The 272991-nt window shown below is 40.6% G+C and overlaps 11 protein-coding genes across 21 annotated transcripts; 8 read left to right on the top strand and 3 right to left on the bottom strand.

Moving 5' to 3' along the window:
• Nucleotides 1-39266: 39266 nt before the first annotated feature.
• Nucleotides 39267-56540, top strand: lactbl1b (lactamase, beta-like 1b; the record flags this gene model as incomplete). The annotated part of the gene is made up of 7 exons (XM_080025982.1): nt 39267-39326; nt 42889-43060; nt 44495-44601; nt 49136-49293; nt 52085-52332; nt 54072-54177; nt 55562-56540. The coding sequence occupies 7 exons, from the start codon at nt 39267-39269 to the stop codon at nt 56538-56540; spliced, it is 1830 nt and encodes a 609-aa protein (XP_079882108.1).
• Nucleotides 56541-58572: 2032 nt separating this feature from the next.
• nmur3 (neuromedin U receptor 3) lies at nt 58573-62385 on the bottom strand (the record flags this gene model as incomplete). Its single annotated transcript, XM_080025937.1, has 2 exons — nt 58573-59006; nt 61596-62385. 2 exons carry the CDS (start codon nt 62383-62385, stop codon nt 58573-58575), a joined length of 1224 nt encoding a protein of 407 aa, XP_079882063.1.
• A 20827-nt stretch (nt 62386-83212) lies between these two features.
• On the top strand, nt 83213-83948 carry LOC307249973 (guanylin-like; the record flags this gene model as incomplete). Its single annotated transcript, XM_080026884.1, has 3 exons — nt 83213-83287; nt 83565-83757; nt 83890-83948. 3 exons carry the CDS (start codon nt 83213-83215, stop codon nt 83946-83948), a joined length of 327 nt encoding a protein of 108 aa, XP_079883010.1.
• Nucleotides 83949-89203: 5255 nt separating this feature from the next.
• Nucleotides 89204-91700, top strand: LOC307249287 (guanylin-like; the record flags this gene model as incomplete). Its single annotated transcript, XM_080025936.1, has 3 exons — nt 89204-89275; nt 90900-91086; nt 91630-91700. 3 exons carry the CDS (start codon nt 89204-89206, stop codon nt 91698-91700), a joined length of 330 nt encoding a protein of 109 aa, XP_079882062.1.
• Nucleotides 91701-124537: 32837 nt separating this feature from the next.
• On the bottom strand, nt 124538-148983 carry alpl (alkaline phosphatase, biomineralization associated). 2 transcript variants are annotated; one of them, XM_080025346.1, is made up of 12 exons: nt 148914-148983; nt 143542-143701; nt 142778-142897; nt 140340-140455; nt 138978-139152; nt 137245-137420; nt 136924-137064; nt 136701-136770; nt 135153-135287; nt 126446-126637; nt 126188-126307; nt 124538-125561 (listed from the first exon to the last, which is right to left on the bottom strand). In XM_080025346.1, the coding sequence occupies exons 2-12, from the start codon at nt 143660-143662 to the stop codon at nt 125296-125298; spliced, it is 1632 nt and encodes a 543-aa protein (XP_079881472.1). In that variant the 5' UTR covers nt 143663-143701; nt 148914-148983; the 3' UTR covers nt 124538-125295. The 2 variants fall into 2 exon arrangements, with proteins under 2 accessions (XP_079881472.1, XP_079881471.1); XM_080025345.1 differs by having other exon boundaries at nt 148846-148970.
• Nucleotides 148984-150407: 1424 nt separating this feature from the next.
• Nucleotides 150408-174687, top strand: ece1 (endothelin converting enzyme 1). Of its 2 annotated transcripts, XM_080026143.1 has the most exons (19): nt 150408-150563; nt 157345-157431; nt 159796-159934; nt 163987-164199; nt 164330-164454; nt 164586-164732; nt 165191-165256; nt 165633-165821; nt 166027-166169; nt 166408-166522; nt 169542-169652; nt 169747-169845; nt 170382-170459; nt 170599-170702; nt 170968-171078; nt 171858-171925; nt 172077-172267; nt 172720-172815; nt 173730-174687. In XM_080026143.1, the coding sequence occupies exons 2-19, from the start codon at nt 157345-157347 to the stop codon at nt 173904-173906; spliced, it is 2259 nt and encodes a 752-aa protein (XP_079882269.1). In that variant the 5' UTR covers nt 150408-150563; the 3' UTR covers nt 173907-174687. The 2 variants fall into 2 exon arrangements, with proteins under 2 accessions (XP_079882269.1, XP_079882268.1); XM_080026142.1 differs by lacking the exon at nt 150408-150563 and having other exon boundaries at nt 156798-157431.
• An 873-nt stretch (nt 174688-175560) lies between these two features.
• eif4g3a (eukaryotic translation initiation factor 4 gamma, 3a) lies at nt 175561-234234 on the top strand. 2 transcript variants are annotated; one of them, XM_080026306.1, is made up of 35 exons: nt 175561-176144; nt 188167-188239; nt 189282-189353; nt 192382-192549; nt 195295-195387; nt 196402-196434; nt 208908-209087; nt 209685-209796; nt 209977-210137; nt 210780-210905; nt 211736-211934; nt 213017-213820; nt 214487-214575; nt 215971-216250; nt 216438-216562; nt 217823-217942; nt 218394-218585; nt 218806-219003; nt 219517-219663; nt 219838-220074; nt 222225-222329; nt 223499-223637; nt 224303-224436; nt 225715-225805; nt 226262-226379; nt 226722-226939; nt 227609-227727; nt 228037-228209; nt 228841-228966; nt 229298-229379; nt 229797-229895; nt 230009-230155; nt 230727-230808; nt 230933-231079; nt 233195-234234. In XM_080026306.1, exons 1-35 carry the CDS (start codon nt 175993-175995, stop codon nt 233374-233376), a joined length of 5523 nt encoding a protein of 1840 aa, XP_079882432.1. In that variant the 5' UTR covers nt 175561-175992; the 3' UTR covers nt 233377-234234. The 2 variants fall into 2 exon arrangements, with proteins under 2 accessions (XP_079882432.1, XP_079882433.1); XM_080026307.1 differs by having other exon boundaries at nt 226719-226939.
• A 1054-nt stretch (nt 234235-235288) lies between these two features.
• Nucleotides 235289-247363, top strand: hp1bp3 (heterochromatin protein 1, binding protein 3). Of its 3 annotated transcripts, none has more exons than XM_080026716.1 (13): nt 235289-235399; nt 235820-235900; nt 236810-236978; nt 238290-238352; nt 238459-238612; nt 238714-238848; nt 240619-240678; nt 241098-241240; nt 241455-241545; nt 242825-242990; nt 244815-244926; nt 245138-245287; nt 245923-247363. In XM_080026716.1, exons 2-13 carry the CDS (start codon nt 235834-235836, stop codon nt 246449-246451), a joined length of 1839 nt encoding a protein of 612 aa, XP_079882842.1. In that variant the 5' UTR covers nt 235289-235399; nt 235820-235833; the 3' UTR covers nt 246452-247363. The 3 variants fall into 3 exon arrangements, with proteins under 3 accessions (XP_079882842.1, XP_079882844.1, XP_079882843.1); XM_080026717.1 differs by lacking the exon at nt 235289-235399 and adding an exon at nt 235554-235655; XM_080026718.1 differs by lacking the exon at nt 238290-238352.
• A 1036-nt stretch (nt 247364-248399) lies between these two features.
• sh2d5 (SH2 domain containing 5) lies at nt 248400-255681 on the top strand. 6 transcript variants are annotated; one of them, XM_080025968.1, is made up of 10 exons: nt 248400-248606; nt 249228-249293; nt 249382-249462; nt 249574-249648; nt 249765-249911; nt 250944-251144; nt 252898-253096; nt 253503-253614; nt 253742-253901; nt 254400-255681. In XM_080025968.1, exons 2-10 carry the CDS (start codon nt 249243-249245, stop codon nt 254580-254582), a joined length of 1209 nt encoding a protein of 402 aa, XP_079882094.1. In that variant the 5' UTR covers nt 248400-248606; nt 249228-249242; the 3' UTR covers nt 254583-255681. The 6 variants fall into 6 exon arrangements, with proteins under 6 accessions (XP_079882094.1, XP_079882093.1, XP_079882091.1 ...); XM_080025967.1 differs by having other exon boundaries at nt 248400-248612; XM_080025965.1 differs by having other exon boundaries at nt 248400-248710.
• A 1616-nt stretch (nt 255682-257297) lies between these two features.
• kif17 (kinesin family member 17) lies at nt 257298-266948 on the top strand (the record flags this gene model as incomplete). The annotated part of the gene is made up of 14 exons (XM_080025935.1): nt 257298-257528; nt 257797-257943; nt 258146-258247; nt 258520-258709; nt 259081-259539; nt 260038-260132; nt 260243-260444; nt 260600-260658; nt 260824-260939; nt 261652-261880; nt 265344-265644; nt 265747-265808; nt 265977-266100; nt 266758-266948. 14 exons carry the CDS (start codon nt 257298-257300, stop codon nt 266946-266948), a joined length of 2508 nt encoding a protein of 835 aa, XP_079882061.1.
• Nucleotides 266949-269922: 2974 nt separating this feature from the next.
• On the bottom strand, nt 269923-271574 carry LOC307249285 (specifically androgen-regulated gene protein; the record flags this gene model as incomplete). The annotated part of the gene is made up of 3 exons (XM_080025934.1): nt 269923-271001; nt 271124-271319; nt 271470-271574. 3 exons carry the CDS (start codon nt 271572-271574, stop codon nt 269923-269925), a joined length of 1380 nt encoding a protein of 459 aa, XP_079882060.1.
• Between the last annotated feature and the right edge of the window lie 1417 nt (nt 271575-272991).

The raw sequence follows: 272991 nt of genomic DNA, 5'->3' as shown, positions 1-272991 counted from the left end.
CCAATAACAGAGCCAAAGAACAAAAGCTGAAGTGAAATAAAATGTGAAACCTCCTCCAGAATACACAAAACTTTTTCTTCCTGTGCATGAATCATAATAAAACCATAATCAGTTGATGTGATGTTGGCTCAAGGTCCTTTGAGACATGTCACAATTAATCTTTAGAAATTGTAAAAATTGAGCTGTGTTTGCACTAAGTTGATTTAAGTTGCCTCTATTAAGTCTGGCAGCGACGTTACTGGAAATTATTTTCCAACTATCAATAAAACTGCTATACGTAAAATAAGTATGCATACCGATAATCATAACGCATTCAACTTTTATGAGTTTCCTGCTGTTTAAATGGTATTCCTCTTTTCCAACTGGTTCCAAGTTGTCTGTCATGGTTGGCATAAAACGGCACCTGAATTTACTGTGCATCACGCAAGCAGTTGCCATATTTTTGAAATTTCCTGAGAGGGGTATGAAACCGATTTCCTGTTTCAGGAGCTGGTTGTTAAATTTCAGTAACTTACAGAGTTATGATGGGTAAAGAATAAAACACAGACTGGTTTTTATATGACAGGCATGGAGACGGATGCCATTGGGACACGTTGAAGCAGCTGCAGAAATGACAGACATAACCAGAAAAAAAATTACTGCTTTGTTAAAAAATAAATAACACAATGACACCCGGAGAGAAAGCATCATGAAAATTCCCAATGTGCACACAACTGTCAAATTTATTTTTGTACAAAGAAATGCGACAGACATTGAGGTTCAGGCATAAAAAGCTGGCTTCCAGATGTGCTCGTGATGTGAGGATTTATAGTATATAAGAAACTGGTAAACATGCCTCAAGGATATAAAGAAACTGAACCGAGCCGAAACCGGATGGGAAAAAAAGAATAAATTATTTGTCATCAAACATGCCTTTCTTATTACACTACGCGCCGCTGCAGCTTAGCAGCAGGGCTCTCATGGGTTAAATGAGCCGGGCTGATTTATTTGCCTCCATTGAGTTTGACTGTATTGATTCCAGGTCAGTTGACTGGCTGACTTCAGCTCCGGTTCAGGTGACTACAACTCAGATGGAACAAAACACAGGCACTAAGAAACGCAGCTTTGCTATAATGAGTTCCATACAAGCTAAATGTTTGACCTGAGCCAGAAGAGAATTGAAAGTTGTTGAAGAAATGATATTAATACTGCTCTAGTATTGCCTACAGAGATCTCTCTGCCACGCTATGCTATAATAGCGGCAAAGTCATAAAATATGTGTAATGCAAAGCAGAGATGTCTGAACGTGGCATAAATCCTCTCGTGTTCCTCTGTGACTCATTAATCCAGCAAAAGCAGAATGTACAGTACTGTACCTACAACTCTCCCTGACACAGCTCACTCTTACACAAACATTGGTCACAGCAGCATTACAACAACACAAAAAGATCCTCATAATTCGCACAACCTATTACCTGTTAAGTTACCTCTTAATAGTGCTCGCAAGGTGAAACCGTGGAGAAATTGATTTTAGCTCAGATAGGCTTAAAGATATGCAGCATGCAGTTCACTAGACAAATCGCGTGTTTGAAAAATATGCAGCATGTTAGTATAATAATTTTTTATAATGTTTTGTGTGTTAAACAAATAAAAATCTGAATAATTATTGGATGATTATTTTTATTTGACGTCAGGATAAACGTTTAACAGCAATATTATGCAAAACTGTTAATTTGCATATTTGCACAACTGAATGTGGCACATTAATTCAATACCATTACCGTAATTAATGTATCTCTGTATAAACAGTGATATTATATTATTCACATTATAGATTTACTATAAATTAGTCACATAATTGATATATTTTATTTTGTTATAATTGCCCTAACTGAGTGTAATATTATGTTACATTATATTGATTATAGTAATACAATCATTATTTATACACTTTAAATTGGACATTGATATTCATAGTATGCCTATGTATGACAATGGTTATATTATTATTGCATTTAAGTCCTGAATATATAATTTAACATGACTTCCAGTTTCGTCCATTTATTATTATTTTTTTTAATCAATTGCTTGATTTTAGAAAGGATAATTCCTATTTTTAGCAATGTTTAGATTACTCTGTTTTGGCACTGTTGGAATTAATTTACAGTAGTATGAACAAATTATAATAAATGCAATACTCAATCCATATAATTGAATATAAACTATATGCTATATGTAATTTATACATCAATATAAATGGATAAGAATTGGGGTAGTGATAGATATGAAGCTGCTCAGTCTCACACACACAATAAACAGCTATTTATTATTTGATGCTTGTAATAATACTTCAAAGACAGACAAAGCAAATCTTCAACGTAGTAATTTTAGTTTAGGATGATGGGATTGTAAAGTATTCAATTATGGAACATCATTTACATACAGTACCACCCGCTGAACAGATAAATGAATATTAAAATGAGTATTAAAACGTTTGGAGCGGATTAGTGGATTTCCTTCCCAAAGCCATGTATAGTGTGATTGCATCAACACTGCCACCCAGAGTTTAAAAGATGAACATAGTTGTGTTGTTATTGAAAGCACTGGACATTCTTATACAGAGATTGTTCTGAGTCATACTTTACATGAGTTTCAAGGTCACTTGATTTTACTAATGCTCAATTGCAAGCGCAGCTTTTGGTGATAAATGGTAAATTGTAAATGGACTTGACTTATATAGCGCTTTTTAGCCGATTTTCTCAGCCCCAAAGCGCTTTACATTTCTTACCACATTCACCCATTCATATAATGTTCTTTTTTAATTATTATTATTTATCCACATAAATCAAATTTAGAGATTAGATTCAAAACAAATATTGAATATTCTTTAAGCAAGGATAGATGTTTATGTATTGTATTAAAGAAAAAATACTTTTTAATTAATAATAAGAATGATATTCTGAATAACAAGCGATAGTGTTTAGGAGTCGATACTCAGACGGCTTTGGGACTTACTTACTTACTTACGTACTTACTTAATGTCACATAAACTGAATAAAAAGTTTTTAAAAATTGTTTTGGAAATCATGTGGAATGTTTTATCATTTAAATATGAAAGTAATATTTAGCCATGAGATCTTTTTGCAATTACTCCCTAAATGGATTTGAACTTTTAAATTAAAACAGAACATCTGACTCCATGCAGCTCATCACTGAACCCCACTAACTTAAGTTAAACATGTGGTGGTATTATACTTTAGCAAGGATGAAATTAAATTGGCGAGGGTGAGAATGAGTTCCTGCGGTTTATAAGCTATTCTTATCCTTTATCCTTTATCCAACAAATCTGGGTCGGAATCGATTTCACCTTGAGCCTTAAAGGGCTTACGGCAAATTATTGCAACCATTCTAAATCAGCAGCTGGATAGAGAGGGAGGAAATAAAACGCTCTCCGTAAAAGTTGGTGTGTGACACCCTGACCCTGTGCTGAGAAAGAGCCATGGACTCCTCTAATCTAACCAGACCTTTAGCATGTGGATTAACCTCAGCTGAGTTCATGTTTTCACAAGTAGAATTGGCTGGATTGAACTCTGACAAGCAGATGAGCCAAATCTAATTTGAAAACTCTTATTTTTTCTAAATCGTTTTACTATATTTATTTATTTGTTTGTTTCTCCAGGCAGACAAGGCAAATATGTCGTTATCTGCTTCCTCCTTTGCTCAATTAAATGGCAGGGCCACAGAGGAAACACAGGCATTGTTGGTTGTTTTTTGAAGAAAACATTTATTCAAAAGAGCTAAAAAAAGATAGCCTCGCTGCTTATCTTCCATGAATACTCTACTGCACCCTACTCCACTCCAACCACCTTCCCAGCATATTGGTTTACCCCTGCCAAAAATTTAATTCAATCCCACTAAGTTGCTCCAGCTTTAATTAAATAGACCAAAAGCCCTGGCAGGATTTAATTTACTTTCTTGTTAAGTGAACTTTACAGACACTGTAGAACTTCCACTAGCAGACTGCTGGGACCTGAAAGGAGAGGCTTGAACTGAAGTCCTTTCCTTTTACTTCATTAGAATCAAATCACACAATTTCCAAGTTTTAAACTTGTGTTTTTGACAAACGAGGTGACGTGACGTCTGAAATCAGTGTCGTCTTTTTGGTTTATGGTGGACCACCTCGCCTGTCGGAGTGCAGACAACATTTTTTATCATCATAATAAATCTTAAGCACTATTGCCATAAAACAGTGGCCCAGTAAAAAGGGATTGGGCTGACAGTCATGACGAAATGAATGCCTTGATGAAATAGCACTCATCAATCATGGCTTCAGTTTTGGATGCTATCATTCCCCTCTAAGCTCTCTGCTAATTGATATGAACCATTTGCATAAATCTGCCTGTGTGTGTGTGTGTGTGTGTGTGTGTGTGTGTGTGTGTGTGTGTGTGTGTGTGTGTGTGTGTTGGTGGCGCGTACTGCTGCTGCTGCTGTGGTTTGCATTTCAGAACCACGGATACCATTTCCCATTGCACACACTGAGTAGCAGTCTACATGTGTTCAAGTCATTCTCCTGTGATGTGGATTGTATTTTTGATATAATACAAACAGACTTCAATATGGTTCTGAAATGGTTTTTCATGTTTTGTTCACTGATATATTCACTGCTTGGAAGTGGCATCGCTTTTGGCGCCGCCGTTCACAAAATAGCTGAGTTCTAAGTGCAGAGTTTACTTTTTTTTTTAAAGATCCTCTGTTGGTGTTGTTATCTATGAAGTTTTAGTCCATCAGCTGCTTCATAAACTGCTTTCTTTTAGGGAGAAACATGTGGAACTGTTTGATTGGCCCAGAGAAAAATTCTCCTCAAGCACAATGGTGTTGGGGATATTTTTAGAGTTTTTTTCGAATGAAAGGGTTCATTGTCTAATTTAGAGGTAATTCTTCATGAATGCACAGTAGACTTATTAATCCTGCTATACATTGTATAAGAGCAAGCATGAGCGGACTCGCATGTGCACGATAATTAAGGCCTTCATTGTCTAAAATCGAATTATGAAAACTGGAAAAATTGTTCATCTTGCCTTTTTTTTACCAGGCATTTGTATATATTATATAAAAAAAGGTTAGCACACTTAAATAAATCAAATTCTAACAACTGCTGATCATCTTTGCTCCAGAATTTTCAAGGTTGAGTTGAGTAATTTCATGGCAAACAGTTCTGAACAAAAGATAATGGGACTCACTTTCCACTCCTCCCAAATCACAAATCTGTTTTCTTTCTAAATACATTTTTTAAAATCCCCCAACACAATGGATAGATGTTTAAGTTCGATATGTCCTTAATGTGGGCTTTGAGAAACTTGTTGAACACAGTTAACATAACAACAGTGTGGTAAACATTGTGTGGTGGAAATGTGTCCATTATGTGGTCTCTATTGGGCCGAGACAACAATTGCCTAATTTTAAATGAAATTATATTATGAAATTAAATTTCATATATTTTTATGAAGACACTTATATGTTTTAGTACTTCTTTGACCTGAAGTAATATGATAAATATTATCTTTTTTGCAAAAAAATAACAACACTTTTTCCCTGAAAATTACATTCACATTATATATAGGAAAAATTGGATTGACGTTGAAATACTGTAAATAAATGACTTTACAGCAAAGCTTAGTCCATATTTTTTTAATTTTGCTTAAGTCAAGTAAAAAGCAGGATACAGTAAGAGGTGTTCCTCCTGATATACATCTTGTCTCTCCATCAAGACCATCACAGAGCAACAGATGGAGGTGCACCACAGGATATAACCACTAAGAGGATTCCTCTTTCTATGCCTGTCACTCCGGACTTTTTTTCCTTTTTTTGGTGGGGACAGACTCTTTCATCGTGACCCAGCTCAACGGGCTTACTGGAACTAGTGTGAAGATGTCTGTTGTTAAGCCCTCTGTAACATCGCCATTTCCCATGGCGACCTGCTTGGCAAACCCCTGATCACTTCTGCTGTGAATAACATTAAAATAAGTAACCAGGTGGGGATTAGAAAATCCTCAAATCTCTGAACTCCGACCTTCCAAGCAGAACTGTGAGTGTGTGTGTGTGTGTGTGTGTGCGTGCGTGTGTGCGTGCGTGCGTGCGTGCGTGCGTGCGTGCGTGATGAATGGTGTCCAGTGTACTCACCTGTCTTGTTTCACAGTTATACAAGAGAAGGTATGGTCTTCACATTGGCAGGGTAACTGAAAGGGTTTCATTTTGTAGGGAACAAAAGGGTAATACATTTGTGTTAGAGATACTTCCTTAACACAAATGTTGGTACTTTCAATCAATCAATCAATCAATTTTTATTTATATCGCGCTTTTCATACTCAAGAGTAGCTCAAAGTGCCGTACAACGAATAAAAACAACAACAGAAAAATACAGAAAGAAAACAGCTAATAAAATCAAGAGAAGAAAATTAGAAGAACCCAACCCTCCCACCCCCATAGACATGCACAGAGACATACACAAATACATACACACTCATACACACATACACACACAGACACACAAACTCACACACATACACTAGCTATCACTAAAGAGACATGGCTGGGCACTGAGACCTGCGGCGTGGAGGAAGCTACCTTTGGGGGGGCCAACCACACTGGGAGCGATCCCAGTCCAAGGCTGCAGAGAGCGCCGCCACAGGGAGCACCCCAACCCGGGCAGACAAGAGGCCCCACACCGCGGTGCGGAGCCACAGCTACCCGGGCCGAAGCCGCCCACTGGACAGCACCCACAACGGCCAGACCAGTCTGGCAGGCCCCCATGAGGAAACACTGGAGATTAAAAATTGTAAGACATAAAAGCATATAGGCTAAAAACATAAAAACATAGAGGCTAAAAACTAGAGATATTGAAACAGTAAGGATAAAAGAGTGCTCTGAAAAGCACAGCATAAAAGGAATTACAGTTTTTCTCAGTTGCTTTGGTGCTTTTCTCAGATCAGAATGAAAATTCTCATAACTATTAGTTCAACCTCCGCAACATTTAGTCATTTGAGCACATCATAGTAGCAATTTCTCCTTCCTCTGAACAAATTGCAAATGCTTTTGGACATGTTTCAGTTGCTTTCATACAATTCTCTGCTGTTTTATAACATTGTCATTTGCTTATGTCATGTCAGTCAAAATGAACTATACTTATGGATGCTGAATAGTCGTTCCCAATAAAACTAATCAAATTCTGTCAAGCAAATTTTATACCTTTCTTTTTCATTTTTTCCTGGAAATGTCTCCTAAATTGAACAATTGCTCTCAGGTGGACTTCAGCTTTCACTCACGAGGAGATGTGTGAAGTATCAGTTGTAACCAATGACTTTCCTCGCTGCATTGCAAGGGATAATATCCGTTGTGATGTAGATGAAAATATGTGGCCAGACAGACAGGAACGTCTGGATGTGCCAGAATGATTTACCTATATATGTTCAGTTACAATATGTCCTGTTATATTGTTCACATTTGCGCACAGCTCTACCAAAAGGGTGTTTTTCTAAAATTTTACTTAAAAGCGGTAAGTTGGATACAGGCCGATAATTATTAAAAATGTCGGGATCTAAGTTGCTCTTCTTCAGAAGGGGCTTCACCACCGCCGTTTTGAAGGAGGTGGGAAAGACACCCGTCTGAAGAGAGCAATTCACCATGTATAAAAGCTGATCCTCAAAGAATCCACAAAGTGTTTTAAAAAACGGTGTATGAATTGGGTCTAATAGGCAGGTTGTGGGCTTTACTTGGGATAAAACTCGACCAATCCTTGCATCAACCAGGGCAAAACTCTCCAGTGTTTCCTCGGGTAAAATCAATGATCCAGGTGTGTCGATGTTTACAATCTGTTGAGGTAAAAGACTCGATCTGACGTCATTGATTTTACTTCTTTCAAAGAATTTGTTGAAATAAGAAATCTGATCAGTGCTTGTGTCTTTTGAATGTGTTTATACTTTTGTATTCAGAATGAAAAGGCATCTGAACGTGTGTTGGTAAGACCCTAATATGTGTTAAAATCAAGTAAGTGTTGTTTGTATAAAATAGCCAAAAGACCCAAATAGCCATTTGCCTCATTCCGTAGACCCCGACTCAGATAAGGAACAGCACCCCCGAAAAAAACGATTAACGGAAAAAAAAATATTTAAAGAATAGAAAATGTGCGTACTGTCCTGACCAACAGAAAAAAGATTTGGTGCTGTTGACAACTACAGTTTTTTGTGTTCGGTCACCTGAAGTTAAACTTGATTGACTTTCCCTACGTTTTGAACTTCTTCAAACTGTTTCCGTGTTGGAGACGAATTTAGTTTTTCTGGTGTGTCAGACTAGCCTGGAAATCCAGACCCTGATATATTGAACGATAGAGGGTCTGGCCACGATCAATAGTAATTTCCAACTCAAGGGGCGGCTCCTACGTGTGCATTTCAAATGCCACTGCACGCAGTTGGATAGCACTACAACCAATCAGAGCGATGCACAAGGTGACGTAAGCCCCGTTCGTTTAGCGAACAGCTGTTAAACTGTTAAATTAAACATTTGCCGTGGTCGGTCGGCAAAACAGAACATTCCACTTACTTGCTAATGAAATATTTGAGTGCCGTCTTCCAAATCGTAAAGGGTCGAGGCCAAAGCAGACTCAAAATCACACAACATATCCGCAGCCATCTTTGATGTTTACTATCACGGCTTCGACGTCGCATGTACGTCACTGTCGTCTTCCGGTTACGTCCTCCCTCAGAGCACCATACAAAGGGCTCTGGCGCCCATATTAGATAGAACCAATTGAAACGTGAGCCCAGATTTCTGGTCTTTTTGAAAAAGCTTCAACGGAGCGTGTCCAGACCAACAGGCGCAGCAAATTTAATTTGCCATTGCCTAGTGGCAGGTCTGGGAATGCCAGGCTAGTGTCAGACGTCTTCGTGACACATTGTGTTTTGTCAGAACAGCTGAAGGCGTCCTCATTCCTCGGAAATACAAGATTTGCTCGGAAAGCAAGAAAAGGCTCAGGGGGGCAACTTGATTCCTTCAATCCTTCTGTGAACTTTACTGTGCCAACGTGTCCCTTCTGTGGGCGCTGATTTGCTGCCAAAAAGAGGACCTGTTTTCCGGCCTTCACACACAAACAGGTGAAAGCTTTTCATATGGCTAAGGTCTCCTGGCCACAGTGTACAAAATGGTTGTGAGTTTGGATAATTCAAGTGTTGTGTGCAACATATGCTTTGGCACGGGAGGCACAAGATACTTTTTCAGAGAGGTCTCAAGTTGCGATCCTTTGTGTGTGTGTGTGTGTGTGTGTGTGTGTGCGTGCGTGTGCGCGTGCGTGCGCGCGCATGTGTGTGTTTTTACTGTCCATGCAATCTTTGAAATAGCATTTGCATTGCGATAATATGCATCTTTTTGTATACAGACAGCTTCCTTGTGTTTTTTTTACAGCAGGATGTATTTTAATGTTGTTGTTTTTTAATGTTATTGCTTTAAAATGGCAGTGTTTTACGGTCGTGTATTTTTTTATGCGGAGATATCCATCACATTTCCAAATCGCTAGTTTTTTTTATTATGTGGTCGCATTTCCTATCTTTTGTTCAGAGCAGATCGTCAATTCAGGAGTAATTTCCTCTTTAGTTTGTAAACCTTGGGAGTAATGGTTTTGACCTTCTGCCTCCGTGGCCTCTGCTGTACGTCTTTTCATCAGTAATTCTCAAGTTGTGTCTCAGAAGTGGCCTTAACATTTCCGTACTGGTATTTCACACGTACAGTAATACAGATCCTGCATTCATTTAATGACTTCCTTGGATGTGGATGCAAATGGTTTCGCTGTTGCAAAGTGCAGAATTGGTTAATTTAACTTGGTTGCTGCTCTGAGGGAAATTACCTCTTTATTGTATTTCCTTTGTGTTTAACCTCAACCCTGAGAGGAAGGAGGGAGAGGAACTGGGAAATCTCCAGAGGGATCCAAGTATATTTTCTTACGTGTTCGCTGCAACATAATGAGTTTGCAACAAGATCTCTCCCCCCCTTCTTTCTCTCTCTTTCTTTTTTCTTAAGGACTCTATATCTGACCTCTTTATTTCTTACCCTGTGATCATCTCACCGTTTTATCTCAATAGACATGATAACAACAGGCTAAGACGTACTTTCCTGTAGTCTGTAGTTGCAGCTCTTGGGGTAAAACATCCCATTTACTGTAAATGAAAGCCATTATACTGTATGTGCCACACTTAAAACAAGTGGTTGTTGTCCTTTTAAGTTTGCATGATAAAACTTAAAGTTCAGAGGTTTAACCTTTTCCCTGCCCTGTTGCAGTTCACGTAGAGTTCAGATGTGAAGTTCAAGCACGAACACACATGTTAACTTGGTAAGCCCAATAGCTTGAGGCAAGAATCTTTCTTTGCATGCTACCAACAAATGTGTCACCACCGATCAGAATTTGTCCGTAGGCTTTAGGATCCTCGGATAACGCTCTGCTGATTGTACTTGCCTAAACAAGAAAAATAGATATAGTTTAATCCGAGTATAAAATGCTATAAAATATAGCATGACAAGATAAAGCAGAAGAGGTCAATAATTGTTGGACAAGAAGAAATACAACATTTGCCTGATTTAACAAGCCAGGATACAGAAATCCATTGTACTAGTATTGGCTAAACATAATGGTTTGATCAAGAGCAAACTGGGTGCAAATAATGATGGGTGACTGCGTTTGTTTGCATGCCATGTTTACGAACATGTACTTTTTAGCATGCAAGTGAGTTACCAAATGCCACTTCATGTGAATGTCGATTTGTGCCGAGAGAGGAAGCAGAAGGAGCAGAAAGTGCAATGGGTAGAGTGAGGAAATAGAGCAGAAGAATACGGCCCGCCGACGTAAAGAAATCCTGGATAATTCTGCCTTAAGATGTGTGAGGGCTGCAAAGAGCCGCACGGAGCATCCAGAGGTCGTTCCCATGGCAACCTTTTGCCCTGGGAGATCACTGACCCTCCCGCCCTGCCGTACACGAGGAGCACAGATTGTAGGTCACATATGGCACCAGCGATCCAATCAGGCCTAATCTGGCTTGACTTGTAGGTCATAAATTATGGTGGAAAGCTGGTTTACACTGTGGCTTATCTCATCAGGAGACTCAACGTTATGATAATGGCCGTGTTTATGGCGACTTGATGAACTGACCCATTAAATATAAACGTCAACAAATGTATGTTACGTCTATCGGCAAGGAGCATGAATTACTCAGGAGCATGATACCCTGCTCAGCATCATGCCCGACATCAGGAGGATTTATAGTTTCCCTTATGTGTTCAAATAACAAACAAAACTCATCTCATTTATTCTAATTCAAAAACATCTGTTCTATTTTTAACCCCTTATAATTAGTATATATATAGCTATATTCATTTATTTATACAGTATTTTCTATACATATATACATTTATTAAGATATATATATAATTTTCCTTTTTTTTGTAAATGTAACGAATTATTCAAACAAAAGTACACTAGACTACTTGTTCTTAACCTTTATCGAGATTCCAGCTTACAAAGAAATGAATGTGTGACGTTTTTCTATTTTCTATTTAATTCAACCCTTGTATTTATTTATTACTTTTTTTACTTTGGCTTTTACTTTTCTTACTCATTTCTGGTTTCTACATATTCCACCGCTGTGTTTATGTGTAAAAATATCAAGTGAATATATTTTCCTTCAAATGCTTTGTTCTTCCTCATCAAATGTATGAGGAATGAAAAAAACATATTTATTGTGTTTGTCAATGTCATTCAGAGATAAAGAAATATATAAGGCGTCATAAATAGTGATTTTACTTATACTTTTAATAAGACATTTTAAACTGGAGCAACAGCTTTCGAAATGATTGTGGAGGGACAGTGCTGCATAAGTATTTAAAAAAGCGAAACACTGTATAGAGAAGAAACAAATCCATTGTATTCACATCTGTATAACACAAGTAAAATGCATAGTTTTTGTAGCAGACTTTTGTCATTTGTTAAAAAATATGTTCATGATCAATTCTTAATATTCAGAAAAGTTGTGAACAAGTTGATTACACAGGGTAAAGTATGCTCTTGGGAGCTGCTGAACAGGGCCAAGGACCCACTTGAGTGAAAAAAATATATATATTTGTTAGTGTGCATCGAAAGTGAAAAGGGACATTTCGGCATGGATACTCCTAAAATGTCTGTGTGCACAGATGTAACTTTAGAATTCCAAACCTCGAGCATCTATCCGGGATTCAGGAGCCGACAACCGCGCAGCAGATATGATCTGAATGATTTATACGCTGTATGTTTCTGGAGTTTGGGGATAGCCAACCTCAGAGGGGCCTTATAGTTTTATGTGCCATTCGTAAAAAGGTTTCCAGATACACATATACACAGCAATGTGGGAGCGTAATAAAAAAGCTCCCCATTTCTGAGGTTCAGAGAGCTGTTAAATCCTATTTTGGGTTGAGTCAGCTTCAAGGCCTGGATCATTTAAATTCTTAACACTCAGTTATGCATTAATAAAACCTTGGTTTGTATGTGGGAAATGTTTTAATTTTCTGCAGGCAGCTTGGTGCTCACTTTGGACGTATGCACTCATTCTGGATGTATTCTAATCTGGATGTAATAAACACAATGCTGGAGGAAATGGAAGACTTTGGGGGGGGGGAGCTTCAAAGTAGACTATAAATATTTCATGTGTGTGAATTTAAAGTAACAAAGTACTCCTTGTAGAAGGCAGGAAACAAACTTTGGTGTCCGATATTTGCGTGCATCTTTTTCTTTGAGACTAAAAATATGTGTTTTTTTCTTTCTTGGTGTTTGTCAGGTGGTGAGGTTAAAAACAAGGCAGCCCTCTGTTTTCCAGTGCAGCCCCGGTCTGATAGAGAAACAGCTCCTGATCTTCCACCGTCCTCTCTCCCCCACGTCATCACTGCCCCGTGGTTGGCAATTTCATGAGTGAGCTGGTAATAATCACGGGTGACTGGATTCTCACCTTTTCGCTGAGATCTATAAGCGAAAAGACGAAGCTACACTTGTGAGGCCTCCAGTGGGCCATATGGGAACGCTTGAGGTCTAAAGTCGGAGGGGATCTTTACATCTGCTTCTCGTTGATTTATCTGCTTCCATATATGCTTCCAAGTTAGACGAAATAACAGGTCACATTAGACAGAATTGCTATGATTATTTAAGAAAGAAATGGAAATATGATGTATTATTGCAGTAGAATTGTTTTGATGATGGTTCTTGGATCTCCTAGAAACATTTGGAAGAGAATATACGCATTTGAACGGTGAGACCAAGGACACAAATATAATTTTACACAGCTTGAAATATTTTTTGAAAAGTACTTGCAGGTGGTAATAAAATGATTCCATTTCTGTGATCTCAAATGAAACATTACTTAACTTGCATATTTGTTTTTCCCTATGTTGGTATTTTTTTTTAAGTAATTCCGCATGATAAGACTTTTTGAATGTGTGTGCAGTTCCTGAAGGAATCCAACCTGTCAATTGTTTTGCAGTGTCTGTGCCATAGAGCTACACATATACTGCACAAACCAAAACTATACACTTCAGTAACCTATACTCCTCCTCCTCCTCAGTCTGAACAACGGTCAGTCTTTCAGTCGAAGCTACCCTGCTGCTCAGCCATCTTGTCATCTGCCTACACAACAATAGCTCCTACCGTGTATACCATCCAATTTGATGAAAAAATTTAAAAGAAAAAGAAAGCATCCAAACTGTCTCACTTATTTTCCCTTTAAGTCTTCTGGCATTTGTTTACGAATGTTCCTTTTGGCTGATGGATTTTAATGTATTTCAATATCAGTGAATCAAATAAAAAATCACCCTGTCGGGATAATGTGATACACACACTCTCTGAGTGGCTTTATTATTTCCTAAAAAATTATAATAATCGTTTTCAAATAAAACCTTCACTAATTTAGATCAGTCCAAAATGATAAAAAGAACAATTCCAAGAAAACTGTCTTACTTAAAAATATATAGTAATAATGACATATTCTTGTTCCATTATTGGCATTAACATTTTCTATTAAAACAATTGTTATTATTATCATGTTCTTGTTTTTATAATTATAATATTGAAATGGGAACATGAAGGAAATTTCAATTGTCATGATACTGCTGTGCCAACCAGGCAGTGTAAATGTAGTTTAGTTTCAATATGAATTCTACCTTAAATTAAAGTTTAGTAAATAAAAAGTAATGTGTCATTGTAAACCTCATAACTAGTGACCATCAGGTTCTGCCATAGCACGTCAATCCGTACAGTATCTGTCTCTCCTCTATTCCGTCTGAACTTTGCAGCTGTATCTTTAAAATGTCCTCAAGGTTCACCGAGCTAGATGGAACTTTCTGGTACATTTGAGTGCACACAGCGTGAGTGATTTCTTGTTACTGATTCATGCAATGTTCGACCTCTCTCAGACTGCTTGTTTTAGTAAAGCTGCCCTGTCCCCGGTCTGTACAGAAGGAAGAGAGAGGTATGGCAGGAAAGGAAGAGGAAAAGGTGACAAGAGCAAAAAATCTAGTGCTAATGCAATCTGAAATGGCCTGTAATGCCCCGTTTTATAAATTGGAAAAATTGACCTTCCACGGAGAGGTGACACAAGCCTGAACTCTGAGACGTTTTCAGGGGGCTAAGTGGAGGCTTTGGAGCAAGCTGCAGCAGACCCTGGAGGCCAAGCAAATATTTCATGAGTAATTTAATATCTGGAACATGAGAGCGCGCTCCACTCAGGATGCTGGCCCCGGATATAGACAGTGAGCTGGCAAGAAGGAGGTACAGGGGGCAAGAGATGTGAAAGGGCAGACCAATGAGTAGTTAGTGCTACATCAGCATTTATCTATGGAGTCTGAAAGGATAACGCACTACCACCACCTTTGACGACTCTGTCCTTCCACTGTAACATCATCAGCATCTACAATGTATTTATCGGAAGCAAGTTACTTTTAAAATACTACTGCGTCCACACAATTATAACCAGCTTGACAGCATTTGTTTGGGATATTTCAAAGCTGAAAACATGTCTTTTGTCAGGCATTATAGGAAGATTTTAATTTAAACAAAGAGAAGGAGCGACAGAGACAATTCCATTTGTCGAAGCAGAAAAAACAGATGAAAGCTAATGACATTAATGATACAGTAAATCTGGTCCATTCCTAGAACTGGACAATCTTAATAACACAGTCTTAATCAGCATTGTTAAATGTGGAGTCAGAGATCTAAATCGAACATACTTTTTAGTCCAAAACACATCGTCCACAACCTGTCCTCACTGTGTTTGCACTGAATAAAAAGTCTGGTGTTCATTAAAAGAACAGACCCCGTAAAAGGGTACGTATAGCCTACAAAAGGAATTGGGCCAAGCACTTCTCCAACCAATCAGCCATAGGCAGCGTTCCCGACGTTATTAACAACAATCCGATTGGACAGCTAGTTAGTGACGCCTGCTGTTGCCAGGCGAGGCTTGTCTGTTGTCGAAGCTCACAGAAGAGCAGTCAAATAATTGTACAACACCGCTGAAAGGAGCAGTAACTGGCTGTGACTGGTATGTGACTGACCAGTTAACCACAGGACACAGGCCTGATCAGTGTGTGGCGGGCCTGCCTCAGTGGAGGGTGTCTTGTGATAAAAGGGCCACACACCATGTGATGCTGAGGTACACAACTAGGATGTGTCCTTGTAGCATCATCACCTTGTGGCCATGGTGAGTGGGAGCTAGAGTGACAAAAAGCCTTCCTTAAATGATGGTGACAATCTCCAAATAACCCCCACGGAAACTATTCATATTTAACTATCCACATGTGAACATTTTTGTCAGTGATTGTACCACTTATTGATTTTTCTATTGGTCTGTTCTGTATACCTGTATATATATATATATCTATTGCATAGCTGAAGTTTCTTGAGTTTATCACTGTTAAAAGGGTTTTTGCTGGGAGTTTTCCTCAGTCTAGCTTGGGGTCTAAAGGCAGAGGGTGTCATATTGTGTACGGATTAAAGCCCACTGAGGCAAATGGCCATTTGTGATATCGGGCTTTATAAATCTATTGCAGCTAATTGGAGAACTTAATGCTAGAGTTAACAGCATTCAATGTGTTGCCCCTGCTACTATGGGAAACATTTGCATAAAAGTTGCTATTTACAGTTTGTGAATGTCAAAGTAAATTATTTCTGGTTGTAGAGTTCACATCATTTTCAGCCCTCAAGTCACTCACTTGCACACTACACTGATTACTATACAGTCAAGTGGGAAAAGAAAACCTGCGACATCATCTGTTACTGTCTGGCACACACGAACTCTCGTATATTATCAAGAGCAGAGGGGGGCTTCCAGGACGCCACAAGGGAACACGTCGCTGCCTTGTTGAGACTAGATTTGTGTGTTACCAAACTGGATAGTAAGTCAGCTGTGTGTAACACAATATGAATGCTAGGATCAAGAAGATTGACCCAGGAGCATAGGACGGACACAGGAGATGAAATTTAGTCCAAGAAGGTGGGGGTAAGATGGAGGGGTTGAGCAGGAGGGTTTAAGATGATCCATGATACACATGGAAAGGCAGTTAGTACAAGCACGCAAACAACACAAACCAGGGAAGCCCGAAACGTGTGACTACAGCAAGAGCTGGGACAAGGATCTGGCACAGAGTGGGAGCAGAGCAGGGGTTGATTTACTGCAGCAGTGATGAGTTGATTGATGGCAGGTGTTTTGGAGCCAGGAGAGTGAGGGAGGATGCCACGCCCCCTCCCAGACACACAGGGATGCAGGGGGGAAAAATGGACAATGAAGCTTTTATATAAATTATAACATCTGGAGTATAGATTTTTGTATTATTACATTTTGTGCTAGGTTTTTAACATGTCTTAAAAATGCAACAGCTGTGTTGTGAAAAATGGATGCACCCTTTGAAAAATACATTACTTCAGTCCAAGCCGATATTGAATTTGCACATAGTGTAGTAGACGGCATTGCTGAATTGCCTATTCACAGCAGCCACAGTAACTAGGCACAGCAGGCCTGTCATGCTTTGGATTAATCAACATGTCGCAGAGGCTCTGCTAAGGGCGATATGAAACCAAAATAACAACGGTGTATGTGACGATTAATGAAACTGTGCCTACTGGTTTAACGTGAGAAGCAAACTTCATCATACCTGGCTAACGTTTCAACTAGTGAAATTGTAGTATTTTCCAAGACAAAGGACATGACATAAGCTAACTGCATCATTTGGTTGGGAAACAGGTTTTTTGCTAGCCTGGAAATCCAGACCCTGATGTCTTGAACGATAGAGGATCTGTCCACGATCAATAGTAATTTCCAACTCAAGGGGCGGCTCCTACTCGTGCATTTCAAATGCCACTGCACGCAGTTGGATAGCACTACATCCAATCAGAGCGATGCACAAGGTGACGTAAGCCCCGTACTTTTAGCGAACAGCTGTTAAACTGTTAAATTAAATGTTTGCCGTGGTCGGTCGGCAAAACAGAACATTCCACTTACTTGCTAATGAAAGATTTGAGTGTCGTCTTCCAAATCGTAAAGGGTCGAGGCCAAAGCAGTCTCAAACTCACACAACATATCCGCAGCCATCTTTGATGTTTACTATCACGGCTTCGACGTCACATGTACGTCACTGTCGTCATCCGCTTATGTCCTCCCCAGAGCACCATACAAAGGGCTCTGGCGCCCATATTAGATAGAACCAATTGAAACGTGAGCCCGGATTTCTGGTCTTTTTGAAAAAGCTTCAACGGAGAGTGTCCAAATTAACAGGCACAGTAAATTTAATTTGCCAGCGCCTAGTGGCAGGTCTGGGAATGCCAGGCTAGTTTTTTGCAGCATTATGTCGGAGAATATGAACATTACAGCTGAAATCTGACCACTGGTTTAAATTTTCAGGTGAATTTTTCACTTGTAAGTGTTCAAAAAACTTAGAGGTAAATCAAACATTTCAATAATATTTTATTTACAACATATTCCTATAATGCTGGGACTAACCAACTCTGACCTGGAGAACTCCAACAGTGCTCCCCCTCCTCTGCTGGTGACCTTATCTAAGATATTTATCATGCATGTAGCTGTCGGGTGCATAAGACCCTTTTAAGAGCTTTTCAACCAACTCAGTTAGCATTATCTTGAGGGTAGGGCTTAGCAAAAACAGTATGTACAAACTACAAAGCAGCATTCATGTTATTTTTCTGTAAATGACCAGAGATTATCATCGTTCGTAAACAAATTATGTTTTTCTTATCACTGGTTTCATATTTTGTGTAACATTCATAGGAAGGTTGTTTGTCATACAATTTTCCATGTATATTAATTCAATATAATAAGTCATTAAGAAGCTTTAAATGACTTACAGGTGAACAACTGTTTTAATTTCATTCATAACCTTATTTTCATTTGGTTATTCTTCGTTGTAAACTGAAAACGTTGGTGTGTACATATAACAAAACAAACATATTAATCTAATAATGTCTTAAATATGTCATATGAATTGTTGACTTTCACGGAGTTCCCTGGTCACAGCTTGTTCATTAAGTGTCTCCTTAGTCGGCGACACTCCACAAGCGAAGTCTCTTTTTCTTCCAGGGGAGGATTGCTGAGAAGCTGCTGACATCAAAATCGATGGCTGTCAACACACTGCCATCCCTGAGACCACGAGGGACACTGACAACTGTGGCTGGTGTGAAGACCTGCAGACGGGGACCTGCATGATGTGTTGCGGAGTTGATGGGAGGTGAGGAGAGTGCAAGAGAATTCACAGGTTCTTCATGCACTTACCTCGTCACTTCTCAGTCTCAGGTGATTCCTGATGTGACTTAAAGATCGGCTCATGGGTTTTTATTTAGGACTGTGGTCGGAAAGAAATGCAAGTAACAACTAAAGTATATTAAAATTTAAGTTTAAACAGCTTTTGAAATGAGCATCTAATAAGAAATAATGTTAGAATGGACTTAGATGTATCATTTACATGAGCCAGTTGTATATTTAGGAAGAAAGCCTGGTAGAAGTGGAAAAGAACCCTAGGATGAATATTTTGTTGCTGAAAACAAATATGGAGTTTATTATACTTTATTAATAATATTAATTAATTAGATTTAATTTTTTAAACAGAAAGGATTTAAATAAAAATGCAAATATGAGCCTACATTGAAATACATGAATAAAGTAATTCAATAAAAATTACTTTGGCTAATGGTGTGTGCCTCTGGCGTGCATGCGTGCGAGCGAAAAAAGCCCTTGAAAGAAGTGTTGACAGCTGACACTGGACAGGGGAATGGGTGCTTGTGCTTCCCCCTCTTGGAGTGTCAACATAAGCCATGGCTGCCAGGATCAGGAGTGTCACCCAGGGGTCATCGAGAGTTTGTTCCCCTGGACTCTCCAATGATGTTAACTGAGGCATGGAAGCATCAATGCTCCCAACCCTCCAGGCACCGCTGCTCGCTAAAGCTGTGTCAAACTACATGAACCCGATACATCTCCTCTGCTGTGTAAACTAATTAGACATCAGTTGTTCGCCTGTGTCGATAGAGGCTGATAAATGGGTCAGCCAAACTTATTAAGATGTGTAAATGACAATCGACAGAATTTAGTAAGTGTGAGACCGCAGGGTGCATTGGGGTGGGACGGGCACAGAGATATATTCTGTATGACCTTTAAGCTCCAATGAGTTCCACATGTGTAGAACACCAACTGGTATGAAATCCAGTGCGGATCATATTTTTTTAATACTAAATAATGCATTTTGACTTTGATAGAACACTTTTTCAAATGATGTCCTGCTATAGTTGCTGGTACTCCACATCACCACTGTCTTCAGCGTAGGCTACCTTGTTTTTCAACACATTTATGGAAATCTTTCTCACAATTGTCTGAATAAATGATAATCTGAGGGCGCACAGTAAACTCAAGATGATGATTGTCAGGGTAAGACCACTAAGAACACATAAAACAAATATTTGTGTTACACCAAATTGTGTTTATCTGTTTATTGTTTATCATATTTTTCTCTTCTCTGGCTTTCGGTGGATTATTGGGTAATTTTAATGTTTGGTTTGAACCACAGGTAAATAAATGCAATATGAGCAGTGGCAAGTAAGCGTGAGTTTCATTTTAAGTGATCATAAGACAAAAAGGGTGGGTTACTTTTTAAGAATAAAACATGGAGTGATAAGTAGTTACTATAAAAAAGCTGGTTCTATATATTACCTGAATAGGGTAAAATGACAAGTGAAGAAAGACACCACAATGTTTTTCTCCGCAGCTGATGTGCAAAATCATGAGCAAAAAATTGGACAAAGCTTAAGATGTTGAGAAAAATTATTATTCATTAGTGTTACTGTACAACTACACAAGACACTAGTGACCTATTACAACATTTGTCGTTTAGATATTGTTTTGAGTCGTCTCTGCCTCCTAGTGGTCAAAAAATGTAAATTAGGCTTTTAACAAATATTTCTAAAGTTCATTTCTGTCTCAATAAACAAAAGGATGGGGAAAAAAAGGTTTCCATTTTCCATGTTTTATGTCCATGACAGTCTTCAGATATAAACAGGAAGGCTTTTAGAATTGTCCAACAATACAAAAGCTATTATTAGCATGAACATCATAAAGCATGTCAAAAACAAATCATTATACGAACCCTTATGAATAGCCAAACAAGCATGAAGCATAGACGAATTGGCAACAGATGGAATTTTTCCCCCTGGTTCAGTGGCATCCCCTGAAATGCACATCAAGTCTGCAAATAGTTAGTTGTACTCTTATTTTAAAAAAAGCATGCACGGGCACACACAGACACACACACATACACACTCATGCATTCTCAACCTGCTTATGGTTTACAAGTGACACTGAGGGCCATTTGCTGACCTACATAGACCTCAGTGTGTGAGTGACTCTTAGTGGGAACGCTGCGTCCAGATGCCCTGTTCTTTGCTCTAGAGTGAAAATAGGTCAGAGGTCAGGGGGAAAACCAATGAAAGAGGGGGATTCTCACAATTAACAACAGGCTCCATAGGGGAGAACAAAAAGCCTGGGCTGCTTGTTTATGCCGTGTTTGCAGTGGGATCGGCCTGTCTGTGTCCAAACATCAGACACCATAGGCGTGAGCCTTCGGATGTGTCTCAGTCACAAGGGCTATAAGCCTTAGAAATGCACTCATTATTAAGTCTAACATTGAGTGTTTTAAAGGGCTGATGATAGACTCAGTGTTACACACAATCCTGTACTGTTAGTGGTGAGATAAAGCATCATTAGATGACAACACAGCTATGGTCAGGTCCACTTCAGTCAAGTACAGCTGTGCAGTACAGTTGAAATCAGAAACAGAAAACATTTAACCTCCACCGTTTTTTTTAAATGTGGAATTTAGGCTTTGTCTAGGGCCCTCAAATACCGGTAAAAAAAATGTAATGATGTTGTTGGACACTGTAGGACAAAATGATATTGAGGAGCAACTCACAGCTGCAAACACTTCTAACAAGTTGCATATGGTAGAAAGACAACTCAAGAAAGATCTTAAAAACTAAAAGTACCAAATCAAACCTTTGCCAAATCATTCGCTGCCGCAGTTTCAAAGACAAGGTTTCACTGATATCCTCTGGCACACATATATTTCCCTTTGAGAACAGAGCGGTAAGGAAAATTAATTTGTTGTGATCTAACTGCAAAACCACTATAGTATATAGTACATACTTTAAACAGTACTATTAGTATGGAGTAGGGAACTGGGACGCGGCCCAAAACCCCAACCCCAAGACCAGTGCATATCTGCAACTAGCAGTAAAGGTTTCTTTCGTTATTTAAAGATAACTTGAGAGATTTCTCACAGATGAAGACTGATGATGATCGGAATTCTTTTTAAAGATCTCCTATTATACTACTTTTCTGGTCTTAATTTCTTGTTAAAAACTGCTTTAGAGCAACCTGACACGAATCACATAAAAAAAAACCATGTAGATTTTCGGGACACTCTTCCTCTCCCCCTAGCGAGCACATCAGTCTGCTCCACACACTGCTTTGAGCTTCTCCGCCCCTCCCCCCACCCCTCCTGCAAACCCCACTCTGTTGTGATTGGTTACCTTCCTTCCGGAACATTTCCAGCAGCGCGCGGGGAGATTTCTGAGAGAGGAAGGTGGGGGCATGGCCGGAGCTTGCCTGGAAACATCCGGGAACGTGACGACACGATACCCGGAAATTTGAACAAGTGAATTCTCGACCGGCTGCCCTAGTGTTTAGTGCTCTGCATAGCAACCCCAGACGGTAAGCAGGGAATACGTCTAAATGCATGTACGTAATTATTTGATACGCTAGTTTGGTTAAACATGACTATAAATCATTATAACAACGTTTATTGGTCATAAAAGTCAAAAGGTATCATAGGTCCTCTTTAAGCATTTTTTTTAGAAACAAATCAGATCTGACTTTCAACAGTCGGACACAGTCTTCAGGACTGTGTGTCTTTTAAAACTAAATGCAACAGATACTCTTACAATGTAAAATATCAACCATTTATGAGATTTAATTATTTAGTATTATAAGCAATAATAAATAGTTGTACTAATGTTGGATTTTCCCTTCTAAGGTTAAGCATATTATACAGCTCTGGATTTCACTGGTGGATTTTACATCACGACCGGAGTGTCAGGAAGATGCAGCTGATCTGATCTGACTAATGCTACACCACTTCACCAACACTCTCATAAAATGGAGCACATTATTGTACCTTTTACTATGGCTCGTCACTGGCAGCATAGGCTACCCTAAGGTACAGTTGGGTACTAAGGTACTTATTCTTACACTTTGTCTTTTATTTATCCTAACCCAAAATGTCTCCTGATATTGGATCTTAACATTAAGCCTAACACTACATATATGTACCTTTTACCGCTTGTATGTACCTTTTTGTACATGAAAAATGTACATGTACTTGTACCTCTCTTTCTGAAAGTATGGCTTCAACCCATTTGGATGGGTTTGGTTCACTATATTTGGCTTTTTTCAGATCACTATATCCTTCAGTGAGGTTTAATAAAATAGTTATCGTTTTAGATTAATGAGGTGAATTCATTGGTCTTTCCTTGAGCTTGTTTGTGACAGTAAAAGCGAAAAAAAATATGAAAAAGCAAAAGTGGTAGGACCAAGATAAAAAAAAAATCTTTTAGAGAGGGACAAATGTTCACGGAGCTGCATTGCATTTAAGTCTAATAAGGATACTGCTGTTAGGAAAATCTGTTCTCTTATCTGGGTCCTCTGTAGTGGCTTTCTCTTTTTATTGATTGATGAATCAATGTTGTCTAGAAATGTGTAGAAGTTAGTTCCCAGATGCTTCGCCCTGTTAATGACAGCCCTGAAACTAATGGTAATTGCTTTATCATCCCACCTGACCATTAGTGTGCTCAGTGCATACTGTAGTTTAATAGTAGAAACATTCAGGGTCTGTATGATACTGTACATAACTGTCACATGTCAGTTACTTTCTCTAATGTTCCTCATGCTATACTGTTCTCACCGTCACTCCCATGTGTTGCAGTCATGTGAGCATTCTGGCTAAATGTACCAGCTCATTTTCCACTTTTCCCTCTCTAATGCTCATGGCTTGAAATGCTGGCAGGCAGCACGACCGTATGTTGCCATCCACAGTACAAATCAAACCAAGACACTGCACCCCGGCTTTCCCCCCAAGGACATGACTTGATTGCAATGTTGTATCAGCGATGGAAAAGTCTTGTGGGTTTTGTGTTGGTGGCAACTCTTGGCAAGACTTAGCCGACTTGGCACGCAAATATATATTTAAAAAAAAGAGAACAGAAGAGGGTGAGAGGCCAAGATGCAACACAAGCCACCAGTGCTATTAACTTTAATTGTGTTTTCCTCCCTGCTGGAAAACACATGGCAGTAAATAGTATACAAAAGAAGATTACCAGCATGTTTATAATATAGTCTCATGACAATTCATCACGCAAGTCTTTTGTCACACAGTATACTCTTGATTTCTCTTTTATTTGCTAAATGCATGCGATGTAATGTAAGCCAGTCCAAGGTATCCAGTGACTGGACACTCTTCTTATCACAGCCGCACTTCATCTGAGAACATGGGTGTAGCTCTAATGCCATCTAGTGGCAAGACGTGACGCCAGAAAATGTGTTATAATGAGACATCAACGTCTGATTAGGCCTTTTTAACAGCAGACTCGTCACAGTACTGAGATGCACCACAGAGTGCATGTGGCCATCAAACTTTATAAGTTTTCCCTCAGAGCATCACACACTCTGAGGCAATAGACTGGCCTTTGGAGTTTTATATTTTCACCCATCAGCAGCTTTGAACCATTATTTATTGATAATATTACTGTTCAATAGGACCAATTAAACTGTGCAAGTCACTTAATAAGTATTGCTATTTACTGTGTATTATTGAAATTGTAGTTATTGATGCAAATACTTTTACATTTGACATAATTCATATATTTAGTATTGTTTTAATATTGTGTAAATACTGTTGTACACTGTAGTCTACAAATTTAAATACTTCTTATTCTAAAAAGGCTGTATTTCCATGGTGTTAGTCTATGAATATATTCTTTCAATTCATACATATTTCTTATTTTTTTATTTTCTGTATGTTTTTCAATTCTAAAATTGGAGCAAGTGTAACAAATCCGTTTTTCCTCCCTGTGATTAATGAAGTATTTTCTGATTATGTGTCTGATTATTCTCACCTGTAATGAAAATATCATTGTTCCCTTACTGCCCTGTCTTCAACTGTGAAGACAGGGTCGTAAATAAATTTGTTGACTAGTGGTTTTACTAAAAACATTTAGTAAAAGCACTTTGAGAGAGATGTTCTGGATTAAAGGCATGCTGCTGCCCTTTCTTCATTGGTTCAACATTATATTATGACATTGGACATCTTTTTAATGTCAGCTCTTGTTACTCTTATACACGTATAAATGTCAAAACATGTCATTCATCTGTCTGTGGCTTGTCTCATGACACACAAATCTGATGTTGACCTTAGTATCAATGACTTGAAAAAACAATCACACAAAAGTAAGCAACTCAATTAGCTCTGACAAAATCAACATAAAATATATATATTTTCAACTGTTACAATATAAATTATTTAAGATATAAAAATCCCAGAAACATCAAGCATATTATAATAAGCTTGAAACTGTATTTGTTTCCCGTTCTCGTGATAGCCAGCTTTATATTTTTTTCACATCATCAATTTAGTATGTCTTATAGAGGCCCTGCATTATGGAATGTCTTACCCCCACCCCCCCCTCCCCCCATTAAGATCCATATCATCCCACTCACTATTTAAAAAGCATCTTAAGAAACATCTTATCTTTTCATGAATCATCTAATCACCTCCTTTCCTCTCCATTACCCCATATTTGTTGTCTACATAAGATGTGTATTTATCACATCCTTTTCTATCTTATCTTGATTATTTTGACTATTTCTGTATTTTGTCTCCTTATTTCCTAAAGTTTATTTGTTAGCCTTATAAATATGATTTGATTGTGATTATTGACAGGGGTGGAACTGTTGTACAAGCCCATTGGGCTTTGTTCCCTCCTTGCACCATTGATGTTAATGTGTGCTAAATAGATAAACTAAACTGAACTAAGTAAAGGAAAAATTTTACATTTTGTGAAACATACCCTACATTGGTAGGATTTTGTTTCCTTTGGATAGCGCCAGGCTAGCTGTTTCCCCCTGTTTCCTGTCTTTTTGCTAAGCTAAGCTAAGAAATCGTTTGGCTGAAGCCGCATATATACAATGCAAGCATGATAGTGATATTCATCTCTATTCATTTAACTTAGGTATTTCTGAAACTATATTTTTTATTGAAATTATAATACGCATAATAGAAAAAAAGGGAATCAATCTATTAAAAAGAGAAACTAAAAAAGAGAGAAACAAAAAAAATATATTTGGAAAGTTGAATGTCATGGCATATATTTTGGGAGCATACGATAGTGGACCTCTGATGGGATTTCCAGTCTTGTGGACTTCTTCATTTCTTAACTGAGAACTAAAATTCACATTCATCTGGTGAATAATAAGAGTGGTGAATAAAATTAGCAATAACATTCAATGTTTAAATGATATATACTATCAATACATCATATTCATTTATTTCTTAATTTTTTATGCCATATGAATTATTTCTTTTTACCTCAACCGTTAAAGTTAAGAATACAAATTTACATTGTAAGCACAAATAAAACAGATATCAGTCACTTTGTGCAAAGCATAAGCAAATTAATTAAAAAATATTAATGTTCAGTAGTTGTGACATTTGCTTTGAAGTTCATCAAAGTGACTAAAGGGATCAGAGTCAATAAAGTTTCCTCATCTCATCAGATTAGATCCTCCCTCACACCCCATGCTGCTGAAAGACTCATCCATGCCTTCATCTCCTCCCGCCTTGACTATTGTAATTCACTCCTCGCCGGCATCAGCACCAACAGACATCAACAGACTCCAACGTGTCCAGAATGCAGCTGCCCGTCTCCTCACTCACACCAACCCGTGGAACCACATCACCCCCAGTCCTCAAAAAGCTCCACTGGCTCCCCATTTCATTTCGGATCAATTACAAACTCCTGGTCCTCACCTACAAAGCCCTCCACCATCTGGCCCCCCCATATCTCACTGACCTTCTCTCCCCCTATCAACCCCCTCGGGCCCTCAGATCATCCTCAGCCAGTCTCCTCTCCACCCACACATCTAAACTCTGCAGCTTTGGTGACAGAGCTTTCTCCAGGGCAGCTCCCAGGCTCTGGAACAGCCTCCCCCAACATATCCGTGACTCTGAGTCCCTCACCATCTTCCAGTCCAAACTCAAGACCCATCTCTTCTCCTCTGCCTACCCCTAGTTCACCCACCAACCCAACTCTACATGTTATTTTTGTTTGTTTATTGTTTTGTTTTTGTAAAGCGCTCTGAGTGAGAGAAGAGCGCTATATAAATAAAATGTATTATTATTATTATCTCAGTGATATTATAGGAGAATAAATTAAATTAATCTAGGGATATCATACCATGTTGTCATCTTCATATCTGCTCTACATGAAATATATTTTGATTTTGAAGCTGATTCACAAAGAAGGGGTAACATTTGATTTTAAAGAGAGATTTAAATCTCTGATCTTCAGAGATCATGTAGTTGTAGTTTACACATTGTCCACCAGAGACCAGTATAACCTATGGAAAATGTAAATCCTGGCAACTTCTGCCAAAGCCTAAGCACTTTATTATTATTCAGCCCTCAGTATACGTGTGGGTGCAATGCTGCAGTAAGGTTAATACAATGGTTTAAAATGGTGTTGTCGTAAATAAATTAGATTTTCAACGCAAGTTTGTTGTTCACAATGTATTATTCTTCATGGGGAAAATCTAGTGTGTCCCCAGGACACATGGACAGTGAGTTTGATGAGTCCTTTTCAGATTTTAATGGCTCAATGAAGCATAAGCATCCCTGACAGGGTCGGGCCTGGAGATGTTTTTAAGATGGAAGAAGGCAGATTTGGTGATGGTGGTTGTACGTCTTCACAATGGTTGCGTTCCGAATCGCATACTCTTTCTTTTTTCTATTCTACATACTACATCCGACGATAAAAATAATCTAGTTAGGATGCAGTAGGCATACTATTGGGACATACTTTTCTCTCTTATTTCATCATAACATTGCGCCTTGATCTTGCCTCGTGCTTTTATATCCGTCGCGCATCCCCGTTTGTTTTCATAATGGAGGCTTCGTCGATGTTACGTCACTTCACGTGCGCACTGGATTGTGGGTCAGAATCGCCCAAATAGGATGCACTTTTCAACACTAACAGGCTGTATCTCGATTCAGGGGTTGCGGTCTACGAAGGCTGCATTTGAAGACCGATTGCGTCATAGCGGTGCGCAAAGGTTGTTCCATTTGCAAGGCTCCTTGCAAGGCTCCTCATATGCGGCCGAGAAATGCAGCCTTCGTTTCACGGTTTTGAAGGCTGCATCAGATGTATCCTTCGCAGCCCAACATATCCCATGATTCATTGCGTTTTTTTCAGAGATGGCATACAATAAAATAAAAAATAACAAAACAGCAACGTGTTGCTCCATCTTCTTAACTTTTATCTTCCTTTCTTTTTTTCTTGTACTTTTTTTTCTTTTCGTCTGGTAGGCAACTTCTTTTTCTTTTTTCCTCTGTTGACAAGGCTGTTTCCGTTGGCAGCTGTCAGGGTTGCTAGGCAGCACAGGAGCTGCGAGTCGTCACGCAAGGTAACGGCTTGTTACGCAAACCGGAAATGCTCGTAAACGGAGACCTGCGGAGACCGTCCCGTTTAACAACGCTCGTTCGGCCTTCGAATCGGCCTTCATAGGCTATAGCCTTCATAGACCGCGAGACCGCCTCCTACCAAGGAGGCGGTCTCTGTAATGGGATACAGCCACAATCTTGGCCGCATGAAGTAGGACATCCGGGTACTTCTAACCATCCTAAATCTGGCCACAAGAATCGGGACATCCTAAATCTTTTTTCTACATACTATATAGTAGAAAGTATGCGATTCGGAACGCAACCAATGTGTCTGCTCACTTCGGTCCCACTGGCCAACCTTGTCAACTGGGTGTCGCCACCAAAAGCGGAAAGAAGAGTAGGCTAACTGACCGGTTGTCATACCACCTCAAAGCACAGATGTTGTCACTTTGCTCCACTGAAGTCAAAAGCTCAGGCTGTTAATTAGTCAACAGAATAAGAGGCAAGAGTGAAGAATCGTTTGTTTAGAGAAAAATGTCAGCGTGCAACTCTTTGTTTAATGTGTGGCATTTTACTCTCCATTGAATTAATCAACGGGCTACACTGTGTCCCACTGGTACGATAACGTAGTTAGAGGTCGTACCAGGCATTTCCCCCTGTCTGTCTTTCTGCCTTCTTTTCACATAAGGCTCGTTCGAACCCCGTTTTGGCTCATCTGGAAAGTAGACGAGAGTAGCCGAGTGCAGTCGGGGGAGTGACGAAAAAGCCTGACAGCAGCCGGACAGCTCCGAGTTGGCTCGACTTGCATCTGCCGTAGGAAGTAGCGTCTTTGTTGCGGATGCAGTTCGTTTTCTAGTTTTATTTTGAAGGCCTACTAGACATATATTCGTAGAAGAGCTACACATGCTACAACCGATTAGAAGCAGAACACAACACAAAGACGAGTAAACACTTTAAAAGCGAGGGGAACAAGAAACGAGATATTTCCTCATTCCCCACACATCTTTATCTTTCTTGTTATCTTACTAGAAAACCGACTTTTAAGTGATAAAAAAATCATTTACAAATCCAAATAAAGGAGGTTTAGTATTTCTCCCTTCACATAATGAATATGATCGGCCTAAAGACAGTTACAGGTCTAATAAAAGATCCCTTATTATTATTGTAGAGATGGCTATGATGAACTTTATTATGATGTGTAACATCATACTACTTGTTGTAGTTTTGGTCTGGCTTTGTGAAACTACATGTAAAATACAATTCCCAGATTTAGATCACTGGAAATAAGCCTATGATTTAATCTTAATGGTATAAAGATATCACTTCACCAAGATCTTGTGACTCAAGTTTGTGTTCACTTTTAAATAAATCTATACAGGAGAGTTAAACATGCATCCAAATGATTTCTCTGTCGGGTTCAGACCAGTGAAGGTTTAACTCTGATTAAGTATATTTCTGCTTAAATGCATATACTGTGGCGGCCTAATGATTGAACATAAATTAAAATCAAAAATAATGGATCGTAATTTAATTTTGAGCGGTGATGTCAGACTTTTGCGTAACCAATTGGGGAAACGCATCAAAGGCAAGGGGTTTAAACTCCCAATTAGCGCTCAGCTCCGCCTGTCAGCAAGACGTTTCCCATCAAACATTTAGCTCCCGCAGCCTGTGGGGAGCAACTGCAGCGACTTGCTCCAGTGTCTGTGTCCGTCTTGATCCCGCGGGACTTCAAAGTCTCAAGCAGCCGAGCCGCAGCCAGCCACAGGTGCAAGTCGGACAAAAAGTCTAACCATAATGCAGTGCGCACAGCAAGACGAGCGTCATAATTGCGCAGGTCTGAGCCAGATGGCTCCAGGTCGAACCAAGCCCCAACCTCAGCGATTTGTACCGGCATCCAATAAGGAAGTGACCTACAACTGTAGTAACCAGAAAGTGCCACTGGGGGTGGCGCCAAGACGAGCAGTTTTTCTTTGACTCACTTGATAGATAGGCCGTTTTCAAAGTCTTATTAAACCTATTTACAGCCGGGGCCACAAAACAATTTTAGTCTGTATGTTTGGGTCATATCTCCATGACAACACTGAGGGGGTTGAATTTTTTTGGCCCACGCTAGTTTTTATTCTTTTGGAGGTTAAAATGTATTGGCGCGATCTCTTGAGTGACAGCTCTCCGCCCGTTGTCCCTCACTTTGCCTCGGAGGTATACGTCAGCTATCTCCCTCCCCCCGACGTGACGTCGATTCCCATTTTCGGCAAGAGGAGTGAGGCGGAGTAAAAATCTCACAAGATGGCGACGCGCACAAACCAGGATTATTGGATGCCGTGTGAATAACTGAGGTCAGCCCGGATGCTACATCCATATTATTTACTATCTATGGGTCGAACGAGCCTATAGACTTTCACTCTCACTTTTATTGTCTGTGGAGAAGTCCTGATCCTGGCCTTCCCGTGCTTTATTGTATTCACCACTATCACATTCCTCTGACTCAATCTCAAAGTCACATGTATGTCCACTGACAAATATAGATACAGCACATTTACATATCTAATGCAACAATCAGACACATATATATCTGTTCAAGCCTACATATGCGTGCATATATACTATATAGTATATATACTGAATACATAGGCTATAGTATCTAAAATGGTGTCAAATAAAACAAGTTTGTTCCACATCTAACCTGATACTTCAATATCAACATATTCTGTAATACTTTACCTCTCCACCACAAAAAGAAAAGAAAAAAGCAGTTTATTAATGCACATGAGCATTGTCTCTGATTGTTGATGGAAAACAAAGGATTGGATTTTCAATTCCCAGTAACATTAGTCTGTTAATGCTAAACTCTCAGGATTACTGATGTTAGGTTAAAGCGATGATGGAGAGAGCAGAGGGTAATCATACATTATATATAGCATTTAATGAATATAGAATTAATTAAATGGAGTGGAGATCAGAGGTGGACGTGATGTTTTCCCAAACACACTTTGGAAAATGGAGGGAAATGAAAGCTACAGAATGGAATAAAAGATAGTGGAATATATCCACTTGTGTGGCTGCAATGAATAAATATAAACATCAATGATACTCAGATAAAAAAATCAAGACAATATTCTGGATTCGGGGGGGGGGGGGGGGGTTTGGGACATAGGTGCAGACCAAGGGGTGTCTGAAAGTTATCCCCGGAGGAATAACCACTAAATCGCACAAGCGACTACAGGGGAGAGGGAGAAAACAAAAAGCACAAGGCCGTAAAGGGCCACACAGGCTACCTTTTAATATAGCAAACTAAAGCAAGAACAAAACCACCACTGCCAAGCAGCTGAACGGACACACAAGTAAAACAGTTGACTTTGTAACACTGAACACAGAGAGCACTCAGAGACAACCTCTCACTACCTCTTAAAGTGAGACAATGAGCAGCACAGAGCACTGGAGTCTCAGGGCATATATAACCTCCTCACATCTGGGCTCAATCAGCCAATCAGTGCCACACACCTGATTGCAGTGAGGGAATCAGTCACCATTCTCACGGAGGCGAAATATTCCGTGCACTCACAGGGCTGAAATCTTCTGTTTCTTCACATTTTCAGTACGCAATCGTTATGTTTTAGAATCGTATTTAACCAGTTGGTAAACTATTGGATGAATGAGTAGTTGTGACAGGGTGTGGCTGTGTATGAAGCAGTGAAGGAAATTACCCAAATGCAGACAACCAGGCAGACAGGAGCCACTGTGATTTTAATAGTAATATTATGGCACATATATAGTGTAGCTTTACAGGCAAAGACAGCAGGTCCAAACAGAAGTAGTCAAGAACCTGCAGGTGAACAGGAACTTACTGGCAGGCACAAAGTCGATACCAACAGGCAGGTAGAAAAGACAGGCACAGGCTGAAACATACTCCGCGAGAAGAAAGAACAAAGTTCTCGATGACAGAGCTGCGAGAACAAGAACAAAGTTCTTTCTGGTCTGGACAATGCATACTTCACGAGAACTCAACTGCCGAACTCCTCACCGCGGCGCATTGTTACCATGGTAATTGACTCAGTAGCGCCAGCTGATTTCACTTCGCTTTCCTCATTGACTTCAGACTGACCAATCACACAATAGTTCTCGGACAACCTGCGAGAAGAAAGTTCTGCCCAGGTGATGTGTCGAGAACAAGCTGCAAGAACAGCTGAACAAGAGCTGCGAGAACAAAATGACGTCATTTTCTTCTCGCAGCTCTGTCATCGAGAACTTTGTTCTTTCTTCTCGCGGAGTATGTTTCAGCCTCTAAGGCACGGGTTCAAAATGCAACTAGGCTCCAGGAAACAGTAACAATCTGGCCAGCAACTTGGTGGAAAAGATGCTTGTAAAGGGCAAGAGTGGGGATCACCTGAGGGTATAACTGGTGGACACACAAATAAAAGCAATGGGGTCGGGGAACAGCACCACTGAGGCAGCCATTGTGAAAGCAGCATAGCCTATTTCACTGGGATAATGTCAACCATAAAGCTTTAAGTCCTTTACAATGTTCTAAACCCCTGATGTGATCAATCCCTGTGTAAAAATAGATCTGTCCTCCAGATAAGGTATTAGTGACAAGGGGGATTATTTGAAACGTGTACAATAGTACATATTTGACAGAGAACCTGAGTAATCAAAGCGCCTGTGATTTCAGCAGCTTGAAATATGTCTGCGCAGGCGCAAGATATGGTTTTAAGAGTGACAAGTATATTGTAGGGGACTTGTGTAACACATTTGACATTGAACCATATGCAATCAAAAGTGAGCTGGCTGCATAGGTTATTCTTCACAATTTTTGATGTCTGTTAGGTGTCCAAGAACATTTTATTATTTAAGGATGGCTTTAAATTTCAATCTTTTATTGTGCTTGTAGTAGTGATGAAACGACTGGAGTGTGCAGCAGCATAGTAAGTAGCATGTTAGGCGGCATCCACTTTTTTTGATAATTGTTGGCATGGACAACGTGCTGGTCTGAGAACTTATCTGTATTCAGTTTGAATTAAAATGCATCTGACCCACATAAATAGGTCTAGACCAGTCTCTTAAATACATCTAAAACAGTGTCAGGGGGAGAGGTTTAGTTTGGGTTTCTCTAGGTACAGCTTGTGCCAATTTATTGCTCGCATGATCGAAATAAAGACAATCAATCAATCAATCAATCAATCAATTTATTTTTTCTCAATTTCCAAGAAGAGTCTTCAAAATCATGAGGCAAATTAATCTAATATGTACCAGGAAATTTAGATAAACTAGAAGAATAGTCTCAGACAAGGCTTTTTAGATATCTAGATACATTTTTAATGTGGTCTTTAAAAGGATGTACTCTATAGGGCTATACAAACCAACAACCTGAAGACCCCTAACCTCATTAATGGACTGTTTAATCTTTCCGGTAAGTAAAACTATTTCCAGCTTAGCGAATAGCACCAGTTGGCTTTTTGTTTTTTTGAGTGAACTTGCCCTCCTCGTAAAACCACATTCCATGCAAAAAAAAAAAAAAGAAATCCACACATACACACAAAGTAAGGGCATCCATTTTTTTACCATGGCAGCTGTGGCCATTGGCTGGGATGGATAATCCAGAATGCTGGGTTTGATACAAACAGGATTTAGCCATAACCATGATACCAACATCTGTCAGGATACTGCTCCGAGCTCCCAAACCCAGACAGAGAAAAAACGGTATATTTTTTGTCGGACTGTTTTGATAAAAAGGAAGAAAAAGCAATCAATAGATTCGGAACGTAAGGTAAGTGTTCAAGTAATTCATTAATGTAGGGGAAGTAGCATGGCCTAGAAATGATGTGCTTGATTCATTACAGCTTATGTAACACCTTGTTCCAAAGCTTTGACTCTAGGTGCTTTGTGCATGTGACATATCGCTTCGTTAATAAATGTTCTGCATTTCTTATAAACCTTTAAACATGATAGTTTGATTTATATTCTGAATAGGTCAACGTCATAGCAGATGTATTTGGATCTTCAAAAACTGAATCATTATGAAACACCTTAATGGTAATGACTGCAGTTTCATGTTGCTTCCTGTCATGAATGCACCTAATGGGATACAACAAGTAATAAGTGTATGTTTTGTAACAAATTACAGAGATAAGCGTTTAAATATTGATATTAATTTGACTTGTATGCAATTGATGACTGTAGCCTGGCAAAATATTGTTATTCATCATTACATTGTTCACGTAAACAAACGATATTTTAAAGATTAAGTTACTTTTGAATGAAATTTTTTAGATTTTATGGAAGTTGCTTGGGTTGAGAGACAGATCACATCGCAGGCTTATATCTTCAGTTCACTTGGCACATACTGTACTTTATTATAATCTATTCATGTCAAAATGTGATTACATGATGACACAGGCACGCGAATGAACATGTTAAGTCATAGGAGATTATTTCAAACTGCTTAATAAAGAGTGAAGGTTTGACTGCAATGCACTCTTTAAACTCTAGGCCTATAGAACTTTAAATTGAAAAATCTACAGTATGTGACGTCAAAACACGTTACCTTAAAAATCACATGGAAATGTTCTCACATAATACTTATACATTTGCATAATAAAAATTAAGCCTGTCTTTAAGCTGCCTTGTGAATGGCATAAATATGACAAGAATGAGAATGTTACTGGACGTTGGGATATATGACTGAATGACGATTACATGAAGTTTGAATGAGAATTTGCGTCACTGCAGCAGACAGTAAGTCCTGTTTTAAACAGCATGCATTCTTTGTAACTATCATTGTCCATCGAGACAACTCTAAAAAGCTCTTTTCATGCAGACAGCGAAAACAAACCACTCATATGACTCATAACCTGTCTCATTCTGTAGGCGCCACAATAAATTGATAAAATCAAGTCCCAATGCTCTCTACAGTGTACTGGATGTAGGGTAGACTTTGACATATATAAGATACAATGATGTATCGTAGCTATGGGACCGTCAACAACCAACAACGAGGTAATGACACAGCTGAAATGATGCGTGTCGGTCAGCACTTCAGAAGCAGCTCTGTAAGGGGCAGCTGATTTGGGCTCATTAGCCCTGGCACAGTGAACAACTACCCAAATGCTAAGTCAGGTTTTGGCTCGGTGCTAAATATTTGATGGCATTTTGATTGGTTTGGGGGCCACACACATTTCTTTTTCTTTTATTTAATTAATCCTCGACTCTGCTACTGGTTGACCTTTCCGTCCCATCCGTATGAATCCGAATCATTTCAGCCAGAAAATAAGATTCAGTTTGCCTTGTGTGAACTCAGTGATGAAGCAGGTACATCCGTCTCCCTCAATAGTTTAATGTCATCTTAGATGTAACACTACTCCTGAATATAACTTCTTGTGAACAGGTCTAATAGGTGACATCAGTGGCGGCTCCAGAAATTGTTCTTTCGCTGTAGTCTCTCAGCTTGCGTTACACATAGCAGTCTCAGAGCTATACGTCTAAAAATCTATAGTGGTATTTTACTAACATCTCATCTTCCCTTCGTGTAGTTATATCCGAAAAACAGTACTTGCTGGGAGCGCCAAGGTTGAAGTCCCTTTCTATATGTATTTAATATTGTGTAGTTTCCAATTTCAAGTTTTTTTTTGTCCATGAGAGCCTGAAATTCCTCTCATATCAAAATATTAAAAGAGGCTTTATTGTCTGTAAACCGTAAACCTTTCAAACAAGAACAAAATGGCCGGAAGTTTTGACCCTGATCATGACCAGCGTCATCTTCGTTTTGAGAGGAAATTCAGCCACTTAAAAAAATAAAATGATTGGAAACTACACAACAATAAATAAATAAAAGGCATTCCGCGAACATACGGACAACAACCTTGGCGCAAGTTCTGTTTTGAGGTGATTAGCCTACTAAAGGTATAGGGAAGATGAGGAGCTACTTGTAAAAGTACACAACATATAGCTCTGAGACTCTGCTATGTGTAATGCAGGCAGATATTCTGATGAGGCTACTTTTGCAGGTGCAATGCTAGAAGCATGACTTTACAGTAAAGGTACTCTAGAAATGTAGGGTGTCACATAGCCGTACCACATAATTAAATGTTCTCCTGCAACATCACATCAAAATTCTATATAATATTATAGAGATGCAACATCAGAAAACTATTATAGCCGTTGTGGTATGAGGATAATCCAATGGTGACCCTTAAAACAGGATTTTTTGCACATCTGCCTCATCAGTTTGAGCAACTCAGCAGTGCATTCAATCAAAACAAGACCTGACTGAGCAAACATAGGTGAGCTTGAAAACTAGGTACCAGCTAACTTCTGCTGCCAAGTACAGTCGATCAATAGAGTGCACAGTCTGCTATTCAATGTTTTATATGCATATATAAGAGATTTTATTTTATTATGAACAGACCTACGTGACGTGCAGTTATTCTGCTTCTTAAATATTTGAACAAAAGCAGAACTCCCTTGACAGTGAGGGCCCATCTGTTGAAACCAAAGATTCATCAATGTAATCTCGTATTACTTTAGAGCCAAGTACAGTATCTGCCATGGTGATATTTTATCAATCAGTGCATCTCTAACTTTGATCTCCGGCACCAGACAAGAGGGTGCTATTTGTCATACTAGTGGTGGCTGGTATTACATCTACGGTGCCCACCATCTCTACCATTGTGTCCTTGAGCAAGGTACTTAACCCAATAGTGATCCAAGGGCGCTGTACCATGGCTGACCCTGCGCTATGATGACCCCCTCCGAAGTGTTGTAACTTGAGAGGGGATATGCAAAAAGACTAATTTCAATTTAGCCATTGACTAATAAAGTAACTCAACTAACCTAACTTAACTTATTGTACAGATCACTTTCATGTTAAATCAAGTAAAAATGTCAAGTTATCATTTCGTTTTTGAATGCTTTAGTAAGTAAGACACATCGCATGGGATCGATCCATTTAGAGACTTCAGTCCGAACAGACATGGATGAGAGCGGCCTACATGATGTCAAATGTAGGCAAAGATTGCCTCGAAATACGTTCTATTTGGTTTTGTGAATACAGATTCCCCAATATTTTGTATTAATTTGGAATTAAATAAGTTTTAAATTGGCTTAATAGAAAATAACTATATTGTCAGTCACGTCATTTTAATTGCAGCCATTCTACAGCACTGTCTAAATACTTAATCTCTAATCTTGAATCTTGATGTATTTTCTTTGTTTTTACTATCTCTTGAATGCAATTTTCTTGAGTATTCATTGTATGCCCCTGTAAAGCATTTTGAATAGCCTTGTCTCTGAATTGTGCTATATACATAACCTTGCCTTTCCTAGATTTTTTCAGGATTGAATGCTTTAAATGACAGATTGAATGATTGTGCTGCTGTGAGATGACTAAACCGGAATCAAAACAATCATTCCTGTAGCTTGAAAAAGGGCTATAATTAAAACTTGCTGTTAGTAATTGTATTCATGTTGAGCTGAGTCATGGTTGTGATTTCTGATATGAATGAAAACACTTAAGGTCAGATTTGTCTTACATAATTCAAGTGCCTCAAAAGGCTCACCCACGGCAACAAAAACACTGTGAAACATTACATCATGTTCCAAAAAAGTTCCCTTCCTGGATGGACAATGTCAGTCAATAGAAATGGTGATGTTTGTTCAAAGGGTAGACTGAGAAAGAGAGAGGTGTTACGGTACATCCTGTCCAGCGAAGGCTGAAGAGACTGTATTCATAATTCTGCTGTAAAGAAGTTCTTGCAATAACATCCAATTAAAACTGAAAGTTAATTTTGCGAGCAAGCTCTTCGTGAGTTACTTTTAGACGTCATCACTCCTCTCAGCACTAAGATTTGGTTACTGAAATCGTTGATTCCTATAGGCTTTGCAATAACCTGTGCTTTGATAGTATCAAAAATATGCTGTGTAAAAAAAGAAAAAAGGCCAGCAGCACCTCTAATGTCTCAGATAGCTGGCTAAGTTTAACAGTATATGATTTGATATTGTATTACCATTTTCACTGATATACACTGTCTGCCCCTCTGGGGAGAAATAAAATGGATCTGGATTTTGGAATCAAAATCAGAATCTCGTTTATTGCCAGGTATGTTCACTGATTGACAAGAGTGAATTGCTGTGGTCAGATGGTGCGCACAAAAAACACTTATCAACGATTAACATAGAGAACATTAAGTCCAATAATATATGTAAAAAATATTACGCAAATAAATATGGTCTTTGTCCATTGGTCTTTCTCGAGGCACCTGGGCTGACTTGTGATCCAAACACTGCCTTTCTTCGGTCTCATCACAGGCCATAAGAGGGTCCATTTTCAGATCAGCAATTAGCAAATGTCCTTCTCCTCATTCCTTGTAAAACAGGTCGCCGTACATCTCAAAGGAGAGCCATGATACAAAACTATTTATTGCCTAGGCAGCAGTGTAATGTGACAGCTGGTGAGGATTGGAGAACATTTGTGCATTTTTGGATAGTATCATCTTTAGCACAGTTAAAAAATATATCTAAATTGATCATATTTTTTTTTTTGCATATTCTTAGTCTGTAATGTGTGGATGTAGCTGACGGATAAATTAGTGGAGTAGAAATTGCAATATTTCTCCCTCATCAGTAATGAAGTAAAAGGGCATCATCAAATTGAAAAGTAGAAGTAGGCCTACCTCAAAAATAGTTTCTATGTACAGAATGTGCTTTTCATCACTGGTCTGTATTGTCACATTTTTATGTATGAGGGAGGTTCAAGCTGTTCCAGCAATAAGAAAATGTGTACCAGAAATCATAGTTGCTTCTGTCGATCTCATGCACTCCGGCTCTACTTCAACATCTGTGGACCTGTTCAGACAGCTACTTCACACCAGTATGTTAAGTACACTAGACAGTGATGAAGCAAAGCAAGGCCATCAAATTGTGTGCAGAAGCTACAACTTCTAATTTTTGTTTTTCATGCAACAGCCGATTGCAGCGCAACTATGGGCAAGGCGGGGAGTAAAGTCCTTCGAGAGACCTCAGTGGATGGGGTTCTAGCGCAGGTAAGAGCAGCCACTCATTCCCGCAGACTTAAAAACACAAAAGCATACAGGAATTGAATTCTCAATACAAAAAGTATTGAGAATTAAAAATATACTAAGGCATGACATTGCAGGTGAATGGGGTACAATGTTTATCTTCTAGATACTGTTATGAAACTTTGCCAGTTGAGTACTTGCATTCTTCTTCTTTTTTTTTACAATATTATCCGGTTTTTTCAATGGTAGAATAAATATGCAAATGTTGCAATATCTATCTTATTAGGGCCCGAGCACCGACCGGTGCGAAGCCCTATTGAAACCGCCAGGATTCTTATTCTTCTTTATTATTTGTAGTCATTTTTGGCACTTTTCACCCCCTTCCCGTCATGCAAAACTTGAAAAACTCATGAAACTTTAATTCATCGTAACTCAGGCTGTGTTATACCTAGCTGCACCAAATTTAAACCCCAAACGTATCTTTGCAGGCACCACAAAAAAGCCTCTTGAAGCCCCACCCCAAAATCAACAGGAAGTCTTTTAATTTGAAATATGTGAATTTCTGACTCGAAAATCATCACAATGTTCAAAAATTAATAACTCCTAGCAGGAACATATTTAGCAAAACGAAAACTCTAGGGACACTGATAAGACAATGAGGATACACCAAAAAAAAAATGTTGATTCCGAATTACTATGACGCAATGCCGGACGATATTCGCCAAAATTCCGTCATAGTCATAACTCCACATTACATTGCAGGATTGCAGAGTAAAGTGCACACATAACAACTTTCTGTGCAAAAAAAAATATGATAGGGTATGTCCTCCCACATGGAAGATGATATACCCGAAAGCTCGTTTTAATCGGAACCACCGTCTTGCAGCACCGGCGCCTCATTCGCCAAAAAACATCAAAAACGGACGCTATGAACCCTTTACTTGATCATAACTCAGGCTGTGTTACACTTAGATGCACCAAATTTTATACAGCAATGTAATAATCCCCAGTACAAACAAAAAAGCCTCTTGGCGCCCCGCCCCAAAATCAACAGGAAGTGTTCTATTTTGAAATATTCGATGGAGCAACACGTTGCTGTTTTGTTATTTTTTATTTTATGTTATGCAATCTCTGAAAAAAACACAATGAATCTTGGGATATGTTGGGCCACGAAGGATACATCTGATGCAGCCTTCAAAACCGTGAAACGAAGGCTGCATTTCTCGGCCGCATATGAGGAGCCTTGCAAGGAGCCTTGCAAATGGGACAGCCTTTGCGCGCCGCTATGACGCAATCGGTCTTCAAATGCAGCCTACGTAGGCTGCAACCCCTGAATCAAGACACAGCAACAGTCTCATCTTCTCCCAATTTTGTATGGTTAATGAGACCCAAGGCCTGATGAGGTCCACATCAGAGTGCCTTGAGTACCTATTAGTCCAGCAGATATCTGAATGCATTTAGCTTTGTATAAAAAAAAGCAAAATGCATTCAGATATCTGCTGGACTAATAGGGCTCCCTATTTGTCCATTCTATCCACTCCATCCTAAACCAGATATACACCGGATCCAAAAAACGCAATTTATCTTAGGGGGTTAGTAACTTCATGAGCTGAAAAAAGTGATTTCGCTACCAACCCGTCACTGCTATCGTGATTTTTCTAGTACTAGGGGTTTATACCTTGCCAAAAAACAATGATAGCATTTTCCCCCCAGATGATACCGATCAACCCCCCTGGCTCATGGACTAATTTGCATCATTTTAAAATTAAAAATCAAAATTTTGGATAAAGTTTCAATTTTCTAAATCAAAAAATACTACTTACAGATCTTGAAAATGCATTTTCTGTATGTTTTTAAGAACTGCATGTATCATTCATCATTCAAAACTCCTTCTGTAATAATATTTAGAATGGTGCTCAGGATGCTTATTGAAAGTGTAGCTGATCAAAGTGCTTTAGAAGTGGAGATTTTTGGTTCAGAGTTTTGAAAATAACTACAGTAATGTTGAATGGCCATTAAAGACGGTTATAGGGAAATATACAGAACCAAACAGACAGGGTTTGTGTTGGGTCTAGTACATTTTGGAACTTTTATTTGTGTGTGTGTGTGGGGGGGGGGGGGGGGGATGGGTTGGGTGGTGAAATGGGCCAGCTGCTGTGCCATGCAGCCTTTACAGGTTACGCAACCAGGATCAGCTGCAGCGTGCTTTCACACTTCATTTTCCCGCACGGCATCATCATACATATAATCATGAAAATGCACTACTGAGCTTTGGGTTAACCATTAATATCTTGGGATTAAGCTGAGTGAAGAAATTATACTCACTCGATGTTCCCAATGAGTAACAGTATGAAACGTAATTAATAGCTGAGATTTTCAAAATGTGCTTGATTGAGATAAAGATAAAAAAATCAGTGAATAAAATACCAGGTGGATGTTATTTTTCTACGCAGATTTTTTTTAACATATTTTAAAACATGTTTTATTAAAGTATTACCTGGAATGACCAACTATACATATTAAACCAGAAATACTTCTTATATGAACCTTAAGCGGCATTGCTCTTGATTACCAAATTGAGATGAGACACTTTTGGTCAAACTGCTTGGCAAGTTTTATATTTCACATCTTGCTGTTTGTGGTACATAACTACTGGTATTGGTATTTTGTTTGCCAGTGAGTTCAATTACTGTTCTTGTGACAAAAAAAATCTAAAATAAATACATGCAATCCCCTGCTTTTGGACTCTTGCATGTCCTTTTGTGCAGTTTGTGCTGTGTGTCAGTGGTCGGACTGAAAAATGCTGTTGACAGAAGTGCGTGTTGTTCTAGATCATTATCTAAATTACCCTAAATATATCAAATGATCTGTCATTCCCTCACCCCCGAGCATTGTCATTTTCAGATCATGCTCTGGCTGCGTCTTGTATTTGCTGAGTTGGTGCCATCTTTGTCAGCTCGTGGTGGTTGCCTCTGCAAGGCGAAGCTGGACTGAAGTGAATTGATTCACAGAGATTAGGGATTAGGACTTCCCCCGGCCGCTTCGGTGGAGTAAATCTGGGGATTATGATGTCAACAGCCTGTGGCTGCAGAGGAGGAAATTGAATTGTGAGGGAAGGGAGCACCCATAGCTCGGGATTACAGCACAGTCAGTAAGAAATCAGAGATGAGACTCTGTGTCTGTGCCTTCCTCCTGCTCAGGAAAACCTCCATGGGACACCATCCACTGCCTTTGGGCTTTAGGAATCACTCACACAGTAGAACCAACTTGGAGTAAATGTTTAGGATGTCCATTGAGTGATAAGAAGATTTCTGTGTCGCTGGTAATCCAGTCTATCTTGCTGCTCTGGCCTGTGCAGAATCAGGTGGTGAGTACTGTTAAATGTAGCAGGGATCACTCGTAAAGGGAACCAGGTGATAAGGATGTATGCCTTTTCTTTTTTTAACCAACAGATAACCTGGAGGAGAATATCTGCTCAGAGAATCTACAAATATGGGGCATTTTTTAGAAGTGTATAACCAAACAATTTGGCTAACCTACTGTGTGTTGTTGTATGTTTTTGTGTCTGTCTGTCTGTGTGTTCAAGCCAACACCTGCTGTAGCTGCTCCCGCTGCCATCGTCAAGCCCGGTGGACTCACTAAAACCAACAAGATGAAGGTGAAATGGACTCAGCTGGGTTTGGTGTTCTTCCTCGTTTTGTCACTGGTGATGACAGGATGCTTCTTATGGCAATTTCTACTGCCAAAACTTTTGCCAGGTAAACACAAACTCTGATGATAAAATGTGGATGGAGCATGTTGCATTTGCTGCAAGTGTTTTTTTCTTTAGGCATTAAGGTCTGTCTTTCATGATGGAGCTGCACTAACCACTAATAGTGAGCCTTGGCCTATTTGGGACTAGTCTATTTTAACGCCTCACACTTTAAGACTTTGCATGTTTTAAGACCTTAAACCATTTAAGTATTTCATTGTTTTTTGACACTTGATTTGAATCTCGCCCTTGTGGAAGAAGTTTTTTGGTTGAAGAAAACTTCACGAAAGTCCAATATGAAAACAAATCTTTACTTAGTTCCAAAAGACAATACAGATGATTATGGTCAGCATTTATGCATGGAGAAAAATCCATAGCATCCTGCTCAGAGCAATGCCAGGGTCTTGACTGACTTGTATACAGAAAATGAGCTCCAGAATGGTTGACATAGATAGGTAGAATAACAATGGAACAATCAAGTTTGGCTCTTGATGACATTAATGCTAATTTGAGTCTTGGAGCTTCCAGGATGGCTCACACATAGTCAGCCCACATCAAATTGATTTAATTACAATAGAAAATCCAGACAGGATACACCAGTAGTTAAGATGAGAGGAAATACACTTCATACAATGATCAAATAATGAATGTAGAAACTAGAGTAGAATTAAACTAATCAATATAAAATTGGCTTCCACACCCTTGAGGACTTGCTTGAGGAGGGTCCCTGAAACACTTGAAACAGCTCTGCGTAACACACTAGTTTTACATGTTAAAACCGTAAGCTACTGATTTTATCAAAGAATAAAGGTGAAATACTTTTTTAAACTGTCAGAAAATCAGTGTGCAAGTCAAACACAGTGCCAGACCATGTCAACCGCTTAACTCTGCAAGTGGGCTTTTATCATGTAAAGTATCACCTCATCAGTTTCCTGGCCAAGTTGCTTTGTTCTCCAAAGCACAGTCCAGGTTTATAACTCCATATTATTCTAGAGTGAAGGCACATCGGGTGACATTATTAATAGGAAAAAGGAAAGCTCCATAGTCTCTTATTCATATTTTCTGATGCACAATGTTCCGCATGTATAGTGGTCCTATACAATGTAAAGGCAAATAAGGTCCTGAGTACAATGAAAAATATTGAAATATTGTCCATTCAGAGTTCACAGTGGGACCAGGCTTTATCTCTTTTGATAATGCGAGTTGTGTATCATACATCTAGTCAAATTGTAAGGCGTAAAATCCACGGGGTTCATTAGGAAGCAGAGAAAATGAATAGCCTAATGCCTTGAGCCAACAAATTACACCACGCTATGCTATTGTGTAGTGCCTCAGATACATTATAATATCAATACCAAGTGGGTATTACAACAGTCTCTCCCCCTGTGATTCCCCTGCTCTTTCTTTCTCTTTCTTCTTTTCTCCTTTTTTTCCATCAAAGATGATGAGATGGGTCGTAATTCCAAATCAGAGATGATGTGTCCCCGCTTCCCCGAGCCTCTGGCGCTTGAGCATCCTATCCCCAGTCTGAAAGAGGCCCTGGAAAAGGTGAGCAGAGGGCAGCACTCACCCCGCACAGATTTAAAGCTAAGGTTGTATTTTCTGCAATTCCCACTGAAGTCTGGGGAAGATTTGCAGGCTGACATGCTCGGTAATCCTACACACCAACTGCAGTCGCATTCGACAGGAGGAGATTAAACATGCAGATGAAAAACTGTGAGTGTCTGTCCGAGGAAAAAGATTTGTTTCTGTACACGGGTAACAGCAGTGTTACCAGTTGATCGCCCACACGCATAGAAATACAATGCAGAACTGCACGCAGAGAAAGAATTGGGGAATATCAGCATCAGATCATTTTTTAAAGAGATAACTATTAATTCAATAGTTTAAGTTTGAGCAGAACTTCCTACATTTCTGTTTGCAGAAAAGCAAAATTGCTGTCGGTCATCTCTGTAACCAAACACTCCAAGCCAAATCAGGAATGGAAATAATTAGCATATATTGATATGGTTGATATTCATTACAGGGGAACATTTGAGACAATTAATTTCAAAGAATATTTTAGATGTACCTGTAGATTTCACTTACCAAGCTTATGTAATTGATTTCTACTGTTAAATTCATAGGAAGATGTCTTTATAAAACTGATATATTTGTCAAAGTTGTACATTTACAGTAAGTAATATCTGGGTTTTTGATATTGGCTGATACCAATACTACTGTCTGATATCAGAATTACGTTGTGTTATACATTTCTTTGTTTGTGGTGATGTTATGTGTAGACTTAGACTTTAGACTTTAGACTTTATTGTCCCCAAGGGGAAATTCTTTTCCACATCACATGTACATTTATGGGCTGCACGCCGACAGACAATAGACAGACACAAAGTAAACATACATACAGGATATATAAACAGGGTGGGACTGGGGTGATTTATCTTGGCCTTTTGTTGAGGGCTGCTATGGCTGCAGGCACCAGGCTTTTGCCATAGCGAGCCCTCCGGCACAACAGGGACCTGTACCTGCGTCCGGAGGGCATGACAGTGAAGTGGCAGTTGAGTGGGTGTGTGTTGTCCTGTGCTATTGTAAGTGCGATGCGTGAGATGGCCTTGACATTGAGCTCTGACAGTGTGGGTGTGGGGAGACCGATTAATTTGGCAGCAATGTTTGTGACACGTGTGAGTTTGACCCGGTTTTTGACAGTGAGCATGTTAAAGAAGCAGGTGGAACAGTAGAGCAGGATGGGCTGGACAATACTTTGATACAACAGAAGGAGGAGATGGGGTGCAACATAGAGTCCTTTAAGTTAAGTAAGGTTAGGAAGGCGTAAGCAAGATAGCTATTTTTAATTTAAAAAAGCAACAAATAAACAAAAATTAATGAAAGTTTATCTTAACTGCTTTGAACGGTTTGAATACAAACTAAACAAACTAAAACATACTGCCCCTACAGTACATAGCTCTCACCTGTGTCACAGCCACACACATGGATGGTGAGTGTTCCCGTGGAGCTGAGGGAGAAAAACACATGAGTGTGAGTTCATATTTGAAGAACAAAACCACTGCTCCCTGAAATCTTTTTATTTTTTACCAAGATGTGACTGAATTGACAGAACTCCATTGAGTGTGTACTTCGAGTCCATTACCATAATCAAGTAGAACAAGTAAGCATTTTGACTAGAATGTCCCTGAAAATCATAGTTATCTTGACCTGACATTTTACAATGTACAATGGTTGACATTTGATTCAGAAAAATAAAAATTATTTCTTCAAGAAAAGGGCAAGGGGCTCAACGGAGAGAGAAAAGGGTGGTGGTGAGTGAACATCCTTTTCACTCATAGTCTGAATACATCTTTTGCCACCATGCTTAGTTCAAGACCTCCAGACAGACATTGTCAGGTTTGTCAATTTTGACTTTGGGGTTGAGTGATTTCACCACAGGAATAAACTGCGTTTGTGCGATTAACATTCATCATGTGTTTTTTTTTCAAGCAAACACAAAACAGGACAGAATATGAATGAGAGGAGCCCGTGTTTGAAATTAAACTTCACCCGTGTGTATATATGAGCGCTCTACATACAAATAAAACTACATTAGTATAAATTAGTATAATCAAGCTGTTAGTAAAAAGTTAATACTTGTTCTGAGGAAAAATGGCCCCTGTGACTAAGATATGACATTTGTAGGTTGTTAATATACAGTCATATGAAAAAGTTTGGGAACCCCTCTCAGCCGGCATTATAATTTACTCTGCTTTCACAAAAAAAATATAAAAGTGGTATGTCTTTAATTTACCAGGAACAGTTAAGTACTGGGATGTTTTCCAAACAAAGATTTTTTGAAAAGCAGTATTTGGTTGTATGAAATAAAATAAAATGTGAAAAACTGGCTGTGCAAAAATATGGGTACCCTTGTGGTTTTGTTGATTTTAATGCCTGTAACAGCATGTAAAACTGATGATTTTAAACACAAAGTTGGTTGGATTATGTTGTTAAGCCTTGAACCTCATATAATTGTCTGTTTAATCATGAGAAAATGTATTTTAGGTGCCTAAATGCAAGTTGCACTTCTCTTTGACTCTCTGCTGAAGTGAGACAGAATGGGATCATCAAAACAGCTCCCAAAAGATCTGAAAAACAAAGATTGTTCATTGTCATGGTTTAGGGGAAGGCTACAAGAAGCTTTCCCAAAGGTTTCAATTGTCAATTTCGACTGTAGGGAACGTTGTCAGGAAATGGAAGGACACAGGCATAGTGGCAGTTAAACCCAGGCATGGCAGACCAAGAAAAAAACAGGAGCGGCATAGGTGGAGGATTGTGAGAATGGTTGCACACAACCCACAGATCACCTCCAAAGGCCTGCAAGAACATCTGGCTGCAGATGGTGCAGATGGTGCATCTGTACATCGTTCAACAATTCAGCGCAATTTGCACCAAAACATCTGCTTTTTATAAAGACCAAATAACTTAATTTTTGTCTCATCAGTCCAAAGCATTTTCTTCCAATATGAAGCTGGCTTGTCTAAATGAGCTTTTGCATACTCCATGCAACTGTATCTGTGGCGTGGGCGCAGAAAGGCCTTCCTTCTCATCACCCGGCCATACAGATGTTTTGGTGCAAATTGCACTGAATTGTAGAACCATGTACAGATACACAATCTACAGCCAGATGTTCTTGCAGGTCTTTGGAGGTGATCTTTGGGTTGTGTGCAACCATTCTCACAATCCGCCGCATATGGCGCTCTTGTACTTTTCTTGGTCTGCTAGACCTGGGTTTAACTGCAACTGTGCCTGGGTCCTTCCATTCCCTGACAACGTTCCTTACAGTAGAAATTGACAATTGAAACCTTTGGGAAAGCTTCTTGTAGCCTTCCCCTAAACCATGACAATGAATAATCTTTGTTTTTAAGATCTTTTGGGAGCTGTTTTGATGATCCCATTCTGTCTCACTTCAGCAGAGAGTCAAAGAGAAGTGCAACTTGCATTTAGGCACCTAAAATACATTTTCTCATGATTAAACAGGCAATTCTATGAGGTTCAAGGCTTAACAACATAATCCAACCAACTTTGTGTTTAAAATCATCAGTTTTACATGCTGTTACAGGCATTAAAATCAACAAAACCACAAGGGTTCCCATATTTTTGCACAGCCAGTTTTTCACATTTTATTTTATTTCATACAACCAAATACTGCTTTTCAAAAAATCTATGTTTGGAAAACATCCCAGTACTTAGCTGTTCCTGGTAAATTAAAGACATACCACTTTTATATTTTTTTTGTGAAAGCAGAGTCAATTATAATGCCGGCTGAGAGGGGTTCCCAAACTTTTTCATATGACTGTACATTATTTGTCTAATATTGTATTTGTTATCTGCGTATTTATTAGTCTTTATTCACTATTTAAGGAATTGCTCCCGAGAGTTAGCTTGCACCCTGCGTGGTAGCTGCTGCTATCGGTGTATGAATGTGTGTGTGATTGGGTGAATGTGTACTACAAAACAATGTAAAGCGCTTTGAGTCTGTGAAAAACCAGGGAAAAGCGCTATATAAGTGGAGTCCATTTACCATTTACTATTGAAGTTGCACAAAAATCGGATTTTTGAGGAGCGAGAAAGAAAGAGACAGCAGAGTGTGGGAATTTAGCGCATGTCATGTGTGCTGATGTTGTGTTCTCTTATGCGGTTTGAATTTTGAGAAGAACTTTAAATAAGGTAACGTACAATGTAACCGTCAACAGAAATCTAAACTTTAATATAAATCCAATATGGATATTTGAGATTTAATAACACTATTGTACCATGGAATGAAAAGGCACCATTAGATATAAAACTGACTTCAGGCCGTGTACAAAAATGTATAATAAAACATTAAAATCAATATCACTCACGTGTCTGTATGCTAACAATGAATCTACTGGCAGAAGCCGGTTAGCTTAGCTTAGCATAAAGACTAGAGGCAGGGGGAAATAATGAGCCTCACTTCCTTGAAGCTATTTTTAATGAAGAACTCTACACATACACCCAACTTAACTGAATAAAGATTTCAAAAGGAGCTCCTCACTCTATACTCTGTCTCTCCCAGGTGGACATTTTACTTCGGCAGAGCATCAACCCCATCAGTCTTCCGTCTCTGTCGGCCATTGTGATCTTAAACGACACTGTGTTGTGGACCGGAAACTTTGGGAAAAGGAATGGCACTGACCCTAACTCAGGACCCCCCAACGAGTACACAATTTACAGGTGAGACCTGCACATGATTTTTGCAAGAAATAGAGACAATTTGTTCTACAACACATTGCCCTGTGTCCATTATTACGTTTTCTTCATGTTTGAATGGAAAACTGTCCAGTAATGCATGTTTATTCCCCAACATGTAGATTAAAATGCTGTTCGTCCACGCTGCCAGTAATTCACTTCTGGTGTGAAATTGTAGCAAACGCTGCTGTTCACTAACCAGTGTCTCTTTGATTGTTGCACGCACATTGCTTCCTGTTTTTCGCAGGAAGCAATGTGTTTTCATCACAGGATGAATATTATTAGATACATCTTAAATAATTGTTAAGGGGGCAACTAAGCCACATCTGCAAGGCAGCTCCTGACCTTGATCTGTAACTGATGTCGGAGCATGATGGCGATCATGTTACCCATGATGTAACAGCTCAGTACTCATTGATTTATCAGTACATGCCATCTTGGTTTTACTGTGCTTTCAGTTCCCCTGGTGACCTGCACTGTGAAACACTCACAATGTGTGTCTGCAGTTGAAAAGAGTATTGTAGGGTTAAGGATATGACAGCAATTCACAGTAATTTTGGACAAATCAAAAAAGATCACATGGCGTCTCTGAGCAGAGTGGTGAAAAGTCTTCTGAACTTGTAAGATATGTGAAACAGCATAAAGAACTACATTTCCTGTTACTGACACAGCATGAAGACAATGTGGGAGACCTGATGCAAACCAGATCAAGTTTTAGGAGAAGTAGCCTATGCAACCATAGGTTGCATAGGCTACCTATGGTTGCCATATGGTTAAAATCAGTTTATTTTTGTATAGCCCAATATCACAAATTGGCATTTGCCTCAGTGGTCTTTACATTCCATACAATATGATACAATATGATACAATATGACACCCTGCCCTTACACCCTTAGCTCGGCTGAACATAAACTCCCAGTAAAAAACCCTTTACCGGGATTAAAAAGAAATGTTTGAAGAAATCTCAGGGAGAGTTGACAAAGTAAGGGATCCCTCTCCCAGGACGGACATGCTGCAATAGATGTCATAAGTAGAGAAAATCACAAAGGATTTTGATCATTGACCAGATGTTTACATAATACTAAAGTAAAGCGTGAATAGTGTGGATGCAGGAGGACTTCAGATGCTGCCAGGGGGAGCCGGATCCACACCGTCTCGTTTCACCAGGGAAATTAAAGGTTTCCAGCGCCGGGATTACATCCCACGTCTCCAGGCGGCGTCTTTAACCACAGCAACATCTTCCGCGTTGATGATCCAAAAATTAAATGAAATTAAATTAAAAGGAGACTTTTTTTTTTTTTTCTGCAGCATGTGGTATTTGTTAAGTGGAGGCAGACACTAGGCTCGTTCGACCTCCGTTGTGGCTCGTCTGGAAAGTAGACGAGAGCAGCCGAGTGCAGTCGGGGGAGTGACGAAAAAGCCTGACAGAAGCCGGACAGCTCGTGCCGTCGGAAGTAGCGTCTTTGTTGCGGATGCAGTTCGTTTTCTAGTTTTATTTTGAAGGCCCATTAGAAACATATTCGTAGAAGAGCTACACATGCTACAACCGATTAGAAGCAGAACACAACACAAAGACGAGTAAACACTTTAAAAGCGAGGGGCATTTTCAAAACAAGAAACGAGATATAATATCCCCATTCCCCACACATCTTTATCTTTCTTGTTACTTTACTAGAAAACCTACTTTTAAGTGATAAAGAATGATTTACTAATCCAAATAAAGGAGGTTTAGTATTTCTCCCTTCACATAACGAATATGATCGGCCTAAATAAAGTTAAAGAAGGTCTAAGAAAATATCCCTTATTATTATTGTAGAGATGGATATGATGAACTGTATTATGATGTGTAACAACAAACAAACTACTTGTTGTAGTTTTGGTCTGGCTTTGCGACACTACATGTAAAATACAATTCACAGACCATTTAGATCACTGGAAATAAGCCTATTATTTAATCTTAATGGTATAAAGATATCACTTCACCAAGATCTTATGTGACTCAAGTTTGTGGTCACTTTTAAATAAATCTATACAGGAGAGTTACACATCCAAATTATTTCTATGTCAAGGGTTCAGATCAGTGGAGGTTTAACTCTGATTAAGTACATTTATGCATACTGTGGCGGCCTCATGATTAAACATAAATTAAAATCAAAAAGAATGGATCGTAATTTAATTTTGAGCGGTGACGTCAGACTTTTGCCTAACCAATTGGGGAAACGCATCAAAGGCACGGGGTTTAAACTCCCAATTAGCGCTCAGCTCCGCCTGTCAGCAAGACGTTTCCCATCAGACATTTCGCTCCCGCAGCCCGTGGGGAGCATAGACTTTATAATGTCTATGGTGGGGAGCAACTGCAGCGACTTGCTCCAGTGTCTGTGTCCGTCTTGATACCGCGGGACTTCAAAGTCTCAAGCAGCCGAGCCGCAGCCAGCCGCGGGTGCAAGTGGGACAAAAAGTCTAACCATAATGCTGTGCGCTCAGCAAGACGAGCGTCATAATTGCGCAGGTCTTAGCAAGACGGCGACAGGTCGAACGAGCCTATTCTTTGCCATGTCCACAGTGTCTCAAAACAAGTACTATGTAACAACATATATAGTTGTTTTAGTACATCATGAGCAATTTCCTGAATGTTAATGAAGGCTTGATGAAAGTGAGACAAAAAGAAGCAGTCAGGCAAGACTCAAGAGTTTGCAAAAAGAAAAATAAACTGCATCAGTGTGCCCAACATAAAGACACTTGTGAAGTTTTATAAAACAACTGTCTGCCTTTTTAGAATCGCCAGCCTGTCCAAGATCTTCCCGACGCTGATGATGTACAGGTTGTGGGAGGACGGGAAGATTGGCTCCCTAGACGACCCCCTAGAGAAATACGTGGAGAACTTCACCATCAAGAACCCCCTCGGGAAGACGCGAGACTCGGAGCTGAAATATGTGACCGACGGCCTGATATTCCTGGACAGCGGGGAGGTTCAAATCCGCTCCTCCTCAGTAACCCTTCGTAGGATGGCCAGCCAGCTCTCAGGTACATACAGCAGAGTGAATTCCAGAGTGAGAGATTGCTGAAACAAAATGCAAGTCTCCGACATCTAATGAGAATACATCCCTCAGGTCAAACAAACATTCAAACAAAAGAGGAGAAGGAAGAACAGTTTCTGGGGTATTTGAAACAAAAGTCAAGACATTTACAAGATATCTAAGGATTTGTTTCCCCTTTTAGAGCAGTTATAATGAATTGAATAATTGTTAAAGTAATTTTTTAAGCACAGTCGTAACATTTCATTTGAACATGTCATGGTTTTGGAGGTTGGAGACTTGTTTCTTTTTTAATACTATACTTACTATTAATGATGCAAAAAATATAACCCCAAACATCTGCGAGGAACCGTAAATGTCTAAAAAAAGATATGAAATGACTGCAAGAACATTTTGGAGATTAAAATGGATAGCAGCATTCAACACAAAAGAGATACAGCAAGACAATGTATGTTCATGCATGAACAGCAAGAGGCAACTGTCTGAAAAAGCATTTCCTTTTTTCATCCCTTACAATGTGTAATGAATATAGAAGAATAGAAAATATGAGAGAAACGCCTGAAGCAAGAACAGTCATGAATATTAAAATATCGCACAATGTCTCAGCTTGTCAATTTCTGGCTGTGTTCGGAAAGCCATACTAACGTCCTACTCATACTCATTTTGACTTCAATTTGAGTATGTGACGGTTGGGTATGCGAGTTTGGGTATGCGAGAAATTCCCGGATGAGTACTAACTTCCGGGAAGATTTTGGGTATGAATCGATTCTATACTTTACCTACTCAACCGCCCCACAATGCACTGGGTCAATTCTACCCGCACAGGAAAATTAAATATTTTCGAGCAAGTGCTAGGCAACGACATTGTTTGGGGTCCGCGATCTGACAACTGTACGTGCAGTCATTCATAAACTCTTACAATAGATAAGAGATGAAGATAAATACCTAACAACATTAGAGTTACTAAGTGAAATGAGTGATGTGAGGCTGATAGTGGAGATCAGAACAGATCGCTGTTCCACACAACGCGGCTCGCCCAGCTCAACTCACAGACAGCTGAGTGCTGTCTGATGAGCCGGACAGAGAGCGTCGTCGGAGGGATCCTCCGCCTCAAAACATAATTATAAAACAAGAGGTCTAAAACACAGATGATGAACACAGGACTATAAAAATCTAGTTCAATATCTAACCTGTAGAGGGCGGTTATACGCTAAACACTGCCTGAATCTTACAAGAAGAAGAAGAAATTCTTCATTGCTTGAGTATACTTCAACTGAAAACGTTTCGACGCACCTCGCATACGCAATCGATCTTTGAATAGACAGTATGCAGTATATAGATGGTGAGTATGTAGGATGTAGGACGCAAGTATGGCTTTCCGAACACAGCCTCAGTGTTCATTCTGAAGAATGAACTCTGAAATTAAAACTTAGCTACACACTACTTTTCAAAGGCAAAAAGAAAATGTCCAGCAGTTAAGTAAAAAGTGAAGAAAAGCATTAATGTCCCAAGCATGACAGACAGACGAAAAGAATGTACCGGTAATGTCTTGTTCGTTCAATCATAGTTCATCTTTTGTATTTTTCCTGCTTTCATCTAAACCACTTTAACATCGTCATAGTCTGATCTGACCATGAGTTTTCATGAGAGATAGCAGCAGAACACTGGCTTACTGGTTGTGATTGCAGTTTCATCTTATTTAACACTGTTTACCATGGGCTGATTCAGGCCTACCCAGAAGACTCCGGGCCACAAATCTGCTATGGAAAGGAAAAACACAATCTGCGATCGATCTGCTACAAGATGACGTCCTTGTCGCAGACCCAGGCACCAAGTAAGCTTTGTTTTGCAATGTTTGTTTCAGTTTTTCAATATGTATGTTTATTGTGCATTCTGGAATGGTAAATCGTATAAAAATGCATGAATGTCGTTTCATGGTTGTCTGTTTATTGACCCAGATTTAGTACAAGCATAGTGTACAGGTGAAAGACAGTGACCACTGATGTTTAGCCTTTCATTTAGCTTGAGGATTAAATGTCAAATGTAACTGGCACAGATCTTACTAAACATATAATCTCTCCAACGGTGCATGCTGCATTACACTGACCTTTTAAGTAAAGAGAAATGTTCACAGAGACCAGGTATCAAAGGTAAAAGCTTTTTGGACTTGATAAAAGATCAAACATAAAAATTTCAAAAACCTTATAAAACAGTGACGTCATGCCTCAAGGGCAACAGTAAATAAACTGCTTGGAAATGTGGCTATGGAGGGCCTTATTTGCTGACAAAAACATACTTTGTGTAATCTCTGTCTAGTTTGACATTTTAAGAAATTGCTGTCTTGTCAAGAGTTAGAAGAAAATATTGATACAAGTCATCATTCTCATGTATGCAAGGTAACCATTAAGCTACAGCCAAAAACAGTGTACTGCCCTGGCAGCGCGTATCCTGGAGCACGGCTTGACAGCCAGCTAACATAGATAAAGTCCAATATTGAAATGAAGAACCAAGGCTTGCTTTTCTTTTATCTTCAGTGTATCTCCACTGGTTTCTTTATCATTGTAAAACTGTAACATACATATAAACATAAATCAATATACATACATCACCAGAACCATACAGACATTAAAGGTCACATGTTGTGCTAAATGCACTTTTTAAATGTGTTCTAACATATCCATGGGTCCACGGTGTGCCTAGAGACTGCCAAAATATTTTAAAAAATAACAATCTCTCCTGTTCTCACTCTCCCCCTTTCTGAAACTGCAGTCCACCTAATAGCATAATTAACACTCAAATCTTGTTTTGATCATTGGCAAAGAAAAAAAAGAAAATGTTATTCAATCAATTATATTTGAGGTTTCCATTTTTATTAAAGAGCATGTACAATGTGAAATATAAATGTTATAATTTGATCTATTAAATCAGAATGAGCTTAAAGCTGTCCAGCACAGAAAACCCCCCATAAAACCATGTTTACCGTCATTTTTACACATGTTTTAATCAGTGAGGCTTACAGGTTTTGGTGTGAAGATTTATTTATGTAGAGACAGAGTCAGGCAACATTTTTCACCAGTTGCATAGCACCGGCTGGCTGTACCTTCATACCATACAAAACAGAGAGTGGACAATTTAATGGAAGGTCATGGTTAAATGGTTTCTTTCTCTCATGTTCTAAACCACAGGATTTTTGATCTTTTGCACTCACCTCCTTGCAGGTGTCACTACAGCAACCTTGCCTTCTCGCTGCTGGCTCACGTGATGGCAGAGCGAGTGGCCTCAGTTGATTACCAAAAGTGGATCACAGACAACATCCTGGACCGGCTTGGGATGGAGGACACAGGCTTCGACATCACCCCGGGCCTCCAGAGCCAGATGGCTGTGGGAGTGTACTCCAACGGGAAGGCAGCCCCCATCTATGACCTTGGCTGGTACAGGCCTTCAGGTCAGATGTTCTCCACCGCCGCAGACTTGGCCAAGCTCGCCATGGTGCTGTTAGGCGCCTATCCCCGCAAGCTGCTGGAGCCAGACTCGTTGAAGATCATGCTGACCCCACTCTTCAGGTGCGACAAGGACTATTTTGCCAACCGCACCGGTACGCCATGGGAGGTGAACGAGCTGCGGGGCTACGAGGTGGTGCGCAAAGATGGCGATCTGGACGGCTACTCCGCCACCTTCTCCCTGGTGCCCAGACTGAAGCTTGGTCTTGTGGTGCTCATGGCAGGCAGTCGGTCTCAAAATCATGATGTGGTCACCAAAGCCTACAACAGCATCATCCCTGCCATAGAAAAAGCCTACAGGGAGGCCAAGAAGGTCCTCTTTCCTCCCCCTAACCCAGCACCCTATGTCGGCATTTTCACTTATGGCAATATCACATTCTACGAGATCAAAGCTGGGTCGGACGGGGTTCTGATCATGCAACAGTTTGGGCCTCAGATTGAGGAGCTAATCCCAGAGAAGTACAGGACAATAAAGCTAAACCACCTGGAGGACAGGGTGTTCAGAGTGGTTTTTGAAAAAGAGTACCCTTGTCTTCTGAAAGTTGGCACAGCCTCTGTGTCCCTTGAAGCCCAAGACGGCCAATTATTTAACTTCTACACGTTTGACAAGCGGGGCTTGTCGCCTGGTTTCGATGCACCGGGACTGAACACGTATAATGTGGTCAGAATAGCTCGTAAGCCTACCTTCTCAAGCTGAGTTTCTTGCCAAAGGACAAATGGTCTATCCTTGGGAAATGTGACGAAATGCTAGCAGAAAGGTGGCTATGAATTAAAAAAGAATATAAAAAAAAAACATTTGGAGGGGGGTTGGCAGTCAAGACTGGATTGTGCTCTTTCTTGATTTACAGAAAGTACAAAGAGGAACAAAATAAGTCCTCTGTTGAGCAATGTATATGAATGTCCTGTCACACTGGTCCTTCTTCATGCCTCCTCACTAAACGTTCAGACTGTGGTGATACAGTGCTTGTGTTTTTCCTGCTTTCATTCATGTTAACTGACCTTGAGTTTTCATTAATGGTGACTACAGCAGAACATTAGCTTACTGCTTTTGATCCCTTCATATCAATATTTGCATTCATTTAACTTTATATTCTTGCATCATGACTTCAGCTCCACCAACCCTGCAGCTCATACTGTACATATTAATTATTTTCTTTGTGCTTTTATAAACTATGCCTGTCAATCAGGAAATTGAATGGAAACTTCACTTTTACTTAAATACTGATGTTAAGTCAACAATCATGCTACATGTGACTGAGTATATTGTAATATAAGATTTAAAATGTACACCAATAATAACCCATTAAGGACCGACCTCTGACACCAATATGATTAACACACTGTCTGGACTGATGCAGAAAAATTATCGATTGAAGTTTTGAAAGATAACCCTCATAAGGCAAAGGCTGATTTTTTACTTTCTACACAACATTGCCTGTCTGTTGGTGTGATGGAAATGGAATAGATATTGAAAACGTTATTATATTGACAGATTGTGACTGCAATGCTGCAGAGAAAAATAAATCTTCTGTATCCACTTTTCTGGTATTGGATGACATATTGAAACTGGCATTTTTTCTATGTAATGCATTGTTGTTAAGACCAAAGCTATGATGATGGGAGGAGAAGATCATTTGGGTCATGAAGAATTGTATGCCATACTGATACAAAACCGCACAAACATGCAAATTACACCATGAATTTTGGTTGATCTCAGATGTCAGACGAGGCTTACGCAACTTTTGAAAAAGCAAAAATCACACAGTGCAGTCATAATGATGAATAGAACGATTCTGCCAACAAAGACATCAAACGTAACCAGGTATTAAGGGGTTTGAAAATCGTGTAACAGCCACATGTGTACAGCTTCAACATTTATTTCTTATAGCATTTAAATAAAGCATTGTGCAATAGCCGTAAAAAGTTTTGAACTTTGCAACCAAAGTGAACAAGAGCTTTTTCCAGTCAATGAAATTATGTGCATGATGGCTGGCCGTGCAACAACATACAGAACAAGGTTTTTAAAAGCTCACAGTAAAGCATCACATTCATTGTTAACAAGTTTCACTTAAACAAAGGCCTGTTTTTGCTGCCAAGCCACACAAAGGTTTCACAAATAAGTGCAAAATGAATTAAGTATGACAAGCTGTTATTCAGATCCGATCTGATTGTACCTCCTCCCCCCTGGATTCTCCCTGTTAAGGCATACAGCAGTTACAGAATAAGACAGCAGGTGGTCTGTGCAGGCACTGTTGAACAATATTATCCATAGAAACGAACAAACAAACCGAATCAAAGCTTGCACACAAGAAACAATTTGACATTTCTAGAAAAAGGCTTTTGCACTTTCTTGCCGAAGGTTTGTTGAGAAGATCAATACCACTCACATTATAAAATTATAAATTTGACTTAATCTTTGGTTTTTGCACAGATTAAACAATAACGTGTGAATTAATGTGTTCATTTGTGAGATTGGAAGGTGCTGGTAGGTTGCTTTTGAAACCTTTAGACAGAGCCAGGCTAGCTGTTCCTCCTTGTTCCTCCAAGTTTTTATGCTACGCTAAGCTAACAATCTCCTAGTAGTAGCTTCATATTGAAAACAGTTTTATTGATCTCCTCATTTAACTCTTCGCACAAAATGGTACAGGCCAATATTCCTGAAAAACTCCTTTTTAGAGTATTTTCTTCATTAGCTGCTTGTTGACTTCAAAATTCAAATCAAATCTCAGTTAGAGGTCTTGCACAGAGGTCTTGCAGGATGTCTCTCCACATGTGAGGATTGCAGTGTCCATGCTCAGCGTCATGTTGGGGGACAGCAAAGGGACGAAAGCGGTGGAGCGTTTACCCTCGGGCTGAGCTCTGGAGCATGATGAGACCGAGGGATTTAGGAAAATCCTGGGCAAAGGCAGAGAGTCTCTGACAGAGCTGTTATCCTCCGTCTGAGAACACACCAGTGCTCGAAAACTCTCCCTGAAGCGTGTGGAGAGCAGGCTGTAGATGATCGGGTTGACCGCCGAGCTGAGATAGAAGAGGATGCCCGAGAGGATGTGGACGTACTGATAGACGTTGTGCATCATGTCGGTCCACTGGCTGATGGAACTCCAAAGTAGCCGCTCAATGTGGAAGGGTGCCCAACAGACTCCGAACACCGCCACCACGATCGCTGTGAGGCCAGAGAGAATGAGGCTGTTACAAAATGGGGAATTTATCACCGTTTTTTTCTCTGTTGCTGCTGCTGCTTTGTGTTGTTACATATACTTGATGGAAAGAGTGGAAACATATGGGGGGCTAATATGCCAAGAGACCATGAAACTAAAGTGAACACACCGATTTACTACAACACCCTGTCTTTGGTAGTCCTTTCCCTGTGGTTTGCTATTTTAAACAAATAAATAAAACTATAGAAAAATTCTCCAGTACTGTGTCTCGTCTCTTGCTGATAATGATATATTTGAAATAGGTTGCGGTCAGCAGACATTTGACAGGTATAATTGGGTCTTAAAACTTATGAAATCAAAGGGCATTTTATAGTAAACCCCTCTAATTAAGGAGGCCCATAAATATTCCCCAGACAAATTGCATCACAATGAATAGAGCAAAAATGAAATAACAAAATACATCTGTCGGCATCTTCACAATTGAAATCGCAGGCAGATGTATTCTGGTATTTCATTCTAGTGGCTCTATTGCTTCAAATGGAACCTGTCTAGGGAATATTGATGTAATGTGGTGGTGTATTGCTTGGCTATATGAATATTCATTATGATTAATTGTGTTTTTACCGTCTGTTTTGCCAAGGTGATTATGCACTGAGTATCTCTTGGTGCTCAGCAATTGGGACAGACCTTGCATTTATATACATATATGTATATATACTGTATATACAGTATACGTTATTTTTAAAGAATCAATCATGCCTGATGAAGGTCTGTTGACCCAAAAATAAATTATTATCAGAGAGATAGTGTGCTGGAGTTTTTTCTAAAGTGTAACTGCACCTTCCTCCGAAACATCTGTCATCGACTCAGGTGCACAGAGATCTTTTTGAACATTTTAAGAAACAAAGAAATACAAAGTCTTTCTCTCACAAATAAAAAGCTAATGTAATAATACACACGCAGGGTGCTACTAGTACATACCTTTTAAAGTACTTGCTCATTCAAATCAAACTTTATACAGATACTGATGTGTCACATTATTGGATGTGACACACCAAAGAGCTGCTAAAATGATTGATGACCAGTTGCGAAATATTGATGTATTCAAGGCATTCTTGTTATTGCCTCACTTTGCTATAATTGCTGCTATTCCCTTTTAACAGCGACAATTTAATAAGGACATAGATTGAATGAAGAAAAATCGAGTCACGTATTCACTTGAAAATTTAACAAGGTCTTACAAACTCTTGGATATTTTGGAAATGTCATGCATTATCATTACTAAGCAGGTCACTCAGCATCAGAGTTACTCAGCATCACTTCATGATGGTGATAAAGCAGTCTCACATCCTTAATAATCCATGCTTAATGCTCTCTGGGTGCCCTCGCTGAAGGAGGCACAGCAGCTGTTTACGATGGTAGACATATGGCATTAGTGTCTAGCTGACTTAGCTTTTTAGGGCGCTTGGTCTCACTCCTCACGGTGACAAGATATTTATGCATATTTATTCCTAAATGTGAGAGTGTGGCAAAACACCAACAACAGAGTCATTGATATTGGTCCGTTTACCACTTGACACACACTGACAATATCGCATTTGTATTCTGTTTCTGTATCATCTTGTTTAGTGAGTTTTGTTATTTTCAACACATTTTGGCCGCACAGCACGAGTTTGCACTGATGTATTCACTCGCACAGGTCCATGGGGAACTGAGGTTTACCAATATAAGAAGGGAGGCAATATGCCACACATTGGTAGAAACTCATCCATCATTACTTTAATTGTTTTTATGTAGTACTTGTGAATAATTCTATTTTGCAAAACATACCTGTTTGAATAGTAAGATCTTTAAGCACCCAAACAAAATTTCTCCATAATATTTCATATTTGTGATGAAATGAGCAACATTAATAGTTAAGAGCCCGCAGCTGTGTGAGGCTGTAATGCTAACATGCATGACTGACGGGCTGCTGGGAATGTCTTTAGTTTTGCAGTTACTTGACAATACAGAAAATATTGTCACATTTTAAATGTAGACGTGATAGTACTGCCGCTAGAGGTGAAGTTGAGGGAGCACAAAAGTTATTGAAGACTATGTCAACCTTATAGGAAAAGTGAGAAGTGAGCCTAGGTCAAAGGGGTTCATCCTCTGAAAAACAGTTCAGTTTTTCAGTGTGGACTAAATGTGAAACAAGCTGAATGACAAACAACTATGTAGTCAGCATGGATACAAATATTAGTTATAAATCAATATGTGTTTCAATTAGGTTTGATTGACAGTTGCATCTCCCTGGCAGACTACTTGACATCTCTCATTTGAAATGTATCAGTATTGCTTTAACCTTGGCAGATAAGAGCGTGTGCTGAATTGAGTCATTTACACTTATATATGTTCATATAATATACTATATATGTGTATATATATGTACATGAAATCTCACTAAACTCCTAAGCTTAGATGATACAATACAAAAGGGCCCGTTCAGAATATGCATGATCAAAAAAAAACAATCCACTGTTTGCTCTGGATTCCCCTCATGTTATGCCTTGTCATTGAGTAAAACAGAGAGAGAAAGAGAAAAGGACACTCACAGATCATCTTGTTGACCTGTCTCCTGCGCCCGTTAACACTGGTCATCCTCTGGTCATTGCTGCTGCTGCTGCTACAGTTCTTACCCAGGTTCTCGTTGGTTCTTTGTCTGCCCAACTGAACACCCATCACCAGGTACAACACGCTAATCACCGTCATGGGCACGAAGTAGAAGCACACAGTGGTGATCTGCATGACCATGTTATAGATCCACAGGGGCTTGAGCACAGTGCATATGGCCGACTCCTCCATCCTCTCCGGCAGGTAGAAGATGCCGTGCAGCGAGGTGTTGGGGATGGCGCAGACCATGGACACTGCCCACAGTATGGCGATGACCCGCTTGGCGCGCTGGTTGGTGGACAGGTAGCGCGTCTTGAGTGGGTACACCACGGCTATGTACCTCTCCACGCTCAGAGCCGTGACGTTGAGGATGGAGGCGAAGCAGACCGTTTCAAAGAGGAAGGTCTTGAAGTAGCAGCCGCCCTCGCCAAAGGGGAACGGGTAGTTCTGCCACAGGTCATAAATCTCCAAGGGCATGCCGAACAAAAGCACCAGGAGGTCCGATACGGCCAGGCTCAGCAGGTACAGGTTGGTGGGGTTCCGCATCTTCTTGTGCATTGCGATCACCGCACACGTGAGCAGATTCCCAAGCAGGCCGGTGAGGAAGATGAGAAGGTAAACAACGGTCACTGGGAGAAACAGAGGGGATCGTTTGGGACCCAAGATGTAAAAGAGGTTAGCTTCAGTGAAGTAGTCTTCGTTGGTGTAATTCCCTGTGGTGTTTGTGGGCATGCCGGTAGTGTTGTGCAGTTTGGATACGTTTGAAGGGGAGTCCTGCAAAGGGAGCTCCATTTCAGATAGGAAAAACCAGAGGAACAACAGGAGCTCTCAGCACATGCTGCGTCGATTTCGGGGTTTGTTCAACACAAGGGGCCTAAAAAGAGAAAAAAAGTATATGAAACAATAGGTGCTCTGACACGAGTGGTATTTGATTCATGACTCTGTAATTCACATTTTCACAGACCTTGGGACATAGTTTTGTCTGAATTTGCTATAATGTCAGGAGCATCCGGTGCAAAAATGTATTAGCCGTTAGTCAAAACACACTCTGCATGGTGATGTGAACAATGTCAATGTAATTACTTAGCAGGTATACAGTCTTTGAATGCTATAACCATATACCAGAGTTCATTATATACAATGAAATATTATTTTTACACTTTAACTTTTTATTTTTAGAAAAAGCAGAAATTATTGTATATGTACAAAAGGTTGCAGATCTCAGAACACAAAAGGAGACTCCAGACTGTTAAGCTGCTGCAATAAAGAAATTAAACCTTTTTTAAAAAAGTGCAAATCCTTCTTGCTTCAGATTCCAGACTATTGGCGACAAAAAACGCTTTCAGTTTGTCATGGATGAAGGATGATGGACATGCCTCTATGGGATGAGCATTATGACATGTACTGCATGCTAATAGTTGGATCAAATCAATCTCATCAACTGGAGACTGGAAACAGTAGAGTACACGCACTGCAATGATAGATGCTAATGACTCATAGAAAGGTAAATTTCACGGATGTCATGCATCACCCTGCAAATCCAAGGTTAAATGGCTAATGCGGTGTGAGCTGCATTGGTGTTGCATTGGAGAAAATGAATTAAAGGAATTCCAACATAATGCTGTTTATAAAAAAGGGGGGAGGGGGGTCGTGCATGCAAAATGTTTAATATTACGTTCATTTCCATTTTGAAGACTTTGAGATTGATTAATAAATGTCGGTGCTTTGTCAAACACTTAGAAGCATCAGTTGAAAAAGGAAATATGTAAATGCTGCAATGTTAATATGCATTATCTTTTCAACTTGATAGCGCACCAGCTTTCTGTAACTTTGTAACAAATACAACTCATATAGAAATACAGCTCACCTTGACGCTGCTGTTCTGCCACTGCCTTCTTATCACAAGCTCTCTGTGTTGTCATTGCTGCAAAGGAGGAAAGAAAAAGCGTAAATATGGGGAATAAACGAAAGAAAAGAGAATGCAAAAGTTATCGGAAGCGCTCCTGCATGGTCGCCACAGAGAGAAATAGGGTAGACAGACGGAGAGTCCGCGGAGGAGGACGGCACCGCGCTGAAACCACACCAACCTGAGATCGGAGACTGCGTCGAGATCTGCGCACATCTGCACGTCCAGCTGAGCTTGCTATCGTTAAGAGTTGTTGCCGACTCTCTGTGGAGGCTCGACTGCACGAGGCATTGAGATATCGCGTGACGAAGTAGCGAGCAGCTTCTCTCAATAATGACATTGATTAAACTCTCCCATTATGTCTGACATTAACAATTTAATTTATTTCGTCCCTCATAAATGTCTACCGGTTTTGACCCATAATCCAAATCATTTGGGAGGGGATACCTAACCTGCCTTCAAATAGGCTATTAAATCTCCCTGTATTGATTTGTTTTTAAGTCAAAGCACACTTGAGTCACATGCATTTGTTGTGAGATTATATTTGCTTAGGGGACAACAGAAGAAAAAAAAATAGAGAGCATTGTATATTTGGGTAGGCAGGGAAGTCTGTGTTTTTGAAGAGCAGGGGACTGTGGTTTTTCATTCAAGAATACTTATTTATTTTGATTCATTCAGGGACAAAAAACACAGCACAGCTCATACAGCAGAAAGTAGGCTACACTTATTGGGTGGCTAAAGGAGCTAGTTCTTTATTCAAAAATAGAGTTGGTGCATTTGGACTACAATTTTATCTTTGCCATAAATTGATTATCTCAGGGTACACTGGTTTTTTAATATAACAAAGTGACTCAGCCTCACTGTCAAACCCAATTTCGACTATTTAAGTTTAATTGACTTTAAGTCAAGATTATGTACTACCATGCATGAATACAGCTGGATTCACCTCCTGCTGCATCAAAGGACTACATTAACCTTCATGTTGGCTGTGAGCTAATTTGTTATGCAACAAATAAGCACAAACTTGACATAATTAAGTTTGGAAACCAAGGCACCTTCTTCAAGATGGTACTCATGACATTGTAGCCTCCTTAAGCAGGACCATTTACCCGAAGGCCCTCATACTATTGTTGGATATTACAGTGCATACCTCTATTCCTGACATACATTTTCTGTTAAAAGGATAGGTTCTCAATATGCAAAGTCTTTGTTAAAACAACAGTAAGGTGAACATACAGTATGAACATTGAAAGTTATTGGTCCATTGTTTTTTTTACTGGCCCTAAAGAGATCCCATCCTTGTGACCACAATGAACATTCAGTTTTCTTTTAGTGTAGTGACACTAAAAAGAAAACTTTGCTATATTAGAGTGACCTTTGTACATAAGGGATAATGTTTTTACGAGACCAGTGCCTGCTGTCCTAAACATCTTTGCTAGCGTTTAAAAATAGCTGATGGTCTCAAGTAAAAATTAGACTGTTTTATAAAAATGTAAAACTTCTTAGTAGGAGGTTTACAGTAATATGAGGTTTCGAGGCTTTGCGTTATTTTGGCTCCAATTAAGGAAACACTGTAAAGGGATTACTCATAGCACAGCCTGTTTTTATGATATGAGCCCCTGACTATTGTTTTAAAATAGACTAGAAAATGGTGAACTCATCTCTTTAATTTGCTCAGACCTGACCCAAGCCCCAGGGTTTGCGTGTCCTTGAATGGATTTTCATAAAATGGCAGCTCCCATTTTATCAAGCTTCAGGTAAATGAAGTCTTCAAAGCACTACATGCCTTTCAAAATCTAGTTTGCAACATAATTACAAACAACCCACACTTTCTATCAATTCACTTGTCTAGCGAAGTTTTTTGCCATGACTGGTGGCGGGTATGATAATAAAAAATCCAATGGGGGAAATGTGTGTCAGATTTTGTTTTAAAGTCAAAAATACAAAGACCCTGAAAACAAATGCAACAAAAAGGGGTTGCATATCCAGCCAATGCAACAGAAGAATTAAATGAAAAACAAAAAAACAATTAGTATCTGTAAATAATTTAATACCGAGGGAACACATTAACACTACATGGATTTAATCCTTTAAATCCCAGTTGGAAACAAATTGCAAAATTTTGAGGAAACACCAAAGATAATTTAATTATGGGTAGTTTCCATTTGCTCTTCTACATGTTCATTTAAATAAAATCCATAATGAAGAAAACATCATCAAATCTAATGATAATTGGCATTTTTCAATGATCCAATCTTCTCAATAAAGCTTTCTATCTATCCAAGAGGTGCTGCAGAGAATAAATAAAGTATGAATAAATCCTCTAGAGCATGACAAAATATGAACAATTTGAATGTTCATCAGGAGGAGTCATGATAAAGAACGGAATCAGAGCTATTGTTGTGTTTATCTGAATAGTTCTTTGAAAATAGTTTTTCAGCAATATTAGGGAGAATATTAGAGTGACCTCTGTTTTTATGTTTGATTCATTTGCTTTCAATTTCCACATGGATCGATATTTTACAATGTCATGAAACGTAATGGAAAAAATAAAGTTTTGCTCATACTGTTGTTTTCTACAATATTTAATTTGAGAAGAATCATTGTTTTCCATGTTGAAGATCCAGCTCACGTGCAAGAGGACTGCAGCAGATTAAAATGCAGCAGATCTGCTGTAAAAAAAAATCTTACAGCAATTACTGGTCGCCAACAGAGGGCACAGTTGTTGTTCCTATTACCTAAATCTATAGTTCCTCTCAGCTTTACATTCTCTATCAGCTCATTGCCTTGTTTGCAAACACAGCAGCAGCGTTTTCCAGCAAAACAAATCTCAAACTAAATCACTATACATTAACCATCCTGCATGAAACGGCAGACAGTCACAGTAAGCAAATAGTTTGTGAATGTTCTAGAGCATTTTGCAGCTTAAAAAAAGACAGATATTTCCCTCAGGCATCGGTGGAGAGCAAAACAGAGATTAAGGTAGGTGGAGTACTTGATTAAATGGACACAACAATGTCCCCAATGAATGGTAATGTGTTGTGAAAGCTTTTCCTAGAAAAGTGAAGGCCAGAGCCAGTCCTACCCCCATAAGAAATAAAATAAGAAATAAGGTCTTAACGAAGTTATAGAAGCAGTTGTTCACATTTCTCTGGTCTATTTTAATAATCAATAAAATAACAAAAATTCTAAACGACAAACTACAATATTTCTTGCCACTTTCTTCAAAATAAAGTGACTAAACTATAATATATCCTCGCCGAAACACTCAAAAAGCTAATGCAAGTGAAATAAATGACATTTGAAGGTGGCTTTAAGAAAGTGGTATAATTGTTTGCATATTGCAGCAGCCATATGTTATGCCCTTGGATACTGCATGGTGGATGTTGTGCCTTGCTTAGGAAATCAAAAGGTCTGGTGGAGGCGGTCATAGAACAAGTTAACCCCCCAGGTTTTTTTGTATGAAATATTAATGATCAAATATGTCTGCAAAGTATTGCTGCTACAAAACAAATGTGGTCTGACACAGTTTGGGTTCAGAACACCTGCATGTGAAGTTTGACAAATAATATCGAAGGCAAATGCAGGAAAAGTTCCATAAAATGCAATTTGTTTGGCAGAAGTCCTTTGCCTTTATTGAGAATAACGAGGACTCCAAGTGCTTAACCCCTTAGTTAGTCCCCTTAATTTTTCAAATTATGCACTTTCAAAAACATGTTTCCCTGTAAACTGAAAATAATAATCAAAGGCAAGGAAAGTTTATTTCTATAGCACAATTCAGACACAAGGCCATTCAAAGTGCTTTACAGGGACATGATTAAAATACATTCTACACATTAGAAAAGTGAATGAATAGAAATAAAACATTTAAAAGCGAATTAATAGAAATAGAACATCTGAATAAATTAAAAATTACAGGTTATTACAAACAAGTATTGATCCTTGGCCTGTGCTTTTGTAAACAACTGCAAATAAGCACAACATGTGACGGTGTGGAGACATCAAGTTTGAACTTACAATTTATTTCAAGAGAGTGTAAAAAAGTCAACATGTTGCACTGCAGAGACAGCAGCTAAATGTATATTACACAGGTCCTCCTGCAGTAGCAGTTCTTCTTATCTTTATCATATGAACATAGTTGGCTTTTTACAGCCAACTGTTTTCACAGGTATCCTTGAAAAGCATCAGAAATGTAATGGCACATAAATCAAATGGCACTCTTTGCTTTTAGATGATGATTTACAGACAGGATTGTCTGCCTGAAAATATAACAAGGTGTACGTGCATATCTATGAGGCATAAAGCATGTTTTTTTACCCTCAATACAACTTGAGGGTATGATTGGATATAGTTGTCATTGCGTTTTTTAAAGGTCAACCATCTGTAACTGACTTTTGTCTCTTTAGCAGTTATTGTATTGTGTGTGTGTGTGTGGTCGGTAACCAGGGCAACGTAGGGCACACTACTTGACCATAACTGAAGTGAATCACTCATGTTTCCACAGGGCTTTTCATCTGTCAACATAATCACCACCGAATATGAAATCTGTTTTCCCTAGATTTGAAATTGCTGTTGACAAGAATAGCACCTTTAAAAACAAATGGTTTACAAAGTGCTTTGACATAAAATACATAGGAGCAAGTACAAATCAAATAAATACATACTAATCAAAAAACACATATACAATAAGATAAATGCACATACTCATATATACACACAATTAACCAAACAACATTGATAAGTGCTAGGCTAGGGTATAAAGCATAGCAGTGAAAAGAAAAATTGTGCCGCTGGATAATTTGGCCGATTGGGAGCATATATATTGAAAATAAAATAGGACCTCAAATGGAACCCTGCAGTACACTATAGGCAAAAAAGTGGACTTTCCACATTTCGAGCCAAATATAACGTGTATAAGAAAACATCAGTGTTTTTTTAAATATCTGTTTAACCCACAGACAATGTTACATTTCTGCCAGGAACTCGTTTAAAAAACCTTCCTTTGGCAGACACTTTAACGCGTTAGAGTAAGTTAGAGATCTCCTGGAATTTGCATGTAATATGTATTTAGTGTAATTTGTATGAATACATATAACTTAGTAGTAATGTCAACGGAAATTTAGATTTTATTTTTTTATATACTGTATAGGGGAGAACGGGGGAATCTGAGGCATCGGGTAATGTGAGCCACCCCCTGTATCTAGGCAACGGAAAACATTTGTGGTCATGTGAGATATATGTTTTCAAGCCCCTCTCATTTCCCCATGGCCCTGAAAGAGAGAACCTCATGGTGCTGTGGTAAGCATGTTTTGTTCACCAAAATAGGTATTTTGCATGTAAAAGTAAATTTTCTTGCGGTCAACTTAATCAACTGTTGTGCCAAAGCAAATGTATTCACGTAGAAAAACTTCTATCATACGCGTTGATGAACTACCAACATATGAAACCATGTGATGCTGATAACTGAAGATTAGCCTGAAATGCTAAGAGAGGTAGTTTTTCTCAAATTGTGGTGGTGGGGGAAAGTGAGCCAAATGTTGTGGGGGAAAGTGAGCCACTGTCTCACTTTCCCCCACCATGAGGCACAAGTTAAGTTTAGTCTTAAACATATTTTAATTAGGGCTGTCAAACGATTACAATTTTTAATCAGATTAATCACAGGATTCTGTGGATTAATCACGATTAATCACGATTTATTTTACCATTCGAAATATGCCCGAAAAAATTCGAATTTTCTCTGTATATTGTTGTATGAACGAAAAGATAAAGGACAGAAGGTGGATATGTAGCCTACATTTAAAATTTGTATTTTTATTAATTGAAAATCCAAATTATGGTTTTAATACTGAAAATAAATTTTAATCAAACTAAAATATACCTACCACACCAGGCCTACAACTTGATTAGCCTACAGTTAGTCTGGCATGACCACTTCCGCCAGCGTCTATTCGCTTGCGTCGAAAAGCTACGCAGCCCCCGGTTGCTGGCTTTCCCCTATTGTGATCCCCCTCAAATTCGGAAACAATTCGCTCAGTCAACCCGTGTGCTTATGTGCAGCGCTCTCTCTCTCACACACACACACACACACACACACACACACACACACACACACACAGGGTGTGAGAAGTCACATTACTGTAGACAGATATAAAGTGTGGCGATACTTCGGGATAATAATATTGGCGGCGGCGGTCCGGGATGCATCCTAGCTTAGCCTAGCTGTCCAACTTCATTGTACAACTACCCCCGGGCAGAAATACCCTCATAAACTCTGGAAAATGAAGCGTGGGGGTTTGAATTGAGCACCGGACCTTATAACCAGCTAGATTAAGATCCGCCGTTCCCTTTCTTTGGTGAATTAGGGACTATGCAGCGGTGTTTTAGCGACGGGGAAAGATTCCAACGGCTTCCACTATCACCTAGCAACTCTTACGGCTACTTGCTGCAGTTGGTGTAGCGCTCACAACGTCAAAACCCTGTTCTGCCTGTAAACAGACGGACTACGGCTCTGACTACAGCGATAGGAGGTGGTGACATAAGTTCTCGAATGCTAAAAATTCTACTCGACCGCCGTAGCCGTCCTCTCAACCGCCGATGATAATGTTACCAGAGATAACACTACGTGGGTGGCTAGTTAACTCCGGTTAAGTTATCCCGTGAGCTCCTCGGGGGCTAAAGTGTATGGTGTCTTGACATGCTGGTTAGAAAGCAACACACTATGTATATTCCTTTTGTCTTTAATAGTTTTTGTGTGGCGTTTGCGGGTTTAGCCATTTCTCTGACAGTCTCTGGACGTAAAGACGTTCCATCAAAATAAGTCCCCCCCCGGCACTATTTTGCAGGACACCGCTGCTGCTTCCCGGGGTTAGCCCCGCCCTAGATGATTGCGATTGGTTTAAACAAATACAAACAGGCTAGCCCAGTTTCCCCGGTTTCCCCACCCGAATAGACGGCTCTAAACAGAGTGCTTCCAGACCCTACTACTTGCTGTAGTTTGGTCTGGCTTTGCGAGACTAGCCTACAGTCCGCTGTGTGTGTGTGTGTGTGTGTGTGTGTGTGTGTGTGTGTGTACGCGGGAACACGTACTAGGGGACTGTTCATTTGTGCCAGGAAGCCGACGTTATGTTGATGTCTACTCACACACACCTCTGAAAACTGCAGACGTTTGTGTCCTCGCAGGCTCTGAACAGAGCGGACAATGTTTCTCCTCCTGTTGCTCCCGACATCAACTGTCACCCGCGGCAGTTGATTTTATATAGCCTACTATCTATGCCCCGACACAGACGTGACCGTTAGCAGTTTAAAACACGGCATGGGTTAGCTGCTGTTATGTTTGGCTGCGCACAGCTACTGATCCTGGGTCAGCCACAATGTTAAAGTGACTGTAGTACAGAGCCGGTGGTATGCACGGGGCGGATCATTCTGCACATGCGTTAATCGCGATAAAAAAATTAACGCGTTAATTCCAGAAATTAATCACCTTGCGTTAACGCGATAATTTTGACAGCCCTAATTTTAATGTAATATTACATGACATATGTTTTATTTTATTGTCATACACATTGTAGAAAAGCCATCATGCCAAGGAAATACACCAGGAAGACAACCTGGGGCAACCACATGGAAAGAGCACCTTCTCATCTTTCCCTGTAACCTTCAGGGCTGGAATGTAGAGTAGGCCTAGTTGAGTATGACAGGCTGATGTTATAATCCAGTTGGGTCTTCTCCTGTGTTCCTGTGAGTCCCAGGCTGTTCTCGCTGGTTCTGATTTTCCTATGCTTTGACCCCCAGACACTAGCTGGCTCTAAGTGTCCTGTGTTCTGACCCCCAGACTGTGTTCTAATCTAACTGGTTCTATCTTTCATTTGAATCTTATTAAAACCTTTTGAATTATAATATGTTATATTTGATTTTGTTCAGAGTTACTTTCAAGTATTTAGAAAATTTGCTTTGCTTAATTGACCCAACCCCATCATTCTTTTACTAGTCCGACATTAGTTCTGGAATGTGTGGCTAGCTTTCAGGATTCTTACCGTTACAATATGTGTTGTTATGGTAGTTTCAGAGTGGAAAAAGTAAGTGGATCAGTTTACCCCACAGCTGGGGTAAAGTGAGCCACATGACAACTTTTTTTAAAACAATCATATTTTCACTGCCCTTTGTCTTGAAAAAATTCTGCTAATGCCCATTTCTAGGAAACATCCTGAATTAATGGGAAATGTGTACATTTGAGTGATAAATCATTTTAGCTCGCTTATATACTGTATGTTATAAGTAGTTCTCCCCTATATACTGTATGTCTTCTCTCAAAAAATGCCATTTTTTGTTTATCTCACCCACTGTTTTCAGTGATGTATGGAGACTGTCCCTTCACCAGACAAGGCTCACATGTCCCAGGAATGGATGGACCGATCATTTACATTCATTTTCACCGATTATTTAAATTTTTATGATTTTTTTGTTAGCGATTCGCTAATTTTTCACACATTTTACAGCCTTTTTATATGGTCTGCCCATGATAACTTTTTTTCGTTTGAGAAGACGTCGTATTGCGGGAAAGAAAATAAAAGTATGTCAAATTGCTATGTACTTTTGTACTTTAATATATTTTGATGAGAAGTGTTTTTATTGGGTATTATATCGGGTGAAAAACACCCGGCATTAGAGATAGTGTGACTATTTTTAGCGTTAGTGTTCTAGGGTTAACAACTTGTTTTGGTCGCTCAAATCAATCAGCTGAGGCCCCAATCGATTGACTTTTGTGCCAAGTGATAATTAGGGGTAATAAACATTAGAAAAGTAATTGTTGAAGCTGTAAGGAAGACTGCCATGTTAACCAAGACCTTGCACCAGACACACCATGGTGCACGTGCCTTTTAATCAATGCAGCTGGATAATGAGTTACTCCACTTGGGCAATTAAACACTGCTCTAGATGTTTTGTGCAAAGGGATATACTGGCATTACTGTTTTTTTAAACCCTGTAACAGATAAGATAACACCAACTCCCATTTAAAATGGAACCTGGAAGCTGTCGGAAAAAAATAAACAGATATACTCTCAAAGTAACATTGGCAGACCTCACATCTGCTGATGTTGATTTCACTCGCTTCTAAAGAGATGATAGGGGACTGCAATGTGATGGGAACTGTGGAAGTAGATATAACACCAACCAGTGTGACGTCCAGCCCACAGTGAAGTAAACAAGGTCTGATTTATTGTTGAAGATTAACTCAGAAGAGCATAAATCCAACACTCCTGATAAATATCTAAGTTTAGTCAGAATAGCTTGACGGTAAAGCTGCCACTGTTTGTCTCCGTCTGATAAAAGGTATAAACTAAAGCTCTAAAGCGTGAGAGTTATGATTGGCGATGAGATTTTCTCCTTAATGCAGTCAGTTTTTATGTTGTGACCAGACTTTAAAGTATTGTGGATATAGGCAGCAGATTTGGAGCTAAATTCATAAATATTTGACCAATGTATGCATGTTAATCAATTATTGTTGTTGTTTTGGTTTGTTTGTGTTTCTTTCAGAATGATAGCCTAATGCAGTTAACATGAATATAGGAAATGACTTGACGGCCTTAAACATAATATTTACGTTTTACTAATTTACTCAGAGATCATCGATGATGCATGGGGTCTTTTCTTGTCAGACTAGTCACTAACATGTTAAATGTATTCACTTAACATTTCCATTTATTCAATCATGCCAACAGATACAAATCTACGGTGGGCCTACTACATTGGTTTTTTCAATTGGTTTGACATTTCATTATGTGGTTGATGTTCGAGAGCAGTTCATTGTCTCTTTCTTGGCGGCGCTGTCACATAATATGTTTAACAGGGATGATTTCCCCAGGTTTACAGCTTTAGACCTCACAGTCAAGTGTCTGTTTTACAAACCCAAAGTTTCAGATAAGAGGCTACATGCGTCAAAACCTCGAAAGCTACATGGTTAATTTGATGGAACTCACGTCACTTGTATGGGCCTGTGATATATTGTGTTTGTATGTTAAGGAATAGTTCCACATTTTGGAATAGGCTATAGACTTTGTTTCTCTTTCTTTCCAAGTGTTAGATAAGAACATAAGTGCACTGGGATGCAGTAGCCTTGGCAACTGGTGTAGTTTTTTTTTTTGCCCTTTTTCTCTTTTGCATGCTAGCTGCATTTTCCTGCTCTATTCTCTCCTTCTCTGGGGTGTCAGTTACATTTTCTTTTGTTATTGGGTTCCTTTTCTGGCTGCAGCCTTTGGATAACATGTGACAACCAACCCCCCAAAAAATGTGACGACCCCCACTGGAATTTCTTGTTAGCATCAAGGCCAACAACCATCTGATAACAAATTAGCTTGCAAACAACAATCTAAACTATAGCTTACCCTTCACACTTTTTTAGGGTAACAAGTGTTTTGTTATAAACCCATTGTGTAAAAGCCTAGAAGAAAAATACTGAGGAGCTAAATATTTTCAATTTGACATGAAAAACACAAACAGTCCTCTCACCTCAAATTCAGCAGTCTAACTCCAAGTAAGACTATGTAGGTGACCTCTGATCCCAATTCTGAATATTTACATACCAAAATTTAACAGACAGCGCCTTCTGGTTCCGAGATATAACGATTGTGACACCTAACCCATGTGACATATAACCCCGTTCTCCCCACCACTCTCTTGACTATGACATGTTGTTTATACAGGTTCCAGTTTCCAATGTAGCCAACTAAGCTACGCCGGGTCATCCCTACGTCCTCACAGCCCAATGGTCCCACAGCCCTATGTTACTGAAATTGGCAATTTGGTTCAGGCATCACAGCTGGGTGGTTAGGGTAACCCCTGAAACACACATCTTACCTCTACTGCACGTGTGCATCTGACTTTTTTCACCGATCGTGTACACACACTACAGCGGCCACACATCCAACCTCGGACACGTTGCCGACGGCTGTCGGAGGCGAGTCTGCAGCGACGCTACACTTTACCTCAAGAAGCTTTACATTTTTTTCGGAGAGATGCACGTCTCTCTCGGGTCTCTCTGCTTTAACTGATAGAGAAATACTCTGTTGACAGTCATATTGACTTTATACCAGCAGCTTTCGCTGTAGTTTAACCATTTCCTGGTGTGTCCCTTTCAAAATAAAACTTCCAATGAGGCACACGTATTACTGTGGAGACTCAATATTAATCATATGCATCATAAAATGACATGACACAACTTCATATTAATAGGAATTATCTATGAAAACTCTATGTAGAAAGACAGGGCTTTTAGAAGCATGCATCGGCAGAGAGACGTACCCGTTTGTAGCATTCTCTCTTCTGATTGGATATCAGGTTGTGGGATCCCAGAAAAGTTTATTTGCCGATTGCATACAGAGTGGGTGACTGAGAGACCTGTGTTATGAAGCGCGCACACTATATAAGTGATCACTGTATGAATATAGAGCGATTTAACATGTATATTAACATAAATATGTCGCTCGCTTCACCTTTAAAAACAAAAATGGCATTGATTAAAAGGCTATTATAGTGTTATGTTATAGGCCTATATTGTTACGTTGCTTTCCCATGCACATAAGGATTTAAATAAACAGTGTATTTAATACAAATAGAAATAGATATAGAAATAAACTGTCATGTAGGCTACTTTAACGCAATATGGATACATATTGATAGATGTGACACAGTTCCTTTATACAGTGAGGTGTGGTGAGGAAATTGACTGTAATGTTTGCGGTAATGCAATTTGCATCTTATCAGCTTAAGAATTTATTTATTTATTATTCTTTCGGACAATTCCACACAATACACAATTTTCTCTTGCAAATATTCATACATCATACTTTGTGTTGTCCGAAGGGAGACGGAAGAAGCCAAAGGCTTATCAGGTCCCGCCCCCATTTTCATCAAATTCGGATTCAGATACACAGATTACTGTTACAGAAAATAAAAATAAAACAAACAAAAAATTTTTTTTTTTATATATAGCTATATATATATATATACATATATACATATATATATATATACATATACATTTTTTTTTTAATTTTTTTTTTTTAAGAATCTGCAGTCCAATACACAGTCAATTTTAATCTAATTGCTTCAGCTTTTAAGATCAGTTCAGCACAGTTCAGTTTTTCTGTGACAATGCCAAGTGTATAAAGTGTGAAGTGGCCTTGTATTTGGCCTGTTCCATTACTAAACTGGTAGTCTAAACAGTTCTGCAAAAGTATTCAAAAACAAGTCTGTCTGCTGGCCTGTATTATTTGTTACAATATTGTTATGAAAGTGACATTGACATTGTGCTCAGGTTATTAGTCTGTAATTTTCAATAATTTTTGAAACATAATTTGCTTTGAAATTGCGCAAACTGCAACTCCCTGTGACAACTTCATCAAGTCCATTCCACAGCTTAATACCATTTACAGAAATCGAAAAGGCTTTAAGTGTGGTCCGTATATTTTTCTCAGTGAATTTACCTTTTCTTCTTAAATCATGCGAAACTTCTCTGTCTTCAAACATTGCTTGTAAACTGTTAGGAAGGCTTTTTTTTAAGCCTTGTAAATAATTTGTACTGTGTGGTAATTTACCACATCACGTAATTTGAGAATTCTGCCTTCAATAAAAAAGTTATTAGTGTGTGCCCTGTAATTGGCTTGGTAAATAATTCGTATTGCTTTCTTTTGAAGAATCTCCAACGGGTGCAATGTACCTTTGTAAGTGTTTCCCCATATTTCAGCACAGTAATGCAGATGTGGGGAAACTAAACTCCAGTATAATACAAGCAAGGCCTTTTGATTGAAACAATGTTGTGCTTTCCAAAGTATAGAAATACTCCTGGCTATTTTGCCCCTGAGATGGCTAACTTGTGGTTTCCAGCTTAATTTATCATCAATTACTACCCCTAGGACTTTGTGTTGCTTGACCCTTTGAATTTCAATCCCATTTACCTTGATTTTTACAGCGACATCTGATGCTCTCCGGCCAAACATCATGAATTTAGTTTTTTCTAAATTTAGTGATAACTTATTTCGGTTTAACCACCCATGTAACTTAGTCAATTCAATGTTTACAATCTCAACCATATTATTCAGATCTTTCCCCGAATAGAAGATGTTTGTGTCGTCCGCAATAAATAGAATCAGCTGTTAAATCACTGAGTGCAGGCAATTATTGCACAGGAATCTTTGGCCTTCAAACATGACAGCAAAACAATACACCTCTAGGAGAGTAGAGTGTGTTATTAGGCCTATTTGAAAGGAAGCATGAAACAATGATGAAATCATTCCTAGTCAAGAACGATAACAGTTTTATATTTATATCTACTTCAATAATTTTCTTTTGATTAATATTTTACTCATACAGTCTATGCTTATACCCGTACCTGGAAAAAAGCTGCTAATTTCTCGCTTCGTCATAAATTATGTATAATTCACAGTTTTGAATAGCAGAATGGATCAGACGACCAGTGTCAAATGTATAAGAATAAGAAGTTCAATGTGAAAGGAAAGAATGATCACGTCCTCTCAGGGTTGGAGCCTCTTTCAGCTCATCGTTTTCCAGCCAACAGCTTTAAAGGTTTGATTCAATTTTAGTGAGAAAGATCTGAGTAACTGACTGTTCCCTCCTTCCACACTACCAACTAACAGAAATGTAAACAACAAGCTGGTAAACATGGTGAAGCATTTAGCTGCTAAAGACCCAGATATTTCCTTTTGGAGTTCTCCGAGAGAAAACTAGAGCAAAAAAAGAGAGTGTATATTTGATGTATAGATTAAGCACTAAATAAAATGAATGCTAGTTTTGCTCCGTGTCTGTTTGATAAATGTTAGAAAGTGACTGTTTGCAACACTTTAAAGGTCACATATTATGCTAAATGCACTTTTTAAATGTGTTCTAACATATCTATGGGTCCAAGGTGTGCCTAGAGACTGCCAAAATATTTAAAAAAATAACAATCTCTCCTTTTCTCACTCTCCCCCTTTCTGAAACCCCCACCCCTCCCCCCAATATACTCCAGTCAGAATTCTCCCCTTTTCTGACCTCAAAAACTGGAAAGCCAGAAGCTTCCACTGTGCAGCCCACACCCCTATTTCTTATTGGTCCACGGCCCTGACAGACAGAGGGCGAGGCGTATCTGGCTTCGCTTCCGGACAGGGGGCGGGGGGAGCTCAAAGATTGTATATTTACGAGGGGAGCTGCAGCTCTTTTTAAAAAATAGGCCATTGTGGGATTAGCTGAACATCAGCATAGTACAATAAATTATCTGAAAGTTTTTTTCAGCAAACAATTAAAGAAAAACGTATTAGGGACCACTAAGACCATATAATATGGTGTATAATAGAACCGAAAAGTGTATAATATGGGAGCTTTAAAGGTTGCTAACTTGTCAGTGCTTGTTTTTGCTGCCCTCACTTGGCAAGTTAGCACAGTTAGTTTAAGAAATGATGGATTAGGCTCAAAAGGTTGCAGGTTAATATTCAGACATCAAAGCACTGGATGTTGTGAAAAACTCTGCTTGCTGACCTACTTGACTGTTAGTGGTCAAAGGAGGTCAGATAAATTCAAACTCTGGCAGATGATTTACTACCGCAGCCTCAATAGATGCCATTAGTCTTACCTGTCTGTCTAGCTGCCCTTTCCCATGACATGGAAACAGTTTTTCATGTCTTGGCTCAAAAAAGAAACATATATTTTGACAAGCATGGACTAACGGTTGTCTTGAAATCAATAAGTCAATCGTCATGATTCATGAAGTAGCTTTACTTTTATTTTTTTTTATCACCAATACGTGAACTGCTTCTCAAAATTGTTGTAGGTTTTTGGTTCAAATGGAAATGTCAAGATGAGCCAAGTGCATCATCTGGAACCTTTAACCAAACCTTTCTTTAAATCACATCAGCGGAAGGGAACGCTGAGTTGTGAATATCACAACAGACTTAAATTATTAAAGTGCATTACCTCACCCTTTTAAACCCAAATTTTACATCACAATAACACCCACACATTTCCGCCAGACACCCACCCTGCATTCGTGGCAGTCTGTTGGACAGATGTCAACCCAAGTCATTGGGGTAAAGCCTTGCCTAGCTGAAGGTTATTGATTAACAGTGCAATATAAGCAACATTTAGCACTCCCTCCTGTCTGCACGGGTCTGTATGGCATCTAATGATGACTAATACAGACTCTCAAGGTTTAATTTTTCAGTAATTATCAATCCACTACCTCTTACCCTGTGCGGGGGTCACTGGGGGCTGGAGCCTATCCCATCATACATTGGTTGACACATTGGGTTCACCCTGGATTTGACACAGGCAGAGACCCCTGTCCAGTGGTGTAGTGGTGCCTGGAGAAGTGGGTATACTCTAAGCTGTACTGCGCGCGCATCCGCTTTTGCCGGTCCTATATTTCCCATAATTGCGCTGCCTCACACAGCCACTCGCGAGTAGTGGTCCAACACAGGCCTAATGCATGAATATAAGATATAGAGAGCGTAGCTGGCAGAACGGCTATATGTTTAGCCTCCGTGTCCTCTCCATTTACAGCCATTAGTGCGAGTGTGTGGGGGGGGGGGGGGCGTTCACTGTCCTTACAGCTGATCGCCGCTACGGTCTGCCGGACCATCACTGTTTGCACAGTAGGCTAAATAGGGAGACTGAGGTGGGGACCCTGGACCTTCTAGGGGGGTCCGGGGGAATGCTCCCCGGAAGAAAAAAATGCAACCTTTTAAAGTAAAATTCATCAATCTGGTGCACTTTGAGAAGAAAACTGCATGCAACCAGGCCCAGGGGCCCAAGGGCTCAGGGGGGCCCTAAGCCAGAGATACTGATAGTAACTTTACATGTCGCATTGTCAAAGAGCTCAGTCACTCATGTCAATAACAGCCTAGGGTCCAAAACGGAATAGGAAATAAATCATCATGGCCCCTAGCAGGTGAAAAATAGAAAAGCAAGTGCAAAACAAAAGCATTATTAGTTATGTCTTATGGGCTTCATAAGGGGCCTCTAAGGCCCCCACACACATACAGGAATAAGCTTTATACGTGTAAATTCTATACTGTTCATAAAAAGTAGCTTTCCACCCTGTATCTGTTGCAATGGGCCCCTCCATCATATAACATGGGTCTGCAGACCAATCTACTGAAATGTTTTTACAGTTGCAGAGTAAAGAGTGCTGCCTGTTTAAGAAAAATAATGTTCCTTCTGCAGCTCAAGATTTGATGTAAATCTAAATTTTCCTCTGAAAGTGCATCAGATTGATGCATTTTACTTTAAATCTCATAATCCGTCTATGAACCAACTGGTTTCCACAATCTTTTTCATTTTTGCGGGGAGCATGCACAAGCATTATTCATAGAAAAAAAAATGTGGGGGGCCCCCCACAGGGTCTTGAAACGGGCCCCGAGATCGTTAAGACCGCCCCTGCACGCTTGTCGTGCCGAAACGCTGCGCCTTCTCTCTGCCCGCTCGCCTCTCTATTGAGAATGCATTAGTGGGCGAAACAAACGCCTTGGCCCGTGTGAAACGGCCTTAACTACTGAACGAAGGAAATCAAATGAGGTTCTGGCATTTTCCCCAAAAAACGGGACAAATTGTGTCCCGGGAGAGATTTTTCTTTTCCCGGGATAGCTGGTGAAAAAAAGAGAACAATTTCGGGAAAAACGGGACGGGTGGCAAGAAGTACACACACATAGACAAGAGTGGAAACGAATGGAGGCGGACCGCAGTCGCGGCCGTTAGAAGTGGGTATACGCAATGTTGCCTGAAAAATAAGTGGGTATACGCCGTATACCCCCCACTACACCACTGCCCCTGTCCAACTTGGGTTAAACCAATAGGACCCCCAGGAGAAAAAAAGATGATGAGCCCCTTTTTCCCACTCATAGATAGATAGATAGATAGATAGATAGATAGATAGATAGATAGATAGATAGATAGATAGATAGATAGATAGATAGATAGATAGATAGATAGATAGATAGATAGATAGATAGATAGATAGATTTAATTGAAAATAGATAAATGATGTAAGCAGATGTATACCACGAAGGGGTTAAAACAGAATCTAAGGGGGTCTGGGTTTAGGAGAGTGGCCTGGTTGGTACGCTCCACACAGATTTATTTGGGTCCCAGTCGACCAAAATATTAGAAACAAGATCCTTTTTCTGTTGATTTGCTCTTGCATGTTTTTACAGAGATAATACTTGATTGCACGATAAATTAATTGTTGAATTTGGTCTATTCAGGGGAAGAACAAGATAAACAACACCATCCTTATCTGTATAGAAGATAGAACCGCTTTATTAATTGCAACTTCAGACAATAAAGGGCACAAATCATTTTTCTTTTTGCTTCGATCACCATGTCTATCTGACAGAAATTAAAGTTTGCTGATGACGAGACTATTGAAATGCAATGTGCCACTCCATGTCTGTTCACTAGACAGACAGATCCTTCATGCTCTGTGTGAAGAATTGTGTTTAATGAGCTCATTAAAAGCCTCACATAGGGGAGAACGGGGTAATTTGTCACATGGGTTGGATGTCACATTCGTTATATCTCGCCACCAGAGCGCGCTAGCTCTGAAATGTTGATATAAAAAAGGTCCAGAATTGGGATCAGAGGTCACATACATAGACTTCCTTGGAGTTAGACTGCTGCATTTCAGGTGAGAGGATGTTTTGTGTTTTTCATGTCAAATTCCAAATATTTTGCTTCTCAGTATTTTTCTTCTAGGCTTTTACACAATGGGTTTATAACAAAACACTTGTTACCCTCAGAAAGTGTGAAGGGTAAACTATAGTTTAGATTGTGGTTAGCAAGCTAATTAGTTGTCAGATGGTTGTTGGCCTTGATGCTAGCAAGAAATTCAAGTTGGGGTTGGTCGTCAAATTTTTTGGGGGGTTGGTTGTCACATGTTATCTCAAGGCTGCAGCCAGAAAAGGAACCCAATAACGAAATAAATTGTCAAGCTGTATCCTCACTGACACCCCAGAGAAGGAAATAATAGAGCAGGAAAAGGCAGCTAGCAAGCAAAAGAAAAAAGGGCAACAAAATCAAAACAACCCAGTGCATCCCAAACTAGACCAGCTGCCAAGGCTACAGAACGTTATGTAGGCCTATTTGTCAACTTGACAATGCAATTAAACATTCAAATTTGGTCCTGCCTCCTTGCCTTCTTTTTAAGATTTTTCCCATTAAGATAACATTGTGACAAACAACCCCATAGTGTGTGACAACCGACCCCTTGATGGGGTTGGTTGTCACAATGTGTCAGAGTGTCTTTGATGGTAAATTACTTCTTCATTACAATAAGTTGGAAAAAAAGAGAGACACACATTTTTAGCCAACACCTTAAGCTTCAATTTAATGTAGGAATGGCTATTGACAGATGTTTTGGTGATGAGCAATTCTCACTAGAGTAAAAAGTGTGCCTACTTACCCCGTTCTCCCCTACTCGTGTCGCTGGCAATGGCCTGGCCACACCCGTGTCCAGCTGTTAATGGGGGCGTACGTCTGGTGCCATTTATGACCGAAGTCAATTGATTTCTTCCTCAGCTTCCTCCTGCCTTTGAGAGGGATGGGTTAAATAGATTTGATTCCTGCAGCAGTCGTTGTGTCTATCTCTTTTTCGGCCTTGTCACTTTAGCGGCCCATCTCCTAAGCCTCCTTTCAGACCTTAAAAAAATGCATCTAGGTAATAATAATATATTCTTGTTGTTTGCAGCGAATGAGTGATCTATGAACACCTTTCCCAGTTTCAAGATTCAACCTGCACCCGCACCCTGAACGTTTTATACAACTGTGGATCTACACACCAAGTGTCTAGTTGGCCCAAAACCCTTGAAGGAATATACTCATATCTCCCCACTATATTCATTATAAATCCTGTTAGCAGTAATTCATACATCAGCTGGACTCGAGGGCTAATCAAACACATTTAATTTTATGTTTCTAAAGTGGAAGCAGAAATAGCTTTGAACTCATTGTAAGTACCATCTGATTAGTAATTATACTAAACCACTGTTTTATTAGAGCCTTGAAGGAAAACTCACACTCACAAATTATGTTTGCATATAGATTTAATTGTTGTCTTTTTATCCTAGTTAGAGTATGTGAGGTGTTTTATTCTTCTCTCTGTCGTTTTATCACAGTAATAAGTGATATATCGTATTTAAAAGAATACATGCATATGAATTTCTTCTGAAGATGATATAATCCAGTTCCGTCATGACACTCCAACCTATGAAACATAGATAAATTATTTGCAAAGGTATGAGTAAAATGACTTTCTAACAATGGACTGGGGTGGCTTCATCGTCATCAACGGAGGAAATGGCAGAGACAGAGCAGGCAAGTGAGCAACTGATCCATAAAAAGTTATCAGGACAGGTGATGAGGTCAAAGTAGGATTTATGAATTTCCCTTTACGGCCCTGTAAAAGCCCGTCACTATTCATTAACCCGTGAGAAAATCTTTGCTCCCATTTGTAGCAACTGAGGTCACATGACCGTCAGATGCGGGGCAGAACTGTTTAAAAAGAAGGCGTTTGCACAGAGGGAGAGCAGACACCTGAGCTAAGCACCTGCTGAGCACATCAACAACGGCAAGAGACAAAGACGCTGCCCAATACAAACCGCTCTCACCACCATGAAGACCACACTCGCCGCCATCGCTGTCCTCTTCCTGGCTCTCGGTTGTACCTCTGAGGCTGTGCAGGTTGAAGTAAGTGCATCACTTAGCATTTCTGTACCATTGGTGTCTTTGTTATGAGGCCTGCACAATGGCAATGTTCATGTTCGTAGGTTACACTGCAGACACAGCTAAAGCACAAACCTTCCCATTGAATTTCTCGTGGATTAGAAACAAATGCTAAAACTGTGAAAACCACCGCCGAGTACCTCTGAATTGACTTCTTATTTGAAGAATTGCATAAGCTATAAAAACGTGGCCTTTGGTCAATTTGCATTTGAATAAACAGAATCTGCCATTTTTCTTCAAGGAGAATGGATTGTCTTTCTCGCTGGAGGCCGTCAAGAGGCTTCAGGAACTGACAGAGAGCAGCGCTGCGACAGGACAACAAAGCCCCCGTCTCAGGGCCAGCACCATGTCCCTCTGTGCTGATCCCATGCTCCCCCAGGAGTTTCTACCCCTCTGTAGGCAGAGAGGATCATCTGCATCTCTCTCCAGACTAGGTAAGACCCATTATGTATTGAACTCCCTGCCTGCCAGTCTGGATGATGGAATTTGGAGTGAATGTGTCAGGTCATGAATATTGAGGTACCTGCAGTGTAGCTGATATTTTTGTGTTTTGCCTCTGATTTCAGCTATGGTTCCAATGGACATCTGTGAGATCTGCGGCTATGCTGCCTGCACCGGCTGTTAAATGTAACCGACCAAAGACGAAAACATCTTGCCATGCTTGTGATACTTGTGATTTATTTTCCGCAAAACTTTTTCAAAAACATTTGCCTGCAATGATGAGATTGTATGTTCCAACAGAGGTTCTGACTCTGGCCCATTGTGTATTTTATACATTTAAAAAAAACAATCTGACAAAATTTGGTATGTTTCTTTCATTTTTGTTGCAAACTGTTACTTGATAGCATACTTACTCTTGATATGTTTTATCATTGAAATTTACATATTTGTTACATTTCTATCTTGCCAAGCTTTGTATACGATATTTAAAAGATACTTTTTTTTGCATTTTTCTTGATATTTGTCAACATTGTATTAAAATAAAAAGCTTTCACTCATATATCATGTCTGTTGTGCTCTTTCCTACAAATTAAAAAGGCAAATTACTCATACTATTTATATATATTAGACTACTTGCGGATTATTCACAGTTGTGAGGAAAGAATTGTTTTCAATAATATATTTAAAGCTGCTTTAACATGTGTTTGGCCAGTAGGGGGCCGACATTAAACATTACAATCTGAGTGTTACATGGCCACAACTGCCGACTTATATACAGGTCCTTCTCATATAATTAGCATATTGTGATAAAGTTGATTATTTTCCATAATGTAATGATAATAATTGAACTTTCATATATTTTAGATTCATTGCACACCAACTGAAATATTTCAGGTCTTTTGTTGTTTTAATACGGATAATTTTGGCATACAGCTCATGAAAACCCCAAATTCCTATCTCAAAAAATTAGCATATCATGAAAAGGTACTCTAAACGAGCTCTTAACCTAATCATCTGAATCAACTAATTAACTCTAAACACCTGCAAAAGATTCCTGAGGCTTTTAAAAACTCCCAGCCTGGTTCATTACTCAAAACCGCAATCATGGGTAAGACTGCCGACCTGACTGCTGTCCAGAAGGCCATCATTGACACCCTCAAGCAAGAGGGTAAGACACAGAAATAAATTTCTGAGCGAATAGGCTGTTCCCAGAGTGCTGTATCAAGGCACCTCAGTGGGAAGTCTGTGGGAAGGAAAAAGTGTGGCAGAAAACGCTGCACATCCAGAAGAGGTGACCAGACCCTGAGGAGGATTGTGGAGAAGGGCCGATTCCAGACCTTGGGGGACCTGCGGAAGCAGTGGACTGAGTCTGGAGTAGAAACATCCAGAGCCACCGTGCACAGGCGTGTGCAGGAAATGGGCTACAGGTGCCGCATTCCCCAGGTCAAGCCACTTTTGAACCAGAAACAGCGGCAGAAGCGCCTGACCTGGGCTACAGAGAAGCAGCACTGGACTGTTGCTCAGTAGTCCAAAGTACTTTTTTCGGACTTCGAAAGCAAATTTTGCATGTCATTCGGAAATCAAGGTGCCAGAGTCTGGAGGAAGACTGGGGAGAAGGAAATGCCAAAATGCCTGAAGTCCAGTGTCAAGTACCCACAGTCAGTGATGGTCTGGGGTGCCATGTCAGCTGCTGGTGTTGGTCCACTGTGTTTTATCAAAGGCAGGGTCAATGCAGCTAGCTATCAGGAGATTTTGGAGCACTTCATGCTTCCATCTGCTGAAAAGCTTTATGGAGATGAAGATTTAATTTTTCAACAAGACCTGGCACCTGCTCACAGTGCCAAAACCACTGGTAAATGGTTTACTGACCATGGTATTACTGTGCTCAATTGGCCTGCCAACTCTCCTGACCTGAACCCCATAGAGAATCTGTGGGATATTGTGAAGAGGAAGTTGAGAGACACCAGACCCAACACTGTGGATGAGCTTAAGGCCGCTATCGAAGCATCCTGGGCCTCCATAACACCTCAGCAGTGCCACAGGCTGATTGCCTCCATGCCACGCCGCATTGAAGCAGTCATTTCTGCGAAAGGATTCCCGACCAAGTATTGAGTGCATAACTGAACATAATTATTTGAAGGTTGACTTTTTTGTATTAAAAACACTTTTCTTTTATTGGTCGGACGAAATATGCTAATTTTTTGAGATAGGGATTTTTGGTTTTTCTTTACTTTTTTGTCAAAATCATCAATATTAAAACAATAAAAGGCTTGAACTACTTCAGTTGTGTGTAATGAATCTAAGATATATGAAAGTCTAATGTTTATCAGTACATTACAGAAAATATTGAACTTTATCACAATATGCTAATTTTATGAGAAGGACCTGTAGTTGATAAAACGTTTTAGTAAACATTTGTTCACACATCAGGCAGAGACAAAGCAACACTCATTTGAAGTTGTCTGCGGTCACCTGTTGAATTTGACTCAGAATTGATTGGCCTATGAGCTGCATCATTCTGTTTTTTTTATAACATGCTCATGCCTCCTTTGATTTAGTGTCAGCCTCAAATGATTGTTTGCTATTGTGATTTGTGAATAATTTATTATATGTATCGTATCTGACTCAGCAAACTACCTCATTATTATACAGCTACACTGTCAGCCCATGGCACCAGTGGACTCTTCACATACAAGCTCTGACACCTGCAATGTACTACAGCTTTCATGCATGAAGGCCAGGGCCGCCGCTCCCTGTACGCAGAGTACGCAGACTGCGTAGGGCACCAAGTTCCTGGGGGGGCACCCCAAAAAATATATATGTATATAATTTTTTATTTATTTTTTTATTAAAAAGGCAAAAGAGATGGTCCGGGGGCCCCCCAAAATAGTTTTTTTTTTAAAGTTCATGATAATCATTACATTACAAAAAATATATAAATTAGTTATGAACAGGCCCATCGTTGTTTTTTCTTAATTGTGTAACCTATCCAGGGGTGGATTACTGCACAGGCACACCGGGCACAGGCCCAGGGGCCCAAGGGCTCAGGGGGGCCCTCAGCCAGAGATACTGATAGTAACTTTTCATGTTCCATAGTCAAAGAGCTCAGACACTGATGTCAATAACAGGGTCCAAAAAGGAATAGCCTAAATATAAGTACTCATTAAAATGTAACAAGATAGAAATCATCATGGGCCCCTCAACTAGTAGGGGAGAAATACAAAAGGAATTTAAAAAAACAACAGCATTAGTAGCTCTGTCTAAGGGGGTTGAAGCCCCCCTCACACATGCACAAATAAGCTTTATATGTGTGAATTCTAAATTGTTCATATCCACCCTTTATCTGTTGAAATGGGCCCCTCCATCATAGAACATGGGTCTGCAGACCAATCTACTGTTTTTACAGTTGCAGAGTAAAGAGTGCTGTTTAAGAAAAATCTGAAAAATAATGTTCCTTCTGCATCTCAGGATTTGATATCTCTCTAGCCTCTAAAATGTCCTCTCAAAGTGCACCAGATTGATGCATTTTACTTTAAAAAGGTAAAAGAAATTCTGGGGGGGGCATACCCCCGGACCACCCAACAAGGTACAGGGTCCCTCCAACAATACCCCATATCCTGTTGGAAACACTGACTTCCTTGATATGTTTTTGCCATTAATTGTATGTATCCGTGTAGAAAATTCAGTGTACCTGACTGGATAGGGACAAGTGGGGGGCCCTTTAAGAGTGTGTGCCCAGGGGCCCATTATCTCATAATCTGTCTATGATCCTATCACTCAATTCCTTCGCAAAGGCAGTTAGTAGGATACTAGGCAACTTTTTTATTTTTTCACAAGTTAAGCTGTTCTTTTGTTAGTAAATACTGTTCGCAAAAACTCATCACTACAGCAAATGTGCCAAAAAGCAGTCGCAGAGATCTTGCAAGGGCAAAAAAATTTCGCTCACGCCCTACGGACGCGAGCTTCTTGGTGTTTTTTTTTTTTTTTTTTTGGGGGGGGGGGGGGGGCATCACTGACAATTTCAGCTTAGGGCACCCAAAAGCTTAGCAGCGGCCCTGATGAAGGCGGATCATTAATGCAATGATAATAGTGTGTATCTGAATTGATACAAACACATGACAATCTCCAGCACATGTGATACACTATGTTTGTGCAGCAATGCCAACAAGGCAAATTGTTGTAGGCCTACATTTTTCTTCTTCTTCTTGATTTATAGGCAAAATAAGCTTTTCCTTTTTCCTATTTATAGTGTGTTTAGAAAAACTATTTATCAGTGAGTAATATTATAGGTTAGTACTATCCCAGGATGATGTCAAGCCTATATCAGGATGGTGTCAAGCCCACTATTTTATTGACAGTTATTTTAACCCTTTTATGCGTAGAGGTCACTACAGTGATTTGCTATTTAAAAGCTGGTTTCTTAAATGCATGTTTTGATGGTATAGTTGCACATCAGCCACCACAGTGGATTTCTAATAATTATTATTTTTACATTTGTATTGTATTGTATTTTATAGATTTAAACATTATAAGTAATTGTTTTCATTGGTTGATTAAATATATGTTTTACTTTAGTCCCAAAAAAATTGTGTGTTCAAATGAATTAAGTTCTCCTTTTTCACGCATTGAGAAGAAAAAGTTCTGACCGAGTGTGTTGTAATTCATGCCTGACGGGGTTAAGAGAGTTGCATTGCCTTTGCCTTTGAATTGTCTCTGAGTTCACACACCTCCTTTACAAAATCATTGTTAAAGGAGCAGCTCCCGACTGTGACTGACCATGGCATCACAGATTTGACCCTCATCTGGTGTCTGACTTTGGGAAAGAGCTGCCAAAGGTTAACTCACCAAAGGATGAACTAGGCTTGTAACTTCTTATTCCCTTAACTTAAAATAAGCATTCAATTAACAAGAGACCTCGATTCTGCGTTTTGTCTGACTGTGTAACCAAACAAAACAGTTACCAATTCAATGCGGAGATGTCATCATTTGCAAATAGAACAGCTGTAACCTATGGCTCAGCTCCACAATGCAAGTTCCCTTATCTGACAGCTCTGTGACAAATATATGTGGGTGCAAAAGACAAGGCAAATATTTATTAGGTGGCAATGAGGCATCAGATGCATTAGAATGAAACCCAAAGTCAATAATGAAATATCGTGCTGATGGAGGAAACATCAGATAGAAAGGTCATGAACAAATTATTAGCAGTTATAAATTAAAAAAGAGGATATAGTGCACTCACAATACGCAAGCCTTTGGTTTCTTATGACTGATCAGCGTCCCCTTCCCTTTTATTATCTTTACCTTGCCATCGTTTTTTTGTTAATAAATCACTTGATAATCTATTTTACCGGACCCCTTATAAGAAGCAGAGTAGATAGACAGTGACCACAGAAGAAACAGTACTCTAAAGTGAGAGACATCTTGCAATATCTGAAAATGAGAGTCCTCGGTGTTGTTCTTGTTTTGGTACTGTGTTTGTGCAGGGGATCTATAGGTGTGCAGGTGAAGGTGAGTATCACTTGTTATTGGAAATACTGTTGACATTTTTGTCTCTCACTATTTCACTCTTTAACTATTTTTATTTTTTGAAGTGCATGTTGAAAATAATAGCCTAGTAGTTGCAGTGTCGTGCGGTGAGGTCAGTGAGTGGGTAGGCACTGAGTTCTGAAAGCCAGATTTCTCTAAACCTATATATTGTTATATCAAAAACAATAAACAACAAACAGTCACGCACGGCCGATTTCAAATAAGTTCCTCCCTTTCTTTCTCACTCACTCACTCACTCACTCACACCCACCCACACACACACACACACACGGGACGTATATGAAATGTCACGACGGTGACTTCAGGTTTGCCCGTAGCCTACTGTAGTTTGGTCTAAATGATTAAACATCGCATCCATCGACTTAACGGACCCGTCCCTCACACCGAGGGCCGAAAAAACGCAGGGCAACAAGTCAAACCTTCGCCGATTCAAACTACCGGTACTACTATTCAACTTAAAAATAAAAGACAGCATTCATCATTATGTAGGACTACAGCATAACTGATGGCAACTCCACTCCATAAACTTTATCTTAATAGGTAAAGTACCAATAACATATGTCCCATGGACCTGTCCAGCATCAGAATGTAACCATTTATCCACATTGCAGAGCTTAGGTTTGTCCGTCAGTAACAATGAAAACACAACTTCTCAATTGAATATAAAATGCAGAATGGATTGCACTCGGTATCAATTCATCCAACTTTATTATTAAATAAACCCCAAAAAAGTTTCTGACTCACCAATCTGACTCCCTGGCTGTAGAAATAAGCAAGACGATAGTAATCCAGTGACAGTCTGACTGACAGCACAGCTAGCTTGCAGCCATGTAGGCTACCTGTCCGTTTGAAATGCTCGAACATTGTTTGTCCCTGTTGCTGCTGTACACCGTCCAAGGCTGGCGCAGGCCTTTCTCTTGCTATTCATTCTGTTCCTTTTTAAATTATAATCCAATTTGTTAAAATTCCTCCAGTCTGAAATATCTGCGGACACGGCAGCTGCAATGTTGACTTAAAAATCCGCGGGGGTAACAACGTAATGACGTTGGCCTAAGCTGCGTAAATGTCTAGTAATATCTCGATTTTAATTGGTCCATGAATGATATGTAACGTAAAGGCTTATGTGGCATACCATTTACGTAAAATAAGCACTAAGAATTCCGCTTATTTGCGTACATGTTAAGTAATACAGAATCAAGTGCGCATGCGCGAAAACGCGCCGTCCACAATGAATAGGCGCATAAGCACTGATTCTTTGCCGTACACAATGAATGGGAAACAGCAAAAGCACAAAATTTCTTTGGCGTAACTTACTAACTGCCACCTTTCTAATCAAAACGTCTACACTTTTTTAAAGTAATCGCGGATTACATGTAAAGATCGAAATAATTAACAGTAATAATACAAATATAAGTTTCTTAAATAAATAAAATATTTTATTTATTTTTTTTTGCACACGGCGCCAGACCGCACGTCACTGAGTAGTTGACAATAAAGGGTGACTATTTTTCTTTTTCTCTGAAAATCCAGATGTTGTTGTGTCCAAATATTTTTCAAGTGTTTTTTTGGTTTCTCCCACCTCCAGGTTGGTGACAGGAACTTCCCCTTGGAGGCAGTGAAGCAGCTGAAGGCGCTGATGGATTTGGACTACAAAATTAGCCCTCACCTCACTGAGACGAGTGTGGTAGTCGTTTGCAACAACTCTCTCCTTCCGCAGATCTTTCAGCCAGTATGTCAAGGGAAGGGAGCAGGCATCACTCTCTACCAACTAGGTAAGGTGTGTGTGTGTGTGTGTGTGTGTGTGTGTGTGTGTGTGTGTGTGTGTGTGTGTGTGTGTGTGTGTGTGTGTGTGTGTGTGTGTGTGTGTGTGTGTGTGTGTGTGTGTGTGTGTGTGTGTGTGTGTGTGTGTGTGTGTGTGCGTGTGCGTGCGTGTGTGTGTGCTGTGTGAAAAGGGAAATTGTTTCTCTCAAAATGTCAACCGACTAAACCTGTTTGATCAGCATCAACGACCAACATTTGGCTTTTGTCAAATTCATAGAGCAAACACACACACACACACACACACACACACACACACCCTATCTAAAACACAATTGTATTACTCAAAACACACACTCTAACCTTTAAAGTCACGGGCTTCAGTTTATTGATTTAAATGGATTCCTATAGTTTACTATTTGCACATTGTTATGCACATCCTTGCACTACTGCACCATACACATAACAATTTAAAAGTTGGCTCTAGGGTGGCATAAAACACCCTAGGGCCTTATTTTAGGTCTGATGAATATTCATGTTTTTTCTTGCTCTTCCAGTGTATATCATCACGCCTGTGGACCCTTGTGAAATATGTGCAAACCCCTCCTGCTATGGGTGTATGATCTGAAGCCGCCATCTGCTTGACACAAGGACACGTTGACTATGGGAACATCATCCTCGATAGTTCTTCCGCATGTATATTATGTAAAAGGCCTCCATAGACATTAGCCAAACCATCCTGTTTCCCAGCAACCAAACCCAAAGGTTTCAAAGGCCATATTAGTCATAATACTGGATTTTAATAGATGACAAAAATACATTTTGACGCTTTACTGGCCGTCTGTTGGCCAGTTAAGTGTCAAAAAAATTAATTCTGAAGTGTTTACATATATAGCCTACATTGTTTTCAACTTGCTTTCATATTAAACTTTTAATCCATTGAGTCTTCTTGAGAATAACACAATATGTACCATTGAATCCTTGCAAGTGGTTTTTAATTCTATAAATGCACACAGACAAAGTAGGCTATGCCATTTCAAAGCATCTTAATGGAAACAAAAAAGTTAAAGGACATTGAGTTGAAAGTCATAAAAGCAAATGAAAGTGCTTGTAGGCTAAATGATTCCGCTAACTAAATCTTAGAGTGTCTATTGAATTATGAATCCCTCATTTTAAAAGACATACCATGCTGTTTAACTGTATCCATATGTGTAGCCTACACTGCTTCTTTGGTTTCACAGGTCTGTCCTAAACAAATGTATCTGTAAATGCTAAAATAATTAGTTTAATAGATTAACAGAAGTTAACCATCACAAACACTGTGTTTAATCCTTTATGGCCAAAGCAAATGTATGTTTTCCTTCCTAAAAAAAAGTGTGTTAAAATAATTATAATTAAAGCAGACACTAGCCTATAGTAGTCTGGGGGTAGCCTATTGCCTCACACTAGGAGAGAAAACAGGATTTGATAGGACTACATTGGGGGGGGGGGGGGATTACAGTTTTTTGTTAAGACCTAGTCCTTTTTTGCATCTTTGTAGGCTACGTTGATTTGAGAAAAAGCCAAGAGGTTGTAGGCCTCTGTTAGAGAAAAAATAAACAATATGAAATAAACAGGAAAAAAACGGTAAAACAATAATTGAACGACAGAGATTGAACCTGAGGCAATGTGGTGGTGTAACAAATTTAGGCTATTAAAAAGAGCAAACATTTTTCTAAACTTCATGTAGGCTACCGCACAGGACTTAGACGAAGGCGGAAGTAGCAAGGAGTGATAACTCTCGCCTCACTTTGATCATCTGCTTCCTCTCTCGTGCTTAACGTATTACGACCTCTGGTGGTTATTCAGGGATGTTACAACAGGGTTACACCGTTTTATAGTAGGTTCATGGTGGGTGCAGCAGGTGCAACCCCTTTTATAGGCTATACAATCTATGGTTCAACCATGGGTTTAACGATGGAGTTTGTCAAATTTTGAAATAACGGACGTTAATCACGTTAAGCAAACCTTTACGGTCGGTGATTGGTCCTGCCGTTCATTTAATACATTTCCGTAGAAGTAACGCATGTTTTCAGTATGTAGCCTATAGTTTTTGAAGGTTAAACGTCAACACCAAAATACCAATAATATTTTTTTAATTTAATAATTGTGATGTTAGTTTTACCTTGTTTCACTTTTTTGTTTTAGGAGAATAACAAAACGAGGCACATGGCAGCCGACTAGGCTACACCTAGGTGAGTTAGGCCGGTAGGCCTAGGCTAGCTAATGTGTTTTCAGCAAATTGTTGTAGACATTTTTTTTTTGTCTTTTTTATTTCTTATGCAATATTCTAAATTGTTGAAATAAGACCCAACCACAAAAGTCTGACTTGGTAGGCTATCAAATTATCGCTAGTCAAGATTTAGCTTCAGGGTTCAGCAATAGGCTAGGCATTCATGCCCTTCAAGAAATAGCCTAGTAGTGGATGAGAAATTAATGTTGGACAGAAACGGGAATAATAGAGGTGAAACTCGAAAAATTAGAATATCGTGCAAAAGTTCATTTATTTCATTAATTCAACTTAAAAGGTGAAACTAAAATATTATATATGTAGACTCATTACATGCAAAGTGAGATATTTCAAGCCTTCATTTGTTATAATTGTATTTAATATGGCTTACAGTTTATGAAAACCTCACATTCAAAATCTCTGAAAATTGTAATATTACATAAAAATCAATAAAAAAGGCATTTTAAATACAGAAATGTCGGCCCTATATAAAGTATAATCATCGATGTACTCTACTTGATCATCAAGGTAAAGCAACGTATGTCCACAAATGAGGTAGGCCTATAGACTTAAATATTAACCTCAACAGTAGATTTACATTTGCTAGTCATCATGCTGTATATGACAGTTTCACATGTCTATCAGTTTGCTCCCGCTTTTCATTAAGCTGTGCTGTTTACAGTGAGAAATATAGCCTACTGTATGTTTTCCATGAAATGAAAATGGCTTATGTGCCATTTGACATTTCTTTAATATTCAACCTAACCCATTTAGAGTATTTTGAAACTTTTAATTTGTTTTTAATTATTTAATATTAATAATTTGTTTATGTTGTACCTCTACCAGTAAAAGTAACCTTAGCTCCATGACTTGCTGGGAAATGCCGTCACGCTTTGGCTGACTATTATTTACTAACTGACTCATTCTGGAAAATCCTGTACAAATCCGAAAGCTTTTGATGGCTACATAGCTATAGTATTTTTTTTTTTAAATGATAGTAAAACATGGTCAATATCCTGTTACCACATCTGTCACCGGAATATAGCTATGGAATTGGAATCATGTCTTTGTGTGTGTGCAAGGCGTATTGTGTTTTTATTTCAGATCTTCTTTTATTTTGTTGGGGATTGTAGGGGCATGTGAGGCTTAACAATTTTCCGTGTGAATGGAAAATAAGCTAAAGTTTTATCTTATCTTATTTTTAGAAAAAAACTAAAAAAAACATACCTAAAATGAACATAGGTAACTTTGATTTTGCAATACAAAACGCATGAGCCGCCTTTACACAACACTACTCATTCACCTATTCCAGCTACAACATTAAAATACCTTAAACCTAACGCAATAATATAACATATATAATAATCTAACACTGATAGTCTTTTATCTTTTCTAAATAAGTACTTACCTTTGCTCATTCCTCTCAATACCCACCAGAGGGCACAATTTACTTAACTATTTTCTGCAGACTTCATAGCATGCTGCTAGTCAAACATATACCCTCTTATCAAATCTTTAATTTTCCTACAATGTTGAAAAGCTTTCAGCTGTGTCATATCTTTAATTTATTTTATTAGCTGTTGACCTCAAAAAAGGTTAAGAGCTTTTTGGTTGCATGCATGCCATTGACACTTGTTCAGTCACCTAAAAACCTAACCCCTAAACAACACACTCAGGGAACTGGTCACATAATATTATAAAGGATAATACAATATTCATAAGGTTACGTATAATTATTCTGGTCCATGTCACACTATGCTTACAACATTTCTAATAACCCCTGTCCTGCTTTCTGTTTTCACAAGGAGGGAGATTCCATGGCATATATTTTATATTAAAAAATAATAATTAAAATTCTTGTTTCGTCTGGAAGAAGAAGCAGTGCTTTTTATTTAACAGCTTGTTTTTAAAATGACAGAAACGGCCATCCATCCCTTATTTGGCTTTAATACTTATAGTACATAATTAATTATAACTGTTCAGAGCTGCTGGTGCTTGTCCCAGTAGGCTACACAATGAAAGAGAAGTCTATGTCATAGTCAAAAAAACATGTTGACAGAAAAACACAATACCATTCACACCTTCAATTTAGAGTTTCCATGTCATTTAATGTTCACGCCGATAAGGCCCAAACCCACTGTGTGTTGTAAGGTGACACATGCACCCGAGGGAAAATTTGTTTTTACTCTGAAGTCTTTTCGGTCAACTCTGCCCTGAATCCCGTAGCTCCCTTAACCTCGTCATCGCCTCTACCAGTAAAAGTAACATTATCTCCATGATTTTTCTTGGGAAACGCTGTCACTCTTTGGTTGACATTCGATGGAAATTCCTGGAAAAAATTACTAATTTTGGAAAATCCAGTAAAAATCCTTAAGCTTTTGATGGCTACATATAGGGCCGGTTTCACAGACAGGGCCTAGATTAAGCCAGAAGTAGGCCTTAATGTGGACTAGTTAAACTGGGACATTTAAATCGCTTTCATGGATATGGCTTAAATTTGGCTTGGTTAGTCTGAGATTAAGAAGTCCTGGAGTACGTTCCAATACCCGTTCAACAGGCCCTCGTTCACTTGCCCTAGGCACTTGCCCTCGGGGGAATCCCCGCTGCCATCTTAAGTGTCGTTCCAATAGTCTGGAAACTGAAGTGAACTTCGTGAGATAGACCCTCGGAGGGCTGAGTGATCAAGTGAACATGGATGGTCACTCCGAGGTGGATATCACCCACAGTGCATTGCAGTTCGTCTTCTTCTTCTTCTCCTTTTATTTTCCGGTAGACTGTATGCTTTTAGGGACATCGCGGCCACCCGCAGGAAAAATATATATATATAAATATATTCCAAAACGCCTCAATTAGGCTATCCTATTTCCATACGAACAATCCAGTGAATGTATTGCAGTTTACACATTGCTGCTATAACACCGATGGCTGCCAATTAGAGGACTATTTAAAACAAATGTCTTTGGTTGAAAGTATAAATAAGAAAATATGTCGGAGCAAACAATTTACATGTGTAAGTAACAATATCTTGATAATCTGAGTTACCGTGTCGAAATTCAATGTTTGTTATGCTATGGAAATGGCTTTCTGCAACATAGACTACCTTAGCAGAATGTTATAATTCTGTATTATTTGCATTCAGATTTTCCCTATGTAACTGACGGTCCATTGCGACTACAAGGGCAAGTGGGCAAGTGGGTTCCATTTAAATCCTCCGCTCCTCCCCCGCCCAGTCTCCCTCCGCTCTCCAAGTTCCCTCCGTGCAACGTATGCTGTTACGTCATGCCAAGGGCTGAGGGTAAATGAACAAGGGGAAGTGCAACTACTATTGGAATGCAGGGTCGGAGTAAGGTAAGTAAACCTAAATGAAAACACCTGGCCATGAGCACATGCTGCTGGTCCAACGGTGATCATAAAAACCCGGAGTGGAGTAGGAACACCATTGCTTGTGAGAAAAAACAATGGCAGAGGTAAAAGAATCCTGTCAAAAAAATTTAATTTGAAAAAAAATCTCTTTAAAAAATGGTTTCAAACTATCCGGTTATTGATCTGAAAGCCATACTTCTGGGACTGAGCAAAGAAACGAGTAGTTGGGCCGCAATTTGCAACAAATTCAATTCTGAGGAAAATTTTACTTAGAACAATACAAAAACTTCAGGTTATCTTCATTATTATCAGTATTTCACATCTTTCCCATATATAATTTTGACATCCTTTATATTGAATGATATCTGCACTGATATACTCTGTGGAAAAACCTGAATCTCGCCTTAAAAAGAGTTATTTTCCAGAGGAGTTATCTGGATAAATTTGATGAGCAAGTGCCCAGAGAGTGTCTTCCCTCCACATCTGCTGTAGCATCCCTGACAGAAGAGGTTGCCACAACCTTTCAACATAGGAATAAAAAATGACGTTGCATGAAAAGTTAGCTCGAGAATTCCATGAACAGAAAATGCAATATCTGAAGGAAGTATTACATGAAAGGGACCTGATAATGGGGGCGGGACCTGATAAGCCTTTGGCTTCTTCCGTCTCCCTTCGGACAACACAAAGTATGATGTATGAATATTTGCAAGAGAAAATTGTGTATTGTGTGGAATTGTCCCGAAAGAATAATAAATAAATAAATGAAAGGTGGAATTGGACATGAAGTTGGAAGAGAGAGCTATGATTCAAACAAGATACATACTGAGACAATTGTGATTTCTAATCACAGTGAAGATAAAAAAGTAAAAAATAAAAGGTGTTCATGTTGTGTTTTGTCATATTGTTATTCATGTGTGTCAGTATTTGAATACAGAATTGTTTTAGACACTAATTTTATTATGCTGAATACATCTTCAATGTAGATGCATCCATCTATCTAGGCTCAATCAAAGTTGTTATTTCCAGTGCACTTTCCTTATACGAAAGCAGTCTCGAAATGTAAATTCATCAAATATATGTTTTAGGGGGCGCCTTTAGCTCAGTTGGTAGGGCGTCCCCCCCCCATGGGCCTCGGCCAGCAGCGGACCCGGGTTCGATTCCAGCCCGCGGTCGTTCTCTGCATGTCACTCCCCTCTCTGCCCCATTTAAATTCTGTCTCTACGCTATCAATAAAACACTCACAAACACCACTAAACTGAAGTTAAACCTGCCTCTTTGGAGGATTAATTTAAGGCTTAAGACTCGTCTGTGAAACCGGCCTAGTCCGAGACTAAAATGCCTGTTTGAGCTGGATTAATTCAAAGCAACTTGCACAGACTCAGTTTAAAATAGTCCTAGATTAAAGCTATTCTGGATTAAACAAAGCCAATTGCAAGACGGACTACTAGAGCTACTCTAGGTCTAAATTTGAGCTTAAATTAATTCTCCAAGGAGGCAGGTTTAACTTCAGTTTAGTGGTGTTTGTGAGAGAGCATGGACTATTTGGAATATCTAAATGAAGACCAACTCCCACTGCAGAGGCCAGCCAGAAGAGTACTTGTGGATAGGTCTTATCCAAAAAATGTATTTGATGAACTTACATTTCGAGACCGCTTTCAATATAGAAAATGCACTGGAAATAACAACTTTGCTTGAGCTGATTAGATGGATGCATTTAAATTGAAGATGTATTCAGCACAATACAACGAGTGTCTAAAACAATTCTGTTTTCAAATCTGGTTGTTGTGATTTAAAATACTGACACACATGAATAACAAAATGACAAAACACAACATGAACACCTTTTATTTTCTACTTATATCTTCACTGTGATTAGTAATCACAATCATCTCAGTACTGTATCTTGTTTGAATCATAGCTCTCTCTTCCAACTTCATGTCATACAGTTTACGCTCTCTGGACTTTCTTTCCACATCTGTCCCCAGAACCCGTACTTAGTTTGCGAAGAGGGCTTTCATGTACTCTGCTCCCAGCGCCTGGAACACTATTAAAAAAACACTCAAATTGCAGGAAATCATCACTAAGAATGATTTTTAAAACTTTTCTCATTGCCTCAAAATGGTTTTTCTTCTTCGCCTTCTGGAATGTATTTGTCTCTGTTTTCTCATGTCTGTGCTTTCTTTTCATGTTTGTCTTATATTTCATTCTAACTGCTGCCATTTTCTGCCAGGCCTTGCTCGGAAAAGAGATCATTTGACCTCAAGCAATTTTGCCTGGTAAAATAAAGGTTAAATAATGTCTAATTCCACCTGTAGAATTTTCATTTTCATGTCATACTTCCTTCAGATAATGCATTTTCTGTTCATGGAATTCTCGGGCTAACTTTCATGCAACGTCATCTTTTTTGTCCTTTGTTGAAAGGTTGTGGCAAGCTCTTCTTTAAAGGGGACATATTATGCAAAAACTCGGGTTTAAATGTATATTTCCGAGGTCTACTAGAAAAGGTTTTAATGGCCCCCCGGGGGGGCGCGGACACTCTACCGGGGGGCGCGAGGGGGATGAAGAAAAAAATAAAAATAAAAATCTTAATATTTTTTTTTTTATTTAATTTTTTTTCTTGATATGTAGCCTAGTTCAGAGATGATATGTATTTTTTTTCTTTCTTAACTTTTTTTGATAGGTAGTTGCCAAGTTCATCACACAAACACTCCAATCTACTGATATGAGATCAGTTTGCAATTTTCAACTACTAAATTAATGGTAGGACTGTCGCCACTAGAACTGGTCTCTGTTCAGCAAAGGTCTTGAAAACAGCATAAGTGTGCTTGTGACATGCGTGCCACCCATGCACATGTATGGGCACGTGTCCCAGCAGATATGAAATCTGAATAAAAAAATTTAAGTTTGTAGTTAGCAAGTGTAACATGTTCTTAGTAAGGGCAGAATTTCATAAATAAAGGTTTATTTTTTTAGCAAGATATTTGGTCAAAAGCTAGTTGTCATCCGTCCCTCTGTCCAGTTGTTAGGCATCTGGCTGCTAGCAAGTTATGTTGTCTTGCTAATTTTACTATTCATCTGAACTGAAATAATATTTATTATCTTCGCCAGAATGCTTAGATTACATGTTAAAAACACAAAAAAATCTTCTGGGGGGGATGCCCCCAGACCCCCCTTCAGGGGTTTAGTTTTCTGACAAACATTACAATGGATACTAACATGATTTGGGCATTTGGGATTATAAATCATCTTTGAATTGGCTGTACAGCATATCACATGCTATTCATTCAGGGGAGCGATGGCCACCCCACTCTAGCTCTGTGGCCCACCTTGGCCACCCCACTCTAGCTCTGTGGCCCACCTTGGCCACCCCCAGTCAAAATTTCCTGGAATCGCCACTGAGACACACACAACTCCGCGTTCAGGCTGCACAGCACATTAATCGCAGGTAGCATTTTGAGCTAAAGCTGGCCACTTTCCAAATATTAAAGACAACCTTCTTCCCAAAACGGACAAAAATGAAAGTGTAAGGGCTGGGAAGATTTCTTACCTGAAACTATAGGCTATATTTCCCAACTATTTCAGACTCAAGAGTTTGATGGTAAAAAAAAAAAAAATCTGTGAGAGGACAGTGCTTAATGTGTTCTCCTCAATGTTAAATGTAAATGGTCCTTTTTTAAAGTTAATATCTTGATCGACTCAATAGTTGAAACATTCTCTGAACTGGGTTGTCAGACAGTGTTTCCCATTAATCATAGACTTTGTTTTGTGAAGCTTTTTCATAACAGGTATACCTATTGTAGAAAATATTCTGTGTATTTTCTATTTAGGCTACTATTTTCTTCTCTTCTAAGGAGATTTAAAAAAAAAACATTTCCTCAGTGTCTCATTGATACGATCTCATAATTAGCTTTTAAAGTGCACCAGAATGATGCATTTAACGTTAAAATATAAGAAATTTCCGGACCCCAACCCTAAACCCAATGTTCAACTCAAAGGTGCGCCACTGGCCTAGCCCTTGTGATAATAACAATAATAGATTATCTATCTATCTATCTATCTATCTATCTATCTATCTATCTATCTATCTATCTATCTATCTATCTATCTATCTATCTATCTATCTATCTGTGTAGGGTGGTGTGTGTGTGTGTGTGTGTGTGGGGGGGGGGGTGTTGTCAGGGGCGGTGGGGGGGCCCAACTGCAATGACCCAGCTTTGGGGGGGCCCAGCTTGCAGAAGGTTGAGAACCCCTGCTCTATACCAACCTATATGGGCATGGCACACGCCCAGCTGTCAGTTTTGTTTACTTTTGGCCAATGCAGCTTGGAGATCGATGTTACCATGTTTAGCTTCATTTCTACAGCAAATGTCAGCACACTTACCACTTCTAAACCAAAAGCTTTACAACTGAACCTGGTCAGGCAGGAGTCTGAGCTGAAAACTGTGAAAATTTCATCAAGATTTCTGGTTTCCCTGACATTATCCTCAGGTAAATACAGTTTAAATATGTCACAGTCAATAACAGAATATGAGCCAAGTATTTATGCAAAAACCTCCTAACTTGTAACATACAACGTTTTATGTATGTCTCTACATACCTAGGGGGCAAAACCCCTTTTTTTTGAAAAACAGACATGGAGCGTTGTAAAAGGTTGTTCACCAGAAATGATATCCAGGACCTTCCACGATCACAACCTGGGTGGACAACCTTGTCAACAAGCTGCTGGAAAGCTACAGCGGGCCGACATAGAGCAAATCAGAACCACTGTTTAAGCGAATGGGGGTGGGCTAATAGGGAATTTTTTAAACTTATATATATCATTATGAAACTTTGCAAGTTGATTACTGACATTAAAACAACAACTTTTTGTATTACAGTATTTTCCAAAAGGTTTGAATAAATATGAAAAATCATCAATATCTTACTAATGATGCGTAAATTTGCATATCTGCAAAGCCCCAAAATCTAGATGTTGGACAAAAACAAAGTCAATTTATTTTTAAATTTTGAAAACAAAACAAGTGTCCAACTGCCTGAAGCCTTTCCTAATCACAGTTCAAATTTGATCAATAACCCATAGAAAATGAATTTTTTACACTGTTTTTTCCAAGGGAATGTCTTGCCGTTTCCTAAAATACCAGCTGGAGACTCCAAAAGGACACTTTTGGTCCATGGCACATGAAATGTAACTGTGTAAAAAATGTATTTTCTATGGGTTATTGATCAAATTTGAACTGTGATTAGGAAAGGCTTCAGGCAGTTGGACACTTGTTTTGTTTTCAAAATTTAAAAACAAATTGACTTGGTTTTCTTCCAACATCTAGATGTTGGGGCTTTGCAGATATGCAAATTTTCGCATCATTAGTAAGATATTGATGATTTTTCATATTTTTTAAATTTTTTGGAAAATACTGTAATACAAAAAGTTTTTATTTTAATGTCAGTAATCAACTGGCAAAGTCTCATAATGATATCTAAGTTTAAAAAAATCCCCATTAGCCCATCCCCATTCACCCCCATTCACTTAAACAGTGGTTCTGATTTGCTATGTCGGCCCACTGTAGCTTACCAGCAGCTTGTTGACAAGGTTGTCCACCCAGATTGTGATCGTGGAAGGTCCTAGATGTCATTTTTGGTGAACAACCTTTTACAACGCTCCATGTCCATAAAATCACTTTGCCCCCTGGGTAACAGGCTAAACTGGGGAATGATCTACAACCCAGTGGAGTGAAAAAGCTTTGGTTGTGAAGCCATGCTGAGGTAAGATGTAAACATGTACAGTAATGAGGCAGGAAAGGAATGTATCATGTCAAGATTCACTGGAAAGGCATTATCTTTTGTAAAAAAAAAAGTATAGAAATAATTAGTCAGAGCTGCAAATTATCTGACACCCTTTCAATATCTAATAGATAATGTATCATTTGTATTGTGATCACTCATTCATAATAAAGTTTACTGTTAAAAAATGTATTGTGTTGCTAACTGTCACTGTTTGCTTTGTGTTGTAAAGGACTACTTGAAACTCACATTTTCATAGTCAGGATGTTGGACTAGTTTTCTGACCGATCTACATGCATTGACTTATACGTTTTTTAATTCAACCCTTTATCTCTCTGAAGATTTCTTATAAAACAGTATAATTTCATTTTAAAAAGACCAAAACCATACTTAAAAATAAAGCAGTTTATTCATAGCCAGTGAAATGGAAATATAAAGTGTACATATCAAACGGAAGCAAAGCCATAACTTGTATGTAACTGTCCAGTTGTTGCTGGTGGGCCCTGAAGACCACCTGTCCCACCCAGTGAACAGTCTCCTCTGATGGAACAGATAGTGTGGTCCGTCAGGTCACTCATATCTGTAAAACATGAAACATTCAATGTTATATCATGTAGCCTAGCTGAAATATACATCATACATCTGTAGTTATGGCAAAACTATTAACTAATGAAAATATATTTTTTCTTCGATTATTAAATAAGATAGGCTACTAATAAGTTCAGTATAGCCCTTGCTCAAGAAGCAACGAGTTCTGAGTGATACTGTGTTCTTTTTGAAATATAATGGACAGGAAACAAACAGCAGCAGAGGCAACTTACAGTAGGCTATTCTTCCTGTCTATTATAGTGTACATAAACACTGGAGATGTAATAGGCCTACTGCTTATGTACCACAACTTGCATAACTACACACTGGCTGTGTTCGGAGAGCCATACTAGCGTCCTACATCCTACACACTCACCATCTATATACTGCATACTGTCTACTCAAAGATCGATTGCATACCCAACCGTCACATACTCAAATTGAAGTCAAAATGAGTATGAGTAGGACGTTAGTATGACATTCCGAACACAGCCACTGTCAACAACAAACAAATACTATTTAGTTTCCAACACACCGTACAGTTTCCCCGTCTGTTTTTCACACAGGGGCTGTCACGGACAGACTCACAGATCTAAACGTTAGCATAAAGCTAACGGTTAAGCTAGCGGACTTAACTACTTAACCCAGTGGCATTATCTCGTTTCAGTCGGCGTTGGTTATTATAGGAGGGATAAATCAAAGCACATTACACACATTGAACTCATAAACGGACAGATTTGTTTTTTGTTTCAAAGGTTTTTTTTATTAAATCACAGAGTGTTAAACAGCTGCAATACAATGAATTATTAATTTTTTTCCCATTTTTTTCCCTTTCCATTCCAACTAATTAAATTAAGATTGCCCTTCATCTAGCTCAGTTATAATGAGAATAGTAAGAGTTACTCCGATAAGAAAAAGAGTAGCAAAATACAGAGGGAAAGAAAAACACACAAAAAAAAGAAAAAGACAAATAACTGAAAACACAGCAGGTAATAACTTATTAGCTAAACTCCCAGTTAACACCACCCCATCCCACCCAGAACCCACCCCATATATTGCTCTAAACAGCAAACCCCAGGAGACCCTTACTAGTCTCACAACAGACATTCCAAGCCTTAACTTACTGACTTGTGCTAGCTTCCCACATAAGTCTTGTGCAATTAACCCCATAACAGCTAGTAACACTATGAACAATCCTGCAAACTGTCAAAATGACAACACACTAAACCAGGGGTGTCAAACATACGGCCCGCGGGCCGGATCCGGCCCGCGACATGATTTGATCAGGCCCGCGACCTGTAGAGCATAAATTTCTGAGTATGTCAAAAAAAAAGTAAGTCTCTAGCCCATTCCTGTGAGGAGTTATGAATTTTTAAAGAAATAACCGAAATGCTCACTCCTGCCGCTAGGGGGCAGCCTAAATAAAAAAAGCACATTTTAGCAACGTGGGAAATGGTAAATGGCAATCCTGCTTCACCGCTATTAATGTTTCCTCCAGTGCTGTATGGCAAAGTAAAAACCAAAAAAAAAAAACATTTTTATTTTTAGTACATTTATTTTATTACTTTTTTATAAAAATAAAACTATTTTTATTTTTAGTGCTGAACAATTAATGTACTAGCAAGCGTGGTGTGTCTGCGGCTCTGTGTGCGCAAAACGAGCAGGAGCATGCTAGTGTAGGCCTACAAGATTTATTTCCTAATTTTCAATGCTGCTTTATTTTTATGTTTTAAATTGGGAAAAACGAATTCCAAAACAACCAATAACCTCTGTATTTAAAAATAAATCAAAACAGTAGAAGTTGCACTTTTATTTAATTGTATTTTGTACAGTCTGCATGTTTGCACAAACTGTGTCCCTGTACATATAGTAAACAAAATTGGACAACTGTAAGGTCAGTGCCTGTTGTATTTGTGTATTCAAATAAACAGTTGTTTATTTCATTAGTGCACATTGGCATCTTTGAGCAAAATACCCCCAAAATTTTTGCTGCGGCGCTGCGCGCCGCACCTCCTATTCCCGTGGCCAACAGCAACCTTTACTAAGACATCTCCTGGGGGGTACAGAGATCCCTTGTGATCCGGGATAATGTAGGTTACAAATGTAGGCTGAGTGATAAAGCATATTACTGAAAAACAAAGTTAGGGATTTGGAGTTATTTTGCCATTATTTTACTAGTCCGGCCCACCTGAGATCAGAGAGGCTGTATGTGGCCCTCGAACCAAAATGAGTTTGACACCCCTGCACTAAACAAACAAACCGTGCTCACCCAACAAATTAGAAATACAAAAAAAAACAAAGCGTGAGTTAGGCAAGCTGTCCAAATGGCAAAAAAAATAAAGAACAGACACGCTTATCTAGCCGTTTTTAAATAGAGATACAAAATAAGAGAAATAAAAAAAAGAAAAGTAAGTGAGCTAGACAATGCATCAAAATGACAAGCAACAAAAATATCACGTTCACCCAGCCAATTTACTAATTTTTAAAAAAGGGAGAAAAAATGCATGTGGTACCGTCAGTCTGAGAGTTTGGCTGGGGATATGTAAAGAGCATTTGTCCAAATTGTATACTCACTGCAGGCAATCGTATTCGAAATACAACAAAAACAAAACAAAAAAAGGCGAGTGAGCTAGACAATACGTCAAAATGACAAGCAACAAAAAATATCACGTTCACCCAGCCAATTTACTCATTTTAAAAAAGGGAGAAAAAAATGCGTGTAGTAGCGTCAGTCTGAGAGTTTGGCTGGGGATATGAAAAAAGCATTTGTCCAAATTGTATACTCACGGCAGGCAATCATATTCACTACGGATTCACACCCAATGTAGATATGAAATTAGATGCTTCAGAGACAGATCTCAGCCACTTTCTCTCCCCGCTCTGGAGAGTGATACGCAGCCTTGCAGGATGTAGCAGAGAGGGTCGGAGACCACGCTGATAAAGCTCAGCCAGAACCCCCCTGTATTCAGCCCGCTGCTTCACAACCTCCGCGCTGTAGTCCTCGTAGAACCGCAGCTTGTGGCCGTGATATTCCATCTCGCCCCGTTTACGTGCCTCTCTCATGATTAGGTCTTTAATCTGGTATCGGTGAAGGCGTATCATAACGGGCCGCGATCTCTCGCCCGGGCCAGGTTTGGGCGCCAGAGTGCGGTGAGCTCTGTCCAGTTCCGGGGGGGAAGAGAGAATTTTATCACCAAAAACCTTGATGAGGAGCTCAGAGAAAAAGGCGTGGGGCGCGAACCCTCAAGCGACTCCGGCAAGCCCACAATGCGAATGTTCTGTCTTCTGCTTCTCCCCTCCAAATCTGATAGTTTAGCTCTCAGCAACTTGTTATCTTCCTGCAGTGAGGAGCACGTAGCCTCGACTTGCTCCAGGCGTCCGCAAACAGCTTCCGCATTATCCTCGAGATCAGTTATACGTTTCCCCTGGCCTGAAACCACGACCTGGATGTTGTCCAGCTTAGTGTCCATGCTGGCAAACGATGATCTAAACTCAACGGTAATAGATTTAATATCAGCAGCTATCTCAGCGGTTATGGCTGCTCTATTCCGCTCGAGCAGGTCCGGAATGGAAGCCACTGGGTTAGCACCAACGTCAATGCTAACCACGCTATCCGGTGACATATCTGTCTCTGTCTCTGCCGAATCTTTTTTTGCTCGTCTCCTGCCTCTAGGCATTTCTCCGAAACAGTAGCAGTGTTACCGGCAACACAAGCACAAAAAAAACCCGATGAAAATAGGGTTTAATCAGTTAGGTCCGAAACATTCAGTGGGAGCTATGAGCTGTCGCACCTACCCCATGCTCTGTAACCCGGAAGTCCTGATTTGTTTTTTAAATAGGACTACTTACATTTCCAGAGGAGAGATGGTGTCTCTAAGTCTTCCAGGCACAATCTCCTCCACACTCCAGTATAACGGCAGATCACAATAGTTTGCCAACCTTTGCTGGACATAGCCTAACAAAAAATTAAGTAAATCCATTCAGCCCCGGTCTGCTTCGAGGCTGGGGTGTGATGGTAGCTTGAGGATGAGCTAACACTGCAGCTTGCTTCTGCTCTGTTGTTGCATTAGCAGGTGCAGTTCTAGGTATGTGTGGTTGCCAACGGGGCGTCTTGATTTGCCAATCAACTGCCGAGTTTCTGGCGAGCTTTCCCGTGGGAGTATTTATGTTAATGAAAACCGACCAATTTCGTCATCAGTCGGTGTTTTTTGGAACAGACCTTCAAATTCCCCCTTTTTCGAAATAAGCATCCCAGAAGAAACTGACATATTTGTCTTTTTGAAGCTTGTGTGTGCTGGTAGGGACCCCAATAACCTAAAAAGTGTGCCCAAACACCTGCAATGTTTGGTTTTTCATAATATGTCCCCTTTAAGGCGAGATTCGGGTTTTTCCACAGAGTCTATCAGTGCAGATATCATTAAAGAGATCCTATTATACTACTTTTCTGGTCTTAATTTCTTGTTAAAAACTGCTATGGTAAATGGTAAATGGACTTGACTTATATAGCGCTTTCTAGCCGATTTTCTCAGCCCCAAAGCGCTTTACATATCTTACCACATTCACCCATTCACTCACACACTCATACACCGATGGTAGAAGCTGCCATGCAAGGCGCTCTCTGAACCATCGGGAGCAATTTGGGGTTCAGTGTCTTGCTCAGGGACACTTCGACATGTGGCAGGGAGACGGGGGATCGAACCTCCGACCCTGCACTCCAGAGGCGATCTCCCTACCTACTTCGCCACTGCCCCCCCTATAGAGCAACCTGACACGAATCACATCACAAAAAACTATGTAGATTTTTGGGACACTCTTCCTCTTAAGGTGAGAACACACCGGGCGCGTTGGGTGTGATGGGCGCGTTGAAAAATCCTATTTTTGCATAGGGAACCATTGGTTGGGGCGCGAGGATCCGTTGGCCGCGGCAAAGCGTTGCTTTGGGCACTTTGGGCGCGTTGCCAAAGCGTCACCGCGCCGGCAAAGCGTCAAAAAGCGTCACCGCGCCGGCAAAGCGTCAAAAAAAAGATGAAAATATTGAACTTTCAACGCTCCGGCACGTGACGTTTAGCCGCGTTGGCCAATCAGCGGTGAGCTTGACTCTACGTCACTGGCAGAGAGCCGGAGGACAGAAAAATCTGAGACAAAATGGAGGCGCAAATAATCACCGCTGTGTGTGCGAGACCGTGACAACACAGAGGCAAACACCGAGTAGGAAATGTATTTACGGCTGGCTGCCTGGTGCTGTATGAAGCCGCTCGGGGTTACAAGACGTGGGGAAAGTGAACCAGGAGCAAATAATCACCGCTGTGTGTGCGTGACTGTATAAACACCGTGGAGTTAATGCGGCTGGCTGGTGATATGAAGCCGCTCGGGTGGGGAAAGTGAGCCAGGAGAATGGGCTTCCTGGTTAATTCAGTGAATATGTGTGGCTGTGCTTAAGCCGATAAACCAAGTTAGCACCGGTCGGATAGCGTTAGCTAACTCACCCGGCTGTGTGCGGCCACCACCTCCATATAATGAACCCAAACATAACGGCTAAATCCGGGGAACTTTCACAACGAGTACAGCGAAGCACCGGTGTTTATGCCTGCCCTATAGGCTATCTACGCCAGCCACGGTCCCGTCACAGCCAGGTAATGTAGGCTACTTGCCTTTATTTTCTACTGCCCTGTGCACAATGCTGCTGTAAATGTGTTTGGTATGGTGCTGCCTTGCTGTTTGTGTTCATTTCCGAGTGGCGTGAATCTGCAATGCTGTTTTAAGGCTATTTGTTCCGTTCACTTGCTGTTTATTTGTTTTTTGGCACAATTGTTGGCCGTGTAGGTGTTGTTTTTGTGTGGACATGAACGCTGTTGTGTCGGGTCGGATCTGATCGCAGCCATGGTTGATTAGGGGAATAAATATATCGGGGGAGACTAGCTGCGTAGCTCCGTTCCTCGGACTCCCACAAAAGATAGAGCGCAGCGATGGGGATTATCTCAGCCATGGTTGATCAGCAATAGAAAAAGCGGGGGGAAATAAGTTTTGTGCGGGCTCATCTACGTAGGCCATGACGTAGGCGCGTTGCTTTTGGGCGCGTTGGACCATTTTTTGACACAAAATGACCACGCGCCAGATCGGGCGCGTTGGTCGCTTTGGCCCAAAGCGCCAACGCGCCCGGTGTGTTCTCAGCTTTACCCTAGCGAGCACAGCAGTCTCTCTCTACACACTGCTTTGAGCTTCTCCGCCCCTCCCCCCCCCTGCTGCAAACCCCACTCCGTTGTGATTGGTTACCTTCCTTCCAGCAGCGGGAAATTTTAAGGAAGGTGGGAGCATGCAGCCGGAGCTTGCCTGAGCAGCATTACCATACATGGAAACATGACAGAAACTACACGAGCGTGACAGAAACTACCCGGAAATTTGAACAAGTTCGGCTCGACCAGCTGCCATAGTTTTTAGTGCTCTGCACAGCCACCCCAGACGGTCAGCAGGGAATACGTCGAAATACATGTAAGTAATTATTTGATACTCTAGTATGGTTAAACATGACTATAAATCATTATCACAACGTTTATAGGTCATAAAAGTTGAAAAGTATCATAGGTCCTCTTTAAATATAATGTCAAAATTATAAATGAGAAAGATGTGAAATACCGATAATAATGAAGATAACCTGAAGTTGGTGTATTGTTCTCTTAGTAACATTTTCATTCATTGAATTTGTTGCAAATTGCGGCCCAACTATTTATTTGCTCAGTCCCAGCAGTATGGCTTTTAGATTCAATAACCGGATGGTTTCAAACTATTTTTTTAAGAGATTTTTTTCAAATTCATTAAAGTTTATTGACGGGATTTTTTTAGCCTCTGCCATTGTTTTTTCTCTCAAGCAATGGTGTTTCTGCTCCACTCCGGGTTTTTATGATCACCGTTGAAACAGCAGCATGTGCTCATGGGCAGGTGTTTACAATCAGGCTTACTTACCTTACTCCAGCCCTGCGTTCCAATACCCGTTCAACATTCCCTAGGCACTTGGTTCAGTCATGTAGTGTGCAAACCACAGCGAAGGAAGACACCCATTTACAAGGCAGAAAGTAGTGTTGTGTGTACTGTACAGCGGTCTGACTACGTTGAAAGTCGTGTAGTCTGTGCCTGGTCTTAGTTAACTGCACTGAACAGTAATTTGTATCCCATCTGGAGTTGGAATGTGGGTTGTTTTTTTATTTTTTTAACAATGTTTTTTTCATTTTGGCAAAGTAATACCATTTACAGTGTCCAAAGTGATCTCTGCATTTTTTTCATACTGAAGAAAACCTGAAAATTAAAATATGATTTTCAGGCATGTTCTGAATATCCTCTATAAGTGTAGGCCACACTTAAGGATACAAATATGTTTCATGCCCGAGTGAGTTGTTACTCATTCTCCTGGTTATATTTGCCTCACCTCTGCCTGTCCACTTCTGTCTTTTGGCGCGGTCTTATTGGCTTTTTCCAGTTGAATATCCATGTATTTTACATATAATTTTTCCGTATACTGTAATTTCCTGATGCAAAGAACGATGAGTTAATTCACAGGAGCACAGTGAATATTTGAATGCCTACCTTCTCCTGTAATGTTAATCCCACTTGAATGGAGCTTTAGTCTGTCAAACATTTCCATTGCAGACAGTGAATACATGTTAAGATTTAAAATGTTCAAACTTTGGTGACAGAACCTAACCGTGGTTCTCGTCTCTGGAAAAAAATAGAAATCAATTATGTCCAAGCTTATCTCTTGTTGTTTCTGTATATTTACTATCACTTTAACCCACCACTTTTTATATTACAATGGTTAATCCCATTCTATAGCCAGATGGACAGATATAGGTCTTGGCTTCAGCAGCATGGGATTAATTTATGATTATAAACATGTTCTGAAATGGCTTTTTACTTTTTGAAGCACTCGAGTTGGATGAGATAAAGACAAACACACAATACTTTTTAGGATATGGGGTTTATGAGAGAGACTCTATGCAATCTGTAAAACCATAATCTTGCATTTTCCACAAAAGTGTAATCTTTGTGTGGGCAAGTAAATGCTTAGAGCTTATGGAGTTTACTCAGAAAATAGACAAATGTTTGCTTTCATTGATGGGTCAGTCAAAGAACAACAGTATAGATAGGTTAACCCTCAAGCTTTACTTAGGAAGAAGTGGATCCAAACAGTCACTCATTAACACACATCAAAGAGACCTTTGTTCTGCAGAACTTCTAGCACCCATTCAAATTCTGCCTTATGTAATAAGCAAAAAGGATCTATTCCGCTCTAACGAAGAGTAAGAGCTTCTGTTAATTGCCATGTAACGAGGACAAGGCCCCAAATATTGTGTTTTAATTGGGCACATTATCAACATTAGCAGCCTGTAGGAGAAGGGATTTGGTTTCAGGAATGAGGGTTAATTAGATATTATCTTTACTTGGCAAGAAATTCTCCTGCGATAATTAGATGAATACATACATTTTTGGACATCTGCCAAAGCATGGGGGCGCAGTAGGAGCCGCCTATATCACATAAGAGCTAGCAATCCAGATTGTGCTGTGTTATTACTCAAGAACAAAACTGAGTTGTTGTGAGGACATTGATGATTGTTTTATAGGCTTGCCAGTCTCTTGGGAATTGCTGCTTTTTATCTGTTCATTGAGCGGATCAATATTGAGGCATAATGAAAACACTTAAAGCCACTACGAGTAACATGGCACGTTGGCGGCCCCTTTGGACAAAAGCGGTAGTATTTTTACGACGCTAGCTGTCGTGAAGCTGTTTTCTAGCTCGTGCCGGGCGTGTGAGATTCAAATGATCAGGAAGCAAGAGGCTATAGTGCATGTCCGTGTGTTGAAAGTGTGAGGGCGCCGGACTCTTTTCGGCTCCGTGAGAGTGGTTAGTGACACAGCATCAACTAATGGCAGTCAGTGCTACCAGGGGCGTAGCCATCATTTCAGAAGTGAGGGGGACAGATTGTTTAGGAGTAAGCCGACGTCTATTGAGTGATTTATCATCCTCGCATTCATTGAGCCTCTCCTCAGTCGCTGAATAACCAAATACCAGCTACAGTACTGCACAGACTTAAGTAAAATGATCAAAATCAAAAGTTTGAGCTGCCAAACTCTGTATGAGTTGACATGTAAAGCCGGTAAGGCATCTGCAGCGTAAATAGCCAGAGTGACAACACAGAACATAGAAAGTTCAGTAACACATTGTTCTTATTAGCAGTTACGCTAAATTCTAGCTATAGATTATATTCCCATGTGCTATTTGTAAATTAGATAGAAGACTAACAACACAACAGATTGGATAGTTGAGGCACTGGCACTGGCTCCAACTGAAAAGGGTTTATTAGAACGTTTTGGCACAACTATTAGCAAGTTATACATTAACACCACACACTGAACATACTTCACTTGATGAAAGCTACAGGCTCAAATTATGCCTCATTTAACAACCTGTTCAAACAGTTATGTATGGTACTTATCTCTGTTCCAGAACCACAGACCAACTAATTTACCTGCAATAAACAAACAAAAGGAACATCTTGTCTGACCGATGCTACAACTTTCTAAACAAGCTAAGTTATGAAGGTTTACCAGTCACCAAAACAAATATTTTTAAGGAAGCTCCCATAGAAGAAGTTCGACGGTGACCACATATTTTTGAATTCATTTCACTTATTCTGTAAGGAAGGGAGACAGAGGAGAGAGGAAAGCACATTTAAATTCAAAAAACAATGTTTTGCCCTCCAAAATAAAATGGTAACACTTTATAATAACTATCCGTTGTAACTCGTTAATAGATCATTAGTAAACTCTTAATTAATGATTATTAATGATTTGTTAAGTGTTTGTTAGCAGTTTGTTAAGGATTTATAACAATGGTAGATAGTTAATAGCTTAATAATTGAATCAGTTCATCTGGGAGGTAATCCGAGATTAACTGATCACGTCACGTTCAAGTCCATGGCATGCACAGTGTGTATTGAGTTTATTTAAAAATATTTGAAAATGGGGCTGCCCTCAGTTGCCCATGCACTGTGTATAGTCTATAGCCTATTTCAGCCTCGTCGGTATCTCGGATTACCTCCCAGATGAACTGATTAAATTATTAAGATATTAACTATCTACCACTGTTATAAATCCTTAACAAACTGCTAACAAACACTTAACAAATCATTAATAATCCTTAATTAAGAGTTTACTAATGATCTATTAACGAGTTACAACGGATAGTTATTATTAAGTGTTACCAATAAAATGTATAACATCAAGGTTTTTTGATTGCTGTGTCTGAACAATTATAGACAACTTTGAATACAAGCATCATGTACACATAACCTAAGTGAAGCACCCAAATGTGTTTCTGCGCCTCTCACTAACCAAAACAAATTGCTGAGCTATCTCTCTCCTATTTAGTTTCTCCAGTTTCTCTTTGTGTAATATCACGAATATTAAAGACAGTTAATCATTTATTTTACTTTTAACAAGGTTTTTTTCTAATAACACCATGACTTTGGACTTTAAACAAAGGCCTAATTGGACTGAAAACAGGGAGAATAGAAATAGGCCAAATAAGTGAAACGTATTTTTAACAATTGAATAAAATAAATATGTCAAAATGAAAATAACCAGTTGTAAATGGTGTTGATAGGGCACGTCTTTTGATAGCATTAAATGCAGTGACGTGCGGTGAGGTCAGTGAGTGGGTAGGCACTGAGTTCTGAAAGCCAGATTTCTCTAAACCTATATATTGTTAAATCAAAAACAATAAACAACAAACAGGCATGCACGGCCGATTTCAAATAAGTTCCTCCCTTTCTTTCTTTCTTTCTTTCTCTCTCACTCACTCACTCACTCACACACACACACAGACGGGACGTATATGAAATGTCACGACGGTGACTTCAGGTTTGCCCGTAGCCTACTGTAGTTTGGTCTAAATGATTAAACATCGCATCCATCGACTTAACGGACCCGTCTCTCACACCGAGGGCCGAAAAAACGTAAGGCAACAAGTCAAACCTTCGCCGATTCAAACTACCGGTACTACTTCTATTCAACTTAAAAATAAAATACAGCATTCATCATTATGTAGGACTACAGCATAACTGATGGCAACTCCACTCCATAAACTTTATCTTAATAGATAAAGTACCAGTAGCATATGCCCCATGGACTTGTCCAGCATCAGAATGTAACCATTTATCCACATTGCAGAGCTTAGGTTTGTCCGTCAGTAACAATGAAAACACAACTGCTCAATTGAATATAAAATGCAGAATGGATTGCACTCGGTATCAATTCATCCAACTTTATTATTAAGTAAACCCCCAAAAAGTTTCTGACTCACCAATCTGACTCCCTGGCTGTAGAAATAAGCAAGACGATAGTAATCCAGTGACAGTCTGATTGACAGCACAGCTAGCTAGCATCCTTCCGTTCATGTAGGCTACCTGTCCGTTTGAAATGCTCGAACATTGTTTGTCCCTGTTGCTGCTGTACACTGTCCAAGGCTGGCGCAGGCCTTTCTCTTGCTATTCATTCTGTTCCTTTTTAAATTATAATCCAATTTGTTAAAATTCCTCCAGTCTGAAATATCTGCATGCACGGACACGGCAGCTGCAATGTTGATTTAAAAATCCGCGGGGGTAACGCGACGTGAATGAGCATAGCCAACGTAATGACGTTGGCCTAAGCTGCGTAAATGTCTAGTAATATCTCGATTTTAATTGGTCCATGAATGATATGTAACGTAAAGGCTTATGTGGCATACCATTTACGTAAAAAAGGCACAAAGAATTATGCTTATTTGCGTACATGTTAAATAATACAGAATCAAGTGCGCATGCGCGAAAACTTTTTTTTCTTGCCGTCCACAATGAATAGGCGCAAAGGCACTGATTCTTTGCCGTACACAATGAATGGGAAACAGCAAAGGCACAATATTTTTTTGGCGTAACTTACTAACTGCCACGTTTCTAATCAAAACGTCTACACTTTTTTAAAGTAATCGCGGATTACATGTAAAGATCGAAATAATTAACAGTAATAATACAAATATAAGTTTATTAAATAAAAAAAATATTTTATTTTATTTTATTTATTTATTTTTGCACACGGCGTGACCGCACGTCACTGATTAGATGTAAGGGCATGATTTATTTATGTCAAGGAGCAGGGTGGATATGGCAGTTGCATTGTAGTGTTGACAGTTGTGGTGGCAGGAATCAAGGAGCTTTAGGGGCACTTTACACGGTGAAAACGTGAGTTTTCCCGTTTTTGGTTTAAAAAAAAAAAACCCGTTCAGACACAATTTATCTGACATCTTCACCCGTACACAAAGTTTTCAGAGGAAACGGGCCGAAATCGCTGAAGTAGCAGCCATGCCAAGCCAATAGTCAGCGGTGACACAGCCTAGTAGATAGCTCTTCCGGTACAATTTGATGCATAAAACCTTACTGTAACCGAAAATTAATGCCACTAACGTTCATAAAGCGGTTGGTGTAAGCTTGGGGTTACAAATATTGTAAAAGACAAGCTTATTTCACCGCATTGAACTCGGAAAAACAGCAGACTTGCTGATAGTGAAGGGGCTTCGTGAGCAGTATACCTTCCTGTTAGGCGTACTTCAGAATAAAAGTCAACTCACGTGTGTCCAGCGAAATGCTATGAATGTTTAGCCAGTGAAATGCTTTTACTGTGAAGCCGTAGCCTTAATGCTCCTTTTGTTGAACAGTAGCCTAACTTAACCGCTGCACGCTGATAGTGTTTTTTTAATGTAGAGAGAGCCGTGTCCCTGGCATATAGAAGTGACACACGTTTATTTAGCTAGAAAAACAGGCAGAGCACAACTCTTTCCCTATTTGCTTGTAGGAGCGATTGGTGGCACGATAACAAATTCATCAGCAACAGCACAACGTCCATGAGCACAATGAATACAGCTCGGTGATCCGCCATTGTTGTTGTTGTTTTCCAACTGGCGCACATGGACCTACAAAGACGGCGCATGCCTATTTATATCCAAACGCAATGCGCATGTGTGAGGGCGGAGCCGTGACGTCAGCGTTATCAGGGGAAATGGTTTCGATGTTTACAGGAAACCAAAACCGTTAAGTTTTCCAAAAAATCCTCCCTCGGAGGTGATCTCAAAAATCTGCGGTTCATGCCTGCGTTTGCGTTTGCGTTTGCTGTTTTCCTGTAAATGATATAGTGCAACCGCAGAAATTTTTCTGCGTATGCACCGTTTTGCGTGGCCGTGTAAAGTGCCCCTTAAACTTCCTGTGTTTTTTATTCATTGATTGCTTGGTCATAGACCACTATGATTCGACTTAAAGTGAATAAACAAATTGGTCGGGATGTTTTGAGGTGCAGATCAGGTCGTATATGCCCTTTTCTCTCTCTCTCTCGCGTTACTTGCGTGTCCGCGCGTGACATATCTTGCACATTATTTTAGTTTGTTGTGAGTCTGAAGTGTTTTCAGACAACATAATTAGTTTTACCTTTATTCTCGTCATCTAGAAGTTTTTCAAAACACCCGGCAATGCTCAACATTTCCCTCCTACTCTTTGGACCAGCCGATAGCGAAACTATCAGGTGAGGGAGGGGCCGAGCGGAGCTCACGGCTCGGCTGAAAGGGTGCGCTGCATTTAACAGCCTGCATGCCCCGGCGTGCGGAACAATGATAGTTTAATAACGATTATTTTGTTTTCATGATTGAGGGAAGCCGTAATAGTAATCGAAAATGAAATTCAAGTTATTGCCCAACCCCTCAAGAAGGATGACTTAAATTGGGCTGAATTTGGAGAGGTTTTAAATAGCTTTGGCGCTCCTGATTTTCCTTTGGCGCTGGATAAATCCGCTTTGGCGGGCGCCAACATTTTCTCTATGTAGGAAAAACCCTGCATACAGTAGCCTAACCCTGGAAAAAAGAAGACAGAATTCTGCTTTACAGCGAACGTCTCAATTGTATGACGCAAACCGTATGCCACCGTCACGTGATGCCGGCTTCTCATGGTGCGTTTAAGGACAGCTCGGAAAAATGTGTTACGACATATAACAAATGAATTAAGTGGTTGTAGAAAGTGCGGGGGACAGAGGGCACATGAGTGCTACACACACCTGATTGCAATGAGTTGATGCAGTGTCACCTCTCACGGAGCTGAAAGATTACGTGTCCTCACAGAAAGAGAATGAACGAGAGACGGCAGTTAGTATGGATCACGATGAGGTAATGTGTTTATGTTGTTGTAAATAATGACTATTTCAGATGAATAATGGTCATCTGATGATGCTGGTGAGGCAAAGTAAACTTTGTTTTAGTAGGCTACCGATCATTCATTTAGGAGTAAACACTGCAGTCTAGGTTCGCTCCCGTGAAATTGTGTATACGTTGCTTGGCAACGTCCTCCCGCCTGCCTATCACTCTCCCTTTTAGCTTTTCTTCATTGCATTTTCTTTTTTTTTCTTTGATGGTTCAGCCCCGTTATCAGTCATGACGACAAACAACTGTCTCAAACAAGGCTCACGCTCCCTCACCTGGAGGGATAGGCTTCTCAAATCGTGTTGCTGCGCCACACTGAAATCTGCGACCAATATGGATATGTGACCATAGAGCATGCACGCGTGAACCGAAAATCGGACTGGGTGTGCGACCAGACCAAATGCAGTAATAAAAACTATATAAAAACGTCTTTCTTTGCACTGATGGTCTCGTTTGCTGTTAAAGGTAATTTATGATTATGAGAGGAAACATGAGGCTGTTTTAAAAGATATTTAAATGTTACTCGGAGCTGCTTTAATTCTTTGACTTCATCACTTGTGAAACATCCTCGCTGCTTACTCTCCGGTTTAAGGCAGATCCGGTGGTCCCATCTTACAAAGGACCAACAAAATGTCAAGTGCAAGATTAAAAAGACGTTTCAGTTTATCCTCTAGAAACCCCCAAAGAATTGTTATGGTAAAGCTGAATGAAACCAAAAGGTCACTTTATCTACAATGGATAAAACCACTAAGCCACAACCTACATTATGTTCACTTGATTTTTTTTTAGCTTAAGAAGAAACATTGTGTTGTTTGTTTTGACAGAAGGTATTGACTTAACTACCACCTGCCCTATCATGTAGGATAAAAACAAATTAAATTAGTCCATCAAAAAAGTAGAGCCTATTTTACATACTTTCAATTCTAATAGTTTAAACAGTGTAAATCCCAGAAGTGAAGAAGCAATCCCAGTTGTACAGATTTTACATCCAACAAATTATAATACATTCAGTGAAAATCTCCAGTATTGCCTGATTATCTGAACTCCACCCAAGGAAATCCTTTTCCTGTATCTGAGATAGTAATGTTCCCTGACCACAGGACACGTTGTTGACTCTTGACACTTTTCTTTAGGTTTCCATCTGTCATCTGTTATCCAGTGATATCTTTTAAGCTTACAGTAAAAAGCCAACTAGGAAAGCCCACTGGGAATAGAGCAACGTTCACTGTGTGGATCAACTTAGGCATGCAGCGGAACATCAAGACATTGTGTGGGGGAGGTTAGCGAGGGCAGAAAGGAGAGGGCAGAGAGGGGATAGGTGGAAGCCAGGAGACTACAAAAGAGATCAGCTCTCCTTTCTTTATCCTTTTTTCCCCTCGAAGCCAGCTGCTCTCAGTAAATGTAGGAGGAGGAGAGAGAAAAGGTTTAAAACCTCAGCAGTTGAGTGTTGTGGTTGATTGAACATTCAGTCATTTTCTTCGTTATTTGTGTTATACCTGCCTCTTTCTCTTCACCTGCCCTCAGGTGTTTCTCATCAGCCTGGTTAGTGGCCCTGCTCTCTTTATGGTGAAGTCTCTCTCTCTTTCCCTCAGGCTGGTTGTTACATTTGTGTGGATTTATTCAATAGTTAGTTATTTTTTAGTTTAGGAGGAGGATTCCTGGATCTGACGGCCCTATGCGTGGCTGGCACAGGCTTCCTCTATATTTAATAGGTAAAGTATTAAGGTTGCGCGGTTGTCAGCCTGGTTCTCCAGCCGAGGCTGCTAGATAAAAGTGTCCAAAAAATGACACCTCACACCAAACGACCGAGATTACGAGCGCGCGCCACAACTCCAGCAAGACTCCCGTGATTTCAGTCCAACATTGGAAGATTGTCTGCGACTGTCAAATCGTGTGAAAAGTCGTGTAGTGTAAACCCAGCATAAGTCATTTGCTAAGCGAATCAGGTTGTGTGTAATGGGTTTGATTTAATGCATTCAGCTGAAGTAGATTACCCATGCAAGCAAGGAGGGTCATCGACCATTTTTGCTCTCGAAAGGATCTCTGATTTGAAAAGGGGAGAATTAGCATCTTCTTGCAGCCTCACTGCTCCTTTTATACAGCAGCACAGAGCTGTCAGCCTCGCCTTGCTTAGTTCTGTCTGAAGCTCTGAATCCCAACATGCCCCTTTTTTAGAATTAGAAAGCATTGAGCTGTCATAGCATGCCGTTTGGAGAGGTTGAGGTGATGTGTTTGATGAGAGACTTGATGTCAGAGTTGTCAGGGCTAGTCAGCCACAGTCAGGACTTTTCATGGTCAATCTTTATAGCAGAACATCTGCAGTTTTCTTTCACTACATCCAGGCTCACAGTGAAACTTCTGACAGGGAGGAACCTCTTTAGAGAGCACTCCAAATGACATACAAGCAATCATTTTCTACATCTTAATTCAAATGAATGCTGGCAAGGACAAAGATAATAGTGTCTGCACATGTTTAGATCATCAAACCAACTGTTGAATAAAACATAATTTATTAGATTAAAAAGAAAATGTCATTAGCTTTCCCTAGTATCACTTAAAGCTCACATATTATGCACTTTGCTGTCAATTTTATATGGTCTAAGTAGTCCCTAATACTTATTTTTTAGATGTTTGCTGAAAAACCCATTCAGATCATTTATTGTAGCAAGCCTCTATACCCTGATTGTCCTCTGGTCTAAGGATGACCTATATTTGTGCGATCTGGCTGGCCCCTCCCACCTCTCTGCCGGGCTTTCTTTATATGTCCATGGGGCTCTCCCACCGTCTCTGCCGTGCTCTCGCGATACTAGAGAGACACTGCGTGACTGCGAACACAGTGTTTACCCGGCCGGAGCTAAGCCATACTTTGAGAACAGTTTGACATGACCTGACATGATTAAAACCAGTGAAAACAGTAGCTTCAAAGTTTGATTTTTACAGGAATATCTTCCCATCCTTTGTCATGTTAAAAACAAGTCATTATTAGACTGCAAGGGGAAAGCTAAGTTAGTGTATTAGGAGCAAAACTTGGTGCTACAACCGAAGCTACATGGGCGCTAACGCTAAAAATAAGACTCAGACGATTTAAAACCAGTGAAAACAGTAGCTTCAAAGTTTGATTTCTACAGGAATATCTTCCCATCCTTTGTCATGTTAAAAACGAGTCATTTTCAGACTGCTGTGGGGAATATAAACAGCGTGTTATGAGCAAAACTTGGTGCTACAACCAAAGCTACATGGGCGCTAACGCTAAAAATAAGACTCAGACGATAAAATAAACTAAAAATACCACTAAAATCAGTTGACTTCCACACTATTAAGTTCCAATCCTTTGTCCTGTTAAAAACGAGGCATTTCCAGACTGGTGTGGGTAATAGAATTATGTTTTTATGAGCAAAAGCTGAATGCTTGTCTCGAAGCTAGCTCGGAAGCTACCGGCTAAAAATACCACACAAATCAGTGAAAAGAATATCTTCAAAGTTGACTTCCACACTATTAAGTTCCAATCCTTTGTCCTGTTAAAAACGAGGCATTTCCAGACTGGTGTGGGCATGGACCTATAAAGAAATGGACAGCGGACTGAAAACCGTTGGAAACGTGAAGCCATTCATTCCTATGAAAGCTGCTCATTGGCGCAGGGCGACCATTCAGGAAGTGATTTTGGTGCCGACACACCCCTAAAGCATGACACGCAGTGACGTTACTCATTCTCCAGCAGTGTAACGTTATAATAGGTCCGTGCATTAAGCTAAGCGGGACGAGCACAGTTGCATTGTTTATCGACCATGGAAGTATAAGTTACTAATCCCCGATGATTCTCTATCTGTAATATTTAAATTACACCCCGTCGTCGTAAAGTAATATAGTGATAAACAAAGATTCCTCCCGCCATCGGAGGCCGGGCCGGCCGAAGCAACGGTTGTTTCACTACGACTCCTTTTAGCGGCTACACGCTTAACGGCTAAAACTGAAAATAAAACGGCTATAAAACGCTTTCGGTGACGTTCTGAAAAGCGAAAACTTCCATCCTATTAGTACATGGTCTAAAGAAAAGTATTAGCCTTTGATTGATATCCAGAAAAAATGTAGCGGAGATACATTCTTGTTTGACGAAATTGTATTGGGAATGAATGGGGCTGGGCTCCATAGATCTCCATTTTGTTTTACGGACCAGTCCCAGACAGTCTAATGCGTGTAATACCAGGCGTGGCCACCTGTCCATGCTGGCTGCTCGGAGAAGGCAGCATCCTGGGGGCCTGGGTGTGGGTAATAGAATTATGTTTTTATGAGCAAAAGCTGAATGTTTGTCTCGAAGCTAGCTCGGAAGCTACCGGCTAAAAATACCACACAAATCAGTGAAAAAAAATATCTTGTAAGTTGACTTCCACACTATTAAGTTCCAATCCTTTGTCCTGTTAAAAACGAGGCATTTCCAGACTGGTGTGGGTAATAGAATTATGTTTTTATGAGCAAAAGCTGAATGCTTGTCCCAAAGCTAAATAGCTATACACCAGTCAGGCAAAAATACCAATAAAAACATTTCTTTCAGTTTCACTGTTTGAAAAAACCCACAAGTAGCTTCCTATCCGTTGTGTTATTAAAAATGAGGCATAGACTGCTGTGGTTAAGATAAATCAGTGGAACATGAGCAAAAGCATTCTGTGTTGGTGTATGTAACATTCAGGCTGTAGGCTACCATGGGCATCTTGTCGCATAGCGGGGAAAGCAACATGGCTGTCACTCGGAAAATTTTCCATCGGATCTCGGGGCCGTGGACCAATAAGAAATGGGGGGGGGGGGGGAGGTTATCATAGACTACTGCTAATGTGGGGGGGGGGAAGCATGGACATATAAAGAAAATATGGGGATGTGGCTGTGCAGTTTATGACGTCATAAACTGCAAGAATTCTGAACAGAGTATATTGGGGGGAGGGGTGGGGGTTTCAGAAAGGGGGAGAGTGAGAAAAGGAGAGATTGTTATTTTTTTTTAGATTTTGGCAGTCTCTAGGCACACCGTGGACCCATGGATATGTTGGAACACATTTAAAAAGTGGATTTAGCATAATATGTGACCTTTAAAGCAGCTTTAAAGTTGAAAAGTGTAACTTCTTATGACATACAGTGCTGCTTGAAAGTTTGTCTTTTGGAATTTTATTGATTTCAACCATTATTAATTCATTTTTATCAATACCAGTATTTTTTATATGAAATAACAGATGTTTGTTTATCAATTCAACATTTTTATTTTCCAGAAATCAACAGATAAAACAAATTATTTGACAACTGTTGTATGTGCAAAAGTTTGTGAACCCTGAGCTGCATTGCATCTCTGTTTTACCTTGTGCCGCCCAATTTCTTCTCTAACGATCTCTCACTACATTTCATCACTCAATTTTGCCCATCTGATTGTGTTTACCTAGTCGATTTAAGCAATGCAGCTCAGGTTGTCACAGTTGTCAAATAATTTGTTTTATCTGTTTTAACAATTGATTTCTGGAAAAGAAAAATGTTGTATTGATAAACAAACATCTGTTATTTCATATAAAACATACTGGTATTGATAAAAATTAATTAATAATGGTTAAAATAAATAAAATTCCAAAAGACTCGAGGGGTTCACAAACGTTCAAGCAGCACTGTATATCATAAATGTTTAATATTGATTTGTTCAGGCTATTTATTGACACTACTTTTATTTGGACTTCACACATTTTCCCAAGCATTTAGCCAGACATGGTTGTTACCTTTCAAACTTTGGGTACTGCTCTAGAATAGAGAATACAGTTCTGTGCGTTTGAAGAATGTTTGGCTGCACTGCATGAGCTTGTGATGACTGGGCCACTGGTAGGTCATTGAGGTTTAAAAGACCATAACTAATTGCTCATTTCACTCCTCCACTGCTATGCTTTACGTTCTGGCTAACCTGCTTGACTGACATTCCCCATGAAGAGTTCATAACATAGAGTGCAGTGACATTGCTTCATTTCCACACTTGCTGCAAAACATGGGGTAATGGGTAAACAGCTATTATTTGGCAACATTCATATCACTGAACAAATCATAGATTTGGGCAATGATCCAGTTGGCTTATCAGGCTAAAGTCAGAAATTGTGCACTTCAACTTTGAACACATAGCATGTTTACTTGTGATCAAGTAAAAAGACAGTATAGTAAATAAAAAATGCACAACCACTGGTATGTTGCCTTACAAGGATAACAGGCACATGCTCCAGCCAGTGCAAAACGTTTTTTTTTACATACCGTATATAATGGCTGGCAACATCCCATATGGGGAGAGGTTTGGGACATAGAAAATTACAGTGTGTCTGGTGGTATGCAGCTTTAGCCAGCCAAGGTTTCATGATATAAAATCACTAGACGACATGGCTTGCCTAACACAATTGTACGTCTGGTGAGGCCACCTCAAGGGTTTCTGTATAGACCTTACTCGCTTCTAGCTAGACCTGAGTGAAAGACCAAAACTTCACCAGCTATTGTTCTTCATCTTTACAGCTGGCCTTGTCATTTATGGAATGATGAGCAAAGCAACCACTTTGATGTATCATACGTACAAGGAACCACCAAGGCATTGCCCTGGTTTCATTATCCATTTCCAGAAGTTTTACAGTTTTTTTCGATTGCTAAACCACAGTGGGCACAACTGGAGCGACATGTGCAAAACTCTAACAACACTATGCACCGCAGCGGTTCATGTGGACCAAACTGTAGCTCGTTTTTCATTGCTTAAACACAATTTTCAAAACTCTACATACTGATCACATGGCTTAACCACAACCTGCACAACACTGTGGATTTCTAGCACTTTGTTCAAATGCTAACACACTGCTGTCACAATCTGCAAAGATCTAAAGTTGCATCTGTAATACAGATTTTCCAGCAAACAAACAGCTTACAGTTGCATTCTTATTGAAAATGACAACAGAAATTGATTTCTGTATTAGAATTATATAATATTTACACGGATAAATATTACATTTGGAAATGTTTTAAAAAAAATATAAAATACGTATCTATCGAAGCAAACTTCTGATTTCCATTTATATTTGTTTATACATAAACATAACTGCAATGTTATGAAATAAACAGGTCTATGCATTTTCGGGAAAACAAGCAGAATCCGATATTAATAAGATTTCGTAGAAGTTTAAAACAATGGTGCAACACAATTGACAATATATTATTAGAAAACACATTTTATTGGTTAACTTCTGATTTTCGACACAAAAATCCTAGGTGGGATTTTGATTGCATTTTGCAAGTATCCACAAGGTTCATCATGAAAAGAAATATACAGTATATATTTTACTATTTTGTCAATTATACATTCAGTTGCCTATGGTTTCGCCATAAATCTGTTAATCAAAATGAACACCATAATCACATGAGGGATATTTTTCAAGCAAATGAGGTAGATTCTGTAAGCACATCTACGATATGAAACATATTCAAACATTTGCAAATCCAATCTATCTATTTTAAACTAAAGGGGTTAACATTTTAGACATTATTAAGACAAAGAGTCTTGACCAGTCCTTTAGACACATTACATTATAACTGAAATATCTAACTGTTTAGTGATCTCTGTAACGCCACTTGACAGACTAAAATGTAGTCCTTGTATTTGTGTCAATTAATTATCATAACACAGTAGTGCCCTAACAGTGGGCACAAGATCAAAATAGTGAAGAGTAAAATTATAATATAAAAAAAACTTCTGTTGATTTGTTCATTTAAATGTATGTCTACTGCATCACCCTTCCGGTCATGTGATGTGACCAAATTAGATAAGGGTCATAGGTCACTGTAATCAAAATACACCTGAGGAATGTCCAATTGTTGGCCGAAACGTTAGGTGTGCTTTTGCAGATTAAGTATTTTTCGGACCACAAGCAACTACATGGATGTGCGTAACATCTTCTTTTTTTAACTATCATGGTTAGGTCAGCAAAGAAGTCGGGTGACTATGAAAAGTGCTGCGATGCTAGAGAGGACAGGCCTCAAACCAGCAGTCCCGCCTTGTAACAAACAGTGGTCCCTATTTTGGCCGATACAGCCTGCATACGCCATTACATGGGGGATGTAGTTCTGCTCATGGACCCCATGTAGCAGATGAGCCATTGGACCTTTAGCAAACACAGCCACATCCTCTCCTCCGTGAGTCTCACTGCTCAGAGGTACAGCTGCCTGAGCCTGGTAGTTGTTTTCCTCTGAAAGGGAGTGACACAAAGAAAGCATTCAGTAAATTGTTTTTTTTAATCTAGAGAATTAAGGGGATAATAAATTCTATGTTGAAAACAAGTGTACACCCTAACAGCACTTTAGAGCTGTTTTTATATAATATCCCCCATCTCAGGAGGATGCAGTAGGATGTTGGTTATACAATACAAAGTCCTGCAAGGGTTTCACTTTATTCCACTGATTTACAGGTGACAGTAACACACCAAGATATCCAATCAATGCAGACATTCACCAACAAAGACAGTGAAGAAGAAGACTGCAAGCAAATAAACACAAGCTGTACAGCACTGACTTGTAGAAGGTCATTTGGTGACTGTAATTGATTTGTTAGAGTCCCTTTGATTGTTCCCAGAAAACTTGTTTACAAGATTTACTATCACTGTTTGTATATTTGTCATTTAGTTCCTGAAATAGAAACATTAGTAGAGTCTTAAATATATATTTCCCTGTATGATTAGAATATCTCATGACTGACATCACAATAACTAGTTTGTTAAGGAAACTTTTTGTGAATTCTCAATTTACAGAAAAATTTATGTAGATCATTGCTTTAGGTTCCACAATGGTAACATACCCAGACTGCATTTATACTTACGGTAGTCAATAGTGGAGACGTTTTCCCTCGAACCGTTAACAAGTTTGTAACCAGGTCCGTTCCCATATATAATAGAGGTGAAGGGTTTCTGGTCAACATCACTCAAAAATGGGGCCAGACCTGAGGATAAAAAAACAGCATTTGACACCATTTCATCAACAGGAGCAGCCTGAACATTTCATTTAAAGCACTCATAAACAGATGGTACAGCAAAAAAGATACATATAGTAATTTATGGACATCATTTCCTTTACATACCAAATATTGTGTTTCCTCTGGATGTGTAACCTCCGAAGTTGAACACATGGGAATGGTCAGCAGTAACAATAGTCAGTGTATCATGGATGCTGGTCATGAGATCTGCCCGGCCAATGGCTCTGTCCATTTCCACAGCTTCATGCAGAGCCTGCTTGGCCTTGCCTTCATGGTGTCCATGGTCAATACGTCCGCCTGATAGAAGTGCAAATACTTCCAGTTAACTGTTAAACTCTTAAAGACATTGCAAAATGACATGGACATCTTTCAAATGCTAATCCTGTGTCTATGTGTTAAGTGTTTAACACACATTTATCACTTATTTTGTGGTAAATATGCACCAGTATTTTTTGAGTGGAGGTGAAGCGTCATACTGCCCCACATTTATGTTTTTTGTAATGCAGCCACATTTCAAGGATATGAATTAGATTTGATTCCCTCATTTAACTAAACCCACCCAACATATTCCTTTTCACTAGTAAATACACTTCACATTACATGTGCTGAAGATGATTTAACTGCTGTTTCACTATGACTTTAAGTCTATGCTTTAAACAAACTACTATGCCTCTCAACCACATTTAAGCTGTTTGACTATAATCCTTCAAAGTAAATGGTGTTGCACTCTTTTGTAAACATACAAATTGCCAAAGTACCTACCTAAAGACAGCTTGAGAGTAACGTTTCACACTGCTAACAAAGCTTGCTGTGTGAAGTGTGCATGCAGACAATCGGACAAGTAACAAACTCCACAATTCCACAATCTAAAAAGGTGTTAAGAGACCCTCTTGAACCTTGTTTCAGTCCATGGTCAATGATCCGACAAGCACTCTGTTTGAAACATGCTGAGCTATTTATTCTCGGTAAGCCTGATTGAACAATCACTGTCATACTTGCAGGTGTTTGCTCTCCACAGCCAATGAACGTACACATGCTTCATTCGACAGATTCGGCCAGACATAGTTATCAACACCAACCTTCCTGTGCCTACTCTATATAATGATGACATTAGCCCTGTTAATGAAACTTTGTTCCTTATATATTATAACATTGTATTGTAAAACATTCATGCTTTTCCTATGAATTTTGTTTGACCTCACAAGAGAGGTACTGTGAATGTCCTTGCAGAAAGGAATAGAGAGACTCCCACATTCCGTTCTCAGATAAGAATATCTGCGCAATTAAAACTCATCTTGCAAGGAACTCAATGACCTGGACACACAAAGTGTGTTTTCGCATACACCTTTTTCATGCATAAAACCTTGTACAAATTGTTCCTTTCGTTGTCTCAATCATAATTTCACACTTGTGACGTATGTTGATTCCCTTGTGGCTGTTTGCAAGTAAGGCAAGTATATAGCACAATTCAGACACAAGGCCACTCAAAGTGCTTTACAGGGGCAAGATTAGAATACATAAAACACATTATAAAACATTGAAAAGCGAATAAAAGAAGCAAATTAAAAAAATAAAATAAATTAAAACTCGATTTAAAAACATAGCAAATAAAATGAAAATTGCAAGTTAAAAAGTAAACAAAAAAGTCTTCAGACTCGATTTAAAAGAACTGAGAGTTGCAGCAGACCTCAAGTTCTCTGGGAGTTTGTTCCAGATTGTTGGTGCATAAAAACTAAAAGCTGCTTCTCCTCGTTTAGTCCTAACTCTAGGGACTGTAAGTAGACCTGTCCCAGACGACCTAAGGGCTCTGGACGGTTCATAACTTATCAGCATATCAGTAATGTGTTTTGGCCCTAAACCATTTAGTGCTTTATAAACCAACATCAGAATTTTGAAATCAATTCTTTGAGTGACTGGAAGCCAATGTAAAGACCTCAGAACTGGGGTAATGTGATCCACCTTTTTGGTCCTAGTGAGGACTCGAGCAGCAGCGTTCTGAATTAGCTAAAGCTGTCTGATTGATTTTTTTGGAAGGCCAGCAAGGACACTGTTACAGTAGTCAAGTCTACTAAAGATAAATGCATGGACAAGTTTTTCTAAATCTTGCTGAGACATAGGCCCTTTAATTCTTGATATGTTTTTAGGTGGTAGTAGGCTGATTTATTGATTGATTTTATGTGTTTCTTGAAATTCAAGTCGGAGTCTACAACAACACCAAGATTTCTGGCTTGGGGTGTAGTTTCTAACATAATGGATGTAAGCTGTGCGCTGACTTTTAATTGTTCATCTTTGGCACCAAAGACAATTACTTCAGTTTTATCGTTGTTTAATTGAAGGAAATTTTGGCACATCCAATCATTGATTTGTTCAATGCACTTACTCAGTGCCTGTATTGGACTGTAGTCTCCTGGTGATATGGTTATGTAAATTTGTGTGTCGTCTGCATAATTATGGTAGCATAATTTGTTCTTATTCATAATCTGAGCTAGTGGGAGCATGTAGATGTTAAATAGAAGAGGGCCAAGAATGGAACCTTGGGGGACCCCGCATGTAATATTTGTCCGCTCAGATGTGAAATTGCCTATTGACACATAGTAGTCTCTATCCTTTAAGTAGGATTCAAACCAGCTTAGTACAGTTCCCGAAAGTCCAACCCAGTTTGCTAGTCGATCTAGTAATATGCTGTGGTCAACTGTGTCAAAAGCGGCACTGAGATCCAGTAAAACTAAGACAGAACTTTTGCCACTGTCTGTGTTTAAATGGATGTCATTGAGGACCTTAACCAGAGCAGTCTCAGTACTGTGGTGTTGTCGAAATCCTGACTGGAAGACATCAAAGCAGTTATTCATTGCTAAGTAGTTATTTAGCTGTTGATAAACAGCTTTTTCAATGATTTTACTTAAAAATGGTAGGTTAGATATGGGCCTATAATTTTTCATGAGTGATGTATCTAGATTGTTCTTTTTTAAGAGTGGCTTGATGACTGCTGTTTTCAGGGCCTGTGGGAATACACCTGTCTGAAGGGACATATTGACAATTTGTAGAACATCTGAGGCCATACAGCTAAAAACAGTTTTAAACGTAAGTAAAAACGTCGCCTGCTTTGAAGCCTGCCTGACTCGGATCTCTTTATTAAAAACACTTGGGTTTTTTGATAAAATAATTCCTTTAACAAGCCCCTTTTACACAGCCAGTGAAAGCCGGGAATATGCCGGAATTTCGGCCCTCCGCCCTGCTGTATAAATGAGACCATTGCGGAACGAGGGAAGAAAGGTGCGAGAGATTGTTCCGGGAATTTTACTACCTCGGGGGGTAGTAAGATTCCCGACACAATCAGTTCCGCCTCTCAGCTTGTTGTTGCGGAACAGGGGGGCGTTTGACGTTCCATAGCCTACGTTCTAAACATGCGACCATGTTAGCAGTTGAAGGACGTGTGTTTAACATTAACCACGGCGGCCTGATGTCCCGTAAAAATCACCAAATAAAAGGAACGGCGTATAATCTAGCTGGTCATAAGGTCCGCTGCTCAATCCAAACCCCACGCTTCATTTTGCAGAGTGTATGAGTCTATTTCTGCCCAGGGGAAGTTGTACAACGGGAAAGCTAGGCTGCGACCGGATCACCGCCGCTATTATTATCCTAAATCTGAGCGTATATCCACACTTAATTTCTGTCTACAGTAACGTGACTTCACGCACATTGGCCCTCATTTATCAATCTTGCGTAGACCAGAAAAATGGGTGTACGTACATTTCCACGCAAATCTCGGCATTTATCAATATGGACGTGAGCGTAGGGTACGCTCAAATCCCACGCCAGCTCTCAGCTCGTGTACGCAAATTTGAAAACAGCTTGGACTCGCAGTGCAGGCTGTGCCGGGTAGCCGATGACTTTGTTGGACAATTATTAGAAGATAATACAAATGCAGTGCAAATAAGACCGAAATAAAGATATTAATCACTTAAAAGTGAGCAGCTTATGGTGTGCAACTGAGTAGGAGAGCTGATTCAATAGTGCGCACACCGGCCACTTAGGAGGGCTGCATGGGACTGCGTAAGGGCAGTTGTCTCCGTCTTGGAGCAGCTGGGGGGACACTGAGGCACGGGGGCTGCATTCATTCAAAATGTTAGCCTAAGTATTAAATATGTAGTAGACATACACTTCTCTTTATGATACAAAAAAATACACGGCACAACATTCAGCTTAACATTTTATTTATTTGACGCACTTTGTAGATGTTAGTTCCTCTTTTAATGTGTCATTAATGCTAAAGCGAGCGATTTATTTCCACCGTTAACCGGCACGTTGTTCCTATCTGCTGGTGGAGCAGGACGGTGCGCTCTCACAGCTGATCACTGCCGGGTCGGCTTGTGCAGCTGACGGCCGGGCTGACCACTCGTGCCAAGCGCATGCTGTCATACAGTAAGACGCTAAATGTGTTATTTTTAGTTTTTAAAACCCTTTTGAATAGTGCTATCTAAAAGGGCCAATACATTCTAATCATTCAAATCTCTGCAGACGTGTAGGCTATTTATTTTATGGGGACCATTATCGGACAGTTGGTGCGTCTTTTTCTCCTCCACCACTTATATTATGCCCGCAGCCCCGCACCACCAGTTGGTTGCATTTCAGAACAGCAACACGCTTTTTTTAGTGGCGATTTTGAGTCAACACCAACGCTGTTGACCGCAGCAGTTATTTCCTTCCTAACTGCTGCCTTCTGTCGTTCTTTGATGCTGCTTGTAGGCTAATGCTCCGAAATGAAACTCTTTTTTTTTCTACTTTCGCTGTTATTCTGTCAATTTCTACTTCAGGGAAGTGCCGTATTGCGCATATCCATGTCGTAAAACCTCTGGGCGAGGCCTCTAAACTGAGAAAATATAGGGGCGTGATACGCTAGTTTTCATCCGCCGCATTTATCAATAATGGCCTGGCGTACGCTGAGATTGGCGAGATACGCCTGTTTGATAAATCCCACGCGACACCTGGCGTAGGGAGGTATTTGCGCCAGAATCTGCACCAGTTTCCACGCAAAATTGATAAAAGAGGGCCTGTGTGTATGTGTATGTCTGATTGGCAGATCTCTGCCCTTACAAAGAGACTCGCTCTCAGCCAACCTGTCACACAAACCACAGAAGCAAGCAAGGACGGCATATTGGAGTGATGTTGTTCCGTCAATATGCCGCAATCTCTGTGTAAAAGGGGCTATTGATTGTTCACACTTAGCACTTGTTCCAACCACGAGCATGATGATAAAACAAAAATACAGACTATTGTTGGAATGGCTCGTGCTTTCTGTGCGCTTCTACCATGGACCTATAAAGAAATGGACAGCGGACTGAAAACCGTTGGAACGTTGAAGCCATTCATTCCTCTGAAAGCTGCTCATTGGCGCAGGGCAACCATACAGGAAGTATTCCTTCCGCGGTACACGGTGCCAACACGCCCCTAAAGCGTGACGCGCAGTGCACGTTTCACTGACGTTCTTGGATGAAGAAAGCAGTGTAACAGTCTAATATGTCCATGCCGTAAACTAAGCTGAAGCTAAGCGGAGACGAGCACAGTTGTATTGTTTATCTACCATGGAAGTATACATTACATATCCCCGATGATTCTCTGTATGTAATCGTAAAATAACATCCCGTTGTTGTTAAGTAATATAGTGATTCACAAGTTCTAAACGAAGACTCCTCCTGCCATCAGGGCAGCACTATTAGCTAATGTAAGCTAAACCAGCTAGTGGGTTAGCGCTGTTTTCGTAGTGTGTGCTGTTAGGTAGTGAGCAAAGTTCTTAGTGCTCTATTGAAATAAAGCAAACAAATGTTCAAATGCCAAAGTGAGCTTTTTAAAGTTTAATTATAAGACCGAATGTGTGGTTGTCAAAGCAATTGCCTAATCAGAATGGGAACAGCAACGAAGTTGGAGTAGCCTATACCAACATAATTAATTACAATACACAACATTGTTAACTGTCATACGTAACAAGCAACTGCAAATTAAAAACCAACGTAACTGAAATGGTTATATTACACTAACAATGTTATAAAAATTACGTAGGACTCCCATAATCATTCAATTAATCAATACATCCGTGCCTGTTACAGGCATTTGATGTGTTTTGGTGTTTTCCACACCATGGGTAGCGCAAATGGCATAGTACCCTTAGAGATTATTAGAGCTCATCAGCACAGCTGGAGGTGATAGTGAGGCTGCCGCTGGATGAGCAACTAGTTTTTGTACATGATCCCGTAATGCACCCATCCTTTGCCTATGGATCTTTTGAATAAATGGATCAATATATGGTGAATCGCAATGATCGCAAGCAGAGGAACGTGAGAGTTGAGCTCACGCGACTAACAGCTGAACCAGTCTACAAATCCCTCGGCGAGTAATGTTAAAAAGTCACATGCCTAAAATCATCAACGTCCTTCATGTTAAGTAAAAGGAAAAACCTCAGACACGAGAAGTTAATGGAGCCTCGCACTGAAAGAGTCATGGACCTATAAAGAAACACTGAGCCCTCTCGGAGGCCGGAGCAGAAAACCGAAACATTTGTTTCACTACGACTCTATTCAGCTGGCCACGGCTGCCCACCCCTCCTCCTCCCGCGAAAACAAACTGAAAGACGTTGAAAGCCGTTGGGCTAATAAAACGCTTGAGGTGGCGTTTTTAGATGAGAAAACTTCAGTTTTATTAGTACATGGTCTAAAGATAAGTATGAGCCTATGATTGATATCCAGAAAAAATTTGCGGAGACACAATCTTGTTCGCCGTTGTATTGGGGTGGACGGGAAAATCTGCCTCTGGGCTCCATGGAAAATAAGCTCCCCATTCACAGCATGCAGTACTAATGGGTTGGCCACTAGTCCATGCTGGTTGCTCGGAGAAGGCAGCATCCTGGGGGCCTGGCTCCTACATAAGTAACTTTGGAATGACTGTCTTCTTTTTTTCCGGAAAGTCAAATACCAGTCCAACACATTTAAGAGAACAGCATTAATGCAGTCACTTGATAAGGTACACCAAACAATACATTACTTATACTTAGCTAGCCTGGCTCTGTCCAAAGTGAAGAATTGTCCCTTCTAACACCTATAAATCTCACTAATTAACATTCTGTACTAAATAAAGCTCTCACCAGGGGCCACATGCACAAAACTCAGTGTAGATTCACAACGAAAACTGTACACACAAAGACCGAAATATGCACACACATTAATTTTGTCTGATTTATAAAACTGCACGTATGCCTGATTATGTTTTATAAATGTCCAATCATTGTGGAACTAGGCGCCTGTGCAACATCACCAACTAGCCTTGACTTTAACAGAGTTAGTAAAACTGATACACTCAAAATTGTACAGTAATAACTATAATCACTTCAACAATCACTAGGGTTGGGTATCGGTTGGGTTTTTTCCGATACCGGTTACTACTCGGTACTTTAGAAACGGTTCCGGTGCTTAAACGGTACTTTAACCGGTACTTTAAAGCCTCAAATTGCACACACTTTGTCAAAAAAAATGCCCTTTTATATCCAGTGCCAAATTTAACACAATTAACTTTAACAATATAATTACGAGTAACTTACAAATAAACTATTTTAAAATTGAAATAAAATAAAATTCCGGGGAGGTGGTAGAGATAGTGCGAGGTTAAAACACAGCTCTAAGCATGGGTTTGTCAGAATTGAAGTGCAAGTAACGAGAGTTGCAGTCCGGTTCTCCTTGGCCAAGTCTGTAATAAATATTGCTTCATAATTCATCCAAGTCTCCTGAAATATTCTTCCACCTGAGTTGACCTCCAACTTTAACAGAACTTCCATCACACACACAATTGACATACTATCTAATACAACAATAATGTTTCAAACAATATAATAATGGAGATTAATGTGGAGACTACCAGGTAATCTAATCTCCATTTTAAAACAAATTATTTTGATAAGAAAGAGTCCTTATGACATGAACAATACAACAACTTAAAAATTAAAATAGATACACATATAAAACACCCATATGAAATTAAATGCAATATTGGATTTACAGTAAGGGAATAAGTACACCCAATGAGAAGCACAGACTGAAAACAGTCAAGGAAGAGTGTTAGCCTTTTGGAATATTAACAGTGCATTTAACTTGAAACAAAATTCAACTGACATACAAAATACAAAGAAGTCTTCTGTAAAGATAATACCACAACTTTTAGGTTGTCAAATTAACCATCAGACACATGTAGCCTACCGGATGGTTTTATACATCGATCGCTCCATAAAGTTATCCAAGTCAGAGCTTTTTGTATGGGCAGGGATCGTTATTTTAAGTGTGTCTTTATGAAGTTTCTTGTTAAACTTTTCCATATCACCGGGCCGCCGTGTCCCGCTATGTGTTTTTTTGGGTTCGTCTCCACTGCCGTGCGTAAAGGTAGCACTAGAACAGCTGACGGGAGGAAGCGTGCAGGCGGCCGCTGCCTCATCGTCAGCCTACACGTGCCTAATACATCCGTGACAATACTGCTAGATCGCGTATCATTCGCAAAAAGAAATACATTGCGTTGACGTTCAAAAATAGTCTGACATAAAGAGCGATCAGTCTGTGAAACTGCGAACGTGACTACAGCAGGGGTCGGCACCGAAACTTTCGTTCTTATTCGGTCTGGTTACTACCGTTTACGTCGGCACCGGTGCCATACTGGTACCGGGTTTCGGTGCCCAACCCTAACAATCACTTATGTACCTTAGTAAAGCAGTCTGACAGATCATTGTGTGAACACCTCCAAAAAAAGTCAAATTTCACTACAAAGCTAGAAAACCCACCTTCTACAAGCAGGTAAAATCCATTGGGGTTCTTCCTCAGGATCTTGATCGCCACCTCCACCATCTCTGTCAGCGATGGATCAGTCTCAGTGTTCCTCTCCAAGTCATATGGCTGATCCGCAGGTTCAAAAAGACCTAGAAAAAAGTTCTATCTTAGTTTTACTTGATCTTAGTGCTGCTTTCGACACAGTTGACCACAACATATTACTAGATCGCCTTGCAAACTGGGTTGGACTTTCTGGAACTGTGCTAAGCTGGTTTGAATCCTACTTAAAGGACAGAGAATACTATGTGTTAATAGGCAATTTCACATCCGAGTGAACAAATATTGACTGCGGGGTTCCCCAAAGTTCCATTCTTGGGCCTCTTCTGTTTAACATCTACATGCTCCCACTGGCTCAGATTATGAATAAGAACAAATTATGCTACCATAATTATGCAGACGACACACAAATTTACATAACCATATCACCAGGTGACTATAGTCCAATTCAAACACTAAGTAAGTGCATTGAACAAATCAATGATTGGATGTGCCAACATTTTCTTCAATTAAACAACGACAAAACTGAAGTAATTGTCTTTGGTGCCAAAGATGAACAATTAAAAGTCAGTACAGAGCTTAAATCTGTTATGCTAGAAACCACACACCAAGCCAGAAATTTTGGTGTTGTCATAGACTCAGGCTTGAATTTCAAAAAACACATTAAATCAATTAATAAGTCAGCTTATTACCACCTTAAAAACATATCAAGAATTAAAGGGCTTATGTTTCAGCAATATTTAGAAAAACTTGTCCATGCATTTATCTTTAGTAGACTGGACTACTGTAACAGTGTCCTTGCAGGCCTTCCAAAAAAATCTATCAGACAGCTTCAGCTAATTCAGAACGCTGCTGCTCGAGTACTCACCAGGACCAAAAAAGTGGATCACATTACCCCAGTTCTGAGGTCTTTACACTGGCTTCTTATCACTCAAAGAATTGATTTCAAAATATTGATGTTGGTTTATAAAGCACTAAATGGTCTAGGGCCCAAATATATTACTGATCTGCTGATACGTCCAGAGCCCTTAGGTCGTCTGGGACAGGTCTGCTTACAGTCCCCAGAGTTAGGACTAAACAAGGAGAAGCAGATTTTAGTTTTTATGCACCAAATCTCTGGAACAAACTCCCAGATAACTTGAGGTCTGCTGCAACTCTCAGCTCTTTTAAATCAAGTCTGAAGACTTTTCTGTTTCCATTTTAACCTGTAATTTTTATTTTATATAAATATTATTCATTCGCTTTTAAATGTTTTATTCATTCGCTTTTTTGATGTGTGTTGTGTATTTTAATCTTGCCCCTGTAAAGCACTTTGAGTGGCCTTGTGTCTGAATTGTGCTATATAAATAAACTTGCCTTGCCTTGCCTAGAACAGAAGTTGTGGTTCATTTAAAAATAGGATATTACACACACATATAATAAGCTTACAGCGAATATATGAACATATGGCTCTTCATTTACACTTCAATGAGAGTTGCGCAATGACTGGGGCCGGGGAAACTCACCCAATAAGTAATCCACGTTGTTAGGGTTCAGTGATAAGAGCTGCTTCTTGTTCCATACATAAAGGCCACTCTGCATAGTTAAACAAGAAAAAAAAAACACATGAACGTACAGCACAGTGTGACTGGTAGCACTGCGGTCGCTTTGAACTCCTAAATATGTCAATGTAATTGGGAAGATAAAAGAGGGAGCGAGAAAACGAGAAGAGAAAAAAGAGAAATTTACTTTATCCTTCATTTTGTCTTTCCACTCCTGCACCAGGTTTCTCCCATCTTTTCGTGTGCCGCTGTGCTTGGCTATGTTGGGGTACTCGACATCCGACTGGTTTTTGGGGAACATGTACTTCCTCCCTCCACCCATAATAACCTGCAAAGCCGCAGAACAAATTAAACATCTTAGTAGTTGTGACTGATTCACTGACAATTGATCACATGCCTTGTGTTTGGGAAAGTAACACTTTCCCGTTAACTTAGCTACTGTTGCTAGTGTACAGGGGAGACATCCCTTAATAATACGTTGTGTATCAATCTATTACTTTTTACTCACATCGATGTTTGGAATGTTTTCAAAGAGTTGTCGGGCGATATCCTTGCAACCATCCTGCAGTGCTTCAGCTGGCATTTCATTGTCGGAATACCAATCTCTGTCCACACTGTGGGCGTAAGCAGCGCTGGGAGTCGCATGATTGACACGGGTCGTTGTCACTATTCCCACGGACTTGCCTGCAAAGGGACACGCACACAGGCAGCTGTTGGAATTTTCTTTTAATCAACTTACATGTTAATTAGCAGGTATTGTCTTTTTAGTACAAAATCCCTCTGTGTTTGCCTGGGCAGTGTGTATTTGCTGAGCTGCAAGGCATGGCAGTAACACAATGAGGGAGTTTTATACTAAAATTACTGCAACTGAAGCCTCCTGCTAGCATTGGTCAAATCTGAAATGCATTGTTGCAACTGTGGATTTTGTTCACCCCTCTATTGTAGTGGAGGTATGCAAGGAAGAACTCACTTTGCAGCGGGTATCAACAGCCACCAATACTAATTTTAACGTAAAAATTTGAATGTGAACACTTCATTAAAATTCGAAAGAATAGAAAAAGCCCCAACATATCCTTTAATTATAATAAAGCAAAGTCCCATGAGAAACATCTCAGAAAGTTAAATTCACGAGCATTGTACTAATGTCTTATTTGACACACAAGAAACCGCTGATATTACTAATCCCTGATCTGAATAACAAATTAAAAAGTAATGTCGGGGGCGCCCTTAGCTCAGTTGGTAGGGCGTCCCCCCTATGGGCCTCGGCCAGCAGCGGACCGGGGTTCGATTCCAGCCCGCAGTCGTTCTCTGCATGTCACTCCCCTCTCTGCCCCATTTCAACTCTGTCTCTACACTATCAATAAAGCCTTAAAATGCCAAAAAATATCTTTAAAAATTTAAAAAAGTAATGTCCACCAATGATCATTCACTAGACTAGTGTTCATCCAATCTTCTGGAGTAAAACAGATGGAGCAAAACCAGCTGGAGACAGTCGTGTGTAATGACCTGATGCAAAACACGTCTCCATTTCTGTTTGCTTTGTAGAGGTCAGCTGCCTGTCAAATGCCATGCCAGAGGATAGATTGAATTTCTTATCTGACCTCTGACCCTGCACAAAAATTAATAACTAAATTGTCCCCTCCACTACCCTCTGAAAATCCATGGTTCACATTCTTTCCACATCTCTCTCCTTTGTTTGTGATGCCCTTAATTTGGACACTTCGCAAACATCTTTTAATCTTTCTAACAAAAACAACTGTTGCTCAATGTTGTCTTCTGAAACACACTTGGTGTTAAAAAGTATGTATTAACACTGCATGCATATCACTGTAAATTTGAAGCTAAAAAACAACCAAACACCTGGCAAAGCTTCATAGCAAAGACGGCCAGATAGAAATGTGTGCTTAAAAGTTAGTAACCCATCATTTGAAATGAGAGACATATCAATAACTCTTGGATTCATATTAATGTCACTTGAAATTTGCTCAAAGAATTACTTTGGTTCCAAACAGCTGCTGAAATATTTATTCAGAGCATCACTTCCAAGAACACTTCAAACTCCTTACTTTGAACAATCAAGATGCCCCTATGGGAATACCCAAATACACAGCAGAAACTAAAACCAGATTTCCTCTTAAATTAAATGAAAGATTGATTGAAAACATAAACATTGCAATTCTGCAACCCTGTTCCCCAAACACACATCTGTATGGTGTTAACTTTGATTTAATTTCACTCTACCTGCGTCTTTAGCCCATCTGAGGATGGAGGTGACCTCATTGCCCTTTGTGGTGTTACACTGGGTTCGGACAGCAGCTGCGCTCACTCCCACCGTGCCCTCATTGGCCTTGACCCCGCAGAGGTAAGCTGTGGCAGTGCCAGCACTGTCTGGCACCTGTGCGTTGGTGTTGTATGTCTGCAGAGTTAAAGGCCATTAACAGATAATCAGAATCACGTAGGACTGTTTATAGTTGTGCATGCCTGTCATCGGGTGTGATTCTACATGTTTAGACATTACACTAACTGGGACTGGTCCTTTTCCTACAATAACAGTATTATAAATTATAATAACAGGGGTTAAGGGTAAGCTGGCCTAACTCAATTTAAGCAAAAAGACCAAAACCAACTATGTGTCAATTTCTCAATACTTTCTAACTGCATTACCATGCCTGTGACCTTTTGTCCATGGGTCCCAAGATTTGTTATTATCTTCACAACAAAAAAAGAACAAGAAAATAAAAGCTTAATCATTTACTAAATAAGTGGTGGGAACTTGTGATTAATTTTCTTCTACTTTCTACCATTATATAATTAGCTAAGGCGTACTATCAGATTGTTTCAAATTGGCAAAAGAAAAAAGAAACCAGAGAAGCGTTGCATCTGCTGTTTCCAGTGTTTGATGTCCGTTAATGAGGCATTTTCACATCTTTACACACTTTGTTATTGCGTGAGCTGTTCCAGTAAGTTCCCACATTTACACATTGAAATAGTTTGTATATAGGATTGTTCCAGGAACTTCTCAGTTCATGCAAGTGACCATATTGTTTTTCCACCAGTATTCACAGAGGAGAAATTATTCTTTACTGTGTAATCTGATGTGATTTACTGAATTCACCCTTTGCAATAAACACAAAAATTATTGGCAGTTAGCCTTAATTTATTGTGGTCATCTGATTTAAGAAAATGTCTTCTGCTGCAACAATGTGGCTCATTGATGTGTCGTTAATAGTATTTGACAATGGATGTCTATTGGATGAACTATATCAGGCATTGGCTACACAGACAATGTTAGTGGGATCAGTTAATTGTTGTTTTTTATTCTTTTTTATTGGATTCGTTGGCAATAAGAAATATATAAATAAACGGGTTCACATAAGACTGAAGTGGCCTATGGATCCAAAGGTACACATAATCAATCTACTCTATGCTTTCTGGATGTATTTATTTTTTAATCAAATTGGTAACATAATACAAAACCAGTATAAGGTGACTTGAGTGACCTTGTTTGGACTGGTCGCAGGCCTTGTCAGGAAGCCATTAATGGATAAAGCAATATCAATACATTGTGTCACACTATATGATATAATAATGACCCAGTCAGACCTTAGCCAAGGACAAAAAAGGGAACTTGTCCATCTCCAGCTGCGTCTCTTCTCCACTCTGTCCATTCAGCTGACCCTTCAGTATTCGAGCTGCCGTCACCGTAGGAACGCCCATCCCTTAACACCAAAAAGCAGGTTGACAAGTTCTGCATTGAGTTCTGCCTCCGGGTAATTACACATGATAAACATTAACATTTTCAAACCCTGCTGTTAACAGTTTGGAGTATGTGAAAATTTTTGGTTTTCTTTGACGTTTAAGAACAAGATGACTGCTGTCCGGCTAAACAGTTTCTTGGCTACAAATGACAGATAGGCCTGTGTAAAAGAAGGATGATAAAAAAGATACATAAAACAAGATACTTTTAAGGCCACAGAAAGAAAGGACCTTGTGTGTTTCTTCTGTAACTGGCTGATGCTATTGTCTATTTTTGTAAAGTGAAAGCCAGAAATTAAAAAAGAAAATAACACAGAAACGATCGGATAAATGTTTCAACATTATCTTGGAAACTGTATACTTTAGCCAAACAGAATCCTGTGGTTTTCCTGTTAACTTGCCTGGGTACAAAATTCCTGGGAAGATTCTGTAAGCGGAATGGTTCTTGGCGCTTTTCCACCGCACATGTAGCTGCTCGACTCGACTCAACTCAACTCAGTTCAACTTGGTTTGGTTACACTGCAAATAGTACCTCCTGAACGTGGGCGGGGTCGTCATACAAAGGGGCTGAAAGCCAACTCCGGAGCAATGTAGCAAAGCAGAAATTATGAGCAGTTGTTGCACTACTAACTGAACCAACCGCCAAAAACACAGATGAAAAATGTTTAAGAAATACCCCCCTTGTATCTGTTTGCTAAAAGTAGTAGAAGAATATTGTGACGGGCCATTACAAGGGAGGGTTGGTATCCCGATGTGTGACTCTGCCACACAGTCAGCTGTAGGGATGCGTCACGAACATCCCTATGCACGTAAACACGGGCATGATAAAGTTGACTGTTAAGTGCTTGTTTCAGGATATGTGTTTTCAAATGCAAGCCGTGTCTGAATATTTTATTGAGGTAATCAGTTCAGTCCGAGGCTTGTAATGTAATTGCTCGCTATCATGTCTGTCCCAGCTGGCTACTATACTATTAAGCCTAGCTGCTAGCTGCCCTACATGTCTCCTCTCGTATGTTTAAAGTAACTTCCCCAACAACCAACACAACTGGGTGAGCTTAGCGAATATATGGAAAAAAAATTGTATCTGAGAAGGCTGCACGCAGCGAGACTAAATACACTCAAAAGTCCCGGAGAGTTGGGGAGAATAAACAACAGAATGAAGCTGGTAGTCTCTGGCCAATCAGAAGCGTCGGCAGACAGCCGGCCACTGATTGGCCAGAGACTACCGTCTGTCGACGTCACCGTTTAGCATCGGCTCAGCTCACTTGAAACCTACAGCGAGGCGATACCAAAAAAAGCAGCCGCTGCAGGTACCAGGTACCATGTTTACGCGGTGGAAACACCAAAAATGCGAGTTGAGCTGATACCATGCAATGGAAAAGCTAACTTCCTGTCAGTTACTGCAGTTAGCAGTCCCCTCGCTCGTCCCTACGTCACCACATTAATGCACTGCGGTCTTCAAGCAGCGAGTTATCTAGCATCATCTCAGATCCATAAGTGTGATAAAACATGATAAAAACCATCAAAACAGACATTGGGAAGGATTTTTACCTGCTCCGCCATTGTAGGCGCATAAACATTCACCCATCTGTTGCTCTGGCGTGCACCGGCAGTGAGACCATGAGTGAGACGGGTGTCGGTTTGTAGCGTTCTCTCTTGTGATTGGATAAAAATGTTGGGATCCTCCAATAAGTTTATTTGCCAATTACATGCAGAGCTGACTGAGAGATCGTCTTTATGAAACGCGCACATTATGTAAGTGATCACTGTATGAATAAAGAGCGATTTAACACTTATATTAACATAAATAAACCGCTTACTTCACCTTTAAACAATTATTCTCATTTGTGTCAAGACAACTTTAAAAGAATACATTTATAAGATGCTGCCTGTTTTTTCTAACTTCAATAACATGACCATGCATCCAGCAGTATGCGCAAGAAACAGAGAGAGCAGAGGCACAATGGAGGATAACAGTTATTGTGCCACGAATAGGCGGTCCCAAATAAACAGAAGCCCAGCCATCTGGTGGCAGCACAGTTGTTTTGTTTGATACCATTCATTCAACTCTCATGTTTGGAAACATTTGAAAAATCTCATACAGGTTCAACTGGATTACTAGATCCCTTTTTGGGAAAGTTTTCAGTGACACACTTAATACAATGTCATGTCCTTCTGCTGCAAGGTTACCTTCGGCCTTCAAGTGCATTTACAAAGTATTTAGGGAGTACTTCATCATTCCTTCCCACCAATCAAGATGTAAACATAATGTTGCAGTGGCTTACCATCTCCAAGGAAGAGGATGAGATTCTTTGCTTTTCCTTTGTTGAGATCTTGAAGCTTCAGAGCGTTATTCAGGGTCCGCTGGGCCCATGTGTTCCAATACTTGGGATCCTTCTCCTGCTCTGTGCATGGCAATAAACAAGTCCGGTTAGAATATTCCAGAGGAATCAACAGATACATGATTGTCTATAAAATGACAGAAAATAAAGACTGCTTGTCATTAAACCCAATGATAGTATGTTAATTGTCATAGAGCCCAAATAATATGATACAGTCCTAACATTTAAAGCTAAAACCACTAAGTATTTGGCATTTGTGCCCACAAGAATTGGGCTGATTAATTTTCTGTCGATCATCTAATCACTAATTGGATCACTGCAGCTCTTAATTGTCACCAAATCTGTGAGTGACAGTTTTCCATGATTTAACTAGGTCCACCTCTTGATATAAAAGGGGGCGTCTGAAGTTGTTACATGGAAAATAATACACGTCGTCCATATCCTACAGAGGTGCAGGGTTATCATTTTTAAAGAAAATGTGTTGAGACAATGATTTCCTGTTATTTTCTCTGCGCCATCAAACTAAACTAAAGCGGCAGAAATATCCAGTGTTTTTAAAAAACAGGAAATCCGTTTCGACAAACTTCCTCGAAGGGTTCCAAACATTCTCATACGAACTTGAAAAACTGTGCTGAACAACATTAGGTGCTGTACAGATGATTTGATGTTTTTTTTTGTGGCAACTGACTAACAACGCAGTAGCTTACCAGGGAATGGTGGCTTCCCAAAGCTCCCCAGGATCAGACAGGAACAAATGATGAGCAAGGCTGTCACCTCCATGACGTCGTCTCTGTGTGGCTGACGAGTGACTCTACACAGCCATAACATTGAGCCACTTTGAGAAGCCTGTCTGCAGTCGTCTCACAGCTATTAAGAGAGCAAGAACACACATACACACACACACACACACACACACACACACACACACACACACACACACACACACACACACACACACACACACACACTGGTAATTAAGTCTGAGATACCTTGTTAGACCTGTCTCTGACCTACTGGTATGATATTTATTTAGTGTGTGATGACTTGACGTGGCATATGTGTTTCAGGCAACAAAACACTCCTTGGGACTCATTCAAATATACGCTCATAAGAATAATAAAAACAAAGGCTTGTCGTGTTGAACTGGCAACTCTATTGGAGCATTGGTTATTTTCTTTGTGGGACCACCTTATCAGAAATTATTATATAGAGTGATGATACTACTTTTATTCTCACAGGCATTCCAATAAAAAAAACTGCAAAATAAGGATGTGTGGGGAGGAACAAAGCACAAGTACAATGCAGCAAATGGTGTGTTTCCATGCCTTTAAAGCTGGTTTGATAAATAATTATTTCTTCTGTGCTGTTGAACCTGGTGTCATTTGTAAAACGTAGACCTTTCAGCCCACCAGCCGCGTGTGCAGCAGAAACAAAAGGAGAGCTTGACAAAGTTAAGCTAGAGGCCTCGCAGTGAATTTGAGCAGTCACAGTATGGGCCCTTCTGGGTCCTGGCCAGTCAAACTTTCATCTATAATTATCCACACCCCCCTCCTTTCTTCCCTGCACCCACAGTCAAGGTCATTTTAATGGGATTGGGCTCCATAACACTGAGAGGTTTATGGCCATAATAAAGCCGATTAACACCAAATGATTGACTGGACACATAAGCCATGAGTAAGACGCCATTACTTTTATTGCAAAAAATCTTTCACCTGTGCAATTCTGACAATCTTTGTTGAGTATGGATGGGGTACTATACTGTGCTCTCTAAACTGCAAGACAAGTGTGTGGTTAACTGTGGTCCCATCAAGTCCTTAGCCCTTTGTCATTTAAAGGGATGGTTCAGTATTTTTAAGGTGGGGTTGTATGAAGTACTGCATATTTTGTTACATACATTTATGAAGCAAAATACGCATATAGGTACCTTATGGAGATGGCAATCATATTTATTTATTTATTATTATTTCGGACAATTCCACACAATACACAATTTTCTCTCGCAAATATTCATACATCATACTTTGTGTTGTCCGAAGGGAGACGGAAGAAGCCAAAGGCTTATCAGGTCCTGCCCCCATTTTCATCAAATTCGGATTCAGATACACAGTTACTGTTACAGAAAATAAAAATAAAACAAACAAAAAACATTTATATATATATATATATATATATATATATATATATATATATATTTAGAATCTGCAGTCCAATACACAGTCAATTTTAATCTAATTGCTTCAGCTTTTAAGATCAGTTCAGCACAGTTCAGTTTTTCTGTGACAATGCCAAGTGTATAAAGTGTGAAGTGGCCTTGTATTTGGCCTGTTCCATTACTTAACTGGTAGTCTAAACACTTCTGCAAAAGTATTAAAAAACAAGTCTGTCTGCTGGCCTGTATTATTCGTTACAATATTGTTATATAGTCACTATAAGGAGTTTGGGGGACTTTGCTGTAGCAGAAGTCAAGTCAGCATTGTACTGTTGCAGAGGGGGCCAGCAGGAAAATGGTTTTGCACCATATATATAAATGCTTGCCTAAAAAAATGAATATTCATTTATTCATATTCATTCAATTGTGGGCTGAATAAGGAATTTCTTTTTAACTGCTGAATTGCGGACTGACACAGTGCACTGCACCGCCAGACAGCTGTTTATTTATACACTTTTTTCAAGCGTGATTCAGCCATGTATTACTATGCTAACTGTCGCCGTGCAGTGCAGCGTATCAGTCTGCAAATCAACTAAAACAATCCTTAATTTTGTGTAGAATTGAACTTTTTTTTTTTTTTTGGGTATGCATTTATATATGCGGTGAAATAGTTTTTTCTGCTGGCAACCTCTGCAACAGTATCAATGCTTATATTGAATGCTCTGACCACCATTTCCATATTGTAACATACCAACTATGCAGAAGTACCTCATATACAACCCCACTTCAACAATACTGAACTATCCCTTTAATATACACACACTGCTTTCCATAATGACTATAATGAAATTCCAAACAGCTTGCAAAGATCACCTCGACAACACATCTAAAAGCTTGCTCGGACTGGAAACTGCCAGCTGTTTGTTCTTTCTTTAATAAGAAACTGGCAAGAACTAACCTGCACACTCATAGGTGATCTAATCAAGCAGAGGTCAGTTGATATTAAAGGTGCTACGAGGAACTTTTAAATATTTCTGAAACAGTCAAATTTTTCCTCTGATGATCATAAATTACATGTAACAGCAAACAAGACCATCAGTGCGAATAATGCTATTTTTATATAATTCTTCAAATGCCTTTGTCACGAGGTACGCTCACCCAGGAACAACATCTGGCGTAGTAAAAACCTTTTGTCCAAGGGGGGTGCAAGAATTAACACAAACTGAAAGTTCATCGGAGCACCTTTTAACAACAACAACAAAAAGTACAAAGTATTAATCCAAGAGGATATGCCCATAAAAAAAATCCAGATGCAGCATACCAGGTCAGTGTCCCTTAAAAGGTGCCAGGTCCACCCAGGTGCAGTGGACCAGCGAGTCTGCACACAAAGAAGCAAAGAAGTGCCACCACAGCCAACAGCAGGATGCAAGTCAAAGCTGTGGTCAGTACTATGTGAGGCCCGACTCTGTCATGGTCTCACCAAGCTTTAGGCTGCCCCAATGTATCCAACAACAAAACAAAAACAGCTGGTGACAAATCTGGTCAAATTCCCCAGCGGTAAATAACCTCCCACCCCCCTGAAGCAGTTCTCAGGGGCAAATACATATGTCACTACTTGAGCGGGTAGCAGCAAGGATTAGGCTTTTATTAATGCTCAGAAGTGGAGGGGGCTGGTAGATAGAGGCTCAAGAATATCCCATCCGAACTCTGGTTTTCAGACAGATGAGAGTTATCTTTAGCCCCTTTTACACAGAGATTGCGGCATATTGACGGAACAACATCACTCCAAAATGCCGGCTTTGCTTGCTTCTGTGTTATTTACACAGAACCAAGCAACGCCGGCCTGCTGGCGCATCAGTAGTCCCTTTTACACAGCGCTCCGGAATGAAAGATGTGCTTGTAAACAGCGTCAGGTGTGACGTAAACATTTAGCGCCGCGCCGGTCAGCTGCTTTACAACAACAACAATGGCCGGTGAATTGAGAGCAGAAGTGCTGGAGCTTGCAGTAAGAGGGCCGTATTTTACTGTCCCCACGATGTGCCAGTTGATCTCGCTACGCGCTGAGTCCAACATCACTGGGACAGTTAACCAAACTGACTAAATCAATCCGACCGCTTCACCTCTGTGTGTGTGTGTGTGTGTGTGTGTGTGTGTGTGTGTGTGTGTGTGTGTGTGTGTGTGACAGGTTGGTTGTGAGCGAGTCTCTTTGTGAGGGCAGCGATCTGCCAATCAGACATACACATACACACAGTGTGTGAAGTCACGTTACTGTAGACAGAAATAAAGTGTGGATATACGCTCAGACTTAGGATAATAATAGCGGCGGCGGAATGTGTTAGCAAAACAGTAGCTCTGTGGCTAACAGCTGAGCCGGAGCCTTCAGTCAGCTGAAGCAGACAGTCTAGCGGGGCGAGCAGACTATTCCCCCGTTACTAGGTCGACCTTCAAGCTGAACAAGAGCCCTCCGCTGCGCGTCGGGCTCCTGCTTCAGTTTGTCGGTCTTTATTTCTAGCAAGTGACCCGTTCGCTATACTTTATCCCTTACTTAGCCTAGCCTAGCTTTCCATTGTACAACTTCTCCTGGGCAGAAATAGACTCATACACTCTGCAAAATGAAGCGCGGGGGTTTGGATTGAGCAACGGACCTTATGATCAGCTAGATTATACACCGTTCCTTTTATTTGGTGATTTTTACGGGACATCAGGCCGCCGTGGTTAATGTTAAACACACGTCCTTCAACTGCTAACATGGTCGCATGTTTAGAACGTAGACTATGGAACGTCAAACGCCCCCCTGTTCCGCAACAACAAGCTGGAGCATTTAAACAGAGAGGCGGAACTGATCGTGTCGGGAATCTTACTACCCCCCGAGGTAGTAAAATTCCCGGAACGATCACTCGCACCTTTCTTCCCTCGTTCCGCAACTGTCGCATTTACACAGCTGGGGGAGGGCCGAAAGGCCGGCATATTCCCGGATTTCACTGGCTGTGTAAAAGGGGCTTGTGTCTCCACTAGCTTTGTCTCTGTTCACTCTCATTGGCATTGACACGCAACACATTGTTGCATATTGTGTTTTTTGATCACACTAGGCTGCCAAATCCAACCTCTTCTACACACAGAACCTCCAAATTAATTTCACACTGAGGGGGTTCAAGTATTAGCCTAAAGCCTGTGCTATTTTTTCTTGTTTGGCTACAGATCGGATCTGTTTCAGTATGCTTGAATATTTGAATAAAATACAAATAAACCAATTATATCCATTGTGCCAGCAACTAAATGGGTGCTGTCAGTAAAAAAAAAAAAAAGTATCTCGAAATGAATCTTGCCACAATTTCCTCCAAAAACAAAACAAAACAATAAAACGCCACATTATGTTATTACCTATGGTTATTACAAACCTAGTGGATGCAGTGAAACCATTGCAAGCAGCACAACCACAGTAGGCTATGTAACTGCCTCAATGACGGTCAGGTTGCTATATCAAATTAAACAGTATTTCAATATCCTTAATAATAAATAAATCTAAACAGTAGGCCTATCGCTGAAGCAAAGCAAGGTCTGGCACTTAAACCTAACAAAGATAAAGGAATATTAACAGACCTGCTGCTTCTCGGTGCAACAGTTGATAAAACAAGTCTCGTTTTTAAGTCTCTTTTTTTGAACCCAGAGAGGACCATTCCTTTACTTCTGAACAAGCATACAGTCGTGTAGCGATATTCCCGAGAGGATGCTTAAAGGAAAGATGCAAAAAGGAAATATAACAAAACCCCTCACGAAAAAAAAACCGAAAAAAAACGTTAATCTTTGTAAAACAAGGCAAAGAAGAAAATCTAGATAAAGTTGTGTTGTTCTTTTTACTCACTGCAGGAGGTGTTTTTCGGGGAAACGGATATGCATCCAAATGTGGCAGCAGTTCATTCAATTATTCACCTTGAAATGTGCGTCCTTGTGGGTATTTCGTTCCTTTTTATAAGGCAGCACTTGTTCGACTCCGACTCCGGCTCCGGGGGTCTGAGAATAGCGGTCTGTATCCCACGAGGGGGGGCAGGGGTGCAACGCCGTGCCTGACGCGGTAATAGATGTGCCGAGAGCTCCCCCTGTCTGACGACCGACGCATTGCTCTAAGCCAAGGACAGAGCAACGAAATGTTATTGTAATTTATAATAGCGGTGGAAATGTTCATTTTAGAAATAGGCCTACTCCCATCATAAGTGCATTCACATTGTTTTTGAAGGTACAGAGGTATCATCAGATGTTCTTAAACTTAGGCTACATTCGGAGAATGGTACTGTCAATGTCATACTGTCATAGCCTAATGTAGCTTATGCATCATTTATTATTGTTTTGTTATAAAATAATATGCCTAGTTGAGTAATAATTGAATGAGGGCTGGAGCATAATGTGACATCGATTGCTGGACATGAGACACACCAGTGTAAGAGAGAGCAATGCAGGGGATTTAACAAAAATAAAATGCACAATGTAAATTACACAAACAGAGAAACAGAAAAAAATGCAGCTAATTAAGAGATAGATAGATAGATAGATAGATAGATAGATAGATAGATTCGTTCACATAGCCTATTCTGCAGCTACAAGTGCGGGGCAGAAACTGGCCCTACATCCACAGGAGGCATCAGAAAACTATTTAGCAGTGGTGGGAATAATTAACTTCATATAGGGCCTAGGCTAACAACATTTAAGAGGAACGAATAGCAATTTTTACTTTATACTACATTTGCTTGTGCAAATGCAGTTTTAGTTGGATTAGGTCTACTTATTACATTTTAAATGCAGATATATGGTCAGTTTATAAAAGATGATGTAGGGGGAAAGGTTGTGTTACAGGTTGTACGTTCACCAGAAATGATAGGACCTTCAAGGATCACAACCTCGGACAACCTGGTCAACAAGGCTACCTATAGGCTTCTGGAAAGCTACAAGGGGCCACAATTTGAATTCGTAGCCACGGTTTAAAGCAAGGGTATCATGTAGCCTATCATTTGTTTTAATTTAGGCCTATACATATGCTACAACTCTGCCAGTTGATTCGCCTACTGACATTAAAACAATATTTTGTTGTAGGCTAGGCCTACTAAAGTGTTTTCAGAAATGTTTGAATAGCCTAGATTCAAATGTGGCAATACAATTTCTAACTAACTAGCCTAATTACGTGTATACTATGCTATAGGCTACATTTGCATCTCTTTAAAAACCAAAAATCTAGATGTCAGTTGGATAAAGCCAGAGTTGGTGAGTTAATAAAGAAATTCTCAAACACAATGCTGTTCATAAAATCACGCTTGACAGCCTTTTTTACACCTCCACAGGATATCCTGAGAGATCAGCGGATTGTCCTAACGCCGCCTCTCAGCTACAGTGGTTTGTTTGTCTTTCAGAAACGTAGGCGAGATGATTTCCGGTGCGGCGGTGTCGCGGAGAAACTTTCAGTGGGATGTGAACTATCTTGGCAGTGAAGCGCAGTCTCTTTGGTCGTGTGTCAGCTGAGGCTCGCTCGCTGTCCCCAGAGTCAGAGCACACCGGAGTCACGGCGGTGGCGGCGGACCATCTGACAGCAGGGTAAGAGCATTGTCCTTCTGTGCCTTTTCATGATAGCCTACTAGATATCCCGTCAAATTAAACATCCAGCGTGTATTAATATCAAATAATCTTTTCGAGGACTGCAACAACATCATGTGTTCACTCTCTCGCTAAAAATGATTTTTCAGTAGTGTTTTTGGTTGTTGCCATTAACGAAATGTTTCCCCTGCTGAATTTGCCAGTAGATTGATGACATTTTGAGATTGTAGCCTATGTTTTATGTAGGCCTAGCCTAACTACCAAACATTTATTTTCTCATTGCTATGCTACGGGACATTGCATTGTTGATCATCGTAGTTGCGTGAAATCATAAAGGCCTATATTCCAATGTAAGCTACATTTATTAAACAAAAAAATGATAGCCTATATAGGCCTAGGCCATATACTGTATGATATGCCTAGATAGCCTATATTTAGTTTTCTTTTTAATTCGTTTAAAAAATGTTTTCTACTTCCACTTCAACTTCAACTTTGACAGCCATACGGTTTCCTCATCTTAAACTTGAGATGTAGCCTATATGCCTACGCACACTAGGCATATGCTAGGGCCACATCAAACGAGGACTACCCCTACCGTTTAACAGACTAACATTTCTACCAAATGTATTTTACAATTGAGTCTTTAAGCAGAATAAATCCACCAGCTGCAACCAAAACCGTATTGTAGCCTAAATGAGTGTGTGGCAACTAAGCCTACATGTTTGTTTTGCTTGATTCAAAAGTATCAATGGCATGAGTTCAATATTTACTTAAACCTTCCAAATGTTGGCACATTTATCTTATGGGGTCTTGGAAGGGTTGGGAGATGGTAAGCAACAACATAAAAGGAGTCATCAGTCCAAAAAATCTTAAACTGGCAGATGCAAAGTTTTATAACAAAAGTCACTTAATGCAGTTTTAGGAGTAAACAGCGTTTGGACTTTGGCAATGATGCCATTAAGTCAAGTCAGTTCATTGCCAAAATATGGATTGCATCACATTGTAACCCTTATTTCAGACTGCATCACTTTGTAACCCTTATATCACGTTTCTTTTTAACTCACACAAAGCCAAACAATCCAATTTGTTGTCTGAATTTTTGTGGATAGCTTGGCTCACTGAACTGTTTTGACCACTGAATTGTGCAAGCTATTGCCTCAGTGATTGATTATTATAATAATACTGCACGCCGGCTCTGGATGTGTTGCACCCAGGGAGCTTGGTTTATTGCAGTTATTCATTACCTAGGTGTGAGTGTGTTTGTGTTTGTGTGTGTGTGCGTGTGCGTGCTGCAGGGCGCCATAACAACAGCAGGGAACAGGTTATCTCTTGTTATCTGTCCGTGCTTTGGCTGAAAATCTAATTGTAAGCAAGATTCAATGTGCCACTCCTTTAATCCTGAACTTATACTGAAAAAAACCAAAACAATCTAGGAGCTCTTTAATTTCCCTTGGATGACATAAACATCCCATTGTGTTGTTTTGGAATATATCATTATATATGAACATGTAAAATAAACATGTCATGTTCTGTTGTACTGTACCATCCATGCCTAGTGGGGGCTGATTGGACATAAAACATTGGCTGGCTGCACAACGAGTGCATAACGTTGACACAAGACTTTACCGAGTGCTGTTGTTTCAGAAACGTCATAGTACTTTGAACGTGCACAGAAGAATAACTGAGAGCCGTCGGGCAACCGGGAATCTGAGGAATTCCAAGAGTACTTTTAAGCTCTTAAAGTGTCCCCCCCTTTTTTTTGTCCTTCAAAGCAGCTGTACGTAAGCACTTAACTAAAAATACCCTTTGGTTAGTTTAACAGAAAAAAGCTGATTACCTGGGGAAAGAAAGTATAGCTTTTTTTGTCCTGTTTTTTCAAAAGCTCATTATCAGGGTGTTTTCTACAGAGGAAACGTCTTTGTGCTGTGAAAAGAAAGACATTTCCAGGGCCATCCTCATGTCACATGTCGAGAGCTGGAGCCTGAGACAACTCTGTCTTATCTGTGGCCTTCAGGCAGGAACACAGAGGGACTGAACTCCACCAGATGTATGAATGTTGACGCATTGAGTTATCATCCCATCTGGTTTGTTTGCTGCATGTAATGAGAACATGGTCAAATGACATACACAAGCAGCACATACTGCACATGGCACAGGGTCGAGAGACATTGAGTACCAGGCAAGGAGGGAGGACAGTACGGTAACTTTTGTCACTGCAGTAAACAAAGAAACTCTGGTGATAGAGGCTTTTCAAAACTACTACACTACTCATAGTGTGCGGCCAGTTTACCTTGTGATAATGTTCAAATTGTCTCATGTTGTCGCAGTGAGATGTGTGTGGTCATGTTTACATTTGGCACGGTAGTATTTCTGGAATGTTTTCCCAAACCTTGACCTTGGTCTTTGGTATTCACAAGAAAAGAAGAAGTGATGAACTGATTGCTGTAAGCATGAATGGGAAGTTCGGCTGTAGTTTCAGTCTGTGCTACTATCTCTGTGTGACAGAGAGGTTTACGAGCACGCTATCGGTCAATGCTGAGAAAAAAAAAGCAGAAGTGCCGGATCTCGACGGAAATATGACCGCAATCACAGAGGTTGATCGACTTGTCACACAACATATGAGGCTCAGACCGTCACTGTTTTTAGTGTTTAGTCTTAAATGACCTTAACTGGCTTCCCAAAGTTGTAACTGAGCTGCCTTTCTTCATCGGAAAAAGTGTGTTCACTGCCAGTTTACGTCAAACAACGCCAGTATATCACCTGTGGTCGCCTTCCTTTCCACAAATGTCAGTCTTCACAATTCCCCTTATTTTTTGGTCTTTTGTCCGGTTCTCATTTTTCTCTTGAGAAATAAACTGTCCATGTCTAACAAACACAGCACATAATCCCAATAACAAACATGCTCCGGTTATTCTTGGAAGAATGCCCCAGTGCTACAAATAATCGCCTGGTTTGAAGGATCAGTGACGAATAACTGACGCATGTTTGTGGTCTATACAGCCTCGCTCAAGGGCCGTGGCCTCGCGTTGTTTCCAATAATGGTGGGATTTTGACCATCAGCTTCTTTCGGGAATTCCTTCACGCTCGGTGGGACACTGTTGTTAGATTTGCCGTCCAGAACAAGAAGTTATTATGAGTCCTTTTTTAATGGCTCCCAATTACCACTGAGCATGACTCCCAGAAAGTGTTGGCGTCAACAGAATTTCCTCAGCAGGTTACAGTTTTTACAGATGTTACAGCTTTCACTCTACTACCAGTAAGTCATGGCATGCTGATGACCTCAGATTATGAAATGTTTACATGTAATTCCTTTCAGGAATTTGCAGATGAGGACACAGAGGCGGAATTCATGACTAAGATATAAAACTTTACAAATGATATTGCTGATATTAATCACCAAATAACATTCTGATGAACGGGAAGGAAGTGTTGTCGCTAAGGGATATGGCTCAGGGTGGGTCAATCGGTGTGACAACTTGTGCAAGCACATCTGCTCAGACCACACTACCAAGAAAATGTTAAAAAACAATGACTGCATGCTGAGGAGTGTGTGTGTGTGTTGTGTGTGTGTGGCCTGTGCTGCACTGTTACATCAGCACCACTTTTATGAGGTTAACGTTAGTCACAGTGATTCAGTAAGCGTCCATTGTTTTGTTAGACTCACCAGCTGTAATCCTTTTTATGCATCATAGGGAAATGTTAATAATAATAATTGATAAGATTTATATAGCACTTTTTTGGAGGTCACTCAAAGACGTGTGTGTGTGTGTGTGTGTGTGTGTGTGTGTGTGTGTTAGTGAGAGAAAAAGTCAAAACCCCAAATCAATATCACCATTAGGCCCTTGTTGCTTCCAGCTATAGGTCATTTTATTCCATGTGTGTAATTGAATGTGGCTTAAAAAACTATTGGTGGCCTCTTATTCTCCCCCTCCTCCCTTCCTTTCCTGCGTGTCTCTGCATCTCTCACCACTTCAGTTGCCCGACAGTCCTTTTTTTGTTTTGACGTTTGTATGATTTCTTTGTTGTTGATGTTTTAGCAGCAGCCTCCTCCTTGTATCACTGGGCTTGATTTGCAGAGTCTCGTCTGATAGAAAACAGGATTTAACAGTGTTCTAGATTTTCCTGGTATTTTCTGGAAAGCTTGTTGCGGGAACATGGTTTTTCCACTGTGCATGTTTAAAATAAATCACAGATCTGCGACCAGAGTGCCTCCGGGTCATGTTTACAAGAAAAAAAAATGTTCTCTGTCTTCATTGGGTAAACATGAAGATTAAATGAATAGTTCTTCCTGTGCTCAGTGGATGTTAACATGGAAAGATACAAGCCAGAGCATTAAAAGGTAAACGTCCAGAAGGAGAGAGATAGAGAGTGTGCTTATTCACACAACATAGGCAGCATCCGGATGCACTTGCAAATTATATTTATTGGCAACATTTACAAACATTTTTACAGAAATGTTCAACCTGTTTGCTAAATAAAACAAGAACAATTCAAATAGCTCAACATAATTAATATCACAAGTACTTTCTCCAAATCCAATAGGGGTTAAATAATTTTGATTGCAACATACAGGTTTATCATACAGTATTTCAAAAATATAGTCAGTAATGTTCCTTTACAAAGATACATGTAAAGTGTATTGCATTAGTTTAGCAAAGCGTCTTAGCTGCAGCTGACGATGGTCATTATCCTCTTTACAGAACTGGCCATGTTGTGTAAGAAAATCCGATGCACCTTTGGTTACTTTTGTTCAACACATACATAGGATCTCTTATTGGTACCTGGCTTCACTAAACCTAACAAATGTAACCAGGATAAAGGGTATCATCAACTCGTTAGGTCGATCCAGGGTTTTCAAATCTAGTTATCTAAGCATGTTCACGTAAAGGGGGTGGAGTTTGCACCATATAACCAATAACATGCATGCACTAGACTCACAGAGCCGCACAATGAGCAAACTATTATATTAAACAGATATGAAGAATTTAAAAATGTAATCTTTGCTAAAAGCAACACAGTTATTGCTGCCAAAGGCGGGAAGGAAAGTTGGCAATAAGTTTACTGTGCAATTGCTTAATTGGTCAGAGTATCGATATCAATGCCTCATCATGAGTAGATCTGACTATAATTACATGTTGTGTAGCAATACATTTATGTGCTGATGCATTCTCATGGCATTTATGATAATTTTAGTCATATTCCTCCAGGTAGTTTTAAGATATTGAACAGATATAAAAACATTCCTGACTTGTAAGAAGGCTTAGCTACAAATCTTATCAAGTCAACAAATACAAGCAATTTAGTGCTTAAATCCGTCTACTTCAGAGCAAGTTGGGTGTGCAACATGAGTTGAACCAGCTTCATGACAAAAAGAGTTGCCTACAACATACTTTTTATGAATTGCATTTTATTAAAATTCTCAAGGTGTCAAATATGAGGAATAATTATTAATTACAAATAAAGAGACAAATAATTTGATCACTTCAAAGTGTCACCTTCATAACAAAGGAGAAAATGTATCTATTTTAACAACTTTTCAACGGTTAAAGGTCAAAAGTTGAGAAGAAAACCAAAATGATGCATACATTAGGTTACGTTATAACCAAGCTTGATAGCTTATTCCAGATCAGTGCTCTCTGTATGTTGGCTGATTAACCATGAGGTCATAAAACATTATTAATATAGACAAATACATGTCAATTTATATTGGATTCTCTCTTTGTTAACTGCCAAGACTTATCATGTAAACCCCTTTACATGTTTTAAAAAAAACTAAACAAATGCCATATATGCGCACAGGAAGTTAGCAGTTTAGCTGTAACTTGTAATTGTTTACTTTATTTTTAAGCCATTTTTATTTTATTTTTTAAATCTTTCAATACATCAACTATGCTTCATTTATTAAGGAGTAAACCATTTAAAATGCAGTGTTTGAAGCTTGTGTTTGCAGGCCTGTATGTGAGGGGTTAAACTAGAGAGGAACTGACTGTCATGAATATCAGGTAACGGGCAGCGACTACAAGCATGTAGTGGGAGGGGGATATTTTGTCCGGGCCCCTCCTCCGAGTGCCTCATGTCCTATAGAGAAGACCCTGGGCCTGAACTACAACTGTGAGGTTCCCTCCCTTAATCTAAGTAAAACCACATTGAGGAATGCACTCACTCGCACACATACACACACATGTACACACATGTACACACACGCACACAATCACTACCACACACCCAGTCTCAGTCATGTAAGTCGCTCAAGTCAGTGCTCTTCCTGTTTTGCTCTAGTTCCGTCTTCTCTCGTGCCGTGCTTGCATAGACTGGGCTAATGAGGAAGTCCAGAAAAAAGTTTTCCCAGGAAGAGCCACACAACTGTTAAAAGAGGAAGAGAGGACCCACGAGGAGATCTTACAAGGACATTCGGCAGGAGGTTTTTTGTTGTTGTTGTTGTGACGTTAGCCCCACGGGGGTAGGCTATCTGCCAGACACCATGGGGGCTGTGAGACGTGTGGTTGGGGCTGAACAGAGCATAAGAGTGATTTTGAGAGGAGAGGACTGACACACTCTTTCAACTGTAACTTTATGTTGGAGTGAAAGAGCTCCAGCCGGACAAATCAGATACCTCTCCCGATGTATTTTAAAGGGAAACCCTACCCTGGAGCCTCAGAGAGCGCTGAGGAATAGACGTCACACAAAAACACTCTCTCACACACACCAGTGGGAGAAGAGAAGGGGCTCGAAAGGGAACATGGAAGTACTGAGAGAGTCTTTTCTCCATTTGACTTTTCAGATGTCGTCGTATAAGAGAGCCACACTGGATGAGGAGGACCTGGTGGACTCCACCGGTGACGACATCTACCCATCATCACCCATGCAGGTAAACAACAAACACCTAGTGCTAAAAATACGGGAATGGCTTACTGGGTTACTCTGTTATAGGAACAATCTGTGGCACTTTAGGGTTGCACACCTTCATAGAACTGCTGCCTTGTCAAAATCTTTACATTTTCAGACAAATTTAAAGTTGCAGATAAAAATCCAACAAAAAATTATCAAAATTGTTGCTGTTTTGAAACATTTCAACTGTTGCATGGGGTCATTAATCAAGAGGATTACTGTTATTTTGTCTAAACACAACATGTTTTTTTTGAGGGCCTGCTTTTCAAAGAGCCTTTATAAACTGTGACAAGGGCCAACCTGCCGAACAGATGCTTCACGCTGCACTGACAGGCTGTAGTGTGTCTGATTTACTGCTAATACGGTCCATACACTAATTAAATCATGTTAGCTCACATATGGCTGTTGAAAGAAACTGTGGAAAGATGATGATGATGAGTGTTCCCCAGGTGGTTATATGGCATAAAACCGCATTGTCACACGTGTAAAATGTTGTTATTTCTGTCTGAACCGTTAGCAATGGAGTGACTGAACCGTCTTTTATGATTTGTCCATATTATTAACATGGATTGTTTTTATCACCCTTGAAGTGCGTCATTGCCTGCCTGATGCACAGTTTATGGGCCGTAAAATTAGCCTCAGACTTCGCCTCGCTTATTGCAGTAACTGCGAGTCCAACTCACGTTTGAGCAGATTTCTGTGTAATTTTCTTGTTTGTGACACACAATTCACCACTTGTAAACTAAAATGTTTTATAACAAAACAATGACTTTGGGGGCGCCCTTAGCTCAGTTGGTAGGGCGTCCCCCCCATGGACCTCGGCTAGCAGCGGACCCGGGTTCGATTTCAGCCCGCGGTCATTCTCTGCATGTCAATCCCCTCTCTGCCCCATTTCAACTCTGTCTCTACACTATCAATAAAGCATAAAAATGCCCCCAAAAAAATAAAATACATTTTTTGTCTTACACGTGTAACTGTTGAGGTTAGAAATTGTCCTACTGTAAGATCAGGATCTTTTTCACACAAGAGACGTGATTACAAATTACATACAACATACAGTAACTAAAAGAAAATGTAGTCACAAAAAAACTCATCAAACACACTAATTGAATGTGTTAAAGAGGATGCAGTCTTAAATCATGGCTGAGATTTGCCTGACACTTATTTGAGTCATCAGCACACACATACTTCTTTAAACTGTCCCGCTACTCTCCTTTGCATGCTGTTGTCACTTAGCATAGTATAAGTAACTTCACTTGTGGTGGACAAATGGTTTCAGAGCTTTTTTTCTGATACCTTCCTTTTATTGATGTTGGGAAAAGTTCTCTCTGGGCACTTTTCAAAATCCAAAAATGAATTTTTCAGATACTCAATCTGACCAGAATTAACAGAACTGGTTTTCGTTGAAATAAAATGCGGTTTCCAGAGACTTCTCGATAAACTGCAGATGGAGTGCTCCAGCTTGGCAGTGGTATTCTCTCAATTACACTTCGATCCAAACCAACTTGCTGAGCTATTCGGATTAAGGAGCCAAGTGTGGCTTTGGCATTTGATTTAGCCTACTTACGAGTGACTGTTGAACTCCCATCTAAGCTAATAGCAACAAATCGGATCCTTATATTTACACTCCTAAAGTAATTGACTTCCTCAGGATATATCTGAGGTCCGAGATTTGGCATTTATCACTGGGATACTAAAAAGACTGGCCGGACTACTATGTGCCCCACAAGGGATTTGTAAGTGCAACTCGGAATCATTCCTGTAGAAAATAAGTTCACATCGCAGCCAAAATGCAATATTTAGTGGAAAGAGGTGCTGGGGTTAAGATCCAATGCACCAATCATCGATTTGAAAGAATGTTACTGACCACAAACTATGGACATTTATCTCTCTATCATATACCTCTCTATCTTATGTTGATTTTCCGAGAAGCTTTGTTTCCTTACAAAAAAACGCAGCAAATATGGCTCCACAGTATTATTGGGTCTTTTTTCCCAATCTGGGGCAAAGGGAAAAGATATTTTAGGAGTGCATGTTAACGTAGGAGTGAGGGCAGGGAACAATAGAAGAATGCCTAACCTTTTTGTGGAGGAGGGTAACAATCTCTGCCTCCATCAAATCTCTGAAAAGCTGATTGACTACAGATAACACTTTCCACGCTGTATTATTTCAACAACATCAGGTGTCTTTATGCAATTTACAGCCGATTAGAAAGTTATTGTATGTCTTATCTATATAGATTCTAACGCTCACTAAAGGTTAAATGTCATATAAACAAGTATCTTATTTCTATTAAGTGGATGAAATGAATAGTTTTTAAAGGTTTGTCTTTGTGTGTGTGCAGGTGACGGTTCTGCACAGGCGTGGTCTATCGTGTTGGCAGGACAAGACGCAGAGAGAGAAGAGGCTGCTGTTTTTGCTGTGTGTTGTGTCATTGGGCCTGTTTATATCCCTCATCACAACTGGGGTCTTCTACAAACAGAGTGAGTTTGAAGTTCTGTTTAAACCCTTTTGTGCTTTGGTGACACACACTGAAAAGAAACATCTGCGGTTTCTGTGAGGTGGTGCAACCATGGCGACTTCAGTTGAAAGCTCAGTTTGTGATTATCCTTTTTTTATTCTGAAGTCGTCATATCGGGAAAAACAACGCCACCTTTCCAAAAAGAGTCATTTTTAATAATGACATAAAGAAGAAAGACTTAAAGTTGTACTTGTTTACTGTGCTTTACATGACGAGATTGATACCCACATGTCTGTATGATGGTAAATACAGTTTGAAGCTACAGTCAGACGCTGGTTAGTTTAGCTTGGTATAAATACTGAAAACAGTCAGAAACAAAGGTAACAAAATCCACCTACCCACATGTATAATGCTTACACATTAACACTTTATGTCTTTTTTGATTAATCCATGCATAAACTGAACTCGCAAATATCAACAGCAGTTGAATGGTGTGTCATATACCTTTACATTTCTTGACTTAGAAATGGGCTGATAAGGTGGTTTTTCTGACTGGATTATGTTGTTTCCCCCTGTCTACAGTCATGGTGCTTAAGCTCACCAGCTGATGTCTCCTGCTCCTTATTTACCATACAGTCATGAGAGTGGGGTGTTATGTATCTTCTCATCTAACCCTTGACAAATCATCTTATCTCAAAATATTGACGGTGGAGAAGAGAGGGAATAAGTTGACGTTAGAACAAAATCTATAAGCGAACAGTGGGTATCTACCCAAACTACCAAACTGCAGGGCGTTGCTATAATAAAGTGTATCTGGTATATTATTTATCTTAAACCAAAGGCTGACCTTCAGCTAAGATGCCTAAAAACAACTTTAAATATCTCCCTTGAGCTTGGTCATTATGGAAAAAAATGGCTTGTGGATTTACCATCACATCCAGGTGGCTTTTGAACTCTGTTGGTTTCCTCATATTTAAGCATGGGAAACTCGATGCCACTTCCTCCCATTCAGAACTGCATGTCTGATCACACGTTGAAATAATAAAAGGAAAAAGGATGAATTCTCCAGGGGGCAATCACCTCATCACTGCTCTTAACTTTGGCTCCGTCTCCGTTTCCTACCTTATATGGACACACGGTGAAAGTCTTTACAGTGAGTCAAGTAGTAGAGGTGAGCTGTTCCCTGGAATTGTACTCACACTTGCACTTCTTTAAACACTTCCTTACATTTTTGAGAGCCGAATTCCTTTGTAACAGCTTTTGTGTTTCGACTTCAAAAAGTAACACCCAGCGGCACAGAAAGCCTCTGTGCTAGTTTTAGAAGTTTATTTATTTATTTGTTTATTTAACAGGGACAATGCACAGCACATAAGCAGTACCAGATTTAGCTATAAGCTAATTTTCATCTGTAGTCCCTGGTCACGTTTAGCTCTTAGCACTAACGAAGGAGCAATGACACGTACAGTGCCTTGCAAAAGTATTCATACCCCTTGGAATTTTCCACATTTTGTCACATTAAAACCACACATGTACATTTATTTTACTGGGATTTCATGTGATAGACCAACACAAAGTGGTGCATCATTGTGAAGTGGAATGAAAATGAAATATGGTTTTAATTATTTTTTTAGAAATAAAAAACTGAAAAGCGTGGCGTGCATAAGTATTCAGCCCCCCTGAGTCAATACGTTGTAGAACCACCTATCGCTGCCATTACAGCTGCAAGTCTATTGGGGTATGTCTCCACCAGCTTTGCCCATCTACAGACTGATATTTTTTCCCATTCTTCTTTGCAAAATAGCTCAAGCTTCAGATTCAGCATCAGATTGGATGGAGACCATCTGTCAACAGCAATTTTCAAGTCTTTCCAGGTATCCTCAATTGTATTGAGGTCTGGACTTTGACTGGGCCATTCTAACACATGACTATGCTTTGATTTGAACCATTCCATAGTAGATCTGGCTGTATGTTTTGGGTATTTAACCTTCTGGAAGGTGAACCTCCACCCAGTCTCAAGTCTTTTGCAGACTCTAACAGGTTTTTCTGCCCTGTATTTGACTCCATCCATCTTCCCATCAACTCTGACCAGCTTCCCTGTACCTGGGAGTAAGAAAAGAACCCCCAACGCATGATGCTGCCACCACCATGATTCACAGTGGGGATGGTGTGTATAGGGTGTTAGTTTTCCACCACACATTGCACTTTGCGTTAAGGCCAAACATTTCCTTTTTGGCCTCATCTGACCAGAGCACCTTCCTCCAACCCTTGCCACAAGCCAAGCCAGGGACACAGCATATTCAGATGAGACCAAACTTGAAGTGTTTGGCCTGAATGCAAAATGCAATGTGTGGCGGAAACTAACACTGCACATCACCCTATACACACCATCCTCACTGTGAAACATGGTGGTGGCAGCATCATGCTTTGGGGGTCCTGTTCTTAGCAGGGACAGGGAAGCTGATTAGAGTTGATGGGAAGATGGATGGATCCAAATACAGGACAGAAAAGAGTTAGAGTCTGCAAAAGACTTGAGACTGGGGTGGAGGTTCACCTTCCAGAGGGACAACTAGCCTAAAAATACAGCCAGATCTACTATGGAATGGTTTAAATCAAAGCGTAGTCATGTGTTAGAATGGTCCAGTCAAAGTCCAGACCTCAATACAATTGAGAATCTCTGGAAAGACTTGAAAATTGCTGTTCACAGACGCTCTCCATCCAATCTGATGCTAAACACTCAAGCTATTTTTTAAAGAAGAATGGGCAAAAATGTCAGTCTGTAGATGGGCAAAGCTGGTAGAGACATACCCAAATAGATTTGCAGCTGTAATTGCAGCGATAGGTGGTTCTACAAAGTATTGACTCAGGGGGCTGAATACTTTTGCACGCCACACTTTTCAGTTTTTTATTTATAAAAATGTTTTAAAACCACGTTTAATTTTCATTCCACTTAACAATTATGCGCCACTGTGTGTTGGTCTATCACATAAAATCCCAATAAGATAAATGTAGCCGTGTGGTTATAACGTGACTAAATGTCGAACAAGGGGTATGAATACTTTTGCAAGGCACTGTATCTACTATCCAAGAACAGTTCATGTCAACTCTTAATCAGACAATTACTTGTGACATTGCCTCCTACGAAGTCTAGATCATTAACCGTCACCTTTCAGCTAATTATTTAAAAATACTTCTTACAAGGAAAAAAAATTCCCTCCAGGTTGTATATCTTGGCTGTTACCTCTTCTGAAATAATGGCTTCCAGATGGTCTGAAAACCCACATTGCATATTTGGAAACCTTTAAATATTTTCAGTTTATCCATTGTGCTCCTCAAAAATCTTCTTTACCAAGAGAATGTGTTTCCCACATTAGAGGGCTGACAAAGGCTTAAGGGTATAAAAAACAAACTATGGGCCAAATCCACAAAAGGACATTTCTGCTTTTGCGGCCTCTAACCCTGTGCAAATGGGAGAAAAATACAGCGTGTAATTCATAAAAAGCATGCGCAAAGGGGGAAATGAACTGAAGAATTCAATTTCCGTTTAACAAGCTTTATTGGCATGAATGTAACAAAATAATATTACCAAAGCATAATAAGACATATTAAATTAGATTACAATTGATAGATATGAATAAGTACAATCTGTCTTTGTCTCTCTCTCTCTCTCCCAAGTTTGTGAGCTTTTAATGTCATTAAATTGATATTGAACGATATTATAGGCAACATCTAGTCAAGGGGAAGTGGGTCTTTTGCTTATATCAGATTTTGAAATGAAACAGTTTAAAGCACTTTATAGAACATTCATCACCATATTATCCTGGCCTATCATCTTAATTAAGGAACCTGAAACACTGCATACTCAATTAAACGCAAACAGAGGGCAAATTGTGCAAAGCTGCCAAATTCTTATGGGCATGTTAGCGCAGGCATGTCATTCATGCATTTTCTTTTGTTGATGCGGTGCTAAAAAGGGGCAGATTGCGAGTGTTAATTCTAGGCGAATCATGGTTCTATTAGTGAGCGCAATCCATTCTTTGAGGATCCGTCCCTATGATTCTTCTTTTTCTTCTGCAGCTCACCCAGGCTTGTGCCTGACAGAGCCGTGTATTACTGTGGCCAGCGCGGTAATGGGAGCTCTGGACCGATCTGTAGACCCCTGCAATGATTTCTACAACTTTGCCTGTGGCGGCTGGGTGAAGAACAACCCCCTCCCCGAGGGCAAGTCCCGCTGGGGTCCTTTCAGCAACCTCTGGGAGCACAACATGGTTGTAATGAAGCATTTATTAGGTCAGTGTCCTTGTTAGAGTGGAATTCAGTGTCCTCAGCTGCCTTTTTAACCACAGACAGAGATGTAATGTGTGGGAAACCGTCTTACTTTTCATTCAAGTCATTTATTTTATGTCTTTTAAATGGGCAGAAAACACAACAATGAAAGGTCTGAGTAATGCTGAAGAAAAAGCTCAGCGATACTATCAGGCCTGCATGAATGAGACCAAGATTGAGGAATTAGGAGCTAAGCCACTACAGGACCTAATCAGCAAGGTATGCTTATTTCCTAAATCGTTCAAACATTAAACACATTCATCACATTCAATCCTTAATTTCTATTAAGATAACTCATTTACTTGCCTCCATCGGTCTCTGAGCGTCCACCTAAAGCCTTCCTGTTTCAGTTAGGAGGCTGGGCCCTGACAGAACCCTGGGACAAGCCCAACTTCCAAGAGGTCTTGCGTACAGTTTCAGCCAGCTATCGCTGCTCGCCTTTCTTCACAGTGTTTGTCAGCACGGACTCAAAAAACTCCAACAGTAACATCATACAGGTGAGACTTGAGATTTGTATAGAGGCCACTTTAAAGGTGTAACTGCTCGAACAGTTAAACTGTATATATTTAGACAGAATTCTGTATTGACATTACAGCAAGTTATTTTCTTCCCTGAAACGTTGGATCACATCTGTATTCTAACATCAAATTTCCCTCCAACACAAACAGCTTTTACTGGCTTCCCTCAAGAGACAGATTGTTATCTCTGCTGAAAATCCAAAAAACAACCCACTTATTTTCACAGTGGTCTCGGTTTCATGCTCATTGTTTAAGTTGACAGTTCATTCCTTTGTCGGCAATCACGAGAGCATAACAAGTGGTACTGATAGGATCTTATGCAAGCTTCTGCGTGGCGCTAACACAGGAATGAAAAACAGAAGGTTTGTTTGTGAGTGTTGCGCTGCAAAGGAGGATGAGCTGGAAGTCAAAAGATATTTTTCTCTTGACTTGACCAGGTGGATCAGTCCAGCCTGGGGCTACCTTCACGGGATTACTACCTCAACAAAACGGCCAATGAAAAGGTAATGTTGTTTACAGTATTACAGCTGTTTCACTGTTGTGAAGGGCGTACAAAAAGTTGGATAGTTGGATCTCAAAGCTCATGCAAGGTTAATAAATCAAGAGTTGGAACAAAAAAATAACTCACGTTCCAGTTTTGAGAATACTCAATGGCTCATTGCAGATTTTTGCAACAGCAGTCAATAAATATTAAAATATAAATATTTTAGCCTCGGGGAAAAATTCCCTGAAAAGCAGCTTGTATTGGCATAGTTAGGGAGTGTTTTTTTTCCTGACTGAATTTCATCACACATTAACAAACCCTTTGTCTCCCCAACCCCCCACCACCCACCCCTACTTTCCACCACACTGTGCGGCCCACCCACTCCAACGCTGCAGTATCTGACGGCATACCACAACTTCCTGACGGAGTTAGGGGTTCTCCTGGGCGGCTCCGAGGAGACGTCTCGGGCGCTCATGTCTGAGATTGTGGACTTTGAAACCACGCTGGCCAACATAACAGTCCCCCAGGAGGAGAGAAGAGACGAGGAGCTCATCTACCATAAGATGGAGGCCAAGGATCTGAATGTAAGCATCTCCCTGGTTTGCTTTCCGCCAAATAAAAACATCCATAACAGTATTCTACTTATATATTATATCATGACTGCTCATGTAATGCAGTGAGCAAAGCTACAGTATGTGAACATCTAAAATATACATATACAATCTTCATGGTGGCAGTTTGTAAATACATGACTTTGTCTACATGTGTTTGTGTATGTATCTTTTGCAGACTCTAGTTCCTGTAGTGGATTGGATGCCATACCTCAAAGATGTGTTTGCTCCGGTCCCGCTCAATGATTCCGAGCCAGTGGTTGTTTATGCCAAAGAATACCTCGAGAAAGTTTCTGAACTCATCCTTCAAACAAATAAAAGGTTGGATGCTGTCAAACACAGGGTTTTACTTTGCCATGTCAGTTTACTCAGTTTTATAACGATATAGCAGTAGAGTGTATTAAATAGAGGGAGGAGGTATACTGTAAAAGCACATACACTGTTTACATAATATATACATGTATACATCCTTCTATACTGTGAGGCACAATGGAAAGGATTGAGACAGTATTGAAAATGGCAACACAATAATGAATTTAATATATATTTTTCTTTTCAGCCTACTAAACAATTACATGATAATGAAGGTGGTGAGGAAGATGGTGTCTATTTTGGACCAAAGGTTCCAGGATGTGGAGCAGCGGTTCCTCGAGGTCATGTATGGAACAAAGAAGGTGAGAGATGAAATGTATGTCTTTTGCTGCATGACGTAAATAGATTTAAGCACACAGGAGGGAATAAGCAGATAAAAGTGGGGGGAAACAGCAACCTACTACTATGTGTTTGTCCGCTGGCAGGCTCTCATGTTCCTAAGGTGAATGCAAGTGTCTGACTTGTGATTTTAACATTGTCTTTGTGCTTTTTGACCTAAACAAGTATTTTCTGTCAGAGGAAATGGCTGAAAGCCAAACAGCCGGGTTGACTTGACCTCTTGTTCTTGTGTGTGACACATGGCAGAGGATTCATTTTTTGCTGAACGCAGATAAATGGAACTTTGCACTAACAGGGAGGCATAATTCTACCTCCATGATGGTACATTAACTGTTACTTATAAACGTTATGTTGGGCTTCCATTGACAAGAAACCTGGTTTCCTTTATGGGGCTTAAAGTCAGTCATTCTAGAGAAGGCTTGTCGTCAAAATCACTTTTTTTTTGTCAAAATCAGTCAATTCCTCCGCACAATCCGCTACGTGTACATACTATGCATGAGTGCTAAAAAAGACCTAGTGTTAATACACAAACCCTTTGTTTTCATGCCGGTTAACAGAGCCTAGGCTGTGTAATATCAATGGATTTTTTTTCAGCGCTCACACAGTACATCTAGCAAATTGTGAGGAGATATTTTGACAAAAAGTTGCAAAAAAACAAGCATTCTCCAGAATCGCTGACTCCACCTTTAAGAGGTTGAGAAGAGAACTCTGCTTAACACAGCTACCTGTCTGCTAGAGGAACTTGAATTCTCTGCCTCTATTTGTAACTGTGTTTTCAACACATTGGTTCTATTCATGTTATGACAGAGACCCCGGCACAAGTCATAATAACGCTGGGACAATGTGGAACGAAGGAAAGCCTCTTCACATAGCCTATACAATGTCTCTATGCCCCTCTCTCCATCATTTAAACTAATTGTCTGATAAAAATGTGTTAAAATGCAAACTGTTGGCAGCGAGGTTTGTGGATAATCCAAAGTGACTGCTATATTGTTTCTGGACAGAGATTTTGCTAATTCATTTCCTAAATGTTGTTTACTTATGCTCTGACAAAATTCCACTGGGCTTTAGTGTATTGGGTCAAGAACAGAAATCGCAGTAATAAACATGTTAAATTCCACAGTTAATCAAACCAAAATAGTCTAAATTGAAGATATTCCGACAACAATACGTTTCCTCTCTTAAGTGTAAGTTTAACTGACTAGGCAGCAAATTGAATGACTTTCTTAGCGAGTGACTGTTTGACCTGAAACCTTTATCTGAGCGAGAGCCTGTTCCCTCTGCATTGTTTTCAACTGGGGTCAAGTTGTCATAACAAAAGCGCAAATGTTCTATGCGTGTCTGTTTTATGTGAGGGAGCAGATATGTCTATTTTTCCATCTGTGCCGATGTGAACGGGTTTTACAAATTGCTGTTCGCTCAGAAAAAGCTCTCATTTCCTCACTCCGATCACGTTTCCTCTTTACCTATGAATACGTGCAGCTCCATTTCTCCTTGTACTTCCTTTCTCCTGATATAAGTTTTGTTACTTCTTATTTAATTTTTTACTTTGAGACAATTTTTTAAGATTTCGATTTCCAACTTAGGATATAATATAGGAAATTATATATTTTGTGCTTTTGTGTATTCTGTCTTTACATTAAGAAATTGTGTTAATATTAGCAAAATCTCCGACTTAATGTTAGAAATTGTTACCACAAATGAATTTTTTATTCATAAGATTTCACACAAATGCACACATTTTCCATCAACCTGAATCAATGTTTTTGTAAAACCAACTAGAATAAGTTGTAAAAAATGCAATAAATACCTAAACATACAGTATATCCACATATGTGACACATCAAAGGTTATTCTAGTCCTGACGGTAGATGTCAAAGAGTAGTTCATCACTCAAGTGAAACTGCGGTTTTGATGCAACTCTTTTCCTCACTCTACTCCTTTACCCATTTCTACTGTGTTTGGTCTCTGCTGGCCCGCTCGCTTGCATTGCTCAAATTTTGGTTTCAGTTGACAGAAAATCAGCACGTGGGGTGTCCTGGTGTTGCATATTCCTAAAGCAAACAACTCAGTCCTTCACATAGAACATTATGTCTCCCAGCCCACACAGAGATAACAGCTCAACTTTGCCTCAAACACTTTTAGAGACCACGAGAAGTTCACAGCTGTTCTCACACATTTTTTACCTGAGTAGATTTTCTTCTTCTACAAAATGACTGCTTTTGCCTTCTTGTTGTTCTACTCTACTGTATAAGATTTAAGTATTCATTGAAATGTATTTGTAGCAGTGGCAGCTGTATAAATATATTGGAAAAAGACAATTCAGTTATGCTGATATACAGTATAGTTTTATGTTGAGGTCTTAAAAAATTATCCACGAGCAAGAGAGATTCTGGATCTCCACTTCACATATTTATTTATTTATTTATTATTATTCTTCCGGACAATTACACATAATACATAATTTTCTCATTGCATATTCATACATATTACTTTGTGTTATCGTCCGAAGGGAAGCAGGAGAAGCCAAAGGCTTATCGGGTCCCGCCCCCACTATATAGGAAGGAATTCCATACGTCCATCAATTTAATAAACAAGCTTATGCTGTGCACAGTCATGGAGGGTTGGCACCTATCCCAGAATGCAATGGGGCGACCTGCCAGATGCAGGAACAGATTACTATCACAGGGCTTGACAGGAGACATAGCAGTGCATTAGTAGACACTAGACAACAGTGTCTGTTCTTGGAAACAGTCTCACTATCACTACAGGTCTCTCCACCTACACACATAGCTCACATTCTGCTGTGTTAATCAGGTTCATTCTGGGGAAATGTAGAAAGTGACTAACTCAAGCAGACACAGAAATGCTGGGACATGCAAACATACATTTGAAATAGATTGTTGTTATCAAACAGTAGTACAGAATGTGAGGATGTATTATTCCTTACCATGTATTAATGTTGATCAATTGATGTTGCAGAGCTGCACCCCACGCTGGAAATTGTGCGTCAGTGACACAGACAGCGCCCTGGGTTTCGCTCTCGGTGCCATGTTCGTTAAAGCCACTTTCGCCGAGGACAGCAAGGCCATTGTAAGTGTTTTTTTTTAAAGGTTTCTTTCCTCACAATAGCTGCTCCTGCTGTGTGAGATGATGGATGTGCATCTGACTTTCCTCTGTGTCTCAGGCCGAAGACATGGTCTCAGAAATTAAATGGGCGTTTGAGGACAGCCTGAAGTACGTGGGCTGGATGGATTCGGAGACAAAAAAAGCAGCAAAAGAAAAGGTGTGAGAACAATATGTTTTTCTCTCCCATGACACTTTTTTTCTGATTTATAAAATGTGCAATCAGCAATTCTGGAGAACACTTTCTGTCAAAATCCTTTTTTTTCTAATATCAGTGAATATCTCCTCATTATCCACTACCTGTACATACTGTGTGTGCGATGAAAAATCTGTTGTGAATACACAGCCTAGGCTCTGCAAACTGGTATGTAAATAGAAGGTATTTAAACAAGGGTCCCACTGTAGCAATATGCCCGTTTACAGACCCTAGGCTGTGTATTGACAATGGACATTCTTTCTCTGCACACACAGTACGTACAGGTAGGGGATCCTGAGGAGATATTTGCTGATTTTGACAAAAAGCTATTCTGACAACAAGCATTCTCCAGAATCGCTGACTCCACCTTAGAGTGAGACATTAACATCTGAGATGAGTTCTTTTGAGCTGTTTTTTTGTGCTGAGAAATACATCACTGCCACCTGGTGTGAAAACTAGTCTTTTACGCAAATTCATTAATTTTATTTTATGTGTCACAGGCAGATGCCATATACAACATGGTTGGATATCCAGAGTTCATCATGAATGCCACAAAGCTAGACAAAGTGTTCAATGATGTAGGTAAATGTGGAGCTGTATTATCTGTCCTAACCATTCTGCCATGCTTATTTATAACGTCATGTCCAATTTTGCTGCACGAAAAAAAAAAACACTGAACTCCATTCTTCTATCTCTTGGGATTCCTCTGTCTTTTAGTTTACGGTGGTGTCAGATCTTTACTTCCAAAATGTCATGCAGTACTACGACTTCTCGGCCAGAGTGACTGCGGACCAGCTGAGGAAAACTCCCAACAGAAACCAGTGAGTCGCTCCCTGTAATAACCCTCAGTCCCTCGGGCCCGCTTGCAAGAAAGGAGGCTGCACGCTCTGGCTGGCATGCATTCCCATTCTACTGAATCAGCAGAATACCGCTGCCATCCACAATAGTTCCCAGGCAACCAACTCATCTTTCTGCTGAACTGATCCTTGTCTCTATGCACAGCAGCGCAGGCTTGAATCTCTGTTCTGAATGTGTTGTGACCATCATGAGACTCACATGTGGACTCTGTGTCCTTTGTTTTTTCAGGTGGAGCATGACCCCTCCCACAGTGAATGCATATTACAACCCGTCCAAGAATGAGATGGTTCTGCCTGCAGGAATTCTTCAGGCGCCGTTTTATAGTCGTTCCTGGCCTAAGTAAGTCTTCGACATGGCACTGCAGGTTTAATACATCATGTTGGGGCGATTTTAAAACCCTTTTATTGTCCACTAAGGAATATCTCCTTAGTTCACAAAACTATTATATCAGCATAGAATGAAAGTATAAAAATGTAATGATAGTAAAACAAACACAACTATCCTGTGATATCCACAGAAAATGTAATTCAGCAGCTTTTCTTCTTTAACTAGACATGAGATCCTTTTGGTGTGCTGTTGTAAAAAGAGCATGATAATCAGAAGGAATCACAATTTGGCGTCACCTCATCTATTCACTGTTTTGACTTCTCTATTTGATTCCATTTTATTTGAAATGTCGAATCATTTCTGATCCTGGATTAGCCGGGCAAGCTCCAAATTGAAATAAGTCTCCAGTATACGCCTGGCCAAAAAATAGTATTGCACATTATCCCCCTGTAAAAACACAGATTGACCATCTTAAACTTTGGTTTTCGTAGGAATTAAACAAATAACATATAGTGTTTTCATCTACAAGCTTACTACTTTGAGAAGTGCTGGTCCTTAACTTTTCACATAGCATGTCCAGGTGTTTCCCCGTTTCCGGTCTTTAAGCTAAGCTAAGCTTCATATAGATATGAGAATGGTGTCACTTTTCTTATTAAGGGAATAGTGAACAACTAACCAACTTGCGATATATACACACAAATGTCTAAAAGTCATCTAGAATATACTGTAATTGCTGCATGTATTTCTTTTTACTTCTTCAAAACATATGTTTTTTCTCTCTTGTGTTCCAGGGCTCTGAACTTTGGTGGAATCGGAGTAGTCATGGGACATGAACTGACGCACGCTTTTGATGACCAAGGTTGGTTAAAAGCCATTCCTTTTTTATACAATTTACATTTCCAAAGGATCGCAAAAATAACATCATTCTGCTGATACTAAATATTTTGATTAAAAATATGCCTTGAACCATGACGTGGCTCTGAATACGGTAATATTTCATTTTCGAAAAGGGAGGGAATACGACAAGGATGGAAACCTGCGTCCCTGGTGGAAGAACTCATCGGTGGAGGCCTTCAAGAAGCAGACTCAGTGCATGGTGGAGCAGTACGGAAATTACAGCATCAACAAGGAGCCGCTGAATGGAAAACACACTCTGGGAGAAAATATCGCTGACAACGGTGGACTCAAGGCCGCCCACAAGGTTTGATGATAGATAGGAATAAGTAAGCTTGAATATTTTTTCATTTGGGGGGGTTGATTTTTTATTTAATTCATTATTATAGCAGATCTGACGTAGATCCCCTGCATTAGTTCATAGTTTATCTGTTCAGGGTCTGCTGTGGGCCACATCCATTAATCTGTATTGGAAAAAGCAGGTTGTCTGGTTCACAGTGAAGCCTGGAAATGCAACAGGTGGTTATGAGGGGCCTTCTCAGCCTCTGGTTACTTCTTCACATGCACACATTCTTTCCATGTAATGAAAGGTCATACGCTATAAAGCAGATGGGCAAATCAAAAGCAGCCCGAATTAAAGGGTATGTTAACCAGTTGGGAATGACACAGTGGAGGACCCTCTATATCTCTATTTGCACTTTTACATTAGAGAAAAGCAGTGGATATGTGTGTGTAACATGATCATTTGTTGCTTTGAAGGCTTATGTGAACTGGATCAAAAAGAACGGAGAGGAGGCCACCCTGCCTGCCCTGGGGATGACCAACCATCAGCTGTTTTTTGTAGGGTTTGCCCAGGTTTGTATCAACCATAATACTCTTTCTTCTGACCTTATCAAACTGGTACTAAAGATACTACTGTTGCTCTTGACCACATATTTTAGAGCTTTCATATTTTAAAGAATATGAAAAACCTTAAAGAGGACCTATGATGCTTTTTGACTTTTATGACCTATACACGTTGTTATGATGATTCATAGTCATGCTTAACCATACTAAATTATCAAATAATGACTTACATGCATTTCGACGTATTCCCTGCTGACCGTCTGGGGTGTCTGTGCAGAGCACTAAACACTATTCTAGCCAGTCGAGAAGTCACGTCTTCAAAGCGGTCTACCCTTTCATAATTTGTGACGTCGCATAAAAATTTGTGACGTGACCACGCGGATGTTTCCATGTATGGTAATGCTGTCACTTCCCTGTTCGCGTCTGCCTCGCGCCCTTATAGGTCCATGCTCGCGCTTCCCGCCACTGAAAGTGTTCCGGAAGGAAGGTAACCAATCACAACGGAGTGGGGTTTGCAGGAGGGGGGGAGGGTAGCGGAGATGGCCGATGCACAGGCGGAGGGAGCGGAGATTGCCGAAGCACACACACTCAAGTGTTGACAGGACGTGCTGGATCGCCAAAATAAGAGAAAGAGCTTCCCGAAAATCTACATAGTTTTTTGTGATGTGATTCGTGTCAGGTTGCTCTGTAGCAGTGTAAAACAAGAAATTAAGACCAGAAAAGTAGTATAATAGGTCCTCTTTAATGAGATTATGAAATACGTTGAAAAACAATAAGGCCAGTCTCTGCCATTTAACTTTATTTTTTTGTTATCTGTTCCCTGTAACCTTGTTAGGAAAAGTGCCATATGAATAAAGTTTTTTTATTATTATGGAAGGACCGTCTCTCAAGTTGTGTCTCTTTATCCCCTATTACCTCTGCAGGTATGGTGCTCTGTCCGGACGCCTGAGAGCTCACATGAGGGTGTCATCACAGATCCTCACAGTCCATCCAGGTTCCGAGTCATTGGCACCATCTCCAATTCAGCTGAATTCTCAAAGCACTTTGGCTGCAAAGCAGGTGCTGCCATGAACCCTAAACACAAGTGTGACCTTTGGTAACGCCTCAGTGCTCAGCCGGGAGATAAATGGACGTTTGGGGGGAAAGTAGCCCGAGGTTCTGATGAAACCTCTCTGAACAGGGAACGCGAGAACCACTGAAGCTCTTACTGCCTTGCCACTTACTGCTTATCAGGTTCCCTGTCAGGACAAAATGTGCCTGCTCTGTATGGAGGATTGCAATTGTCTGTGCTTCTCCACAAGGACTGTTGGTTTCCCCAACTCCTGAAGTTAAATGTAGCTTTAAAATGTGCTTCTTGAACACTGGAAACCCAACATATGGTTACCAAAAATGGGGGGACTACTCTCAAATGTTGTAATAAGAAAAGTTACGTTTAGTTTTTCGTGTAACTCTTCACTGTGCTTTGATCTACTCCAGTTTACTTAAATTTTATTTTATTTATGGTCACAAATGTTTTATATTACAGAACAGCAGAGACCTACAATGTTATGTGATCTGCATTATGTGAACAGTTTTAAAGCCGTTAATTAACAATTGGTATACATGAGTTGTATTACTACAGCAAGTTTTTATTTGAACCATTGCAATATTTCAGAAAAATGTGTACAATCTGGTCAAACTGTTACATTTTATGGGTGTCAAAAACATTAACATTGGCATTTTATTTCTGTAATGGAAGACCAATAACAATCAGAAAGAAAATTAAGGCAGTAAACCAAAGCATCAGCTACTCTTTTTTTCAGTCAGAATGATGATGTGCCATATGCTTTTTTATGAGTAAGACTTTTGTCACAAATTATTTTGTATAGTAAAACTTGTCTTAAAACATGTTTGTCTCATACTTTTTTCCACAGTTCTGCACACACACACACACACACACACACACACACACACACACACACACACACACACACACACACACACACACACACACACACACACACACACACACACACACACACACACACACTGTGTTGGACAGAGATGTGGGACTAGGTTCATAGTGGGCTACGTACTGTCTCAGATTACATAATTTAACCAATCATGGCAAATCTAGTGGGAAATTAATTTACCCACTTGCAGATGCAAAGAAGCCAGAAGAACAGTAGATGGCGCTCATAACACAGGTCAATCATAAAAGGCATTCTGCTGGTGCAATTTATAAGCCATGCACTATACTGTCTAAATATCTACATGTACTAAAAAGACATTGACATTTAAGCCATACATACTTACACATTAATAGAAAGGCATAAAATATGATGTAATTAAAACTATAGGCTATTTTGATTATTAACTTTTTAATGTGTTGGCCATTGTCAATGACATGTTTTTACATTCTGGACTTCAATCTCAGAGTTGACCAAAGTTATTTACAAATGTAGGCACAGGAAAGGTGTTAAAAGGGATTAACAAACACTTGATACAATTGACAGTGCATGGCATTTAAAAACAATTGAATAAAAAAAAAGAAAATGTAGAAGGGGAAAAAAACAACATACTAAAATACAGAAACCACAATATAAGCAATCAAAGGCCACAGAACACAAAATGTATGTCTTGAGTTTTGTCTTAGAATTGTCAATAGAGGGGACGCATTTGATTGGTAGTGGTATGCCAGTGTGGGTTTTGTTCATTAGCCGAGCGAATCCGTAACTGGCCGAGTATTGCCGAATCATCTGTCCTGCCCGGACTGCTGGAAGCGGCCGCAACGCCATGTTGGCCAAGTCTCTCATCTCTGTGAGGAAAAAAATGATAGAAAACACACTTGTCGACAAGAAAAGGTAGATCGCCGCGGGAGTTTGAAGATCGTGGTGATTATTTATTTTGACGGACACGAACCGAGCCGGATCCGCAAAGGTTCCGGACGGGCGAGGGAGGCTAAACCTCCCACCATGAATAATAGCACCGCTGATCCGAACGGCGACTTTCCATGAAAAAAAAGGCGCTTGTGTTGCTTTTCGAGCTTCGTTATCCCACTTCGTTAAAGGGATTTGGGGCCTGCTTCAAGAACCTGCTACGCTGGCCCTAATGCATGCAAGCAGCTAGGCGTTGCTTGTATCGGTATTTATTAAGGGATTGTTTTTATTTGTTGCTTTTTTAGTTTTATTTTTTTTATTTTTGGAGATGAGTTTGCCACCGAAAGTGGTTCCCAAACCCGCCGCTGTCGCAGTCAGCGGACCTGGAAGTGGCCCCTCTCCGTCGAGTCAGTTGCGGGCTACCCTGACCTCCGTGTCTCTGCCGCCGGGAGCCCCGACAGCTCCTCAGCCACCACCACAGTATCCTTTTCACTCTGGTAACGTGGAAATGGGATGCGAATGTATACATTTTCACACTATGTAATCACGACAGCCCTCTCTTCTGTTTTATTAGCCCTCTTTTCTTCTTCTAGATATTACATACTGGATGCAGAGATGATGGTTTGGGTTGGAGGGAGCCGGGAGAGGGAGGGGACAATTAGCTAGCTTAGTATGCTACCATTAGCTTACCGAGCCGGTTGTCAAAGCTAACGGAAATGTCAGTAGTGATGTTGGGGAATTCACGCTACACTAGCGACACATTTCCCATTAAATATAGCTGGCATTTTAATACAGGGGCATTATATATTAACGACGTATGAAGTGACATTATTTGGTATCGTCCAGCTCTATCAACGGCAAACTATTATCAGGCTTTCCACACCGGTTACCGGCTTTGTTCAGTTGCCGTTGTTGGCTAGCAAAAAGCTGCATTAGCCTAGTTACCGTGCAAGGCAGCTAAATTACAGCTAGCCCCCGGTGCACAAGTCAGTGACAGCTAAGCTTTATCCATGACCTGTGGCTTAATAATGGGGCTAATGTTAGCCTCTGCAAGGCCCGGGTTGTGGGAGTTGCACCCCACACCCCTCCTCCTTTCTCCCATGTCATAACATTTGCGAGCTTTTTGAGGGGTGCTGCTGTGCACCTCGATGGGCCTGTCGCCTGTCGGTACCTGGGCCGGTGAGCTCTCAGCATGACAGCCTGCCCTGTACACGTTATCAGTAAGAAAGTACCTAGCTGGTTTAAATATACGCTTGAGAGTTATTGACATGGTTTGATAATAATGGTTGAATTAATGAAATAACCATTTTTCCATCTGAGCAAGTTATTACATTTCTCAACAGAGATTTTTCCACGGTGTGTGTATTTATAACTTGTTGGGACACACCACTTACTAGACTGACTCTGCTTGGGGGTCCCTAGTTGGTAAAACATTAATTGTGTTAAGGTTTAGGCAAGTACGGTACTAGTTATCTTTGTAGCAATTCTGCAGGAAATCTATGCAAGTTCTTTTAAATACCCCAAAAGTGACATAGTTAAACGTGTGTGTGTGTTCTCCCAGAAGTCTTTCTCTAAATGTACAACATGCACATTATGTTATTATTCCGCTCTCATTACTCACTAAATCTACCTTTTACCTTTTTAGAGTGTATTCTCTCAGACCTAGACCAGCATTACTCTACCCTACTTTTGGAGGACTGAAGTCACTGTGGTTATGTCACCTCCTGTTTTATTTACAGCATGGTGGCGTGGCAGTAGTGTGTGTGTGAGAGAGAGAATGAGAGCAAGAGAGCATTACAGGTTGATGTCTCTTGCCGGCCAGTGGCAGAGAGATGTGTATTGTGTTATCTGACAGCTTCTGTTGTTGTGGCTTAGCTTTTGAGGTGTGATGCTTCAACCTGATTTCCTGGTCTCCCACGGTCACTGCCGTCCTGTGTTTTGACATCTGTAAAAGGGTTAGTAGCTGGTTATGGCAGGTGGTGGCATGACATCCTTTCTTGCTTATGTTGTGTTGAGTCATGTGTAAGTTAGATGAGTTAATACACAGCACAGAAGAGAATGGCCTCTTTATCTGTTGTGCTCTGTCCTCTTTTGACTCTCAAGGCTTTTGAAATTTGCTTAACCTACTTTCCAGCTGTATGATACTAAGTGCCTACCAATTGAGTACTGCACCCTTTACATTTACTAAATAGAAGCCTTCTAAAGGCCGCCGGGTGTAGGGAATTGGGATATAATATGATTAGAATAATGGTAAAATAATTTTCTTATAAGAGTTGTTTGCTATAACTGTTTAGCTTTAGCAGTGACTGAATTGATCAGTCAGATTTTTGTTGAACATTATTGTATTTATCAACCCTCTTGATGATGTTTGATTCCTTTTTTTTTATATGTTACGGAGATGTTGATGTAGTTCCGGTAGTCCAGCAACTAAAGTCATGACAGGATATCCAAAAGTTCGAGATGATATCATGAACACTTGTTAAATTAAATTAAATTTATATTTAAATATAAATATAAAACATCTAATACTTTTTAAATGATCTATTATACTTTGACTCACCTGCATCCATATGGGGGTTTTAAGAACATTTGGTTGTACACTTAAAAACACCCTGATGCAATGAAAATGCACCTAATGTACATTTGAAACATCAGTGCAATATTCTGTTTTTAGTTATCAATATTGTTGTTGATTCAACTATCTAGTGATTTTGGAGTTAGTAAGTAGTTTATCATGCTGTTGAATTTTTAATTGGATTATATGGAATGTTCACATTTTGAATAATTTTCACCATGTTAAATAGTTTTTGGTTAATTTTTTACTTCTATTACATAAACAACTGTGCAAGATGTGGGAGTAAACAGAAAGGATAACATGTTCCTACATCAAGTGTGTGAAGATGCAGGAAAATGACACTAGTCAGAAGTAACTTCAAAGATCCCCCTAATGGTCCTTGGAGCTCGCTGTAGACAACACGGCACTAGACTGTACTGCATTTGATTATAATAACTATATGTAAACAAACCCTCTTGAGTGTCGCCACATGTCTGACCTCTTACTCTCCCTAGACTTCTGAGGTCGGGTGTGTGTGAGCATGTTACGCTCCGTCTGGCCTGGACTCCTGCTCTATGGGAATTCCCACATGGAGGATGTCGGCATGGTGTGAACACTGGTGTGTGCAGTCCTAAGATGAAGAAGTAGGCTTGTGAGGTTCATGTGTGCTGTGCTTGCAGGGGGGCAGGGGTCTTTTCTGTTCTTGGTTGCCAGAGAAACACCCAGCGCATGCGTCTGCTGCTGCACTTGTCAGACAATGGCAGCGCTGCTTAGCATTCAGAGCGAGAGGCCAAGGTGGCGCTTCCCACCATCTGCCAACAAAGGCCCAGGTCACCCAGCCTGCCTCAGCCCTCCCTCCATTTCCCCTTCCATCCCCCCACAGCCCACCTCAACCCACGGCTCTCCCAGCTGAGAAAAGTGTCTTCTCCTCACTTTTCCTCACTCAGTACATTACTTTCATCTCTGTTTGAAGAGACTCCCTCCCAAACTTTGCAAATGTTTTCTTTGTCGTCCTCATTGTTTGTGTTTCTCTTGTGGACAAAAGGATGAGATCATTTTGTCAGCATAGAGCAGTGAAGTTTCCTGTCACCTGTGAGCCAGGCATGCAGTCACAGCCAGCTATGACACATAAGTACGTAATGTATTATGTAGCCAGCCTGTTGGTCGCGCAGTACAGTAGTCGTGTATTTCAGGACAGGTGTGTGCAGCCTGCATGAGAACGTGGTCTCATGAGCATACTCACTGAGGGATGTTATAAATAAACTGCTGAGTTGTTATGAGCCAGCATGCAGGACTGTGTTCTTTCCAGAGAGGGAGTGGCCTGTTGAAGAAAAATGTCTAACTGTTGGTGCTCTCTTAGTGGTTTTATTTGAAGAGATATTCGCTCTTAATAGTCTTTTTTTTTTCTCAGTCTTGAATGAGCACCTGTATTTACTCAGTAATACCCAGTTATTGGTGAAAAACAGACTTTCTGATTGCAGTCGCATTGCTTTTCTCCTGTTCTTGCAATACTCAGTATTTTCTGTGAACTCTGTGTTTGCCGATCTATCCCACCAACACCATAAAGCTGTAAGGTCAATTGTGGAGTTGAGACTGTTCACATCACAGTGCTACAACTTTTGCCAATACAGTGTTATTGCTAGAGTCGGAGCAAGAGTTTATGCTTTGCCTTGCATGTACTGCTAGATTACACTGCAACCAAACAATTGCTTTATTGTGTGCAGTTGAAAAGGGTCAAAAAGTGTGGCACTGTAAATGGCGAAGCAGCAACCATTTCTATCTGGTGTCACTTTTTCTTTTGCGTTGGTTTTTATTCAAGTAATCTGTTGTCACATAATTCCTTCTATGCTAAACAAAAATGTCATAGTGAATCTCTGCTGGTGAGTAATTGCGTACTGTTTGTCAGCACCGTAAACTAGGGCTGGCCTGAATTATTCGAATATTCGAATACTCGTTCGGAAAATTAGTATTCGGAGCTTAAATTAGTATTCGGAGCTTCGTTTTTTTTATAATTTTTTTTTTTATATAATTTTTTTTTTTTTTTCAATTTTTTTTTTTTTTTTTTTTTCAACATTTTTTTGCAAGAAGCTACTACTGCAATACAATGTCATCAAATAATTTTATATTTTGATATAAAAGTTAGTAATATTGTAGTAGTAGTAGTAGTATTGCTCATTTAGGAGGATATTACATCACTATGTGTCATAGCGCATCCATTACTTCACCTCCGAGCGCGTAAATCTTCAACAAAATATGCAGATACTGTCAAAATCGGTTCCAGGGAGTATATAGGGATTATTAACGTTTTTTTAAAAACAAATTTAAAAAAAAAAATTCAATATTTTTTTTTTTTTTTTTTTATGTTGTTTTTGATGGTGTGTTTTTCTGGAACGAATATTCGAATATTCGCTCGGAAAAACCAACGAATATTCGAAGCCTGAAAAATGGTATTCGGGCCAGCCCTACCGTAAACCACCCTGGCAAGTGTTCTCTTTTTCAGGCTAGGTTAGTTTTCATTGTTCAGGCTAGAGGTGGCGCTGCTGTTTTTATACATAAAACCCGGTGATAATGTATTCCTGGCTGCTGTTTGTAACTTCTGGCCTGTGTTTCTGCTTCTTATAACTTATTCTTCATTTCTTGGTCAGTGTAATTTGGCTCGTACAATTTATCAACTGTGTCTGGCCAAATGCAAAGTCATCATACATGCCATAAAACTAATTAATAATTTCTCAAGTACCTGTGTTTAAAGCTGCGACTGCAAGAAGACAAGCGGAGGGCTTTTTGTAACTGAAACCCAAAGTAAGTGGGAACTTGGTGCATTTACCCATGAAGTGGGGATGTAGAGGTAAATATTATTCTCAAATTTAATTAATGATGTATTTAACCCTAAAAGGGCAATTAGTATTTACATTATTTTCCCTAGTATCTTATTTTAAGTGCAGCTTGACTGCGTTATCTTTCATTTTTAAAACAAAACTCAATGTCTGCTTAGAAATTCAGCTGCTTGAGATCTTGCTCGTTGGAGTTGAATCCACCAATTTACCACCTATTGCTCTACTGTAGTGAAAGAGCAATCTCAGCAATAGCAGGCAGGCAGTGAGAGCTTTGTGAGCTCTGCTTTTATATGAGTGTGTGTGTGTGTTTAAGAGTGGCCAGTGGGCCAGTAGGGAGAAAGGGTTTGTGTCTGCACCATCTGGGCAGTCTCCACTCCCTGCACTTGCTCTCTGAACCCACTGCAGTGGGTTTCCCAGGTAGCCTGTGTCATTCGAAGGAGACATGATTACAGTTGATATATGCCATATTTATGTGACGCAAAAGTTTTTGCAATGGCAAAGAAATTGCCTCTGTGTTTATAATATGGCAGTTCAAACATTACTATTTATTCAGGTGATATTTTTATACAGAACAGCTTAATCAGCAAAAACAAAGCTCACACTTCCAGGATTCAACATAACTGTTTTTTCCAAGTTATGACTAGTTGACCTGCAGAAGTCGTTGTCAAAAAGAGGGATAATTAGAGGTGAAGAGCTGATCAGTCTGTGTGGTGTGGTAGGCAGTGCGAATACGTTTCTCCGTCATCAGGTGAGTCTCGCTATTGGCCTGTCTTGACCAAATGTTAAGAGGATTATAAGACGGTCTATCTGCCAACCATTTGTGTGTTTCCTTAAAAAAACACTGTAGCCATAGAAGGCCTGTAAACTTGTTCTGCATATCATTTTACTGGCCAGGGCCATCAGGCGATGGGTTATGTCGAGCCCTGCCCTAACTCTGACCCTTCCTTGCCTTTTTTCTGGCTTGTGGTTTGTTCATGGGCGAGGTGCTGAACTGCACAGCTGTGAAGCATTACTTTAATCAGTTATAGCAGATTACAATTTATTGAGATGTGAATCATCCTTCTGTTAATACCCAATGCTATCTGTAAGCCTGTATTTCCTCCTGCCTTTTCCTATCGCTCACACACTCATCAGCACATTAGTGGCTTTACAGTAAGCTAATGATGAATCAGGAGCCCCGGAAGCTTTCCCTGCCTAAATGAGACTTACAGGTCACTGTATGGTCAAGGGTCAGGTAGGACTGGCCGAAGCTACTTTCTGATGTCCTTAAGAAAGACGGGTTAGCATGGTCTTGTTAAAGGAAAGCCCATGCTGAATCTTTTTAACTTTGACCATAACTCCTCCCTTATCTGATAAGTATACTATAATATATATATATATATATACACTCAACAAAAATATAAACGCAACACTTTTGTTTTTGCTCCCATTTTTCATGAGATGGACTTAAAGATCTAAAATTCATTCCAGATACACAATTGTACCATTTCTCTCAAACATTGTTCACAAATCTGTCTAAGGCTGTGTCTTGATTCAGGGGTTGCAGCCTTGGTAGGACGCAGTCTCGGGGTCTATGAAGGCTATAGCCTATGAAGGCCGATTTTAAGGCCGGTTTTAAGGCCAACGAGCCTTGTTAAATGAGACGGTCTCCGCAGGTCTCGGTTTACGAGCATTTCCGGTTTACGTAACAAGCCGTTACCTTGCGTGACGACTCGCCGCTCCTGTGCTGCCTAGCAACCCTGATTGCTGCCAACGGAGACAGCCTTGTCAACGGAGGAAAAAAGAAAAAGAAGTTGCCTACGAGGCGAAAAGAAAAAAAAGTACAAGAAAAAAAGAAAGGAAGATAAAAGTTAAGAAGATGGAGCAACACGTTGCTGTTTTGTTATTTTCTATTTTATTTTATGCCATCTCTGAAAAAACGCAATGAATCTTGGGATATGTTGGGCCACGAAGGATACATCTGATGCAGCCTTCAAAACCGTGAAACGAAGGCTGCATTTCTCGGCCGCATATGAGGAGCCTTGCAAGGAGCCTTGCAAACGGGACAGCCTTTGCGCGCCACTATGACGCAATCGGTCTTCAAATGCAGCCTACGTAGGGTGCAACCCCTGAATCAAGACACAGCCTAAATGTGTGATAGTGAGCACTTCTGCTTTGCTGAGATAATCCATCCCACCTCACAGGTGTGCCACATCAAGATGCTGATCTGACATCATGATTAGTGCACAGGTGTGCCTTAGACTGTCCAAAATAAAAGGCCACCCTGAAATGTGCAGTTTTGTCTCACAGCAAAATGCCACAGATGCCACAAGCATTGAGGGAGCGTGCAATTGGCATGCTGACAGCAGGAATGTCAACCAGATCTGTTGCTCGTGCATTGAATGTTCATTTCTCCACCATAAGCCGTCTCCAGCAACTTCGCACAGCCATTGAAGAGGAGTGGACCAACATTCCACAGGCCACAATTGACAATCTGATAAACTCTATGCGAAGAAGATGTGTTGCACTGCATGAGGCAAATGGTGGTCACACCAGATACTGACTGGTTCTGAGTCCCCAGACCCCCAATAAAGCAAAAAAATGCACATTTCAGAGTGGCCTTTTATTGTGGACCGTCTAAGGTACACCTGTGCACTAATCATGATGTCAGATCAGCATCTTGATGTGGCACACCTGTGAGGTGGGATGGATTATCTCAGCAAAGCAGAAGTGCTCACTATCACACATTTAGACAGATTTGAGAACAATGTTTGAGAGAAATGGTACAATTGTGTATCTGGAATGAATTTTAGATCTTTAAGTACATCTCATGAAAAAGGGGAGCAAAAACAAAAGTGTTGCGTTTATATTTTTGTTGAGTGTATATATATACACTCACCGGCCACTTTTTAATAGGTACAGCAGTTCATTTTCTTGTTAACACATATAACTTTTCAGCCAATCACATGTCAGCAACTCAATGCATTCAGGCATGTAGACCTGGACAGGACAACATATTCAGGTTAAAACCAAGCATCAGAATCGGGAAGAAAGGGGTTTTAAAGAGGACCTATGATGGTTTTTGACTTTTATGACCTATAAACGTTGTTATGATGATTCATAGTCATGCTTAACCATACTAAATTATCAAATAATGACTTACATGTATTTCGACGTATTCCCTGCTGACCGTCTGGGGTGTCTGTGCCGAGCACTAAACACTATTCTAGCCAGTCGAGAAGTCACGTCTTCAAAGCGGTCTACCCTTTCATAATTCGTGACGTCGCATAAAACTTCGTGAAGTCACCACGCGGATGTTTCCATGTATGGTAATGCTGTCACTTCCCTGTTCGCGTCTGCCTCGCGCCCTTATAGGTCCATGCTCGCGCTTCCCGTCACTGAAAGTGTTCCGGAAGGAAGGTAATCAATCACAACGGAGTGGGGTTTGCAGGAGGAGGGGGAGGGTAGCGGAGATGGCCGATGCACAGGCGGAGGGAGCGGAGATTGCCGAAGCACACACACTCAAGTGTTGACAGGACGTGCTGGATCGCCAAAATAAGAGAAAGAGCTTCCCGAAAATCTACATAGTTTTTTGTGATGTGATTCGTGTCAGGTTGCTCTATAGCAGTGTAAAACAAGAAATTAAGACCAGAAAAGTAGTATAATAGGTCCTCTTTAAGTGACTTTGAACGTGGCAATGTTGATGGTGCCAGAAGGGCTGGTCTGAGTATTTCAGAAACTGCTGATCTACTGGGATTTTCACGCACAACCATCTCTAGGGTTTACAGAGAATGGTCCGAAAAAGAAAAAATATCCAGTGAGCGGCATTTGTGTGGACTAAAATGCCTTGTTGAAGTCAGATGTCAGAGGAGGATGGGCATACTGGTTCGAGATCATAGAAAGGCAACAGTTACTCAAATAACCACTCGTTACTACCAGGGTATGCAGAATACCATCTCTGAACGCAAAACACGACCAACCTTGAAGCAGATGGGCTACAGCAGCAGAAGACCCCACCGGGTGCCTCTCCCTGTCAGCTAAAAACAGGAAACTGAGGCTACAATATGCACAGGCTCACCAAAATTGGACAATAAAAGATTGGAAAGTCTTGCCTGGTCTGATGAGTCTCGATTTCAGTTGTGAAAGTCAGATGGTAGGGTCAGAATTTGGCGTAAACAACATGAAAGCATTGATCCAGTGAGTGTATATAGTTCTCAACACAACATTTCTTGTGAATCACTCACCACTAGCGTAATCTTGTCAAGTTGGATGTTGCACATATATTTTTTGAGCCACAATGACTCCCTTATTCCCTGAAGCAGTAACCCCGTCATAAGTCTTTTAAAATGACATTGTGCTTGTAATCTCTTCTCAAGCAGAAAATGAATGGAGATCAAACTAATGAATAGTGTCTAATTAGAGCCACTTTCATGGCTGTGCCTGACACATGCATTAGGGCTTGACTGAGAAGTGTCTGCATCCATCTGGCTACCTGGCCAACAACATTGAGGGCTTGATATAAATTATGTTTTACCTTTGGACATTTAGTTTTCCCTTTGACTTAATGTACGTGGTGGTTGTCTATTGTTATGTTGCCATGTCTGGTCGTCCATTTTGTTTGCTTTCTGTTAGTGAAACACCACTGGGATTTATAGCTAAAACTGTTGCTTTTAATAACAAATTGAAATTTTGCACAATTTTGGGCAAAGATTTAGAATTATTTGACAATTTGTCCAGAGCAAAAACAAAACTGGATCAGATTTCAATTAAACAAGTTTCTTGCTGTGCTTGTTAAATGACAATGTTGTTTCGGAATATATTTTGTGCTCAGTATAGCCTTTTTGAAAGTGCTTACTATTTTATCATTCTGCCATGACTACATGTTTTCCTTCTGAGATTACAGAAACGTGCATGCTGGCTTTGAGTCATTTAAATCATCAGCTCTACAATTTGCAGCTGCAGTTGTAAAAGACCATCAGGCCTGCCAACATCCCTGGATGATCTCCTTGTGTCATTGTTCCTAATCATGTTTGCATTGGCTGTTCCTGCCTCTCTCCTCTTACCTTCCAACAGCCGCTGACCTCCCAGGTGGATTTGTTCCCAATGCTCCAGCAGGTTGAACCCCGGGTTCACCTGTCTCGCTGCCTTCCCTCTGTTTACACGCCCAGACCCAGTTACCTCTGCCAGCCAGAAGTCACTTAGAGCAGAAAGATCAGGTTGCTTAACCGTTGACACTAGCCGTCCTCTTGTCTGTCAGCCAACAGACCATTTGCAAGTGATTATTACGATCATGGCTTTTCAGATCACAACATGTTATCAGCCAATGACATACAAACATACAACAACAGATTCCTTTTTCTACATATGTTTTGGTGCTTGCACTGTTTAAGATGTCGCCTGTCTGGTACCCTTTGCACATCAAAAGAGAACATACACCTTTTGAAAGACTTATGTTTCCAAAGGCACAGTTGAGTTTAGCTTCTCGTCATCAAGCTTTCATGTCTGTGAGAGGAGACTCAGCCTCTAATCATTCCTAATTTCTGTGTCTATGTGTGCGGTGTGTGTGCGGGCTGGTGGGTGGGCATCTTGTTTTTCCAAATTCCCCGACAATGAAACAGATAATGCTTCCTGTTGTGCTTCTGCATTTTGAATCGCAGTCCTAGTTTTAAAGTGATTCTTTCCTTATCTCCCTCACTCCCTCTTGTGTTGACGTTTACAAGTATCTGTGCTGGCAGGGGGCCAAAGGAGATGACGGCTCCTTCAAGCAAGAGCAGAGTTAAGGGAGAGGGCTTAAGGGGCCAGTTTACTCCACAAAAACTGGGATAGCCTCCGAAACCTCCTCCCCCCCACACACACTTTTCAGACGCGTCCGAACATTTCTCTTAAATATCTGTCAATCGCCCCGCTTTCACAACATGACACAGCTGTGCAGAGACGAGAGTGCCTGTGTTTGAGCTTTCCACTCGGCTCCCGTTTTTTTTTAAATCTGTTACAAAGCCATTTGTAGCACCATATCATGTGAAGAAAGGAGTGTAACACTATGAACTCCTTCCTGGAGACTCTGAAATTATCTGCCGATATCCCCATTTTAAAACAATATTATACTTCACCCCCTTCTCTATGATGGACAGGTTTTTTTCACTGTGTTTGAATTTGAACGTTTAGAATAACTGTGCACTTTCGATTTTGAACGTGGCCAGACAACATGCTGTATGCAATCCTTTTTTTCTAGTAATACCCAGCCCCTCAGGGGGAAAGGGAGGCGTGATTTGGATGAAAGGAAGAAAGCCAGACGTTTGGTTTCCCATAAAGCATGTGACCGGCAGAGTGTGAGCCTGTCTGTCACAGACAACTGCCTGAGCAGGTTACTAACACGGTGCTTCCCTCTTTTATGTGGCAGCTGCACGTTCCCTCTTTTGTCTCCTCTAAAATCTGCTTGTCTCATTATTTAATGTTTCAGAGCATTAAAGAAAGTTATCTTCAGGCCTGGTTTTCGTTCAGACAGTGCCGAATGCTTGAATAAAGCCTTGAGTGTTAGGTTTTTGCAAGAGGTATTGTTTCGCCTTATTATTTGACCTGTAAGCATATACAACAAGAATGTGTACTGAATGGAGTTTAAACCTTTTGTTATTAACCTTTGCAGTTGTCTAAGCCGCTGCTCTCTCGATCCCCTTGCCTGAAGTGGTCCTGAAATCCATTTCAGATTTTCCCTTTAACACTTGCAAAATGGTGAAGGTACATGGTGTACTCTCAGAGATTGGGGCATTTTGGGCGGGGTGGGGTGGTTTGGGGATCTTTGAAATCAAAACTGTGAATCATTGGGGTTTGAGGAAAGCCGTTTGGATCTTAATCAGCTAAATGTATTGAATCAAAAGCCAGAACTTTAGAAAAAAGTAATGTTGTCAATGTTTGTTAAACAGGTAAAACAAACTGGATCAAGAATGTGCATGTGATTTTAGTCAGCAACATCTAAAACCTATCATGTGAATATATATATATATATATATATATATATAATATATATATATATATATATATATATATATATAACGGTAGTCTTCAATGCTGAGCTTTCCAGCTCCTTCTCTAGTGTAACACTTGTGTTCAGAGTTTTCCTTAACGCAACTCTTCCCAGAATCCCGCGGGTTCAGCAGTCACTGGATGACCGAATCTTCAACACACAGCCTGGAGTCGCTGCAGTCTACAGCGTGAGTCACTGCACGCAGCACACAGCTCACATACAAATCCACCTGTAAACTGCAGTGCATACACAGAGATTTGCACACTTGAGAGTACAGAATACACTGAAAAATACATTACTGATATGCTGATACGTTATGAACCGTCCAGAGCCCTTAGGTCGTCTGGGACAGGTCTGCTTACAGTCCCTAGAGTTAGGTCTAAACAATGAGAAGCAGCTTTTAGTTATTATGCACCAAAAACTGGAACAAACTCCCAGAAAACTTGAGGTCTGCTGCAACTCTCAGTTCTTTTAAATCGAGTCTGAAGACTTTTTTGTTTCCATTTTAACCTGCAATTTTTATTTTATTTGCTTCTTTTATTCGCTTTTAAATGTTTTATAATGTGTTTTATGTATTCTAATCTTGCCCCTGTAAAGCACTTTGAGTGGCCTTGTGTCTGAATTGTGCTATATAAATAAACTTGCCTTGCCTTGCCTTACACACATAGTAGACTCATATCAGACTGTACTGTAGTTGCATACACTTTAACCATGGCTCTACCAAATACTACATACACCCAGTTGTCAGTATATTAGGTACACCTGGCTTAAACTAATGCAGTTTTATGCAACACTACCCATGAAGGTGTTCATTCATCTTTATGGTCAGGTTGTAAGGCTGTTATTTATGTTGAACTGCAGTGCATCTCACATTTACCACATCTACCCTTTGAAATTAATAGGGTGGATAACATATTAGAAACTCCTCTCAAAGACCATTATAACCATTCTAATCATACTCATATGTATACATAATAAAGAAATGTGTCAGCCCATTTATTGTAACTTAAAAGGTGGATTCAGCAATTCTGAGGAATGCTTGTCAATTTATTTTTTTATTTTTAAGAGTGATTTTGTCAACAAGTGTTCTCTAGAATCGCTGACTCCACCTTTTTTAATTCATCCCCATCAAAGACATGAAAGTATAAGGTGATGATTTTGCTGTTTATGACCTGTGGAGTGCCAAAACATTGCTGTTTTTTATTTTTCATTTTGTTTTTTTGAAGCAGAGCGCCCAGTTGAAGTTCAGTGCAGGAGAAACGCACCTGTTTCCTCATAAGAACATTCTAACCTTTATGCAGGTAGGACTTATTGCATTCGTTTTCAAGTGTACTAATAAAGTGGCAACTGAATATATGTTGAGTTCAACTGTGCCATGGTGGTTTAAAGTGCCTATAAAAGTATTCCTTCAACAACAACAAAAAAACCTTAAAGATCTCCTATTATACTACTGTTCTGGTCTTAATTTCTTGTTAAAAACTGCTATAGAGCAACCTGACACGAATCACATCACAAAAAACGATGTAAATTTTCGGGACACTCTTCCTCTTACCCTATAGCACAGCAGTCTCTCTCTACACACTGCTTTGAGCTTCTCCGCCCCTCCCCCCCTGCTGCAAACCCCACTCCGTTGTGATTGGTTACCTTCCTTCCAGAAGCGGGAGATTTGCAGGAAGGTGGGGGCATGCAGCCGGAGCTTGCCTGAGCAGCATTACCATACATGTAAACATCCGGGTACGTGACGACACGATACCCGGATATTTAAACAAGTGAATTCTCGACCGGCTGCCCTAGTGTTTAGTGCTCTGCATAGCAACCCCAGACGGTCAGCAGGGAATACGTCGAAATGCATGTACGTAATTATTTGATACGCTAGTATGGTTAAACATGACTATAAATCATTATAACAACGTTTATAGGTCATAAAAGTCGAAAAGTATCATAGGTCCTCTTTAACATTGTGTCAATGTTTCTGTGTAATTACGATTTTTCTGTTTTGACAGTGGTTGAATCACTTTTATAGGCACAGTAAACATGCATTTATGTGTTATTTTATCACCAAAAGGAAGAAGGCATGCCTGTTAAGACGATAATGTTGTGGGATGCCTGCTGTGGCAATGTATCACCTCAGGGGACCACTGCCATTCACAGTCTCCCTCAGGAGTCAATTAACAATTCCTCTATCAGATGTTAGTTATACGCATATTCGCATATTTCTTGATGTTTTAAAAACATCCCAAATTTACTTTTACAGGCCATCCTTGGCTGAATTTAGGGGCCAGACCACTCGTCATGTGTCCCTAAAGACAAATGGCATCCTGCGTTCCTCTGAGGATCATGCCCTGACATGGCAGTCACCCTTTGCATGTGGGCGTTAATGTTTTACAACTATCCATGTGGATCAATCCTGCATGCAAACCCTCTCTGTGTGCACTGTGAAGTGCTCTTTTTAAGACACTGACTAGTGACAATTCTTCTATTAAGGGGCACAGATAGCTCTATTTTCATTGTTGCACGTCTTGTAAATTAATTTTTACTGCAGAAATTGGTATATAGGAATATCGATTTCCCTTTTTACTTCACATTTTATTTAATTTTTTCTCCCACAAAATGAATTTAGCTGAAAATATAAGTACAATTGTGGCACTTGCTGAAGCTTCCTCAATGTTTTAATATTAACAATTGTGGTCGACATTTGTGGGAAAATGGTGGCTTGTGTGGGCGTATTGGCTCTATGGGGATTTTTTATTTCTATAATCTCTGGCTTTTACAGGCAAAGCAATAGACTACAGAATTGCCACTTTGATTGTTTTACACCGCAAACAAGACATTTCCAGCGATGACAACATTTCTGAAATGAATTGGAGAAGGTAGCTGCACAGTGCACAAGAAAAGTCAGTGTATGCCCGAGGATAGGTCATTCAGCTGCAAGCTCATTTATCCACCGAAACACAACAGTACTGGGAATACTGCAAGTTTTATGAGATGGTCTAGCTATGGAAGTTTATTCTCAGGGTTTAGGCTGCAACAATGACGACACTATTGGAAACAAAACCGACATGAAACCGATGTTCTGTGCACAGTGGATGTGGGGTTTGTACTATGTGTGTTTTTTCTTCCCCCACTTCCCCACATGTACCGCTCCCATATAGCGGCTTGCCTCCCCTCCCCCATCCCATCGCTGTGTATGTCCTCAGAATTGTACTCGCCTGAAGCAGAGCAGGCCCCTCCCATGGCAACAGCAGCTAGATTAGTTGCTTTATCCTGGGTCATCTGAGGGAAGTGGGCCACAGAGAAGATGTCGAGATGCCGAAGGGATTTTATACTATAGAAGCTGTGCAGAATATCGCCTGCAGCACCTTGTAGATTTAAACCCTATACTATTTTGAGATGTTAGAGCTGTAAAAGCTAACATTGAAAAACTTACAGCGGCGTTTTATATATATATATATATATATATATATATATATATATATATATATATATTTATATATATATATATATTTATATATATATATATATATATATATATATATATATAGATATATATAGATATATATATATATATATATATATATTTATATATTTATATATATATATATATATATAGATATATATAGATATAGATATAGATATAGATATAGATATAGATATATAGATAGATAGATAGATAGATAGATAGAAAAAAAAGGCCCTGGAGAGAGAGGCGGTCCGTCTCAGTGTCTGCCTCCTGTTTTATTCCTGCAGTATCCTTTCTCAGTCCCTGGTGTGTAAGGCTTGCTGCAGCAACAAGCAGAATTTAGCAGCGCTGCCAGCCTACAGTTGCAGCAGCCACGGCCCATCCAAGAGCTGAGTCAAATCGCATCTTTCTCTGACACTGTTTACTCGGCTGTTTCCTGCCCTGAACCCTTGGTGAGCCCATATTGTCGAGGCTTAGTTGAGTGACTCAGTTGTGTGTATTGTACCAGGTGCACTCTCTCTGTCACAGATGCGTAGGATAGGATTGTATTTTGATTACTTGACCCAGTTTTGCCACATGAGGCCCGTCCATCCTTGCACAGCGTCCTTATGCAGACCAGAGTGTATAAGAGGCCATAGCCAACACCCATGTACAGCGCAGGTAGTTACCTTTACACACATATAGGGGCTAATCCTAGAGCTTAATGTACATTCCCCAGCAGGAGGCAGGCTTAATGACCCGAGAAATCCTGCCACTGCTGGCCCCTCCCCTACATCTGTGTGTCTATGTGCATGTGTGCTGTGCATCATTCTGACATAATATCACATTTTATGTGTCATTCTAACCTTAGTGTTTCTTATTTGATACAGGTACCCAGGCATGCTGGCCCTTCTTACACTACTCACGACATCACAAAGGGACACCCTAGTTTAGGGGGCACCCCACCCGGTCATGCCCACTCCCAGGCGCTCTCTCAGGTATCCGTACCCACAGCTTCCCCATATCGCTACCCTAAGGGCTGGGAGACAGGCGGAGGGGTGAGTTTGTCATTTTGTCTACCGTCATTGTTCTCTGTGAACCTATGTTTGAGCTGTCCGTGTTTCCACTTTTTTTTTAAGGTTTGGCATCAATTCAGCTCTAGAATTGATACATTCTCAATATAATTATGCCATGGCAAAATTCATGTATTGTCTCTACATGAATGCTACCAAGTAATTTTTGTATTTGTTTTAACAATGTGTCATTGTTATACTTTCGATAAATATTATTTCCTAATTATAGAATTTATTTTCTAGGAATATACAGTTAAAGCTGTAATCTGGCATTTCTAGCGGCCATAAATGTAGTTGCAGGCACTTCTGGACCAGTGTTTCTTTTAAAACCGAACATTATTGACTGTATGAAGTCAGTATATTGGCAGTTCTTACCTGCAGAATGCTTTCTCTGTGTGTTCTGATCCAACTTTGGGACCCAGAAGTTATGAGAAGTGCAGACAGAGAGAGTCTGTATCGCTACAGCAGTTGGCACTCAGCAGTGAGAGCATTCGCCCAGGCAGGCATGCATGCTGCGTTCGATTGCACGTCAATGCTCAATCACCATTTTTTTAACTCACTATTTGATAGATAGGAACTTAACGGACAATAAACTAGATGGTTATGTTACAGAGTATAACTTTAAACTCTTGTATTGAATTAGAATACTGAAATTCTAATATCTATATTGGGGTAAAGCTGTGAAAATGTAGGCATGATATTGATTCTATCCACATCTATATCCCCTAACCTCTATTGTCATTCTCTGTAAGCTGCAGAAAGCCGTGTGTTCATGGGTGTATTGTTTTTAAGGACATTCAGATGAATGTGGTATGATTTAAGTAAACAATTTGTTTGAACCTGCAACCTTCTTGCTGTGAGGTTGTGGTACTAACCATCGGTATTCAGTAAGATTTGAATTTGCAGTTGCGTAATAAGAGATACCATTGATTCTACAAGCCGACAAATATTGTTTGTCATATATTTTGTTCAGCTGCAAAAGGCTAAGTCACTGACTGTGGGATTTCGGTTGGAAGGCAGGATTGTGTTTGTGGTATCGGTAAAAGCCACAGCTATTTCACCTTGAAGTCATGATATATGATCATTTGCTTGAATGAAATAAGCATGCTCGTTTGTCTGATATTACCCCCGGAGTTAGATCTAAGAGCCTGCAGCTGAAAGAGGTCCACTTAAGGCTCATTTATGCTCCAATTCCGTGCGTAAATAGAGACGTACGTTTACAACGTTATATCCGTCACTGCCCTCATACTTCCATGCTCCTTTATGTTGGAATCGACATTACGCAAATCAACCATTATTGGGCAGCAGCGCCGCTCAGAGTAAAATGTTACTCAAATAGGAAGAAGAAGAGTCAAACAGTGAATTAACTGGAATAAATATTTTATAATAGATCCATGGAAGAAACAGCTTTAGCGATATAGGTCTACTACCGTAGCGATGTAAGAGGCTAAACTAGAGGCTGTATTATAGACAGCGGGGGTCTGTGAGGACATTAATCACAACATATCAAACAAACTAGTCTCGCACAGACCTCCGGCACTTCTCTATTGCTGCCGTCATCCTGCTGTCTAGCTGACATTCTTCCCTGTGCGATCCCCGCTCATGCTGCTCTGTAGTTGTATGTCCCTGTGTGCCCCGGACGTGTAACTACATAGATGGATAAATGTGTATGTAATTTCGTACCAACTCACAAAAACCTCTCCTCAAAAGTTAAGACATTTTCTAAAGTATTATGTCTTTCGTTTGTGTTTGTAAACAAATGTACAGTAAGTAAGTGAAAGTGAACTGTTGGCGATGCGCCCCCCGTGATCTTCGGTGATACTGCTCCGTTCTGTCCGTTTGGTACGCATCTGCAAGCTTGCAGGATACGTGCAGAAATACGGACGTAATGTACGCAGAGAACGGACAGAAGGCTCCATCCGTATGCGTATGTAACGTAGAGCATAAATGAGCCTTTAAAGGCTTCAACATCATCACTTAGACATTATAAAGTATTGCAATTACTAATTAATCAGGATTACGGATGTGGGTTTAAAGTCCTGTATACTACCAGAGTTAACGGCAGAAGCAAAGTGATTTGGTAGGAATTAAGCAAGGTTGTTTTAACTAATTAGGACTTCAGATGATTGTAATTAAGGAAAGGTTAGATGTGAAATCTGAATATAAAAAGCACTAAAAGCTAAAATGCATGCAGCCCAACAGTTAAATCTATGTTAGAGGTTAATTGCTTAATCAATTAGATGGATCCACTTTCAGACGGTGACACTGCTGCTCTGATGCTGGTACTCTGACCGCCTTGCTGCTGTGCTGACTCTGTGCCTCAGCCTCTCTGGAGGAATCTAGTTGTTTCTCTTTACCGTTGCAGCCTAATGGCACACTTCCACAGCCCAAAAACAGCAATTTTCTCTCAGCAGCCTTCTGTAGATGGTTTTGTGTCAGCCAGCACAAACTTAAAGTATCAAAGCGTGGGCAGATCTTATACCCATGCCTTACTCCACTGCACGCTAGATGAAGATTAAGGAACACAGAACTTTCAGCCCTTGATGTTAACAAATATATTTGCCCTGTACCCTAACTTTAATCCAAAACAATTTCTCCCAGAAACATTCAGAGTATGTCAGTTTGTGATTTATGTTTTAGGGATTCAGTCGGCCTGTGAAATGTCTTAACTGAAATGATCGTAACCTTCTTCCTTCTCTGTCCCGTCTTTCCCTTTTCTTCACTTGACAGTCCCCATACAACCCTGGACAGAATGCTGGTTCCGCCCCTTTGGTGTATTCTCCCCAACCACAGCCAATGAATGCACAGCCACAGAGTCGCCCGGTGAGTGTCCCTCTGCTGCCTCCAAGTACCCTAAACAGTTTGTCGTTTACTGTGACTTTGATTGAATAGTCTGAGTTTCCTAGAGTCAGTGATGGAGGGCTCGGGTGTTTTAGAAGCCACACAGAGCTCCGGGAGCACTGACTGATCTCACTCAGCTCCTGGCAGGGAGGCACTGTTTTTTTTTTATTTTTAAATGAGGTACCCTTCATGGTTGGCTTCTGATCGGCAAGTTGTGCTCAGTGGTACTGTATCACTGGTGGCACATGGGAGCAGTAGGGGCTTACTTACTTTTAAATATCTACTAATTGTGTGAAATGTTTGTGTAAAGTCAAGCTGCTCTTTCTTATTATGTTTGTTCAGTGTAGCCTAGCCAGTATAGGCCAATTTAAAAATAGCTAGCACCTTTTTTTGTGAAATATTGCCCACACCACGACAAGCCTAGTAAAACATTTCCAACTATTATATTTACTTTGCCAGCATTCTTGGTACAAGCACACCTAGTAAGGATAATTTATTAATCTTGCCTGGCTCCTGCCCAGCCCCCACCTGTAGAGCAAGGCTCAACAGACCGGTCAGTGTGTGTGCACACACACATACACATACCCACTTCTTGTTTGTAACCTGTGTTTAGAACGGTTGTCACATTAGAAACTGGAAATTACTTAAATCCCACTACAATTTGCTTCACAGACATATTGTATCTTTTTCTCTGTTTGGCAATTTGGCATCATATTATGTACTTTGTCCTGATGCAGATAACTCAACATACCTGGAACATTAAGATTTATTTCCAAATACACACTTTGACTTGGGTCTGAGAGCTGCATCATGTGTCTTTTTTTCTTTTTTTTTTAAAGCTTTGTTGCTCTGTGGTTTTGTATTGTATTTTTTCGAGCATCTGCCTTCATCTTATCATTCATCGTGTCTTTGTGTCTCTCTTATGCTCTTTCTTCTCCCTGCTTTGCCATCACTGCTTCAATCTCCTTGCTGGACCTCTCCTCCCTCCCCCACCAGTTTGCTACGGGCCCGCGACCAACCCACCATCAGGTAATTTACCCCCGCTGAACGCCCCTCCTGCTCTCTCTCTCGCGTCATCATCATCAAAGCAGTTTGCTGGTTCCTCCTGACAAATGTCTGTTCATGGGGCGTCTGCTGTTCCTTTTAAAATGTATCTAATTTGAATGCATTCAAGTACCTTGGATCCAATTCAATTTGAATTATGATGGGATTTTTTCTGATCAGGCTGCTATTTAGTCAAAATGTCAAGTAAATTCCACAAATTGAATTGGTCTTTATCAGGTCGAGATGTATAGCTCTTAGTTCTCCTGGACTTGTGGCAAGTACGCACTGTTGTACAGGATGTATCCTTCATATAAACCAAAACATTATAGAGTATGTTTCTTATATGTAAGCTGAAAATACTTTGCATCGGTGTTGTGAGCCCATGTTGTTTTCTTGTATAAGGAGAAAAGGTGAAATAAAGGAGAAGATACTCAGTCGCGGTTAACTTGTTCAAATGATCACAGAGGGACACCTCCATGCAGCAGAAGTACTGGATGCAGTTCCATTAATGTGATGTGGTGCTTTTACTGTCCAATGAAAGGGCTTTGAAGACACAGTTTTATCACTTCTTGCTCCGTGAGAGGCTAACCTCAACTTGTCATTTAATGGTAATGGAAAGTACCTTTTTTATTTAAGAGGCTTTGTTGTTGTTGACCTAACCATAGTAGAGACATTAAATGCATCAAACTGGTGTTAAAGGATATTTTCTTCAGTTGCAGATTGAATTTTTGTGCCAGAAAACAGAAATAGGGACCTTGTTATTTCCGTGCTTGCGTAGATAAATCCGACTTTTTGCAGTGACAATACCCTCGTGAGAGCATGCTCTCATTTGTTTCCAGTAATAACCGGTACACCACGGTGCTGCAATTAAATTGGCTGTTTTATTGTTACTTGGGGGAGAACTTTGTGGTTTAGTTTCCGTCACCGCCACATCTACGAGCCAAACTCCAGGTAACAATGCAAATGGCTGTAAGAATTAGTGTTAAGACGCTGAATGTGTATTTGTTTTCATGATAAAACTAGATTAAGTGAAAAAGACTAGTAACTAGTAGTAACTCTAGCTGAAAGAGTCAGGATCAAGTTTGTGGAACGGCCCCAGTGAGTGTCTGTGTTTATGGCTGAAACTTGTGTAGATTAGACTTTGTGAAGCCATCTCATTAAGTAATGAAGGGCATGTTGATGTGTTCATGTCTGGCAGTGCAGTATTTTTTGTTCACGTATTACCTTGTGGATACTCAGAGTCTTACCAATCGTCTGGCTGCTGACATTCAGTCCACGTGACTTCCTGTTCTCCTTGTGTTTGTTGATTCAAGCCGTAATGATTCATACAGCTGCACACTTTCAGGATGGACATGTTACTCACACCCCAGGTCGCTGATATGTTCCCTGTCTAACTTGTTGTCTAACATTCTCACCGTCTGGACCCTTCTGTGTGGACAAATTTTAACAGACTATTAATAGTATGGTGTCAAAGTGTTTCGCGTGTGTTTGCAGACATAAGTGTGTACACACACACACACACACACACACACACACACACACACACACACACAAGTGCATGCTCTGGCTGTCACAAACTGGCTCTGGGATTCCTTGTGCCACCACGGAAGTGGAGTCCGAAAGCAGATGAAGCCGAACAGTGGCCTTTTATACAGATGGAGAAAACAGCCATTGTCCCCTTGAAACACACTCGATGCACAGTAAAGAGAGCATTGAGATCAGAAAATGAATTCATTTGACCAAAACATAAGTCTGTATCAAAACAAGGATCATCATTATATTATGTTGTCCTCCACTTATCACTGTAACTGACTTTTTGTGGGTTGAAACACAGCTTTGTTGTGTGTTGGTGTGTGAACCAAAAGGTCAAAGCTGGTGGAAATGACAGTAATAATCGCTAAAACAAACGACTGTTTTTGTTTCCTCCAGCGAGTTGTATAGAGGGTATATAAATAACAACAAACAAATAGTAGAAATGTCACATCTTCAGAGGTATTTTGAAATTCTATACATGTTTGTCTGCGTTTCTAGCTTTACTAGTGGCACATAGGATATGATATGGACATTGTTTCAAAAAGGTTGAGTTACTTTGCCATTCAAATGAGCTGCATGCCTGCATCACAACAATCATAAACGACGACAATGTTTGTGGTCAACATTTCACTGTGTTTCCCTGGCAACACAATGCTGGAGGAAAGCTACAGTTAAAAAAGGTTAAAGTCAGGGCAAATATCAGACATCAGTATTCATTGGGTGTTAAAACAGATCATTTTCTTTGCTATACAGTGAAAAGCAGTGACTTATACCATCCATATGACTTAACTGGACTACCAGGCTTCTAAGGCAATGAAGTGACACCCGTCAGCTCCTTGAGATGGGGGGCTAGGGTTTGTATACCCCTACTTAGCTTGCAAACATTGGTCCCCTTTGACAGCCAGGTCTCGTTAGTGCTGGAAAATGCCACATTGGCAAAGCAAGAGGTAGACAGACTCAGGCTGAAGAAATTAGAGAAGGGAACGACCCACTGCAGTGCGTGTTTGGGTGAGGGAGACTTATGTGCGTATATGTGAAACTGTGCATGTTAAGTCCAATGCTGATGTGACAGTAACTTTATAACTTTGGGTTACTTAACGTAATCCCTGGTTCTTTGATAACAGAGTGAGGTGTTTCACTATGGGAATCGCCTCGGCGTGACCCTACTACGGAAGCTCCAATTACACCACGTCTGTCCTTGACAGACAGGTCGGACTGTGCCACGGGGCCCCGCCCCCTGCACTTATACAGTCGACCATCCCTCCTCACATCATTCTATAACGGTTTCTTTCCGTGTAACGCAAGGAGGGACGTGTTGGTGAAACACCTCACTCTGTTATCAAAGAACCAGGGATTACGTTAAGTAACCCAAAGTTCTTTTTCTAACTTCGTTCGGTGTTTCACTATGGGAGATATAGACCACTCCCGTATTGCATATGTCTCCCGAAGCCATGCAAATTCCGCCAGGCAGTAATATCACATGGAACCTGGTGAGACTGTCTCCAGCACTGCTTGTGCCACAGAAGGCCCTGAGACATCCAGTCTATAAAACTTTACAAAAGTGTGAGGCGTAGCCCAGCTCGCCGCAGCACAAATGTCATGTACTGACACTCCTCTGAATAAGGCCCACGAAGTAGCCATACCCCTTGTGGAGTGGGCCCTCAAGCCTTGGGGGGGCTGCAAGCCCCTACATTCATAAGCAAGAGATATAGCCTCTACAATCCAGTGGGACAGTCTTTGGCGAGACAAAGGCTTGCCCTTATGGGGAGTGGCCCAAGACACGAACAGTTGGTCCCCTTTCCTAAAAACAGCCGACCGGCTCACATACACATGCAGTGCCCGCACTGGGCATAATGTGTTAAGTCTCTGCTCCTCCACAGAGGAGAATGGAGGCGGGTGAAACGCCGACAGCTCCACTGTGAGACACCTATAGGCTGACTCAACCACCTTAGGCACAAAAGCTGGATTGGGCCGTAGGCAGACCTTGGAGGCCCCCGGAGCAAACTGCAAGCAGGAAGGACGGATAGACAATGCCTGTAATTCGCTCACACGCTTAGCTGTGGTTAAAGCTAAGAGCAGTGCCGCTTTCAGCGACACAAACTTCATCCCCACCGCCTCCAACGGCTCAAATGGGTGATGAGACAGGGCGTCTAGCACCACTGATAAATCCCACAAAGGGACCAGGGGCCTGGAAACTGGGAGCTTGCGTCGCGCCCCCCTCATGAAGCGACAAACTAAGGGATGCTGCCCTGCAGACTTATCCCCAAAGCCAACATGACAAGCTGAGATGGCAGCTAGGTATACTTTAATCGTGGAAAAGGCCTTACCCTTTTCCAACAATTCCTGTAAGAAACACAGTAGGTCCACCACGGAACACTGATATGGAATGGCGTGCCTCGAGTCACACCAGTCCTCAAAAACTCGCCACTTGCCACTGTAAAGCTGGCGAGTGGAAAAGGCCCTTGCATTCTGAATAGTGTCAACGACCTGTGCAGGTAGGCCAGCAGCATTCAAGTTCCACCTCTCACGGGCCAAGCCCAGAGCGCTATGCGGTCTGGGTGCGGATGGTAAATCTCCCCGCATGCTTGGGAGAGAAGATCCCTGCGCAGGGGAAGAGGCCATGGCTCGCCCGCCAGGAGTTGTATTATTTCTGCCACCCAAAGTTTGGATGGCCACCGCGGTGCTATTAGGATTAGCGACAGACTCTGTTCCCTCACCCTGGCTAGGGTGGGGGAGATTAGGCTGAGAGGGGGGAATGCATATAGCAGCACGTTTGGCCACGGATGGGCCAGTGCATCTACCCCTAGAGGAGCCTTTGTGTCTGACAGGGAGAAAAACAGTGGGCACTGAGCGTTTTCCTGCGAGGCGAAGAGATCTACGGCTGCCAGGCCGTATCTCTGCCAAATTTGTCTCACAACCTGTGGATTCAGAGTCCATTCCCCGTAAAGGGGGTTTCCTCTGGACAGAGGGCGACTGTGGCTCAGGTGGTTAAGCGGGTTGGCCAACGATCCAAGGGTTGGCGGTTCAATCCCCGCCCGGCCACTGGTGTCATGGTTGTTGTGTCCTTGGGCAAGACACTTCACCCACCTTGCCTTGTGTGAATGTGTACGATTGCTGTATGTTTGAGGTGGTGGTCGGAGGGGCCGTTGGCGCTGAATGGCAGCCACGCTTCCGTCAGTCTGCCCCAGGGCAGCTGTGGCTACTCTCGTAGTCTACCACCACCGGTATGACTGTGTGTGAACGAATTGAACCAGGAACCCTGTAAAGCGTCTTTGAGTGCCTAGGCAATAAAGCGCTATATAAAACCTATCAATTATTAATTATTATTATTATTTAGAAGATCTGCTCCTCTGTTCAAAACGCCCGCTACATGTGTTGCTCGAAGGGACAAGAGCCTGGTGCTGCTCCACAAAATGATTTCTCGAGCTAACTTGTGTAGTTTTAGTGAGCGAGTGCCGCCCTGTCGGTTGATGTATGCCACTACAGTGGTATTGTCCGTTTTTACTAAGACATGGCGGCCCTGGATAAAATGTAGGAAGTGTTTTAGAGCAAAAAACACTGCCCACAGCTCCAGGAGGTTTATGTGAGCCTGAGCCAGATTGTGGTTCCAGGTGCCATTCACTGCTCTGCCCATCATTGTCGCACCCCACCCTGACAGGGACGCGTCCGTTGTCATGGTAACTCGGGATGACACGGCCCCCAGCGGGACACCCGCTGCCAGAGCCGTGCGCACGGACCACGGGCGGAGAGCGGTAACACACGCTGGTGTTACTTTCACTTTGCGGTTCAGGTGGCGACGGGGGCATAGACGCAGTGCTGTGACCCAGTGCTGGAAACCTCTCATCATCAGAAGCCCCAAATGCACCACTGATATCACCGAAGCCATAAGGCCAAGTAGGCGTAGGCATAATCTGAACGATACGGCCTTTCCCTGCCTGAAGAGGGAGAGACACTGCGTGAGAGACGTTAGTCTCCTCTCCGCTAGAGTGACGCGATAGGAGAGAGAGTTTATGTGGAGACCCAAATGTTCTGCGCATTGTGCGGGGTCTACATGGCTCTTTTCCCAATTGATGCTGAATCTCAGAGTCCTGAGATGGTTTATCACCGTAGCAGAATCTCTGAGTGCCTGTTCGCGTGAATTGGAACATATCAGATAATCGTCTAGATAAGACAATATTCTGATGCCACTGTTTCTTAGCGGTGACAGAGCTGCCTCCACACACTTGCTGAACACTCTCGGGGCTAACGAAAGCCCGAACGGGACTACTTGGTATTCGTAGGTTGTGTTCTGAAATGCGAACCGAAGGAATTTCCGGTGCGCGGGATAAATGGCAATGTGAAAGTATGCGTCTGAAAGATCGATCGTTACAAACCAATCGCCTGGACGGATTGAATGACAGAGCACTTTGTGTGTTAACATCCTGAACGTGTATTTGCGCAGGTGTCTGTTTAATACACGTAGGTCCAATATGGGGCGAAGGGACGAGCTTCCTCTCTTTGGAATGACAAAGTAACGGGAGTAAAAACCCTGTTGGGCTTGCTCGCTCGGGACGGCTCTGATCGCTTGTTTTTTCAGCAGGGACGCTATTTCGTCCTCTAGGATTTTTCCCGAATCCCCTTTGGCCATAGAAACTAACACACCGTTGAATATGGGTGGTTTCATAGCAAATTGCAGTCTGTAACCCTGCGAAATAGTGGAGAGAATCCACGGGTGAACTGCGCATGCGCGCCACTGCTCCACTCGCGGGACAGAGGGGAGAGGTCTGCTCTCACAGGAGGAGCGTGAGCTCCCCCTATGGGAATATAGGGGCCAAGACTTTGATTTATTTTGCTTTGGGTTGTGCATTTCACCCTTGGCCCTTGGCCTGGCTGTGAAAATGCATGGTTTATTGTTTTCACATTTAAACTGAGTGAACGTGCTTGGTGACACTGTGTTACTTGTTGCCCCTGTCTCACCTCGCTCTGAACGTGAGGCGGGAGAGACTGAGAAAAGGCACCTGGAAAACTTGAACCTATCCAGGTCCCTGAACCATGAAACTTGGGGCTTTTCTCTGGCCCCACCAGTTTTATTTTCTTCATGGGAGGGGGAGAGAGAGAAGCTGGGAGCGTTAGGTTGCACGCTTCTTCTTCCCGTCCCCGGGGTGGGGAGAGCGGTTCCTAGCTGCCGCAGCAGCGAAGGAGTGTTTGCCCCATGGCCTTGGGTTCTCTGACCTAGGCTGTTGGTTGGTCTGTGGGCCAGCTGTGTGGGCTGGTTTGTAGGCTCTCTGAGGCCTGCTTCCCCCTTGTTTTCCCTTAGCCGCCGTTGCGGAGGCAGTAAAGCCTGACCTCGCTGGTTGGGGCGGGCGGGGAGCCTGTTTTCTGGGAAGGCAGAGATCGAAGGCTTCTCCTTCTTGTTTTCTGAGAGTGCTGGTCTCTCTCATCTTCTCCAGAGCTGGACCAAACAGACCCTTGGTTGGGTCATATGCTGCATCCATGACTTCAGCTTTCTGTGCGTCAGCCAGTCCGGAGAGATTGAGCCATAACGCTCTCTCACCTGAGACTGCAAGTCCCATAACTCGGCCACAGCCCTGAACTGCGCCCCGTGAGGAGCGCAGGACGAGATCATTTACAATGCAAATTTCATCCCAGAGGGCAGGGTTAGGTGACCCAGAGTCCAGCTGGTGACCCATTTCTTCAAGTATTTCAGCTTGATATGCAGACAGCAGTGTCATGGCATTGAGTGAGCATACTGACTGTGCTGCATACTTATACATCCTTTGGTAAGTGGATGCGGTGAGGCGGTCCATCTTATCAGGCAGAGAGATGCCCGAAGAAGCAGAGAGAGAGCGCCGGTTTGGGTGGAGGTGGTACGCCACTGAAGGCTCAACGGCTGGGGGTTCGGCCAACCCCAGCTCACCCATCCCGTGGATCTCCAGCTTAGAGCAGCCCTTGGTTGGAAGCTTGCTCTTAAATGGGCTGGACCAGTAGCGGCTCATTTCCTTCATGCAGATGGGAACTGCTGGCAGGAGCTGCTTAGACGGTGGTTGGGCTGGTGAGAGCCTTTTGCCGTCATACAGGTCTCTCTCTTTCCCTTCGGCATCCGGGGTTGCAGGCCATTGAATGGACAATTTTGCTGCAGCCCGTTTGCAAACCTCATACAAGTTACTGTCCATTGGTGGCACAGTGTCAGAGGCACTAGGGGGTCTGGACAGTTGGGCAGGAAAAGTGGAATCGTCCTCCTCTTCCTCCATTTCATCCATGTTGAGGAGCTCAGAGTTGGCATCGCCCTCTGCGTCCTCAGCATCCGGTCCCGCTTCGAGGAGCTCCTCGAATAGCGGAGGCACGTGCGGGGATGCTGCCTCCATCATGTCCGCCCAGCTAGCTGTGGCTTGGGACTGATGGGTGCTCGTTGAGGCTTTAGCAGTAGTAACTGCCAGGGAGGGGTCCTGGTTGTTAGCCACTGTCACCCTTAGCCTCCTTTCCAGTATTTTCTCTGGCATTGATGCACAGTGAGTGCATGAATGCGGGTCAGCTAGCGAAGTTTGAGCATGTTTAATGCCCATACAAGCTATGCACATTGGGTGAGGGTCCCTGCCTGATATGGACGCCCCGCATGACGCGGGGCACAGGCGTGATACAGCCTCATTGACCTTCGGCTCCAACCCTTTGGCGGGGGTGGTGGACGAAGACATAGCGACTGGAAAGAGAAGAGAAAAGTTTTAAACTTTAGCCGAAATAGGCGCACCGTAATGCGTGGCCTTTCGGTAAATTATGGCGCTAGTAAACGGGGTTTAGCCCGATGCTAACAACGTATAGACAGAGTTTGCTCGCCCTGATGCGTTAGCTAAACTCTGGGTGTTTTGGCTCAGTTGGCAAGCTAATGCTAACTGTGCCGCGGTAGGCTCGTCTTGACACGTTAGCCGTAAAATATAAACTACACCGTAACCAGCGACACCGGTAAACAAATACAGTGTAGCCGGAGCAGCAGCTCGCCTTTACGCGGGCACTGTCTGGATAATACAGTGTAGAAAACAGATAACTTCTTACGAAGTACTTACTCAGCCGATCCAGGTTAAAAAGCCTGTAACCGCGTTCGGCGACGGAATCCTTGACGGCACGTCTGTGAACTGTTAAACAGTTAAAGCTAGCCTAGATGAGCTGAGGGAGCTTGAGTAGCTTTCTCACGGGAAGAAAGCGAGAATGATGTGAGGAGGGATGGTCGACTGTATAAGTGCAGGGGGCGGGGCCCCGTGGCACAGTCCGACCTGTCTGTCAAGGACAGACGTGGTGTAATTGGAGCTTCCGTAGTAGGGTCACGCCGAGGCGATTCCCATAGTGAAACACCGAACGAAGTTAGAAAAAGAACTATTTCCACTCCATCAACCTTTAATAAGCCAACCCCTCATTCTGGGGTTTATTTGTCCTATTGTTTAAGTTATTTTATCAAATCAATGTGCTACTGCACATGTACTGTGTAAGGTGGATACTAATAATGGGGTGATTTGAGTGCCTGGTTTTGATTGTATTGAGGCTTCAGTCTCACCAGTACAAGTGTCCCATTGGCTTTTCTCTCTTTCCTGCTTTCAATACTCAAGGGAGGATTCAGGCCCATCCAGGTAACATTTAACTCTCTGCTGACCTGCATGGCATGATGAGGATCCTCCTCAAATGATCCCTCCCCTTCTAACGTTTAACCCTGCACACACCCTAATCTTCACTGCAGTGTATGCCTAGTAGAGAGATCTCTATCATCATTTTGTCCTGTCTTATATCTTGTAGACTAGAGGATCATTACTGGAATTTTCAGTTTGTTGTTTCAAATGTTTCCTCCATCAATAACTCATCATCATTAATTAGAATTAACAGCATGCAGAATGAAAGAGAAAGTAGTTCTCCCCTAAAAACTAGTGCATTTGAGTTGTTTTTCTTTCTATGTGATAAAGTGTCTGTTAACTGTTGGAAAAACGTAATGTTTTAATATTGTTTTGTAGATGCTTATTGGACGTACACATATCTTCTCATTGTTGGAGAGCACTCTAAGTGCTTTAAGCCTAAGTTACACAGTATTTTTTAATAATTTCTTTTTTGACAGCGTTGAAAAGTAGTTTTGTCTGTTGTTGACTCATATTTCTTGCTTTGCCAGCACATTTTCTGAGGCTGTCTTTGGGTAGTTGTTAATGAGCAGTTTCCTGGTCATTTCCCAGATTTCCACAGGACTATTTACAATAAAGCGGCTGAATCTGATTTATTATGTTAAAGGTGATTTCCCTCCTGGGTATTCTTAGACAGTTTAACAGCATTGTTTATCCTGCTCTCCTTCGCTGGAAACGCACTGTAGTTGGTTTGGGTATTCCCATCTTGGGCCCTTGTTGTTTTAGAAGTCAGTCACAGCTGTTGGTAGTTGTCTTTCTTCAGGCCCATCCAAACACAAAGCCCTCCACCCAATATACAACTTAAAACTGATTGTGAGTGGCATGTGCTGTATAGAAGTTAGTTATTGTAGCTGTGTTTACTATAGTACATTCTCTAGTTTTTTGTGCTATTTCATGCATGAGAAAAAGACCATATGTCTCACTAATGAAGAGAGTACATGCAGTGTGTCACACATTCATTACAACTGCAAGGATGGCCAAGCTGTTTGGGCACAAAAAGAGGAATTTGAAGCCATTCAGCCGTCCAAGAGTTTTTATTTTCTACAGCTGTGGAGTCTGGTGCAGTTTATTCACAGTGCAGACAGACGGGCCAACATAAAATATAAGTATAGGATCTGGAATTAGGAAAACAAGAAGTAATGACATTAACACTTTCACTCCCCTTTTAATTTTCTGCAGGGAACAGTAATTGGGCCTGTCTTTGCCAGTAACGTAAAAGTGCTGATAGTCCTTTGTTGCTCATCCAACCACAGGCAAAGTGAATTAACCATTTTTTAATAGATGGAGAATATCAGATTTTGGTTAGATATTTTGAGATTATTGTATCAAATAGACATTTAGACATAAAACATTTAAACCTCCATGTGTAAACACTTCCACACACCACCAGTGTGTGCTCTTAGGTTAGGGATTTATACCTCTTATATGTGACAAACCTTCAATTGTATGTCCTTCCATGTCTGGTTTGCTAGTGGCATCAGTTTCCATTAGGGATGGGAAATGTTTTGTAACCAATTGGCTACAAGTCTAAACCATAGTAGTTATAACCTGGGTGTTTCACTCTTGATGCTAAACTGTAAATTCAAATGGTGTTTATAACAATTCAGGTCCAGATTTCCTCAAAGGTCCTGTAACTACAACAAAAAAGGTTCTGCAGCCAGGCTCCATTCAGTTTGTAAAACCTTTCTAAATCTGATTTTAAGTGATCCACACCAGTTCAGTCTTGTGTATAATGGCACTTTTCCACCGCACATGTAGCTCGACTCGACTCAACTCAACTCAGTTCAACTTGGTTTCGGAAGCAGCACGGGTCGTTTTCCACTGCAAATAGTACCTCCTGAACGTGGGCGGAGTCGTCATACAAAGGGGCTGAAAGCCTACTCCGGAGCAATGTAGCAAAGCAGAAATTACGAGCAGTTGTTGCACTATTAACTGAACCAACCGCCATAAACACGGATGAAAAATGTTTAAGAAATACCCCCCTTGTATCTGTTTGCTAAAAGTAGAAGAATATTGTGACGGGCCATTACAAGGGAGGGTTGGTATCCCGATGTGTGACTCTGCCACACAGTCAGCTGTAGGGATGCGTCACATAGCCTACATCCCTATGCACGCAAACACGGGCATGATAAAGTTGACTGTTAAGTGCTTGTTTCAGGATACGTGTTTTCAAATGCAAGCCGTGTCTCAGCCTGAATATTGTATTGAGGTAATCAGTTCAGTCCGAGGCTTGTAATGTAATCGCTCGCAATCACGTCTGTCCCAGCTGGCTACTATAGGCTATTTAGCCTAGCTGCTAGCTGCCCTACATGTCTCCTCGTATGTTTAAAGTAACTTCCCCAACAACCAACACAACTGGGTGAGCTTAGAGAATATATGGAAACAAAATTCGGATCTGTGATGCAAATCAAATGAAAGAGAGCCAGAGAAGGCTGCAGGCGGCAAGACAAAGTACACTCAAAAGTCCCGGAGAGTTGGGGAGAATAAACAACAGAATGAAGCCGGTAGTCTCTGGCCAATCGGAAGCGTCGGCAGACGGCCGGCCACTGATTGGCCAGAGACTACCGTTTGGCCAATCAGCTGACGTCACCTTTTAGCATCGGCTCAGCTCGCTTGGAACCTAGAGCGAGGCGATACCAAAAAAAGCAGACGCTGCAGGTACCAGGTACCATGTTTTTGCGGTGGAAACGCCAAAAATGCGAGCTGAGTCGAGTTGAGCTGATACCATGCAGTGGAAAAGCGCCATAAGTCTGCCTTCCTCCCACTTTCATAATAGGAACCTTGTGAAAGGTGTCTGCGATCAAGATGACGATGAACACGGGACAGATTGTGAATTTCTTGAAGAACTGAGACCGTGCACTCTGTAGTGCACCGATTACTGTTTAGTGCCACGGCTTTCTTTCAATATGAATTACCTTACCTTGCTTTTAAAGCTGCCATTTAGTTGAAATTTTAATGACCAACGTGTGTCTAAACAGAGTGTTTCTCCTTACTTCATCACACGCTGCCAGTTACAATATAAGAACCAATCTTTAGAAGAGATCATGTGTCGGTTATAGGGTGCATGTCCGCCTGGAAATCATTCTGCCTTTCATCCATCAGAGTGGTTTTAATGTAACAGTCTGCAAGTGAGCCGTCTCCCTATGAAGAAATGTGCAGGCCAAACGGTGCGCAGATCTGAAAAAACTGCACTTGTTTTGAATTTCAGATGAAGCATGGCAGAATGCTGAAATGAGACCGCTGCCTCTGGGATAGTACTTATCTTTCTTGTTGTTTCTCACATGTTGCTTTCAGTTTTTCCAGAGAACTCAGATGCAGACTGCGAGGCCCACCATCCCTACAAACACACCCTCCTTACGGCCGGGCTCACAGACGCCACAAGCGGCCGTCTACCCCACTAACCAACCAATCATGATGACCATGGCCCCCATGCCTTTCCCCTCCCCACAGGCTGCACAGTACTACATCCCACAGGTGACACAGAGACACTGAACTTTGTCTTACAATGAAATTGACAACTACCAGTTCCTATAGTTGGGTGTGCACATTTGTTTTATATATATCTTTGTTCTAATGTTGATTTATATAAAGCAGCTTAACCCTGAACATGTTTTTTTAGTTTTCTAACAATGAGATGATTTAGGCTTTGCTCATGTCCGTCTGTTAGATATGAAGCTTGAGCCTGTTTAAAGGGAGGAAACAGTGACAGATAGACAGTGCTGTTTCCCGTTTTCCGTCTACAGTATTTGCTAATATTCCCTTCAATAAAATCTGAATGCATAATTATTCAAATGAAACGTGTACAGTATTATATATGACAAATCTGCTGTGTTAAGCCCAGTTCAGACCAAAGATTCTCCTCGCAATGACTTGCAACGAGACGGTTTTAGAACTTCGCGGGGGAGAAGTCGCAGAAGTGTGAACTGCAGATTTAACATGTAAAATCGCAAGGTCCAGTTTTAGAATGTCCAGGCGTGCTCGTTGCGAGTAGTTGCGTCTCGTTTCGAGGCAAATCGTTGGTCTGAACTGGGCTTTAAGTTGTCTCTTTGTCTCCTTCCTCTTTATTTACAGTATCGCCACAGTTCGCCCTATGTGGGACCTCCTCAGCAGTACTCGGTGCAGCCTCCAGGGTCTGGCACCTTCTATCCTGGGCCAGGGCCAGGGGAGTATCCTGCCCCATACCGTGAGTCATTAATCCAACATACATCAAGTCTTCTTCACACACACACTATCACACAATTTTTTATCAACCACACAAATACACACACGACTACCTTGTGTTTCGCCAAAGCAGGAAATGTGTTTTACTAAACTTTGTTCTCTTGTGTTTTGTCTCCACTTCTTTTCTCTCAAACCCATTCAGATCCCCTCAGGTACCACCCACCTGTCTCACCCTCTGTCCCCGCTCCAGTCCCCACAGCTGGCCCACCCTACTACCAACCACAGACTGTGTACCCCTCCTCACCCCCCATCATAGTGCCTTCACCACAGCAACCTCCACAAGCCAAGCGTGAGAAGAAGACAGTGAGTATCTTAGTAGTTCCTTTTTAGTCTGTATGTGTTTGACACACTGCAACGCCATGTTTTTTTCTGCTAATTTAGAATAGTTTTCTTTCATAGATACATTTAAAAATAATAAAATAATTTAGTAGCTATCATATGTGCTCCAAAATATTCCTAAAACTGCATCTCTACATTAATGAATGGAAATACTCAAAATGAATTTTGTTTCAAATGTTCATTTGAAACAACACACATCTATAAATAATAAAAACAGACACTGTTAATCTGGAGTTGCATATCATACACCACAATCTTCATCAGCAGAGCCTTTTTTCAAGTTTGTTATTGCAGTTGTTCATTTGTGTGTAGCGTAACATACAGTTTCCCCTTGTTTGAAATGCATGGAATTGTTTGAGTAACATTTTAGAATTTTCCCACTTTCCTCAAGAGGATCAATAAAGTATTTCTAATTGTGAATTATTCTACAAATTGCATGGAAAGTGAACATTTTAATATAGTTTTTACATTTCTCAAATTTGCAACAACTGCAATGTATCTGAGCTTTCTCACCCATTGTTTTGGCCTGATATGGCTGAAGGAGGGTTGCTCTGAGACTCGGCTGCTTTAGTCAGATCTGTTTTTTTCGTGCCATTGTCCTCCCAGATCCGTATCCGTGACCCCAATCAGGGCGGCAGGGACATCACAGAGGAGATCATGGCAGGGGGTTCAGGGAGCAGGAATTCAACGCCTCCTATCGGTCGCCCCACCTCTACCCCTACACCCCCACAGGTAGGGCTCTATGACATACTCACCTCCAGTACCTAACACTGGAGATAGCTTAGCATTGACTTGTTAGAACAACTTAAGACGTCATTCTATCAGAACTCTTAATCTTGCTAACACTTGTTTCTGTCCTATTGTTTCTATTCTCTCACTATTTCTTACTGCTGTATTGTGCTACTCCTTCTACAGATTCTATTATCAATCCACTCCGTTACTTGGAGAAAAAATAAATACAAAAATAGGAATTTTATTTTAGTGCCTTGGTGTAATGAAGGAAAGGTTGTGGTACCACTGCCACTTGCATAGCAGCCCCTAATTAGATAAAAAGCTGCAGGGCTCCAGGTCCTGCTGTTGAAGCTCAAATCCATTTTTACCGATGCCATTGGCACATTTTAATAAATGTAAATGTATAAAGTCAAAATAAGCTTCCATGGATTCTGAAAAAGGACTAGTGACTTCTTCCTCGCTGTGTCCTTCTGTGGATGTTAACAGTGCTTTTCCTTTCTTCTTCTGTCTTTTTGTGCCCCTTTTTATGGTTTATTTATTTCTGTATCTGCCTCTTTTTTTCTGTCCTTTTACTCTGCTTTTTTTCTGAGCGGTTTCCCTCCTCCTTCCATTGCTCCCACATCCATCTTCATCTTGTCTTCCATCGCCATCCTCTTGATCAAACGACACCCCATTGGACTCCTTATTTCTGCTTATTACTGCATTTGGGCTTGTTTGTTTGTGTGCGTGCTTGCCTACATCTCTCTGTGCCTGTCTTTCTGTTTTTTCTGTGTTGCTAGTTTTTATGGCCGCACCCTCATTATCCTCACATTTTCTACCTCAAATCGCAGCAGCAGCTGAGCAGAGGCCAGACTCCAGAGCAGCAGCAGCAGCAGCAGCAGCAGCAGCCTCCTCAGCCACAGCAGGCCCATCCTGGAAGCTATGCTACGCTGGAGCCGCCGCAGCTACCACAGCCACAGCCGCCCCAACAGCCACAGCAACCACAGCAACCTGTGACCACTGGGGCTTCAATCACCAAACCAGGGCTAGGTGTGCAGCAACATCACCTCTCCGTCTTTTTAAAATACACCCACAACTCCATAACAGGCAGGGGTCAAACACTTAAAGGTGGATTCAGCTATTCTGTAGATTGCTTGTTGTCAAAACACTTTTTTTTGTCAAAATGAGTTAATATCTCCTCAAGCTGTCCGTACTGTGTATCCGCTGAAAAAAAGAACCAGTCAATCCATAGCATAGGTTCCGTTAACGTGCCTGTTGCTAGCTAAGGTGGGACCCCTTTTTTTACATACCCGTTTACAGAGCCTAGGCTGTGTATTAACGGCAGATTTTATTTTCAGAGCACACAGTACGGACAGGAAGTGGAAAGTGAGGAGATATTCACTGATTTTGACCAAAATGGATTTTGATAACAAGCATTCTCCAGAATTGCTGACCGGGACCTCGAACCAAAGGGCTTTGATAATATTTTTAAACTACAGACTATATTGGCTTTCTATCTTATATTGTCATTATTATCATCACCTGTTGTCCTCTTAGGTTTATTATTCTCCCCCACATGTGAACCTCAGAAACCCTCCACCGAGAAATCTTATGCTCAGACACTGATGTTATCCATCTCTTTCTTTTTCCCAGAACAGGCTGAACATTTACTGCTTTCACTTTCGTTTAACTCACAAGTCAGAGTGAAGTGTCAGCAGCTCTGCAGGGCATCTTGCTTCTCCAATAATTTTTCTGGAGCATATTAAAAAAAAATGGCTTAACACAAGTTTGGAGACTATTTCTGTGGAACTTTACTAGTAATCTTTAGACTGAAGTTTTAAACTTTTGCAATGTTGGAAAGTTTTGTCATTCTGCTTTGTTGGGCTTGGGGCTTTCACAATCATGAAGTTTTAGTTGACATTATCTGAGAATGCTGCCCCATTTATTTATGTTTGACTTCTGAATCTTAAACGTTTGTGTTGTAGTCCCCCCCCCCAACATTTTTCTTTAGTAAATACGCTACAGATGTCCATCGAAGCATTCGAACACACATGAAACTTACAGAGTATTCGATTCAAATAATACCTTTTTGATGATTAAATCGTGTTAATCTGAACTCCTCATCCTTCCAGATGATACGCCAAAACTGGAGCCAGTTGTCCCGAAGTCTTCCTCGCCTGGGCTTGTGCAGCCTGAAGCCCCTGTGGACAGACAGGAGGCCAGCGCTCCTGTGACCGAGCCCTCTTCTACTGTTGAACCAGAGTTTCCCTTTGCTGCCTCTACGACACACGCCTCTGCTACTCTCCCGCTTTCAGTGGCCAACAAAAGTGAGCGTCCCTCCACCAGGGAGTCCACTGCTTCAGCCTCTCCTCCCTCCTCCTCGGTCGGAGAGCACAAACCTTCTGTGGCGCCACCTCAGACTCCCAACACAGACAAGCCTCTCTCCGAAAGTCCAAGGACTCTGGCTGCCTCCCCAGCACCTGCTCCCAAGGCTCTGAATGGCCACGCAGACTCTGCCACTGAGCTAGACGCGGCAGCTCTGGAGCCCCTTGTCCTGTCCCAAGCCGCCCTCCTGCCCCAGGCCTCGGCCCCCTCCTCTTCCTCCTCCTCCTCCTTATCCTCTTCTGAAGCTTTGCCCTCTGACGTGAGGCCAGAGGTGCCTGTTGCTGCTTCTGCTGCACTCGCCCCTATGGCACCTGCTGTGGCTGCTGCGGTGCCAGTCACACTGACCGCCAGCCCCGCTCCAGCTTTGCCAGTGAGTGTCCCCCCCGGCCTTCCGCCTCTAGTGCAGGCCACAACAGAGGCCGACGAGCCCAGCAAGTCCCTAGACACTAAAGACCTCGTCCCCAGAGTCGGGACAGAGGCCCATGGAGGCAATAATGACAGCAAAACAGAACCCCAGCAACAAGCACTCACCAGGAATAGTCCCATTACAGGTACTGTGTCTGTTGCATTTTCACATGTTAAAGTTGTGTAGTCAAGATCTTTGTCTCTATAACAAAAACGGTTTTCACTTGTAACAACAGATAAATGATTTTTTTTCTAACACTAGCTGTTTTTACTCTTTTTTTTTAATTGCATGGCATTGTGCTTGCATGTCAGGATGTCTAATGACACCCTATACGTTTGGGTTTCTCACAATCTTTTTTTATTGATGCTATTCCTGCTTGTAGTTAATTATTTAAAGTTAATCCATAAGTCACTAGGTTGTTGTTTGCATGCACGCCTATATGCATGCTCATAAGCACACATTGCAGATAAACTGTTGTCAAGCACCTTGCCGACAGTAATCTACCTCTCAGAAGTACCTGGAAATGGGACATGTTTTAAACATATAACTGTTGCAGTGTTGCGATTACTATCACATTCATGGGATTTTTATTGTAAAAATGTGTTTGTAAAATTATCCACAAAGTTGTGAGTTACTGAATGCACCAGAGGTGACATCATGCCACAGCTGTCTGTAACAGGTTTTATAATACAAAATAATGTTGTTCTTGCAATCATTGCATTTTAAACCCAAATCCACTGTGGTTGTGCTGCTGCTTAACAACTGTCTTTGACTGATTGCATGTTCCTGCATTTCTTTTATTTCCCTGCAGTGAATCAGACTGTTTCTGCTATACCAAAGACCTGGAGGAAACCAAATGAAGGGATCTCTGCTGGAGACGCACCTCAAAAGGAGGACGAGGTAAGAATTTAAATGTGGATGCTTTTGGCCATTTTTAAATGTTTATTTATGGGTGTATAGTCTCTTGTTGGAAGTAGTATTTTGTCTGTCAAGAACTATCGTTTGAAATTGACTTACGATTCAGTTTTCAGTTTGGGAGATTATCTCACTTTTTCTTTGACCTCGCTTTGGAACAAGACTTTTTTAAAATGCCTACAAAGGATTGTGACAGAGAGAGAAAGGGAAAGGTACAACGTTTTCAATGGTTCAAGTGGAAAATGTTTTTCTGAACGTGGTGTGGGGGAAGGACTTAAATGACTTTGGGGGTGTTGTTATCATCTAACCAAGGAGTTATCAATCATCTTCTTCTTCAAGTGTCACTTGCGTTTCCTTTTTTCTTCATTGCTTTTTTCTGGGATTGTAGCTGTGGGAATTTTCACACCACCAAATACTGCAGTTACAGACTTTTAAATGGCTTTTTTTAGGCTACATTTAACACAGGCTATGAGTGATAAGTGGAATGGCGTAAACAGTGAAGCTGGCTGAACACAGGACTCGATAAATTACCATGTTGACACCGTTGTTTCAATCATATGATTTGCAATGATCCAGTTAAAATCACAATCGCCCTCCTCCGCGGAAAGAAGAGGATGATTGTGAAAAGACTTGAAGCTACTGTTTATTTTGAAGACGCAGGGGGAAAAAAGTGAAATTTAAATTCCCAGCAGCATAGGCTTGTCCACTCTATTCCACCAATTGTTCTTCCTGCTACAAACAGCCTTTTGTGCTCCTGTTTGTCCCTTATATCTGTCTTTTTGTTTGTACCTTACCCATCCTGCCCTCCTTCCTCTCTTATTCATCCCTGAGCTCCCTAACCCTCCGCTCTGTTTTTATTCATTCATCCCTAATTTTCCACTCCTTCATTTTCACCCTGTCTGCAGACGACTTCTTTACAGCTCTGTAACTGATCATTTAATATGCTGTAATGGGGAGATACTGTGATGTTGCTAGATTTCATATTCATATCAGTGAGTATCTCGTCACGATCCGCTACCTGTCCGTACTGTGAGTGCGCTGAAAGAAATGCTGGTGTTAATACACAGCCTAGGCTCTGTAAACTGGTATGTAAACAAAAGGACCCACTGTAGCTAGCAGCATGCATGTTTACAGACCCTCGGCTGTGTTTTAACTTTTTCAGCGCATACCCAGTACGGACAGGTAAATGGATCATGAGGAGATTTCGACTGATTTTGACAAGCATTCTCCAGAATCGCTGACTCCACCTTTTTAACTAATAAAATGTAAATAGAGAGTCCTTTTCAGGAGTTCAGTATCTCGCTAGGTGATAATTAAGCATGGTGTAATTGGCAAATATTGGGGGATCTGAGAACTGACTCTTGTCCCCCACACACACAGGATGAGGCCGGGCCAGTAGATCAGCCTGCTGGAGACCAGGCTCCTCCTCACAGTGGCAGCCCCGTGCCTCTCCCATCAGCCTTCACCTCCAGCCCTGCCCCGCCTCCCGCCTGCAGCCCCGAGGCCCAGGCACAGCCCGCCGCTCCAGAGGAGAACGGGGAGGCCGACATGGAGCCAATGAGGAACGGTGCAGGACACACTTCAGAGACGGAGAGCAGTGACAGTGGAGCAGCGCCCGGGGACAAGGAAAACTCCCCAGGGGCCACACAGGACCTAGAAGGTTAGAAAGCAAAACCTTGATGTTAAATCCAGGCAGTTTTATCAGTACAATGCTCCAGTAGCTGCTCCCAGTTTATCGAGTTTCTTAGTAGTTTTTGCTTTAATTAAAGGCTTAAAGGTAAAGTTACGATTTTTTTGATGAATATTTATTTATATTTGCTCTCTCGTTCCCTCCCTTGGTGTTCCAGACCTGGCCGAGACTGCTGCGAAGCGTCAGTATGCCAGGGACTTCCTGTTGGGCTTCCAGTTCATGCACGCCTGTACACAGAAGCCCGAGGGGCTCCCACCCATCAGCGATGTGGTGCTGGACAAGGTGAGTAGGGCAGATGCTACTGATAACCCTGCATTAAAATACTCCAATGCCCTCAAAGCTCCAAATGAAGAGGAATTCTTGGCTGTGGCTGTGCAACCTGTTTCCTGAGCACATAACCAACCCCCTCAGGTGCTCCTTCTCCAAATGTAGCTTTTAAAATGGAAAGTGGATAGTCTTATTTTCTTTGCCTGATTTTGTCCAGAATTTATATTGGGCTCCGTATATATAGACGTATGATTAGGGAGCTGAAATAACGATCAACATAATATTTAATAGTGCAATCAATAATTAATCAATCTATTATTTGATTTTGAAACGTTAATGCCATAAACTCTGTGGTTTCAGTTTCTCAAATGTAAAGGTTTACTTCTTGTTTTCTATCATTGTAAATTCAATTATAAGTTTTCAAGTGTTTTGCTCTCCTTAGGCTTTGGTAAATGTTAAGGGTTATTATTAATAATTTTAATGACAATGACCTTAAATGATAGATTCAATTTTTTATTAATCTAATCAATCAATACACAAAGTCTTTCTAGTTTGAATAAGCTTCTTGAAAAGAGTTTTTTTCTTCATTGCAACAGGCAGTGTTTTAAACATTGCCTTGTTTTGTGTGCACTGGATCAAAGACACAGCACAGAGAGTTTGGTTCATTTCTCAGATCCACACATACATATGGGTGGAGCATATGGCCCGCTGAAATGCTGTTTTGATTAAAATCACATTGCTATTATGTCACACTTGGCAGTGTTAAGAGCACATGCCCCTCCCCCCACCTCTCCTAAAAGAACAACCAGGCCGGCGAACAGTTGATGTAGAATCCCATAGTCTCATTTCCTCTTGAGGGAGAAAGTGAAATCTCACTGGGAAAGAGTCGAGCGGACGTCAAGGACAGCTGAAAGACAAAGATTAAAGCTAGATTTGTTCTTCTCTCCTCCCCCACAACTATCTCTCTCTCAACTATCTCTCTTCTCTCCCTTCCACATCTGGTTCTGACTTCTCACACTGAATGGCCCGCTGAACCCGCCAAGCATTATTTATTACCAGTACATTAATATAACATAAACCAAAAGCTGGTACTGTAGAATAACTGTCAATTTACTAAAGGGTCACCTTTTTAAGGGACCACCGGGTTAGAAATGCACACACTCACTCAGTAGGCCGACTCCTTTTACCCTACTGCCACCATTATTGGGGCATCACTGCTCCCCCTGCTGTTCAGTTCATCAGGTCTGTGTGTGTGTATGTTGTGTTTTCGTGCAGATGAACCAAAACAAGTTGCCATCTCGTACAGTGGATTCCAGGGCGATTTCCAGAGGACCTGATTTCACACCTGCCTTTGCAGATTTTGGCAGGCAGATGACTGGAGGAAGAGGCACTGCAGTGAGTCTCTCACACACACACACACACACACACACACACACACACACACACACACACACACACACACACACACACACACACACACTGCCACAAACATTCATAAAAACACACACACACACACACACACTGCCACAAACATTCATAAAAACACACCCACTCCTCCAGATTCTACTTTTTTTTCCTTTCATTGCAAGAAAACAGTGTTTTACAATTCTTAAAGGGTCCACATTTTGTTAAATGACAAGTGCAGCATAACGGTGGAGTCTATCCGTTGACTCTATATTGATGTGATCAAGTAGAGCTGATTCCATATTTCACAAGGTGACGAGCACAGTCATGGGGTTTTTAAAATACAAGCAACCTTATCGAAACTACGCTTTGTTTTGTATTATATTTTTGGTTATATTTAGTTTTCTAGGAATAGTGACATGCTGTATTCTGTGTCTTGTAGCATTTACAGCATACACAGCATTCACAGCACTCACAGCTTATGAACATTGGGGCACGGCGGCCTCCACCCAGAAAGATCATCATGAGCGTGTCGGTGAAGGATGAAATTCAGCTGAAAAAATCTGAGAATGCCTGGAAACCTGGCATGAAGAGGGAGCTCCCTGGAGAGGATCCTGAGATGCAAAGTACACAGGTAAGGGCCACACACACACACACACACACCCCCCAGGAGCTCAGGATTAAATGGCTTCGGATATCAGCACCTACCACAGTTATCATAGTATAAAACTACCAATAATATCCAGCTCAATGACAGAGCTAGAATGTAATGGACAAGATAATCTCCAATTAAAAATATGTGATTGATAGCCCCGGTGATAAACTTCCTTATTTATGACCGCTCCCCCCCTCAGGATCTCTTCAAGAAGGTCCGCAGCATCCTGAACAAGCTGACGCCTCAGAAGTTCAACCAGCTGATGAAGCAGGTGACGGACCTGACCATCGACACAGAGGAGAGGCTGAAAGGAGTCATTGACCTGGTGTTTGAGAAGGCCATCGACGAGCCCAGCTTCTCTGTGGCCTACGGAAACATGTGCCGCTGCCTCGCCACGGTGAGCAGGCCGTTTGTGTCGTATGTAGGCATGTGCCTGTAAACGTTTTCAGATAGATCTTTATGGATGAAGACGGACAAAAACATGACACGGGAAATACTTAAACAACAATGGTCCACGTCTAGCTAAATGTTTAAGCCGCAAACAGGTTTTGGTATAATGCTGTACAATTGGATGATATAGATGTGTGAACTACCCAATGTATTCAGTAATCACTATTTAGAGTTGAATTTGTCAGTAGTAAAACATCAAATAAGTTGACTCTTCATTATTCTTTGAAATGAGTTGCTGTTCATTAAAAATGCATCTCTGCATGAAAAACTTGGTTGGCAATATAACATAGTAACCGTAACTGTACATTGAGTATGCATACCTATGTGGGGCATTTGGTTAAAAAAATCTATCTCATGGCCTCGTCACCTCTAGTCACTGTTCAAATGTAAAGTGTGTCACATCACTTTTCTTTATACTTGTTTGTTTGCTCTAAATATTCTCTCTGCTGTTCATCTACAGCTCAAAGTGGCCATGACAGACAAACCCAACACCACAGTGAACTTTCGCAAGTTGCTGCTAAACCGTTGCCAGAAGGAGTTTGAGAAAGACAAGGTGGACGATGTGGTTTTCGAGAGGAAGCAGAAAGAGCTGGACTCTGCTGCATCGGTATGTGGTCTATGAATTAGTCAAAAGTGTGACACTAGATTTCATGCTGTACCAAAGCATATTTAGTACGGGGGGGGAGAATAATGAAACCGGCTTAACCCTGGCAAAGAGGCTTTTTGTGAATAACTTCCAGAGAAACTATTTGTGTAACGTTTCCTTTGTTTCCCCTTCCAGTCAACGGAGCGAGAACAGCTTCGGGAAGAGCTGGAGGACGCCAAGGACAAGGCCCGGCGGCGTTCCATCGGAAACATCAAGTTCATCGGCGAGCTCTTCAAGCTCAAGATGTTGACGGAGGCCATCATGCACGACTGTGTTGTCAAGCTGCTGAAGAACCACGACCAGGAGTCACTGGAGTGCCTGTGCAGGCTACTCACCACCATAGGCAAGGACCTCGACTTTGAGAAGGCCAAGGTGAGACAGAGAAGGATGTGGATATATGAATAGAGCAAGAGTGGTTACTACATTTAGCGTTTAAAAGAATAGTTTAGTATATTTAATAGTTCATTTTGGGGGAAACGTATTTGTATTATTGCTGGGAGTTGGATTCGAAAATTGATACCATTATCATGTCTGTACACTACAGCCAGCAGCCGGTTAGCTTAGTTTAGCATAAACACTGTAAACAGGGAGAAATAGCTAGCTCCACTATGTCCTTCTACGTTAATAAAATCCACCTACTAACACCTCTTAAGCTCACAAATGAACACCTTATATTTCATTTGTTTAATCTGCACAGAAAGTGTAAACATGCCATGTTGTGGTTTGACAAGCCCGTTACGTCCTGGTTTCTTGTGATCAACTTGAGATTGCCCTGGGAGCATTCAGGAAGTTAGATACCACACCATGGTTATTTTAATATTTGAACTGGTTAGTTAGTGAGCTTTAAATGCGCTTATAGGTGGATTTTTTTGCCTTTGGACTTAGTCAAGATACTTGTTTCCCATTGTTTCCTGTCTTTTTGCTAAACTATCATTAAAGCATGATCAGATTTACCATACGCCTGTTATCAATCTTCTCACTAAAGTAACAAAACAGCCATAACATTGATTATACAAATATTGATATCATAATGGGAACCACAGGGAAATTCACCAACAGTATAGTGCAGGATCCCTGGTATGTAAATGAATCCCTGGTATGTAAATGAATTTGCAGGTTGGAGAACATGTTTTATTTAATGAGTGTAAACATCAGCATGCTGTCACAGGCCACAGATGAAAAGCTTTTAACATATTCAGCAGATCAAACTGAAGTTGGTGAATTAACAATATTTCCTATTGGAATTAAAGTTGTTCAACCATGTAACACTTTGTAACTTTGTCATAAATAAAGAAATGTGTACTTTTACTTTTATAGAATATTAAAGAGTAACTGTGGATGTGGCTGGCACAACCTCAAGGCTGTTGGTGTGCTGTGCTGCACAAAGTCCCGTTGTTCATAACGTATTCAGAGGCTAAACTGGCACCGCGGGGTGACACCTTGAACAGTTTTGTGTTTTGTCACAAAACGGAAAGAAAAACTTTCACTGCCTGTTGGTTCAGAAATCAAATTGATCTAGTTCAGATTCAGAGCTTGTTTGCAGTTTTTCTGCAGCCCTTTGACTTCACCTTGTAAATGAGTATGCCTCTGCATTGGTCAGTGTTTTATCAGATTAAATTAGGTGGTGCTTCTGATCTACAGCAAGACGTAAAAGAGAAAGTCCTGGTGGGATTTGATTCCTCCCCAGCTGGGCTCCATTCAGTTCCAGAAGCAAAGGAGAAAGTGTTAATGTAGGTTATGAGGATCAGGAATATCCCCTTGGTGGATGCCCTGCTTTGTTCTGGCTCAGTGGCTCTCCTGTAGACATGGGTAACTCCCAGATGGACACTTCCAGAGCCCACCGATACTTGAAGAGGTTTTTAGTGTTTTTTGCCCCCTTGAAGGCAGCGATGGTTAAGGTTAGGGATAAGGTTAGGGCATAGGGCCTTCCAGGCAGTGCTGCCTTGAAGGCTCCGTTGGGGGCGCAAAACACCATTGAGCACTTGGAGAGACACACCTCTCTCTATTTTACTGTAATGAGGGGTTTGATACTCATGCTCAATCAAAAGGCAAAGCCCTCTCACTAGCAGGGAAACTGCTATGAATTCAGCTTCATTCTGCTTTGTTTTCTTTTCTGTTTGCCACTGAAGGATATTTATTGTTACCAACATAAAAGTACAGTTTTTGCATATTATTAATATTATACTACAGAATGTGGTCGTAATTCATCCCCGTTGTGCGTTAGGTGCGTTTCATTATGTTTAATGTGGTCAATTCTGTTCTAATTTGAACACGGACAATTTAATGCAGGGCTATTAGAGTGGTCTGTTCTTTTTGGGCTATTACAGTTTTTGTTCTGTGTCACACAATGTTTTAATTTAATCTTTGTTTCCAGCTCATAGTAATAAACTGAAAAATTGGCCACTTAACTGAAACAATACAGATTACAATCCCTGTAACCTGCTATCCAGTAGAGTGAACAGAGACATGGAGAATTCAACCTTAATGTCTCAAATGAACCTCCTATCTCTCTCTCCCCTCAGCCTCGGATGGATCAGTATTTCAATCAGATGGAAAAAATCGTCAAGGAGAGGAAGACGTCGTCGCGGATACGGTTCATGTTACAGGACATAATTGACCTGAGATTGGTGAGTGTTTGGTTGTGATGTTTGTTTTATCGGTGGAGAGTCCAGAGTCTCACTTTGTCTTCAGGGTAGCTCTGCTTCACACTGAATTTTCCCACAGTGGTTTGATTTCATTGATCTCTCTGACCTTCTGGAGAAAAAATATATTCTGGTCATATTCTGCTAAATGGATCCACTGCTGCGCTTGTTATTGCATTTTAACGGCTTTTCCAGACAGATTGATGCAATAAAAAACCTGTGGGAAAATAAAATGTGGAACACAGCCAAACCCAGACCTGAAGCACATACAGTCCACTACCTGTACATTTTGAATGTGCTGGATGACCATAGAATCATTTAGTGAAGTAGCAGCATATTGACACACCTTCAATCCCCTACAGTGCTTTTTAAACAAGAACATTCACAGCACATTAGAAACAAATGTTGTGAACCACGTGTTGTTTATTCAAAGATTAAAATGGGGAAAGAAAATGGTAGAATAAAAACATGACAGGAGTTTGTGTCGTCGTCTGATACTAAATCATACGCACATACAGTGACTTAAGTTAAACAATTGGCTTTAAATCCAATCGATCGACCATTTCCATTTTCTCTTTATGACAGAACTGTCGCGGGCAGCGGGCCTCACTAAATCACACTTCTGTTCACCTAAAACTGTGTAGATTGCCATTTGCCATTCATTCTTCTAAAATATGGATGTCAATCTGTTCTGAAACAACAGTGTTTTGTGAAAGACAAAAGCAGGAATCAGACATAGTTTGGATTAATCCGAATACAGTATACAGTGTGTAGGTGTAAAGTTCAATTAAGGCTTTCCTTTTTTTTCTGCTAAAAGACTAGACGACTGACTAGGTTTGTTTTAGTTATTCCTATAAATGTACCTGTGACGTGAAGAAGAATTTCCCCTTGAGGACAATAAAGTCTAAAGTCTTCCTGTAACTTCCTGGTTCAGTGAATAAACTAACACATCATTAAATAGAATGTTTATTGGGCTTACACCAAGCAACAAACAAGAAGCAAAGGACTGTCAGCTGTCATATCTGGGTCTTTTCCTATAAAGAGACATCTTCATTGATTAAAACTGACTTCTGTCCTAGCACAATCTGAATGGCACTGATTCCTACAAGACTGCTGCTATAATAAAACCTTATGCGTTCTCGTCATTCCTTCAGCACAACTGGGTGTCAAGGAGAGCCGACCAGGGCCCCAAAACCATCGAGCAGATCCACAAGGAGGCCAAGATTGAGCAGGAGGAGGAGCAGAGAAAAGTGCAGCAGCAGCTTCTCTCTAAGGACACCAAGAGACGGACAGGTCAGGCCTGCAGTCTAAATCCTCTTTAAGGCTTACAGCCACATCGGCACAGTGACTCAGGAAGCCTGCAATCACACACAGGCAGACCTCCTGTCCCCACAGCCTGCAGAGACGCTATTGTGTCCGACCGCAGACAGGAAGCACCCCTACTCCCTCCCGTCTGTTAGCCACCTACAACATTTCATCATGTATAGCAGACACAGTCAAACAAATCATATCAGCCCCTTCCACAGGCATTTGATTTTAGCTGACCTCATGGTATTTGTGTGGCTGTAAGTACACTTTAAATGCACAGTTATGACAAGCTACAGTTAAAGCTTGACTGACTAGCTCATTAAATCAAACTACTGTCCTTGTCCCAGTATATAAGCATGGGAAGGGAATTGATTTATTGACCGAGTCAAAGCCCGGGCCGGCCAACTGTGGAGCATGGGCAGAGGGCCGAGGCCACACAGTCCGGTTGACCATATACATGCAGGAGTAATCAGACTCCCAATTGCATTGTCACTGTGTTTCAGCTCCAGTTTGAGACATTCCATGTAGTGCGATTTCAGTCGGACTAACATTTTTATATGCATGAAAGTCCGGTTTCAGTTGGATCAACACAGTAAAAACGTTCTTAACTAACGTCATGTTAACGTACTGTGTGTCTCTTGGCCTCGCAGATCAAAGAGATCAGCGAGATCAGCAGAGAGAGCAGCGGGATCAGCGCGGGCAGAGAGAGGAGACCTGGAACACTGTGCCCATGACAAAGAACAGCAGGACCATCGACCCCAACAAGATCCCAAAGATCTCCAAGGTCAGATAAGCCGCCTTTTTACACAGTGGTTCTTCCAGTCCACCTGGTCCAATAATACAGGGTTGCCTTTTAAGCTCTGGTCTGGCTTGTGACTGTTCACAAATGAACAAAACAAGTGCTAAATTACATGTGGACACAACACACAACTCCTTCTCTCTTTGTATTATGAGGGAAAGTCCCAGCCGTCCCATGTTGATCGCGTTGCTATGTTTGTCAAATAAAATGCATGGACTGAAGATAGTTTCCTTGACAGTTCATAACAAAAAAACTTATTGATTTTATAGTCACGTTTTTGAATTTGAGATGAAATAATTTTTCTACCATCATAAAATCCTGTGCCATATTCTATATATCCTGTTTCTGACACAGTCTCAGTTATTGAACCTTCAGCAGAGTTTGTTTGACCACTTGCACCACAAGTCTTAACCAAACAGTTTCAGTGTGAACGCAAATGCATCCAATTCCAGATTTACAGTAAATAAATCCACTGACTAGAAGCAGTTTGCGTTAATATACTTGGAGAGTCTGTGATTAATCTGCAGGCAGGTTTGACTCTTTGCTGAAATATTGTCAGGTCTGCATTGAAATTTAGTCAAATTGTTGAGGTTTGTTTTTTCATGTTGTTACACGTTTGTCTCTGGTTCATGAAGCCCTTTTCCCCCGTCACTGTAAGTCATAAGATTCTTTGAGTAGTAGCCTCGTCTGAACACAGCAGATAACTGTTTACACGCCACCAACATGAATGTGTGACTCATCAAGTGCAGCATACACTGTCCCTACCCTCATTTGATCTACATTATTGTGGTTAAGGTTGAAAAGTGCACATTCCCCCCTGCCGGAAATGTGAGGTACTGTTTTGTTAAATAAAGGAAAGGAGAAGAGAAGAGAGCTCCCCCTGCTGGAGACATGGCCATGTTCTCTGTGTGGTCGTACTAGGAAAACCCTTATTTTAGTCTTGTAAAATACCACATGCAATACTAGTTTTGTGTGCCACTTGTTCTAGATTTCTATTATTATACACTGAATCAAAGGCTTTGAGCAATTTGTTTGTATTATTCAGTCTCTGAATACAAACAGTTGTTCAAGATTCACAGGCAGAATAATTTAGAAAAGAGTCTTGATTGATGTGTATTATTGTGCACTCTGCTGGGGATTCTGGCATCTCAGAACATTAAAATGGTGATCATGTGCCTGTAGGTTTCAGTCTGGGTTATGTGTTCTAAATGTGCCTGTTGCTGATGGTAAAATAAGTCAAATAAAATGATTATCTCATTGCAGCCTCAAATGGATGAGAAAATCCAGTTGGGCCCCCGGGCTCAAGTTACATGGATAAAGGGCAGCAGTGGAGGAGCCAAGGCCAGTGACTCAGGTAAGAAGTCCACAGATGGGCTTGAAACGTTGCTTGAGCAGGATTTTGCGATATGCTATAGACCTGAAAAGATGAGGGAAAAGCTATTCTCCCAAACTTTCCTTCTATTCTTCCGCTCTCTGGTTTCAGATTTACATTACATATTAATATCTGAGTTGTAACCGTTTTTAAATAATCATGGTAGTTCCAGCTACACTAGATTGAGAGAGATTACATTTCTCATCCTTGACTCACAACATCATCTTGTCATATTGGTCATTTTGTGGTTTTTACCGGCCTAAAAAAAAATCTTTCTCAAAGGCATTCTAAATGTTGCACTGGTGTGTGAACATCGAAGTGACAGGTGTACTAAACTGATTTGATTGAATTCAGTCTGTTCTATACCGCACACACAGTGACTTAAGTTAAACAATTGGCTTCAATCGATCGATCATTTCCATTTTCTCTTCATAACAGAACTGTCGCGGGCAGCGGGCCTCAATCGTTTCTCTGCACTACAGTCCACGCCTTCACCTCAACCCTCCACCACTCCTCCGCAGAACCAAGACCTTGACTCCAGGAGAACTCTGGGAAGGTAAAGAACACGATCGCTTTTGTTCTTCTGATAGTTAAAGGTGCAGTCAGCGATTCTGGAAAACGCTTGTTTTCAAAATCGCTTCTTGTCAAAATCTGTGAATATCTCCTCACAAACCCCTACTTGTCTGTACTGTGTGCGTGCTGAAAAAAAAAATCCAGTTTTAATACACAGCCAGAAGCTCTGTAAACTGGCATGTTGCTAGCTACGGTGGGCCCCCTTTGCTTACATACCCTTTGTTTACATACCAGTTTACAGAGCCTGGGTATTAACTAACATTCTCCAAAATCACTGAATCTAGCTTTTAATCTCTGTAATATTTTGTTGTTGTTCTGGCAGCAGTCGGAGCAGTACAGGGAGAGAACGTGGTGATAAACCTCTGCTCTCTACCCCCACGTCGTCGCGGCCCGGACCCTTGATCAGGAGAGGCAGTTCAAAGGAGCTGCTGGACAGTCCAACCCTGGAGGAGCCACGCAGAGACCGGGAGAGAGAGGGAGCCGAGCCCCGCAGACCCAGTGTCACAGAGGACAAAGCTGAGTCCAGCAGAGTTAGGGAGCCTGGTGAGACACACAGTGCTGCAAAAAGCACTGAGCCCTCTTAGGAATGTTTTTAAGACATAAACAGGTTTTATTTGATGTCAGGTACCTGGATTTTTAGAATTGCAATTCACAAGTCTATCTATGTTATGGTTGCATATATAATATTATTACATAGTACACATTTTAGTCTAAAGTTATTTGCATGTATTATTTATTGTATACAATATTCAGAAAAAATTTACTTTGGGGAGGAGCGGATATTTAAAGTTTCCATTAATTACCGTGTTATTAATAAAGGGTATTTTATATATTATTGAGGTTCTCATTGTATCATAATTTGTCGTATCAACCATTTAGTCTGATATTAACATTCATTTCCAATATAAAAAAAACCTTATATGCCATCAGCAGTTTGACATCCTGTTTGTAAACAAAAGGATCAATCCAAATTCCACAATACTCTTTGGTTGTTAATGCCACGATCTATGTCAGTAAATATTCTTTTATTAGATATGTTGTCCCTAAAAACATGAATTTGATCCATAAAAGAACCAACCTTAGCTTATTATCTGTGAACATTATTTAAATCATTTAAATCAGAAAAGTGCTGTGAAATGTTGGTTCTTATGTTTTTGTTTTAATCGGAGAAGCCCAGACACTGTTGTCACTGTTGTTTTTTTACTTTGCCAGTGAAACCTGAGCCAGTGGTCCAGACGCAGAGCCTCGACAGACCGGCTCTGTCTGAGGAGGAGATGGAGAGGAAGTCTAAGTCCATCATCGACGAGTTCCTGCACATAAACGACCTCAAGGTACTGACAGTATACGAGGTGTCCGGGGTTTAATGCAAGCAGATGAATCAACGATTGCTTCTTTAGTTATCTGAATGATTAGTCTTCAAATAATGTATGATTTAAATGGATCATTTGCTTAAATGTGTGACGCTGTGCAAAAAGCCCATATCAATTTTTAGAATTATTTATGACAAACTATAAATAAGGAAGCACATACTGTATATCCATGTTTTGCCAGATCAGAACAATAAGATAAGATCAGAACAATGTTTTTTTTTAAGAATGCATGTAGTGTTAATCGTATTGTCTTTTTTTGTGTCTCTGCAGGAGGCTGTCCAGTGTGTGGATGAGCTGGACTTGGCCTCTGAGCTGCATGTCTTTGTGCGTGTCGGGGTTGAGTCTACCCTGGAGCGCAGTCAGATCACACGGGACCACATGGGCCAGCTCCTCTTCCAGCTGGTGCAGCAGGGACTCCTGCCCAAACCGCAGTTCTACAAAGGGTCAGTCATCCTGCTTAAAGCGATACGCCTAATACTTCAACTTCACTTGGTCATTAGATATACATTTTTGGGAAAGTCAGTCTTTGTTATGCATGCTTGCTTTTTGTCAATGTGGCCTGGGTTTGCATACAGTTGGAATATCGATTGATGGAAACACATTTGCCTGTTCTGACTGACTCCTTTTGTAATGTTTTTGTTCTTCAATGAAACGGTTATAGTTTGTATTTGGTAGAGGCTTGTTTGTTATTTGTTATTTATTTGGGTCTATAACTAACATAAAATACATATGGTTGATAATTTTTGCACTTACACTTCATACAGTAAACAGTAAAGTCACAACATTAACATTGCAGCTGAGATAAAATCACAACATTTATAAACATACACATACAAAAGTCATGATAACGTTGGTGTTTGGTTGGGGTAGTGTAATGTGACATTCTCCATACCTGCCTTGTTTAATAATGTTGTCTGTCTATATTATATTGTTAAACTGAACCTGCTTATTAAAAGCTATTATGTTTAGCAAAGTTAATAAACTACACCCTGAACATACCTTCCATATATAATATCAATGATTTGAACAGCTTTGGGCTACGTCTAAACCGCCTGTGTGTCTTTGTTTCCTCAGGTTTGCAGAGACGTTGGAGCAGGCCGATGACATGGCCATCGACATTCCCCACATCTGGCTTTACCTGGCCGAACTTCTCAGCCCCGTGCTGAGGGAAGGGGGCTTCTCTATGAGAGAGCTCTTTAGGTACTGAGAAGGCAACAACGCACTCATACACTGAAATGAAGTCAAGTTTGGTGTGTCTACTCTGAAAAACAGCCACCGTTGACCAGTTGTCTTGCATTGGCTTTGATCAAGTCAATGTGTACAGGTTTTAACTCTTTGTTAACCACCACATTACAAAGTTTGGATCAGTATTTTCGTTTGCTGAACAAAGTTACATGGCTGTATTTTCAGGCTATACTTAAAGAATCTTAAGAGCTAAGAAGCACTGACGATTGCACAGGAAAGGATATGACGATATGAGAAGAGTTGAGTGGACATACATTCAACTTCTGTCATGTCTCTTTGTTCACAGTGAATTAAGCAAACCTTTGCTTCCTGTGGGAAGAGCTGGGATCTTGATTTCTGAAATACTGCACATACTATGCAAACAAATGGTAAGCAACACTAAAAACTTCAATTGTTGTTTGAATTTCTTCTGCACATTTATGTCTCCTTCTCATACTAAAGCCAGTCAGACAAATCAGTCATCCGTCTTTCGCTTTAATGTCTGTCAAGGTGAAGGGAAGATTATATGGGTGGTCATAGAAAGTGCAGCTTTGAAAGAGAGACTGTTTTTACATTGTGAAAGAGATTTGGGACTTTTTAATTTGATGACGAGGTTTGTTGCACTACAGTTAATTATTCATGTACTCCCATTATTCATCAACAAGGTTTTTCCACCCATTTTGATTTATAGCACGTTCTGTCTCATTCTGTCTCATTAAAATAATTTTCACTGGACACCAGACAGCAGAAATAAGATATTTCAGAGGAATAGAAGACAGGTGTAACGTCTCATTTTGTCTCCACAGAGCCATAGGACTGTGGGTTCTTTGTGGAGGGAATCAGGCCTCAACTGGACCAACTTGCTGCCAGAGGGAGACGACGTCCAGGATTTCATCTCACAACAGGTCGGAAATAAAGGCCAGGTCCAATCAAATCAAGAAATGTAAAATCAACTCTACATCCATTGTTCGTCTTCCTCTTTCCCCCATTTTTACACTCTTTCCCTTTTCCCGAACAGAAGCTGCAGTTCGTTGAGTCGGACGGCTGCGGCCCTGACGCTGCTCTGTCTAAAAGGATTTATTCTCCTGAGGAGCTGGGCCAGCAGCTGGAGAAACTCCTCCTGGAAGACATGGCCAGCGACGAGCAGATCTTCGACTGGGTAGAGGTAAGTGATGGAAGAAGTGATACATTTGGTTGAAAGGACACAAATGAGTATTTTTTAGAGCGTTTGGGAAGATGAGAGCATCCATAAATACTGCATGGCGCAAAGGGAAACCATCGTAAACAAGTTCCCCTGTTGCTCCGATGAGAGAGCATCTCTCCATTCCTTCTCACATACTCTGAACACAAAAATGCTGCATCCTTCAGGGCGTATCAAATAAGATTAAAAGATTCGAAAGGCTTTATTTTTCACATGATCATAAAGTATGTGCAGTGAAATGTTGGTGTGGCAGACTCTGTATTACTGTGCTCAAAATAGAAAATATACAATAGAATACAACTTAAAAGAAACAGTATATACACAAGAAAGGTAAAGTAACAAAGTTACTGCAGGTATTTACGCACAAGTTGTTAAGAGGAGGAATATTACAAATAGATCAAATTACAACTAGATAAAGAGTAATCAGATAGGCGATGACAGTGTTCAAGTTGTGTTATGCAATATGGCCAGTGTGCCAGGATATAACATTTAAACGTGTGTGCTTTATCGTCCTGCTCTGTGCTCCGTTTCCCAGGCAAACCTAGATGAATCTCAGATGAGCTCGTCCCCCTTCCTGAGGGCTCTGATGACAGCTGTGTGTAAGGCAGCAGTGAAAGGTAAGCACTTGGCCACCTGGCTGAGCGGCCCTTCCATTTTGCTGAAATCGCACCCCTGATTGCAATATTTACCAGTACTCTCTGCTCAGCGCTCACTCACTCTGCCTCCTGCTCTACCAAACAGATGATAACACCACAAGTCGAGTGGACACGGCCACCATCCAGAGGAGATTGCCTGTATTACTCAAGTACCTTAACTCAGACACTGAGCGGCAGCTGCAAGCACTTTATGCACTTCAGACGCTGATCGTCGCCCTCGATCAGCCTCCCAGTAAGTGGCGCTGCATCTCTTTTACCGCCTATTGATACTCTGAGATTTATTTCTCTACTTTATTACTTATTCTGCATTCCTTATCAGAGAAGCTCAATTGTGTTTAAAAGCTATTCCTACATTTTGTTTACACCAGTTTACACTCAATATTATTGCAGACAATTTAATCATCAGAAGCATCATTCAAAGTCAGGCACCAGACAACCTTTTTCAAACACATTGCAGTGCACAATTAAATCAATACAGGAAATAAAAATGTTAGATGTTTTCTTTATATAAAGAGTTGGATTACAGCTTTGAGAGTGTGATTGCTTGTGTTTTGTAAGCCGGACATGACAAAATGTTTTCAATTTTAAGATATTTTAAAGATTACTTTAGCATTTGGAATTCATTTGAAAGGGACATGACTCAGGAGATACAGCCGGGAACAAATAGGGAACATTGTGTCGATACGACTTTAATTTGAGTGAATGAGTGAGTAAATTATTACCACAAATGTCAGGAACTTGTCTGGTGAATACTAACAACATCCAATTAAGCTTCTTAAGAGTCCAGAGCCCTGTTTCAGTTAGCAGGTTTTACAAACTCTGGGTTTAATCCTGCACTCTGAGTTGCTCAACTCAGAGCTGAGCAACTCTGGGTTTTGGGTTTCAGAACAGTGGATCAGCGTTGGATCAATCAACTCTGAGCGTGTTCACTCTGGGTTGATCTCGTGCATAAAAGCCATCGTCAATGGATCGCTGATAACGTGATTCACCATGGAAACGGAAGAAACAAATGCTTGATCCTCCCACTTCTCCACTTCTCAAAAAAAAATATATATATATTATCCGCTCCTCCCACTAGAGTAAGAAATATTAACGAATGAGTTTATGGAGAAGAATTAACGGGGATATTCTAATCACCTCGGCCATTCAGAAAAACAACGGGGGGAACATTTATTTGTCAATAGAATCATTACGCTTCCGTATGAGAAGCAAGTCTATTTTAAGAATTAAGTTACGCACATCAGCAGCAGCAAAAAAGCTGGCGCCGCACAGCATTGCTGACAGTGTTTTATATTCGCTGTATTATGTAGGCAAGCTATAATAGCCTACTGTGCAGTAAACAGACTGTCGCTTCTTTTAAATGAGTGAAAGACATTAATGTCTACATTAGATGACAGTTTCCATTGTAGAGCCTGATTGATGTATTACCAGATTCCTTGTCCTCTAGTGATCACAGTTTAAATTATTATATTATTTCTATATTCATATACGGCTATTTAACGAGGCTCGTCTGTGACTTTGGGATGACACAAGTGAACATTAACGATCACGTGCAGCCCCAGCCGCAGAATTACATTTCAACCTGACATAAATCTGTTCAGTGGGACAGACGTTAAAAAATCCCTATTAATAAAAAGAAGAATGATATAGGCCTACATACAATACAAATAGGTTTATTAATCTGAATGTAGAACATGTTCACGATGTGTATAAGGTGGCCGCCATATGAACGAACGAGAGCTGAGAACAAGGCTACTGATCAGATAAATGATCGATCAAACGTAAAATCATCAGTACATGATAAAAACTTCCCGATGGCGATTTCTATGGATTGATTTTTCTTTAAACTGTACAGGGACGCGTTGTAACAGTGACTCTTTCTTCAGTCTGAGCTGCAGTGTAACAAACTCAGTGTAGGTCTAACCACCTCCCGAGCAGGTTAGACCCACGGCGTATGTTGCCGCAGTAACTGACTCTCGGTTGCGCTGAACCTGCTACCTGAAACGGAAAACCCAGAGTTTCCACTAACTCAGAGCAAACAAACTCTGGGTTGCCTCAAAACCAGCTACCTGAAACAGGGCTCAGTAGCCTCAGGAAATGTGCTTCTTTTAAAATTCCTACATTATACACAGTCTGCAGTCTCCACATTCTCCAGATGTTAGTCCACCAGGATGCCGTCACTGGAACTTTTTGGATTAACCTGGATATGGATGGTCTTTTTTAGAGTTTTTTTAAAATGTTATAACTTTGTAGATACAAGACACTTACTCAACACTGATCGTTTTAAAAGCCTTACCTCACCGATGTGTCTTTGATCTCTGACTCTCCCTCTCCTCCTGTCTTCCAGACCTTCTCCGGATGTTCTTTGACTGTCTGTATGACGAGGACGTCATTTCAGAAGACGCTTTCTACAAGTGGGAGTCGAGCAAAGACCCTGCCGAGCAGCATGGTAAGGGTGTGGCCCTCAAGTCTGTCACGGCCTTCTTCACCTGGCTGCGGGAGGCGGAGGAGGAGTCGGAAGATAATTGACGAGGGAGAAACGCCGCGGACGCCACGTAGTAGAACTGCATCCTCGCAGCAGAACAAACAAACAAATATTCAAAATGGGTGTATGAGCAGGACGACGTGTTTACGGCTGGAATTTTTTTCTGCGGTACGGTTCTGAAATATGCCGCCATTTTGAGTTTGGATTCCAACGGCGGAAGCACTAAATACCTGTATTATACATAGAAAATATTTTTGTTTTAAATTTTAACTTACTTTTTTTTTCTTTTGTTACTTTTTAAGAAGAGACTTAAAAGATACATAGGTTCTGGACTCTTTAATTTATTATTTTTTTAAGGACTGCAAATATGAAAGTTATTTAACATTTGCAGATGCTCACAATGAGAACATGACATCAGAAATAACAATATAATTAATTATAATAACAAAATAATAATTGTGAAATAAATAGCCTCCCTGGATTCCACACTGTTTGGTTTAAAACAGGGTAAAACAAAGTTATTTTGGGATGAAGGGGAAGCCGAGATAAAAAAAGAAGTTGATGCACACAAACTATTAACGTTGTCCGTGTATGACGTTTAATGTGGTTAGGGTCAAAGGTTATCTAACCTGAAAGTGTTTCCCCCCTCAGCCTTGGCTTGCTCTTCGTTGATTTGTACATACGCCTCCATGAGAGGTAGAGGTATGCATTCAAAAAGCGATGCAATTGAGTCCACAGAACTGTCAAAAGAAACGCAGACGAACAAACCGATTACATTCAAATGACACAAGCAAAAAAATGCAACCTCAAAAAGACAAATGGCCAGGATCGCTGAACATGAAATGCTTGTAATACTACAGACCTACAGAGCAGAATAAAGCTTGTAAATACATTAAAGACAAAAAAGGTATTTAAAAAAAATGCTGATTCTCATGATTTGTTCATTTGATGCTGTTTTTGAGATGTGGGGTGCCAGATTATTTTTCTCCCTGTGATTTTGAGTGCGTGTGTGTTTTAACTGAAGCAATGTTTTAACGTCCTCAGCATATGTTTTTGGACAACACCTTTGCATCCTCCAGAAAGAAGAGCTGTATGATTTGTTCTGCTGTGTGTTTCATTGTGTATAGATCCAGTTGATATATTTAAATTAGGTAAGACGTGCAGTTGCATTCACACATACAGTTGTGTGGTCAGATCTTATTCGATCATCAAATGTTGCTTGTGTAATTGGATCCCCATTGGTCTCTTGCTTTTACCTGTCTTAGCGTTTTATTTTAATTTAATTTTTTTATTGTGAGTCTGTCATTTTATCTTTGTATTTTTGACTGTTCAGGGGTAGCCCTACCCAACTTTATAGACTGAACTTTTAACCACCATTGTAGAAAACAATTGGTTGATCAATTGACATAAAGGAGGGGTGTGATATAGGGCAGACTATGATAACTTAATCTACAAACTACCAAAGAAAATACAGTCCATATTTGTAATCATTAACACTGTTTTGTAAGTAATGGATGAGTGATTAATGCACGCAGGGTATATTGACAGTTTAAATAAGCTTAGGGTGGTTTCTGTTCATTTTAAGCAGAATGTGTATCTACTGTATATTTAATCCTAAAAAGTTAAATCCCTTTTTATTTGAATGTTCTGTGCATCATACAACTACAGTTCCCAAGAATCTTTGAGATAGACGTCCCATCATACTAATCAGTTTTGTAGTTTTTGAATGCCTTTTACGGTATTAATTGGCATATCTTCTAAAATAATGTTTTTTTTTCCGTATTGTATTGACATGTTCAGTAGAAGACATTGTGTTAACCCAAAATATCGACATAAGACATTAGTATGTTTGAGAATTTGTAGGAAAAAGACGAAAGTCCGTTGCGATAAAACGGCTGGTGTTGGCAGCCATGACAGCGGGTAGCCTCCGACCTCACGTGACGTGTGACGCAGCGACGTGACCAACGCCAACGGTCCAGTGGGGCGGGGCTCGTAAACAGAAATCTAAATAAAGGATCGTGCAGAAATTTACTCCAAAGTATATCACTTTTTCTCGACAAATAAAAGGTAAGTTTGATTTGCATTAAAATGCGATATAAGGCGCACATGTAGTTGCACGGATCCGATGCTGGAAAAAACACTAAGCCGATGGTTTTTACTCCATGCAACTGAAATTAATTTTGTCTGCCTTGTGCGACGCCATTACTGTGTATAAACCAACTGACAAAATGGCGAAATTGACGAAATTTTCTGGCAAGTCGGTCTCCTGATTTGTCTGCCATTTATTGGCAGAGGATAAGCCAGAGCAGTGCACTGTCTGAAGGTTGTCTGCGTTTCTGGGAAATACAAGCGCACATTTTCTTCTGTTTTGGGATAATCGGGCCTCAATGAATGAAGTGGGGTTGGCAGTATCACAAAATGGGCCTAGAGCCAGTGTTGTGCCACTGCATTCCAGGTATTCACATGTGTGTTATTTTCCTCGTGCAGGTAAATCTCGTGTGATGCCGATTCGCCGTGCAGCTGCGACTCCGACTCCGGAGAAGGCCCCCTCCGCTGCTGCAGAGAAAGGTTAGGCCGGGGGTTGTCCATTACCAGAACATAAGACCCGTGAACGCACCATCATCTTCTGACAAATATTTGGCGTCATTACAGCACAAACGTTTGTTTACACGTCTATGGTTTTGAGACTGGAGATTGATGTGTGAGCATGCAAAGTTGTATGTTTACTATTCTACCTCTCAGAAACAAGTCTGTTCTCCAGATACATGTCGTTATCACATAACTCATGTTTGGTACTTGCGTTCAGACTTTAAATCGGACATTGTAAGTGACAAAGGGGGAAAAAATAGGATGTACTGAACAAGCAGGTAATTTGTCATTACATTTCTCGCAGAACAATCAAATATAGAAAACAAATTACCAAACTCATCAAACATTGATATTAATTTATATGTTTAAATCTAAGTCTCTGAGACTTTGCAGAGTACATTGCATAACTACAGCAGATATGGCTAATAATGCACCACAGTATGGAAATACCCCAAAAAAACATTTGCATCAAAATTGCATCTTGCACAACAGCAGCAGGAGAATCAAAGTGTAAGCTCTTGGTGAAGATGATGGGGGTTAATTGGGGGGGGGGGATATATTTATCCAATGTTGGCTGTCAATCTCCACAATAGTGTTAATTCATCTATTGGTCCTGACCTATTTATACACCGTCTGTGGTCCTAACCCAAAATATGGTTTCTAACAATCTAACCCAACAAGTATTTCAAATACTAATTGTCATTCGATTCTGTTTGGGATTTTGCAGTTGGAAGTTACTCTCTTTTGCTAAATAGCTGAGTGTATTTGACATTTGTTTTTCTTCAAATTCTATCCTAAGGTAGAAATAACAAAATTGAAATACTCCTGAGACAATGTTTCAACAGTGGATGGGACAATCGGTTCATTTGAATGTGTGACTCCCATCAGAGCCGGAAGCCTCAGAGGAATCGCCCTCTGCTGACGAGGAGCCCGCTGCATCTTCAGCCGCGCCGGCAGAGGAAGAGGCGGCGGGCCAGACGGAGCCCACGGAGAACGGAGAGAATGCTGAAGGGGCTGCGGAGGAGAAGGGAGACAAAGGGATGGAAGGGAAGAAAGAGTGAGTTTCAAAGGGGGCTAGTCTGCCACTCTTGACCACTGCGATATTTCACTCTGATAGCACTTTTATCAGTTGATATTATCCTTACCTCTGCTGGATAACGGCACACTGCTCCCTTCATGGTTGCAGTGTTGCTTTTCCAAAAGATGGGACTTGTCACAGCCACATTCATTAGATAGATAATATCAGACGGATGTGTGAGTCCAGGAAGAGAGGACGATGACGTCATGGCATGTCTGAACATTTACCAGCTCTCGGACCTAATTTAAAACGATCTACTAAATGCCACATTCACTTAGAATAATTCTTAGAAAATAAAATGAGGCAAACATTTTCTGAATTTAGCAGTAGGTGATCAAATTGTTCGGACCTTTGGACAACTGTCATTAAAAAGTAAGGGCGAGAGAAAACATAACATTTTGCTGTAAGTGATAAAGTATAAGGGTCATTTAACCTGGCTTATAGGGTTGCACCGTAATAAAAGTTCTTGGCCAAAACCGAAAATAATAAAACACTTGGTCGACAGACAAGTAACGAATGCGGTCTTTTGATCTTATTTTAGCGGTTCTACCCGCGTTTAAAAAAAAAACCTAGACCCACTAATGTTGGTGTGAAAGAGTTTTGGAGGATCTATTCAGACAGCCAGTGTGTGCGCGGCTTATCTGTAATACGGGCCCTTTTTTAATTCTACCCTTTTTTATTCTCTACCATCTCCAGCACTGTGCATCCTTTGACCGTCTCCATCAGCAAGCGGCTTTCCTAAATCCATCTAAGCCTGGATCATTTATTGTGCGCCCTGCTTTTTAATAATCTTTATATCGTGTACAAGTACATTTGCGGTACAGGGGTTCGGGGTCTGCCTTACAGCCGAGGCATTTTCGTGCTTAATCGGTGTCTTGATCTGGTCTTTGCAGATATAGATAAGCTAGATATTTCAGCAGAACACTGTCTGCAAACTGCCTCTTTTGCGTCATTCTCAGATGCTTTGAAATTCTTTCCACTGCTGACATCTTTGCTGTATTCATAAAGCGCGAGCATCTCACTCCCGGCTGGTTGCTATTTGAGCCTGTCATCTAGAAAAATTTGTCTAATAAGCCTTTTCACTTATTTCGTTGCCAAAAATTGGGTGCTTCCATATTGACACACAATTTTGGTAATTTCTCCTCCTTTCCTTCTCCCAGACAATGACAAAACATAGGTTAACTTTTGTAACCTTTGCACTCCAGTTAGGGTCAAATTACTATGGTGATCATTAAGACAGATGTTCTAAAATTTAATTTTGTCTTTCCCATCGGTGACAAATGGACAAAGTGACAAATGCAAGGACTGCGCGGCTGGACAGTGTGCAACACACTGCTATGTTCTCCTACTAAGGTGAGGATGGGATAAGGATAAGGGTGGTAACGATCACAGTGAAATATCGCTTCCAAAGAATCGAACCACTTCACTGAATTTGTGTCTCACTCCTTTTTGGTGACAGGTTGAAGGATGGCTACAAGTACAAGGGCAAAGGGAAGAAGGTGAAAAGGACCATTCCTGCGTGGGCTACCGTCACTGCCAGCAAAAATCTTCCTGTAACAAATTTTGCCGGCAATCAGAAAAAAGTGGATAATATCCTAATGGAATCTATTACGGTGTGTACGGACTCTAGTAATCCATCTCTCGATACACGCCTTCACATGTTTTTTTCTGTTTTGTTTTAAATCGGTCTTTCTCTTGTCCACTGTCTTTACAGTCTTGTAATAAGTCTGGGGTTTCATGGAAGTACATCATGAATTTTACGGTGAAAAAATACCCGGATATGGACAGGAAGAAGTTCCTTATCAAGAAAGCATTGAAGAAACATTTGGAGAAAGGAACCATCAAACAGGTAAAGGATGTTTTTGAAACAATAGGTCCTTGATTTCAGGGTCAGATGGGTAGACAAGAGCAGCCTCAATTTTGCCCACTGAATTGAAAAAAGCTAATTAGCTTACATAGCTCTATACGTTGATAAAAATAAAATAAAAATGGCTGACTTTTTAATGTTTCAATCCTGTAAAATGAGTATAAGATTGCTATTCCAGGCCAAACAAGAAATATCTGAGGTTACTTGTAAACAATTCCCAAATCCACTTTATACCCAGGGGGCAAAGTGATTTTATGGACATGGAGCTTTGTAAAAGGTTGTTCACCAAAAATGACATCTAGGACCTTCCACGATCTCAACCTGGGTGGACAACCTTGTCAACAAGCTGCTGGAAAGCTACAGCGGGCCGACATAGCAAATCAGAACCACAGTCTGTTTAAGTGAATGGGGATGGGCTAATGTGCAATTTTTTTAACTTATAGATATCATTATGAAACTTTGCCAGTTGATTACTGACATTAAAACAAAAACTTTTTGTATTACAGTATTTTCCAAAATGTTTAAATAAATATGAAAAATCATCAATAACTTACTAATGATGCGTAAATTTGCATATTTGCAAAGCCCCAAATTCTAGATGTTGGAAATTTGTTTTAAAATTTTGAAAACAAAACAAGTGTCCAACTGCCTGAAGCCTTTCCTAATCACAGTTCAAATTTGATCAATAACCGATAGAAAATAAATGTTTTACAGTTACATTTCATGTGCCATGGACCAAAAGTGTCCTTTTGGAGTCTCCAGCTGGTATTGTAGGAAACGGCTACACATTCCCTTGGAAAAAACAGTGCAAAAAATTCATTTTCTATGGGTTATTGATCACATTTGAACTGTGACTAGGAAAAGCTTCAGGCAGTTGGACACTTGTTTTGTTTTCAAAATTTAAAAACAAATTGACTCTGCTTTTGTCCAACATCTAGATTTTGGGGCTTTGCAGATATGCAAATTTACGCATCATTAGTAAGTTATTGATGATTTTTCATATTTATTCAAACTTTTTGGAAAATACTGTAATACAAAAAGTTGTTGTTTTAATGTCAGTAATCAACTTGCAAAGTTTCATAATGGTATCTATAAGTTTAAAAAATTCCCTATTAGCCCACCCCCATTCGCTTAAACAGTGGTTCTGATTTGCTCTATGTCGGCCCGCTGTAGCTTTCCAGCAGCTAGTTGACCAGGTTGTCCACCCAGGTTGGGATCCTGGAAGGTCCTGGATATCATTTTTGGTGAACAACCTTTTACAACGCTCCATGTCTGTTTTTCAAAAAAAAGGGGTTTTGCCCCCTAGGTATTAGAGCAGGACAGAGCTGCTAACGTAGACTACACTCTAATAGCATCCAATACCATTTCCCAGTGTTTTCAACCCCACTAATACACCATTAAATACTGCTTGGCTTCAGATGTAACAGTGGGTAAAGTTACTTGTAAGTCGCTGGATAAGCTAACGTTTGCAGCTTATTTTAAAGCAGAAAAAGTGTAATCTGTGGGCTTCTCCAAACTCCTTTTTTGGATGTTCAGTTATAGCTCTTACTGGAGCACAATGCTTCAACCTCTGGTGAAATCCAAAACTCAACAGGTGTTGATGGGTCCTCCTGTGCCTAGTTATGGTTGCTAAGCTCTGATTGGACAATAACTGTGCAGGGGAGGGGGTTGGCCAATGGTTTGTCTCATTGAAGGAACTCATGAAATGTGTCAGGTTTGCTTCCTTTAATTTTTTCTCCATCTCTCTCACAGCTTAAGGGTAAAGGCCTTTCAGGAACCTTCACCATTGGGAAGCAGTCCGCCTCGGCTAAGGTATGTTACAGTTAAGGGATGTACTATAGTTATGCTGGACTGTTAAATGGTGGGGAGCAAAAACTTTCTAAGGTTTACTGGTTGCTTGGCAATTTCATATTTTTTAAACGTACATGTTAGTTAGTTCATCAGCCATGCTCAGTGTTTCCCCCTGTTCCCGGTCTGTGCTAAGCTAACCAGCTAAAGCTTAAACTATTTATTTAAATCATGAGTCAAGTTTTTATTCCTGTCCATCTTAGTTTAGATTGCATTGTTTCTTTATCAATATCCAATTTGATTTATAGGATAGAGATTGTTCTCAGAAGAACTTCAGTAGGAGATCACTGAACCCTTATTTTCACAGATCTAATCCTTCTGTTAAAGACATGGTGTCATGTGTTTGGTTGTAATCGGCATTCTGTTAATGGATGGTGTTTTAGAAGAAAACCCCTCAGAAGACTGAAGCTCTGGGCGATGCTCTTCCTCTCATCATCACTCGGATCTGTGAGCCCAAAGAGGCTTCCTACTATCTGATCAAGAAATACTTGGAGCAGCACTTCCCCAGCCTCAACATCCAGAACAGGTACATACTTACATTTACGGTACTTTGTTTTCTGTTAAATGTTGTCTTGTGTAAAATAACAGACAACCAAGGCTGCAACATCTTCATTGTTAATTTGCAAGGAAGGAAGTGTCATAAGGAAATGGAGAAGTTGTATGCTATGCTTTTGGGCCTTTGGAAAGAAGCAACTTGGAAAAGGTTTTTGAATGTATCAATGACTTTGGTTCGTTGTCAGGCCAGAAGTCCTGAAGGCAGCCATGGTAATGGCCGTAGAAAAAGGACAACTGGATCAAATCACTGGGAAAGGAGCCACTGGGACCTTTCAGGTAAAGATCACTATGACACTAGTTTTATTAATGTTTGTTTCAAAACGAACATCTACGGTTCAAAAAAGGTAGAGTGGCACATAAATAGTTTATTTCTGCTTAAGATCGATAACATGATGTTGTCCTCCTTCTGCTGTTAAAATGAAACCCACTATGGTCAGGGCTGTACGCTTATTTTTTTAGGTGGTAGCACTGGTGCTAGCAAGCAAAAAAATTCAGTAGCACAAAAATAAATTTGGTAGCACACAAAGTAGGCTATGATTGAAAACTTGCATAACCTTAACCCTTGCAATTTGCTCTAATTACCTTTGAGCATGTCATCCTGGTCTCATTTGAGATTCACAATTAATATGATATCCTAGTGTGTGCAGTAATAATTGTAGAAAAATGAATAGGGGTGCACTGATTTAGAAAAAAGAATCTAACCTGCCAATTGCAATTTTTTGCTGATTCAGTATTATTATTATTATAATGTCCTTCTGTTAATTAAAACCAAACTTTAAAACATTAAACATAGCCTATTAAATAAATAAGTATACACATTGGTACAATTTAGGATAAATTAAATAGGTTGTTGTGAATGTGTTGGGAGTAGCTTTTCAGTGGCTTATTTAAAACTTTGTTTAACTTGGCTACTGTTGACTGTTCTCTGCAGCTGAAGGAGTTGACTTTCAAGCTAGAAAAAAGCGCTAACTTCCTGTTCTTACCGGCTTCAAAATAAAAGTCAACTCACGTTTGGCTAGTAACAGGCTTTTAATGTGAAGGCGCACAGGAAATGTTCTGTTTGTACACGCGCTAATTTAACTGCGGTAATGTGCCGTCTCCTTCCGGCAATTGCCGTTGAAGCCTATATGGTCTAGATGCAGCCGTGAAGTTTTTATACCTAGAATCGTTGCACGAGCACAGATCCCGAGCACACATCTTTCACCAGCCAAAGTGGAGGGTGGACTTAATAACTTACTTGCCTAAGACTCATTTACCCGCAGTGTTAATGTAGAGCCCTCTAAGCAGTGTTGTGCATCTCTCCTCTGTGTTTCAAAGACAGCCTCTCCTCATTATCAACCTGTCGCACGAGTGCGATAGGATTCGTATTCATCATCGCACGTGATCAATTTCAGTAGCAAATGCGATCAAAACTGTCGCACTGTACAGCCCTGACTATGGTTTATAAGTACATTTGTAAGCATTACACCGTATACTATGCAAATGTAAAGCAAATCTGGTATTTAATATCTTGTATATAAAATCCTAAAAAAGTAATTCTATCTGAATGCCACAGCTGAAGCGAACTGGTGGCCAGGTCCTGCTGAAGGGCGGCCCCGTGGAGGACGCCATCACAGCAGCCATCACGGCGATGAATGAACCTAAAACCTGCAGCTTCACCACTCTGCGCAGATACTTAGTATCCTTAGACGCCAACAAGGACACAAAAGAAACCCGCTTAGGTAAGACTCTCTTTCTCTCTGCTTCTTACATGTCTTAGCTGGACTGCTGCTGCTCCTACTAATCACTGCTTTATCAGGTCATAACAATTTGGGCCCGATTCAGTATTTTCAATTGGTAAAAAAAAAAAAACATGTAGTTCCTCCTCCGTGTGTTCCGGTTCAAATAGACACACTTCTGGATCTTGATTATTCCAAAAGAATGATCCTCGCCCCCTCTTTAACAAATTCCACTATGATCATTAGCATCAATTGCTCTTCCACTCATTAACCAACGTTTTGTTTACCTACTGACACACTGTCTGTGGTTTCCTTCCAGTGTTTATTTGATTCTAAAATGACAGAGTGCAAAAATATAGAGCGCATGGTAAATAGACAATTCACAACAAGCACACAGGACCATAAAGCTAATGCTACCTATTTGAGCTAAGCTAACTAACGATGAGCAATCTTTGCCAATTTCTTCTTCAACAATGCATGCACAGTTAAAGGAATGCTTTCTCTTAAGGTGCCAACACACTGCACATCGCCGCGCGGCGAGTTTACATAGAAAGTCAATGTATTTCGAGCGCCGCCGCGCGAATCGGCAGCCGGCGGAGATGTTGAAAATATTGAACTTTTCGCCGCCGGCTGCGCCGCGATAGCCAATCAGCGTTGAGCTCCTCCCGACATCACTCGGGTGAGTCTGCTGAGCTACAAGACACGTGAAACCTGGCTGGCGGTGCAGTCGGGAAAGGAGGGATGAAGGGAAAAAAGAAAGAAAAGACAGAGAGAGAGAGAGAGAGAGAGAGAGAGAGAGAGAGAGAGAGAGAAAGTTCCAACACATCGATAAAATGTATGACAGCAGTTTAATGAGACACCTTTTAGTAAAAGGAGCAAGGAATAGACTCACATTATAGAAGAGAGAAGGAGAGAAAGCCAGGGAAGATGTACTGCAGATGAGTGAATATGCAGAGACAATAAAAACTAAATACGACAACTGACACTTCCAAACATTTCCCTAAACATCTGAAAATCTGTTTGGGTTTTCTCTACATGTTGATATGCCGGCGTGAATGTGTATATGCACGGCCATGGATACATATGTGCGTGTGTGTGTGTGGGCGGGTTGTGTGTGTATGTGTGTGTGGGCGCATGTGTGGGTGTGTTTACGAAGCTTGGGTGGCAGGTGGCGGGGAGAAATGTGTGAGAGGTGCAGTGAGACCAATACAAGGGCCGATGGCAGAGATGATGAAGGCAGAATAGCCTACTTCAGAGACGCTCCCAACAAAAACAAATCAGTGAGGATGACGACGATGATGAGAGAGATGTAAATAGCGGGAAGAAACTGGGCGTGCACATTCAATGAGTCATCGGGCGGCGGCCGGCGGCGGACACAAATGAGCCAAAATGATCACGCGGCGCGGAACCTGCGATTCGCGCGGCCAACCGCCGCGCCGCGCAGTGTGTTGGCACCTTTATAGTGGAGCGGCTAAGTGCTTATTTTTGTCAGAATCTTTCAGTTGATGATACAAGGGTGAAAATTGGCATGAGCAGTCTCCATGGGTCACTTGACAAGAAAATTACACGAGACATTTAAAATTGTGAATTTGAACATTTCTCATATTGTTTTTTTTTGTCTCGGACAATTTTCTTGCCAAGTTGCTCATGCCAATTTTCACAAATTGAAAGATTGTAGCACTTATCTGCTCCACTATGATATCTGACAGTGAAGCAACAAGCTGAAAATAAATAACGTGGAAAACTATTCCTTTAACACTCGATGGGCTTTGGGTAACAAGCCGTTAGCATTCAGTATGACACTAAAAATGCAACTCTTTTCTGTAGTGGCCTCTCTGAGGAGGACACTGACAAAGTGTAAAGTACTCGGCTGGATGGAGCAGATCACTGGCCACGGCTTCTCAGGGACCTACCGGCTCTCGTTTCCTTTCTACCCAAGGTATATCAGCTACATTTAATACTCAGACTACTGTTTCCCTACTGAGATATGGATCTTGTAACTATATAATGTGTTATAGTCTAATAGTCAGATTGTAAGTTGTATAATTATAGGGAGGTTATCATTTAAAGAAGATAATGATCAGTTAGTAGGATATGACTGGCAGAACTGGTCTTTATATGCCTCTTTTCGATTACATTTTTCTCTTTAGCCCTACCATCCTGGACCCAGAAAAGTTCAAAGAGCCTCCAAAGACAAACAAGCCGACGCCACAGAAGAGGAAGCGGATGGTTGAGTCTTCTGACGAGGAAGAGGAGTCAGAAGAGGAAGAGTCTGAGGATGAAGCCCCTCCCTCTAAGAGGTGGGTGGAAAAACAAAACAAATCTTAATTATTATTTTTTTTTTTTTAAAGTAAGCGACGTTTCGATCCCAGTTACATCGTTCAAGTCGGGTCGAAATGGTAACAACGTATGTTTTACACTGATGTGGTGATTGACCCATTCAGCCTGTCGAGGTTTAGTGAAACAACTCAGAAAATAATATGTGTGTGTGTGTGTATATGTATGTATGTGTGTGTATATATATATATATATATATATATATATATATATATATATATATATATATATATATATAAACGTGGCTCTCAATTGTGTGCAAAGAGCCACGTTTATATATATATATATATATATATATACACACACACACACACACACACACACAAGAATTCAAGTAATACACAATGAAAAATTATGTACAACTCAACCCAGAGGAGTGTAGGTAGAAGAGTATTGATTTCCATTTTTAACTAATTTGACCTGATGAAGATCAACTGGGATCAAAATGTTGTCCAGGTAAATATGTGTGTGGTTTGGAGTCAGTGTGCAGACATTACTCTTTATATTTAGACAGTTTTACAATGTCCTTCTACCTACAAGTGATATGCTTAATAATTGCTCACCTTCTTGAAAAACATCTGCCTGTTCAAATTACTAGGAAATCTCAGAAGAGGCCTCCACCCAAGGCCCGAGGCCCTCCACCAACCAAGAAGTCTCCAAGCGCTCTTCAGTCCAAATCTAAAGGCAGGGGACGCCCCTCTGGTAAGAAGTCTCCCGTCAAGAAAGCGGCGTCTCCAACCAAGAAATTGGGAAAGAAACCATTAGCCTCCAAGAAGCCATCCACACCGACGCCTAAAGCCACGCCTGTCAAGAAAGGAGCTCCTGCAAAAAAGACCAAGACACCAGCTGTTAAACAGATGACCAAACGGGGATCATCACGACCTGTGTACAGAGAATCTTCAGGTGAGGAGGAGGAGGATGAAGCGGAAGAGAAGAATACAAAAAGCGCGTCTAAGCGGTCTAAGCCAGCAGAGTCTTCCCCCAAGAAGCCTGCAGTGAAAAAGCCAGCGGCCAAAAGCGGGCCCAGGCGGTCCAAGGCTAAAGAGTCGTCCCCTAAAGAGCCTGTAGTCAAAAGTGGGGCCAAGAACGACAAGAAGTCCACTCGTAAGTCCAGCAGAGGGAAATAGCTCAGGAGAGCGCCTTCTTAGAACTGGGCCACTCTGAAAACAAAGCAGTCTGCCACGCTTTGTTTTCTGTGCTCTCTCTCTCTCTTTTATCATTGTTTTCTCCCTTTTTAACGGGGGTTGTAGTTTTTTTTTATATATTGTAGAATAAGAACGTTATCCTACTGCTTAAGTTTACTGTACATTCAGAGTTTCTGATTTTCCTCTTTAATCACCATGTTTAGAAAAAGCTCAGTTAGTGTTGCCGTTAAAACAGATGTGTGATCAGCTGCCGGAACAGGAAAACAAAGCAAGATCAGACAACTGTTACTAGAGCTCTGTAGTGATTTCGGTTTTTATATCTGTTCCTCTGTCCGCTCTCTAAGTGTTGGAAGCACACGCTCCTAGTATCAAATTAGGTGAAATATCAGTGTTTTGGAGGGTTTAAAATAATGTCAATTTTAAGTATAAAAATATTGGTTGAAAAGTTTGAACGGTTGCTAATTTTAATGTTTTATAAAAACACAGATTTTACGGTTGTCATCCTGTGTCCTGAGATGACATTTTAAAAAATCGGCAGAATCCATATTATTATGATTATTATGTATACTGTAATTTTTTTTAATTTTGTATTATTTAAATCTGATATTTGCCCCTAGGAAGGATTTGCCTGCTGGTGACAGAAAATACAATACTGTGAGATTAATTTCAAAAAGAGTTAAATGGGGGAACTTTTTTTTTTACTTGTGTAAACAAGTATACATAAATTGATTTTATTGCTTCACAGCTGTAATTCAGCTCCAAACTGTAAGAAATGTGTGTTGTGAATAAGAAAAAGGAGGATCATGGCTCATACATACCCTGCATGCATGTATTCCTTGTGTTGTCAACCTTTTTTTCCCCCTTCAAGTCATTAATAAAATGGCTATATTTGTAGACTTTTGTCTTGTTTTTTTTTTGTTTTTTTTTCAATTGTGTGCAAAGAGCCACGTTTGCCTGATTCAAGAACATAAATTAGTTTTAGGTATTTTATAGACTTGATTATTAATAGTTTATTATTAAAAGTTTTTAGTTTAGGCTTTTCTTTGTTCTGTATAAAAGTACATTGCTTTGTTAGAATGATTAACTGAATTGATTTACATGATTAACCTAAATGAACTATGTCACCTGAAGGTTGCTATTTGTAAAGTATTTAACTGTAAACATTTTGATGGAATCAGAATAATAGAGAACTGCATTACTTTTTTTTTTTTTACATTGTGCGTTTTTGAAACATGGCAAACATGATTTAATAGCTAATTTTTCATGATTAGATTTGAAACACATAAGCTTACAAAAATGAGTTTCAACAATTTAGATTAGCAAACATTTATTTTTTAAATATTCAACAATTTGTTCCCAACATTTGGATGTGCCAGAAAATAAACAGCATCAACTTGGTGCGCTATGTCTCAGATGTCTTGAGTTGTTAGCAGTTGCACCAAACAAGCATGCTGAAAGAGGCTCTCAATTTGAATATATTTTGTTGCAAAGATATAAGCATAAAGGATTTAGGAAAAACGCTTTTTTTCTACAGCCTAATCATGAAATGACCTCCAGATGTAATTTTGTCACATTTGCTTGTATCTGGAGTACTAGGCCTAGAAGATAAACTGGTTTAATCTTGACCCGTTACAGCAGTAAGATGCTGCTTACACGTTACTGATTCATCATCAGTAGCCTATTCCCTATCTAATAATAGCTTATCAGTCACAGGGGACATTTTTTTTTAAGCACAAGTAGGATATAGCCTTTAAGAAAAATTACTTAAAAAGGGGGTTGAACCTAACTCGCAGTGGAGTATTTCCAGTGTGGTATATGTGTTTTGTTTTTAGTTCAAAAGTTTAGTTTGCATCTGGATACTTTTCAAACCACTGGGCGATGTGACGTCACGGGATGAATTGCGCAATTTGCTGCAGGAATGTGAGGGAAGAGAGACCGCGGCAGGCAGGGGGAGGGAGAAGTGATCCTAACGCGTTATCTTCATACAATACAAGACATTCGCTTAGTTGAATATCTCAGGAAAAGTGTTTAAATATTAGGCTTTTCTTTTGAACCTTATTCCTCGCCTGGTTCCTTCCCCCGAGCACCGCCCCGGGGCAGACAGACGCACACCTTGAGCAAGGAGCGGCAGCAGCAGGTAAAGGTGTGGTTATTAACAGCTCGTTGACTTACGGCGTGTGAAGGAGACGCAGACTGGGCGGAGGAGGGCGGTGATTGTTGTGGAAGCTTTCCGACTGTGAAGTGAGTTTCTGTGATTTTTAAGCCAATAATTGTCGCGACCCATGAACTGGTGTCAGGTTGAGACGCTCCGCTGCACTGTTTGCTGGCCTACACGGAAGAAGACGGTTCAAAAGTTTGTCGTTTTGCATTTACTAACATTTTGGATTTCGACCGCTGCTCGGTACATGGAAGGACGCTCACTGAAACAGACATATAGTATCCGTGTATTAGCAACGCATTTGACAGCGATGGGGAAATTCGTTAACCCAACGACCTACTACCCTGTATGCGCTTATTCTACAAATCGCAGCTAACAAGACGTAAATGACGTTGCTGTGCAAGCAAAGTCGACATTATTACCGTCCTAAACTTTTGACTTAACACCCATTATTCATTTCATTATTTTCAACCTCCAGAAGCACTATTACTCTTGAGGGGTCCCAACTGTGTGCATGGATTGGAAGCTTTTTTTTAAATAGGCCTAATGTTTTTTTGTTTGTTTTGGGTCTAACCTTTTTCTTGCTGTGTGGTTTTACAGAGATTAACAGGCAGCATGGGTGAGGCACCAGTCGGAGAAGAAAGTACAGTGACAAGATCAGCAGAGGTGATTAGTAAATAGAAATGTGATTTTTAGCCTATTGTCTTTTGTGTGTGTGTGAGTTTTTGCTTAAACATATGTCTGTCTTGTAAAGTATGTGGGCTCATTTCCTGTGGACGACCATTGTTTGGATGAACAGATCAGGCAGCTGCACGCTCAGCTGAAGTCACTTAAAGTAAGTCCTCCTGAGCCATCTGAGGTTGCTCTAGTCTAAAATGCTCTATTAAAAAACTCATTCTGTTCAATGGAGAAGGCAACTCCTAATATGTTGGTTGTCTTCAATCAGACATGCAAAAGAAGGAGGCCTGTATCCATAAAATTCTCCATCAAAGGTGTGAAAATGTACAATGAAGATGAGACGGTAAGTAGTACGGCTATTTGTCTAGAATAAAAACATTTAGGCACATGATATTGTCATACCATGGCATCAATGGTTCCTTGTATGTTAACTGTACTATTACCGTCCCGGTTTGGCAGACCCTCCTGATGGCTCATGCTCTGTGGAGAGTTTCCCTGTCCACCGCACGGCCCACCGATGCCCAGTTTGCCTTCGTCTCTCACAACCCGGGCAGCGTTGACGGCCAACTCTACTGTCATGTCTTCAGAGCTAGGCATGCCAGAGCGGTGAGAAATGGCCGGTGTCACGGTTCTCTCATCACAATAGCCTATAGGAAAAGGGCTCATCTATTATTCAGGAAGTAACAGCTTAGATTACTGAAGATAAGCTTTTTTAGGACAAATGTGGAACATGGCTATGAGAACTGTAACTTTTCTATGCAGGTATGTCACTGAAACTTGTACAAAATGCATTATATTATAGTAACCTTAAGGTGAATGTTGTGACCACACAACTGAGATGGGTCATTGATTGAGCCATTTAACCTAAAAATAGAAATGATTTAAATTAAGGTTTTCCTTTTTATTAAAGGCCCTCATATGTGTTTTTAGAACCTAGGTTAGGTTGTCCCATCCTAACTGCTACAACACAACAGAAGAGTGATTGAACTTGACAGTACACACACAGTCCTTAGAATACATCAACACAAGAGAAAGCATGTGTGAGTGTCTTACAGATGTGTAGATTATTACAATAACCTACAACTAACACAAGAAAGAAGCTGTCATAAGGCCACACTGTGTTGGACTGTGCAGTGATATGTTGGTAAATACAAAGCCTTTTTTTAGATTCATACCCATATCTAAATCATTCCAAAATCTATCCAACCTAAACCATGTCTTATCTTAGACCTATCTAAAACCATCTTAACCATTGTGACTTCATAAACGTCTGCTTAAAAAAACATTTCAGTTTGGTGCAAATAACATTGCCTCTTCCAGCAACCTTGATTCACTGATTCAGTAAATTTTAGTCAAACCTTCAGATTTTTTTTTTACTATAACAAAACATGTTTTGCTTTGAGATATAACGTCTTTATTTGACATTTCTGTTGCTGGAAATTGTTGGCGAGTGCTTTGACAGTGTAACTGCATTGACGTAGATTACACAGGTAACTCTAAACTGTACCAGGTACATGTCAACCAAGTCTACCATATTGCTTTAAGCTATCGCTCTCAAATTAACAGAACTGAAAAATGTAAAGCTTTTGCATTTCACCAAATTTGTCCCGTTTTCTCTGTCCACCTTCTCTCCCGCAGGCCCAGTTCCTGAACCTGCTGCTTTGTCGCTGTTTACAATTGTCTTATCTAGAGAAGCATCCGGAGGAATCCCAGGAAGACTCGGTTGGCTCAATGCCGCGTCGCAACCCCTCTCTTCTAAACCACGGCTTCCCTCTCAGTGTCAGTGCCCTGGTGTCCTTCAGAAGAGCCCCTTTTCGAGGCTTATTCCCGGGGACTAAGGTTTGGACTCTTCTTCTATACTGTTCACTCTTAACACCATAATATTATCACTTTGACCCCAGGGTTACCGTCTTAGTTTTGAAACATACTGTGTCCTTAACCAACGCTTCCTTTGAAACAACATTTATGGGTGCTCCGGTGGCGTAGTGGGTAGAGCCAGGGCCGCCCATAAGGGCTAGAAAGTGGGAAGGCTTTCTAGGGCCCAGCCACTTGGGGGGCCCATGGTCTTTGGAAGCCAAGAACCTAACTAAGCTAAACTTTATTTTTAGATATTTAGGTCAATATCTATTCAAAGTTGGGTGTTTACACAGAGCTCCGCTTAGGGCCATTTAAAAAGCAGTAGAAAAGCAGAAATGTTCAAAATGTTTCAGATTGAGCACAGCGGAGTGTAACTGTTTCAAACATAATCCATCCTATAAACCCTTTGTGTGCCAAATGGTGACAAGATTGGGTTTTGATATTAAACAGTTTTGGCTGGATTATATTTCCTGAGTCATTCCTGCTCACGGAAAACACATGTAGGCCTACCTGCTACTTGTGTCTGGGTGTCGTTGTGAAAAGTATTTGGACCCCATGAAAAAACAGGTTGGGTACCTTTTGTAGTTCTTCTCACATTCCATTTACTCTGTAATTTTCCTGAGTCTACAAACAGGTTTAAATTCTCTCTCCCCAATTTCTCTTTGGGGACTATAACTTCTAAAGGCTTTGACATAAGTCTTCAGGTTGACACGACCAGCAGGTCTGACCAGTTTTTCACACAGCCGGGTCCTACCACAATGAAGCTGATGAGCAGCATCATCCTGTTTTAATTATTGCTGTAACCACCAAGGTCCTGCTTTCTGTATTGTTTCTAAACAATAAAGACAGACCTAAAAAAGTTCTTAATGCAAAGAAAGACACAAGGCACAAAGAAGTTGGAAATAATTGAAGGAACAGATTTGAGTTCAAAGATTAAGAACTTTTTTTGTAATGATTTCAGTGCTTTTGCAGTGATAAGAGGAGAATGAACTAAGCCTAAATGTTGCAACCAAACATAGGCCAACTTTATAGTTTTGAGGGTAGGTTGGTTTGGTTATTCATGTAGAGAACCGCCTTTTTTCATTTATGTGTGAAGAATTTGTTGATGTTGTTTTTAAGTGTTATTTATTTCAACAATACCACCAAAATATTTCAAATGATTTAATGTCATGTGCAGAAATACAAAAAAGTGCAATATTTGGTGCAGTCAATTAGTGTAAATGTATCTCACCAGAAAATAGTAGCATAGAAAACGTGCACATTGTGAAAAAACTGTTTGCTTTAGTGAATACTAAAGAAGAACAATGTCTCTGTGTGAACTGATTATTTTGTAGAGATCTGTTGATCTGTTAAACAATTGTGAGTGTAAGGGAATCAAAATAAATTGGTAGGTATGCTGGGCTATGTCAGAAATGTGCTACTATTTTAAAATAATAATGAGCCCTTGCTCCCCCAACTGTCCCTGGTTGATAAGATAGTTAGTCTCTCTACAAATGCATGTATGTGTTTATTGAGGGATGAGCGCACTCACACTCATTGTTGATAGGAGTAATGGGTAAGGGGGGCCCATTGACTGGAGATTTTCAGGGGCCCAGCCATTTGTGTGGGCAGGGCTGGGTAGAGCGCATTCCATGTTGGCTCAGTCCTTGTTGCAGTGGTCCATACTGTCAAATAAAGCTTGAAAATGCCAAAAAATTATCTTAAAAAAAAACATTTATTTTCTGTCCTCCAAAAGAATAAAAAGTCTTCTGATGAAGCGCACAGCAGCCAAGAAGAAGAGGTCTCAACCACCTCCTCCTCCTCCTCCCCCCACACCCTGGTGCGCAAGCAAGCCATCCGCAACAAAGTGCTGCGCTCCGGGGCTTACCGCTCCTTCACGTTCACACCCCTCAAACAGCGCATCACGCAGGAGCGACTGAGCGCCGCTTCAAAAGGTGGGCTGGGTGTTCAGAGAGCGCTCTCCAGATTCAAAGAGTTGATTAGGTAAAGCAAAATCCATCATTGTCAGGTGATGGGGCAGTCACTCACCATCTGTCGTGGTGTTGAGAAGGTTAGTTTTGGTAGCAATGGTCTTGTCTCACGCGGTTCATATACTGTACATATGTTTTCTTCAAAGTTGTCATTGTCCGGCCTTTCTCACAGATGTTCATTCACCACTTGCTTTTATTCGTCAATCTTATTCCTGCTGATTGATAAAACTAAACATTTGCTTCACTGAGGTGGGTTAAGTGTACCCCACAAAAACACAACTGGTGGAATATCTCCATCCTCTACCTCCTCCTTGGAATGTTAACATCTCCAAATTGACAATGATTTCTCTTCTCGTATGTGAAAAAAAAGAAAAAGAAAAGGACCAAGACAAGAACTTTTCAAGGAAATCTCGCCCTCTGAGCTTGGCCAAAACAGAAGAAGCATTGGCTCAGGCGGTGTGGTGTTGGGCTGGTATCGCAACGTGAGTAGTATCCATTGCTTGCATTTAAACATTTCTATTTCTCACTAATCCTAAATGCCTTCCCTGGCCTTTAAAAAAAATCATTAACTATGTGGTTGCCTAATGGCGTCTATGTTCTGTATTTTAGTGACAGCAGCTATTCCCTGCTTGCAGACGACGTTCTGGGATCATACCTCCTGTGCCCACATCCCAAAAAACCTAAATGTGGCTCTCTCATCATTCGCTCCCCCTCCGGCCTGATCACATATCTCATAGAAAATACTCGCAAAGGGAAATTCCAGCTGGAGGTAATGGTTTTGTCAATGCAGTTTCAATGTTCAAAGTTTAAATGTTCAAAGTTTATCAGCAAACACTGTGTCTGCCTGGATAATATTTGCTGATCTACAGAGGAAACGTTTTAGGGGGGCGCCCTACCAACTAAGGGTTGCAGTTATTATTATTATTATTATTTATTTTTTACAGTTATTTGTATTTTTTATCCGTCTGTTCAAATTCCTCAAGCCCAGTGAAACCTCATAAATCTAAGATGCCGTTTTCCAGGGCTACATCACCAAGAAATATGTAGGTTCCTTGTGGATGCATATACGTCTCTGCAATTCCGTGTTAAATTTAAAAACTGTGGGATCTGGGATATTAAAATATACATCAATGGATCTCAACAAAAGTCAGCCAAGCAGCTTCCCAATATTAGGTTGTAAATGTCTGTGGCTTTGGAGAAAATGTAATTTGCATGTGTCTTAACTTTTTTGTTGTTTTTATTTTTCTTTGTTTTGTCTTTATGGCAGAAATGCAAGGCGGAATTCTGTTCGATAGCAGAACTTATTGAACACTACACAGAGGTTCAGGATGAGCTGCAGTGCCTGTTGAACTGTGCCCGGGTAAACCACTGCTATGAGTGGGAGGAATATACCAGGAAACAGGCTGTGAAGATACACAAGAGCCCAAACAAAGCAAAAATTCAAAGTTGAATGGGACATTTGAACTTGTGGATTGCCAACCTCAGAGGTTAAGTGACACTATTTTCTTTTCTTTTGCACATACAGAAAATTAGAATATCGTGCAAAAGTTAATTTATTTCAGTAATTCAACTTAAAAGGTGAAACTAAAATATTATATAGACTCATTACAAGCAAAGTGAGATATTTCAAGCCTTCATTTGTTATAATTGTATTTATTATGGCTTACAGCTTATAAAAACCCCACATTCAAAATCTCTGAAAATGTTAATATTACATAAAAATCAATAAAAAAGGTATTTTAAATACAGAAATGTCGGCCCTATATAAAGTATAATAATCGATTTGTACTCAGTGCTTGGTTTGGGCCCCTTTTGCATGAATTCTTGTCTCAATTCCAATTAATTTTCCATGATATTCTAATAATACGAGTATCACCTGTATATCATTTATTATCTTATCACATTTGGTGTTTCGGGGAGGCTACAAGGACTAACACATTGCACCTATTAAGTCATTTCGTCAAAGGGTACTCAACTGTCATGTTTTTTTGCATGCTGTTTTGTTTATTAATAATTAATTTTTTTAAATTGTTTTTATTTGTGCCTGTAAGTTATCAGTCGAGCACATTGTCACGCCTATCGCAAAGCCATAAGTATTTTTTTTATTCCTGCACTGTACAGATGTGACGTTGCACAAATGTATTTCAAATTGTATTGTTTTATTTAATTTTAATCTTGCTTACATCTTACTCTATGTATTCAGACCTAGAGGATATAGACTTGGAGGATATCAGTAGTTGTCTATACATTTACGCTTGAGTGTTTATGTGCTTATACCATGGCCACTAAGAAAGGGAAAAAAGTTGGCTTTTCAAATTTCTTGTGTTGTAAAGTTTGGGTGCAGACAAACACAATTTGTTTTTATTTTATTCTTAACTTGTAATGTTATGAGCAGTTTAATATATCTTGCCCAAATATTTAGTGGTATCACTGCAAGGTCTGTCCTGGGATTTCAGTTAGACTCTTTGTCCTGTCCAGTAACTAACTTGAGTACATAGTACCAGCATTTCATTTTATTCACCCCTGTTTGATAATAAATAACAGGTGTTTTGTAATCCAACCCCTGCATCATTTGTGACTGCATTGCACATCATCACCTGCAGCTTTGGTATTTGGTAGAGAAACATGCAGTTTTGTTGCGGGGCAACTAAGAATGTCTGCACTGATATGCACTGAGTTGACAGTTTATTAGGTAGGCCTACACCTAAACTCTTCCCCTAAACAATAGTAGGCTACATGAATTTTACAATGTTAACTTTTTAAAGGTGCTACGAGAAACTTATAAATATGTCAAATTTTCATCTGATGATCATAAATTACATGTAATAGCAAATGAGACCATCAGCGCATAGAATGCTATTTTATATTGTTTTTCTTAATGCCTTTGTCATGGGCATGCTCACCCAGAAACAGCTGGCATAGTAAAAACACTATACCGCTTTGTCCAAAGGAGTTGAAAGAATGAACACAAACTGAATTTTCCTCTGAGCACCGTAAGAGGGCTGCTGATGAAGTGATAATTTTGGATGTGGATGTAGTTTGTCATGCTTTTGAACTGTGGAACATTTACAGAAAGGTGTTTCTGTGCTTTATATTTGGTAAATATATTTTAAAACATTAATGTATAGTCTATTTCAAACCAAAAAAATGGTTATGGCCTGTAATTAATAACCTTTTGTGTAAAGTAGGTCTATAGGCCTCCCTGATGGTGAAACTAAATAAATGCAAATTCACACATAGCCTTATGAGTTAGACATTGCCAAATTTGCATAATATTCAAACATTTCTGAATACGAAACATTATTTTAATAAGTAATCAACAGGCAGTTTCCTGATGTATTTATGGATTTCAGGTTTATTTCACAGGGACAATGCACACTAATAAAAACATTTTAGAATAGGCCTACTGTAAAAAATTAGCCAGAAGGCTTTTTTGCATCCTGTCCCTGGACTGGTGATAAGCGGTCACCCTGAAAAGATAAAAGGTTAAACTTAAAATGGACAGATTACATTAAAAGCTGATAATAGTCTACTAATGCTAATAAACAAAACAACAACAACAGTTTGTCAAGATCAGCACGAGCACGGCATTAAGCATATCAATCATAAAAATGTGTCGTCTGAGCTGTGCGCGCGCGCTCCCGCGAGGTGCATGCAATTCTCGGCAAGCATGCACATCTCGGCACAACACCGTCAACGGATGTTTGCTGTTGCTAAGCAACTTTAATCGTGGGTGGCGAAATCTCTTATAGGTCCATAAGCGAAATGGCACTGGACCTGTAACGACCTTTTTATAATAGGATATGGTAACGACAAGCGGCGACGAGGACAAACACCGCCATGTCTGGAAATATAGGCTACTCAACTTAATTTTAATTTTTAGATAGTATAGAGTATTTACTTAGCTGGTCTAGGATAGTATCATCTGGCCAACAACGTTTGTCAGTGGACCTTAACCGGGATGTGAATTGAACTGTTGAAGTAGACGCTGCTGGAGAGAGCTGGTCATCTGTTCAACTAGGTAAGCTCACCATGATTGCTGCTTCAACCAAGCTGTTTAGAAGAGTAATTTATAAAAGCAATAAAATCGATTTTTTTTTTTGCCTTTGCATGTGTTGTAGCCTATACTGCACAAGCCAGCTGCTGTGGAGTGAATGTAGAGACAATGGGGTCCGAGTCCGTGAAGGTGGTGGTCAGGTGCAGGCCACTGAATGACAGGGAGAAGGCTCTGTGCTCCAAGACTGTGCTGTCCATGGATCTGCAACGCTGCCAGTGCTTCATAGAGAAACCCGGCGCAGTGGATGAGCCACACAAACAGTTCACCTTCGATGGGACCTACTTCATTGATCAAACCACTGAGCAGATGTACAACGAGATCGCCTATCCTTTGGTTGAGGTACAGCTGCTGCACCTGTTGTTGTTTTCAGAGGCAAAACACAGCAACAGTGTTGAGATCCATGCTGATGCTGGTCACTTGACACCCTAAGTCTAACAAGAGCAGGCTATGTCTTACTGCTAACAACTGCAGTCCTCATGATTTAGTTAACAGTCTGCTGCCTGTCAGTCACGTACAAAGGTCAGCAGTGTGATCCTTTTAGAGAAGCCCCATGCAAAAGGTCACTTATTCCTCTTTTTTGAATTTTTTTTTATTTTTTATTTTACAGGGTGTCACTGAGGGCTATAATGGCACAATATTTGCCTATGGCCAAACTGGAAGTGGCAAGTCTTTCACCATGCAGGGAGTGCCCCAGCCTTCAGCCCAGCGCGGGGTCATCCCACGAGCCTTTGAGCACATCTTTGAGAGCATTCAGGTAGGCTGGGACGATTCTTATTTTATTGCAATATAGCATTCATGTTATGAATTTATAGGTTTTTATGTGCAAAAAAGTTCATTAAATCAGTGTAGCTCAAACTTTTCACTTGCTTCAGGCTGTTTGTTCTCTCATCAGCCTTGTCTGAGCTTCATTTGCTTAAAGGGAATAAGTTTCTTTTTTATGTTTGTTTGCAAGCTAGTGTGCAGAAAACACAAAATTCCTGGTGAGGGCCTCCTACCTGGAGATTTACAATGAAGAAGTCCGAGATCTTTTGGGAAACGACACCAAACAGAGGTTAGAGGTTAGTATCTTAAAGCTCTAGTTGTTTCAATAAACACATCAGGCTACTACACTGCGTACAATTTTAAGCCAACATGATTGTTGGCTGACCTGTTTTTCTCTGGCACCGGACACAGTGCTTGTGTTTTGTGCACAATACTGTACAAGTTGCCATAGTGATTTTGAGAGAAAACATGATGATTCCTTCTGAAGGTTTGGGTGTTTTTGAACAAGGTGACAGCTTTTGTATTGCTTGGTTCTTTGTGTTTTTTTGTGTGGTCAATAAACACACAGCTGAAAGAGCACCCCGAGCGTGGGGTGTATGTGCGGGACCTGTCCATGCACACTGTGCACTGTGTGGGGGAGTGTGAGAGGATCGTAGGTCAAGGCTGGAGGAACCGGGCAGTGGGCTACACGCTGATGAACAAAGACTCCTCACGCTCACACTCCATCTTCACCATCCATCTGGAGATCTGCAGCACAGGTACACACACACACCACAAACACCACACACACCGAAGTACAATGAAATGCAAGGTACATTACAAACAACATGTTTGTTGTCAAAATCCCTTTTAGTCAGTGAATATCTCCTCGCAAGCCGCTACCTGTGTGCACGCTGAAAAAAAATCCAGTGCTACATAGCATAGGCTATGTAATCATGATTGTTACTAGCTGAGGTGTCCCCCCCCCCTCCCCCCTTTGTTGTAGCGGGTTGTGAGGGGGCACATTCACTGATTTTGACAAGAAGGGATTTTGACAACTTTCATATCACTGACTCCACCTATTGGAACAAACAGACACAAGTTGTATTATCTCTACTTTCCCTTTTTATCGCCAAAAAAAAAATCTCAGATGCAGCCGGGGAGGACCACCTACGCGCAGGGAAACTCAACCTGGTGGACCTGGCGGGGAGCGAGCGTCAGTCCAAAACCGGCGCCACGGGTGAGCGGCTCCGCGAGGCCACCAAGATCAACCTGTCCCTGTCCGCCCTGGGCAACGTCATCTCTGCCCTGGTGGACGGACGCTCTAAGTACATCCCCTACCGCGACTCCAAGCTGACCCGGCTGCTGCAGGACTCGCTGGGAGGGAACACGCGCACCCTCATGATCGCCTGTCTCTCGCCCGCCGACAACAACTACGAGGAGACCCTGAGCACGCTGCGATACGCCAACCGGGCCAAGAGCATCCAGAACAGGCCCCGCGTCAACGAGGACCCCAAAGACGCCCTGCTCCGAGAGTATCAGGAGGAGATCAAGAAGCTGAGAGCACTCATCTCTGGCCAGCTGCAGGGCACCGCCGCTAACCTCACCTGTAAGCAGTTTCTTTTAGTCCACGGGCTTTTTGATTCATGAGTGTAACAGGAGGCAACTATGTCATAACGGCCAATAATGTAAATGAAATTCTGTTTTTTAAGTAATAAAAACTGATTAAGTGATAATTTGCCAATGATGCCATAACATTTCTGAACCAATAACATAACAACTGTTTGCCCATAATGTAATAAGTTATTACTAATTAATAGGTTGTTACATTATTGGCCAGGGTTTAAAAACCTCCTTTAAAAATGTAATAACGGGAGCCAATAATGTTATAACATACTTATATCCCTTTATTTAAGTTTGATATATTGGCTCGCTGTAAAGTATTACCACTTTATTTTTTCCTTTTTGTCTCGTAAATCCTTTTGATTTACGAGACTGAGGAATGTAAATGTAGATATAGAGAGTAGATATTCAAATGTTTTTATTACTTAATGTCTCGCAAAAGCAAAACTCCTGAGTTGTATCCCTTCTGTTTAATATGCAGCAGCTCTGCTGGCTGGCCAGTTCTCGGAGGCTTCCCCTGCTGTTCCCTCAAGGCCACAGTCCAGCACTACAGAAGCGGAGAAGGAGAAGATTAAAGAGGCAACTATGGGCCGTTCCCACACCAATATATCACGTCACATCTTTACATGTGTTGTGTTCTGTGTAAGAAGCGGGTGATTTATGGTCTCTTTATTCCGCCGTCTCCACAGGAGTATGAAGAGAAGCTGGCCAAGTTACAGGCTGACTACAATGCAGAGCAGGAATCCAAGGCCAAGCTGCAGGAGGATATTGTCGCCCTGCATTCCTCCTATGAATCCAGGATGTCTAATCTGGAAAAGGCACAAGCAGCCAGCAGGGGGAGCTCTGTCCTAAATAACAGACAACAACCGGCTGCCCACAACAAGGAACCCTGTAAATAGTTCATGTACTTGTTTCGGTGCTCATCTTTCTTTCAAAGTCTTTAAAAATAAAAATAAATATTGTGTATGATTGCATTTTTTGCATGAATTATTGTTATTGTGTCCTCCTACTGTGTACTGAAACTGCTCTGGCTTCTTGCTTTGCAGCATCAGAGGATGATCCCATGATGTGCCACGGTACGACTGGAGACACTTTCCTGACAGAGGTACTGTTCACCATCACCTTTCCCTATTGCCACTTATCATTTAAAAATGCCCAAGAGTTCCAAAATGATGTATCTGCAACTTCCCAAAACACATGCTCCCATTGCAATATCACTATACATTATTTGAAATGTATTGGGTGTGTTTTCCTCATGCTACTGAACCAGACTGCTGTAACTTGTGCAGCCATCGGTGTTCAGCTAGGTCCAGAGGGAGACGTGCTCGTAGACTCACATGACATCACCACAGCAGGGCCTCTGGACCAGCATCACGCCTTGGAGAGGTTAGTGGACACATAATTCACACACATAACCAACAATCAGCACTGCTTCTTGCACTTTATGATACAGCCCTTTCTTCATACCATCTTGCCAACATTGTGGATGTGGAGCCTGTCATCCTTATGGTCTGACCTGTCTTCTGAACACAATGATTGAACAATAATCACATGAGGGATATTTTCTTCTTCCAATAAAGCAAACAGATAGAAGCTTAATGCGGGTAAATTGGTACGGTTTACCCGCATGGTTCTTTCTCAGTATACATTTCAGAATGTCTCTGTCACAATTGAACTAAAAAGAAATTTAAACAATCTTAATCAAGATTATTTCTTTATGGTGTGTTTAAATAAACAGATAAATTATACTGACACCTTGTTATCTAATTTTTGTTTTTATATCGGCCTCAAAAACTCCACTATCAGTAGCCGTATATATGTATAACTATGTGTACAGTATATACAGTCTATCTATGAATTATTTGCTTATGATTTTGAGAAAAGTATTTTATCAAAACTACTGTTGTGCCATATTATATTTGATATAAAATGCATACTGAATATCAATACTGCCTAAGGATATTGAGAAAATATGCAGACAAAGAAATATTTGCCTATTAATACCTAATTATTTATGATGACCTAATTGATGAAGCTCGTAATGTTTGACATAATCATAACAATTATGGCTTTCTCTTCTCCCTCCCTGTTTTGGCAGACTGCAGCAGCTGGAGCAGGAGGTGGTGGGAGGAGAGCAGGCCAGGAACACAGAGCTACAGCAGAAACACCTGCAGAGGAAGAACCTGGCTGACCAGAGAAAAGACAATCTCATTCAGGCCCTGTCACAGAACAGTGAGGAGAGTGAAAATGTGCTTTTGAATGTCTACAACTCAATCCAGGAAGAGGTCCACGCCAAAAACCAAATGCTGGTCAGGGTCCAGGGCAAGGTGGGTCACATTTAACCTGTTCGATTGGAAATGTTCAATAATGAATCATCAGGCCATAGACAAGAAAGGAATATATGCTGTAAAATGTTATTTTGCTGTTGTAGTTATTCCACTTTTTATATACATTTACACTAATCTACTCTGAAAATATTAAAAACATATAGGGGAGAGTGAGGTGAGATGTGCCACTTTTTACTGAAAGTGACTTTAAAGTGAGGCCTTGACAGTAAAGTCTCCAACTCAAATATGTACATATATTTCAGGGTGTTGTGCATCCCCGGCAACAATAACTTTGGATCTGAAATAAACGGTTTAAGAAATACAGCTTTCGGAAAAAAAGTTGTCTTGTGGCACAACTTGCCCCCGGTGTGGTGTAAGTTGTGCCACAAGAGAGAATACCATGGGGTAAATTGTGCCATTGATATATCTCATAAACTGTAATGCAAGACAAATCCATTAGACAATCACTTATTTAAGGTTTATTTAAAGTAAATATTTTACAAAGATTGAAGGACAATTTTCTTAAACAAGGCCTAGCAGATCTAATGGTTTTACCTGCAAAGGCTCACAATGACAAAGTCACCATCATCATCTTTCTGGCCCTCTGAACTCTCATAGTGGTGTCGTTAAGTGGAATGGAGATGTCAGTCTGATGAGCTGCTGTAGACAATCACTTTCTTTTGGTGAGCAGCGTATACAGCCATGCCAAACTTACTTACTTACTTATAACTCACCCCAGGCCCTCTGGCACAAATCACCCCAACCCCAGAATTTTGGATAATAAGCATGATGCAGCAGTTTAGGGCTGACATCGTGCTAACTATGTAGACATACAGTCCCCTCCATAAGTATCGGAACAGTGAGGCCAATTCCTTTATTTTTGCTGTAGACTGGAAACATTTGGGTTTGACACCAACAGATGAATATGAGACAATAGCTCAACATTTCAGCTTTAATTTCCAGGTATTCACATCTGGATCTGATACACAACTGAGAAGATACAATTTTTTGAAAAAGAACACAACATTTTTAGGCAAGCAAAAGTATTGGAACAGATAGACTTTAAATAAATTAAAGTGAATAAACCGTAATATTTTGTCGCAAATACTTTGCTTGCAATAACTGCATCAAGCCTGTGACCCATTGACATCACAAAACGTTTGCATTCTTCTTTTGTGGTGCTTTTCCAGGCTTTCACCGCAGCCTCATTCAGTTGCTGTTTGTTTTGGGGGGTTACTCCCTTCGGTCTCCTCTTTAGCAGGTAAAATGCATGCTCTATAGCGTTTAAGTCTGGAGATTGACTTGGCCAGTCTAAAACCTTACATTTCTTGCCCCTGATGAACTCCTTTGTTGTTTTTGCAGTTTTTTTGGACCCTTATCTTGCTGCATGATGGAGCATCTTCCAATCAGTTTGGTTGCATCTTTCTTTAAATTGTCAGACCGAATGTTTCTGTAGACTTCTAAGTTCATTTTGCTGTTGCCATCATGTGTTACTGTGTTGTTGTCAAGATGAACCTTTACTAAATTGATGGAAAGGCTAAAGTTTGGAGAAAGAAAGGATCTACTCATGATCCCAAACATACAGGCTCATCTGTGAAACACGGTGGAGGCAATGTCATGGCTTGGGCTTGCATGGCTTATTCTGGGACGGGCTCATTATTCTTCATTGATGATGTAACACATGATGGCAACAGCAAAATGAACTCAGAAGTTTACAGAAACATTTTGTCTGACAATTTAAGGAAAGATGCAACCAAACTGATTGGAAGATCCTTCATCATGCAGCAAGATAATGACCTAAAACACAACAAAGGAGTTAATCAGGGGCAAGAAGTGGAAGGTTTTAGACTGGCCAAGTCAATCTCCAGACTTAAACGCTATAGAGCATGCATTTTACCTGCTAAAGAGGAGGCTTAAGAGAGTAACCCCCTAACACAAACAGCAACTGAATGAGGCTGCGGTGAAAGCCTGTAAAAGCATCACAAAAGAAGAATGCAAAAGTTTGGTGATGTCAATGGGTCACAGGCTTGATGCGGTTATTGCAAGCAAAGGTTTTGCGACAAAATAGTACGTTTTATTCACTTTAATTTATTTAAAGTCTATCTGTTCCAATACTTCTGCTCGCCTAAAAATGTGGTGTTCCTTTACAAATAATTATATCTTCTCAGTTGTGTATCGGATCCAGATGTGAATACCTGGAAATGAAAGCTGAAATGTTGAGCTATTGTCTCATATTCATCGTTTGGTGTAAAAAAAAAGGTTCAAAGCAATGATTTTCATAAGGTACAGGGATGAGGGTGTGAAGTAAGAGGGTAATTATAATTATATGGATATATATATATATATACTGATTGTATAGATATGTATGTATATATGAATATATTGATTGTTTATAAATATAAATATAGATATATGCATTATATAAATATATAAAATATAAAAAATGTATAGTATATTAAGTTGTATGTAATTGGCAAATATAGTATCGCCAATAGTACAGAGAATATAGATAAGAGAAGCGAATATAATTGTTGTTGTTTTTTTTTTTTTTTTTTTTTTTTTTTTTATTTAATAAATATTTTTTTTTTTAATTTTTTTTTTTTAAGGAAAGGGGTAGGATTAAATAAGTGTATACTTCTTCCTGCTCCTTTTCAGGCATATTTATTGTATTTCCATGCTTTTCATTTTGTTTTGTATGTGGATGTCTGAAATAAACTAAATCAAATCAAATCAAAATCAAATCAAAAAAATCAAATCAAACCCAAATGTTTCCAGTCTACAGCAAAAATAAGGGAATTGGCCTCACTGTTCCGATACTTATGGAGGGGACTGTATATACTCAAAGTGTAGAATACTAAAGCGTTAAAACTTGTGTCAAATGTTTTCAAACGTGTCTATAATTGTTCAGACACAATTATCAAAAAACCTCATGGAAATTTTACTTTGAAAGGCAAAAAAACAGTTTTTTGATCTTAAATGTGCTTATATCTTATTCCTTGTTTCTCCCTTCTTTACAGGACAAGTCAAATGGATGGCTCTTCTTAAATATGTGGTCACATTTCCAATTTCTTCTATGGTTTTCTAGAAACAAGGGGTGGCACAACTTCCCCACTGGCACAACTCACCCCACTCTCCCCTACCATCTTTTATTTTCATAGAATACGTTTCCATGTTGCTTCTCCTCATGTCTCCTCCTTTGGGAGGTACAACTGTATTCGTATTTTTTGACACATCAGAGCCTCAATACAATGCATGTTGAACAACGGGGTTCAGAGTGTGCAGTGCAAAATGACACCGAAATATGGGTTTAATTCAAATCTTTAAAAAAAAAAAATCTTACGAGGTTAGCACAAATAATTCTGGGTAATCAAAAGTTTTGCTGTGTCTACAAAGCTGTCAGTGTTGTTTAATAATGATATTCTCTGTCACTCACTGTTTAAACCACATCCACCTGTTGTGACAGCTGAGAGGGGCCAAACTGGAGATCCGCGACCTGCAGGGGGAGTTTGAGGTGGAGAGGAACGACTACCTGGCCACTATCCGGAGGCTGGAGAAGGAGGGCCAGTTGCTGCAGGGCCTGCTGGAGCGCATGGTGCCCCTGGTGCGCCGCGACTGCAACTACAGCAACCTGGACCGCCTGAAGAAAGAAGCTGTCTGGGAAGAGGACAGCGCCATCTGGAGGCTGCCCGATGTGACGGTGCAGAAAACCACGCTGCCTTCAGGTGCAACGTGTGGAGAAGAGCGCATGAGGAAAATAGACTACAGTAAAAGCTTATCAGTTTTTTTTTTTAAGTACTAATAAATGTGTTTTACGGGTTGTTTTTTCCTTGAATGTTATCTTGCTCTCTTTCTCTCCTCCCTCTCAGCTGTGGCTCCAAAACTTTCAGCTCACAGAGGTTCAGTGTCAGATGCTGCAGAGTCTCCAATTGTATGTTTAAATTCCTTTTCACACACACACACACACACACACACACACACACACACACACACACACACACACACACACACACACACACACACACACACACACACACACACACACACACACACACACACACTGTCACAGAGCCTGACCCCTCTGTGTGTTATTTTGCAGCAGGTGGAGGAGGACAGGTACAAGGAAATGCTGGCCCGTAGTGACAGCGAGAACATCGCCAGCAGCTACTTCAAGTCAAAGAGAGCCAGCCAACTGCTGGGACGTGACGCTAACAAGGGACACGGTAAGGACCAGGACCTGCAAACTTCTAACTGTAAATAAGCAGGGTGTCACTACTCATAAAATAAAAGGGTGTTTCTGTTGATTCTTAAAGATGCACTATGCAGTTTCAGAGGAGGGGGATATGTTTACATTGGCAAAGCATGCAGTTAGTTTACAAAACATATTTACTCGACATGTAACTCTCATAAATGAATAAAAAAAATTGAGGCACTTCGAACCAAACGTAGCATTAGAATATTTGTGTAAACCAAATTGTGGGCCCCTCTGCTGTAAACAGCTATGGTAAAACAGCATATTTTCAGGTAGCTTTCTAACTTAAAACAGAGTTCCAGAGATCCAATCTGCCCGTGAGAAAAGTTTGTCTATTCAGTTATCTGAACATACCTTAGAAAATGTTCACTTCTCTGACCCACCCTAAGTTACATTGTGCACCTTTTAAGTATCAGTCCTTTTGAGGAAGGAGCTATTTATCACAACATGAATGATCCTAAATACTCATACAATGATACAAAAATGCATCCAGTTTGAATGCGCATTCACATTCTATTCAGTAGGTAGGAATATTTTAGGCTGCAACTGAGGGGAGTCAAATTACATTTAGAAGCTTTCCTTCTTAAGACTGGTTTTCTACCTTTCTGATGAAGCTCTTCTCCTACAGCCGTCTACTCTCCCCCCCTGGTTAACGGGGCGGCTCACCTTGCAGTGAGCGCTCCCACCGTTAACCCGCCCGTCAGCTCTGACTCCTCCTTGCTGCGCCCCTTCCGTCTGGAGTCGTTGGGTGTCCCGGCGTCCAACGGTAAGGTGAAGCGCAAAAAGAGCAAATCCCTCATCCAGACTGAGGGGATTTGAAAAGACTGTGAAAATCCTACGCCCCAGGGGCGCCCTTAGCTCAGTTGGTAGGGCGTCCTCCCCCGGGCCAGGCCCAGCAGCAGACCCGGGTTCGATTCCCGCCCGCGGTAGTTCTCTGCATGTCACTCCCCTCTCTGCCCCATTTCACCTCTGTCTCTTCACACTATCATTAAAGCATGATAAATGCCAAAAAATATCTTTAAAAAAATCAAAAATCCAACGCCCCTACGTACTTTAGAACGTCATTGTCATCTGGTATTGACTCCACTGATTTTCTACATTCATGCTGCAAGACACTGCTAACCACAGAATGTACACAGTATGCACTTTTTGTGGACATGTGCTGTCCAGTTTTGTCATGTGTTTTAAAGTCCCATTTTGAATGTTAATTTTGAGCACAGTGCTACCTACAGCTACAGTATGATACCAACCTTGTTATATTTTTGCACTGTACCTAAAACTTGTGATCCATGTGCTGTGAGACTCAGAGTCCAGATATAATATTGAACTTTTAATGTATTTCACTGTTGCTGATTGTAAATCGAAGTTTTAACCCATTCCTTGTCTGTCTAACATTTAAAATTCTGCACTTGCTTCTAAACAGATCAAATAATAAATACATAGATTTATCCAATTTATGACAGATTTGTATTTACTTTACACAAAAGCCATTTAAACTTGGCTTGTTTGGAGCGTTATGAACAGTATTGAGAAATAAGATTCCAGTCAACAACATGTCTTAACAGTTTGTAGTGTCACTGCAAATGGATGACTCCGCTGTAAAAAATGGCTCAGTGAAGCTGTAGTCAAGGCAGCATTGTTTACAAGAAGTATTAGACAGTTATCTCAGGTTACGTATGACCTCCTTGCTTTTGGTGACTTTACTCCAGCCTAATAAAGATGAGAGAACCTTTACTTTGTACTTTAGCCCAATACACATTTGTGAATCATCAAAATTGATATTGATGCCAATATCAAAAGCTTTCAATGATTATTGTTAATTGAATATATGAAATAATCTCATGATAGTAGTTTCTGTATCTCTTGAATAGGAGTTACAGCAGATGCAAAAAATGCAGTATATGTTTTGTTTTGTTCTTTTGCAACACAGCCACAACCCAAACACCTTAGTGTACCTTTGTGTCTCTACTGATAAACTCAATCCTTTCTGCAGCCCTCTGTTCTGTCTGTGTAGTATCATATTTCTCATTTTGGCCATGGCCTGATTTCTTCATCCATTGTTTAATATTACTTTACCGGCAGAGAGCTGTGTCGGTTTCAAAATTTGACACCATTTATTGGCTTGTGTGCAGACCTTCTTGACACAGATACTGGCCCATTAGGTGAGCTCCTTGCCTTACTCAGAGACATATATACATTACTACAAAAGGCAACTGTAATCATAGCTTGTAGTAATCAGCCAGACTCTTAATTTGATAGCATCAAGACTGTTGCATAACACATTCAAATAAGTGAGAGAGAGGAGTTAGAAGAATTGATATCAAGGAAAAACGTGAAAGGAAAAAAACAACCCACAGATCTGTTAAGTTCACACGGAGGTGGGGCTCAAGATAATCGGATCATGGAAGCACAGCTGAGCAGGCTTTCTCATTGCTCGGTTGGCGTGTAAGATGAGCAGTCTGACTGATTGGGTAAAGTGAAGTGTTGGAACGAAGCAGCAACGAGAGGCCACTGTGCTGGTTTACAAGGATGAGGGTCGACTGAACTGAAGGGCCTTCGCTTCTTTGTGCCACATTACCTCTGTGGGACATTATTCAATATGTCAGTCTGAAAAGGCTCAAGTCAATCACATTTTAAGTCTCAAGTCAAACTGTGGTAATGAAGTTTTTAAACATGGAGATAAAAATAACACACAAGACAGTGTATATATATATATATATATATATAAAAGGCAGACTTCTTTATTTTCACTGGTAAAAGGTTAAAATAATCACACTATTATTGTTTTTTTCATTCTCAATCATGAATATCTCCACCATTTTGACAATGAAGGCAGTTTGTCACACATTTTCTAAAAACTTCCAACCAACCATCAGAGTCTGTATCAAGAACCGTTGATTTGATAAGACACGTGCATTTAATTTCTGTGCAACTTTAGCATATTTCAGCCATGCTCCCACTGAACTGCAGTGAGCATTTTACAGAGCGTAAAAGTTCCACTTATCTGCCAAGGACCAAAGCATGTGAAGCCAAATAATAGAACCAAATCTGTGAGCTATTGCCCCATCAGATGTCAATAAGGATGTACTGCTGGTAGCCACTAAAGGCTAGAACACACTGAAAATCCCCCCACACAATTTATATATTCTTCTGTACAGGAATTATTAGCTGCCTGAATGCATGTGCTTCTTTGAGGTTTTGCTCCAATAAATGTACTCAACAATCCACTCGTAGGCACATCTGTGAATTATGGGAATAATTATGTTGATTTGAGTGGATGTTTCCTGTGAGAAGAAGTACAGGGGAGTATTCACATGATTACTGGCTTTGCTGCAGAATGTTACCCACTATTCTAAGATGTGATTTTTGTGCACATCAAGGCTTATTAAATATCTCTTCCTAATGGTGAAGTAGTAACGATAATTCCTCATAGCCATAAACTGTGTGTGAACAGTAGCAGTGTATGCAAAAGTGTACATTCCATATTACTATATTGTATGTCTTTCCCTTTTGTACATGCACTGTGCCTTGTCAAGTCAGGTCTAACAGAAAAGCGTTAGGGGTGTGAAGGTTGAAGGTGCCTTTTCAGATACTCTTGAAACCTACAGAAGAACAATACTTTTAAGATTGGCTGATATTTCCCTTATCTTCCTCTTCTCCATCATCTTCTGCTTCAGTTTGCTAAAGTGCCAAGTTCCAGCTGTATGCTCTTGCTCTCTTTAGGCTGATGGTAATCTTCCACTCTTTGTTAGTACTGCATGTATGCATGCAGACTGCTGTCCTTTTACCTAGTTTAGTCTTTGAGAAGTCCAAGCTTTCTGAGTGCTTCTCTTCGATCAGCTCCCATCCCGGGCACCACCATCACAGTATACCTGACTGATTCTGAGGGTTTATGGGGTGCAGGCCCAGGTCCTTTCATGTGTTGCAGTTCAGGGCTGTTTCCACTGTTCCTGTGGTTGTCTTGGGTAGAGGAGCGCCCCACTTCAGCCACAGTTAATCCTTTGGTTTGAGCAGGAAGTGATGCAGACCCAGGCTGTTGGTCACATCTGGGATGGTACTGGAAACTGACACTGCTCTGCAGTGGCCGGTTCCTGGGCTCTGTGGGCACTTTAGAATAACAAAACGACGGGCTTCTTGATGGGTTTACATTAGATGGACTTCTTTTAATCCGGTTAGGTGTTGGTTCGAAAGAATAGGGAGACTCATTATCTGGCTGTTGGTCTTTCAGGAGGCCCAGCTTCTGCAAAGCTTCCAGTCTCACGACCTGGGAATCTTTTGCATGCTTGACACTGTGTGAGTCTGAGCTTATGGAAGCTTCATTTCGTGTTTTCACAGATAGGTAAGAGGGAATCTTTTGGGGTTTGGGGGCCACAACTGGAGGACCTGTCTTTAACCCAACAGCCTCTGAGTTGGATCTGTCCAATCTTGGCAGATTTCTGAGGTTTGGACCTTCCAATATGACAGGAAGGTGCTTGTCCATTTCTATAGTATGATCTATTTTGGGACATAAAGGTGTCTTCTTTGTGGAGGCACTCCTTCGCAGGTAAACAAGTGCGTCATAAGACAGAGGACCTCTAGGTAAAGGAGCTTCAGCTGTCCGAACTGAGAAGTCCCTGGGTTTGGTGGGAGGAGGTATCACAACATTAACCTCTAATGGAACATGGGTAGCAACGGGTTTCTTGTTGTGACTAGGAGCTTTTCTTGAAGAAGTGAAGGGAAGCTTAGAGCTGAGGTTTCTATCTGGTTGAACACTAGGCACAGAACATGGAGAGCTGCTTGCCACAATAAGAGGTGTAGGAACCAGGTATCTCTGCATGGGTTTTCTGTCATGGGTTTCCTTGATGTTTTCCTCAGAGGGTTGTCTCTGTGAACCTGAAAGACAGAGAGGCACATGTTTGTCACCAGAAGTACAATGTATTGCTCTTCACTATTTAAAGTATTTAATTGGCTACTGTTCTTTTAATGCTTCATCCGTGCTCTTAGGATTAACTCACTGCTGAGCTTGCTTTGGCTCATGGAAGCTGATAGGTCAGCCAGTTTGGTAGCAAGGTTGCCAGGGCTGGGCAGTCGTTCAGCCTCGTCATTGGACAGTCCACTATCTTCCTCAGTGTCCAAAGACTCAATAGTCTCCTCCAAAAACATGAGACAAGCCTTTTCTTCAGCAGACAGGTGCTCCAGACTATCGTCACTCTGTAATGCATAAATGAAAATAAAAATAAAATAAATAACATTTTTTGACAACAATTGCATAATGAGATATTTAGTATTGTCTCAATATTATTATTTTTATTTTAAACTAATAAGTTCCTTAAATGCACAAGGGTAAGGTCTGTAACTTACAAAGACTGAATTGGTACTGATGACGCTGTCACAGCTGCCAGCACTGTCCATGCCAGTCTTCGTCTCCATTCCAATGCCACCTGGCCATGTATCACTTTTGGGCATTTTAATGCTCTACTTATCCAAGTTTGGGTAGCACCGATGGTTTTGTTTCACTCTGAGAAAAGGCAATAAATTCAAAATAATACCATTTCCAGTTCCTTTACAAACTAAGCAGAGCTAAATTATATAAAAATAAATAAAAAGCATTAAGTATTTTTTCATTTAGAATCTTAAAAAATAACAGTTGTTGCATTAGTGCTGAGGGTAAGGGGATTGAATAGTCTAAATATGTCAAATACCCACTCATGTAGGATGTCTACTGCAAAAACTAATAATTAACCTGAAGTGAGAATTTTCACCAGTCACACATACACTTACATCAATAAAGCGATGATCACAGAGTCTGACTAAAATCTATGCTATGTAAAATAAACAGCCATATTTCCCATTTGATTTATAACTAAATGACAATTAAAAATATATATATATTTAAAATCTGGTTTCCTCTATTATTAATAAATTAATGGACACTGATATATATTATATGGCTTGAGGAATATAAGCACGCAGGGAGAGGAAGGAAAATGAGCTGTTGTGCGTGGATAGTAATCAGCACCACGTGGGACTGGACAGTTCCAGATCAGGCTGATCCGTGTTTAGCTTCAGGGTCAAATGTTATCAGAATCAAACATGTAATTAATCCAGAGTTATGTCAAGCCAGGATTAAAATTAGCCCCGGGTTAACATCATTAGCCAGTCGCGTAAACATGGCGGTCATGGTTGGATATTTTCTATACTGCAGAACAGCAACAATTTAAAAAAAACATCCATGTTTACGTAATTGTTCTACTATGTCTGGTTGTCTAATAACATAGATTTGTTAGGAAAACTGTTTTTAGCTCCAAGATGTTGAAGCTCCCAAAATAATTTCAAAATAAAATTGATGCTTAGAAGAGACTGTAGCAAGCTTTAAAAAAAAAATACATACAAAATGGAGGTGACAAAGTGTTAAATGTGAAATGAATGATGTTGCCTAGAAAACCATCTTAAGAGTACACTAAACGTAATGATGTGTGCACAAATTAATTTGCTAAAACCCCAGCAATGGTCCTTTTTAGAAGCTGCATGCGTATTGATGGTAGAAGCATTGGAAGATGTGTTAGGTTACTTTCTAGATTTCTCATCTAGAAAGTGGTTACTCATCAACATGTAACATCCAATGTAACCCTGTGGTGTTTTAACATGCATGCCTGCGAACTGATGACTAGACAGCCCTGCTCTCAGAGAATGATTGGGTATCATAGCTTAGTGTGTTTTTGACAGATATCTAACTACAAGTCCTCCCACTGCATGTGACTCCGATTACAGCACACATGCTACTCCTAATCTTCTCAACCGGATCAGTTTCAGAGGGAGTGGAGGGCAGCAGGAATGATCTCCTGAAAGCTATACGATATCCAGTTCGACCATGTTGTCTTAC

Source organism: Ammodytes marinus (assembly GCF_949987685.1).
Source record: "Ammodytes marinus genome assembly, chromosome: 4".
NCBI lineage: Eukaryota > Metazoa > Chordata > Actinopteri > Uranoscopiformes > Ammodytidae > Ammodytes > Ammodytes marinus.
The sequence above is the reverse complement of the archived record's forward strand: the minus strand, read 5'-3'. Positions and strand labels throughout refer to the sequence as shown.

What these genes read in the sequence shown, in the direction of transcription:
- alpl (XM_080025346.1), bottom strand. Translation starts at nt 143,662, where the DNA reads ATGTTATGGCTGTGTAGAGTCACTCGTCAGCCACACAGAGACGACGTC. An exon ending in ATTTTACCTGCTTGTAGAAG is followed by an intron (nt 126,638 to 135,152) that starts GTGGGTTTTCTA and finishes CACTTCTATCAG; the next exon opens with GCGGACGTATTGACCATGGA. An exon ending in CGTCTCCACTATTGACTACC is followed by an intron (nt 125,562 to 126,187) that starts GTAAGTATAAAT and finishes ACTCCCTTTCAG; the next exon opens with AGGAAAACAACTACCAGGCT.
- ece1 (XM_080026142.1), top strand. Translation starts at nt 157,303, where the DNA reads ATGGAAGTACTGAGAGAGTCTTTTCTCCATTTGACTTTTCAGATGTCG. An exon ending in TGGGGTCTTCTACAAACAGA is followed by an intron (nt 159,935 to 163,986) that starts GTGAGTTTGAAG and finishes TTTCTTCTGCAG; the next exon opens with CTCACCCAGGCTTGTGCCTG. An exon ending in TATAGTCGTTCCTGGCCTAA is followed by an intron (nt 171,079 to 171,857) that starts GTAAGTCTTCGA and finishes CTTGTGTTCCAG; the next exon opens with GGCTCTGAACTTTGGTGGAA.
- eif4g3a (XM_080026307.1), top strand. Translation starts at nt 175,993, where the DNA reads ATGAGTTTGCCACCGAAAGTGGTTCCCAAACCCGCCGCTGTCGCAGTC. An exon ending in CACAGTACTACATCCCACAG is followed by an intron (nt 209,088 to 209,684) that starts GTGACACAGAGA and finishes CTTTATTTACAG; the next exon opens with TATCGCCACAGTTCGCCCTA. An exon ending in TCTATGAGAGAGCTCTTTAG is followed by an intron (nt 228,967 to 229,297) that starts GTACTGAGAAGG and finishes CTTTGTTCACAG; the next exon opens with TGAATTAAGCAAACCTTTGC.
- hp1bp3 (XM_080026716.1), top strand. Translation starts at nt 235,834, where the DNA reads ATGCCGATTCGCCGTGCAGCTGCGACTCCGACTCCGGAGAAGGCCCCC. An exon ending in TGCTATGTTCTCCTACTAAG is followed by an intron (nt 238,353 to 238,458) that starts GTGAGGATGGGA and finishes TTTTGGTGACAG; the next exon opens with GTTGAAGGATGGCTACAAGT. An exon ending in GAGCCACTGGGACCTTTCAG is followed by an intron (nt 241,546 to 242,824) that starts GTAAAGATCACT and finishes TGAATGCCACAG; the next exon opens with CTGAAGCGAACTGGTGGCCA.
- sh2d5 (XM_080025968.1), top strand. Translation starts at nt 249,243, where the DNA reads ATGGGTGAGGCACCAGTCGGAGAAGAAAGTACAGTGACAAGATCAGCA. An exon ending in CAGTGACAAGATCAGCAGAG is followed by an intron (nt 249,294 to 249,381) that starts GTGATTAGTAAA and finishes TGTCTTGTAAAG; the next exon opens with TATGTGGGCTCATTTCCTGT. An exon ending in ACTGAGCGCCGCTTCAAAAG is followed by an intron (nt 253,097 to 253,502) that starts GTGGGCTGGGTG and finishes GTGAAAAAAAAG; the next exon opens with AAAAAGAAAAGGACCAAGAC.